The sequence below is a fragment of the Aphelocoma coerulescens genome, chromosome 2 (assembly GCF_041296385.1).
Source record: "Aphelocoma coerulescens isolate FSJ_1873_10779 chromosome 2, UR_Acoe_1.0, whole genome shotgun sequence".
NCBI lineage: Eukaryota > Metazoa > Chordata > Aves > Passeriformes > Corvidae > Aphelocoma > Aphelocoma coerulescens.
In genome coordinates, this window is record NC_091015.1 from 99,211,367 (window position 1) to 99,490,839 (window position 279,473).

A 279,473-nucleotide genomic window follows, 5' to 3' on the forward strand; every position below is an offset into this window, starting at 1 on the left:
ATAAATTACTTTCTATTCTGCAAAGAAGAGAGGGACGGTACAAGCTTTACTTTTACTGAGACAAACCTATTTTCTGGAAAAGCAAAAGAACATTTTCTTGTTAGCTCTCTGACGCTGCTCATTTCAGAAAGCTTGCAAGATAAGGGCTCATCTTCGCCAGAGATTTTCCCAATATATTTTAGACAGGCCAAGTTTTGCTACTGATCTCATTATGCAATTCTTCAGCTGAGAACAAGCTTGCACCTCTCTAAACATGAACAGAATCTGTCCCAATATTTAATTTTCATTGCTATTAACAAGGCAAAATGGAGGGAAAAAAAACCCAAATAACCCATCCAAAATGCTGTCAGATATTAAAGTCTGAATGTCAAAAGGAACCAGAGTAAGTACAGCTGTTGCTATAGTAACACATTAACTGTAAAAAAAAGTCTATCCCTTTAAAAGCTTAAATACATCCATATGCAACAGCTTAGACATACATATGTGATTTAAAGGATTCTTGGTCTTTTCCCTGGTAAAATTATATGTCTCCAATTGGAGGTCTTTTAGTATCTCTTAGTTTCACTAATGAAAAGCAAACATGCTAGGAAATCGCAAATAAATTGCCTTCACCACTTTATACCACTAAGAAGAGTATAACTAAGTACTAATTTAGGTCATGTAAGGTAAAAGGGAGACAGAAGTGATGTCTAGTCAGCTTTCCTGCAAATATTTTGACTGGAGCAAATAGAGCCTGGGAAAATCTGTGTGGTAAGCATGCAAGATATTGTGGCAGACAAAGCTTGCCAGGCTCAAGAGCTTGGAGAATGAACAGTTATCTCCAGAGAAGGCAGGAGAGGGGGTAACTCTTAATCAGAAGCCAAGGATAGGAGATAGAGCAAGAAGACAAAAAAAAGCACACAATACTCTCTGATCTAACACACCAGCTTGGTCCCTCCAAGAGTCATCTTCCAGACAATCCAGCAAAGGAGTTAATCTACCTGGGACCTTTTTCAAAGGCAGAGTGGCAGTGGCTCATATACAAACATGCATGTTTGTTATGAGGGTATCTAACTGTTGAGTAACTGAAAAAGGAGGTTACCAAGAGAATAAAACTTTTTCTTCCTACAAAGTAAATAGAGGCTGTAAAAGCCCGATTCCACAGGAAGCTCTATTCTTGGTCCAAAACAACTATTTTCTATACTTAGTCTTCTCTGGATCAGGAGCAGATTCTCTGAACTTTTCTACAGCTGAAAATAAATGGGAGTAGATACTACTTTCATTTTCCCATAAATTTTCAAAATGCCTGATGTTCTGTAGTTCTCATTACTCAGCTCAGGTCCTTTCCACTCAGTTCAGGATGGCCTGTCTGTGAGCCTGGATTCACTAGATGGTAATTACACAAGTGGTCGGGGTGCTCAGTCGGGACAAATAGGCAGCAGGCTCGTGGCAACTCGGAGGCATGTGGCATATGGAAATGCAGCCATGGCAAACAGCGCCACAGCAGGCGCTCCAGTGTTGTGTAGGTGGATAAAAAGTGGTTTGTGTTCCATGCCTACAATAGGATGTGATTGTATTCCACCTGCCCACATTACCATCATATGCTCTATTTGCTGTGCTCTTTGACCTCTCATCTCTGTCCCCTCTGTTACTCTCTCCTTCGTCACCAAAGTTCTGCTCAGTAGGTTTCTTCTTTCTGTCACACTATTTCTACAAATGCTTCTTCTTCTTCCTCCATCCTTCTTCCGTTCATTCCTCATCTGCTCCCTTCTGCATCATTTCCCCACTTCTCAGCCTTGTACACACCCTCTGTGGAGGGGACAAGCCCAAAGCAAGGTGAACACAACTCAGCTGGCACCAAACCTGGGCCCAAAACACTATAGCTGTTCCCCAGGCCCTGTGCTTCTGCAAACACCTCCCTTGCAAACAGCACTTCCTAAGAGCATTGTTTTCCAAAGTTGCCCATAGATATAGATTTCAAAGTCTATATCTTACATTACTATAAACTAGATGTATTGAACTTGGAAAAAATCCAAATGTTCATTAACTAGTTCTTCATTTGCAGGAGAGCTTTAAAAGGTGCACAACACAGTATCACACAAAATGTCAGGTATATCTTCCAAAGAGTATTTTGGCATGCTCAGTTCTCCTACCTAAAAGATGCCCACACCTACAGGTAATAATCAGAGCTTCTCCTCTCTCCCTGCCATGCAGCAATGGCACTGCTGGGAGAGACTGAACTAAAGAGATTAGTCAAAAGGGAAGAATAACACACTTAAATCTATGAGAATTCAGGTGGGATGTTGCAATTGGTAGCAGCACAGTGCCTGGAATCCTCTGTAGAGAAAGGCTCTCTTTCTTACTTACTATCATAATAAAGTTCCTCCTAATGGAAGGCTGATGGATCATAACTACCCAGCAAGGGTTTGAAGCTGGTGGTGAACAATCAAAGCGCCTGTAGCCTCTGACATCCCACCCAAACCTCTCCTCTTGTAGGACAACAAAGCAGTGAGTGTAGCACAGTCCCCAGACCTGTAAAGACAAAAAAATACAAGCACATGAGCCTGTTTTATTCAGGCTGTTCCTGTGCAACTCACTCACTCGGCATGGGGAGGGAGGGAGGATGCAATGCAGGCTGCTCCCAGCCTTTCCCTACCAGCACCCTCAACCTGATTCTGCAGTACCTGCTGCTTGTCCAAGAAAGCACTGCTACAGCAGTCCTCTAGCTACCTTGAACTGAATAGGCTTGAAATGACAATATTTGAGATGAGAAAAGGTAGTCCAAGATTAGAACAGTTTTGTTCTCATGTAAGTTCTCACCAGGCCTATGTGTAAGAGGAAAAGAATTTACAGTCATGAAATACCCTTGAGCTTTCACTTTGGAAGCAAACCACTCTGTCTTGAGTCACCTTGTCCTTGCCTGATTCCATGCTTTTCTTCAAGCTCCTTGGCCCCAAAAATGAGAGACATCACAATGGAAAAGGGTATTTGTAGAGGGTTGGTGTGTTTTAAATAGCTGCTTTAGAGGAAAAGAAGAAAAGCCAACTTGGAGATGGTGTGATTTTATTTAATGTTTTCAGAATAGTTTTAAGACTCTTTGGTCTAGGGATTTTTTATTCTTTTCTTTTTTTTTTTTCTTTCTAGCTGTGCAAGTGTCTTATGATTTTTGGCAGGTGTTCTGGGCTTGTTCTTTAGCACAAGCTCTGGACAATGAGCTCGTGAGTTCAGAAGCATTTGCTTGTCGTAGCTGGGATCTCTGGCTTGCACCTCCTTCCAGCACTAGTTTTGGTGCCATACAGAACTTGCTGGCTGGTTCAAAATTATGACACAGAAAACACTGTGTGCTTAGAGGAAAGTCATTCCAAGTGTCCAAGCAGGAAAATTAGGCTGAAAAACTGACAAAACCAGATCTAACCTGCAGCTAAATGCTCAGGGCCAGGTCCTCGGGTAGATTATATCATCATTAGGTCATTCATGTTAATGGAAGGATGTGCTGATTGGCCTCCACTGAAGATTTTAGCTGGCCTGTGTATGTGCCTCTTGAAATTAAGAGGGCTTTCCAATGAGTGATGTGATTTTGAGTCACTTGTTTGGTACATTTTTTCTTTTATTCCATTTTACGGTCTTTTACTTACCAGGGCACAGTTGCCCTCATTACTGGCCCACTCAAGGATTATAACTTTCCCCTTTCCAAGTCTTGGATAACCAATTATTAAACAGTCACTGATACCAGGGAAGTATATAGATTATTTCATATCAAAAAGTAACCCTTTCTGGTGCAGCTCTTAGCACTGTTCTGTAAACAATGTGAAGTTTAGGTCCCTTTGCCCCAGCCACTGAGTGTCTGGGCAGTTTAAGATCTTAAATCACACAAGATTTCAGCTACAGAAGACAACCAAATATGTTACTGTTATTCAGGATATTTGTTTTGGCTTCTTTTCACAAAACAAGTACACAGGTAAAAGAGCTCCAGTAGGTAATTCTTACAAACCATTTAGAAAATAATGAACACTCTCTGTGCATTGGAGGCCCCCAGCTTTCTGCTTTGTCATCGTGGGAAGGTAAAGGAAGGCACCAAATGGGAAAGCAACCTTGACAAAAACCACGTCTTCTTCACAGTGCCTGATTAACCTCTCAAAGTTACTGCCATAAGATACCACTGAGTCTTCAAGAAATAGTATGGCTTTGGTATTATAACCAGACAGAATGAAAATACTCTTTAGTACTCTGTACTTCAGTGGAGCATTAAGCAGGCTTTTCTGCCTGCTGCACTTGAAATTTATTTCTGTCTAAAGCATTTGGTAGGGGCCTTCTCAAGAAATTAGTTTCATGGTATGATTCAGCCTGCCATAGAAATTTTTATATTTCTGTATTTTGATACACTTATATAATGTGTCTTTGCCAACTAAGTAGCAGAACAGTATTCAGTCTTTATGTAAGGCTTTTTATTCATATATCAAAATACTTTCCACATAAAATTTATGGATATAGAAACTAAGACTGAAAAGAACAGCTCACTTTTTTGGTGTTACAGATCACAAATAAAATACAAGTTTCTTAAACTAATCTACTTTTTTTAAAATTTGTCATGCTTGAAGATTGCATAATTCATGTGTATTCTTAATTAACTTTGCTTTGAAATATCAAACTCAATTTAAGAAAGAAGAAGTCTAACTAATACTCTTACATACTGCTAACAGTAATTAATACATTATTACATAACTGGAATGTCTTTTGGAAACATGAATAGTTCCAGTGTAAAGGTCTGGTGGTGTAATAGCAGGTCTCTTTGAGAAAAATTTATGGTAGACTAACAGCTTTTTTCTAAGAGAGGTCATAGGGACATTAGAGAGTAAAACCAGGGGTTAGCAGGCTACTGGGAGTCCACAGACTATTGGCAATGAACCCCCAAGCTGTAACTAAGAACAGTAAGTCAATCAGCAGTAGGATTGTTTTTGCTATACAGCAAATGTGTAAGGACCTGGAAATCAAACAGGACTGAAAGGTACTGCTCTAACCAGATAGCATGTTCCTGCTCCACAGCAGGCACAGAACCTGAGAGAACCCTGACTTCAAAATCCAAATCCTGGTCACCAAAGGCTCTTTGAGTTCAAAAACGTAAGTGAAGAAATTTGTGTCAGAAGATCCCTTGAAAGGTATAGAGTAGAAAGGAAGAAGCAGTCAGCTGAAAACCAGTGGAGGCAGAGAAGGTCTGCTGGCAAAGAGCATCACAAGGTTTTCTCATCCTTGTGCTCCTTCCTCTAGGCACCCCCTGGATGCCAGTGCCAGGGATGGGTTAATGGAAAAGAAAGATTTCTGATGTGCCCTGATAGAGCTGTTCTTATATTACCTGCCTTCACAGATGGGTACCACCACGGTAGAGTCTCATGGCACATGGAAGTCGTGTCACCAGCTGCAGGCTCTGTCTTCTGTGCTGGGCTCTGGTTTGCTTTTTTGTGACATTGTGTCCTGCCTCATTTACCTCAAAGAGTGGAGAAACAATCAGTGCTGTCTGTTTGTGGGTCAGTAGCATCTTTTTGACTCTGTTAATTTCAGAGTACTGAAAGCCTGAAAAGTGGAATAGAAGCAACATTTCTGGTAAAGAGTTTTCAAAAGATTCTCCAAGCAGTGGTTACCAAATTGGGAAAACTGGCTGCAGTCCCTCAGAGAAATTTACTTGACATTACAGTACATGCATGGCCTCTGAGAAAAAAAGTCTCATAGTGATGACCACTGACTTTCTCATCTGAGGTAACCCCTTTTGTCACTGAGGCTGTTCCTCGAGATTGGGCAATAAGTCAGAAAGTCACTGTCTCTGGACTATTTGCTGAGCTTTAGTCTAGATTCAGAACCAAAAGTCTTTAGTTTCTGTGCAGCTCTCATAAAAGTCATTTCCTAGAACAATAAATAATTAGACCAGGGTCTCAGATACTTTAAAAGCTACATTTATGGTTACAGTTCAACAAACACTGCACATTTTTAATGTAAATAATCCTATAAAGTTTTAAATGGTGCACGGGTCAATCTCACACTCCTTTTACATTTGTTTCTTTGGAAACATAAAAGTGATGGAGTTCTAGCAGCACTTACGTTTGTGGGAACTAATTTTTTGAGGTCATATATACTAACATATTATTTAGCATTCATGAAAACTAGACTTCATATGTAAATACTCAGATCAGAAGGGCCTTTGGCTCACATCCCTACTCTAACTCCACATTTGTTTGTACATCCCAACTGTACCCAGAGTTGCAAAAGTCTCGTGTTACCCCAAGGTATACATAACTACCCATAAAGAACATCAAAGACTTAGGAAACTTCAAAAAATACCACTTAGGTTCAGGTCATTAAAGGACTTAGACATAATTAAGATTGGCTAAGACACTGAAGTCTAAAATGTAGATTCTAAAAATCCTCAGTAGGCGTATATGTGTTAAAGTCTGTCTGTGCTCAGGCTTCTGATATAAAGCATCACAGGTGCCCACCGGCTGAACTAATAACTTGTCTCTGAAAAAACAGAGTGATTCTCCTCTGTTTCTCTGAAGTGTAGCCTCACACAATAGTCTTCAAGAGACTACAGTTCATTACAGAGTCAAAACCAGAAAATATCAGCCCATCAAAGGAAGGACTTAAGGCTTGCTGCTGCCTGACTGCCTTTTAATTGATGTTTCATTATTTTCTTCACCTGAAGCTCCCAACTCTGTGCAATATGTGAAGAGTCCCAGCATCTAGCTTGAGCTACAGGTTCTGCTTGAGGATACTCCTGTATCACATGCCAGAGCCCCCATGTTCTTTCTGGGCTCGGATCTCTGTACTCTGTGCATCTTAGGAAACCAAGTGCCTATCTGCATCTGACAATTCTGCAAAGTGTCTTTCTGAATCTTTAAGCACCTCATTATCTTGGAAAATATGATTTGCAATCTTGCTTGTATTTCATACTCACAACTATATCTAAGGGATCGTCTTCCTACCTCACAGAGTTCTTTCATTTCTTCATTATTTTTTCAAAGCACTAAATTACATTTCTGATGAGAAGCTGACAAATACTGAACTGAACAGATATATAGTGTGCTGCAGCAAAAAAATCAAATTATATTATGCTGAACAGGTACACTCGTTATAAACTATTCCTCAATTATTCCTTGTTGATAAATGCACAAGTGCATGGTCCCCCTGTAATCCCCATCCTGCCTATTGAGTGCTTTAGCATAATAATAACAGAAGCAAAGGATGATAAGATTAATAGCCAGTGATGAAATATTTCAAGTAAAGTCATGCATCAGCAATAATTGAGCTGTTATTTTCCCTTCCAGACTTAAAGCTTGATTTTTTGGGGTCTTGACTTAAATACAGGATCCAAAATTTTCTGACTGAAAGGACATCAAAATGGTAAGAAACAATGGCTATGCTCTCTGCAGGGTCCTATGGAGACATTTAAAGAGTAAAGCGAATTGGGCATACACATGAACAGCAACGGGAGTAAGGATCAAACTGCAGTTTTTGTAAGGTTTTCAAAATGTGCTGCAGACATTCTTGGCTGCCTGCAAACATCAGATAAGGGTCTACATAAGGATGGTGAAAAGAAGAGTAATTGCCACCTTTAGTGGATTTGCATGCCCAGATTAATAACTCGTGGCTAGGAGTCGATCTGTAAGTGAGCAAAATTTAGTAGGTGTGAGAAAGAAATTCCAATCATGTCTTGAACTGGAACATAGCTCAAATCCATGAAAAGAAATCAATGACTCAGTACCATTAGATTAGAAATGAAATGTAATGAAGAACTGAAGTTCAAAGAAATGGTCAGGCCATATTGAAGAGATCAGACAGAGCCAGAAGTAGGAAATACAGCCTTGAAGGAACTTCATTGTAAACAGGTGAGGAACAGCTATCATCTGACATTCTGAACATAGGACAGTAAGGTAGCAGACATTCTCTCCAAAGTAAGAATAAATGCATGTTTTTGTTCAATTTGAGGTTGCACTTGGTTCCATAAACAAATAACATCAAACTCAAATGGATGCTAAAATACCTACAGCCAGATTTACCATATACAACTTTTCAGAATATCTACAGCAAAATGACAGCTGACAGGAAGAAAAATAATCATTAAAGCCAAGAAAATTATCAGATGTGCCACAATAATAGAAAGACTGTACAGTTCTTGTTATTTAACCATGTAGGGACATCGACCACTTAAATTTGCAAAAGACTTGTAAAAGAAATAAATAACCAATATTATTTCCATTCAACTGATGTATAAACTCAGGCACAGATGGGTTTGTCTAGTTCCTCTCATCAGTAATGCTGTCTCCTGATGCCCATGGCTTATCACAGCCTCAATAGAACAGGTTTTTTGTGGGAGCTTGTTAGTAAATTACTAGTGGGAAGACACTGATTTGACGCTGATTATTCAATGGTTATCATAAACCATGAACTGTTCTGGAATACGCAAGCTAGTATTATCTTCCCTAATCTTATTTGGCCTCAGCATTAGGCACCTCAGCCAACAGGTATTCTTTTCTGTCAGAAGAGATTGATCGAGATGACAAACTGCAAATAAAATTTACAGATTTTTCCCTTTAAAGAGGACCAAACCAAGTGCTGGGGGGAGATTTTCCCTTTGATCTATTGAAATAGTCACAATAGAAACAAAATGCACAATACTCCAAACTGAACATGTTGTTTCAAATCTCCATAACAATGTGAGAGAGATATTGGCAAAACTTGTTTTGCTCCTGTGAAACAGCATTCAAAGAGTAAAATCTTGACAATAGTTGTTTACATTTGTCAGTAGAAATTTGATTTGCCAAAAATTGCACTGCAGAAGAAAAGGCCTCAGTAACCAAAAATTTAGGCTTGGATTCATTTAATGATTTCTCCTGTTGTCCAGATGCCATTTTAAATGACCTCCTTTCCTTATATATTTAAGTAATTTCTAGGAACATTTTACAATCCTTTTCATTTAACTGGTTAGGGTAAGGAAAAAAGAAAGCCACACAGGGCAATGAAGCTAAGTTTGGTAACTGATTTTCTGCAAATGCATCCGTTTCCAAGGTCTTTTGCCCACACTGAAGTTGGAAGTTGGAAGCAAGCTTGATCAAAACCAGACTGGAAGAAAACTGGCAAGAAGCAGGAAAGGGGTAGATGAGCAAAAAAGGGAACGGAGGTGGTGAGGTACATGGCATACATTTGTACAAAATGCAGCCTGGATTAAAAGCAGCCTCACCTGGAAATACCCACAGAGTATAGGAGGAGATGCCTTCATACTCACAGGGACACACCCTGCTACGTATGGACAAAAGTAGGTTTTCATAGTGCAGCACACTGGCATTCAGCTCTGACAGCAACTGTGCAAAGCAAACTTCAGACTTCTCCTCACAGGGCTTGCAAATCATTTGCAGGACCTCATTAAAGAGAACTTTGTTAAGCACAGAACACTAAGCATTGCCACTAGATGAGAACATGATAGAGCTACAGTGAGCCATTAGAATCAGGTATCACTTTTTCCATGTGCAATGCAAGATTTTCCAAGTCAACGTCTGGAATTCAAACCCAAATACGTCTGAATCTCAGATGAGGCTTTTATCTGGAAGAAAAATACTCCCAAGAAGAAAGTTTTCAAACTAAGAAGGGGGCAGACATAAAAATCAGGAATGATTTACCTTCAGTCTCATGTCCATAGTGTCTTGTTTGCCAGGATGGCAGAGCATGCAGTGTATCAGTGCAAGCTCTCCCCAACAACGACAAAAATGCCATGAAAATATTGAACACACAAGATATTTTTAGCACCTGTGCCTGTTCGTTTGCAGCTTTCTGTGGTTGAATTCCATAGAGAACTGTTGGCCCTAATCATAGTAAGCCCCAAAGCCTGACAGCTGACTGGCACTGTTACAGTACCTCAGTGTTTGGAAGGTGATCAGCACAGAATGCACGCTAGAGTTCAACCCACTAAAACAGCCTTTAAGGGTTCAAGAGACTTTACCAGAGAGGGACTGAAGCAGGGAAAACTCCTGCACAGTGACCTCAGGCAACAGTTCAGGAGATATTAGCATTAAGAAAGCACTGGATTCCTCAGTCTCCCCATAAGTTTGCTGCAAGACTTTTAACAAAGCAACCCAGACTATAAATGCTCTGCTGAGTGCGGCGGTGCAAGTGGCTCCAGCCCTTCTGCTCCCTGAGAAAAACTCAGCCAACCAGGTGTGGCAGTCAGCAACCCAAGTTTAGCATGTAACTTTCAGTCATGGTGAGAACCCATGATTCCTTTGTTCTGCTGTTTGCAGGTTTTCCCCTGATTGGTTAATATTTTCTCCTTCCTGTTTTATGTATGAAGTTATGTATATTAATTTCCCTTCCTTAATATGTATCACTTCTAGAAAGTTCTTTGTTCCTCGATGCCCCATTGGATCCTTCCCTAAGTCCCTCCTATGTGCTGTTCCCATTGGTTCCCTTGCTGTCAACCCCGCCTACTTGCCCTATCCCTCTTCCCTCCTATCTTGTACCCAGTATAAGACCCCTGGACCCTCCTAGCAATTTGGCTCTTCATCCCTGTCATTTCACTGGAATAAACCTGCGTGGAACACATACGGAGAGTTCCCTCTCTTTACTTCTTTGCCTTCGCCTGTATTGTATACGAGGCTGAGACTTTTTGAAAGGAAAAGCCAACTCATTTATTTATTAACGACTGAGAGCAGGAACCCAGGATAAGCCCAGGCTCTGCGTGACAAGCCAGAGTAAAACAATACACAGAAAGGACAGTGAGACCCACTGGGTGCTCCCTTGGACCCCAAGTTCCGCAGGAGGACCCTGGATAAAGTCCCAGGTCCGTTCCTCTGCCTTCTGCCCGTTCACAACTGGTGGATTTTGGATCCTTCTTCTGATTGGCTCGCTTCCAGGGGTTCTATTGGTCTTTATCAAGATGCATTTTTGTCCAATCATTTCCCGAGGGCGTTGAATGATTGGATAATCCTTTATCCAGTAGCGGTCCAAGATGTCGACATCACCTGCATGAGGTAATTTTCTAGTCCATCACATCATCACATCCCCAATTGCGTCTCCACCTGGTGCTCACACTCTGATATTACACCTGCACAGTCTTGCAATATCCTCAGTTAACATGCTCATTTATCCAACTATCAACTCCCCTCTTTTATATCTCATCCAAACAGTAACAATCAAAACCCCGAAACCAATTCATTTATTACAGCCTGTGTTCCTGCTTAACAGTGACAGGAAGGTACAGCCCCTTTTGGGTGAGGAGCTCTACCCCGTTTTCATTGTGTGCTGGGCACTGAGTGCCGCCTTCCAGAGGGGTTTCAGCGTTGACCTCCGGGCTTCTTTGTGTCGGCATGTGAGGGGTAAAACCCCCTTCTGCCAGCTCCCAGTGGCTGAAAACCCCTCAGCTGAGCCGTTCCCAGCATTTCTCCTTTTCCACAATAAATTGGAAAGACACTCTACAAAATGAAAAGTGATTTTTTTACTCCCCTACAAAGCTGTAAGAAGACTACATAGACAATGGAAAAGTCCAAAGTTGTCAGAAGCCCTTGATAGAATGAAATGAGAATTAGCTGAAAAGTGATTCCCAAATTCCAGCTGCAATGTGAAACTGTAAAACACCTTAAGCTCCTGCTTTCTTGGTGTTTGAGGTCTTGTAGATAAGAGCTAGGATAAGAGCTTAGGTCAGCGGGGTAAAGTGCCTTCTTGTTCTCCAGTGTATGAGGGAAATGGGGAGAGACATCTTCTTGGAGCCAGTTCCTGGTGCCAGACAGCAGGGTTCATCCTCTGGCACCCATTCAGACTGTGTCAACCAATCAAGTCAAAAAAGGGAAAAATTCAATGCTGTCTTCCAGAAGACAAAAGGCTGTTCTTAGAAACACAGCAAGGAAGAGGCCACCTGGGGCACCACAAACAGACCCAGTCCCAGTAATGTTCCCCAGTCTCCAAGGGATAAAATCATTCTTGGCTATAATCACACCTCCCTGCTTCAAGGATCTGAGAAGCCAAAATTGGGCATCTAAGTCTTGGGACTTCTGGGTGCCTACAGTCGATGAAAAGAGAGGTTCCCAGAGGGCACAAAATGAGCTTCTCTTCTGCTGCCTTTCTCTGGAAGACCTTTCACCTTTCTCTGTTCACTACAGAAGGATCATAGATGATGAGTGGATTGACTTCTTTTGAGCTTGGACTTGCTCCTCTTCTCCTGCTGCTCTGTGCAATGAAGACTGAAAGAAATGCCAACAGACAGAGTGAAATGAATATGTAGTTTCATAAACATTTCCACACACTTAACACCTTCTTCCTTCCCCACCCCTCAATTTCTCAAGGGAAACCTTTTTTTTCTTTTTTTTTAAGGAAAGCATATAAATTTTCTCTTCCATCAGTCTGTCCTGACTTAACACCTTCTTTTGCAGGCCTTGGGGTGGAAAATGCAGAGATTTCTCAATTTTTGTGACTGAAGAGCTTTTGCTCACAGCTGAGCACAGCTGTTGCCCACAGAACTGCTGTTTGTGAGATTCTGTAAACAATTCCACGTTGCAGTAAACTGTGAGGCTTATTATTTGATAAATCACTTTAAAACACATAATGCATAGGTCTACTTGAATGTCTAAATACAAGGGTTGGAATTAAAGCATAATTTTGAAACTTTATTCTGCATTTTCTGCCTGCTTAACAGTTTTTTCTTTGCTTTAGTGTTCACTTTGTTTAGAACAGAAAGTGCTGTACCCTGCTTTTCAGCCTCAAATTCATGGTTAGCATCTCTTTCTCTTCCAGATCTCTTAAAAACTCTATCAGATTAGTTTAAAATCAAAAGACCTTAAAAAAATCCCAAAACGTCACATTATCCTTTTATCTGCCTTCTTAGTTTCCAAGCACTTAATGAGCCTTTCTCAGCTGGACAGGTGGCAAATTCCCAAGCATGTTCTATGCTGGCTGTACTCTCAGGTGTCTGGGATGTTGGGATTCAGAAAGACCCAGCAAGCACAGGCTGATGGGTAGGAATGCAGTGAGATAAAGAAAAAAGGTTTCTAGGATGCTGTGGACTAAATGTTGGCTAGAAACACATACTAGATGTTTCACATGTCAAAATATAAATCTGAATTTCTGAAAGCTTAGGATGACATCAGACTTTATATGATCACTATCTGTTGGTCTTGAAAAAGATGGTGCATAAAGGGGAAAACAAATTTCAAAACGAAAGGGCTGCTGTGGGAATTTGATTGCAAATCTATCTGAAGGTTGATTTTTTTTCAGGGTTCCCTGCTTGGTGAGATGAATAAGGGCTAATAACATTACTGTCACCTCTTGTTATGTCATTTAGGCATCAAAGAATGTTCTCTAAAACATCCTAGAAAGAGTTGAAGAGTGTAGATGATCATTTGGCACCCTTTTTGTGCACTGTCTGTCTCATTTGTGAAGATGAAACTGTTGGATGCTTCACCCAAATTCACTGGCTGATCTTCAGCAATCTGGTGCAGAGCATACACAGGTAGAGCCTCAGAGAAGACCCTGGTAGACAAGAACAGCTGCAAGGGTAAGTGAACTTCATCCCTAGATTTTAAAGACTTCTATTAATCTCTTAATTACTCAGTGTACTTGAGAACTCAGCCTCTTTGATAAGTATCATGGCAAGTTGGTAGCAGCTTGTGTGTAGAGTTGAAAAGCTGTCAGACATTTGGCAGTGAAATGCTCAGACCCCCAGGATATGGGTTTTATAAACCTTTACCATGAGAATGCTTTTTAGGGCGAGACTGGATGGGAAGAATACAGCCCATTCTCTCCAATCCTGCAACAGATGTCTGCAAGTCATTCCCAAGATTTAGAAAGACAGTCTACAATGATATGAAAGTAAGTAAAAATGGGTTATTTTAAGAAAGTTATCATCCTCTTTTTTTCATCTTTCAACAACTGGTACTTTCAAACTCTCAGTAGTTTTACTGTCATGGATCTGACCACATCTCCTTCCTCATGGGGGTTTGGCACCCTGGGCTCAGGGCCAATTTTGATAACAAGAGATGTTCAGCCTTAAACCAGTGCTGGGAAACTGCAGTGGGGGCCTTCCTGTCCTTCACCTGGTACTTGTAAAATATCTCAGGCTCTTGCTCTCTGACTGAGCTACATTGCTGGTGCACCAGTGCTTGTACTTCCCTGATTGTGGCCCTGATCCTCACCCACAAGCTTGATTTTCTGGCTTGACCTTGAAACTGCCACATCCTTACAGACTTTCCTGGCAATGTGGACTGTTAGCTGAGGCTGGTTGTCATTGCAGACCTACTATGGGAGATGAGAGAAGATGAGCTGGGAGCCAAGCATCAGACCAAGGCAGTGACTGTACCCACACAGGTGCAGATCCACAGCAGCCAAGCAGGAGAACAGAGCAGGTCCAATGCTGGCAAGATTGCTATTATAATAGATTACAAAAATAGATCACATCTATTTTTATTTCAAATATGACCATCATTGCCTTCTGGCTTCCTCTATGGCTAACGAAATACAACATCTAATGGATGATGCTGATCAAAAGAGGGACTTGTCTCATGTAAAATCTCACCTAAATCCAGCGCTGGTCCTTAGATAAGGTCATTGTACAGACTTTTGACCTGCTGGACTCCTTTAACTATCATATGAGAACATGTCTTGTGGAGAGGCAAAAATAATGGTGATAATTTACAAAAGAGCCAGACATTGCATCATTTCCTACTGGGGTCAGAGCTAGCCATAATGATTCATGGTTACATGAAGCCATAGAAGCTCAGGAAGACCTATATGCTATATGACATATGGCAGCCAACTTGGTAGCAGGACAGATCGCTTGGAAAATTTCATATTACTGCTTTCTCCCACATGAAGCCCCCAGACATTTAAGATGTCTGTCCTAAACACATAAAACTTTCTATCAATTGAGATGTAGATGCTTCAGGTTTTATCCCTCTTGGTATGACTACCAGTTTGCAAGGGAGTTGTGTTCCCCTGGAATTATAAAGGCATTTTTCTTGTGACATAGAGCAGAAAGTGCATGCTGAAGCTACTTTCCGCAGTTTATTCCCATAAAGAAAAGACATCCTCACTCTAGTCATTTGACATCACTTGGGACACTGGGGAGGTGTCCTGGAAAACACTGGAGCACTCTTTTTGCACTCTCTGTTAGGATTGGGCCCGATAACAGACACTGTTTCACTGGTATGAAGCAATTCCCAACACTAGACTTTGTACTGAATGGCCAAAATTACCCTCTGTCTTTAGAAGAATATGATGGGAATGTTCTGCAGTACCCTATTGTGCTCCTTCTGGGCCTCAACATAATATAAGAAAATATTTTTGAGTTGATCCTTAGAAGAACTTTATAAATCATGAGGACAGCATTTCTCTACTACATTTCTTTTTAAACTGAATGTTTATGATCCACCCGGGACAAAGAACTGCATTTCCATGCTACATACAAACATTTTTTTTGGCACTCTCTGGCTTCCATACACCTTTCAGTCTACAGAGCATGTTTTTCTTTTGCAGGATGAAAAGAACAACCTAAAATGTCAACTTGATGAGCACAGTGAAAGAGATTGTTACCTGTGTTATTTTGACATATCTATGTCTGTGCTATGTTGGCTCTGGTAGACCAAAATATGATTTTGCTATTGTTATATCACTGCTTTCCTGTCTGCAGCATGTGCAGGACTGAGTCTTTTTCTAAAAAACAGAAGGAGTCAAAAAAGCTGCAAGAGTCTTTGACCATTGATGTTATTTCATTATTAACTTGGCCCTGTCTGATCTTTACAGCCGTGGTGTTGAGCTTGATTCTTTTGTCATCTTTTACTTACTTCTCCAACAGTAGTTACTCATTGCCAGAAATTACATATGCTGGGCAGATGTAGAATCCAGATACCCAGATATTATTGTGAGTTTTATTTCTCCAGGACTGATATCTGATTTTACCTTTTGCTCCTCTCCTTGTTCTTTTTGAAAGTCCTTTTAATACTCTTTTTTGCTGGTATTGTGGCTTTGCAACAGCAGTTTCACATGCAGTGCCAGCTTCTGGAGGCAGCTGAAAAGAATCTGAATGCTGTGTCACAAGCCCGTCTCTGAAAAAATAGCTGAACTCTCTGGTTAGACACTTCAGGAACAGCCATTGTTGGACCTGCTCTTGTTCAGGCTATACTTAAGAGAGGATTTTGCAGCTGATTTTTGGGAAGCAAGATGATCCCTGTACAGTCTTGTTTCAAAACTTGGGGAAAGAGTTTACTTTCTGATTTAAAGAAAATTCAGAGAAGCCTAATTTTGAAGGATGGGCATAGAGGAACTTCATCAACAATCTTAGTAATTTCTAATTCTGTTCTTTCTTTTATGGGCTCTGAAACAGCATGACACATCAATATTCTGTCACATAGCATTCATGCATGTATTGCAAGTCTATCATTACTGTAAAACAAATTAACACCTCATATTACATTCTGGAGGGCATCTGAGACAATAAATCATCTTACTTGGATTTGTATGTGCTTGCAAACAGCTTACCTGCTGTTTACTAAGCAGTACTGATTACTTATTAATTGATAATCCTTCCTCCCAAGTAGTGAGTACTGGTACATAAGGCTTATACTTCGATATTTTTGTTTCATCCCTCCTCCTTTCTGAGTTCTGATGACATCGCTGCAAGATGCATCCATGCTTTTCCAGAGTAAGAGCAATCCTTCAATGATCCTTAAGTTCCAAATGTTCTGACAGAGCTATTTATACTTACACTGTGCACATGCCTGAGTATCTTGCTAAATTAATACTTTAAGTCACTACATTAATCTGCTGCTTCCTCTTATTCTTGCATAAAAATATAAACTCTCTTAGATCTGATGTTTGAGCATAATTTTTAAAACACAAACATCTGGGACAGCTTCTGTTATGATTGTAATGTGAAGTAATTCAGTGACTGGAGTATTATGCGATTATCCTACACAGTTGACAGGTTTGTTCAGTGGGTATGGCAACCTGAGCATCACTCTGTACTAACTTCACTGCTGCTGAGTGACTGTCATAAATCATTCATCTCTACCATTGTCTGAATGATAAACAATCTCCATCTCATCTCCAAGATCATGTTGCGAAGCACGAGTGAGAAGCTGCAATTCCTCATTACATTCCAGGTGTATCTGGCAAAAGTTACATAGCAAGGCACACCTGGAAAGAGGTTCTGCTGGAAAGAGAGGTGTGAGGAATGACTAATGAAACTATTACATTGCCTAATCCTTCTAATGCAATCTGAGAAGAATGCATAAACTGTTTGAACAATAATGCCTCGAAAATCGTTATTATTAATGGCATGTACATTATGTAGGCAGAACAATAAGAATGTGGTTTTGAATGTTACAGATTTGCTTTAGCACAGGAATGGGTGTAACCACGGGTAAGCGCTATTGAACTTGTCGAACGATGAGTGAATCCAATATATAGAGATGTCAGTTTGTACCCAAAAGTGATGTTAGTTTTCTTGATTCCCAGTACAATCTCTAAATATCGAAACAGATCCTCTGTATTCCCAAGTGGGGATCAAAGATGAATAATGAGTGCCTAGAGGAGCACCTGGCTCTCTTCCAAACAACAAGGAATCCTGGAGAGATGGTGTGGTTAGAAGTCTTCTGATTCCTAACAGAACAATCATTTCTGGATTTTTTACCTTTCAGTTGGTGTCAAATTTTGCCTTGTTATAGTGGAAAATACCTTATCCCAAAATTAAACTCTCACAGTTTGTTTTAGTTTATGTAAATTAGCTAAGATAGTTAGCTGAGGTACAGCTTTGGTTTGGGTTCTGGTAGCTCTCTCTTGTGAGACTGAATCATCACAAGCAGAACCAAGGCTATCAAACTTTTCATTACAAAATCTTTTTTTAATCAAAAATTTGTTTCATTTTTTTTCGCATTTTCTCTTAATTTTCAGAGAACTAAACTTGATTTTAATTTCTCTTCTTTTTCCCCTCATTTTTCCCTCTTTTTGCTCATATAAGAAATTGCTATCTACCATCTATTCCTTTATTTTTAGATCATCTTCTTTGCGCCAGGAATTTTTCAGCAGTTCCATACCTTTGAAAAAATATGTAAGTGCAGATCTGATAACTGCTTCAGAATTGGAGCAATTTTGAATAGTTGTAGAATAGCAAAGAAGAAAACTAGTTGGGGAAAAAAAAAGCAACCCAAAATAAACCTTGAACTTTGTTCATGTTTCATACTCAAAGGAAAAAAGTAGGAACAGGAAAAAATAACTATTTGAATAGTCTCTTCTGAAAGGTCACAAACATGTGGGTGGAAAAAAATCTCTACTTTTAAGCCTTCAGAATCAAAGAAACTTCAGAATGACAATACATTTCACAAAATTATTTTTCCATTATTTGAGCCAGGTCAGGACTAAATGTTTAATTCTGGACAAAACTCATGTCAACCACTGTAGCAGTGTTTAATGGTTAGGGAGCTGGTATGAGTCATAGTATGATTTATACCTCATTATGTGTAGAGAAGATAATAGGATGGTGAGGCAACTGTCAGGGAACTGGTACAGTATCTTTTGTATCAGGATGTTAGAGTTTGGGTGATGTGTTAAAACACTCTAAATCACAGAGGTACAGCAGTTATCTGGATAGCACCTATAAAACAAAAAACCCTGCCCAAACAAACACTAATGAAAAACTAGTATTGTTTGTATTCAGTCCCAAAACGTCCTTTTTGTTCTTTTAATGAATACAGGTTCATGCAAGATGGGCAATCTTTAAATCTGGGATTTAGATCGTCTTAAATTTTTCAGTGTTTGAGATCCAGAACCAGATCTGAATTGCACAGTTCAAGCCTAGTAAAATAAACACAGGTGAAGTCTGTGAAACTTACAGGAATCAGTGGAAGTTTTATTATGTGCTCGAGAGGAGAAAGGACTTCACTCCAAGATGCACTTGGAATCAGAGAACTTCATTATATTAAAGTTATGCAGAAATATAACTGTGCATGACTGTGAATTTGTCCACAGCCAGAGAAATGGATGAAGCATGAAAAGTCCTATTAACGTTGTCATTAAAATCCGAAGAATATGTGCGTAGACTACAGTTCTTACACCTAGGCTTTTCTAGATGAATGAACACCAGGATTAAATCAAACTAAATTTCAGAAAGCTACAAGTATATGCAATGGCAGGAATGCCTCTAATCATGTATTTTCATTGCCAAAAGGATTTTGGAGTTCTGCCATTTCAGAAGGGTCACCAGGTAGTAGCAATCTGTAAGGATGGAACAAACAGGACAAACTCAAAACTCATATAAATAAATTATAATAATACATTAGCAGTTATCTATCATTATTTCTGTTAGAAATTCACAGAAAAAAAATACTTTTGATTACAATGTATAACACAAAAAAATCCATGGAAAGTATGAACAAAACAGTTCAGAAATCAAAACACGCCGAGTCTGGCTTTTGGTGCAAATAACTTTGTCTGAAATCTTCTTTCTGTCTTGTAAATAATAAACGTATTTCTATCACTTGCAGGTTTTGGATTCCTGTTGATACAGAGCTATAACAGCAAGCCATGTGTGACTCCAATAAGACTTGATAATATTCTGTCAGATCATCGGTTGGACCTTTACACTGGAAATACCTGGCTCTGTCACTATGTGAGAAATCATGCCAAGGCATGAAAATAATGTGATTCTTTTAAAGAGTACAGTTGTTTAAAATATCCTATCCTGGTTTAAAGGCCAACCATCCAAAAATAATTATAATTCTTTGGAGCTATTGGAAGGCAGTTAAGCTGAAAGCATGTTTATTTTAAAATGGTATACTATATAAAAAACATAACACGTATCAGTGACTTTGACACATTCCTGTTTATTTTGAGTAATGCCTTCTGCAAATTGCTTTGTAAATGCTAATCGATGTGATGTTTTGAAATCAGTCAGAGCCAGTGAACCTTGCAGACAGCTTCAAACTGTCTGGGTGTCCATTTAACAACATTTCATGACAAGACATCTTGTGCCAGAGCGTTTGTTGGTAACACAATGATTCATCCCGTTTACCTAGCTCAGTGTAATAGCTAACAACCCATAGTACCACTGTGCAGAACCGCAGCTGTTGTAAGCAGCATGTGACAGAACCCTGACTGACAGAGTGGAGCTGCGTCACTGCGCCATCCCGGCTCTAACCCATTAGACAATTCTGGTTTGCACAGGAAAAACAAGGTGTGAGAGACTGAAACGTTAAAGGTTAATGACTCAAACAATCGGCCATTTGCACAAGCAGAGGGTGCTTTCCTGAGGCAGTTTTGTACCTCCAAACAGAAGGGGAGGAGGAGAGTTTTTGGGTGTGTGGTGGCAGAACCTCTGATCTGCATAAGAACAGCCCAGGTGCAGAGGGGATGTGCACCCTCCACCGGAGGATGACAACAACAAACTGACTTTTGTTTACCAACAAGTTGGTTTTTGAGCCGGACAAAGGAAAAGGCAGATCTTTCGAAGTGGGACAATGCTTTTTATCATGCCATTGTCCTTCGTCCTGGTAAGGCTCAAGCATAAAACTTCCTCCCGGGAGAGGTATAGGGGCATTCACACGTAGGTCTGAAGGTGTTCAGCCCTTCTGATGGGGCATGACTGGCTACACCACGCTGGCATGACAGGCAGCTGTTATGTCATTGAAATGTGTCATTAATGATCAAAGACCCCCAAAGTGCCACCAGACTCATTTCTGGGCCCTTCCACCAGAGGACTGTGTATGATCCACAGTGTTGCATAAGACAGTGTTAAACTCCCCCCTAGGGGAGGTACCTGGATATTCCCACTTAGACCTGAGCATTTATTAACCCACCGAACTTTGTGTTTCATGGGCTTTGCCCCACCCCCAATGGATCAAGTCTGCGACCTCAATTCAACCATGAGACATCGAAATTGAAGCAATCAAGTCTTGTCACTGGATACATGTGTGATGGTATCTTTCCTCTCCACTATCTACTCTTACCCTTTCTTTCACTTTCTTTTCCTTGTATATTTTCTTAAGTGACATTCTTATACTTTAAACAGTCATTTTTCTGTAGATAATACCCAAAAGTGCTACATACCTCCTTTCCATTGTAACCAAATTCTTCTAAAATAAATCTGCCATATATATATATATATATAAACAAACACTGGTCATTCAGTGTAGTTTCACTCCAATCAGGCCCAAGGGATTAACAAGAATCTCAGTTACCCTGCCTCAAGGGTGGGTCATAACAGAGGGAAGCATAGTTACCATCTGGGGAGACCTGACCTGAAATGTGCTAAATGTGCTGGGAGAATGAGGCAGTGCAGAATTTTCCTTTCTTCCTATCATGAAAGAGACACTGTCTGCAAAACATAGCTCTAAAAGCTCTCTGCTCTTTCACACTCACGGAAATTAATTCCTTTTTGGTTGTGGTTTCTTACATTGAAATGAAACCAGTAGGAAGTGGAGAAATAAGTATTCCTTTGTGTACTACAACAACAGTGGGCTAAATCCAGCTTTCCTTGTACAGGAAGGCATGAAATAAATAAGACAATTCACATAAGCAACCTTAGCAGGATCTGGCACTCAGTCTTCTAATGCATGTAAAACCAAATTCATATGTGGGTAATTTGGTTCAGCAATATACATTCTGTAACTATCCTGTGCACATGTCTGCTTTTGACAAAGATGAGATTTATTCCCTGAAACTAGAGCATAGAATAGAAATGTTCCTCCATGAAAGGTGTTTTTTTCACTTCCATGTAGTCTCACTGAAATGAATGAAGATTGCACATAAGCAAATTATAGAGTATTTTGATGACACCATCATCACAAGGAGGAATGTCTTGTGATTGAGAGAGAAAGAAGATTAACTCTCACAGTCAAAATACAGTAATTTAAAACAGCTACAATTTTTAAAGTATGTTAAAATGTTGTGTTTTTTTCCCCTTGACATTTCTCCTTGCTGATTTTCTAGACAAAAAAGCAGCTAAGGATATTTACAAGAATGATTACTCAACATCATTATCCAATTACAGATTTTCGGCTGAGAGCTAATGCAGAATTTGTTTACTGAGAATGAGAAGGTACTCCTGCAAAAGGTCTTTGTGTCACACTTTGATCCATTCAGGTCTGTAAAGTCTTAGGGTAGAGGACAGGAGATGTCTCTCAAATTGGCAAGTCTGGAACCGCAGTAGTGTACAATCTATCCCTTCACGTTTCAAGATGACAAATATATCTTGTAGTGTCCACCACACCCATCTTGAATACTCTAGTAGCAATAGAGGAGCAAGTGTGGGCATCTAAAATGATGCTGTTATTCTGAAATGAACTACACGCCTCGGTAATGTTGGCATAGGTGATTTTTTTAACAGAAGAGGTCATATTCTGAGGGGTTAAATAACTGCAGTTGTTAAGGGAGTGACTTAGTTAAAATTACTTAACGTCTCAAGTGTAAATGAGTGGGAATTAGTCTTCCAGGTGTTTTTCGTGATGTGAGTTATTTATGTTACAGAGGTTTTGTATCGTTTTAGTTTTCATGACAAAAACTGCTGTACCAGATGCATTTAGGCCAGGATTTGCCAGCCTTGAAAAGTGATGACAGAGTGGTGATAGCAGAATTCAGTGACTCACAGGAGAAGGAGACAGAATGACTAGGAAGTCTTTACTTATGGTTCATCATAATACAGAAAAGCAGGAGGGATTAACTAAAGTTATCAGCAACTCAAAAAGGAAGTAAGTGTTAACAGAGTAAAATTAAACTCTGGAATTCATTGTTACGGGATAATTGTGGGCATCAAAGTAAAATTGGATATAGAAGGGAATTAGAAAAATTCAAGGAGAAAATCCATCGAACACAATGGTATAACTTCAGACAAGAAATATTTTGTTAATGAAATGGTATTTGCATATAGTCTTCTAACAAAGAAAATATATTTTCTATTTGTGACAAGATTATAGCTATTCCTAAATTTGTTTCACACCAGATACAGCTATTTTTGTATCACACATTTATATAGATAACTATTTTTTTAATATCTAAGAGAAAATATTTCTTAAAATTAACTTTTGAGGACAGCTTTTTTTTTCCTTTCTTCTTTTTTTTTTTCATTTTTGCTACTGAATGCCAAGAAAAAAATACTTCTGCACCTTGGTTTTTTTTTCCTTTTTATTCCCTGCTGTTTTGGTTTGGTTTAAAGTTTTTAAGGGTGTCTTTTTGGCAATCTGGTTTTTCTTTCTAAAAAATTCCAACTGGCTAAGAGCTACCACAACCAAGGAAACAGGGGAGGGTTGGTTCTTTTTTTTAGAACTGATGTCAAGGGAAAACCCTAGAGGACCACTCCTAACTTCAGTTGGAAGAGTGGTGCCCAAATTATAACTCAGTCAGTTGTTGACAGAGGAGAGGAGAGACAGACACTGTCAAAAAAGAATGCCCAGAGAAGATGATAAAAGCCTGTGACTTGTCAGGGTCCTGATCTCAGCCTCTCAGCCTTTAAACCTCTCACGCTGAAGCTCTCATTAATAAACAGATTGCTCAGAAGAGGCAGAGGAGGAACAGGACAAGAACGGGGCTGTGGGAGCCAGAAACACCATGATTAATGATGTTCTGCAGACATGCAAAAGCAAACACACTCTGTGTTCACGGCATCAAACTCGGCTACAGTCTAACAGTGATTCCTTAATTGTTCTCTTGGCATGCAGCACATGGCTCTTCTTCTGAAAATCATTTTGTATTAAAATTCCTGGTAAACCTTTTATCCAGACCAGAGTGAACTAAGCAGTGAAGCTTGTGCTAGGGAAAGAAAGAAATAGCCTTGAACAAAATGTTTGGAGAAGTGCTGGAGGAGAAGGGTCTCTCTGTAACAAAGAGCAAATACCACGCTGTAGCCAACTGAACCACGTGAATCGTTTGGGTAGAGAAGTGAAAGAAAAGCAAACTTCACCCACGCTCTGTCTAAGGAAGCCATCTTCCTGCCAGGTAGAATTTGCCTCTGGCAAGCGCAAAGTGGTCTCCTGAGGCAAGTGTGAAGGGTAAGGCTGAAAGTGAGAGGGAAAGAAAAGAGGCACTCTCCTGATGCCCAGCCTTTGATCCCGAACCAAAACATGCTGCACTGCCTTTGATCCCGAACCAAAACATGCTGCACTGCTAGGCAGAAGGAAGGTCTGCTTTGTTGCCCCATGGCTGGTGGAAAGAAAAGAAAAGGTTTAGCTTTATATTCACACTTAGCCCAAAATATAAACATTAAAAAAAAAAATACAAACACATTTTTGCTCTCCTTTTGGCCATCACTTGCCACCAAGTCTGCTGACAAGTGGTGTTCATGGCAGAAAAAGAACTTTGCTATTTACTGGTCATGACCTTTGCTGACACAGCTATTTCACTGCAGTTTTATGGTATCTGGGTGGTTCCTTTTGGAAGAATAAACTGATAGCCCTATCACGCAGCCTTCAAATTAGGAGCCACTTTTCCTTTCATCAGCCTAGCTCTTGGAGGCAAATTGCAAGCAAAAATTACAATGTATAAACCAGTGTTTGCAGAACAAAGTGAGACACCAACCAGTCCTGCTATAGCCATCAACTTTGCATCCAGCACTCCTTAATGAAAATAAAATCCAGTGGCTACATCTAACTTATCAAATGATAAATGGGAGCTGCAATCAGAAGTTCTATCTGGATAACACTTGGTGGCACACAAAGCATTTAGCTGAGATGTATCATGAGAACATCTCATTTACCACACGCGCGCACACACACACATAGAGTAAAAAGCATTTGTTAAAAAAATAAGAGTAGAAATATGAAGATTTATTCTGGAGACCATTGAAAGCCTAACAGGAAAGCAGATTTTATTCTTATCAGCTGGGAAAACAATTGCAAAATAATAATCATGTTTTGCCTGGCTTGCATTTTGCTCTCTTTCTTTTCATTGTTAAGATGATACCAGCTCTGACTTCTGTGCAACTTTTTTCATTTGTTTCACATTCTATTTTTTTCCCCAGAAATTCTTTTACTGGCAGCTACCTTTATGTCAGTTTTAGTTTCAAAGTTGACATTTAAAATCTGTTCTGTGGCAGTGATACAGTTAGTGGCATGTTGACTGTTGTTTCTTCTGTTGTTTTGTACTGTATCAGATAAATTTTAGACTCCAAACAGAAAATATGGAACTAAGTGGACCTTTGTGCAGCAGACTGGAAGAAATACAGTGCTAGCAATGCTACTGTCACAGTATATATACTGTAATATTATGGCTGTATTTTAAACTGGGACTTGTTTGCCATCAATTCCAAAGGTAAGTGTAAAAAAATCAGTGGATGTTACTTGTTTGCAATTTGAACCTCTGGAAAGTATTTCTTAGATTATCCATGATTCAATTGCAAAATAGAAAATACACCACTCAAATCAATAAGGACCAATTTGAAAAGATGGGTCCTATTCCCTTGGCAAGTACTGCCATAAAAAAAGCCAAAGACGGACCCAGAGTGCCTGAATGTGCAGTTCATTGCACTGCAGTGTTCACAGCATCACTTGTCTATCCACATCCAGATCAGAATAATAACCTCGAGTGTAGGGTAGGCTCCAGCAACATTGGCTGAATTCCATTTTACCTTAAAACTTGTGGATGAGGATGTGCATTTAAGCTCATCAGTGACTGCACACTGATATCAGTGAGAGAGGCCTGGGCCACACAAACTGGAGGTGAACTCCAGACACGGCTGTAGGACTGCTTTACACCGATGGCATTCTGCTGACATCACTGATGGTATACTGGTACCAGTGTAAAAAAAAGATGAGAATCACCTTTGCTTCAGACAAGAAATTCAGATCATGAATTTACAAGTTTAAAAAAGGGAGGAAAAAGGACTGGAGACTTCAGTGTGGCCTTGCCATGCTGGGAATTGATTAAAATTTTACTTACAGTGCAGGTGTTCCACATTCTGACACAAGCTGTTTGTGGCAAAATACACTTTTCATTTTTTTACCAAACCTCAGAGAATACTAAGGCTGAAATCATTTGGCTATGCATCTGAACATCACAAAGACCTACAAAGTTTCCAGACTTTTTCAACTCTTATCTAATTCCTATGTGTTAGGATGAAAATAGATCTTCGAGTCATGTTTCAGTACTTGAGTGATTCCCAGTCCAAGCAGCAAATTGGTCTTTGTCTGGTGAACTTTCTGCTCTATAAGGTCAAAGTTTGAGGAGAGGGCAGGAATGATTTTCTGCTATTTTTCATGCTGAATGGGAGATGACCCTTAGGAATTTTTAGCTGGCCCTTTTAAGTCCTGAGACTTAAAGACAGGTGGAGAATGGCGAGGAGTAAATGCCATGATGGCTGAAGCAGACAGAGACATCCAAATAAGCACATTTGGCAGCCATGCATTGAATGCTGGGAGGAATTCCTGCAGTGGAATGAGGTTCTTGCCATACAGGTATAGCAAAGGTTAACTCAGGACAGTTGTCTACAGTGTGTGGTTAGCCTCAGTGCACAAAGCAACCTTCAGATTAAAAACAAACAAAATACAAGTTTGCAGTCATTGGGAGGGTGGGATTTTGGGCAATTTTCAGTATAAATCATATACTAATAGGAAGCAAGCATTGACTGCTTGGGGTGAGCAAAATTTCCTGATGATATCATATGAAGTCTGTTGGCATAGTCCTGGTACCTTACAAGACCAATGGAACTGACAGAACTCCAGCTCCTTCCTTATAAAAGCTGCACTACAGGCAGTTCTGGCAACCAGCATCTCCCTGTCCTGCCAAGTTGTTCTGACTCCTTTTCATATTCATGATGCCCAGATGACTTTCTTGAGCATTTTGGAATATACAGGATGGGAAGAGATGCTGAAAAGACCATCTGTTGAGTACAAGCAAAACAATATCTGTATCAACATGGAGAAATTACTTGGTTTATGTGATTAATTTTTGTGTTTTGAAAACAATATCACTCTAAAGTTGTGTTTCATGTTATTAGGATATGTATTTATTTGCAGGAAATCTCATCCACCTGTGCCGTGAGGACTGTGTTCAAACATACAACTGATCATCCTTCTTTCTTAAAATGCTCTGAGCAATTCCTAGGTCAGACAGTTGAGTTATTTCATTCATTTATGCATGAAACAAGAATGACTTTGATCACAACTAAATAGGTCTGATTCAACATACCAGGCAGTATCCAAGAACTATACAATGAGGAATTGCTTCTACATTATTTGTATATGCTTTTTTTATTCTTTTTTTTTTTTTTTAAATCTCATCCCCAAACAGACATGGGAGGACGATTAGTTCTGAATTGTTGATGATCAGTACCATCATTGTATGAAAGCCGAAAATGTCAGGAACTGCTAAATTTACATTACTGATACAAAGTTTCTCTAGGGGGACATCCTTCTGCCATTTTCTGCCTGGGCCACCGTGTATTACTATGGCTGGGTGACAGCAGAAGTTTTTGTGAGGTACAGAGGCTTACTTCAGGTATTTCAGAGCAGTGGAACTCCTTTCTGGCAAGAAAAATAGCTTGTATGTATCTGAACAGTGTGAATCACATGTGTGCACCCATCCCATGATCATACAGAAGAATTTTCCAGACCACAGCATTGCTATGAACATTTTATTGAATCTCTACATTTTCTTTGAAGAGTGTTAAAGAAATTAATTTCTACCTATACTGTGAAACTTAGTGAAGGAATTCTAGTACATAAGGGTTACATAACAACTTCCTTACTTAAAAGGACTATGCAGGTCTTGGATTTCTTCTACTCTGATTTTCAAGCAATCTTTGATAACCCACTTTGAAAATAAGAATGTATTATACAACACATTTTATTTTCAGAACCATATAGTACTGTTATTGTTGGGTATCCACTGCAAGGTCAACACAATAGGGTGCAAGAATTCAGGAAATTTCTGGAGTTTAGATGTAATTCTTTAACACGGCTTGTGGATGTATCAAGCACTGGAGGTGCTTCTGCTGGATTCCTTACTCATGGATAAGGAAATAGTGGTTCAACATGTGATACTCGATGACAATCTTAGCTGTGATTGCCATGAGAGGATAGGGATTAGGACCCCTTCACGATTGGTAAGAAGGAGGAAACCATGGGCTGCCTGCTAGTCAGCCTAACCTCAGTCTCCAGGAATTTTATGGAGCAAATTCTCTTGGAAAACGCATCCAGGAACACAAAGACCTAGCACAGAGTATCCCACAGTGTCTTTCTAGGGAGCCAGTGAGATATAGGATTAGAGAAACTGGCTGCTGGGTGGTAAAAATGGCTGGATCACCAGGCTCCCAAGTTTGTGATCAATGGTACAAAATTCAACTGATGTTCAGTCACTGCTGTGCCCCACTGGAGGTACCTGTGGTCGATAAGGTTAATGCCTGTGAATGACCTGGGCAAGGAGACAGCAGCACATAACCTCAGCAAGTTTGCAGTTAGCAGCACACTGGTGGCTGGATGGTGAGGTGGGGGAAAGCACTCCACGCACTGGTGGGTAGGGCAGCCATTTGGATGCCAGAAATGTCATGAAGATCTAGAAAGAAAAGTGCAGAGTCCTGGGACTCTGCAATGCAGGTGCTGTGGACTGCTGGGGCTGCAGAGCACTGGCTGAGGAGAAGCTCTGCAGGAAAGGACTTTTAAGTGCTAGAGGCAGACAGTGGAACAGGCATAAGCAGTGAGGATGGAAGATCATCCCATACTGGGCAGTATTACTGCACCATGGCCAGACCAAGCGAAGTGCCCTCTGCTTGGCACTTGTGAGACCGTGCCTGGAGAACTGTCTAGCTTTGGGTCCCACAGTAGAAAGAGAAAAGGGAAAAAACTGTGTGAGTTTCACAAAGGTACATCAGGATGATTAAGATGACATACAGAGACAAGGGACCTGTCTTTCTTTGGCTTGATGAGAAGAAAGCTACAGAAGAATCTAATTTCAGTCTTCAGTTACAGAGAAGGCAGCTCCATGCTCTTTTGGAGGTGCACAGGGAGAGGCTGAGACATTATAAATGAGTTGCAGGAAAAATAAGCACATAGGAATTAAAGTGTATCTGCTATTTCTAAACCACTAGTGACACCTAGTTTCCAAGAAAAATACCAGTAGCTACATTAACACTGCAACTTAGAAAAATGCATCGGATTGCACTTACAACACTGTAGGGCTTGGTAATTCCAAAGTTCTGCATAGTATAACCCCAAACAAATAGACTTTGACAATAAAGATATGTGCATTAAATCTGTGCTTCAATAAGGGATATAGACCTTGCAGGTGCGGCCTCTCAGTGAAAGGCACAAACGCTATAATGTATCAGACATTTTGCCATGCCTGTGTCTGTGCTGTCTGGCTACATCATCGGCTTTGCATTGGCTTTTCATTGAGGACTGACTCCCTGATTGTCCACAAACTGTAAATATTGATATACACTTGAAAAGCTCTGGTGTGATACCATCTGGCTTCTCAGGTGGGAAACCTTGGACTTGTGGATGCAGCTTACTCCCATGCAAGTCCTATTCTCACAGGCAGTAGAGATGCAGTTGAGTCGGGTCTGGTGTGACCTGCCCTGCTTACTGTACTCTGAAGACACTGGAGTACTGGGAAGGCCATGAGCCTCCTTTCCCTCACACTGTCCCCAGTTCAAGTTAAAACAAAAGCAAAGCAAATGGCCACTCTGAGTGCTGGAGGACTACACAGGAAAAGATCAGATTCTCCTTTCTGGGACAACAGCAAACATCTGGCAAATATGTTTGTTTGAAAATTACGTTTCTTGGGGACATAAAATTGTACGTATGTGACACAGCTCACAGGTTGTGACAGCCAGAAGAGGGGAAACATCAGACAGTGACTGTGAGCAGCCACATTTTCCCAGCATTACTACAGTACTCTCAGCTACAGCATCCTTATCCATTTTCCAAACTTTCCTGTCCCCTGCTTCCCATTTGCCAAAAGAAATAAGAATCCCACTTGAAGTGAGGGGCTTTTACCCTAATTAGGCAGCAGTGCCAGATGTGAGAGGGTAGGAGAGTCACCTAACAAAAAAGCATATGGTGGCCTTGGACCACTACCAGACAATGACAGCGCATCTGGTCACCACCTCATAAACCACAGATGTCTGAAGAAACATGGACAGCTGACTCCTGCACACAGCTGCTTATCCATCACCAGCTCTGACTTGGTTTTGAGTCAGATATGGCAAGACAATGGCACAGAGACTAAGTACCATGTCATTAACAATGACTGGCAAAATTACTGTGCTTGAGTCATGTTCCTGAACATGTTGTAAGAGCAAACTAAGAGCTCCTACTGCCTGCACAATCTTTCTTCATAAACTCCATTTATTGTTCTTTCCTCAAAAACTGGCTCAAAAATATAGTTTTAGGGTGAACAAATAAACATCCATTGGGAACAGCCACAAGCATTCTGGCAATGCTCAGGTGTCTTTTCAGTTTAAGGAAGAGAAAAGAGTAAGTATGCATTAAAAACTACATGGATTTTATTTATGGATCACTGTGCACTTGAGAAAACTATGTCTACTAAAGTAATTGATGTTTTTGACAACATAAATGATGGCTAGCATGTAGAAGATACGGCTGATGGCTGTCTAGTAACAATTCTAATAGCAGACCTTTCCATTCTTCTCTGCCTGCTCACCAAGCAGTAGGAGTTTGAGGGTAAGCACATTCTGGAAGATAAGAAGTACCCTCTGTACTGAAGGATCACACTGACATGCAAGTTAACCTGTGGTTAGGCTTTGCATAATAGCACAGTAACGTTGTGCAGCTGCACAGCCTATTGTGCTGTGTGGATCCAACTGATGGAAGCCCAGCAAGCTTGGACTTGTACAAGTACAAACCAAGCCATACAAGTATGTCACAAATGTGAATAGTGTGGTATAGAAACAAAGTCTGGAGAATTACTTCACCATCCTCCTGCTCAGAGCAGGTACCATCATGAGATCAGACCACAGTGGTAAGAATTTTATCCAGTCTAGTTTTGAAAATACTCAGGGATGCAAAACTTTTCTAGGCAACCTGTTCCATTGTCTGACTGTCCCTGTGGTGAAAGAACTTTTTTGTTCTATCTAGTTGGAACTTCCATTTCAGTTTCTCACCATTGTTTATCAGCCTCTCATCATGCATGTCCATGAATCACTCCATTTTCTCAGTAAACCTCCTTGTAGGTATTGGAAAGCTGCCATTAGGTTGCACCACAACTTTTGCTTCTCCAGGTTAAAACAAGCCCAATTTCCTCTGTCTCCCCATCTGGTTTCTGTGTTCCAACCATCTGACCATCTTGGTGGCCTTCAGCTGGACTTACTCAAGCTTATAAATATTTTTCCAATACTAGGGAAGGCCAAAACAGAACACACTATTCCAGATGTGGTTGAATGAGTATGGAGTAAAGGTGAGTAAGTGCTTTCCTCAGCCCTCTGGCCGTGCTTGTGGTAGTACAGCACAGTATGCTGGTATCAACCACCTCCACAACCATGAGCTGAGTACACAGTAACAAAAATGCAGTGTCTGCTTCCTACAGTTAAATGGCTTCTGGAACATTGTGTGCTCTACTGGATCACAAAGATGAATCAGCCCATCTCCTAAGATTTCAAGTCAAATTTAAATTTGCATTTTTTGCAATTTCGAGTTGGTTCTTCAAAAAGTATGTCAATATATTGCAGTGTTTTCCTTTTCCTTGAAAGACAACATTATTTATTGTCAAGGATGTGCTTTTTTACTTCTATGTTGTGACTAAGAGCTATATGCACTCTAGGGCACATATTAATGATCCATTCATATATTGCACAGATATTTAATGTTTTGTGCCTTTCTGCACACCTGAGTTAATACATAGCCTGGAGTGCTTTCCTGCTTAGTTACAGCACTCTCTACTACAAAAAACTGGGACTTGATTGCATCCATATATTAATCACAGTGGATGTTTACATAGTATGACTTCACTTAATAGTGTAATGATGAAGAAGCCGGATGTACATAACTGTCTGGCTGAATGCCTGACTTAGGGAAAAGGAAGGTTTTCCACAAACATTTTTACATCTCCACAGAGAGCCAAAGTAATCACAGAAATGCTGGACATATTTTTTTAGATTGTTCAATCTATCATTCCTCACAATATGTGTGAATGCTTTGCTGGATCATATGTACATATCTCAGAAAGTGGTTTTTGTTAATCTCCTAAGTAGCAAATAATTTCTGTCTTTAATGAATTACATTAAAAGGTGAAGTGCTTAGTGGCAGGAACTCATGTAAAAGCACGATTAATCACCCTGAGGTTTTTGGCTCCAATAGTCAGCTCTTTAAGTTACTTCAGAGAACTTCTTCCATTTAAGCTTTCTTTTGTTCTCCTCCTGCAGGACTTCACAGTGTAAGTTTTTGAGTGTGGGTTTTTTTTGTTTTTTGTTTTTTTTTTTTTTTTAATAAATGGATTTATTTATTTATAATTTCCCTCAGGGATATGCCCTCTTGTTATTCAGATAAAAAATGGGGTTTAGTGTTTCTGAATAAATTACCCAGATTAATTGCCATTGCTCAGTCAAGAAGCACTTTACAGCTATACTTCAGGGACTTGTTTCTGCATATCTCCATTTTTCGTGTTCTTATTGGGGTAAGGAAATAGGATCATTTACATAGAATTGGGTTGTGAGATGCACAAACATTTAATGAAAGAAAAATATTTTTAAGTATGAAACTTCAGAAACTGTTACATTTGATGGACCAGACACTTGGAAGAATAAAAAAGAACTGCTCTGCCAGCGTTGTATTTTTGAGATCCAGGTAGTGATTGGTGTGCTGACTAACACAAATTCTCAGACAGGAAACACAGCTAGAGAAATCTCATTATCCTTTAATATTATTGCATCTCCTGGGTGAGACTATTTGAGAAAGAGATACAAAACAAAGTTTAAAATGAGAAAAGGCCAGACTCATACAGAGAAAGATCTGTTCTGGTGCAAGAGCTGGCTTTAACTAAAATCCCACATAGCTGATGAGCAGTGTTTAGTAAACCAGTATATACACAGATTGTTTTACTGCTGTATGTAGTAGCATAAAATGAGAGTTCCTAGAAAATTCCAGTGAAGCATAGAATATTACTAAGGATAAGAAACAAAAAACCTGCAACCTACACATAGAGTGCTGTATAGACACTTGGTAACTGTAATTACATCTTTGAACTACCTAGAGCGTCCCAATCCCATATTCTGCAAAAACTTCAAACGAGTAATTTATTCACAGTCATTGTCTTAGACTTGCATGTGGCTCCTTTCTCCCGGAACAGGAGAACACAGCAGACTACCCAGACAGAAGGGAAGCAACACAGAACTTTGTTCTTAGGAATTCAGAGGGGAGATGCTATTACGGTTTGAACACAGGAATGGGCGGAAGAAAACTCGCCATCTGTTGACAGCTCCGCCCCTGTGGGTGTGGGTGAATTTCTTAAAGGCAGGTGAATAATGTAGAACTTGTTTCTGAATCAAAGCTGAAGTTTTCCAAGCTCTTCAACAAATGAACCCTCCATTGTGTATGCTTCCTGCCTGAGAGTCACTTTGCTTTGATGAAGTCTTGTGGCAAATTTCTATTCACTGACTGGATAAAGCATCGCTTTTAAATTAGATTGCTGATGTTAACACTTATTACAGATTTAAAATGTGTTATAAAGATTTATGGGAAAAGTGAAATCTCTGTTTTGCTCTGTAGTCTATTATACAGTATATAACACAGAAAAGAAATCTATTGGTATTCAAATATCTTTATTTTCAAAAAACATACCAATCTCAGAGGATTTATTCTTTTTTTTAAAAATGTTCTGATAATCTGGAAGATGCAGAGGAAGGAGTAATAAACATTTTTACAAACATTACTAAAATTCTCTACCAATGTCCTTCTTTTCTTCCTTTTATTAATTGGATTTATCATGTAAATTTTACTGTTTGTTGCTGCATACTTTATAATCTAGTCTTGGGTGTGAGAGAAATAGTTATTTTTCCATAGTTACTCAAAAGTTTCTCCTAACATAATGTTCTGCTAACATCAGAATATATATGACTCCAAGAAATTCTGTTTGGTTGTTGTCTACTAGATTACCATATTTCATTTTTCTAATGGGTGCATCCATGTTTGCTAGCTCTGTCTTAATTTTACTTCACTGGTCAGTTCTATTTAATGCCAGAGTGTCCTCTGCTGTACATAGGAAAAATAGCAGTATGTTACAGGTTCTTTCATTCGTGGTGATCAAAAGGCAGTGAATAAAAAACTCTGTAGGGATCTGTGCAACTTCTTATTTAAATTTCTCTGTCAAAAGCATTTTTGCAAAATCCTTTCTAGTTCCCCCCAAATCACTCATGCTACAGATGATTTTGTAAACAGAATTCACATTAAAACCTCCTAACTCCCACCTCGCCCTCACCAAAGTTTCATGTTTAAAAGGAAGATTTCACTAAGAACAAATATTAGGAAAATTGCCCAAAACCAATCCTCTGGGACACCTTCTCTAAATGTCAGATATGAAATAGGGATAAACTTTTATGAAATTTTAAAAAAATAAAAGCTGTGAGGGGTGGCCAATACCCCAGAGGCTGTGCAGCCCTTTAGAAGGACCTCGACAGGTTGCAGAGATGGGCAGAGAAGAACCTTCTGAAATTCAACAAGGGCAACTGCAGGGTCCTGCACCCGGGGAGGAATAACCCCAGGCACCAGTACAGGCCGGGGGCTGACCTACTGGAAAACAGCTCTTTGGAGAAGGACCTGGGGGTCCTGGTGGACAACAAGCTGACCATGAGCCAGCAGTGTGCCCTGGGGTTCGAGAAGGCCAATGGTGTTCAGAGATGTATTAGGAAGAGCATTGCCAGCAGGTTGAGGGAGGTGATTCTGCCCCTCTACTCAGTCCTGGTGAGGCCACATCTGGAGTGCTGTGTCCAGTGCTGGGCTCCTCAGGACAAGAGATACACAGCTCCTGGAGCAGGTCCAGTGAAGGGCAACAAAGGTGATTAAGGGATTTCCTCTCTTATGATTTCCTCTCTTATGAGGAAAGGCTGAGGGAACTTGGCCTATCCAGCCTTGAGAAGAGACAACTGAGAGGGGATCTCATCAATGTCTGTGAGTATCTGGAGGGAGGGTGCCAAGAGAGTGGATTCAGGCTCTGCTCAGTGGTGCTGAGCAATGGGACAAGAGGCAACAGGCAGAAACTGATGCACAGGAAGTTCCACCTGGATGTGAGGAAAAACTTCTTCACTGTGCAGGTGACCGAGCACTGGAACAGGTTTCCCAGAGAGGTTGTGGGGTCTCCCTCACCAGAGATACCCAAGAACTGTCTGGACACAATCCTGTGCCCCGTTTCTGGGATGACCCTGCTTGAGCAGGGAGGTTGGACCAGATGACCCACTGTGGTCCCTTCAACCTGACCCATTCTGTGATTCTGTAAAATACTCAACAAATATTTTTGTTCATAACTAGTGTTCTGCTCTTTGATGAGGACAAACTGGGTGTGTAAAAGATTATAGGAATGCTCTGTTTTAAGGGTGGAAAGTTAGCTACTGTCAGGATGTCCCAAGAGTAAGGTACATGCATATTTTTCTAATTAATACACATGCAATTATACAGAAAAATTAAAAATACTGACAACTGCTGTCATAATTATTAGCTACAGAACTAAGATTCAGGATAAATCTGTAGGAGTTAAGGCAGATAGCTCTCTGAAAATGTCAGTCAGTTGGTAATGTTTAAAGTAAGAAATGACGTCAGGTGTTTTTCAGGACAGCAGGGAAGGCTAGAAATGCTCACATCAAGTTTAGGAATGCTGCTCATGTTATTTAGCACAGAGTACCTTCCCTGTTTGGGGAAAAATGACTGAAGATCATACAATAGAAAATCTAGGAAAGAATATAAAGGTGAGCAGAGAATAATTTTTATTTACTATTTCCAAATTAGCATAAGTAGCAAGAATGCAATAAAGCTTTAAGGGAACAGTTTTGAAACAACTAAGAGGAAGCATTTTTGCACATAATCTTGTCAGTGAACAGTGGAATTATGTCACATGATACCATTAATGCCGGAAATTAAAAATAAAAGACACAGCTTTTAGAAATGAGGCTAGATGCTTTTGTGGAGTATGTGTCTACCTCCAAATATGAAATACGATACACCCAATGTCATAGTAAGTGCCTGAGGAGGAATAACCCCAAGTACCAGCACTGGAGAGCAGCTCTGGGGAAGGACCTGGGAGTCTTGGTGGGTGACAGGTTGACCAGGAGCCGGCACCATGCCCTGGTGGCCCAGAGGGACAATGGTGTTCTGGGGTGCATTGGGAACAATGGGGCCAGCATGTGGAGGGAGGTGATCCTGCCCCTCTACTTGGCCCTAGTGAGGCCACATCTAGGGTGCTGTGTCCAGTTAGCAATTCAAGTTCTGGGCTCCTCAGTACAAGAAAGATGAGGAGCTGCTGGAGGGGGTCCAGCGGAGGCCACAAAGATGATTTGGTGTCTGGAGTGTCTTTCTAATGAGGAGAGACTGAAGGAGCTGGGCTGGTTTAGTCTCGACAAGAGAAGACTGAGAGGGGATCTCATCAATACATATAATTATCTCAAAAGCAGGTGCCAAGAGGACGGTGCCAGGCTCTTTTCAGTGGCACCCAGTGACAGGACAAGGAGCAATGGCCATAAACTAAAACACAAGACATCTCACTTCAACCAGAGGAAGAGCTGCTTTATGTTGAGGGTGTCAGAGCACTGGAACAGGCTGCCCCCGAAGATTATGGAGTCTTCCTCTCTGGAGACATTCGAAAGCCACCTGGACACATTCCCGTGTTAAGGTGCTCCAGGTGACCCTGCCTTGGCAGGGGGGTTGGGCTGGATGATCTCCAGAGGTCCCTTCCAATCATAACGATTGAGTTATTCTTAACCTGCTGGGTGAAAGAAACCATTAGGCCTAGGTTGCCTTAGGGGGGGGGGGGGGGGTCTTATTTGCATTTGCGTTTTTATGTTATTTCCCAGGGCCCAGGGTTGATGGGCCCAGGGTTGATGGGCCCACGGCTGACAATCCCACCCCCGAGGAATCCCAGGCCTTCGGGGCCCATTCCCGGGCGCTCCCTCGGCACCGCCCGCCCCCGGCGCGCGCTGGGCCGGAAGTGAGGGCAGGCGGGGAGGGGGCGGGGCCGCGCGGCGCCCCACGGGCCTCGGCCGCCGCCATTTTGTTGGCGCCGGGCGCTGCTGGCGGGGCGGGAAGGGTCGGGAGTTGTTCGTCGGCTCCTCCTTCGTCGGGGCCGAGAGGCGGAGACTGAGCGCGGCCCGGCCGGGACGGGACGGCGGGGCCCAACGCGGCGCAGCCCAACGCGGCGCAGCGATGTCGGCATTCTCGGAGGCGGCGCTGGAGCGGAAGCTGTCGGAGCTGAGCAACTCGCAGCAGAGCGTGCAGACCCTGAGCCTGTGGCTCATCCACCACCGCAAGCACTCGGCGCTCATCGTCAGCGTGTGGGAGCGGGAGCTGCGCAAAGGTGAGGCCGGGGCCGGGCAGGACCCGCCGGAGGCGCCCCGGGGCGGCGGGTCCGGGGAGGCGGCGGAGGCGGCCGTCCCCGCTCCGGAGTGTGGCTGCCCAGGGGAGGGAGGATGGCGGCGGGGCTGCTCGGCCTGCGGAGCCGGGGAAGCAGGCGGGGAGAGAGGGAGGATAGGCCTCAGCGCCTGGGGAGAGCGGAACTGTTGGGGCCAGCGTTAAACGTCCGGGCTCCGTTGCTCGATGACCGTGGGCTGGCAGGTGCTTCTCCTCCTCCCGCTCCCCTTGCTCCTCTCTCTTCCCTCCTCTTCTTCCTTCTCCCCTTAACGAGATGCCTCTGAGGAGGCTGCCCCTTGTGTTTTATCTTCCCCCCCTTTTTTTTTTTTTTGTGAAGGAGAAAGGAAAGTGGGAAACGGGAAGGAATCCGGCGAGCCAGGGGTTTAAGGCTTTTTGTTGTTAGTATTAATTACAGCTCTTTCAAGACGGATCCTTTTTAGGCATTATTTTTCATCGTCTGTAGTGATGGTTAGCTGTAATACTATTTGAATTCCTTATCCACTCAGATTTTCTTGCCAGAAACTGTTCTTGAAGGGCAGATGAGGATGGGAATACACTGAGGGAAGAGCAATGTAGTGTATCCAAAGTAGTTTTTACTTCCTGGTTTTGCCAGACGATTAGTACCAATGTTACCATAATAAAAACATGAGTTTCTTAAGCTGTGTTCAGTGTGCAGGCTTAAATGCTAATGTGGCTTTCCGTTTAACAGGAAAGAACTTGCAGCTATAGGCAGTGGTTCAGGGAGTGAAAGGGGGAAATGGCACATGAAGGTTTATTTGACCTGACTGGAAAATAACTTGCTCTTAAGTTGGTTCTTTTAAGAAAAAGAAAACTCACTTGCTAGAACTCTGCTTTGCTCTAGGAAATGATGCTGTTTTCCAGTAGCTTCCTTTGGAGCCTCACTAATATGTGGATCTCTAGTGGGAAAAATAGAAGACTCAGTCTTTCAGATTGAGAGGAAAACAGCACTAAGCCAGTACGGGATTTACGAAAGAGGAAGGAACCACTGAGTTTTGTGTAATATGACTACTGTGGTTTTGTTTAAAATACTCTTTTTGTGGGAAATGTTATCTTTTGAACTTTGAGGCATGAGTTGAATTATTTTTTATATTGACTGAAGAAAGACTGACTTAGAGGCATATTCCATCTTAGGAAATAAACACCTTTTCACTCTATGCTAGTTGCAAGCTTGCTTTTTTGTTCCAGGAGAAAATTAATGGGTCTCCCATCTGTCTGAAACATTTTACCTTTCTGGGCCTTGTAATCAAACAATGTGAATGCTTGGGGTTTTGAATGATACCAGAGAAGTATCTTAAACTAATCGAAATAGAGACAGAATTTTGGTTGCTCATCTTAATTAACATGCACAATACTAGTTCATAGTAATCTATGATATTAATGTCAGTTCTTAACTTCAGTTTTCCTGTTTTGCTGGTTGACTAACTGGAGAAGTGAGATCTTTGAAATCTGGGCTACATGTCTGAAAGTGGCATTGAGAGGCAAGGATAACAACCTTGTTTTGAGCTTTTGGTGAGAATAGCTGCCATAATTGGGTTTATTTTGTTTGTTGAAGTTGTCATCCAGCTTTTGCTGCTTCAAAGTAAGATTTTTCTGTGACCTCTCTTTGGATGCCAGCCTTCAAGGGTCTGTGGAAAGCATGTGAAACTCTACCTGTGGTAGGAGTACCTTAGTTGCTTTCAAGGTCCTGACCCTTTTCTTCTGGTCTTTTAGGCCTATGTGAAGTGTTTAATATTGGAAAATAGGAAGTTTCATTTGAAGATGGCATAGTTAATATACACAGGATGTATCTTAATTTTCCATCTCATATAATACCCGAGCTTCAAGAATGTTAGCTTGCATTTACCTGACACTAACTTCTGGCTAATTGCAGCACAAAATTGTAAGATGGTGCCTAATCCCCAAAGGTGGGTGTAGTGATCTAAGCAGACAGCATGGGAAAGATGAGAGGAAAACCAGTGTCGTGTGGTGAAGCAAGTGCACGAAACACCACAAAGTAGAATATTGGCAATGAGGCTGTAACTAGAATTCAAGTTTAAGGCTCCTGACTTGCTTGTCATCCAAGCCATAGAAACATGATTCCTCTCATACCTGAGAGGAAAATTACCTCTATTTGGGGAATATGGATACAAAAATTATTGTCATTGTCAGCTGCTATTGCTAGCCAGTAGTATCCTGAAACCTTCCCTTCCTAGATTTTATTTCTTTTCATTGTATCACCTTCTTTATTGTCTCTCCCGTCTCCAGACCTTCCTTCCAGCCTGCTGCCTTTCAGGAACATTGTATAACTAGTCGGGTTGAACACAGTACAATGATACTATGTTTATTTCTGGATGCTTTCAGTTTTGGTAAAAGATCTCCAGCTTCAGATGAGCATGCATGAGCCTTTCTGAACATGTCTCTAGTTATTTGTAAAGGCAAGTGTGAAGATCAGAGCTCTTTTTTTCCTAAATGTTTGGTTCTGATTATTTTATTTTTAAAATAGTCGTTTTCTTTGTACCACATTGGAGTAGAGGTGAAAAGACAGCTTTTCAAATCTTCATATAATTTATGCAGCATGAAATGTTAGTGCCTTTCTGTTTACTTGGGTTAATTGGCAGTGGTCAGGTTCCATATTCTGGCATCTCTACGGATCATCAGTTCAATACACCTTCGTGTACAGGTTTTCTTGAAGAGTGTGTACTGAGGAAAATGATCCTGCATCAGCTAGATTTCAGATGTATGAAATGTAATGCTCAAAGTTAAATAGCTAATTACTTGGTAGTCATAAGCTTATTCAGTATTTAAGTAGTTAAGTAGTACTAATTAATTAATTTGTGATGTGATTACATCAGTCATTTTAAAAAGGCAACGGGTGGGCCCATTTAAACTGTAATTTTGTGTTTCCAAAAAGGGAATGACTTACAGCTTTTCTTTTTAAACAGAGTGGTGGCATAACAGATACAAATTTGTTGTGTAAGCCTGTAGTCACTGAATGGCTGCTGGGAAACCCCTTAGGAAACTCCTCTGATTAGGCTCCTCTGAGATGGAGTCTGTTGAGAATTATTTTTTGTTATTTGCAAGTCAGGTATGTTCTCTTGCATACATCTCTTACTCCCTGGTTTCAGGACGCTCTGCAGCTGTAGATGTTTGGTACTTGTTTGTTTTGTTTTGAAATGAAAAGTTTCAGTTCTGCAATTCAAAGCATCTGCCTTCAAGGGTGAACAGTAACTGCTTGTTCAGTAGGCTCAATGTGCAATTTGCTGTACTTGGTTATAATATGTTCTTTTTCAAAGAAAAAAACCCCAAATTGCTTAAAGTTTGTAATATGGAACTCGTTATTTTGAGTTCCAGTTAGTTGTCCATAATAATCTTTTCCTGTCATCTCATTTTCTGTTAGCTTTTCCAGGCCCAGCTCTGCCACTTGTTAAGTATTTATTTCCTAGTGATATTTTAGTAACCACAGAAGCACAGAATATTCTGAGTTGGAGGGGACCCACAGGGATCATTGTGTCCAAGTCTTGACTCTGCACAGGACATTGTCATGTTGTATCTTTAAACCTAATTTCAGATTCAAGTATCTGTTTCCTCAGAGGCCGATGGGTCATCTCATTGATAAGTCAGTAACAGAAACTGATGGTGATCATCCCCCATGCCTCTTAATCACTTGACCTCTTGTTTTGGCTGTCATCTGTCACCTCACCCGTGTCACACTGATCATTGGCTTCCCTGCACAGCTTATCTAGGTCAGTAGAGCCATTTTGTATTGCCTTTAAGACAGCCACAGTTGTGTAGGTACATCTAAGCTGCTACAAGGGGATGTATTTGTAGTGCTTGACTCTGTCAGTTCACCTGCTGTTCCAGTTTATTATGTTTTTTGTTTTGTTTTGTGGTGTTGAAGTCATTCAGTGGTATAAGAAGCTCCTTTTTTTGCTTGTTTATGGATCATCTGCAGCTTCTGCTGCTGGGACATATGCTGGTGCTTGGGTCCTCATCCAGTATAGCTGTTGGCATTGATGCACTGTTTTTCTGAAGCTGCTGGCTGTTGTGGCAGCTGCTGAAATTTGGAAGATTTTAGTAAGTAAATTGAGAAGGCATAGCAACACTGAAAGCAGATTTGAAAGTTGTAGTACATCTGAATTACTCTAATACTTAGCTGCTTTGGAGCACAACTACATCCAAAAGTGCTTGCAATATAGTACCTTGCAGATGGGAAGTGGATCACAGGAAACAAGTTCCCAGTTTAAAGCAATTATTTTCTGTACCATGTAGTGTGGTTTTTTTTTCTGCCAGGAGAAGGAATCTTTCTCTTCTGGTGGTTGTAAGATTATTTTACTTAATGGTGGTATAGTGTCATTGGCCAGTGTGAGAGAATAAATAGATTTTGGTTTCTTTTACTTAAAAGAAGCAAAACGATGGCTTTCTAATTTCACTGGTTATGCCTGCATGAATCTTCCCATCTATGCCAAAAGGTTTGGAGAGCAACAAACAGGCAAAACTTGGGGTGAATGGGCATTGGGTCAAGTTAGGGAAACTAATTCGCTGTGTACATGATTTACAAAATGATCTGCAATCAGGAGCAATAGAGTGGCAATATGAGAGCCTTTCATTTAAAATAGTTACACTGGAATTGTGTAGTCCAAACCTGTATGTCACCTGTACCTGCCTGTCTTTCACCATTCTGGTTCTGAATACTTAAGTGTCTGGTCTTTTTCCTATCCTGAAGCTGTTGTTGCTGTTGATTCATATCCATCTTGGCATTTTACCAGCCAGGCGAGGCAATGAAAGGAATTGGTTTGTTTCATATGTTCAGGTAATTCAAGATGCACTAAGTGCAGTGGGAAGCTTCTGCAGAGTAATTATGTTGGAATGGTTTCCTTGGTCTGTGACCAGCTTTCTGGCATTCCCGTGGTAATTTGATGCTGATGGCCTTCTTCCCAACAGTGGCTGTGTGCAGTGTTCCCTTTGTTACTAGTCTCCAAACTCAGAGTCAATATACTTGGACCCTCAAACTGTGAACACATTCAGAGGGGAATGGGCAGTCCCTTTCCCCTCTTTCAAAAAAAACCACAACAATTATCAGACCTTGGTAAAATTCACCAGGTGACTGTGCAAGGTTGAACACTAGTTTAACCTTTTTTTGGAAGAAGGTTAATGAGGTTAAGTGCTTGTTCTATAACATGCCTTTTATGGATTATGTTATCTTTGAATTGTCCTTTCTGGTGGCAGCCCCTCTCAAGTGGCTTTTTAGACTAATATTTCCAAAGATGCTCTGCTTAATTAGCTTGCATAAAAACCCATGTTAGCTCTCTGCAGTGTGAAGGATCAGTGGTCTTGCACTCAAGTTTCAGTGGTGCTTGACTTAACAATGTTTGGTCTTGTAATAAAAAGTTTGAAAGCTTGTCAGGTATTCAGAGATATCATGAGCTCCTCTTGCAAAAGTGTGAAGCATGCTGTGAGACAGAAAATGTCCCAGAGATTTGGAAGAAGTGCTGCTGCTCATATACTCCATGTATGTAGACTAAAGTAATTCAAATGAAACGGAGCCAAGTCTTTATTTGAATGCATACTAGAGAACTTTAGTATGGTAATGAAATGTTTAGTGCTGATAACTGTTGTGGGATTTTAACATACTGATCCTTATTGTCTCAAATTCTCATTGTCTCCCTTTTGTTAGGTGGTATTTTCTTTCAGGGTCAGTTGACAGAGCAGAACTGGCCTGTAGAAGGTTACAGCGTGATGTAAAGTTTTCAGATGGCTCAGTCAGTCTACACACTTGTAGTGGGATGTAAGTGAAATCTCTTGTGCTTGTGTGTTTTTCTGTAGCTTCTTCCAGTATATCTAAGAGAGGCTCTAGGGAAGAGGTGTAAAACAGCATGAAACTAATGGGCATGTTTCTAGCAATCTTCACAGGAGCTCAATTTCAAATGCAGGACGTAAACCTGGAGAAGACAAATACAGGTTTCTGACTTTGATTTCCAGGGCTAACCTTGGTGAAAACGACTGGTTTATTGCCTTGCAGGGTAAAATACTGGTTTCTTGCGCTAAAGTGGTGGCTTATCAGTGTTAAGAGTTCTCTGAGTATTATGGACAAAAGCATATAATGTCCGGGCATCTGTACTGAACTGCTAGAGAGCCAGGCATACCCATGCAGGGCTAACAAGAATGCGTTCCGGAGAAGGATGGATTGCCAAAAACTGAGGCTTGATAATGTAGTCTCCCTGCAGATATCTCAGTATGCTAATCATTGGTGAAATATCATTGTTATCTGAAGAATATTCATTGCCATTTAAACATGTCAGATACATTTTTGGGACAGACATAGTTTCATTTGCAAGGTGCCAGTCTCCCGTCATCTCATTGTGGATGCTTTAAGAGTAATCTGCTTTATGCGGCTCTTTTACCAATCAGCACTGTTGACGTGTTAAAATATTTCAGAATCCAGTGCTTCAGGGAGCTGCTTTGGTGGCTAAATGGTGAATCCAACTGCAACAAGCAGAGGAGTTACGTGAACACTGCACAGAGCTTCTGAAAAGATGACTCGATCCAACACGGATGATTTCTTGACAGTTTTGTGTTTGCAGACGGTACTTTTGGTGTACCAGAGATGCTGTGGGTTGGCTGCTTCTAACGCTGTACATTCTGGCAGTGTTTGCCTTTCAGATCCTTCTTCAACCTAAGTTCTTACAGGTTTTTTCCCTTCATTTTCTTCTGACAGTAAGAATGCTTTTACAAATAGCCTTGCCATGTGTTGAAGACCTTCAGAAATCGTCTGTTTGATCCATTTTGATATTCTGAGGTTTATCAATGCCCAGGGCTGGAAAGTTAGTGTCACTGCTACTGAAGAGAGATGTTTTAAACATAGTTCTTTTTCCAGAACAGATTTATTTGGTCCTGAATTTAATTTTGTGTTTCAGACATCACTGGTTAATTTACAGTCATGGTAGCAACAGAATGTTTTCAGCTCATCCTCAGTTGCCAGAGGTTACGTTGTACTTCAGTCTCACGTTGCACTTCAGTCTCAAGTGTAAGGCAGAGTGCTAGTAGACCAGTATGTAAGTCATGAAGATTTGTGAAGGGAAGGGGAACACTTCTCAAGACTAGACATAATTTTTACCTTTGGAATTTTGTGCAGTACACTTTTACAGCAAAAGGAATTAAATTTTAGTTCACAATTTTCCTTGTGAACACTGAGGTAGAATATTAGTTGAATTTTCAACCAAAGACACAGATGGCTTAATAGTGGGTTTAGAATTTTTGTTCCTTCTTCATAGCTCTGTTTATGTTGAATTGAAGTAGGAAGCTGAAGAGGTAATATTAGGGGAAATAAGCCTGAAAGTGACTTTCTGGAGTTTAGAATGCTTTTATCAAATACATCAATCTTTTACTGTAGTGAATAGACAAAGTCTGGGCTTTGTGAGAATCAGCATGACCTGACTTCATGGCATTGTGTATCCACCTTCTGTTTTTGTCAGCCCAATTGATTCGGCTCTTTATTGGAAAGAAGGAAGTTGGGGTCTCACAAATGAGTTACATCACTGAGGATTAAAACATGACGGGTTTTTTTCCTGTGAAATGGGTGGACAAGAGCCTATCCTGCATGCAGTTCCAGAGGATATGGGATGGGGAACAGCCTGCTTCATTAGATTTTGACTCCTAATTCTGGGCTTATTTAAAAAATGGGAGAGGGGGTAGGGTCATCTTTGGTAAACAGTAGTTACTTTTTGATACGCCTATGAGACAAGTTTTTTTTTCTGAGATTCTCTCTTTGAATAATTCAAAACTTGCTAGGTGTCAAAACTCTGATATGTGAAACATAGGTAGGAGATGTACTGTTTTATCATCAGTCAGGTTTTAATACAGAAATTGAGCAGCACAAGTTTATCAAACCTACATTTTAGATTAGCCAGATTTTGACCCAAATAGAGTAATTTCCTGGGTGCTTGCATGTAGTGGCTTCATTGTTTGGAGCAGACTCTTGGTAGAGCCCATCTTGTGTCCAGCACTTCCATGCTAGGTTTTTTTTGCTAGTCTTTAGTTTGCCTTGATTGTAAGAGAAGTGCATTTTTACATTTAAGAGAGGGTTTTTTCCCCAGGCCATCCAGAACTCCCGACTTATTAGATGTGTCTGTTCAAGAGGATGGAAAGAATTCAGTACTTCAAGGAGAAATCCTTCAGAGGAGTCTTTCAGTAGTGCAGAATTTATTCTCAAAAGCAAATTTCTCAAATTTCCCTTGAGAAAGCATCTTAACACTGAATTTTCCCTTTATGTGTGAGGGTGGTGGTTCTACATTTTTGAGAGGATGGAGTAGAAAGTAACAAAATCAAATCATATTTGCTTGCACAAATTATAAGAAATTCTATATTGTCTTTACCACAGCGCTGCTTTCTTTGAGAGGGCAGAAAAAACTTGTCTTTGAAGAGAAGCCTCTTTTTAGAGTGTACGTACTGAGATTATGTGGTGGTAGTGATATTCTGGTGTTAATCAAGGGTAGAAATGTTACAAGAACAGTTGCAGTTCCAAGAAACTTGTAGACTAATGAAGATTAGATGAAGTGTGATTGTAAATGAATGGAAATGGCCAGGTAGGAGCACTTAGAAAACACGGAATAGATTTTGAGAAGCAACTTGTAAATTGGAAGCTTGTAATCTGTTGCACATTAAAAGAGGTGGGATAAGATGTTTAAGATGCTTGGAGAAGAGGTACACCACATGAGCTTGACAGTGGTTTTTGGAAGTGTTTTTGTGATATTACAGCTGCTGGCACATGAGTGTTTTAACAGTGAGGAAGGGGTGTATCACAGTGAAAGAGGGAGACTGACTAGGGGCTGACTGTGCAGTTTGCTTAAGTGTGAGAATGAGGAGTGGTTAGGTACGACTGAGTGAAATTCAGGCTGAAAAGGAGGAGGTTCTTCACATGAGTGATTGTGGATCTGTGAAGTGCCTTGTCAGAAGACTTCATGAGTGCAAGAAATGTACGCAGACTAAAAGAAAGCTGAAGTACTTGGAAGAAATCCATGAAGGCCACCAAACAGGAGCCATATAAGGCTCAGGAAAACACCTGGAAATAGTTTGGGGGTGAAGAACACTTTGGAATATCTGGGGTTTTTTTCTGTTTGTTTTTTGAGATAGCGCTAAATGGAAGTTGTGTCCTACTATGTAGGAAGAAGAACTTCAACAAAGAGAACAGAAGGGAGAGAAAACATAATGGGTGACCAAAGTCTTTCCACATGAAAATACTGAAAATGTGAAATGGTGCAAGCAGTAATGAAAATGGGTAATTGATTTCAGGGTGGGGGTGGGTGTTTGTATTCAGTATAAACCTGGATACATAGATATTAGTTAAAGGAAATAAAATTTCTAATTATTCTTTATTTTTCTTTTTATTAGCAAAACCAAATAGGAAGCTGACATTCCTGTACTTGGCCAATGATGTCATACAGAACAGCAAAAGGAAAGGACCAGAATTTACAAAAGACTTTGCTCCAGTAATAGTGGAGGCTTTCAAGCATGTTTCAAGGTACAGTAAACTTGTACATGTGGTATCCTTCATCATACTGTATTTGAGGGGTGTTTAGAGAAGTCATCTGTTGATCTCTTCTGGCCCAGCCAGTCTTCATGTGCTATTTCTGTATTTGAAGTCTTGTTAGTTTAATTTATTCAGTGTTCTTTTGATCTTGGATAGTCTTAACACTGTTGGATGAAGTTTGATAGTAAATTCATCAGCATTCATTCCCTTTTTGCCTTGGAAAGCTGTTAGCTATTCCTGCAACTAGGACTTTCTTACTGTCCGTGTTTATGTGCTACACCAGTTTGACATTTTTCATTACTGGGTGTTACATGATTTATTTTTCCCCAGCAGCCACTAATCTCATTGCATGAGGAAGCTGGAGTCTTGATACAGGATTATTTTCACAATGATACACATCTGTCAAAGCAACATAAACCTGTTTGTAGATTTATGGGTTGAGAAGAAAACAGAGTTGGGTGTTGGCCTTTTTTTTTTTTTTTCTCATTTGCTTGCTAGGACACCTTGAACTGGTCTTTGCTTTCTTTAAAATGTGAATTTGTTATTTTCTGAGATCATTTGACTTCTGATGCTTGGATATTGCTATGGTCTGTGGAGGTCTTCCAGTGAAAAATATCATGTGGCAGTGCTATACTTCTACCTAGTGCTGATATTTGCTTCTTTTCCTTGTAACAGTGAGTCTGATGAGAGTTGTAAGAAACACCTTGGTCGAGTGCTATCTATCTGGGAAGAAAGGTCTGTTTATGAAAATGATGTATTAGAACAACTTAGGCAAGCTTTGTGTAAGTATTTTGTGAGTGTATGAATTTTCAGGCTCATTTGAAATAATATTACTCTGACTGCTGTGTTTGTTTTCATTTAGATGGAGACAGAAAGGTGAGAAAGCGCACATATGACCAGATAAAAGTTGATGAAAATAACTGTTCACCTCGAAGCTCTCCCACTGATCCTCCTCAGGTAAAACCATGTGTGTAAAATTCTGTATTTACATATGGCTGCATATAGAATTTTTCAGTAATTCTTGTTTTTGAATGATCTCTGTTTTTCTTTTTAGTGAGGTACTGTTTCTGGGCAAGGGTGGCTGCACCTGAAACTTTTCATAGTTCTTCAGTGGGGTATGCTGTAACTTTAGGTATTTGGCACTAAACTGTATGAACTGTATGTCCAGCTTTGTTCATGTCAGGATTTCAGCAGTAGTTTCTACGATGTATTGAATTCCCCTTTGGTTTCCAGGGTAATAGTGAGTAACACATGTACTAGAATAAGGTTGTTACGGATTTATCAAGAAAATATTTCTCAATGTTTCGGTCATGATGGCTGTGAAAAATTCTTGTGTACCTTGCACTGTTACGACTTTTCTAATTCTTGTGGATTTTTTGTTATGGTATTGCCCCATCTCAAAAGGCTTTTTGTTATAGCAGAGAACAACTGTTCTCCAGTCATCACAGTTTAGTATGTTTCCCTGTAGCAGATATTTGGGCTTCTGTGAACATCAGCCCTACTTTCAGAAGAAGTGCACTGATAACACTCTTTTGCAATAGTGAAGCAAAACGACAAGAAAAATAATTTCAAAAAATGTATCATAAAATGAAAAGTACTGTAAAATAATCACTACTGTCAAGAAGAAAAAAGATTTATAAGTATTCCTATACCAGGAATTTAAATGAAAAAGCTCCTGTAGAAAGGTGACCTTTAAAACAATGTTGTGCTGAGAATTAAATGTTACGTTTTGTTTTGACTCTATAAGCTGATACTGTAAATGCTGTTAAAATTACCATCCAATCAATTCTATAAGCTTGTTGTAAAATACTTCTGTTTTGTTCTAGGATCTGTTTATTTAAACTAGTTCTCAATCTTGCATGCTTTTTTCAGACCACAGATCTCATTAGAGCATTACAAGAACTAGAAAACGCTGCCTCTGGGGATGCAGCAGTTCACCAGAGAATAGCTTCCTTGCCTATAGAGGTCCAGGATGTGTCCCTGTTAGACAGAATAACAGGTGAGGGTTGGGGGCCTGGTAAGCGAAATGCTGTTCTAAGAACATAATGGTACGTAATGAAATCACGCTTTACTTGTTTTTCTCTGCTTGCTTTTTAGATAAGGAATCTGGAGAGCAACTTTCCAAAATGGTAGATGATGCATGTATGTTACTGGCGGATTACAATGGCAGGTTGGCAGCTGAAATAGATGATAGAAAACAGCTAACTCGAATGTTATCAGACTTTCTCCGATGTCAAAAAGAGTTCCTTGCAGAGAAAGAACATAAGCTGGAAGTGCGTAATGTTTTGTTTTAGTCCCTTCTTCACTAAAGCTTGTTCTTGCAAATGTTTTTAGTTAGCCTAAACAACTTTTCTCTCCAAAGATAAATATTTAATTGCCACTGTTACGTCTTTGCTTCCAGCACATTATTAACACATTGTTTGATTCTACTGTTCTAAACCTACTAAACCAGCTCTTTCTGGTTTTTTAGCTATTCAGTCTTTGTTATATGTACAGTCTTAGTTTAAGTGGTGCAGATAGAAAGTCTTATCCTTAGTCTTACAAACGTAATTCTTTATAGTGTAATTTTTTTTCCATGCTCTTTTCATTCATTGTTGTAAGTCTTAGTTATGTATTTGCGAAAGGATAAGAATTTAATTCCTGGTTTCAGCACAACTTTTTAACCTGACTCAAGTATCCATTAAACCCAGTGAAATGTAGTTGTAGCTTCTACGGCCTGTCACGCAGCTGGTTATCAGCATTAGCACCAGCAGGACCAAACAGAAAAGAAGGATGCAGTGTGAGCAGCTCATTATGAGCAAATGATCCTTTAAGTTATTCTGTTCTTTGCTGTTACCAGACATCTGTTTTCCTTTCCTACTATGTATTACTGTAAAGCCTCCTATTGAACATTCCACATATTTAGAATATGTCCATAATTTCATGCCAATTGCTTCCCATTGCTAACATGGGTATTACAGTAATGGAATTGAAGCTGCAACATTTTGCAAGAGGAGATATCTGAACGATCATGGTGCCCTGTAACTGCAGCATATGCATATATGGTCCCGAAATTAATTACTCTTCAGGTTTCATCATATACACCTTTCCAGGAGCATTTTCTTTCTCTAGTGGTTTCTTTACCTTTTGATAACTTCATAACTTGAGTTCCGATTTTGTGGTGCCTTTGTTCAGGAAAATGCTGTTCACAATGTATTTGAAGTCGTCACTCAGATCAGTTGTATCACTCCTAGCCTACTCTTACTTCCTGACTTACTTCCTTTCCTCTATGCCTCACAGAAAAGCAATTGATGAAGGTTCTTCCTGTCAACCTTACTGTGTTTATCCTGTGGGAGGAATATCAACCAACTTCATGTAAGATAGATGCTATTATGCATGGTAATGCTGATTGCAATAGCAACTGACCCAACTGCATAATGGAACCTGGAAGATTAAAGAACAGGAAGCCTTAAGCTTTTCATCACAAGCCCTGCCTTCCCTCTGTGTGTGTAATGGGTTTGAAGGACAAGTTCCCACAGCTTCAGTGAAGGGCTGGTTGTCTGTATGACTAGTTTTTGTAGCTCATTACCAGCAGTTATACCCTGTTTTAGTTAGACTACTGGGATAGTGAATTGCTCAAAAGGCAGTGACTTAGTCCTTCAGACAGATTTAGACTTCTGTAAAACAAGTGAGCTCAATTTAAAAGAAATTAAAAATGGTAGTGCAGCTGTGAGCAGATTCCACCCTTGTTGGTTGTTTTCAACAAATATAAACCAGTGTAATTTCCCAGTATTACTACATTAGAGAATGCATAATTCTGAGAGAAGGCAATTGCATATTACTGGGCTGTTACGGTCCTTCAGATGGTTTCTTGGCTGAATTATTTAAACTGCTAAAGAATTTAAATCTAATACAGCACAGTTCCATTTTTGGACTAGTTTGAGGCCTTTCTTTAAAAAGTAGGAGACAGTCTGCAGACTATCTGTAGCAGTCCTTTGCTAATCCTAGGATGCTGGAGTGCACTCTAAGATTTTGGCTGATTAGTGTGGGATCAATGCAAGTTCCTAATAAAGAACTACGAGCCAGGATGGTGTCAACCCAGTTACTGATAAAGGCCTATGAGCCAAGAGATTTTAAAGAACAAGAACCTTAAAATGTAGTTTCTAAATTAGTGTTAAGCAAATTGACTTCATGCTCACTACCAATAGTGCTTTTTGGTTTGGGAAGTGGAGGCTGATAAACATTCTAAAGTTTTGAAATGTAAGATTAGGATGTCTTAGTGATATTGTCTGTAGGGCTTGCTGACTTAGCGTATGTAGGATTTTTTTTGGTGATAAAGAGATGGAGATGAAGCAAAGACTCTGTTTTTACAGGTTTGGGAAATTCCATGGCTCAAATTGAACCTTGCTTCCTGGCTTCTCATTTGAAATAGCACTAGGAGAGGGCCTGTCATCTAATTCTTTGAGAATCTATTTCCCTCAACTGTCTGTCCCTAGGTTTTGCTGCTCAAGTTTCATTTCTGGTGAAATTAATTTGTTCTAGACAAGCTAATGTTTCTTGTGTTAGACTTCTGGCTGTTGACACTTTCCCAAATGTAACTTGGTCTCTCAGTTGTAACAGAAAGTCTTTATTTCTTCCTGAATTAGTATCACCCGTCTGTGAGTATAATGCTGAGATCCTAGCTTACTGATTTCTTACCATACCAAACAGGTATAGTAAGGAACAAATGGATGTATTCTTAGTTGAATCTAGAAATGTTACCTGCTGTTAACCTGGTTTAACAAATAGAATTGTAATTACTAAAGAACTGTCAGTAGCTTTCAGCTTAAGATAGAACCTTTAGACCTAAATTTGCAGGTCTTTTATCTTCTAAAGATAATTTGCTGGTAAGTAATTTTAAATAACAATCTTTCCATGAGTAATTTTTTATGAATAAGAGTCTCTCTAATAGTTATTTCTGAAACAGAAGTGCATGATTCCCATCAAAAGCAAGGTAATGTATGTGCTAAATCTTGACAGGAAATTCTGATAACAGATAAATAATGTCATGTCTGCATCAAAAGCTAACTGTACTGCTTAGTAGGTGACTTTCCTAAGTATGTTTGGGGTAAGTAGTGTCATCTTTAACTCTTCAGTTGTTTTCTTTAACATCTGTCTAGCTTCTGTTGCAGGTGGTGGACATGGACCTATCTACTAATGATGTCAGCATCCATTAGTACACACATCCTGCTAAAAATAAATTTAAGAATCAAAATCTTGTATTGTCTGTTGTTTTTGAAAACTTGAAGAGGAGGAATTCTGTAACTACTCATACCAAACCTCTGCTATTTTCATCTATATTCTCACAAACATTGCTGAGTTTATGCCTGAGATGGATAAGTATTTATTCAGTGTCATTCCTTTTTTCTTGAAGACTAAAATTTTCACATGGTTGTTCCTAAAACCCTCACATTCTTTCAGTGGAATAATTCAGAATTCCCAGTACAGAAGTTTGGGAGTTGCTTGCATTGAAGCTGCCATTTCCAAACGGAGAAAGCTGTGAAAACAAGACTTTTTCAGACTTCTGCTTTTTAAATTACACTGTTGGGTTTACATGATCAGGAATGAGAAGTGATGAATGTAGGACTTGTCCCTCACAAGCACAATAAAAAAACTTCCACTTTATTATAAAGTAACAGAGAAGGTGTGCTTTATAATTGCACTTAGGCCCCTTTAGAATCGCCCTCAAATTTACGATCGTGCTAAGGAGTATTTTCTTTTCTCTTTTGGTAGTTTTAAAGTAGTGTAAATATTTAAGGTTCAGTGTACTGTGGCTCCAGCTAGGATTTCTAGCTAGATTGGATTCTGTCTATTAGAGGAAATGGAAACTTTTGCAGAAATGTTTTGTGGAACACTTTTTCTGAAGCCCTGGAGGACTGATATCATTCCTATTTTCTACTACTATGGTTGACTTTTCCCCTCTTTGCTTCTGTATTGTATCTCCCTGCATTGTCCCCTAGTTTTTCAACAGAAATATTGGTTGGTCTCTTGGTCTCACTGACGGATAAAAAGAGATATTTGTGTTATACAGGAACAAGGACTTGGGTGTACATAAATTGATACCCAGGTTTATGTCCTTTTCATAAGACTGTCCTGTTACTCTAGAATTAATATGGCCTTAAAAATGACATGAACAAGAGAAGAACTTGATTTACTGTTCTCTCATGTTTCTTTGCTTTTTGCCTCTCCCTCCCCCAGACTCATGGATTATAAAGTAAATAGTCTCTTACTAAATTTCAAATAAAGGGTTTGATAGTTGGAAATCTTACATGACTCATGAACGGTAGGTGTGAGTAGGGGATCACAAGACACCCTCTCACCTTTATTTTGACCTTATGGAAAGATGTAGTATTGCTACACTTAGCATATAGTGGACATACAGTTTCTTGCACACTCTTTCTATCACCTTACCACTTTAAATTTGGGAATATCTTGTCACTAGGTCCAAAATTTTATGAAGGAAGTGCTACTTTGGGAAGCCTGCTCTGATGTAGCAGCTTGTATTTAGTTAAAACACTTAATGTTGCTGTCTTGCATTTCTGATTTTCTGCAGCTCTAGAAGCAGTATTCATATTCTTATGCTCACATATCTGGTTTTAATTGTGGTTTCTTAGCATATTGAGAGAATATTTTATGTTCGATGCACTTATTTCATGACTGAGCTTTTATGGCTCCATATAGCTTGACTTGTCTTCCTAAAGGTTTTAATTTTGTCTTGGGATTTTACAGATAAACAGCAAGCAGTTAGCCTTGACTTTAGCTCTGGATTTGAAAGACTTTTTTTTCTCCTGCTCAGTTCACACTTAATGGTTTCAAATGCAGACAGAAATGTTAAGCGAACAGTTTAGGGGTAGCAGTGGTATAACAGGCCTCTTATCCTTAAGTTTTGTTTTGCAATACCAGACTGGATTGGTACTGTTGTCTGCTGTTGCCCTTCACCATGGCCTTCATGGTATCACAGACTGTAGTGCTTTTCTTGCTGTTTTGTTTTGTTTTTTTTTCCTTTATACCCCTTACTCTTCTCTAGTATGTTTGTATGTCAGCTTTTTTTGTTCAGTGACAGATTACTTAGGGTAATATATTCCATTATGCTTTGTACTTTTCAAGTCCAGCTAATTGGGATTAATTTCTTCATAACCTTGAAGCTGAGCATCTAAATTATTTTACTGAGCTTTGGTTGAAGATTGATTTGTAGGATGAGCCCTACACTGCCTTTTTGTATGGGGTGGAGTTTGCAGCACTGTAGGTGATCTACAACTCCATAAATGTGGCAACAGTGCAGTAACTCAGTCTGGAATTGGAGCTGAGCAGGTAACAGTGTAATGATTACAGAAATGGTAGCTGGGAGGTATCAAGAAGTGGTCAGGAAGGTTCATCCAAACTCCCTAGGACTGTTTTGCTTATTTAAGATCTGATACATGCTTGGTAACAGAAATAGTGGTACCTAATAGGGGTACAAACAGACCCTGTCGTGTGATCTCTTGACATGATGAGCCATTGTATTCATTTTTTTTCAAGATTGTGGCTTCAGAAACTGAAGCTGACTTAGCATTGCTTGCAGTTCAGGGAATATATGACTTTTACTGAAAGGTGTCTTTTGAGTCAAGGCAGATATTGTTAGGCTGAGGGGAACATGACTGGATGTCTGTTTTTATAATAAATGGGGGAGAGCCTTCACTAAAATTACTTTCTTTCTCTAGTGTCCCAGTTTCAAGTAACTTGCGCTGTTTTTCAGAGAAATATATGTAGCTCTTGACCATCAGGAAGGAACTGTAGGCAAAAGATCTTTAATGCATATATATTGTTTATGTTCTAGCTCTCCCCATCATGCCATGTACAAAATGGAATGTGATTCAGGAACAGACCACTGTGTTTAGATATTTGTGTAGATTGGTTGAAATCCCTTGCTTATAGGTTGGTTATTTGAATGGCCATTTGAGAGGCTTTGTGTAGTATAAATGCTTTGAGTTGCACACTGCTAGTCCTTTAATGAATATTGGCACTGGGGTTGTGTTTCTTTAAAAACAAAAACTAAATTTCAGTAAGATCAGTAGTTTGCATTACCTACCCAAAGGCGACTGGGGAGAATTAAGTGACCACTGAAATAGAAGTTAAAAGTTAAGTTGAGGGGATGTGTAAGACATAGGTTGCATCCCTTATCTGCAGTAGAAGTAGGCTTGCTAAGTGTTCTTACAGGTTGCTGACCTATCTTTTAGATGTGGTTGCTTAGTTTCCATAAGCACTTTTTTCAGTGACAGGAGATAAAAGTTGTAGAGTTTCATAGAAGTAATTTGCAAGACTAGAGTGGAGAAACAGCAGCCCTTAATGACAAACACAAAAAAGCAAAGTCAAATGGTCAGTGCATTTTGTTCCCCTGTGTTGTACCCATTCTATGAGAATAATGCTTATTTGACCCATTTTTATAACAAATTTATAACTTCTCTGTACTTGAGCAATAAATAAACCTCTTTCATATAGTGACTTATTGACTGCAGCCTCAGATACCATAGTATAGAGTTACTCAGTTTGTACCTAAAAATATTAGACTTCACAGCTCAATGTTGACATTCAGAGCAACAGAAACACTTGAAGGCTTCCACCTTTTAAATTGACTTATCAGATATGTGAATATAAATCTTGGCTTTTCCAACAGATTGAACAGGTTGTAGTTTGTACTTTGCTCATCCTTGTAAAATAAAGATAAACTTTTGCTTCAATTCATCACATTTTATAGCATTGTTTTTCATTCAAGATACTTTTGTTTTGAAACAAGGTAATAAAAATGTTACCGATTTTATATTTTTTTTTCCATTTCACCCTTATTGTTTGTGAAGGGTGAACTTTTTTTAGCTTTCACTCTGCAACCTACCCATTAGTTTTTATTTGAAAGGGGGAAAAAAGGTATATATGTATGAGATACCACAAGATGCCAGGTACTTAATACCCTTGAGGTGCATTTTGAATTCCTCATTATAAAAGCATTGAGAGAAGATACTGGTCTTGCCTAGCTAGGACTTGCTGTTGTTTGTGTGACTTTTTAGCCAGAATGTTCCTGGCTATTGCCAGCCAAAAACTTCATACTGTTAATCAAAATGAATGGATCTATCTGTGTCATCCTCAGAAGAACAAGTTTTGCAGGTATGTAAAACCTTGTGCAAACATCTGAGATGATGGGAAATTGTAAAGGGAATAATCAGTGCTCTAACTTGAACTGAAGTTTTTTGAAGGACAGCTGTAGATTGACAAGTGACTTTTCTGTAGTGCATTCTGCAGTAGATACTTCCTTTGCTTTGATCAGGAGTTTGCTGGAATAAAAAGAAAACCTGGATATAACAAATTGATGTAGGAAATACTGATACTGTAGTGCCTGTTTACATCAGTAATAGCAGTGAGATTTTTCAAGTTCAAACTGCCTTTTCTGCAATCCTTAATTTCCAACAGTAATATTATTACTGTTTAAGGTTTTGGTTTTTTTTTTTAAATCTGATGTTTGCGTCGGTAGACTTAATAAATTTAAAGATTTTTCTTTTTTATCTGTATTTTCAATACAAAGCAGAACTGCAAACCCTGCTTGTATCTCTCCCACAGTTAGAAACGTGCTTTTGAAATTATTTGTTGAACTCTAAATAGGAACATAAGACCACACTGAGTGACAGGTAGTCATTCTAGGCAGACTAGATGTCGGTCTTTCTCTCTGTTTGGGAGTTACTAAAGAAACATTTGTAATCTAGTTTCAAAAAACCCTTGATGTTATGTATGGAAAGGGAGAGGGAAGGGAGGATGTTGGAAAGCTCTGTTCCAGAATTTGAGATTACTTTTATAAAAAAGCTGAATGAAAATAGGTTGCTTTAGCTAATATCTTCTGGTAGTTTCATTTAATAGGAAAATAAGCCAGTGTGTATTTGAAGATAGTTGTAGTTGACTCAAAAGCTGTGCTCCTTAAGAGTTCTCTTTAAATAGTGTCCAAATTAAAGCCTCTGTTGTAAGGCTGATACTCAAAAGTTGTTTTAAAACTTCTACAGTTTTAAATTGTATGTATTTTAATGTTTCTGCTGTCACTAAGATCTAGAAACTTTATTATAAATAAGGTTTTTTTGTCTAACGAGCTTCTGTATTAAAAGGAAGCACCATGCTTGAGTTACACTTTACTATGACCTATAACAATCATTACATTTTTTTGCTGCATTTCTGATAATGGTTTGCCTGGTTGATTGGAAGGGCTGATGAGAACTGCTTCTAGAAATCTCTGATAGAAGAAAGAAGAGAAATGGCTAGAACATCAGCTTGCTTTTTCTCTCAGCCTCGCTGAAACAACACAAAACAGATTTTATTCTATTGCAGACTTCTGATGTTTTCACTCAAAACTACTCCAGTGCTTACAGAAGAAGCAAATTGTGTAAAATCTGATGTTGAATGTAGTGGCACTCATGCTGTTGTGGACAGCTGATACTTTTTTTGGAGAATTTGAATATACACAGCAAGGAAACAGTCTTCAGGTGGACAGCAAGTAGCTGTGAGATGGCATTTAAAGAAAGTGTGCATCCAGTTACTGTAGATCTTGGGCAGAGTGCTCACATTACCCCTGTTCTCACTTCTGCATAGGAAAATAATTCATCATCTTATGTAGTGGTCTGAGGCGGCAAATATTTTCAGAGCCTGTTAATGAAATAATGTAGCACCTTTTGTTACGTTTTATTTTAACATCAGCATAAGGGAAAGTAAGAAATGTTAATTTCCACAAACTAATTAGTAAGTATATGTGCCATTTTTATGACAAAAACCTGTTTGCATTTAAAAAAAATATTGAGTGAAATATTCCTGTTTTGGAGTTGACATTTTGTAGTGTGTAAGAACAGTGCACTTTCCATGTGGGGATTTTTTGTTTGGTGTTTATTTTTGTTTTTTGGGGTTTTTTTGTTGTTTTTTTTTTCTTTAAACCCAGAGCTTTAATTGAAATTTGCCTACTATTAAGCCCATCACTTACGGGTAAAATATCACTGGAAATAAGAAGAACATTCAAGAATACATGTGAATATGACAGATCAGAATAATTTTTAGTTTTAATAATTTTGTTGTCAGAATTGGGCTCATGAATAAAAATGAAGGAGTTCATAGTCAAACTGCTTTAATCAGGAACCAAAGCTATTCTGTTTTCATAGTTTAAATTCGTTATGATCTTCTGTAATGGTCCTGCTAAACTAGCCACAGGGTTTATTGTGACTGTTGCAGACAACTTCCATCTCTTCAGCTATGGCTAATTGTAGAGGGCAGAAATACTCTTCAGTAGGACTCAGTGAAACTGAATTTTACAAATCAAAACCACCAAAGCACCACAGTTGCACTAATGTCTTAGTATAGTAAACCTGGAGAATTTACTTCAAAATATCCAGACTTTTACAATAAAATCAGCTAATCCTCATTCCTAAAAGAATAGTAGGCCTTAGAGAATAGTAGGCCACTTCATGGTGCAGTAGGTCAAGAGCACCAGCTGAGAAAAGATGAAGACTGTTAAGGAACATAGTTCTTAGCTGGACTGTGCTGAAAAACCCAGTTCTTAAAAACTCTATCTTTCTGTTAAAGCTCATTGATGAAATACAGAACATTGAGTAATGTTCCCTTTCAGCTAGTAGCAACTGTAATTAGTTAATACTGGCCTGATTCTGAAAATGAATCTCCAAGATTAATGATAGCCTTTTTTCCTAGAGAATCTAGTCTGGAAGGTTTGCCTCCATGCTGAAACACATGATGAGGTGTGAATCAAAAGAGGGTGGAATGGGAGGAGGAGAACTGGACTTTCACATGATGGTACAGCTACTTGCAGAAGTATTTATTCTTGCGTTGATTGGAAGCTGAGATTTTATTATCATGTAGACACGTGCCCACTGGTTTTTTTGTGGTTGGGTTGGGCTTTTTTTTTGTTTTGGGTGGGTGGGTTTTTTTGTGGGTTTTTTTTTTTTTGTGTGTTTTTTTTGTGTTTTTTTTTTTTTCTTTTTTTTTCCTGGCACGCTATTTCAAAATGTGTTAAGAAGCTGGGTTATTTTCTTCATACCTGGATTTCTCTCATTGATTGGGGTATGGTACATGTGTCCAGAGTGGGGTGAACGGCTTGGAAAGCGTTAGTTGATGTTGAGGACAATGTTGAAACACCAGCTCTCTGACTGTTCTTTGAAGCTGAGTCAGTAGTAATTCTGGAGAGTGTGATGTTAAAGTAGTTGAATGCTGTTTTAGCAGCAGTGAGGAGACAATGTATCTCACAGCTGTAGTGCTTGCTGAGAATTTGTTTCTTAGGAAGAAATGGAAGTCAAAGGAGTGCTCACCACCACCTGATAAGTCTGTACAGTGGTCCTTACACTTGCCTTAAAACTTTATTTTAAACCAAAGGAATAGCCAGAGTACATTTACTTTTGCATTCGACTGAAGCAGATGTGAAGTTTTTCAGTTCTTCCAAAAGTAAAAAAAATACTGTATTGGTCTAGTTTGAAGTTGGTAAAGTTTTTCCACTGCCAAAGTTTGGAGTGCTGTGGAGTAAAATTGATGGAAATAAGGAGAAGCAGAATGCAGAGAAACAACACAGGATGATGTATAAATCCTGTAAATGAACTCCTGTGTTGTCTTGGAATTTCATTTTATTTATATAGTTTGAAGATGTATCTCTGACATTAAAAATGCATAAAGTTGACTTTACTAGAGAGGGCAAAACATTTTTCTAATATTTCTCAGTTATTGCTGGCAGTGATTGGCAGAAGAGGAGGGAGTGAATTGCTGTTACATAGGGCTTACAGGTATTGTCCGATTTCCTGGGAGGCTTGACTGTTGCAGTTACGCTGCCAGTCATATCAGTTCTTTCCTTTGGCAGGGAAGCAATCCTAATTATTTAGCTCTTGCAAGTTTGATAAAATTACTTCTGTGAATATGTAAAGAGAAGAGAGGCCCAGAGGAATGCTTCAGTAGCTCTTCTCCCCTCAGTCCATGCTAGTCAGCCTATGGAGCATGGAACCAGCCATAACTTCCACTGCTCTTTGCCACAACAATAGTTAGGTGATGTAAAAGACATCAAAGAACAGTGGGGTGGAAAGGGGAGAGCTGGAGGGTGCACACTGGCTGGGAGCTACTGTGGGATAGAGAATTGGACTAACTGGGATGGAGATAGGACATTTGGCTGTTTGTTTAGAGGGACCAGATCGCATCATAGTTCACTGAATGGTCTTCTACGACTGTGCTGCCCCATCTTGAATAAATGGTACTGCTGTGGGTGTAAAATTGTTGTCTGTAATGATAGCATTGAAACTGTTTCTCTGAAAGTAAGGAATCTAAGGAGACAGTGTTTGAGGTATTCTCTCCAATACCACTAGCTGTTTTATTTTCTTGCCTGATTCACACAAAAAAACTTACTCATTTCCTTCATCTATGAAACTGACATCACAGCAGGTTCTTATATTCTGACTGAGTTGGTAATTTAGAAATATATCATGAATTTGAATTGATTATAAAACCGCTCAACCTTATGCACACTAGTATGATAACCCTATTATCTAATAGAGTACATCCCTCCATCACAAATAGGAGAAAAATCTGCTGTTACAACTTTTTGAGATTGAAGATGTTCAGAATTTGGAATGAGATGGTATATATTTCAATGGAAACATTTGAAACATTTTGTTAGTGTCAAAAAGGAATTTTGGTTACTTCTTTTTCTGCACTTCTATGCTACCAGACTGAAAAGGATACACCTTAAGTCAGTGCAATGAGAATGGTATTTTTGAGGGGCATAGGTAGGAGAGGAATGCATTATGAAGTTGTAGGCAGAGACAAGTATGTTACATTTTGGTTAATGGGGGAAATAAGGACTCTGATGAGATAAAGTGCTGTTAAGAACATTATCTGGCCCAAATAATCTCTCCCTGAATCAGGCTTATTTCTCAATGCAAGAGATGTGCTCTCTCTCTGTAGTTGAGTTTGTTTTCCGTAGTATACGCATAATTTTTAAATGGGGGTGAGAGAGGAAGCTGAGAAGTAGGAGAAATGCCACATGCTTTCTAAAATAATTGTAGGCATTACTGTAGCTATGCACCAGAGGGCTGGGATATTAATCAGTATTTTGTGATTTAGCACAAATCCTGAAGTATTTAAAACTACTCTGTGCATCTCTTGATTTAAGTATAGGCTGGTGTTAACAAATGGATAGAAATCACTGTAAAATTAAGCTTTAGATCTTCCCAGAATTTAGACATTTCCCTCTGTATTTTGGTGGGATTTTTTTCATTCCTCCCCATGCATCCAGACCAGATTTTTTATGTTATCCTGTAAAGGTGTGGAGAATCAGCTTTGTAGTCAGAACATACAACAGTTTTAAAGCTTGGCTGGAAGCAGAATTTGGGGTCGAAAATGTGTAGTGGCTGCTTAGTTACTTATGACATTGAAAGACAGTTTTGAAAAACAGAATTGAAAGTTGGAGATAAGCATTGAGCTCTGAGTTCTGCCCTTCAAAAGACCTTTATTTTAAGGTCAGTTCTGAAAATAGAACTTTAACAACATGTCAAAAATAGCAATAAAATAATGTGAAGTGGGCTGGAGAATCAAGATTTACATCTGACTGTGGTCCTACAGGTTAAGTAGATGCTTATTGGGCTCTATTTCCTCAAGTGTTAGGTTCTCATGACCACTTTCCATTCCTAATTATGTATTTCTTCCTTTTTTTCTCTTCAGTCAGTATCAAAGGTTCATTTTACTCCAGCCCAAATACTCCATTGGACAGCAAAGGAAGTAGAGGGACATCATTGTTTGTTGTTACCACAGTTATTTATGCCTTTAAACAGTTCTCACATTTTATGTGGAACACTGAGCTCCTTATAACTTCCTTAAAGACAAGCCTCAGAACTGTCATGTTCTCAGTAAATGTGAGCCCTTTGATCCTGAAGAAGGTAGAAGGCAGGAGACAGCAGACGGTGTAACTCCCCCGAGTGTTACACTTGGCAATGTTTCAAACACACAGTTTTGATGTAATTTATTTCTAGGTTGCTAGTAGCTACCAGAGTAGGAGGAATGGTTCTGCAGAGGCAGTAGATATGAAATCAGTCATTTTCTGCATCACATCCCTATTTGCTATATATAATGACCCATTGCTTTATTTCTTTTTTTTGTGCACTTATCATTTATTCTGCATTCTCCTCAAACCATGGTCACTAAGAGACCACTGAGAGCATTGCATTCATAGAGAATCTCCTTTTTCTTTGCGTCCCTCCACCTTGTCTTTGCTGTCCTACACATCCAGACTCAACAGCAAAAGCTGGTGCTTTTCGTTGCCCAGGATTTCAGAGAATCAAGGTGAAGCCCAGCTTACATTCTAGGTATGTTCTAGAAACATGAAATTTTCCATCTTAAGTTACCTGTTTTCTAATGCAGGTAATTGACATCCTTCAGCTGTAGTGAACCATGGGCAAAAGGTGGTAGCTCATAAGGCCAGCATATTTGATAGCTAAATTTGGCAAGCTGTGCCATCATCAACTTTATTTTGGAGTATTTGTCATCCAGAGGAAATCAGGGGTTTTTTTAAAATTGATACTCAGCATATAGCTTCCAGACATACCTGTTTAGTCTTACTCATCTATGATTCTGTAATAACCAGTGTGAGAGATGCTGGATGAGTGCCAGTAGATCATGGTTTCCTTTTTCCTCATTTTCTTTCTTCTGCTGACACAACTTCTGTTGTGGTGACTTTTGTTGCTCCTGTTGTTTTTTAAAATGGTGGGACATTAAACAGTCTTCATTTTTAGATTATTTAAATCTAGGAGCTGTACCACTGTAATTAGTATTGTATACACTGACTGTTTAAACAAAACAATTTAGCATGTCGTCTTGAAAGCCAGGCATTTCTTGTATTTGCTGTCACAGGTCGTGTAGTGAATAGAGTGCCATTTCCAGTAGAGAAACGCATCATTTGGCATAGGATGATGTTAGATGCAACCTCTGTAGAGAGAATTCATTCTGTCTGTGTGTATACCTGTCATTTGCTCTCTTGGTGATAACACAACTACTGTGCTTAGTTCATCTGAAGATGAAGGAATGGAAAGTCCCTATTTATAATCTTACCTGTGGAAGAAATCAAGCATTCTTGCTCAGTCAATGTTATCTCAAAGATTTTTATCCTCAGGCTGAAAGATTGTGGAATAAAGTAGTGATGCAGGTGCACACCCAAAGCAGAAGGTACAGTCACTACACACAGGTTTGGTTTTGAGAACCTGCCTGAGCTTTTTCAGACAACACCTTCTTCTTAAGAACCAGCAATTCCTGCTTTTCTGGATTTCTTCTTGTACGATAGTGCTGTCTTAGAACACGGCAGCAAGAAATTTAACATGACTAGGCTATGCTTCAGACAGTAGTCTTCAAAACACTGCTCCTTTGGTTTCCTGGCTAGCTTCTCACCTGTGATTTATGTGGCTTGTTAATGCATTCCCTTGCTGCAGTGCATGTAGATTGAAGTCATCCAAATGTCATTGAAAATTTAATGTGCAGTCTTCTACAGCTGCTTTGTACCCATGCTCAGCATTTCTAGAAAGGAGCACCCTGAAACTTCTTTATCTTCTGGCTGATTAGTGTCTTCTGCTTTATGCAAAGAGAGGAATCCAGGCCAGTTTTCTGGAAGACCAAGATCTTCCTTTTTTCCCAGCCCACACTCCAGTAGAGTTGTTATGCTTTGTGCTTAGTCCTTGAGTCCTAGAAGGATGCTGCTTTATTATTTGGCTAATCAGTGTTACTAATATTGGATCATGCAACTGCTTTTAAACCAGTTGAAAATTATTGTGTTGATCCGTATGTAAACCACAAAAATATTACTAGCATATTTTTTTTTTTCAAATCTAACAGTTTAAGATAGAGAAGATTCCTGTCACTGCTGACTAGTATCATCTCACTCCGTTCATGTGTGCTCTGTGTGTGCGTGTACAACTCGGCAAATATTCTAGCCCCAAACTGTTGAAGCCATGTTGAACAGTAGCTGCTGTAGTCAGTGGAAAATTAATGTTCTTCTCATGCAGCATGATCAGAAAAAGTGTACATGCTCAATGGCAGCTGTAGGTTTCAACCTTGTGTTTCTGTGAAATAGTAAGCAATAATTCTTAGGCTTCTGAGGCTAAATCCATGCATGGGCTGTAGAATAATCTTGGTCACTTCAGCTTCAGGTTTGGATTTGCTTGAAAGTATTCATTGTCTTCTGGAGTCTGAATAGCTATCATCCAGTTAGGTATATAACTAAAAGAGCAAGAGAGTTTACAGAAGCTACTCTTAAAAATACCAAGAGTAATAAAGACTGATGTTCATAATGTAGGTTTTACAATCTTCAGTTACAAAATGGTGAGCACAAACTCCAGATTTGCATATTTCAAAGTAATTCATAAAGGCTTACTATTTAAATATCTATTTTCTAATTTAAGAAATCATTATTGTATTATATGATTCAAAATATAGAGCATATTCTCCATGTGAGCCAGTGCCTGAGTTTCAGTAGGAGATTGCTGGAAAATACTGAATTTCATTAGAGCTCCAGTAAAAGCAAAGCTACTCATGAAAACCATGCACACAGAAAAACTGTTGTGAGGGTCAGTAGGCAGTGGGAGTTAGTGCTGCAGTGGGAGGAAGGGATACTCTGCAATTCTGAGAATGCTGTGGGGTCCAGAGTCTCACTGAAATAATTTCCTCAGGAGACATGTTCTTCATGTCCCTCAAAATGTTTAATGGCAGACAAGCTTTTACTTATGCTGCTGCATACAGATGTACTTGTTAAAGCATGTTGCTCCTTTTTTCATAGCATACGAGTGATTAACAATGGTTTTTCTTCCAACATTGGGGTACCTAGCCTGCTTTTATGTAATATCACACAGCTTTTGCCATGCTGCACAATGAACTTCCTCCTCCAAATTTCAGTTCATTTGGAAACATAATGAAATATGCCCTACACAGTTGCAGCTTTCCACCTACACATGAATGACTGTGAGGAGGGTTTTTTTGCTGGTTTTATTTGGTCCTGTGGTCTTGACTCTTCTTATGTAGCTGTGAGCAAGTCACTTTCCCTCAACAGCGGCAAAAACATGATTTTGTTCTGTTTAGCTGTGAAAGTGGAAGACAGATGTGTCCTCTCTGCACCATCAGCAGGTACTTGCCCTCTCAGCAGGGGCTCCTCTTGCTATGCTACTGCACCATCAAAGACCTGCTAGAGATGGCTGAGAGCCACTGAGGGACTCATTTGGGCTGTTGAGCCCTTCAGCTTGTGGTGCCTGGCTAGCTTTGGTTTGAGGGGTGTCAAGAGAGAAACTACCTTTTACTTTACAAGGCAAGCCCTTTAAAAAAAAAAAAATCTAAAAATTTGGAATACATGGTGAGTTGTATGGTTACTCTTTAAGATGGTATCTTAAGTTTGGGTGCAAGTCTTTATATTTTATTGTAAGTCATGGCCAAATCATAAGTAATTTACCATGTGTACCTTGGATTTAGTGCTGTTCGTTGTCACGTTTCCTGCCCTACATGGGGAAATGTTGCTGCTTTGCATGACATTGCACTGCAGAGTGACGGAAAAGTGGCACACTCAGGTCTGCTACTCAATCAGTCTACCTCATGGCAGGCTGGAAACATATGCCCAGAGGGCATTTGTGTAGTTCTTCATAAACACACACTCTAGCCTGCCACAGATCATGGCCAGCACACCAGAAATCTTAAAACAGGTCGTGGCAGGCGGGTTTTGCTGTGCCAGCTAGTCAGTCCAGTTCTTGCCTGAGCATCAGCTGCAGGTTCAGACCTGCTGGAAGCATGAGTGTATGGAGAGACCAGCCTTAAAGGTTTATTGAGCAAGTAGGAATAGACAATTAATAAAAAAGTTCTTAAATTGCTATACTAGTCCTGTGTACTGGATTTGTATTCAATTCAGTTTGCCACCATAGTAAACCCTTTTCTGCAGCAAGAGTGCTGTTTCCATTGCTACTTCAGGTCTTGTTTTCTGAGGGAATTGGAAGCAGCTCACCAGTGATATGAGACTGACATCATTACTTTGCAATTTGGACATCAAATCTGCTAAAACCCTGCTTTTCTAAGACATTGTAAGGAAAACCAACTTTTTAAATGAGAAGTTGTACAGGTTCTTATTTTAGGCTGTACAAATGGAAGTAGAGGCTGAGGTTTTCTCTAGAACTCTTGGTACAAATTTAAAGCAGTATCAAGTTTGTGAGAGTGGATTTAGTGTGAATAAGAGAGAAGATTGGACTGTCTGTCATACAGGAAACCCAGGGTAATGAACTTGGTGAAAATATACCCAAGTGACTTGCATTCTGACATGCAAGAAGCACATGGCAAAAAAAGGGAATTTAAGTGATTTACTACTTGAATAATTCTATTTCTTTTGACACTGTGTAAACATGAAGAATGAAGGAATTTTTTGCATTATTTGCTTTTTCCCCCTAGTAACAAGTCTACTCAATTACTCATGATTTTGTTTGTAAATATCTTAGTAGTAAATTACTGTAACAACATTTAACTTACTGTGTTTGCCTCATGACCTGATCTTCCAAGGTCATTTCATTCACAACTGGATAGGAATATAGACATACAAAATGGAAAACCCCACAGATACTCCTAGAGCTCTATATAAATCAGGATAATGATTTTAAAGATCATTTTAGTGAAGTATAGATGACTTGAATGCATGAAAGATGCTTTTAAAAGCTAAGACATTTTTGATTGAAATGATGTCACCAAGCGTAATGAGTACAAGATGTGTTTGGACAATACTCTCAGGAACATGGTGTGACTCTTGGGGTGGCCCTATGCAGAGGCAGGAGTTGGACTCAGTGATCCCTGTGGGTCCTTTCCAACTCAGCATTTTCTGTAATTCTGTGATTGCTAACCCCTGATACATGTTTTATCAGTAGATCACAGAAAGATGTGCATTAGTAGGGTTATTGCAATCTGTAGGCTTTTGGGAGCAAAATAGTTCATAATGGGAAAGAAAAGTTGAGAAAAACACTATAAATGTCTTCCTTGTTCTTTTTAATGTTGTTTACTCTTTCTATGTTCTGCTTTCTCTCTAGACTTTTTTTTCTCTGGTTGCTCATAATTTCTTCCCTGACAACCTCTTTTAACACCTTTTTTACTATAAAATAAAACCAGCTATTTGAGCAATTTGGAATTGGGTAAATAATGTAAAAAACATGTGGGCGTGCCAAATTTGCTGCCTGAAATTGATTGATAAGGGACTTTTTCATTATGAATTTTTTCTTGGAATTGTTCAGTGCTCTCTGTTGGTACCACTTTGTTAAGGCAAGTTTTTTAGTCACACTGTTTTAATACTAAAGCTTGAGAGTAAGCACTTTTTTTAAAAGCACTTTTCTCTATAATTCTTTAAATTACAGGATTTGTATCTATGCACATTTTTCGAAAATTTAGATTATGATTCTTTCTTGTTGGTCATGGGAGAGGTGCAGTTGTTTGCTTGCTTCATGCATAGTAGAGTTTTCACGGGAGATATTCCCACAGGGCATATGAGGGGCAAGTGAATTAGAGTATCTACTGCTGCTGTATAGTTCTCCTTTCCAACTTTGCCTTTCTTATGTTCCCATCCCTGTTCCTGAACACTGCATTTGAAGTATCTATTTCACACAAAAGGAGAGAAAAACAGAAAAATCACCATGCAGCATATCAACAGTTTGTCTTACAGAGTTATTATCATTAGTCATGTAAACTATAGTTTCAATTCTCAGTTGACACTGAGCATATTCAGCTATCATTAAGCAAATCAGGCTTGTGAATACTTATCTTTGAGCTGTAACTTAATGCTCCTCTTGAGAATCCATGTATCTAAAATGGGTGGTTCAACCTACTTAATGAAACTGTGAGAATGAGTTGACAAGCGTAATGTGAAACTGTCTAGCTGATAAAATTCATTAGCGTGTACACATATTGGATGGCCCACGGCATTTCTTGACCTCTTTTGAGAACTATTCTTTAAAAATCTTCAAAAACCACATTCTCTTCAAGTGAGACTGTTCTGAAATTGTAAGGTGGCTGCCTTTCACAGCTTTCTTTGGGCTGGATAGGAATAATTTATGAACTTGGAAAAGACAGACATGGATCATTGAAAGAAGAGTAGTTGGAAGAATTTCTTCAAAATGTCCAAGATGAGCTTTGCACAGATAGACCCTACACTGATAGATGATTTAAGTGAACAAGGTTACCACTATGTGCTCACCTGGAGCAGAAATTCGGGGTCCTGTATCTGCATTGCCTTTATTTATTTCACCCTGAATAAAGCTAATACAGGTCACTAGAATGCTTTGAATGAAACAGTTCTCATTTTCTTTCTTTCTTATGTCACAGGTTAGCACGGAGTGGTTCTATACTGCATTTGCAACAGCTATATATGATACCCTGGTTTAAGATCTCTGCTGCTTGGATTAGACTGCTACTAGTGCTTAGCCTTATTACCATAAAACTAGGTTTTATGCTCTAAATTATGTACATCTGTCTTTGACAAAGGAAGAAGATCTGGGAAAGTTGTAACCTGGCTAGCAATAGATAAATCCCTACCTAGTGACCTGCAGTGTTAACTTTCATTCTCAGATTCACTTTCATCTTCAAAATAAGTACATGTAATCTTGGCTTTACAGCAGTTTCATACTTTAAAATGTCCATTTGTGTCTGCTAAATAATGCATTTTGCAGTCCACATTTTTGTGGTTCAGCACTTAACAGCATTAAGTTGAGAAAGATGAGTTGCACGTGTGAAATCTGAAGTTGGAACGGAGACTGTTGTAATGACCTACAGGGAAGGGATGCATGAAATGAGGAATGCATGTCTGACACACAATTTTTACAGTTCATCTGTTAGGTACAGTAAATATTTGAGCCTGAAGACTTTACACAACTGTTCGTAACTGCATTGTTAAAAGCATGCTTTTCTAATAGACCATCCAAATTTTTCAGTAATTTTACATTCTTCTAAAATTAAACACTGATACCCTTTAATTTTGATTTTCTGTAGATCATTCATGAGTAGGTGAAACTTCAAGAAGCTATCTATAAGCTTCTAGCCATTTAATTTTTTTTATTTTCTTATTTTCAAAACTGTTCTGTTTTATCCTTTGCGTGTCTGTATGGAGTAGCAACTTCAGTATGTGAGCAAAATTGCTCAGAATTGTTCTGAAGTACTTGATTATTTATCATCAAAAGTTCTCCAAAGCTGCGTTCTGTCAGCCAGTGTTTGAAACTTAAGAATGCAGTATAATTTAAGCATCTCTTAGAAGTGTATAGCTTTGAGTTTATTATAATGGCTAAATAAATGCTGTATCAGATAATAAAACACAAGGAGACCAAGCTTAACCTCAGGCAGGCGTCTTTTATTTCAGCTGCTGCTCATATCTGCCATCCTGGAATGCTTTAAATTAAATCATATTCCCATAGAGATTGTCTAATTAAATCAATGTCTGTATATAGTAATTTATTTTATAAATTACTGTTCATCACCCTGGACCTTTTATGATTATGGGGAGATAAATATAAACTAAGTCAGCCTAGTAATATCCCTGCTAATTAAGCTCACTTGTAGAATTGTCAAGATTGGAAGAGACCTTCAAGACCATCCAGCCCAACCATCCACCCAGCCACTACCACTGTAACCCCTAAACCACATCACCCACTATCAGATCCAGGTGCCTCTTGAATGCCTCCAGGGATGGAGACTCCACCACCTCCCTGAAGGCTTGCAAGTCCTGTTTTCTTTTCTTCTACTTTTCCAAACATTGAGCAACTTTTTGGCTACACAGTCTTCAACAGAAAGGCTAAGGACAAGTTTATAATAAAAAAAATCTTTAAAAATTACCTTTGAGATTAAGTAATTTATGTTCTTTCTCAAATTATTATGAAATGGGGAAATCCTTTTTTCTGAGGGGACGTGCATTTTGATGTACTAATGAAAATGAGCCTGAATTTAATGAAATTACAAGCCTTTGGAAAAATCTTATTTTTAATATGCTCATCAGCGATTACTTAAAACATTGCTAACTTCTGTGAAGATCTGTTAGAGTTTCCAGCTTTTGCTCAAGTAGACTTCTGCAATTGCAACCATGTACAGTTGTTCTCTAGGCTGATCGTGAGCTGCTTGGCCACTTGCTCTTTGTGATGTGAGAACAAATAACTTCTTCCATGGGTGGGTTGTCCATGGCTCCCATGAGTCTTAAGTAATGGGGAGATGGGAGGTGATGGGTTTGAATGCAAAACTTGAACAAGTTCATATGGAACTTGCAGCAGAGGCTGTGGAGATTAAGAAGAGATCCAGGACTAGACATTACAGTAAAGAATGGACTAGAAGATCATCTGGCTGAGAAGGGAGTGACCAGCCAGAAGGGTGTAATATCATGTGGGACTGAAATGAACTGGAATTCATTTGGACTAAGAGAATGGAAGCAAAAACTGGTATGAGGTAATAGATCTGATGAAGATATTATATAGGTGGAGAATAGGAACAGGCCAAGTATAGGACTGGGGAGAAACAGGTGTAACCAGAACCGCAACTACAGACAGAATGATAAATGGAGACCAGGATTGGAGAGGGAGAAATTTAGATAGAGCATCAGAGAAGCTAGAAATGGGAAGAGGCAGGCAAAAACAAGTTGTATTTGTATTGTATCTGAATACAGCTGTGATAGGGGTCTGAGAGGCATTGAACATCCTTGCTGGACAAAAGTTGGTTCTAGGAGCGATGTTCCAGGAATGGAGATGGAGACCAGGAGTCAAGGCTGCAATGAATGAGATTTGAGATACTGTTTTAGGCTGGAAGGAGCTGGACAAAAATTGCATTTTCAAGAAATGGGAAGAATAATTTGTGGCCACTGTGAAGGACTTTGCATTTCTGATAATCACTCTTCAGATGGGAAATGTCTTGATAAAATGCTTTGTTTCTATCTGCTACTATACCAGTCAGAAATTTGTGATTTGAAGGTCTGCAGTGTATTCCAGTCTGTACCACAGCATGACAGTTGATGGTAGACAGTCGCATAATCAGACTTTCCCCAGATGGTCACTAATTTAGTTCGTGGATTTCAAACTTCTGAGTTCATTGCTTCCTATTGCTTCATTTGCAGACAAGCTGAGAAGTCTCTAATACTTTATTGACTTAATAACTTAATTTAGAAAATTTGCTTTGCAGTGTTAAGTTCTTGGAAACTGTAACTACCAAGAAAAATGGGACACCCAGAATTAGAGGATGCATTTCATTTTCATTTGTCAGCTCAAAGAAGATCTCTGAAGAAAAAATTGTGTTTTGTAATGGAGAAGCTTGCTATTAGAAAACCTCTGAGAATATTAGTAAATCTATGCACAGAATAATGTATACAGTAAGTAATGCATGGGGCAGTGCATAGAACAAAAAGAAATAAACAAAGCAGTTTCATTTGTCAGCTCAAAGAAGATCTCTGAAGAAAAAATTGTGTTTTGTAATGGAGAAGCTTGCTATTAGAAAACCTCTGAGAATATTAGTAAATCTATGCACAGAATAATGTATACAGTAAGTAATGCATGGGGCAGTGCATAGAACAAAAAGAAATAAACAAAGCAGTCACCAGGTAGTTGCTGATTGCTTCAGTGCTATTTACTTAGTTCAAAACGTGGCAAGACCAAATGCAAAACAGTTAGATATTAACATATCTAAAAAGTTGAAGCTCTCTTCCAGAAATCTGTTTTCTAGGAAGTAGGTAATGTGCAATGGAAAGTTAGCCAAGTCTGTCCTTTCCTAAGCTTGTCATAACTGTCACTCGTTCTTCTACCTTGTGTGTGAAGCTTATGGACATTGGTTCATTCTCTTAAATTAAAGTTATTTCAGGGGTTTTTTTTTATCCTAAACACTGGTAAATAAGTTGATCTTTTAATCATACTGCTGACAAATGTTATCCACGCCAAATTTTTAAAGGCAGCACCAAATTTAACCCTGCTCATCTGTTTTCCAAGGCAATAGTGAGGCTTATGTGAGTCCTGTAAGTCTAGTTGTCAATCTTCCTTGCAGAAAAATATCCAGACTGGGTGAGGCATGTGATTTTAGCAAGGTAGAGTCTATAAACAAATACTGTGATTCTGAACTTCAGGATCTAGATGTCAGGCTATCACATGACATTTGCTTTCATCTGGACCTTTGAAGATTTCTAGTAGTTTCTGCACGGTTGGACACAGTGCAGGAGAAGCCTTTTCTCTGTGATGCAGCTCTGACATCTGCACCTGAAACTGAAGGCTGGAATGGACCTAGAAAGGCAGAGATCTCAGTTTTAAATACTCTGTGCATACAGGCCATGGATGCTGATGTACATACCTTAAAAGCCTTTCAAGCCTTTTGGGTTTTGTTTTTCTGTATTGAAGTACTGATTTCTACTTTACCTTTCTGTAGCTAACAAGGATGCAGATTAAATACTGGTCTTTCCTGCAAACCTTTTATTCTTGCTTTGCTATACATTTTCTACCATACAGTATTTTGGTGCATTCCATAGCCTTGGTGATCAGATGAAGGTTCAAAGTCATATCAATGTTATAAAGGGAAAGCGTATCCATGAAGTTTCAGGGTTTTTACCTGTACCACCTTCCTATTGTAGAACATCTCTATAAAGATCTATTTTAATTGGAAGGGAATATATTCTCTGTAGTGCACAGCCTGTTTGACCTGCCCACATTTTTATTATTTATGATTTCTGTAGTGTCTAATCAAAAATTATTTGGCTTTTTTGCCTGGTACTGATTTGATAGAGAATCGCTATTAATCTAGGTGCTGAATCCATGTGTTGTTAGCATTGCTTTCACAAAATATTCATCTACACTGTCAAATAATGGAAACCGTAGTAATTGGTGGCAGTCTAATGAGCAAAATAAGTTCTAATTATCTCATAAACCTGCTTTTATGACTGGAAATACAAAAATATATTGCCTGAAAGTAGTGTTAGCTTAAGCCACTGGAGAAATTGAAGAGACTTTAATTCCATACATCAGGTTGCCCATATATCCCAAGAATAAGGTTCTCCATAGGTAGGAAGAAATGCAAATTGAGCTCAGAGTAACAAAGAAAGCATCATACTTCCACCTCTCCTTGACTCTTTGAAGTAAATAGCTCAAATCTTGCCTCATTTATACAAGGATAATTAGAAATTTATCTTAAAATCAGCATAGTGAAAATGAAATTGAAAGTCTCCATGAGGATTTCCACAATTAAAAATGTCAAAAATAGGATTAAATTGTTACTTGGTTGTGTAACATCCAGCATTTCTAATGGAGCAACGATATTAGAAATAACACCTAGATATCCCAATTCCCACTCCTCTGCTTTCATTAAGTCACTCTCTCAACATACACACTGAGGAAAAAGGTTGTAAGTACATGTGCATGCTATTATGATAAAATAGTAAAAATACAGTGAGTGCAGTTGATAATGAGTACTTAATACTTGTATTCCAGCAGTCCAGGACTACTTAGGTAATGCCAGGACTAAAATAACAGCCTCAAAAATACACAAGCAAACCCTTTCAGAAGAGACTAGTGGTTTTAAATAGAATCAAACTGTGAACAGCAGCTGCCTTGAAAATACCTCAAAACTGCTGAGTCACTGTGCTTGAAAATCAGCCCTCTTTTGAACTTGCTCACCAGTAATAAACACTGGACATCTCCAGTGATTTTTAGAATAGTTTCAAGAGTGTCATGGGAAATGGGGTGCTCTGGATAGGTGAATAATTTTTCTGCTTGTGGGGGAGGATTCCTGTGAACATTTAACCTGCAGTTTCAGATCTCGCATATGCATATACCAAAATTGGATTAAAATTGCATTCTGTACCTTATACTGCATCAATAATATAATCAACTATAAAACCTTACTTTTTTTAAATTTACTCTAGTTTGTCAGTAAAAACTTGGAGCAAATTTTCTCACAGTTTCCTATTTCTGAGAAGGCTTAAGGAAAAAATTGACTCCCAAGAGTGCATTATGCCAGAGATGTTGGTGAGAGGAAGATGACTGTTTTATGTGGGAGACAGAATTTATGAGAACATTTTCTTTAGTGAGGAAAAGGAACCTACTGTTAGTAGTATTGATAGTCACTAGGCAACAAGTCCCAGGCAGAATTTATATGGAAAATGCTGGATGTCAGAAATGCAGTGTTGTTATGGAAATGATTTATTATCAGCTAAAGGGAACTTTAAGGGAGTCAAGCAACTGACAATCTAATATAAGGCACATTTCAGGTTTTGGAGTAAAGTCTAGCAAGAATATAGCTGCTGAGTCTGTCGCTAAGTGGCTGTGTGTTTGCCTAGCTTCAGGCTTCAAGCTTATGGTGGGATACTGATTTGTTGCTTTACATCTCTCATTGATAGAGAATAAACTTGGACAGGAATCAGCTCTTTACAAGAATTAACTGCGGGAGGGATTTTATAGCTAGTATATTTTAGGATTTTTTAGGCCTTTTGAGTGTATTGATTCTGCTTACAGTTCTGCTCATCCTCTTCTCTACAGCAGTAAATCTTTCACAGTGGAGGCCAGGTCTGCTATCTTCCTCAATATCCTCGTTGCCCAGTGATCAGTCTCCAGGCATCCTGCTTCTGAAAATAGAGATTCTGGTTGACTAATATTCTGTATAGCACCAAATTGGTTGTTTTTGTAAACAATGAAACCTGAAGCTGGTCTTTTCCTCTGGCATTAAAATCGATTCCCTAAAATAATAGCCAGGAGTCTCTGCAACTTGGGCTAAAATGCATAGTGAAAATGCCTGTGATTGGCCTTTTATGTGCTGGCAAAAGACTACAAGTCTTGCACAGAGTCCACTCAGTGAGGCCTCTGGATGCTGCTGTAAAATCAGATATGAAACAGTACAGTATTTGTGGCCTTTGGGCATTACTGTAAGGATACAGTGTCAGGATACAGACCTTCATTTCCACAGCCATGTCCTGAAGTCACTTGCACCGAAGAGAAGATTTTGGACAAGTGTGAGCAAGTGATGGTTTTTGTAGGACCAAGGGACTCACAGTTGTAAGACTTCTTTGGCCATCAGAATTCTAAAATGAATGCTGCTTTTACCCTGTGTACTGTTACCAAGTGTTTACAGTTCCACTGACTGGGCATCTGTAGTATTTTCACTGTGTTTAGTATCTCATAAGAATCTGCATATAATATTTGATTTTGAAATATAAATGATACCAAGGAATTGATGGTCCTAATTCAGGGACACTTTTTTTCTTTCTTCTATGTAAAGATTTGATTTTTTTTTTTTTTAGCTACCCATTACCTTCTCATTAAGAATTTAAGGTATCCCATGGTTCTCTTACTGCCCTTGGTAAGAAGGTCATGCTGCTGCCTTAATGCTTGCAAATTTTTTTAAAGTGTGTCTTGGACCTTGTCCAGTAATCTTGATCATGTCCCAATTATCTAATGTTTTTTACTATATTTTTCTACTGTATTGGGTTCTAGTACCAAAAGCTCTTTTCATTGTTCTTCCTTATTACTCCATGTTACTAACAATATAGTAACATGGTTGAAAATTATGTTTAGAGCTCATACATAAACATCATGATTGTTACCTTTTATAGACACAAAGTGCTTTGCACAGTGTTTTCATACTTGCTGGAACAAATATAAAAGTGTTTATATTTGTCACTGTTGCAGGATGATGTAGAATTTTCCCCCACTGTTATTTAAAAGTTGTTATAGTCATGAGATCTTGGTTATCCATGGGCTAATTATCCAAGCTGTAGATTACCTGTGTGTTGTTACTTCCAGCCATTCCCAGGCTGCAGCAAAACCTGCAGCCACACTAGAAAAGCATCTACATTTGATGTGTTGTGAATTGTGGTATTTTTTCAGGAAGCACTGCTTTGCCTGCTAGTGCTTAGTTTCTTCTGCTTTCCACAGTTTCCAAGTATTTGAAATTTAAATATTCCTGTGAATTATACCATAATCTTATTATATTTTGGAATAACTGTTTTCATTTTATAAAAGCTGGTATTCTTCTCCATTATGTCTTGTGTTCTTAATAGGTGACCACTAACTATATTCTAGTACACTGATTTACAATGTTAAACTTTATTCAGATGATGTTGTTTCAAGTGAAAAGTGCCTCATAACCATTAAATATGAAATTGTGAGTGGTTTGACCTGTATTCCAACACAATATGAAATCTTAAGTTCCCAATTCAAAAAGTTTCTGAAAACCCAGGGTTAAATCCATAAATGTACCAAGGAAATATGTTTTTTTATTATAAAATTTAATACAAAATACATCTCATTGGTCAGCTTGGTGGGGCCTGTTAGGCCTGGTTGTTGGTATTTGGTTGGTTTTTATTATTTCAGCAGTATGAGATGAAAGTAACTTCTTTGACGTCAGTCAGTTTTTCCTCCCAGCCTCTGTTATTGATAGTAGAATATGTGTATCAACCAGCCTTAATTAAGTTTTAAGAATAATCCCGTTCTGCTAGTTACATGGAGAAAAGCCTGTGGTTGTGTTAGCTGGGATTGTCTTCCTTGTTTAGCATTTATGTTCTTGGAATTCAAAGCAAAATAATCCCATGGCTATGCTTTTGAAGTTTGTTGCTGGGAAAATGCTAGAGCTGATACCTCTGCCTCCAAATACCCAGATCTCTGGGTTCTCACCTGTTAAAGGCAAGATCTAACTTGCAGAAGGAATACTTCATTTGGGAAATGTCAAGTGCAGTGAATAGTAGGGATGGTAGTAGTAAAAGAACCTCATAGTGAATTCTTCTGCATTACAGGAGTACAAACGCAAGTTAGCCAGAGTGTCCCAAGTACGGAAAGAACTCAGGTCACGGATCCAGAACCTGCCTGATCTCTCTCGACTTCCCAACGTCACGGGCAGCCACGTACACCTACCGTTTGCAGGAGACATCTACAGCGATGATTGATTAGCAGAACATCCCCCATAACCTCTGCTTTTCTGTGAAATGAGGGGTAGGCCAGACCGATCAGTACTCTTGTAGTATTATTTTTGTATATTGTTGCAGAGTGTCAGTAAAAATACTTTAATAATTTATAAAAAATCGTTTAAAAAGTTGATTTGTTTACTATTTTATTGGCGAGTGAACATAAGGGTACATTTATAAAAGTGGCATCTGTGTCTGTTACATTGAAGAATGAATAATTATCTTTTGTAAAGATTTTAGTTGGGTGCCCTGTAAAAAACATACTAAGATTTTTCTTATGTACCCTGTATTTAATATAGATCAACATATAATCAAAACATAATTCTAACTTGAGACATTTCCGTTGCTAGTGAGGAGGTGAAATGTGGAAATCACAGGCTTATGTTTGCGAGAAGGTCGATGCAATTTAATGCAAAGTTAAAAGTGATCTTACTGTCCATGACATTTAAATTACCCACTCCCAAAACAATGTGGGGTTTTTTTAAGTAAATCCTAATAACCCATGTTCTATTGGAAAATATAAATCACGTTACACTGAGCAGATCTTCAAATGACTCAAAATACTGCAATATTTTTTTACACTTTAGAAGTCAGCATGTAGAAAGTGTACAATTGACCAGTTTAATTATGTTTTGAAATTGTAGCTTTTTACAGCTGCTTAGTTTCTAAATCGAGGGACCATTCATTTGTAATCTAATCCCTTTCTGGAACATCTGTTTCCATCTAAAAAGGTTAATCCCAGAAATGTGAAGCCATTTTACAGTTTTAATTAAATTGAAAGGTCATTCTCTAAACTGTCTCAATTGCTAAGTGCCCATTATTAAAGTTTGATAATGTACCATCCATACATGCAGCAAGATGATGGTTTAGCTGTACTGCACATCCTCTTCCACTGAGAAACCCTGGAGGCCAGCATGGGCTACCACCTCCCCACCTTCACCTGCTCCAGCAAATATTTCTAGATCTCGATTGTCTTTTTTCTCACACAACAGGAGGATACAGTTCAGACCTGTGTATAAGTCAAACAGCAGAAAATTATTGCCCAGTTAAAAACTGTTGCATGGCATAAATGTGGTATTTGTCTGGAAACAGCTGAATTTGTGAAGAATCCTTGTTTTCCATACTGTGCATCAGCTTTTAAGTTCACTTAAAAAGTTAAAGGTGCAGACAGGCATTTAGCACATTGGCAGAAAGTTTAGGCTTTTCAATCCATTGGAATGAGCCATGTAATCGTTGAGTGATTTTAAAAATGCCTACCTGTACGTTTGGCATTCAGATGACCTTAAAAACCTGGGCTGCAAGTGTTTTGAGTTGACTATATCATAGGAGTATTTCATGACTGCATTTTGTTCATGGTTTTGAGCTTGTCAGGCATTATCTTGTACCAGTTAAGTTCACAGTTTACAAGTTTATAGACCTCACATGAAAGCAAATTTTTTTACAAAAAGCTGTTCTTTCTTTTCAAAATTCAAAATCGTCCTGGAGTAAAATTGTTGAAGATCATTATCTGTTACTTGTTACTGGCTTCTACAGGGCTAATCATTAGAGTACGTGTAGGATGTGAATGGAGAATAATCATTCTTTTTAAAATAGATACACTTGGACATAAGCATCTCAGTCCACTTATCTCTTCTTGTGGAAGTCGCCATGAATTAGACCTCAGTTAAGTAGGGAAAAAACCTGAAAAGATAAAAATACAAGCTGTTGACATAGCAGTCCATAGCATGCAGTGTAGAATACTGATTTCCTAAAAAAAAATTCTGACTGACAAGTAGGAGTGCTCAAAATAGTTCATCGGAGCTCACTAGCTGCCCAAAGATTTCTAAGTTTCAAGTGGCTGTTTTCCACTCCATAGGAAAAAAAAGAGCTGACTATATTGAATCCAGAGGATTTAGTTCCTTTTGTTTAAGTGTAATATGCAAAAAACGTAACACTTACTGGCATCTTTTCAGTGTAGATTCTTGATAAGAAAATGTTCTGATACAATTTTAATGTTTTAAATATATCTGTTCTAATACGTTAAACTCATCCCATAAATTCTTACACACGCGTATGTGCATTGCAGTTGCAGTTAAAGCTCAGTTTTGCTAAAGAATAGCACCAAATTTGTGATAAATATTAAACCAGTTTAATCTATTAAAAATTACAAAACAAATCATAAAACAAGAAGTATAAATAGTGTGTTCACGGTTGAATTCCATCCCTTGAAAACTTAATTTATGCCCAGAGGTGATTATTAGTGCATTGACAAGGCTTATTTGACTGCGCTGAAAGATCTGTCTTGGATACTCAGAATCATAGGGAACTAAGCTTAAACAATCTTTTGCTGCCTGAACTGAGAATAGTTATAATAATAAAATTGAATGCTGAATTTTCTTGATCTCTCAAAGGTTTTAAAAAAGACATGACACTTATTTCACTGGATTTGGTTTTCCTATTCATAACTCCTAGTGATTGCTTATCTACAGTTAATGTAGAACTGATAAAAGAATGAGGAAGAAACCTCAACTTTTTCTTGATGTATATAAGTTTTAATTTTGAGAGAGTGTTATTTTCTGGATATATTTTTCTTTATTTTACTGTGAAATTGTTTACTGCAAGGAGTTTTTCACAGCTGGGGTTTTGGAAATTATCCCACAATATTTGGAAAAGAGGACTTGTTAAAGGCAAAGGTCACTCTTATAGCAAGTGTCATATATTAATGGCTGAATGGTATGTTGGGGTTTTTTTATTTATATGGGAAAGGCATCAGGTATCAAGTAGTTAGGAGATTTATATTGTAACTGTAATAGCATAGCAGGAGATAGCATGGTACGGTACAAATGCAGCCCTGTAGTGTCAAAAAATACCTCCAAATTCTCAGGTTCCAAAGCTTAATGTACGTACTTCTGACATCTCAGGAAGAAAAGAGGCTGGGCGGGGAAGGGTAGGGAGCTGAGGAGACAAAGAGGAGAACATGCCTGGGTGGAAAGGTAAAGCAAACCACATGTCAGCTTCTGTCAAAACAGAAATAACTGTGAGGCTGGGCAGCACGATGTTTTATCTGTAGGTGGGATTGCACCACAGAACTGCTTTGGGGTGTTGCCACCCCAGGAAAGAAAATGTGTGGGTATATATACCCTGCCTACCTCTTCTGATGTGGTCTGATTCTAGGCAAACCAGAATGCCTGCCCTACAAAAGGCACAATTGTAAAATATCTGAACATTTTTCATCTAATAATAAAAGCATAATAATTAGATTATTTGCTTCACTATATTGCACTTTTATTGAGCGTTCTCTGAAAAAAGCAAAGAGATTCCTGCAACACTTTGCCATATGAGAATGCTTACCTTGGAGGTCACTGGGACTGCTTGTATATTCTAGTGTTTGCAGGCTCAAGCTGTGTTTTTTGCAGAATGTTTTGAAAGATATCAGGAATACTACCCCACTTCTGTGGTTTTAAAAATAAATGTGAAGTCCTTAGTTACAAAAATTACCATTCTTAGAAATTTTGTTTCATTGCTTCTTTTGGAAATTAGACTACAGCCTGCAGTAATATTAGCTTGTCTGATTCACTTTGTTAATGTTTGTATTAATACATTAAAACGCCTCTGTTAATCCCTAGCAACACAACCCAAACTACAGGCTTATCATGTATTTTATCCGAGTAGTCTTCCGAATGTCAAACTGAGAGCTTTCATGATGATGAAATTACATTCCTGTTTACCTGAAGTTTAGAAAGACATTGTGCTAGGACTTGCACAGACTAATGCTGCTCTCACAAATCAGTGGTAACTCAGTCTGGTACTTCGATGATGACCCAAAATACATTTGTAGGATACAGTAGCCGGCAGTGCAGATGACCATGGAGGATATGGAAATCATACATAGGCTTGGTTGGCCCTCTGCAGAAGAGCCTTTTGAAATGTAAGGAAATAGATCTGTGGGTTTTTTCAGTGGGAAAATCAGTGAAAACCAGCACGTCTAAAATTTGATGGTGACATTTACAAATACTTAGGCCAGTTCTGCTCATTACATATAATCACAGTGACTATTCCTGCAAGTAGAGAAAGCAGACTCAAACATAGTGTCTGAAGTGGAATTTTTTTCTAATGAATGACCAATTTTGTCTCGGCTCCTATTTCAGTGTGTCATTTATCTTGATTAAGTAGTAAATCTCTTCCATCGTGTTATTTAGGAATCTAACTCTGATTTCATATTTACAATAGTTAAAGTATCCTACTAAGCATGATGTTTTTGTGGGAATTTGCTAAAGTTCAATAGCACTCATTACTTGTTTGCAACAGAAATAGACTCATTTGTTAAAAGCTAACAAGAAAAGTTTGAAATGTAAAGATGTTTCATTATTGTGCTTTTCTGACAGAACCTGTAATCCTTGTGTAATTTATGTCCTCAGAATAACACCTGTATGTACGCTCTTTCATATTTAATAAAACATTGTTGTAAAAACATCTTTGATAATGTTCATTGCTTGCCTACTCAATCTCATGGTGGGAAATGGCTTTCATGTAAACTGCTCCTTATACTCAGGAATCAACCAAGATCTCATGGTGAAGATGCTGAGGAAATGATTGATACTAATTTTGAGGTTTATTACTCTCTGTATTTTGTGTGACAGTTTTCAGTGAGGAGGCAGTGCATTCAAGGGTCTGAGGTCCTATCTCTAGAACTGTAAATTTAGTTGAGCTGGTTACTTTAAAACACACTTTGTAACATTTTCAGTGTGGTATGACACAAGTACTGCCAGTGATACACATGCCATTGCCCAGTAGAATTTGTGTGAGCTGGGAAATAACTCTCACTCTCTAATCAAATGCCTCTTTGCAGGGCTGTATGCTTGAAAGAGACCTTCGTCTCTTGCTTCACAAAGTCTGGCTGAAGTTCTGCCCTCTCTGAAATCAGTGAGGGCTTTTCCTCTCTCGAGTTGTCCTTCCAGCTCTTCAAACACAAGCCACTAACATGGCCTGGAGGGGAGCTCAGCAAGTCTTTCACAGCCAACAGTTAGCCTTCAGTGTTCAGTCAGGTACAGGATGGTAACGTGTCCCAAAGGGAAGAATGCATGACACGCATAAATGTGTGTAATATATGTCTACATAGAAGCCTCTGATGTGTGGGTGTGTAGGTACCTATATACATAAAATGTATAGAGATAAGTTTATACATATGCGTGTCTGTTTTTCAATACACCAATTCTGTGAAACTCCAGTTAACAGGAAAAACAGACTCCATTAAAGGCTTAGGAATAATATAAGAGCACTGGAGATTGTTTCTACCCAGCATTTTGAAGCTGGCAAAACAAGGAAAGGCACATACTGAATGACTTTTTCCCTTTTGTTCCCAGAATAAAGTCTAATAGCTCACAATAACAATCTTTTTTAACAATGCATCTGGACATATCTGACAACTCTGGTAATTCCAAAGAAAAAAAGATGTTGTTTGGAGCATGACAAGGCTCCATCTCTGTTAACAAATAGTGTGCTGCAATGGTAACACTTGGTGTGCAGAGCGCCTGCAGCTCGGTGCCTACCACCCACAAAACACTTGGAGATGCGGAGTTTAGACAAGCTCTCCTGTGATCCTGTGGATAGACTACCCATTAGCTTTCCCAGCACACTGGCTGTGTTCCCCCCTTTATGTCTTTTATCCCTTATCTGTAGTTTTATCCAAAAGGAATGCACTCTTGAGACCACAAGGTGTTGTGTAAGAAGCACTGTAAACAGAGACAACAGGGAAATGCGCTTTGATCTAACAAACACGATAATGTTGGGGCACCTTAAAACACAGCAGATGCCTGTGCTGGGTTCACATAAGCCTCATGGGAAGCACAGCAGTACCTAATGTGAGTACTTTTAATAGGAAAATTTATTGCATTTTTTTTTTCCAAACACTTCTGTGCAACACACATTTTCCATCAACAAAATGAAGTATTTTTCCAGAGGACTGGATTGTGAGTACAGGAACAGGTGAATTAATACCAAGTTCTACACCGGAAAAGGCAACACTAAGGTTTGTATTTTGATTAGAGAATGGCAGTTCATTTTATCCTACACGAACTTAAGAGACAAAGAGCAGTGAACCCTTCAGTTCCTGTGCAAGTGTACAGGGGATATAAAAAGGTTACATGCCAATCTCTGAGACTCTAAGTACAGTTAACAGTTAACAAACTATTCTTCATTGCCCTGGACTGCTTCGCAGTCCACCAAGTTAGCGGCTGGTCCTATTTATTAAGCAGTGTTCTCTGAGTCTGAAGGCACTTAAACTATTTATTAAACTAGCAAAAACAAAAGAAAAATACAGACATTGAAATCCAAGAAAGTAAATGCTTTTAACTAACTGGCTCTCTTTTTCAGAGGGGAAGTGTGACACACCATTTGCAGAACCATCATTGCAGATTGTAAGCAGGACAGTCTATAACCTCAGTCCTGAACGGTGACTTTATACTGTCCTCTCTCATCTCTGTGCCAAAATTAAATTGAAAATCTTTAATCTCGACAATTAAATGGTCCTAGTGGGACCATCATCAGCAGGAAGCTGATAAATCCTGGCTTTTAATTCTTGGGGCATCAGAAACTGCAAAACATGTTCAAGATTCCCAAGCACATTAAACTGGCTATCTTCTCATCTCCCTCTGGCAGACAATCACTCCCCTTGGAAACAGAGCTTCCTTCTAAAAAATATGGTCTATGCTTTCACAAAGTACAGGTTGTGAGCTTGAGTTTTAAAGAAATCACTTTGTTGATTTACTAAAACTGGAGCAATGTTTATTGCTGTCGTCTTTATTACTTTGAAATAATATATAACTAAAGTAAAGTCAAGAAGGTTTTGAAATCTGCATTCTGGCTTTTCTCTTTTTCTTCTAGGTCGAGCATCCGTTTTAGCTTAGAGAAGTGAAATTTGGAGTTTCGGGGAGTCTTGGAAGCAGAGTTGGTTGTTGCCTGTCCAGATTCACGTCTCCTGAAAAACAGAAGGCTCAAATGTCTTCAAGGGGAGAAATCAGAATTAACATTAACTGTAAAAGCACGCATATATAATTTGAGTGAATAATATTCAAGAGAAATAGTGTACTTTCATGTGCAAGTGAGCAGTCAGAAGTATAACTTTGTTATGCAAATTTAAAGACAGATATTTTGCATTAATGACACAAACAGGCATTCTTTCCACACAGTGGCTTTTCATGAGAATCTTTGATTTTAAAGGTTGGAAAGTTAAAATTGATCTCGTCAACCATACCAACTGAGAAATACACTTAGTTACTAATTAAAACTTTATTAAATGACTGATCTAAAATCAACAAGATGTAATACACTCTACTTGGCAAAGTGATGCTTAAACAGGAAAGAAACAGGTACCTGGAAAGTGATGAGGGACTGTTCCCTTTAGATCCCAACCTACTGCAGCTTACAGGTGTCATTTTCTTTGCAGACTGAATTCTTACATCTGGTGTCTTCAAGCTAGATTTGATACCTGGAGTGCCACAATTTTGTGTTTTCGTTGCCAGAAAATCTCTGCTTTTACCATAATGTCTTGTTGTTTTGTTGCAAGATTTGCAAGTAACCAGCTATGGAGAGAAGAAAGGAAATACCAAGCTGCCTTTCAGTCTTTCCACCTTTGTTATAAAGCCATTAGAAGAATTATCCAAGCTGTTCTATAAATATTATGACACAAATTAAATATTTGCTTAAGTAAAATATGAGATACTAAAAAGTAACATACACTTTATAACTAGTATTTTAATCCAGGCTTCTTAAGCCAAACACATCCTTTGGGTTTATCTAGAAATTACTCCAATTCCCTACCAACTAATTTCAGGAGACTCATACCTCTGAATGTAATATTGTACAGTGAAATACAGAGAACAACCCTGTCAAGACAGATGAAACAGCATCTGAACTGGGCAAATCACATTTTGAGTGTACAAGATTCGCTGCGTATACAAGAGTACTCCTATACATTGGGTATTTGGCTAAAAAACGTGACATTCTGGGTCATCTAAAGTCATTAGCATATTCTACCCCCAATGAAGTTACACTGCACACTTTTCAGGGAGTCTTGGGATAAAATATTTAAACTACTCTCAAACCCAGTCATCCATTTAACTAAAACCAGCAAGCCTCAGTGAACAAAGACAAGGCTTTGTATTAGGGCAAAAGTACTTACTACAACAAGGAGAATGTTCTAAACAAAGGGCACTTTCTCTTCTCTCCTCTCTGTACCTCTAGGCTGCAGGGAACTTCAGCAGCACCGTAAGCTGAGAGGTGCATCAGAACAGATCATGTCACACAGTCACAGAGACTGTCAGACATTAGTGATATCCCTTACTGCCATGGCAACTACTCATAGTAAGAGATATGAGAGTAACACAGCCAGACAGCTTTCTGAGGCACCAAACAGACTGACAGAAAGACAGTTGCGTGATGCTTCTGGTTAAAAAAACATACTCAAAAGACTGTCACAAAAATGTCTAAGCAGTTTTGAAAACATCTACACCAAATCATTCTTCATTTCAAAGTGTGTAAATTTAACTAAATGCAGACTGTTTAGTAAAACTTACATTTAGAGATGCTGAAACATTTTTAGTTAAGTGTTTTGACTTCCTCTACACATTATTTTGTCAGCCTAACGAACCAAAAAAAAAAAAACAGCATTAACTTTTAGTGCTCAGGTATTGATGTATTTTTAGTTCTTCTAAATGAAATTCAGGTGGGAAAGAAACTCAGCATCTCATGGTGACTTAGCACTGTGTGGAATATAAATGGAGGTGACCACTTTACAATGCAGGAATTACTGGATTAATCATAGCACTTCGCAGCTAATTTCCATTCCCTGAAATGGATCAGCAGTTAACTCCAAAAATTTTTAAAGCCCTGAAACAGTCCCTATGTTTATATGTCTTTTTATGGCAGAAGCAATCTAAAATCAAGTTCTACTTGCTAAGAAAAGTCTCAGAGGTAAAACCTGCCATATTGTTGCTTGCTTTAATTTCCAACCACACTGGAATTTTCACTTTCACACGTCTCAGGTATTAGATTACCAGGATCTACATTGCTAATTTTGAAAGCTGCCAGTTGCTGACAGCATTTTAAAGACTTAAGACAAGAAACACTTAAATCATAATCCACAGGACAAATTCAAACTGAACGGAACACAAGTACAGCAAACTATAATTACATACCAGAGTTTAAACTGGGCCTATTTAAACTGAATTTTAAACTACTCATATGAATGCACAGTGTGTCCCTACAAACACTCTCCAGCTACACAGTAAGTCTAAGAGCCCATCATCATTTCATAGGACACTGCTCTGTTCATCAGTTGCTTAAAGAGACAGTTCTTAATGTACTCTCAACATTTGTGATACCAGAAAAGTAAACCAAAGATTTCAGCTTGCAGAATCACAGAATGTCTTGAGTTGGAAGGGACCCACAAGCATCATCAAATTCCAACTCCTGGCCTGGCACAGGGCATGCCAAGAATCACACCTTGTGCCTGAGAGTGTTGTCCCAATGCTTCTTGAACTCTGTCAGGTTGGTGCTGTGACCACTCCCCTGGGGAGCCTGTACCAGTGCCCAGCCACCCTATGGGTGAAGAACCTTTTCAGATGTCCATTCTGAAGCTCTACTGTGATCTACAATCTGGGGAGAGTGCCTTTATGAAGCATCTTATTTTGCTCTGACGCCGAAGAACCTTGGTGATATTTCCTCAGTTTAAATTTTTTTTTATTGACTCTTTAATAATTTTTGGTTTCACAAAATTTACTCCTGAAACCACAAGAGTCTCATCCAAGAAAATGCCAAGTGTGCCAGCAACTGCTGGGCACAATAGGGTGCTGTCTCATTTATTCCAACAACCATTCATATAACCTGTTGTAAAAATAGTACATACCTTGGCAACACTAGATTAAATGTATACTATTATTCTTCCAATAGTAATTAAATGTCACATTCCTGAGTACTTTTAGGAAAAATAACTGAAGTCTCAAGAAAAACATCAACTTGTTGAAATTACCTCTGTGGTTTAGTTTTGAAAGACTCCCTATAAACAGTAATATTCAGACAAATGTAAAAAATTCTACTAATACAGATGGTAACAATAATCGGATGTATCTGTGAGAGTCTGGTGAAATACATGAAGTAAAGCTTGTGTCAAAATGTATCTGCTCAACAACTGATAAAACTGAAACAAAGGCAGTAAATTAGATGTTTGTGTAGCTTCTCTAACACGGGGTCATGAGGTTTTTTTTGGAGAGAAAAGCTTACTGGTCTTGTCATTGTGTTCATGATCTATCTATTGTGGAAGGGAGATTTTAAAAATGTAATTTATGAACAGAAGTTATTCCAAAAAGAAAGGAACAGTCTTAAGCTTGTGAAAAAGAAATGTGTGGGCTCCTCTTCTAAGAGAAAGGCTTCTGTATCTTCTTTTTTATGCCACTGAAATAGGGACATGAAATTTACAGAAATATCATGTACTTGTCAGTTCCAAATAAATGTCCTTACCAGAATGCTTCTTGACTCCCTGTACTTTCTCAAAAGCTTCGTCTGTTTCATGTTAAGTTTATGGTTCTTTGCCTCTCGTTTAAGAACTTTCTCTATCTGTGGAGTCACTTTCATCTTTGGTTTGAGGCGTACCCGGTAGCTGTCAGGAACCAGGAACTGGAAGCAGTAAGGACATATTCTTTCTAATCCACGTTCATTAGCTACAGATAAATAAAGGCAAACGGATGAAATAACTATAAGCAAACTTGAAAATGATGTGTTTCGATTTTAACATTACCTATACATGTTCTCTGTTTTAAGATAACACTAGAACACAAGAGGAAGCTGAGCACCAGAATGTGGTCAGCCAAGTACAATTCAGGCTAAGTTTATGCATGGCACAAATGTACACAATATGTAATTGTAGATTTTCCTGAAAAAATGCAATCCCTTGCTAAAAATCTTTCACAATGGAGGTTCACAATTCTGCAAGGAGCTCCATGTGAGCACAATCTTCTACCAGATCAGGGACACCAAAGCCTTGTAAAGCTCCGTGCCCATTTTAAGTCTGAGAAGATGACAGGACCTCAGGCCGGGATGAAGAAACGCTTTGAGACAAATTTCAGACCTAATAAGAAGCTCGCTCCTGCATCTGCCTCATTAGCTCTTGCTGCCAGACCTGGACTCGGGCGCCTCTCCCTAATCCCCCGAGGAACACCTGGCCCAGCTCCCTGGCGAGCTCGCCATTCCTGCCGGGAGCCCCGCAGCGCTGCCCTGCAGGGGCAGCGCAGGGGGAAGGGGAGAGCGGAGGACGAGGGCGAGTCGGCATTCCCACGCTCCGGTCCTTCCGCAGCCTCCAGGCGCTGCTCTCCCACTGCAGGAGCCTCCGCCGGAGCGCGCCGGGCTCACGGGGCGCACTGCTCCGGAGCCCCTCTCCTCCGGCCCCGGTACCACCGCCTGCGCCCGGGGCCCCTCACTCGCCTCGGGAGTTGCGGAGCATCCACCTGCGCGGGAGAGAGGGAAAGCGTCACGGCGCGGCCGCGGGCACCGGGCGGGGACGCCCCACGCGTCACCGCCGGGCTCTCCCACCGCCCGTCCCCGCCCCGCCGCGCTTCCTTACAGCAGGAATCGCGCCTGTCCCGGGCAGACCCCCGCCAGCCGCTCCGCCGCCGCCAGCAGCCGCCGCCGCCCCATGGCGCCGAGCGCCCGCCCCGCCGGAAGGGAAGGGAAGGGAAGGCGGGCGATGTGCAGCGCTTGGCCGAGCCCCGGCGGCACCGCGGCCGCAGCACCAGGGTACCGGGCTGGGGCGGGCCCCGGGCGAGGGGCAGGGCCGGGGCCGGCCGGGGCTGGCGCTGGAGGGCGGCGGGGCCCCGCCTGTGGGCCCGGGGCTGGCGGCCGCGGCCGGGGGGCCGGGGGGAGCCGAGCTCGCCCCTCGCCCGCTCGCAGCGCGGTAGCCGCCCTGGGGAGCCGCTTGTGTCCTCAGCAGTGTGAAAAGTTTTTCCCGTAGGGAAGGAAACGTTTACCTTAGGGAAAAAACATGAGGAAGAACCGCTTTACGTTGAGGGTGGCAGAGCACTGGAACAGGCTGGCCCGGAGAGGTCATGGAATCTCCTTCTCTGGGGACATTCCAAATCCACCCGGATGCGTTCCTGTGTCACCTGCTCCAGGGGACCCTGCCTTGGCAGGGGGGTTGGACTGGATGATCTCCAGAGGTCCCTTCCAACCCTACCAGTTCTGTGATTCTGTGGGGAAAAAAACAAACAAAAAAAACCCCACAGATTTCTCTGTGAGGGGTTGTCAGGTGAAAGATCTGCTGCAGCATCTCCAGAAATCAGCAGTGCTGAACTTCATCTGTCACCCTCTCTGTTTGAGGTGCCTTTCCTGTGAATTTTGGTGACTGCATACTTTATCACTCTGCAAATATGTTTCCATTAAAAAAAAAAGAAAAAAGAAAAGAAAAGAAAAGAAAAGAAAAGAAAAGAAAAGAAAAGAAAAGAAAAGAAAAGAAAAGAAAAGAAAAGAAAAGAAAAGAAGAAACAACCTCCCTCCTCCCCCTCACCCCCCCCCCCCCAAAAGCCCCAAAACAAAACCTTCAGCTTTTCACCGTTTGATCTGTGTTTTATTAATTCCCTCGGCCCTGTTCATTTGCTAGACGTTTTTATCCTTTGATCTATTGGTAATGGTGTTCATTTAGGAGAGGTATTCAGCTGATCAGGCTTCAATATTCTATCAAGGAATTTGAATAAATATAATTATTTCTTATTTTCTGACATGGGGTAGCCGAGGACTTCAGAAGCAGAAAAGCAAGGGAGAAAAAGGAATTTCAAGACTTCCTTTAAGAGAGCTTTACAGCACAGTCAATAAATCCGGACTTGTTAATGAAATGTTCATAATAGCTACAATTAGGGCCTCTGCTGACTCTATTTTTTAATTGAAACTAATTTTTTCAATGAACCTTTCAGTATTACATTTTTGTTGCCGTGTTGCTGGCTTTTTTCATCCTAATTTTTAAGTGAACTCCTACCTTTTCTGACTGGAAGAGCAGGGATGTCACATAATACCTGTTCAAAACACAACCAGTGTTCATCAGTCAACAGATTTTTTGGCAAGTGAAATATTCCCATTTATTAATAATGGAGGGAGAAAATGAAAGTACTTTTTGAACACAAGTAAGCAAAAATAATTCCAACACTTTATTGAGGGGTGGGTCTGTTTTTATAATTTTTTAAGCACATTTGTTCCCTAGGGAAGTTGGTTGCAGAGGAAGAATGGTGAGGCAAGATAGTGCCATGTTTTTTTCCCAGCTTTTGCCTAGCTAAAGAGAAATGTGCTAGGGATTTCTTCTGACTGCTCCCTGCCCCTGGACTGGTGCAGGTGGGCCTGAGCATCTGCACCAGCACCGTGGATTAACTTTTTCTTGTGAGAAGAAATGCCTGAGTGACCTGATTAACAGGCATGTGCTGTACTTACCAAGCAGTGACTAACACAATGCAAAGGATTAATTTCTATTACCCCCCCCTCCACCTTCACTCTTACACTCTTTTTATCCCTGCCTTTTTCTCCCTCAGTCTCTTCCAGTCTGGCTGAAATGGTTGTACACTCTTTTTCTCCTGCTCCTGAGACAATACTGGGCCATTCCTTTCCTTAGTTTGCTGGATTCTCTTTGCGTTATAGATCATCTTTGTCCGAAAAGCAGGGCTAACAGCCACTCCCAGTGCCATCCACACACAGGGTGATGTGTCTCGTCCCGGGTCCCATCACATGAGGCTTTCCCATGATAGGTGTGGTGCTGAATGTGCTAAACAAAGCTCTAGAGTCAAAGGGGGAATGGCCAAAACCCATGGCCTCAAATTCATGGCTCCCCACCAGCCCCTTCCTGCACAACTCCCATCAAAAGGCAGTATTTCTGTGCATCCAGTGCTGGCAGGACCAAACCCTTAAAACCAGACAACCCTCAGATCCCCGGCACAGTATTTATGGCATCAGTGGGATGAATTCATCCGCATTTCAAGGCAGAACGCATTCGTCTCTACTTTTTCCTGGCTTTTGTTCACCAAAAAAAAGCCCACGTTAGCAGAGCCATGTTACGAACTGCTTCCTGCTTCTGTTGTTTAGTGTTTTGTAGCTACCACGGCTGGCCAACAGGCTGTAAATCTTGCCTGGTGTTTTGTAACAAAGGAAAAAATAGAATGATTTGTGTTGACTTTTGGTCATCGTGTATCATTATCGATCCGGGGGCGGGCGGCGGGGAGCGCGTACCGCGGATCTGTTGCTCGCCACTTCTCCGGGAAGGCGGCGAGAGCCAGCAGTCAGTAGAGGGCAATAGAGAAATACAGTTTGTGATGCCTAAAGGATTTGAAGCCCTGATTATGTGTTTACAGAAAAGAAAAAGAAGAAAAGAAGAGCCAGGAGGATAGGTTGTTCAGTTTACTACCGGAGACCCGGCTGTGACAGACCACCAAGAAAACAAAATTTTCAAAGAGAGTAAAGAAGACCTTCTGCAGCCTCTGCAGGTCTCTCCTTTTTTTCTTCGGAGTTACGTAGGATAACTTAGCCAGAACTTATTGATGTCTGCATGTTCAGTGGACTCGGGAATGGACTGGGAGATGCGGAAACGTACTCTTCGGAAGAAACAGAAGAGGAGGCATTTCAAAGATCCTGCAGGTGACCAAGGTGAGCAAACTCAGGGTTTGTCTTTCACGTGAGATAATAAATGTTCAGTCAGCTGTATAAAAGTCATGAACAAACTGAGTGAGCGATTGAAATTATATGAGAATTTTGCTTTTTCAGGCGTGCTTGTGCAAGATTCATTTTCTCATGGAAAAAAGAGGATAGTGATGCTACAAGGATAAGCATTGCCAAGCATATGTTATTTTGGAGACATGCTAAAACCGGTGACCTGTTTTATGTGTCATATTTTGTATTAGAACTGTTTGAAACATGCTCATCATTTTACAAGGTTTATGTGCTATAGTTCCTTGACTCTAGTTTACAGAGAAATATATAAATAAGATGTGACTATTGTTGTTCCTTTTATAGGGGATTTTTGCTCAGCTTTTGGACAAATGTGGCTCAGAGGTTTGGAGAAATTTATTAAGAGATTTTTGGATGCATAGTAGGAATGCCCTCAGGTTTTTCAAAAGCTTTGTAATCAGAAAGATATTAAGAAGTGATAACAAAGAATATAGTAATAACAAAAGGCATTAAGCCATGGAAATCAAGGGGGTGGCAGAGGCTTGGGAAAACAAAAAAAGCCACAAGAGACTAAGTTAGAAAATAAACACATGAAACACTTTTCTATTGCCAAGATCTCAGCTGGTGTCACCATAACACTTGGAAAATATCCTCGGGATGCCGGGAACCATTAAAGCAGTTCAGATTATCAGAGGATAAACTTCACTTCAGCTGCCACCACTACCAGAAGTGACCAGTAAGAAATGTCTGGGAAATGAAAGATGAAGAATCAAAGCATTGACATTCTGGGGATATCACAGAGCAAATGCAAGGGTATCTAGAGGTCAGTCAGACAGTACCCATTTGAAACAAGGCAGGCTGATAAATAAAAGAAATAAATCATATTCTGAAACAACACATCAGCATTTAAAAGCTGGTTAAAGGACAAGTTACCTGGTGTTCCTCCTGAGCCTGGATTTATTTTGTGAGTGGTATGATTGGTAAGGCTATGACATAGTGATTCATCTGTGCCTTGAGTGCCAAAACATGTAAAAGATTAGTGTGTATTTTGTTAGTTTATACACTGTTTAGAACAGAGCTTCCTTGCAGTATGTCCCTGAGGGAGGTGAAAGATAACATATACAAAGCATTTCACTATTTCCCATGGGTTGGCACCATCCATCTGATAGGGAATGGACCCAATGAATATCAGAATCCACCTGATCTTGAAAGCTACAAGTTCCAATTTCCAATTTTTTCTTCCTTTCATTCAGTTTCCAGTATTCTACATCTTCTTGTATACTTGTAAATCCATTCTCTCACAAGATAATAGAAATTAAAGATGGTATTGAACAAAAACCTCAGCGAGAAATATTCATGCAGTTTAATAGTGCCAACTCTTCTTTAAAGCGGTCTCTGGTAGAAATTATTAACTCTGTATCTAAGATGTGAAGCTCTAGGGCAGTAAACATTCTCTTATAGCTGATAGCTATTTTCAGTGAAATTAGCAGAGTTGCTTTTTAGTGTTATATCTCTGTAAATACAGTCAAAGAGATTTTTGTAGTGGGGAGCCACACACGTCAGCGGCTGGGGCTGAGGAATGGGATCTACTGCTCGTTGAAGTCCAGCCCTCGCTTTGTCCCTGTGTGACTTTGTGGTACATTAGCCTTGTTTATGGTCAGCTCATGAAGGGGCCCGCCTGGCAGCTCGCCCATGCCAAGGGCTGGGCTTTGAATGGCAGAGTGCAGATTGTACGAGGAGGTGCTCCTTCCGTGGAAGTTATGGGAAAGGCCATCGCCAGGTTGCAGGGTCCTTCAGTGCACAAACATACTCCTATGCCAGTTCTGCCTGTAAATCTTTGTCACTTTGAGTCATAATAAACTATTCCTTAATTTTCCCTCACAGAACTGTTGTCTAAAAATCTTGAAATCTCAAGCCTAAATTTCACCTGTGAAAAAGATGCTGCTAATTAATGTGTTAATTGTCATGTAAACCCCTTTGCTTAATGAGATGTGAAATAGCCCCTGCTGTTAGGAATATCAGTGCGTGCAGGAGTTTGTCCCAGGCACTTAGGGTCATTTATTGCTGTGCTGCGGCACAACCCAGGGCTGCTATTTCAGCCTCTTGCCAAAATAGAAACGTTTTACTTTCTGATGAGTCATCTGGGTTTCACTGAGATCTTGCAAGGTTCCCCCACCCTATTCTTCTTTGCTGTAGAGTCCAGGCCCTGCCCTGGAGGCCTTGATTTCCCAGGGAAAGATGGGGTGGAACCTGCTTCAGCAGCTGTCGGCTCCGTTCCTTAATTAACTTGGAGCAGGCTGCTAATGAGTGATATGGAGCGTTTTCCCTGTCACTGGAGCCGAACATGCAACATTCCTAGCCTTTTCTGGCCTGCAGTGTGGCACAGGAGTGCTGGCAACTGAGTCGGAGTTTGCCACACGTTGTGCTAAACGTTACCCGCATCAAGGCAGAAAGGGAACTAGGTCAAGGAAAGGTGGCAGTTTTAATCTATTTTCCATGTTGGTCATATTTGCTTACAAACAACACAGAAGAGCTATATGTTTCAAGAAAATATTTCCTTGCATTTTTTTCCTTCTGGTGCAAAAGGGGCTCGAGGAAGACTTAATTTTTGTATTTCTTTTTGCTTTATTTTCTTTCCCCTTTAATTCTGAATGATCTGTTCTAAGGTGGCACTGGTTTGAGCATGAGTGAGGCCAGACTAGATGGCCTCTAGAGGTTTCCAACCTTACCCTGTAATTTTCAACAGTCGTGCTGTTATTTTGGATTCTTCCTGACTCCAAATTACCTGCGATAGAAAAAAAAAAAAAAAACAAACCCAAAACAACAGCACTATTTAAAGATAATTTTCTTTTCCTTTAAGGTATTATTTTAATTCATTTGAAAATGCACCAGGGAGAATAAAAGCCAGGTACTTCTAATAAATAACTGGTGTTATGGAATAGTTCTTTGCAGTTGTTGGTGTCTGAGTTTTGTCATAAAATGCTTTGATTACCATGTTCGGGCTGCTTTACAGAATTGCTATTGGGCAGAAATGCACTCAGCTGAATGATAACTGTTTGAGGGCTGTACTCCCTGCTGCAGTTGAAAAGTGGCTTTTCACACCTGTTTATAGTATCCTAAGTTGGTATTGTGTTTGAGAAGCTGGTGTCACTGCTGATTCTTCCAGTTCTATGCCTGGTGACTCAGATGGTAAGAAGGGGTGAAATATTTACTGCTAAAATCTGTGAAATAATATGAATTTGAAAAATCCATATTGCTTTCTCAGTAATCCATTTTAGCTAAATTCAGTCCAAATTAAACTGTTTGCCCAGCTGACATCCTTAATTCATCACCCTGGCTGAAACCGAGATCTTCAAAGCTATTTACAACAGCTAAACAAACATGTCTTTCATTAGCTTCGATTATAATGCCTGATGAAGTGCACAAAGGATCTGAATCTTTACATATGACAGTGATGGATATAATTTAGACACAGGAGAAGTAACAGAATCAGGCTGATGCTTAGAGTGAGCTTTAATCCAGAGTTTCACAGTCAAATATAGGTGGGTGGTGCAGTGCTTCTTACCTACTTCAAAACTGCTGCTGCTGAGGCACAGTGGTAGCACAACATATTGTACCTGTGCTAGGAAGTGAGCACTTGCATTTTCATTGTTGGTAGTAGGGCCTTGTCCCCAAAACCTACTCCTCTTTAAAAGAATAAACTGGATGTAACTACCTCCTAAGTGTGAAGCAACTAAAAGTAAAGAGGAAAAACTCCACGTGACACCAATTTAATTAGAATGCATTATCATTGCCTTGATTAGTGATGGAAAACAGGAAACTTCTTCAGTGAGGGTTGTATTATAGTTGCACAATTCCCCAGTACTGAAAGGATCTAACCTTTGTCAAGTTGGCCTGCATGCAAGGCCCTCTGCTTTCCTGTGCCCCTCAGAGTCTTTGTACAGAAAACAAAACTGCAAGGGGTAGATGATTCAACAGAAGAGTTCTTTTTCTATAATCCAGAGGCCTCTGCTTAAGCATCACAAGGCAGAAAAAGCTCACACTAGTTTATATGCACATATGTTAAACAAACATAATCAGAGTTGTGTTAACTTGTTGCTAATTTGCAGTGTGAAGAGGGGCTGATGCAATCTCTGATCTTTTTCAAGAAGGCACATAGCCATGTGTTTTTATGTATTATTTTCATTATTATTAGATAAAAATACAGTGGTGTTCAAGTATGGTCTGTATCATTCCCTTGAAAGGTCATTTCCTTAGCGAGCAAAGACTTGTTTCCCTTCTTCAGAAAAGTAATTTTAAGGGCTAGGTTGATGGCAGGGCAGACATAACAAAGTTTGTCAACTCATAATCAATTTATGGAAATGAAAATTATTTTTTTCCTTACTGCGTGCTTAAGCAATGTTTTCCTCATGAAAATATTTGTGTATTGGTTTTTTGAGTTAGTTTGTTGCGGTTTTTTTATCGCCTCCTTTCTCCTAGGCCAGTCTGAGATCTGTGTATCCCTAAGCACTGTTTGGATAAAAAGATCTAGTTATTCTAAGAGCAGGGAAGATAGACAGTGGAAAGCCTGAAGGAGTAAAAGTCCAGACAGAGATGCAGTGGCATACATAAGTTCTGTGGAGTGCTTGTCACAGTGCCTTTTGGCTCTCAGCTTCTGTTTCATTTGCTCTGCTGGTTAATCATTGGCTTGAGTGCTCAGGTACCATGGTGATCAACACACTACCGGTGCCACAAACCCAGCATGATGCATATTCATTGAAACACTATTTTTGAAAGAAAACCAAAAATAAAAGCAACTTTTGAAAATCCTCAGCATAGCTAACATTGCTGTGTACTTTCCCCTCTAACAATATAAATCAGCATGGCAGGCTATAAGCTTCTTCCTCCCATTTTAGATTTTTCCTTCTGCTGTTGATATCCACAGCTTTCTCATTAAGTGGTTTGAAAGGCTTCAGACTTCTTCCATATGTTGAGTATAGCACATTTGTGCATTGGCCTTTCTGTGCAGCTATTGAGATGTTTGTTCCAGTGTCATCAATATTAACATCAAGGAAAGAGCCTTGGAATAAGAGCCAAATGCATCCTTGGTCTGTTAAACCCCAACAGTTTGCTAAGTGTGACCTTTGTGAAGCTACGGGGATAAAGTTCAACCTTGAAAATCTTGGCCAGCAACTGACTGCTGGAATGCCAATTGGCAAGCGCTTCTTCCTTCTCCAAATGCGGAGCCTTCTGCCTGAGTAGCTCCAGTGCAGCATCTCTTCCGCAGTGTCACGTTTTGAGGTCTGATCCTCACACAGACCTCTGGTGCCGTTGTTAATTTTTATAAAGCTGTGCTATTTATGTCTCTATTTGAATCTGTTAGGTGGCCAACCCTGGGAAGTTAGCACTGAGCAGTAGGTTCCCACTGAGGGTGTTACTGTGCCAGCGTCCCTACAAGATAACTGCGGGGAATGTAGAAAAAAATGTTACCTCTTTATCATGAGTACTTTATGAGTTTGCTCCTGGTTTTGGTATCTTGAATTGCCTCTGAGCTCGGTGCCTGGAGCAGACTGACAGCATGCTGTCAGTCGATGAGCCCCTGGCACGTGGCATGCCCAAGAGGGAAATAAACCACGGAGAAGGGAATTAGATGGAGATAGGTGCAAAGTATGCATCCACTGGAGCTGGGTAATTGTTTCTCAAACTCTGCTGATCGTAAAAGCTGGCTTTAACTTTTGTTTCAGGCCTCGGAAAATGGAAAAGACATCCTTTTCCTCTTATATTCCCCTCACATGAGATGAAGATACCAAATATTTTTTTCAGGTGTGTCTTACCACCTGCTTTGACAGCAATTAGCTCACCAATTGGTGTGGGACAAGTTCCATTAATATGTGGTGAAAGCACGCAAAAAACCTCAAAACTCAAGGAGCGATGCAGGGACGCTGTTTATGTCTCCCTGGCATGAGGCAGGAAGGGCCTGTGCTGCTTTGCAGGAGTTGGAGACGCTTACAAGAAGTGTGAAGACAAACCAACACCCCATACTGAATCCCCCATATTACTGATTTTTTTTTTTTTTTTTTAGATATAGTAAAGACACTAAATATGGCAATCCTGTTAATATTCCTGAGCCAAAGAGTGAGTGAGATTTACAGGATTTGTGGGTCAGGACAGTAGTCTCCTCCTTAGCCTGTTTCCTGTAAGATCTGAGCTAATGGTGCTGCAGGGGTGGTGGGAGAGAAGCCAGGACTACCCTCTAAGGATTTAATTTGGAAGGCATTGTAATTGGGATCCTCTCCTCTCTATCTATCATGCTGCAGTATGGGACTTTCCAGCTTGGCTCTGTCCAGTCCTTGAACTCACTAGGATCCACAAATCCCTGTAAAACATACAGGTACAGCTGCTCTGCTCTGGTATTTTACTGCAGAGAAAGAACAAACTGGAGGAAAGGGGAAAATGAGCACTGCTTGCTTCCTCTGCCTCTCCTGACACCAGGGCCAATGCAGGTAGAGTCACACCCCTCTCCCAGGTGGAAGATGGGCCAGGCTGCAAAAGGGGGCACCAAATGGGCTGTGGGCTAGTACTGTGGGGTGTGGGAGCAATACCTTAATGATCCTGGTGCCTGTAGCACGATTACAAAACTGGGCTGTGGCATCAGAACACGAGTTGTCCTGTAAAATGATTTTGTTACCATGATACTGCCAGTCCTACAGGCAACCCTTCCTGCCAACCATTTCCTCCTTTTCATTGATCTGCAGTAATTTTTTGATTACTTTTTTGGTTACTTTGAATACTTTTGGTTACTTTGCTTACTTTGAATGGTTTTTTGGCATTCCTTTGCATTAAAGGGTATTCATGGCATTCACAGGTAGGGTTCAATTAATTCCTTCATCCTTCTTTTCCCAAGGTTGTTCTGTTTTTGAGAACCACCCTAAAACACGTGCAAATTGAGCATGGATAGAGGCATCTCTTTCCAGCAAATCTGTGCACTAGTTTTTTTCCATGGACTGTAGTCTGGAACTTGGCAAGCCTTTGGAATCTTTCCTGGATGAGCAGTTCTGGATTATTCTCCAATTTTTTTTTTTGGAGCTGGAGTGAAAATAAACATGAGCTTGCAATGCTGGGCACAAACTCAAACCCAGACTTTCCCAATGTGAGCCCAGAGCTGAGAGATTTAATTTGGCCCCTTTTGGATTCTGATCCCGTGTCAGAGTGAGGTTTTGAGTCTGAATGGCATGCAGTGTCTGTGATACTCATGTAAGTATAAATACACCATCTTAGTGCTTGCAATATATTTACAGCCTCCTATTCATTTCTAACTAGTGGCATTCTCCTTTTCGGCTACAGTGGGAGAAGCCATGGGCTTTACTGTTAGAATTGGGTTTGGTATCTTCTTATGGCAACAAAACCTGCAGATACAGAAGCATGATGAATGCTCAGACATGAAGGTCAGAAATTAGTCCATTTCTGAGCAATCTTAACATCTGCTGGAATGAGCAGAGACATAGTTTATGTAGGTTGCACAGCTGCAGCCATTGACTGTTCACTTTCATAAAAGCAGATCCATGATTTTTCTGTTCTCAAACACTTGATAGTTTTGACTGAAAACAGTAGGCCTAATGCCAAATGGGGTTCAAAACATCTAATCAATAACAGGGATTGGTATGTCTGGAGTGAAATGTATGTAAGGCAAGAAAAGCAATCTCACCTGGTCTGGTGCTGAAAGGGTTAATGAGGAATTAAGGAGAAGAAAAAAATAAAGGCTTCTAGAGTTGTGTTTAATTTTTCAGTCTCTTTGCTGTCTGCCAGTCCTTTTTGTGAATGCTAAAAATTTAATTAAAAAATTAAAAATGTATTTTGAAGACCAATTTAAGAAACCGAACGTGCAATGCTAACTTTGGAAAACTGCAGCTCTGTTTTCTGACAGAATCTTATATTTGTGACTAAGGGAAAACTTGATTATTTCAGTGTATTACTGGAGAAGTAGATGTGAATCTCACTTTATCCATTCTCACCCTGACAGATTGACTTGGAAACCTTCAGTTTCAAAGAAGGTGAAAGTATCAGATGAGTTCATATGCAACAGATGGGTTTTCTGGAAAAAGCCTCAGTTTGATAAACTTTCAGAAAAATTTCACATGACTTGCTGGAGAAGAAGTGCCTTTGTTGTGAATGTTTGCTGGTCCCACCAAAGTGGGTGCTACTTTGGGAATTCACTTCAACTGAGATTAGGACTTTGTTTATAGACCAGTGTGAGCATTGAAGATGAAGACATTGATCATTAAAGCTGTGTCAGCGTCTCAGCAATGAATTGATGTTCTTTTTGGCTAAAGTTCAATATTCTTTGAATGAAAACCCTTGATTTACATTTCTCAACTATTCTTGTGCGGGTATTAAGCTGATGTCTTGCAACTGTTTGTTGAGCCACTGAAGAAACAACCAAAAAGGGGAAAAAAAAGCCATCCAAACAACCCACAGAAAATATTGATTTAACTTTGGTGGCTGCTGTTGAATATGCTTGTCCTTCCCTCATGCAGCCACAGAATATATTGGCTTTGCAGGTAGGCTGTCTGACAGCTTCCTTTCAAAGCGGTGCCAAACCTGCTTCGTGGATTAGTCAACAACTGTTTCCTGAATTGTGCTTGCACCTGTTTCCTCTTCTTCTGGAATAAACAGTTTTGTCTGAAAAAAGCATTGACAAAGGCCAAAGTTGCACCCCCAGCCTGGCCCACTGATATAAAGGAAATCACATTTTCTTGGTGTTTGTAGAATGAAAGTGGCAGCTGTTACCATGGGAATAGTCAATTTATGAAAGAAGAAGTTTTGAGGAGGCTGAACATTACCACTAATCGAAGTGATTGCAGTCAAGACAAAAGGTTAATGTTCGAGATCTGCTAATTAGGAGAGAGCTACTTTTCTGACAATGTGAGGATGGATACAAATGAATTCTGTTTGATAAAAATGCTGTTGTCCTGGCTAATCCCTTGAATTTATTATTTTGGATACAAGGATTAGATTCATCCCTAGTATAAGTATCCGCTGATTTGTTTTCAAATGAGTGTAAACTTAATGGGTGTAAATAGGCACTATTTCCTGGAAAGGTTCTTTCAAATACTTTCTTACAATGTATTTTAAGGATTATTACTTCACATTCCCATTTTGGAGACATTTTAATGTGTTTTGTTTTGTATTTTGCAGCTATTGACATCCTCTCTGTTCTTTTCTCTCTGCTTAACACATTTTCTGGGGTGTAGAAATTACTATGGTTCTTCAGATTTCTCCTTAGATGTGCTAAAAATGTTGTCAGCAAATAGAGAAAAGGCTTTGTTATTCTGCTGCACTCCCTCTGTTGATTGACTGTGCCAAGACAAAGTGAATAATATAGTAGTCATCATCTGCAAACAAGAATGTTTGGGCCAGATCATCTCTGCTCATATGAAGTGCCAAATCTCCACTCTCTTCAGGAGAAATGGATCTCTCCAGAAGTTCTGAAAATACAGTTTCTGTTAAATTTCTCTTTGGAGCACCTGTCTGACAAAATTCTAAGCAGCTAATAACAATTTAAAAACAAGTCTGCAGTTTTACCTGGATTATTTCACAAAATAATTATTATTAATTAATTACTTCACAGAATACTTTATTATTATTAATGTTGTATTTGTGTGAGCCCTAGGTGTTCAAATGATCTTGGGCTCTACATTTTTTCTATTTATTTTTACTTGCAAGTAGTTTGCATTATCGCAAAAGCCTTTATCTGTGTAATTAGTTTTACATGGATTTTGTAATGAAAAGTGTATGTGAAAAATGGAATGGTGTGTTGGATATGTCCCCAAAAACGAAACCAGTAACATCAAAGCAGTAATAATACCAGTACCACACTAGTAATGGAAGAGCTAAAGGACACTCTGTGACCAGTGGATGCGAGCAATGGGTCCCAGCAGTTGTAAGGGATGTTACAGCATGTGATGCTTCCAACTGTGTATCAACCTCCAACTCCAAGGCTGTAATTTTGCCCTTACTGTTCTACCTGGGAGACTATTTGAGGAACTCATAGGCTTATAGCTGTTTCCCTTCCGTACAGCCTTGATGAATGTGTGGCATGTACACTCTCTTCTCCCACCATGCTCTTCTTGCTCCTTGAATTAGGTAATACTTCTTCTACCTGGAGGCATCTTCCTCAAGGCGTTTCTAGGCAGCTGTTATATGCTTTGTTTGCTCTTCTTTTGCTGGGCTAAACAACTCATCTCTGTTAGTATCTTTGGATGGGGAATTTCCTTGTCTCCCAGGTCCTACTGGAAATCCCTGTCCTCATGTGTCCTACGGCCTCACTTGCCCTTTTCATCATGTACCTGTTTAGTCACTCTCTCGTTGAAACCTATAGTCTTCATTAGTCACTCCTGGGTCATATCCCAGGTATTTTCATTTTGTGCCCTGGGCCTTGCTGCTTACCCCATTTCTTTGGCTCACGTCTTCAAGCCGCTCCATTTGTACAGTTTCACTACTCTACTGACATTAGAGTGTGCAGGTACTCTTCTACCTCGGTCACAGTGGTCAAGAGCTACAGAAGGACAACAGAAGCCCCAGAATGGATGCTGAAGATCCACTGCTGGTCTTAATTGATTCGATGCATACCTTCTTAAAGGCACTTACTTGCTATTACTTCTCCTTTAGCTGTTTTTTAACCACGCAAAAAGTCTTAGTCCTCAGATTCCTTAATAGCATATAACATGATGTCAAATGCATTGCTAAAGTCCTGAAAGATGAAATCTATTACACTTCATCTGTTCCCAAAATCTTCTACCTCATCTAAGAAAACTATATGGATGATTTGTATGGTGTCCTCTTGCTAAATTGCTGTTGCACTTTATCCCATTTTTCATTTACCTCTGTGTCTCTATATATTGTCTCTCTCAAAATGTATTTTAAAGCCTTTCATACTAATGAGGTCCAATGAAATAGCTTGTAATTTCCCAGATGCCATCTCCTCTTATTTTTCTTCACAGATTTTTTGTAAGTAAAGAAACCATATCTTCTAATTTTCAGCTTCACTCCCAGCTAGGTGGTGTATTAAAAATATTTGTCACTGGACCAGCATTACACGTGAGAGAAATTTTTAGAAGTATGAGATGGTGATTAATCAGACTTCAAGCATTTAACTTTTTGGCTCGAGCTTTTTGCTAGCTGTGTTAGTTTCTATTTGCATACCAACATTCTCATCATTCACCCTATCTTTGTTTCTAAATGTAACCTAAAAACTTCTGATTGAAAACCGTGGGAAAATCCTTAGTTAAGGCCTTCCTTGTGTTGTCTTTAATCTCTTTTGCACCCTTCCTCCACAGTGGCTCACCATTTTTCCTTGTGGTTTTTTTTTTTTTTTTCTGTTTATACTACCAAAGACCCTTTTACTGTATGCTTTCATATTCTTTGCAGGACAGAAGTCAGTTAAGTTCATGGGAGTTCAAACCTTATCTTTGTACTTCCTGACTTCTCAGATGTTTCTAGCTTGTGGACAGTACTTTTGGCATTCTGTGTGCACTCTGCTTGTTTCCAGTACCTTCATTTTACAAGGTCCTGCTTGGTTGCTGGCTGCAGCTTCATAAGAGCTACTTGTTCAATTTACTGCCCTTTTTCTGTACTAAAGAATAGGCATAACTCGAGAGAGTTTAAATGCCATTTTTATTGTCATTCTACAATGCTTTACTATGTTAGAATAATTCTTAAGTTCCCATGCCTATCTTTCTTCTCTCTTATATGAATAATCCTACTCATGTCAGAATCAAAGCTATGAAGATTATGTGTGTGAGAAAAGGGTTGCAGATTAGGGTCTGCACTCCTTGAAGTACTTTCCCCAGGTGTAGCGTTTTTTCATAGCTCTTTTAGCTGTGCTGTAAAAGCTGCTTAAGAGATACACATGGAGTATCAAAAGAAATGCAAAATATTTTGGAAGATGAAACTTCTTGGAAACCGAAGAATGCAGGGATTTGTTCAGGTGCCCAGTATTTCTCTAATAGCTTTTTTGCCAATCAACCCATGTTTTATTTCTGTCTTTTAAGTATTATTAGATTTTCTTTTGGCACCCTGGTGATTTGCAAATGTACAAGTACTGTACTGAGTGCTTGGGAAAATGGTCTTTCACAGAACTAAACTGTTGCATGGAAAAAGTTCCTTGGTAACTACTTATTACTTGGATTTTTGTTAGGTCTCAAGATGTGTCATGGCTGTGTTGCACTAACACTGGAAAAGCATATTTAGCAGCTAACTGGGCCCCAAAGAGCTTGCAATTGAAATATGTAAAGTGCATCCAGTGCCAAAGGAAGCAAAAATCCTTTTCATGGTTACTGTGAAATGTGGGAAATAAGCCAGTGTCACTCATCTAGAGCATGATCAGTAGCTGCACCCAGTCCCTTTGACTTCTCTCTCTCTCTCTGTTGCAGGAAGGTTTTTCCTATTTTCATCCACTACAGTCATTAGTAGGACTAGGAAATTTCAGTAGGATGCTGAGAATGAAAGGAGACAAAATTTCATTTATCTTCCTGCTGTTTCACTTTAATAATCTGTCACCATACACAAAGAAATTGGTAACAGGAGAAAGCGTGGTATATTCTCTACTGTAGCCATTGCATTTTATAGCCAATCCGGTAGGATCAGCCATTAATCTGTTACAGGGAGGAGGCCATGGATGGGTCAAAACCCAATTTGTCTGCTAATTTACAAATTTTGAGCAGAAGAGATGAACAGACTGAACACAGAAGTAGATGACAATGCGGAAAATATTTTTTGGTGTTTAAAATTCTTTCTTTTGAATTGAGTCTATTCATAAGTAATATGACACACGACTCTGAGAAGATATCAGAAAGTCTCAGTAGATTTAGATTTTCGGATTAGCTGGTGAGCTGCACAAATGTGACCTGAATTATGACTCTTCTGTACTTATATACTTATAAATACTTTTTCCACTACAAATAAATTATGAAACACATTTAAAGTAATGAGTTAATGAAAAAAAGATTTTTTTTTTCTAATGGACACAACTACTTTTAATAGTGTAACATTTTGCTGTGAGAATGAAAAAAATCCCTCTTCTAATCTCTTTCATGTGTAACTGCATCCATTTACTTCAGCAGTATCAGTGAATCTAGTTTGGCTGATAAAAGTCAGCTGGAATGTCACTTCTGTGTGTGTCAGAAAGAGTCAGGAGAGGTTAGAGAGGAATCTCTGTGTGTTTCAGTACTTACCTGCTATGTCATCTTCACATCGAGGCAGGATCCTGGGTCATAGGAAAGAAACGGAAGCAAAATTCTGTTTTGAAGTGTGTCATTTCATGTATGTACAAAACTATTACTTCTCTCTCAGGCAGGGAAACTATGCACGGTATTTAAAAAGAAGTAGTTCTTAGTATAACTGTAATTATGAAAAAATTCCTTACTGTCAGGGTAGTGAGACACTGGAACAGGTTGTCCAAGGAGGTACAAACCTGGCAGTGTTTAAGGCCTTCAGCAACCTTCTCTAGTGGGAGGTGTCCCTCTCCAGGGCAGGGCGGGTTGGGACTAGATGATCTTTAAGATCCCTTCCAACACAAACCATTCTATGATTCATTCTATGATTCTATGTTTTACAAAAAGAAGAACAACAAATCTTGTAGAAGTGCTTGCATAATGTTATATTAAGGAATTTCCAAGAAAATCTGGTCAGATGGTACTCAGACTATGAATAGAATTTCAGGTACCAGCACAGTGTTGTTGAAAAGAAGGTCTCCCCTGGCACCAATGTTGCAGTTACTCACCCAACAAATCTTGTGTTCAGTAATTCATTTCAACAGCAACAAAAAAATCCAGGTAATTTTATCACCGATAATGTTTTTTCCCCAGTTTCTTTTCTAAAACAGTCAACACAAATCTTTGTTCTTTTATTGTGATTGTTTTGGAGGATTTTTTTTTCATGGAAGAAGGAGGTATTCAAACAATTAGAAACTTTTCAATCAAGAATGTGGAGATAATAAGTTAAATAGGGCTGATAAATCATGGTAAGGGAAATCTGTCCCTTCCCATCTATGCTGGTTTTCTGAGTGAGATTTTCAGAAAACAGAATCTTAGCCTTAGGATTTATAGTCCTGCATGAACTTTTCCGGAAAACAATTCTGCTGCATCAAGGACAATCCATTTGTTCACAGGCTGCAAAACGATGGGTGTTGATTTAAAGGGACAGAAAAATAACTGGTTTAATTTTTGGATGTGTAAAATGTACAGATAGCTAGTTGAAAAAAAATGTACCATTTCTTTTAATGCTTATCTGTTAAAAATAGAGCCCATTTTTGACTTGGGTTATATGTCTATGTTGATTTTTCTTAGTTCTGGAGCAAGAGCTGCAATACAAATAGAATGGCATAGCCATTCACTCAGCAGTCATCCAGACAAACTGACCTGATTAAGGTGAAAATTTTTCATTGCAGCAGTTTTCTACTGGTGTGTTAGGATATTTGTAGTGAAAAGGACATGTTTTTTGCAAGTTTATTTTAATAAAAGCCCCACACCTCAGACCCCAGATATTCAACTTTAAAATTCATACATTTTTAAATTTAAATAAGGCTCCATAATGCCTTCTGAGTATTACAATTTAGATGCTTCTTGCTCCTGTTCTACTTAGGGGCCTGTTTTCCTGTTTGGACCTAGTCTTCCATGACATGCCACTCTCTCTGCGTTATGGCTGTGGACGTAGCCTCTTCTCTGATGAATTGAGGGAAATACAGTCAAGTAATGTAGCTACACAAGGGAATGAGAATATGAGTCACTCAAACTTTAATATCTGCAAGTGCCAAAAGCTTGTGTTTAAAGCTCCCCTGGAAAATTTAATTCTTTTCTGCAAGAGGAAAAAAACCTGCAAATATTTTTAATTACCTCTAGACACCTAGTTTTTATTTACTGTTGAATACCTAGGGTGACTTCTGTAAAATTATTCCACAGGATATGAGTTTAGAATTTTAGCTGTGCAGAAACCTAATATTGTGAGTGAAAGGCTCTGTCTGAATTTTTGTACAAATGATTTCATCTGACAGGTGGAAGAGAAGGGTGATTTTGAGTCAGGAGCATTTGGGCTATTGGTATTCTTCAGCCATACTCTATTTGTGCAGAGAACTTTTTTGTTGATGTCTCTATTAATTCTTTCTCTCAGTCAGTAGCATTTGAGACAGAAAGCATTTTTTCACACAAGTGTTGTGCATGTGGTATGGCCCACACGACTGAAATTCGTCTGTGAGCTACAGTGTCAGCTTGACATCAATTACTGTCTGTGGCTCCAGGATAGGTATCTTTAAGCATCAAGCAACAAGCAGAAGTTGTATTTCAAACCCTTGAAACCTGCTATGAAGCTGCTGGTCTGAAAGCTCTCATCCAATTTGGATGGAATTTTCTCAGCTTGGATTGCTTAATCAATGCTCTGTTTTCACTTCATTGGCAAAAAATAATACAAAAAGAAAGCTTCTCTATTAACAAATCATTTGTCATTTCCAAGCTGGCAGCAGAGGTCTGTGCAGTCATGTCTACTGAGTCGCTAAATCTTTATGCCTTCTCCTCTTTGGAGAGTCATTAAGTTTAGAAGCACTAGCCTCTACAGGGCTAATCAGGATGACTTGTTTTAAAACATGTCAAAAATGCTGGGCAGCAGCTTGTTAAAAACTTCCACATTATGGATCATTCTGATTGACTGGGCATAGTTTAATGCCAGATCTGTTATTATTTTTAACACAAGTTGCAAAGATGCTTATACATTGTAATTGAGACTTTAGGCTGGGGTTGGCACAGGGATTTACTGCATCTAAGCTCTTCCAATTTTCCTTCATATTAATCCAGAATATTTTTATTGTCTGTCTGTTAATTAGAAATCTGAGCCACTGTTGCTCAGTGCTATTCCAAGACCTTGCCCAGAGAAGTTTTGAATGCCCCATCCCTGGAAATGTTCAAAGCCAGGTTAGATGGGGCTTAGAGCAACCTGGTCTAGTGGAAGATGTCTCTGCCTGTGTCAGAGGGGTTGGAACATGATGATTTTTAAGGTCCCTTCCAAGCCAAACCATTCTATGGTTCTATGATTCTGTGACTGTTGAGAAACTGATTTTCAGAAAGGCTGTTTGCTCATGTCTTCATTGTCTTCAGCTCAAGTCAAGTGTCACTGCTTCTAAACACCAGAGCTGCACAGTCAACCTAAATATCTGCAAGAGACTGTGGACTGCAGCCCAGCCCTCAGCCCAACACTTCAGACCAAACTGGTTGCCAAGGGTTTGTGTCCAAACACAGAACAAGTGATGAGTGTGCATATTCCTGTGCCCACCCTGTCTTCCATCAGGTAACGTTCAGCACATCATAATTGTATCCTGGTGTCTCATCTGCTTTAAGACAGTGACTGACCTTGACTTGGAGCAGCTACAGAGCAGGCACACGTTTCAGCTGACAAGGCCTCTGGCAAAAGGGCAGGTGGGGCAGCCTGTGGAAAACTTCTGTGCCAAAATTCATTAGAACTTGTCACTTTGGTGGCTACAAGGTGGACAGGAGATGGAGGAGAGGGGAGCAACCTTCCTCCTTTACTCTCTCATATTTCAAGGGGGTTAGTCCCTATCAGGGAGAAAGAAGGGCAGTCCCTGTCCACAGGAAGAGTTTTTGGGTCTCTGCCTTTGTATGCACCACATGAGGATATGAACTATGACTTTGCTCTCATCCCCTCCACTATACCACCAAGACAGACTCTCCTCTCCTCCTATAACTAGGTTTTCAGAGCTCAGCAACAAAAGTGCAGACCTTGTTCTTCCAGAAAATGACATGACATTTTGTTAGTGCCAGAGAGAATTGGACTCTAGTATCCAAAGTCTGAATGTAGGTCTTTTTTTGAACACTACATTTCAAGTTAAATCATTTTGTTTTCTGACCAATTCATAGTGAAGAACTACATCTCTGTTTCCTGTCTTTTATGCTACAAATGCAATTTGATTCAATTATATTTATTGTACTTTGAACTTCAAGTATTTCCTGCAGTTTCCAGGAAAAGAAAGGAAGGAAAAGTAGGAGGAAAATCATGACATAAATGACTTTGGTCTAATTTGTGACTTTCAGATTTTGAGCATTTCTTAATTTGATTTGCAGGTGATGATCTGACAGAATAAATAAATTATAGACTGCTCGGGCATTTGCTGTGGTATCACTCCCACATGAGGAACCTTCATCACCATCTTTCTTCAAGTGTGTTCTCTCCTGTGGTAAGTTTTTCAAACATATAATCTTCTTCTGTGTCAAGAATTTAAAGCAGAGGGAGTGAGATGAGTTCTGAAAAGTCCAGCCCTGGTCCTAGATTTTGTTGTCAGAACTGGAAGGTATAGTCAGTAAACCTAGTTGTACTCATGTAGAACATGTGTAAGGTTTGGTAAGGCTGTGGAGTGTAGTAAATACCATAGAACTAAATTATAGGTGTCACTAACTCTTGTTTGTGTTTCCTTTTTCCCCATGAAGTGGACCACATTTGCACAGTATGTAAATTTTTTTTACTTGTCTGTTTACCTGGAATTAATTTTTTTAATACTGGCACCTGTATTTGCTACTTATGACTTTACAAATTATGTCAGTTCCTCTAAATAATTTTAAAAAACCCTCTTGTCCAATATTAAAAACAAACAAACAAAAATCCCTTAATAAATCTGACAACTAGCCTTTGGAATGGAGACCTAATTAGTTCTTATTGAGCTTGGTCCAAAGATCACTGAAGTAATTTGGAGTCTTTCCATTAAAGTTAATTGACTTTAGAGCGAAATCCTCAGACACGCTGGTTTAGCAACATAGGATAGCAAGCAGTCTCTCTGCCATCCATCAGCAACATCACCTCCAGACAGGCTGTGTTAGCTGTTCTAATTCACGTTGTTTCTGGTAAAGATGTTGCCTAAGTTGATTATGTCCCTGCAGGCAAATAGAGCACCTAGAAAAAACTTTGTGCCCTGGGTACCTGTTTATGTGGCAGTCACCAAAGCCTGCAGGTTTCACACATTCCGGTTTCAATGTGGAGCTTTCATCAGAAGTGTCAACATTAACAAGATTTTAAACTGCAGGCAAATATAGAGCATCATTTGATCCTGGCAAAGAACTGTTTGCCTCAGCACTTGTGGGATAATGTAGAGTAAGCAGCAAATCATTGATGAATCTGTAATGTAACACCAGTCCCAGGAGAGCTCAGGCAAAATTGCTGAAAAGAAGAAGGAAAGACACCAAAAGTGATTAAATGTGGTGAAAGATTCAGACCTGGGGAGACCTTTAGGGAGACACTTCTTATTTTAAGCATAAAGGAAAAAGTGGTATAGAATTATGTGTATAAGCCTCTCATTCTGGCTTAATAAAAACCATAAGGAACCCCCAGATGCTGAATGCTTACGGAACCTTAATTGGTCTGGAATAATCCTTGCAGTTCCTCTAGTTTTATGCTTGTGGTAGTGTTGACTTCTGGCCATTAGCCACGAGTTTCTATTGAACCTTTTGCACGTTCTACCAGGCCATTAATTCTCATCACTGTTAAACACCTTATGTGCTTTTGCTCTCGATAGACATAATTAATAAACATAGGTAAAAATTTGCATTGATAAGGCAAGGTGCTTAATCATTCCTTGTACATTTAGTACATGTGGAAAATTCACTAACAATATCCAACAATACTTAAACGGGAATTAGAGAACCTCAGTGGAATTGCATTGTCTAAAGCGTACATCGCATCTGTCACCACAGAGAGATGGTCCTTAGCCTTGCATTTCAGTGGATGCCCACTTGCTCCCCATCTCCACTTTGTCTTGTTTCTGGCTGCCATAGTTCTAATAGAGATCCAGTGGGATCCATGCAGGTTTTTCCATAGTAATGGTTGGGACTTGTACTAAAGGCCTTGGTTCTTGGGAGATCACTGTTCGTTTTCCATCTCTGTGGTGTATTTGCTGTGGGAACACAGCTCCGTCACTCTGGCTGGTCTTAATAGGGTTGGCAGAACTACTTTCTTTGGGTAGTCTGCTTTGTGACACAGTTTTGTTTCCTACTATATTGCTGTACCTGGGAAGTAGGGTTCAAATTCCATTTGGTGCCCCAGGTTACTTAACATAACAAATTTAATTTAGTCACTTTCAAATAATGACATTGCGATTAAAAAACCCCTCCCTAGCACATTAATTATCCTCAGAGCAATCCACTCCCTTTGCAAATTTATTTTGGAAACTAAGCAAGGTTATACTGCAGTGTCAAATACAGTCATCTGTTTGGATGAAAGCAGTTGTAAAGCTCTGGCTAATACTCTTGCAAAGTTTAGATTAAAGTATGCATTCCGCCTCCTGATACCAAAAATACTGAGTTAATGTACCAAAAGTAAACATTCATTTAAAGAAAACAAAGAGGCTTTTAAGTGATCATTCTGAAAATTTCAATGTCATTTTGCAATAATTTGTGTTGCATGATTCGTGCTTGAAATATTATTATCTACTTTCTCTTAAATATGCTTCTCTGTTGTTGGAAATTAAGACACTTTTTACTTTGCACCGGCTGATAGTTTTGAAGGTAGGTGAAGATGGTTGTTCGTCTTTCATCAGCTGCAGCAGTGGGGATGTCCCTTAGACTATATTGGCTGAAAATGATGTAAGAATCTTTAGCTTCATGTTTATTATATCCAGGCCAGTGGACATCCAAAGGAATTTGTCTCCTAGGCACCATCAGAATAGTGGCAGGCAGTGTAGATGGGCTTGGCAATGAGGCCCTGCCTGTACCATGACAAAAGGCCCCACAAGGCTTTTCAAGTCTGCAGTAAAGCACCATGCTCAAGGGATTAGGCAGGAGGGAAGAAGAGAATCTACTCTTTTTTTTATCTGAATTCACAAAAAAAAAAAGAAAGAAACATTTGCTCTCAGGCATAACCAAGATGGAAGACAATGTCTTACTGACAGAGGAACATATATTTAGCACCATGATTTATTGAGAGCATTCGTGCTTGTTTCCTGAGAAATACATAGAGCCTTTTGATAACACTAGATGATAGCAATCTGTTCTGTGGGCAGATGTGCACATAATAGATGGTGCCTTAGGCATATTTGCCCACATTTGGTGAATTCTCTTCTTTTTTGTCTTACTACATGGTTTAGTTTTATTATATTGACTGTTGAGAACAGTATCTCCTTCATGTCAGAAATCACTATTTAAAACTATGCAGATTTTAATAATGCAGTAACAGTAATGATTTTTTTCTAAGTGTATGATAAAAATAGTGTCACTCTTTTCCTGTGGTTGGAGACACTTTAAAATTGGTGGACTGGTCATACTGATTTTGAAATAATCTATTTTTGCTGTTGTTCCAGATGATGTAAATTAATGGAAAATGGTCTCAGAATCTGGCTAGACAATGCTTTTGCTTTTTTGAGAGTCTGTGCACTGTGTTTAAGAGTTTTGGTCTATGCTCTCAGCTGGGATTTAGATGGGATCATTTCCTTTGAAGTTTTGTTGTTAAAGTTCCAGATCAATACAGGATTTATGTTTGCATGTTTTTAAGTACACAAGTAGTCCTGAAATCAGTAAAAAAAGTTCTGACTTAATTGATGTCAGTGCCATAACTCCCACTCACTTCAGAAAGGCCAGACCTAATCACATTTTTCAATCAAGTTGTTTTGGGTCGAGAAAAGGGAGAATTGTTCTGTTTATTACCAATGAATGAAGGGTATTCATATGTTAAGTTTTTATAACAGATACAGTGCAGATACCCATGGAGAACTGTCAGAAATAATTATTTCAGTTTCGTAAAAATCTTCTGGTTTAGTAATTCCAGTTCTTTATTTTGTCCTTTTACATCATAGATTAATGTTAACCATATTACTATGATGATGCCAGATATAATCTAAAATGGTTTAGGCAGCATTTAGATACAATTGATGCAAAGCTTCTTACCATATCAAACTAAAACCATTAATAATATCAAAATAAATTGTTTTGTCATTACCAAAATTCTTTTGGTTTAGATTCCTGAATCTCTTTTCTTCAAACCATTTGTTTAATGGGAAATTTAGAAGCAGAGACATTCTTTCTGATTTAGAGTATAATCAACTTTTGAAGGGTCAGAGTTTCCTGCAGAACAGAAATTTCAATTTTGACCATCTCTCAGTGCAGTGAGTACTTCATTCACTGAGAATGTTTGCCAACTTAGTGAAAAGCTGGGTACTAACGTGTTATTCAAATTTGGAGCTTAGCTGGCTAATGTTACTGCTGATCAAAAGAGGACAAATGTGATCATATTGCTGGACAAATACATTGTCTGTGATGCCTTGGTTTTTCAGAAGATAATGAGTCTTGTTACAGTTGCTCTTCCTCAGATACTCCATTTCTGGTTGACAAAATTTTTAAATAGAGCCCAAGCTTTTGCAGAACATAGAATGTTTCTTCTACCTTTCTTCTGCACTCATAAAACAACTTCACGACCTACATAATAAGCCAGAGTCACAAATAAGTCATAGTTTTACTATTAAAAGCTTTTACAATAGATTGATGTGCTATATATATATATATGTGCCACTTTTATTGAGCCTTTTATTAAATTCTACTTATTTCTTAATTTCTTGTTAGTCATAATTTCTTGGCAGAGCACTATATACTATCAACAACTCTTTATCCACGTACCTGGTACCTTTATCTACAGAACCACATGTTGTTTTTCATTTACTGGAACAATGATGGGCTGGGATTGAGGCTGTCTTTGCACTATTTTATACAAATATAGTGTCCTCTGTTTAAGTGGAATGCATCCCATTCTATACATGTGGTTGCAAAAAAAAGTACTTTTGGACATTTCATCACATACTAAAAGTGCTGAACTCTTGGATAATACAAGTGCCTGGCTGGTGGTAATATTCTCAAAATGTTTCTGCTTGTTTCCTAAAATATCTGCATTGTCAGAAGTTTTGTTCACACAGAGTCATGGAGTGCTTTGTTCAAACAGTGCTGACTATGGTGTAATAAATGTCCCCAGCTGTTTTATGGGAACCTTTCACATACAGGCTGAGTGACAAGTAGTCACATAAACCTTCTTGCACTGTTGTAATGGACCTTGAAAATCTGCTAAGCCCTGGAGGACAAGAGAGGTCGAGGAAAGGCAGGAAATAAAAAATAATATTAACACATCGTTAGTGTAAGCAAGCATAATGAGATTTTGCATTTAAATGAAATTTTATATACTCACAGGAAGCATCATCTAGCAGTTAAAGTATAGAATTGGGAACTGAATGATGCTGCTTCTATTCTTGGCCATTCTGCTGCAGGTTTTGTTCCAAATAGAGAAGAGCAGAGGTCAAAAATATACGTGTATAAAAGAGTTTTCCATTTTTAATAATGGCATGAGATAAGGCCTTATCCCAAAGCATTACAGAGAAACAGAGCTTTGATTGTAGATAAGATTTCTATGAAAGCCAGCTCAGAGTTTCAAAAAAGGGACAGATCAGAGTTAAATGAAAATGGATATGAGAGGAAAGTCATACTCAGTCTGAAACCATGCAAAGAGAGGTATTTAAGTTTAGTCTGAGGCCAGGAAATGTAGAAAGCACCAAGGGTAGTAATGGCACAATAATTAGTTAAAGGGTCATGAAATGTGTTCATCTCATACACCCATGAAATTTTGGTAGCTGTCTGGCAAAGGATATTAAAAGCCTCCTTTTGTATGAATTACATAAATTACTCATATAAAGAGATTTGTGCAAAGCCCAGGGTAGAATTCATGGTCTTCACAGGGTTGGTGCCTGCAGTTTGAATGGGAATGGATTCAAATGAAGTCATGCCCAGCTGTGGTCAGCTGCACAGGTAATGTGTACATGTGAAACTGCCATATGATAACAACAGAACTTAGCTGAGACAGCTTGGAAAGTTTGACCCCAGGTATGCAGAGCTTCATCTGCACTTTCCTTGTCCTAGCACACCTTCATGCCATCACCAGGTTTCTCTCTCTTTCTACAGTATCTAGGATCTTACTGAGCAGATCAGCTATTAATTTAAAACCCTGGAATTAATGCACCGTAGATGTCTCTTCTGTTCATAGTCTGCTGCTCTGTGTTCTAGATTTGGAAGGTGGTGGTGCTTGGACATTCCGAAAATGTGAACGTATTTATTTCCAAGATTAGAAAATATATAGGTCTTGCAATCACATATGGGCAGAACACTTGTCTCTGGATATCAGGTGTAATCTAAGCATCTAATATTAAGATGTTCCTAATGTTCCTTATATCCTGCTCGTCGACATGCCCAATGTGTCTCCAGCCTGGAGACTGCTGAGCACTTCAGCATGTCTTGTACCTCAGACCTGTCAGGATTTCAAACTTAGAAATGGATGCAAGATTCAATGTTATGGCGTTGACACACCCAGTCTGGTCTAGATTAATTCATCCGGCAGTTGGGAGATCCCACTTCAAATCCCACCTCTGCCTAAGTAGATATGAATTTGCATTTTCTGCCTCTCTGGGGAAGCACTGTAAACAACAGGCTCAGAGGAAGCTTTGAAAAACGGTGGTGGGACAGGGAGTTAAGACTGTCCTTCCCTTGTTTCAAGCTATTCCAATTTCTATAAAGTGAATAAATGTTCATTGGACTGGGGGAGAGCAGGAGGAGAATGAAAGAACTGTGCCAAGAGATAGAAGAGAAGGGGCCAAACATTTTCAGATATTTAAAGCACTTGAAGCTGTAATTTAATATTCCAAGTGAGAGCTCCAAAAAGGTTGGAGAGGATGTTGTCTGTATTTTGTGAGTAAGGGATGGATTAAATATCCATCTTCAGGAAATGGTACATAATGATGAATTGTGGAAGTCCCAGCTCAGAATAGCACCTGTGCTGGGAAGGAGGGGGAGAAGAGAAGGGCACCTCCATCTCCATGCAGCAGCATCACTCAACCAGCTTAATCAGATCGGCCTTCCAGATGTTCTGTGCTGAGGCACCTGACTTCCCCATCTAATGGCACATCAGGGTCTAAGTCAGGATGTGGACTGTAAAGCGCCAAGGAGTATCTCTGAGGATGTAGTCCATCGGACTTCATGCATCAAGGATCCCAGTCATACCTGTAAACCTCTTTGTGAAGCTCTTTAAAATCTCCAATGAAAAATGAAATAGCACTATTTTTTCTAATCATAATTTACTAAAAATCTAAGAGAGGCAAGGTTTTAGAGGCAATACTGTCTTTTATTAGATCAACTGCTATACTTGAAAGAAGCAGGCATGAATCTCTTCTTTGTAATCTTGATAACCGCTCCTTACCAAAAGGCGTTGCAAAATCAACCTCCCAGTTTGTCTCTATCTTTGAATGTCTTTCTCATTATATTGCAGGAAGTTATATTTTTCCTTTATATTGCTGATTTTGTGATTATTCCTATTAGTCATCTTGCCTGAAGTGTAGTTTACAAAAGCTGGACTGCATTACCTTTTACAGCTCCAGAGACTTCTTTGCAGCAGCAGAATACCCATCTGCCATGTTCCATCTGCTTTCCACTTCTGGATCTGCCACCTGAATGTAGAAAGCCAAAAAAGTGTGTCCAGCATTTTGCATTCTAGCAGGCACACATTCAGGAAGTGTATTTAATGATGAAATGTTTAATAGTTAATTAATGAATTTTTTAGAACTGGAACTCTAAAAAGAACAGATGTTGTTTAATTTATTTACGTTAAGTTACCCCAATGCACTTGGGTTCATGGTTAAAAAAAAATTAGTTCCTTGAGGGTTAAAAAGAAGAAAGAAGCTGGGGGTGGAGAGGAAAAATAATTACTTTTTTCTGTATTTCCAAAATGACTGTCATCTTTCGGTGGAAAGTCAGTGTCTGTGTCCACTCACCTGCTCTTCTCTAACTTTAAAGTATCTAGTCTGATATCCAATAGTTTCTGCAAATGCTCTGCAGAGGGAATTGGACCTGTTTGTTTTGTTTTGTTTTCTCTTTGATTTTCTCTTTAAAATCTTCGTTAGGCTTTTAGAATTTATCCATTGATATGCATTAACAAGAAAGCAGAAGCTTGCCGAAAAAATGAGGTAGGTTTTCAATGAAGTTTATCTGTAACATTTGCCCCCAGTAAATGGAACACTCTGTTGTGTTCTATATGAAGATGCCTCCAGGAACCTGTTAAGTTTTGCATTTGTCCAAATTTAAGACATTCTGAGACAGGATTTTGTCTCAAGCTGAGTCCTGGGGCTGGAGTTCAGCTACTGAAGCACTAATTAACTGTGTATTTTTTCATTGTAAACAGTTTTAATAAAATTTTCATTGAATTTTGTTATTTTCAACTTCAAATGACAAGTAAGTCTTCTCCCAATCCCCAAATATTCATGAATATATTGTTTATATCCATATGAGGCTAAACTCTGGCAAACTACCACCTGTACCATATGCTGTGAGTTCAGTGCATTATTTATGGAGCAAAGCATTATTCATAGATATGAATAAGGGTAGTGACAGCCTGGCCTTCTGTTTTCCCCCTTTCTTCTTGGTCCTTCTAATAAACCTGCAAAATATAAGGAGGACTTCAGGAACCTTTGCTTTACAGGAGGAGTCAAAGTTAAGAATTGTGATGAAAAAACCTGATAATTATGTAAGAATAACAGGGCATAAAAAGTCAATTGCTTGCAAGGTGTTGGGAGCTTGGCAACAAAGTATCAAAACAACATCGTGTAATGTCTTCATTATAAGACTATGGATGCTGTGCAGAGCAACATTAATGAGCTCCTCTAAAACTTTGGGGAAGGTTAAACCAGTCTAAACTCACTTGCTGCTTTGGTCTAATTTGGGCATACATTGATGTCTCTACAGTCGCTTGATGCTGAGGAGTAGACAGAAGCCTGCTACAATCCACTAAATATGCTGCCTTCTCGTGTTAACAAAACTATCAGACTTAATAAAACACTTTGAATGTATCCCAAAATTGGTTAAAATTGCAAAATAAAATAGAATACATTCAAACAAAATAAGAGCACATGCAAGTAAGGAAATAATAAAGCGAAATATTACATTTAAGTGTAAAAGATACTGAAACATTAACATTGGTTTGCATTTTAGAAATTAGTAAAATGATGTTTTAGGATTTGTTGCAAAATTTATTAGCCAAGAATTGTTTCTGGAGCAAGGCAGCACTGTTTGTTCTAATATTGGTGAATTCATTACAAACAAACACGAATTTGAGAGAAATTTCTCTCTCTACCCGTTCTTCCATCTCTACTCCTTTCAGAATTGTAGATATACTTCCTCATGTCACCAGGACATATTGAAATATAACACATTTCTTGGAAGCTGTTCAGTTCCTTCTCTTTTATGCAAGTGCATGAAAAATTCTTTTGTTGGCTCAGGCATTGATAGAGTAATAGCAATTTCTGCAAACATAACTATTCAACTTCATTATTTATTTGGAGAAATTCCATGGAATGGAGCAGGAGGAGTGAAATTGAGGGAATTTATTGCAATTTAAAGTTGAAAAAAATTGTTAATTAGTATGAAATAATAAAGAAAAATCAAAACTTTCCTGTATTTAGTTACTGGTAAGGTTTTGGGTTTTTTTTTACATGAATATCATTTCCTTCCCCTTAGCAGATATTTCCAATTCATGACCCATACCTATCTGAGACTGTGAGAACCACTCTTAAGGTGTCTGTAGAACTTTGCTAAGAAAATCAAGTCTATTGAGTAAATTTTAGGGAGCTGCAAGTGAAACAAGGTTGAAAACAAATGCTATATGATAGTACCAGTGCAGAACTAGATAATTTTTTTCCAGTATTGTTATTAAGCTCTGAAGATCTTATGCTAAAAAACTTGGAGTCAACAGAAAAACCATTTCTGACTTTCAGGGATTTGGAATCTCAGTTTATTGGAGTTTTGTTTGTCTTTAGTGCCTTTAACATACATAAGAAGATGCTTGAATAGTAGTGATTGGAATTTCCTAACTTGGTCATTTGTCAGACAAGGGTAGGATGTTAGAGATTGGTACTACTGGGTGTTGTATTGATGCTTTTCCACTGACTGGCTGGATGACCTTTGCACACCATTCAGCCCACATATAATTTATTGTGAAGAGCCAGAAAATAAGAGGAACCCATTTTTTTCTGTTCAGAATCCAGCAGCTGTGAAATTTAAAATAAAGCATCTTCAGCGATTCTCAGACAGGGAAAGAGGCAAAACGCTTGAAGGCAGCGACACAGAAGTTTCTGTCCTGCAGACAGATGCACAGTGGCTGGTAGCCAAACAGAGGAAAAAGTTGCTTGTGAAGATACTTGCACAAAAAGATTTTTCCTCAAAATAATAGTTTATTCTTCTGAGTACAATGGAATATAGAATAACTCCACAAAAGATGATGTTGTACTGCAAGAACAGAGCTGAGTTTGGCCCATGAGGAGCAGAAATCTTTTGCCTTTTCCCTTGTAGAATCTGGAAGAAAGAAGTATGATGTTAAGGAAAAAGGAAGTTATAAGAGTGGGAGGCTGCCGTGGTGGTGACCAATATTCCACTGCTTTAAGTCCTGATGCTTATTATATTGTGTGTTCTGGGTTTAATTACAGATCCGGAGTGTAGTGCTAATAAGGCTGCACAGTTTTGTCTTCTTCCTCTCTCTGAGGCAGATCTAATTAAAATAAGCATTAATTAATATGTGCATTGAGGTCCCTGAACTTTAGGTGATTAAAATAGTCTAAGTAATATATTATAACTTTTAGCACATAGACCACTATGAAGTAGTTTAATGTCACTGACTGTCATGTCACTGACTATAAAATGTGACCTATCCCAAATGCCACACATGATAGGGAACAGAGCAGTTTGAATTGACCAGCTCTGTGTCCCTGGAAGAGATCTGTTGAGCTGTCAGTCCCTGGACTCCCTTCTCAAGCCAGCCACAGGGGGACATTAATGGCAAAAGCTTTGAATCTTTGATCCCAGTACCTTTTTCTGATGCAAAGACTTTGCCTTTTAGTCAGGTACTTACCAGCCTATTTCTGGTTTTATGTCTGCTCTAGAAAAGTTGCAGGTTTGAGTAAGGCTTTTTTTTTATGTCTTTGTGGTTTTGGGTCTCTAACTAACCCACAACACCTTTGTCCTCTTGTTGTGGGTAATGCATAGGCAATAATTACTTAAATATTAAAAACATATTTACTAGCTCCACAATTTCTTTTTGCATCCGTTACTGACATTTTATGATGGTTATCATCAAGGCATATGCACTGTCAGCAAAGAAGACAAGTAGACCTTTTGGTCTAGAATACTTATTTAGAATATGAATTCAGTGAGCAGTAAATGTGGCAGTGAATGTTAATAAATGCTAGAGTCAAGACTACCTTAGTGCTAAATAGAGCAGTTCCTGAGCAAACGGGACAGCTTTTAAATGATCAGCACACTGGTGCCACCCTTACAGCTACCTCAGGATGATCATGCCTTCTACTTCACACCCCTGATGAGAGGAGGATGTTCATCTCCTTGCTATGATATCCTTCAGATCTCCTTCAGACATATCATTAAGTTAGACAGTCCTCCGCTTTCAGGAAAAGGGTTAAAGATCTGCTTTTCAAAATGACCTCTGCTCCAGTCTTCCATGCAAAATCCTCCTGCTAGAATGCATTCAACTGAAATACCCTGGCTTCTGAGAATTTTGAATTTGTATCTTGATGTCTAGGCCACTTTTTGGTGCTGATTTCTTCTTATAATCACCATGGCAGCAATACTTAACTCATTTCATTAAAAAAAGAAGCTTTTTTGACACTTTGTCTATGAAGAACTGTGCCAAAAAAAAAAAAAAAAAAGATAATTTTTGTAATTTATTGCATGACAACACAAAATTGGAAGCCTGCAATCAGTGGGAAGTAAAAGCTTTCAAAAATAAAGCTACAAGATGATAAGTTAAAATTGCTGGTTGTCACATCCATCCTACTGCTTTTATCCATAACTGCTGTTCCTTTTACAAAATTCTGGATTTATTAGCAACCACTGGAGGCCTTCAGACACCATCAGCCCTTGCAGCTCCCAGGTTAATGACTGTATTAATTACTTCCAATGTACAGATTCCTAAGGCCCTGTACCGGTTGCTATGCTTTTGTCTCAGACACATCTAAAAATCCAGTCTCTAGCTTGATTTAAGGTCACTGTCTTCAGCGCTGAGCATTACTCTAAGATGAAACTATTTACAGGTCTCGTGAATAGTTGTATTTGTATCTGACTGTAAAACAGGGTCAGTTGATTGCAGCAAAATGGGCCTTCATGCAGGTTCCAGGGGGAAAAGGGCAGCAGATGCTTTAGTCTAGCCTCCTCTCTGAATGCACAGTCATTGCACCTGAAGAAGAAAGAACTGTATGGTTGATCGCTTATATAAAGGTTAAGGAACAAAGATACAACTTTCCATATCTCTTCCTGGCCTAGTGGTATCTGTCTTGTCTTGTATTTTAAATAGAGTCTGACTCTATATTGCTCTTTGGGGCTCTTCTTCAGTGCTGTATTCACAGAACCACCCATTCTGGGAAGGTCTGAGGCTGCCGTGAGTACCCTCTCTCTCCAGGTAACCCATTAGGCTGGTCCTTCCTACAGGCCACCTAAGTAGCCACTTTCATGCTTTCTCCTCTGATGTGTCTCATGCTGAGGGACTGCCCTCTGCAAATATCCATCAACAGCTACTTCATCATCATACTTCAAAACTATTTTGCTCTGTAGATCCATTTATGAGTTCCCAACAGAGTACATGACAACACTGGCAGCCAGTGGGCTGACACTGTAACTTCCCACCGGCTAGGGCTGTCTCATTGCCTTCCTCCCATGACAAGTAGATCACTTGTGAAATTTCCCACCAAAGGATATGGTAGATTCTAAAAATTTACAAGGGATGACTGAAGCTCTTGAAGATAAATCCACTGAGCATTGCAAAATACTTGAAGCCCACATTCAGAGAAATAAGGTTCTGAGCTAAAATCATTAAAGGCAGAGAGATTATTAGCAAGTTTCATGTATGGTTGTCCTGTTCTTATGATTCAATAACCATCCACTTATGGCCATACTTTGTGGAGTTTTTTTAATTGAAACACCAGAATTAGAGATTGTCAACAGTCCCAGGAGGAAAAACTGTGCTCAGAGATTTCTTAATTCTGTAAAAACAGGGTGCTCTGCTGGTTAGACCTTTGGTCTAACCCCCTGTAGTCATTCTTAGGTTTTGCTTTTATGTGTCTAAAATGGGAACCAAAATCAGAGTATTTCACTCTTTGTTACTATTTTTATTGTTTTTCCAGCAGCACAACTGAATTAGTTACAAACACACACATAGACAATATTAGAACAGTGGCACCTAAGGCAAAAACCCCCAAATCTTAAGCTTTACCCCCACATCCCAGTAACAACAGAAATGCTCTGATAAGATGCATGTTGGAGGATGTCAGTGATGTCTTGAGCCATCTCTTGGAGAGCTGTTGTTTCAATCAGAAGCAGGTAAAGCAGGTCCCTAGTGCATCTTCTACAAAGAATTTTGTGATGGTTTCCCTGTGATTTATCCAGTGGCACAGTGTGAGAGGCTAAAACCTACCATGGGTTTTAGATATTTTGTTAGTGCATTTTCTACCAGTATAAATTTAATAGAATCATTTTCTGCCTTTGAAATACTGGATGCCATATTGATCTTTCTCTTATAAATGCTGTTACTATGGATTTTGATGCCTCCTTTCTTAAAACAAGACACAGAGATTTGTTGTAGAGCATGTTCTCTGTATATGCTTTGTAAATGAGCATAATTTGGAGTGATGGAGATTGCTTTTCTTTCTTTTTTTTTTTTTTTGACCTAGATTTGTGCTACAAAAACAGTATTTACAGGAGGAAAAACTTTTTGAACATTTGAACACCAGAAAAGGTTTTGATTCAATAGCTAATTTCTCCTTCACCTGCATTCTTTTATGCAGGACTACAAAGGTAATCTGTCTGTCTGAATACTAAAACATCTACAGGGGCTAATTTTACCTGTCTGTGGCCTCTTAAGGAGAAATATTTCTCCTTAAGAATCTCAGAAAATTCATTTACTGAATGCTATCCCTTTATTTTTACTTTTTTGTTGCATATACAAATATATTCTTTTACAAATTTCCCAGACCTCCACCTTCTCCCACCTCTGTTAATCAGTATTTCCCAAGTTGGAGATGAAGAATTCTCTGGGTGGATTGACAGATGACAGCAGCACTAATACCATTTGATACACAAATCCTCAAAGACAATTTAAGCACATATTCTTTTGCTGAAGCTTACAGGAGGTTGGTGCTTGGTGGATTTCAGCACTGGAGTGCTGGCAAAAATGTAGCTAGTGACCAGCTTCATCACAAAAATCAGCTCTCAGCACCACATTCCCCTCCTGTGCCATACATAGCACAACATGCACTGGTCCTCTTGTGCTGCTTCCCACATACAGAGAGTCCAGACTGCTGCAAACATCTCACTGAAAACTACTAGTGACTCTCACTGTCTATCATATGTGCCTACCTTTAAACCTTCTCCAGCTCTGTCCTCTCATGTTTTTCACAAAATTCTTTGTAAAAGGTGCACTAGGACCTGCTTTACCTGCTTCTGATTGAAACAACAGCTCTCCAAGAGATGGCTCAAGACATCACTGACATCCTCCAATGTGCATGACTTTAGAAACTATTTAGAACTCCAAGTTTATGTTGTGTCCCACCCAGAACTTCTCTGCTGTCCATTGGCATTCAACTCAACTGTGTTTGCTGTCACTGGACAGTCTCTACTCTGAAGTTAAGCCCACATTGGACTTAGCATCCTTAGCATGCTCTGGTCACTGTTTACTGTATTTAAATCAATTTATAGACAATTCACTTGAATTAAAATCAGACCACAAACTCTAATCTAGGTTTACTTAGAGACACTTTACCCAGATGGCACATGCACTCTGTGTAAATGCATTTTACTGATCAATCTATGCCATTTTAATTAAATACAAAGTCCAGCCAAAGTACTTTTTGTGTGCTGCTTTTTATGAACAATATTGCAGAAGTGCTAATCGTATCTGGAGCAACCAAAGGCTATACTACCAAATGATTCCTGTAAGGAGTGTATAGATGCTTGATTCTTTTGTTTTCTGTTTCCTTCTTCCCATTTTCACTCCCTCAGCTATCTTTGGGAACCTTCTGCTCTGTTATCTCTTAATTTCATTTCCAGTGTTGAACATGATGCCCCTGAAGTTGCCCAAAATTTGCAGTTTTCCTAAGCACCTTTGCCCCTGGAGAAGTGGGGAAAGCATTAAATAGTATTCAAGTCCAGTGTCTTGGATATGTGTAGAACCTTTTGAAGGGGTTGTCTTCAGAGTAGGTGCAAGGGTGATGTGCTTTGCCTCCTCCTCACATCCTTGAGGCGGCTGCCGTGGAGACAGGCAGTGGATGATGTGTGTGAGCAGGCTGTGAAAGCTGTGCACTGATGTGCTGCTCTTGCGAGGCCACATGCTCTGGAGGGTGTTCCTCAGCTCGACCAGCTAGTGTGCTTTCAGGCTCACCCCTGTACAGCAGACATGTTTAGTTTTGAGAATATTTAAGCTTTGATCCTACCCTTGCCAGACACTGTAGCCACGTTTTGTGTGACCTCAGACTAGTTACTTACTATTTTTGTGCTTCTGTCCTTTTTCTTTTGCAGTTAGCTGCAAGAATAGTCATTGAAGTATATGAAGTGCTCAAAAAATGTACTTCAATAGTCTGAACTTCAAAAAATGCCTTGCATGTTATTCCTTCCTTAAGTGAAAGCATTTGTTCTCTGTGGGGGCTGGGTAACAGAAGGGCATCTGTGGACAGTGTGCTAACATAGTCTTTTATGTTCTTTCATGTTCTGAAGAACTGGAATGGACATACATATGCTTGTTCAGAGTCAGAAGGACTCTGCACAAAATCTTCCCTGAATTAAAGAGTAATTGAAGACACAGAGAACACAGCAGGATGGTTCCCTGGCAGCCGGTTTCATCAGGCTCTATCTTCCTACCACCTTCACTACCAAGCAGATGCAACAAGAGCAGGAGGTCTGTGCTGTGCAGATAGACACCAGACATGGCAAGTACAGTTTCTTACTGACTTTGCTCCTTCACCAACATGGTACAGTGGGACTCATTAAAAAGCAAATACTGTAGTGTGGATGCTTTAGTAAATGGCTGTGCCTGTGTGCATGACTCAGTACAGTCACAGCTACAGCCTAAGCTGCCTAAGCAGCAACTAAGCTAGTGCTAACAAGTGCCCTGGAGGTAGGATTCTACATACAACATTTGTGTAGTGCAATAATTTAGTATAATTTTTTATGCTTCATAATTTGGTGTGTTCCCACACAATTCAGCATAGCTGGTACTAATGGAAGACAGAGGGACACCAGCTAATGGTGCTCTGTTGCACAGAGGGTAGTAGCTGGTATCCACATGGTTTTGCAAAAGTACCAGTGGGGATGTTGTTTTTGAGTGTATCGATTGGTGCATGACTAAACACACAGCTTCAGGCAGAGCTGTAGCTGTACCACTGCAGGGAAAGAGACTGGGAACACATCCTCAGCAGACCCCCACCGGGGTGGGGTGTTTCCACCACATGCTTCACATCCTAATTGTACTTTCCAGACTGGTGAATGAAGCAGAGCTTAGAAAATGGAATGTTTTTTTTTCTTTTTTCTTTTTTCTTTTTTCTTTTTTTTTTTTTTTTAATAAATCTTCTCTTTTCCCCTTATTTGTGAATTTCTGCAAGAAAAGCAACTGCAGTCCCAACTTTTGGAATGCATCCAGCTATCAAAATTCAATGATGTAGTGACAACTAAGTACTTTAATTCAGTTTGAAGTTAGAGTAATTCAGCAAGAAGGGAATTTATTGCAAAGTACTATTCAATCCCACACATACATTAGACAGCAAATGGACTGTACATTATTATTATTTCATTTTCAGTTTCTGTCAGTTGTGCTGTGGGAATTTTTTTTTTCACATAGAGTGTTTAATTCTGGAAGCAATAGTCAGTTCTTAGTACTGGAAGGAAGTAACAGTGGACAAAACCACCTACAGACTGGCAAATTTAGAGCATCTCTAAATCCATCATCAGCTCCATTCTTTGGCATATTTCAGTTACATACCACAGACAACACAGACAGCAGCTTAACAGTAAATATAGAAATCAGTTTCTGCAAAGCTGAAGTTACAGGCTTTCCATAGGCTGGCCGGGAGGAGCTACATGGCAAGTGCTGCACGTGCCTGACGGTATCTGGCAGTCTCGTTTCTGTGTCAGTGTGACACACCAGTCACGCTGTGTCCGCCCCTATTTTCTGGTGCCCTCTGGACACCAGCTCTAAACCTGCCAAGGATTTTTACATACATCAGCAGATGCCTGTTCAGTTCCACCTTTAAAATCTTATTTTCACTGTTAATTCTGGCCCACACTTTCCATGTAACTGTAGATAAGCTAGGGGGTGGCAGGGCTCCCAGATGTAAAATACCTGCAATAGCTGCTCAGTTCTTCAGGAAGCAACATTCAGTGGCATTGTCTCCAGCCGTGCAGACACTGGTCTGAGGATCACTGTATCTGTGAAGGGTACCACTAGATGAAACTTGTATATCAGTCCATGTGTATAGCCACATGCCTGCCCTTAGTGCTGTTTCATTTAATTAATTAGGTCGGTTTAATAACTGCCTAACTCTGCTTTGTAAATTGGTACCCAAAAAGCAGTGAAAAGATGGTGTTAAGTGCACACCAGCAGGACACGAATGCTGTTACACAAGCACATTTCTATGGGAAAAGGACAGCTCAACTCCCAGCTGAATAAAAAGTGGGAAAAAATTATGGCCTGTCATAATAACAAAGAGAGTCTCCTTGTGCATCCTACTGCGCAAGAACAGGGAGGCAAAGGAGCCCGAGCTGTGCAAGCTGCAGCATCCCTGCTGCAGGATGTGCAGGCACGTGCCAGTGGCCATCCAGCAAGGAGAGCATGGTTGTGCAGGCAGTGAGAGGACAACACTGCCTGACAGGACAGAACTTGTGCCAATGGCCTTTCTCCCAAACTGATGCCAGTTCTGTGGTGAAAGTGGGTTGTTTTCTGTGCTGAGGGGAAGTGCTGGGCCAGATTCCACTCTCTTTTCCTTGATTTAGGAAAAACACACTTTTAGGAATTAATACCTGACTCAGTTTTGGTTTTGTCTGTGGAGATGGGTTTTGTCTGTGCTACCCAAGCTTCTAGATAATGAACTGCAGCCACCTCATGTCATAAACTAGCTCTGCCTAAGGAACGAATGCTTACACAGGGGCTTGTTGCTAAGAACTGATGCCAGAGAATCATGGCACAAACATTTTCACCTTGACCCAGTGCTCCATCCTTCTGAGCTCCTGAAATAGCTGTGATCTTTGTTGATTCATACATTTTATGCATGTTTGCTGTACAGCTGGAAAACAAGCAACAGAGCTTTTCCTTGGAGATTGATGCAGAATTTGGACAGATTCTCCAGAAACACAGTGGCCAGGGTGATTGAATCTATCAAGCATAACAAGATGAGGTGATATGATGGGGATATGATATAAGCTTTCTCAGTTCAGTGATGAGGACTGGCAGCAGAAGCCTCAAAATAAATGCTCAATTTGTTGAGATTGTGTGCTTTTTTGGGCCTCCTTCCAGAACTGAACATATATAATGGAAAAAGTTAAGCAACCTCCAAAACTTTGCAAAGTCACAATGTATGAACTGATGGTAAAAGAAAGTGAATGCTGACTATTAGAAGACAAATTAAAATGTTTGGACAATTCCTGGTGGATATAGGGATAGAAAAATATTTCCCAAGAGAGACTATGTCTAAATCAGCATAAAACAAGAACTAGCCTTTAGACTTTTGTCTGGTGGTGCAACCCCAGCTCAATGGAGTGTGAAGCATGACAACTCATCCATGGCATCTGCGGGCCATCTCCATACCATGGTTTGTATGTTCTGCTAGGAACAGGCACAGTTGCTCCAAGTTACACAGCTCTGGAGTAATCTCAATGATCAGTGAGAGACACTGAGTATGAAGAACGAAGTGAAGCTCCTTAAAATAAAGGCCAGATGAGACACTTAGCCTAAAGCTGCAAGAGCCATTGAAATAATTGCTAACTCCTTAACCTTTCAAGAAAAAAATTAGCTGAACTGTAAAAAATGAAGGATTAAAAAGTGGGGAGGGGGGAGATAGAGAAAACTAGTAAGAGGAAGACACTTTTAATTTGCAACCTGCTCTCTTCATCAGAATTGCTTCAGGATAATCAGGCAGATGCGGATGTTTCTTGGAAAGTAATGCTTGAGTGGTGAAGGTAGAATACGATGGTTGGGTACAACATGCTTGCAAATTTGACAGGTTACATTATCTTTTATTGACATCCAAACAGAACTGCCAGACTCTGGAGGCTTTATTTTTGCATCAGCCTCTTTTTTTTTATGACACCTGCCATCTTTAGAAGTTAAACAAACTTTTTATTGCTGAGTTTTAGCAGATTATCTCAAGCAGCCTTGGCTGCTTCTTGGTAAATTGTGGGATATGTGATGTGTTTCTGACTTTAACCTGCCTTTTTTTCTCCTTTTTTTTCTCTAAAATAATTTGAAATAATTTATGAAATTCACTCTGTGTTATAATCTAACTTTGATCTGGGGAGACAATACCAAGGCGAAATAGAAAAAGATGGATTATAGTTCCTACATTAATAGACTTAGAGAAAAAAAAACCTGGTACACTTTATGAAATGAAAAAGATAAGAGCATGAATTAATAATACTTTAACAGCACTGGCACAAAATCCTTGAACGGTAATGCTCCAAAACTACTCACATTGATTTAAAATCTATATTTAAGACAGTTAGGTTTAGAAGTCCCTCTTCAGCTGCATCAGATATAGATTTTCAATTTACAAGATTATTTTAAATCGAGGTCTTTAATTCAGAAAATATCATATAAAGCTTTCCATGCTCAAAAGTAAATTCCTTTCTTTTTCTCTCTCAAATTATGCTAGTTAAAGTTTAACAGTCATCACTGATAAATGCTTCTGTATGACCATGTCAAAGCAGAACTGCTACATGACCCACAGAGGCCTTGTCCCAAGCTATGTGGTTATAGACTTTGGAGTCTGGAGTGAGGGAAAACCCCCTGTGGATACAGACCAGAAGAAGATGAGGCTCATGGAGCACTTAAGGTCACTGAGGGCCAAATTCTGCCTGAGGTGATGTGTCTCTATTGAGTACCACAATGGTTTGTGTCCATGCAAGGGCAGAGTTTGTCAAAACTGTTTTACTACTAATAAATAGAGATTGATCAACTTAAAAACAAAGTTAGCCAGTTCTTTTCTTTCTATTGAAGTAGCAGCATAATACAATTGATTATTGCTTTCTTGAATTCCAAAACAGTTCTTGAGGACTTTGCTGGAAGCGTGTACTGTTCATTCAAAGAGAAATGATTACAGCCTGCAGCTACATTAATGTGTGGACTGTAATTAGTACAGTGTCACTTTAAACAGCAAATTAATTCACAGTGGTTAGGTAAATTGGAACTCACATCTATTTTTCTATAAAATGACTGAAATTTTTAGTGTGCCCCACCCAGCAAAACTGTGCTCCCCAAAGAAAGGGGTGAACTGGTGTGGAAGAGATGTGAAATTTAATTAGAACTAAAGGGTATTTGTCACAAACTCAAAAATTGTTACAAAGCTTGCAAGCTGGGAAAAAAATTGATTCCAACAGTGGCAAGAAATTTCTCCCTTAACTAATGATAGTAATGGGCAGAGAAGACAGTATCCAGATCCAAAGGAAAGCGCTAGTTTACGTTTAATGGCTTGAAGATGAGGAAAAATCACCCTGGCTTGAGTTCAAATTCATATTCTGTGGCTTCAATATTCCTGTAATGTGTTTCTGAAACTGGAAAATAATTCTCTTCTCATTTTGGGTCCAGCCACACCACTGAATTTTATGTGTGGGCTTGGTGGTGGAAGTCAGAATTCCTCTCAGACCTCTAGTTTAGAGGTTTGATTTGATGACCAGGTCTGGAATGGCATCTTCTCATCCCGGAGAAAGAACCCCTTGGACACCTCTGATGTCATAGGAAAGCATTGTGTTCTTGCTCCTTATGCAAACCGCAGAAGTAATGACTGTCTGGCTAATGATATCTGCCAGTGATTGTTCTTGAATGACTCACTGTGAGGACTACACCGGCCAGCTTAGCTGAGAGGCCAGACTTCAATGATCATTCACTGCAGCTTCCAACTTCCACTCACACTGGGGATGAGGGGAGTGAAACACGAGGCAAGAGGTGATTTGCAAATCTCTGCCTACATTCCATCAGGATTCATCATGACTCAAAGTTTATAGCTGTGGAGTGAAAGATGATGGCACTGTCAGACTAGGGAAATGAATCCTGAGTAATGAGCAGGTTTTCTATTTATCCATAAATCAACTTATCCTTGTTGGTGGTATAAAACAGGTAAAAGGATGCTCTGTATGCAGCAGGTTGCTGTGCTAATACATCCTGCTTACTATCTGAGGTGTCGCACAGAGCAGACAATGAGACCCTTCCACAGAGCCTTGTGGGCTCAGACTGACTTCTCTCAGAAATGCCTCCAGTGAACAAAAACGAGGAGACACAAAAGGAGCAAGTGCAGAATAATTAAGCAGAATCTTGTCTAACTCAAATTATTTTCATGCTTTTTCCACAGGGCATCAGCAAATCTTTAAGGATGTAATTTCAGCTCTAACCTTGAATTTCCTTGCTGTAGAAATGGATGGAGTGAATCATTTAGTTTTATCTGAACATAATTTTTCTGTAAAAAGCAGATTAATTCCGGGTCCCAAGTTCCTAGTACTCTGTGTTTTGATTTCCTTTTAGTGCCTATATAGGCACAGTTTAGGGAATTGGTAAGACAGATGGAGCTTGGTTAGCATGATTTTTTTTTCACACTGAATATAAAAGTGGTTGGGTATTTTTTTACTATGCAGCTGAGATATGAAAGGCAGGTGGCTGGAAATAACTAATTTCTAGATAAACTATGTAACTCGTAGCAAAAATCTTAGAATACACACATAAAAATATTTGGGGATTCTTCAAGTGGCAGACTAATAGCTAAAAGCTGTTGTTGCACTCATCATTAGGCAACCTTAAGAGCCACGTTACTGTCAAAAATAATGATGGCATTCCTTTTGATGTCCTCATAGGGAAAGACCTTTTAATTCATAGCTTTGTCCTTTGCCTAATCTGAGGTCTGACCAGTTGAACTGTACTTTATTCCAAGCGAGATAAATCTGGAAATGAACAAGCTGTGACTTTTATTTGAAGTAGATAGGAAAGCTTAAAAAAATTAAAATCTTTTGAACAGAAGTCTGACATTTTAGAGCAAACAGGTTATGTAATTTGCTAAATTCTGTTAATGTGAGTACTTATCAACAGAGTGCCTGAACAGGCATTCAGTCAGTCATCCTCACGAAAATAGCAGCTAAGTACACTTCATTTCCTCGCCTGCTTCTTTGAGTGTGTTTGGAGAAGCAAAAGTACCAAACAAAGTAGCGGCAGTATAAAAGTAATATGTGGGGACTCAGAGGCAAAAAAACCAATAAATCTACCAAAGATTTTTTGAACAGAGATAGCAATAATCTTGTCTTGTGTACCTGGCTTCAAAGTGCTGATCTTTATTATAATGCATAGCAATATATTGTACTGACTTGACACATATATATATAAATACATGAAGGGATTTTCCAGCTCTGTTTCTCAAACCATTTCAGTTGGGAAGGAAATGTAAGTCCACAGGGAAAAGAACGCATAGAAGTAAATACTGTGCTCATAAGAAATTCAACAACAGCTCTGAATTATTTTCGTTAGCATTAATTTATTACTTGAGTTGAGCAAACAGTAAAAAAACATGCTGTCCTGTGAATATCCTCTTGGATTCACAAGTGGATTTCAGTTTAACTCTTTGAACCATTTCAAGGGGTTGTTTTCTGTGGATATTTGATACAGAGCTTTATTAGCAGAAACTGCTCTTAATAATGCCCCTTTTAAATTCATAAGTTTGGATGTTCACAAAAAGTGATTTCTTGAGCTGCATATCCACAGTGCCAGTTAGTTAATTAGACAACTAACCTCATCAGGAAAAAGTTTTACATGGCTTATATAATTAAGAAATGCAGTGTGATTTGCAAATGTTCACAACTCCTCATGAGTGATCTGCAGACCTGGAATTATTAATTATGAAGGCATTCATAAATAATTCTGCAGAACAAATTTGGAAATGTTGTGATCCATGTAAGGGCAATTTTCAAACAAGAAACAAAAGGCAGCATTTGTTTTTACATGATTAGCTGCTAAGTATTTGCTTAGCTTTATCTACTGTTGAAAGAACAGGTGCTGGCAAAGTTGCCAAAGAAATGCTTTCAGGCATCAGGATCTGGGGATCATGCTGGAAAGTCAGTAGGGCTGATTCCAACTGCTGTGAGCTGGCGTGTCTTTGCTGAGGTCAGCTGAATGGCAGCTTTAGATTCCAGGTCAGAACTTGGCTTTTCTGCCCCAGGTCGGCAGCTACTCGGGTGCTTTTTCCATTTGCTGTGTTGACAGTACCAATAGCACACAGTGTTATCTCTGCACCTGATTTCCATTCTTCACTTCTCTTTCGCAGATTGACACATAGGTTGAATTCAAAAGTGCAGGGAAAGAGCTTTGCCTGCGAAAGGAACCTGCACACCAGAGGGTTTACTCTAAACTATTGTGAGACCTCCGGCTACAACACAGGACATGGGAGCTTTTCTGAACCCTCGTGTCTTGTGTTGCAGCCAGAGGGGCACATCTTTTCAACAGACTCTGAGATAAATAGAAGAAACCAACGTGAAAGAGATGTAAAGACAAAGTGAGAGACGGGTACAGGCATGGGACTTCAATGAACATCTAAAGAAGCAGACTCAGGAATGTGACCGTTGGCATTAGCCTTTGAAGCTTTTTCCTAGATCCAGAGGAGATGTCAGATTTCTGCCTGCTCTTGAATGCAGATTCAAAGTTCTGAATCAGGTAGTAAAAGTTACTGTACTTGCAATGCCACTGGCACTGCTACTTTTATTTTTTTTTTTTTTCTGCAAATTTGACTAGGATCGCTGAATTAAACACAAAGCAGTTTGCAATTATCTCATGATCTGTCCTTCTGAAACTCAACTGTTTTGTATCTGTACTTCAGCAGTTGTAGGTATGAGCTATCCATAGAAATAGAACAAGTATCCTCAATGTTTTAAGCAGAGGGAATGCCTATGATTAGCACTGAATTTTTTGTTTCTCACTGGGACAAATTTTTCACTTTTTTCAGCAGCTGACTTCAGGGTGTGCCTCATCTTGGGTAGGAGCTGCAACACAATTTCTTTGTTTTGGATTAACTTTTCCACTTGTTTAAAATATTGCATGCCTTTTTGTCCCATCCAATAAGGTGTACTCAACTGAAATGTTCCTTTGAAATGCTGCATTATATGGGATACACTGGGATATAATGTTTTAAATATATGGATTAAAAATATACTGAAATACTGAAATACTCAGAAGAGGATTATGGACTTATATTTTGAGTTATTAAAATAACATAATAAGGGTGATTAAAAATATTCATGTTCCAGTCCTTCCATTTTGACATCTTTTAGGAAGCTACAAAGACATGTCTCCTCATCTGTCAATAGACATGTTTAGATTTTGGTGTAAGAGCTGAATAATTTAGAATATGTTTCCAGACCATCTTTGATCTCAACAGATTTTGCCCCATTCTCTATTGATTGATTTCAGTGGCAACACACACAAAACAGAGTTCTGATCAAGGGATTAAGAATAACAGGAGCTAAACCTTGGGTCATCACAAGACAGAGTTTTTGAAGATTGCCTTTCCAGACAAATACTCTATTTTTGTAGTCTATTTGCGATTACTATTTCCCAGGGGAAAAATAAAAAGGTACTTTTAAGAAATGTAAATAAATATTCTCACCTTCACTTCTGTGATCAGGCTCGATGTTTCCTGCACAGTTTGTGTAGTTATCATTTAAATGAAAGAAGGTGCTTTCATTAAGAAAGTGGCCTCCTGGGTCACTGGCTGACTTTTCAATGCCATTTATACTCTTCTGTTTGATCTCCTGAGCTTTGCTGCAAGTCAGCAGAATGAAATAGCAAAATAACCCATGAGAGACCAATAGTCCAATGCCATCTATTACCTCATTTATTCCCACTGGGTTGAAAAGCCCAGTTCTTGCATCTCTGTGTGTGCATGTCTCCTCCTCCAACGCTTTTTTCAGTCCTGAAGGATAAAACCTGATAATCTGAAAAATTTTGATAGAGGAGCTCCATCTCTCAGTATTCTCGAATGCAAATCGTGTTCGGATGTCTTCTGAGGGGAAAGGGAGTGAGATAAAATTTCCCATCCCAGTGGAAGGCCTTGGAGGTTTCAACACTTCAGGAGAAAACAGGAACTCATGCACTTGGATAGAAGAACAGAGCTCTGGGTATAAATTTCTGTAATTGCAAAGTTTACTATTACCTAGTGATTTTTCCCTTTCTAAAATATCCCATATGGGCTTGCAAAAATTCCAAGAGCTTCCTAAAATACTCAAAATGAAGGATGTAGATGTACTTCAGGGTTTTTTCAGTGATCTTTATTCAAATACTTTGCTTCCTATTGCATACATTAAGTTTTGCACTTGAATTACAAAGCAAATGGTTTGACAGAAAAATATGCCTATGCTGTGGGAGAGGTGTAGTTTTTTGCTCTGGAATCTATTGGCTAGACTGTACCAGTTCAGTAGAGTTTTGCAAGTAGCTAGCCATCAGACTGTAGCCAAACCCCTAGTTTAAAGAAAAAACCCCAGCAGTTAAGTATAGTTTAATTTTTTTCCCCCAGGAAGTATTGTTATTATAAACTGTAATTAGTGGTTTTAACTCAGGAATATTTCATTTCTCTTACTGGAGAAAAAGCTTCCTAGCTGAGCATCTTTGTTAGAGCTGTCAGTGTCTGCATTCAGAAAAGGAAAAGAGCTGTGATCGAAAACGGGTAATTTCTTGGCAGTTTAGATGCACGCCCTGCCAATCAAGAAAGCTGAGGTCTCCTAATGATCTTAAAATATCAGAAAAAGAAATTTTGTCAAACATTCAGGTGTTTTTCAGAGAACCTATTTTCTCAAGTGAGAAGTTTTATTTGTTGGCAATGGCTGAATGCTTAATTACAGTAGCTGTGCTAAATATCACTGCTGGCGCTTGAGATATATTTAGATTCAGCTCCCTCTGTCTCAGAAAACCCAGCAATTAAAATGCAGCACTGTAACATAACGTAACTGATAATAGGTATAGGGCTAAGGAAGCTTTTAGATGTTGCCAAATCTGCTATTGAAACCATGGATGAAGCATGAAAATGGTGGGAGCTATTTCTTCCCATACTAGTCAGAGCCTGTACTCAGTTCCATCAGTGCAACATGCAGCAGTACAGGGATTTTCCAGGGAATCTGAAGGAGTTAGGTGCCTTTGACAGTAATAATCACTACAGCATTAGTCTTACTGTCTATAATTGATCAGCTTCACAAGATTTGCTTCAAATAATGAAGCAAAGCTCAGTCCTGAACAGACCTAAAGTATCCCCAAAAGCCTCTCCTCTCCTCTCCTCTCCTCTCCTCTCCTCTCCTCTCCTCTCCTCTCCTCTCCTCTCCTCTCCTCTCCTCTCCTCTCCTCTCCTCTCCTCTCCTCTCCTCTCCTCTCCTCTCCTCTCCTCTCCTCTCCTCTCCTCTCCTCTCCTCTCCTCTCCTCTCCTCTCCTCTCCTCTCCTCTCCTCTCCTCTCCTCTCCTCTCCTCTCCTCTCCTCTCCTCTCCTCTCCTCTCCTCTCCTCTCCTCTCCTCTCCTCTCCTCTCCTCTCCTCTCCTCTCCTCTCCTCTCCTCTCCTCTCCTCTCCCATGAGTTTTATCCATCATTTTCTCCTTTTCTCTCTCATGAGGTTTATCCATCCTTTGGGTTCTGAATCACTGCATGTGATTCCCATCTGGTCTGACTTCTTGCACAGATCAGCACAAGTCGACACAATCATCCCAGTTCTCCCCATGGGCTCTGATTTCATCCAGTGTTCTCAGGCAGCGAGAGAGAAGGAAACCGAGTGTGGGACATAAAACCTAAATGTTTATGCTATCCTATCCATGCCTGAACCTTTTGTGATTTCATCTCTTCTCTGCTTCCTGTTCTCCTCCTCCCCCTTCTCTGAATACTCTCAGCCCTCTCTGATTTAATGAGCACTAAAGTCATTAAGCTCTATTAAGGCTCAGACATCCTCAGACAGTCCCAGGACAGAGGACATAGCAGAATGCAAGCTCTAGTACATAATTCTTGACTGTATCTTTAACTGTCATCCATGTGCAGGAAATACAGCACAGTACATCTTGAAGGACAAACTGGGAAGGCATTGTCTCCTTGACACATACTGTTTGACTTTGCTGGCAGAAAACCGCTTTGCAACATATATGGAAAAGGCCTGCACTCTTACGGGCTTAGAACTTTCCAGGGGTTGCATTTACTGTGAAAAAGTGATGTAATAAAGAGCCACCCTTGTCCTCATTTGAGCTCTACTTGCGCTTTGAAAGTCCCATGCAGTTCACTGAAAGTTTCTCCATCTGTTTTCAAAGCATGGAATTTAGTGATTGTCAGAGCTCCATACTGATGGGATAAGGAACTGACTTAGCCTGTTGATCCGTAAAACAGTGGCACTATATGTTACTTTAGCCAGTGAGTTTCCTGGAAAGCAAAGGAGCTGTTTATATTTGCAGGCTAAATCAGTCTGTGATCACTGTATACAGCATGAGAACAAAGGTGGCAATTCACTCAAACCACAAAAAAAACTTATCTGTCATATACAGTGCCATTCTTTAAAGCTTCTTTCAGTATTTTTAAATTGAATTATCATATGTATAGTCTACATGTCCTTGATTCACTGAGTATTTAATTGACAAAAACCCCATTTTCAACTGAAAAGGCAGCTTTGCTGGAAACATAATAATCCATGCACCATTAGTGGTTATAGTCAAAAAGGAACAGTAAAAATGTCACCTTCTAGCTCAGGTCAGCTTCCTGAGTAGATCACAGGTGGTGTTTGTTCACTTTACTGACTAAAATAAATCTTATTTCTCTTGGCTGCAAGAACAGTGCAGCTAATGGAGATTGAGGTGGGCTGTAGGCTGCATCGCATGTATTCAGCGGAGATTAATTTAGTACTTTAATGAAGAATGTTTATCAGTAGTCATGATTCAGGGGAAACATCCATTAAGAGTCTTGAGTGAACTTGCAGTAGTCAGAAAAGAGATTGTCCCTGTAAACTAAGCCTCACCAAAGAGGCATGGCAATCATGTGGGTCCCCACAATGCTCCTTGATTAGGGCCAGGCTGGGCAAGGTAGGCCACTTGTGGGGACATGCCTCCTCCCTGTGGGCAAAGGAAGGGAGCAAGGCAGGATCTGGCAGAGCAATCCTGTAAATCCGACAGAGGGTCGACACAGAATCCCAGTGGGAGTGATGAGGTGAGTGATCGGTGCCTGTGGCAGCAGGACAATGAGAAGGGTTTTTTTTCCCTCTTCACACTGTCCTGCAAAGCCAGTTAGCTGTGAGAGGACATTTTTCAAAGTTGTCTACTTCTTTAAAGGTTGAGTGGCTTCTGTGGCAGTACAAGCCCTGTCCTGAACCCTCCTGCATCCTGCTCCTGGCTGACACAATGATGCTGGCAGCACTGCTGATCTTCATGCACATGATACCAGGCTGCGCCAATTGCTGGGTGCTCTCACCTCAAGCACAGGTTCCAGTCTGGCCCTACTGCACTTTTCTCCCTTGTTTCTGCTCTCCAAAGATGAGGTGGAGCCAGCAGCGGAAGAGAGATCAGTGGGATTTTCTATGCAGTGCCATTGGTACGTTTTCCTCACCATCACTGTGCTGGGAAGACCTCTGAGCTATACGGACCCAGAGGAGGTCTCTTGGTTATGTGGTGTAGCTGGAGCAGGAGGGAATCAGACTGGGATTAGGGTATCCCATAAGGGCAGCATGTGAGTGGGCAAAGGCTGCCAGCATCAGACATTCTGCTCTAAGGGGGCTGGGAGGGAGGGAGAAAGAGTCAGGGGCTGAGGGAGAGAGAGATAAAGGTGATCCAGACTCACATCCTGTAGGACTGCACTGCCTCCTCTTCCAGGGGATTTTGCAGTGTGTACTTGTACTGACCTACTAGTTCAGCTTTATGGATGTTTGGAATGCCATTGGCCCTCAGCACTCCACACAGAAATGCAAAGCCATAATCTCTGCTTTATTTGCAGAAGGAGGCTGGGACTATTTTGAATTTTGAAGCCATGACAATGAAAAAAGGTTTGGAACGGAGAGTGGTGCAGAAAAGGAGACAAAAACAGAGCATGTGTGGGTGTGTGCAGGTGTACTCATGGGCTGAGGAGAGAAGAGGTGCAAATGTTTGGGAGCCAATGTTAGAGACACCTGTTTCCCTTGTGTTCCTCCAGAGCAACTCCATCAAATTCTGCTGAGCCACCTGCCTTCCCTTTAAAGTAATGGGACATGAAACTTTGCTCACAGTCTTTGCTGCAGGAGCCATTTCAGTTTTTCAGAAGAGTTGCAAACCTGCAAGCTGAACCTGAATGTCATTCACAAAAGCCGTTCTCTACATCTCTCCCCTGGCATGGGTGTATCACACCAGGTTACTGAGGCAATGCTACAGTCCAGCATTTTCTGTTTGAATTTTTTAATAAATATTGCAAAAGGCAAACACATTTCCTTCTACTCTGCTAGCAAGAAAAGCAAGGAGTAGAAAAGGCACTGAGATGAACGACATAACTACAGGTGGAATGCATCCACCAGCTGATGAGCAAACAATACCCAGACTAGCGAGAAAATACTTTCAACACTGTGGCAGGGCAGGCCAGGCTTCCCTGTTCCCACACACAGTGGAGTTACAACTCCAGTGCAGTTACAGCTGTGGCTGTCATGGGCATCCTAAAGATACACCAAATCCAGCTGGCAGAAGGTTCCAACCTTTCCGTGGTGTCATCCTCTGCAGAAGGCCTCCCTTGTGTGTACTGGGGCAGTGCCAGGCAGGGAGCTGCAGGGTTCCCATGGCAGCTCTCCAGCTGCATGCATGCTGGAATCGAGCTGAGTCTCCACCAGGGACTGACTCAATGCAGCACACTGACCTGCAAGGGAGCAGATTTCAAGGCCCAGTCGGTGGTGGCAATGTCCTCCCTTGTCACTCCCTGCCAGCAGAAGCCCCTGTGTGCTGGGGACTGCTGCTTAGTCACTCTTCAACCTGTATCCCTCTTCCTCTGCTGCTGTGGGGTAGGGGAGAGGGGAGAAAGGATGATAAATTGGTATCACCACCTAAACCACTGCGCCCAGAGGGCTGCACTTCTGTGTGGGTGCCTGCACCCTCTGTGTCACACTGAGGATGGGGAGGTTGAGTGGAATTATCTGCTTTTGAAAAGTTCATGGGAAATTTAAATGCTGGGCATCTCTGCCAAGCTGTCTTCAAAGGCTTTTTTGCTTATGGATTACCCCTCCTCCTCCAAAAGTATGTTCGTTCACGCAAGAAAAATTAACATTAATGCTGCCATTGTTAATCTAATCTCTTCCTTTTGCTTAATTTTGCCAATGTTGTAAAAAGAAGAACAGAATTCTCTTTTTTCATGGCCTCATATGGTCTCTGTCCATAGCAGAGGCCAGTGCTGAGGAAGCATCTGGGGCGCTCCAGGTCTTTTGCTCTTTTTTCAGCAGTGGATTCAAATATAACCAAGTTAATTGGCCAAAACCTTTTATTACCAGTGCACAGGCTAGGTGATATAGTAAGGGCTGAATATAGTAAGGGCTAAGAAAGTCCTTGCAAACTATGTAAAGGGAGAGTCAATAATTCTTATGCGCTGCCTTCTTCTCTGCAACAGAACCATCCACACGTATTATAAGAAGAGCTGAATCACCGCATTATAAATAGACTCACTACGTATTTCTTTTCCCTGAAAATAATTTCGAATTGAACAGGCCTACTCTATTCACTTTGAATTACTGCTCCTAAGAAAAGAGAAGATGGTGACATTTTCTAACTCTTTCTACTTTCCCCATTAGTAGTCTGACTGTTAAAAGCCTTGACTGTTAGCCTTTGGGATGCAAACCTGCTCCCATTTAAGTCAATGTGAGTTTTATCATTGACTTAATTGGAAGTGAGATTGAGCCATTGGGCATGTGAGTGGCTTTGTATAGAACTTTGAAAAAAATAATAAAGGAGACTGAGGCAAAATGTAGTGCCAGTTTTTTCATCACAGCGATAACCCAGCTTTGCCCAGCCTGCCAAGAGTCATGCTAAGAGGAAAGCCTAGCCTCAAAAGAAGTGCTCATAATATTACAGCTTAATTAGTTTATAGGAGGAAAATGCTGAAGGGGAGAGCCTCTCCCGTTGTTAAGTATTCCAGCATTGCAACGCTGACTAATGTTGTCTGCTCAACACTAAGTTAGCCAGAGTCCTTGCCCGGTTCCACTGCAGCCTGCCTAGGATTCTGTGCTCCCTCCTCAAGCCTTGGTTTTGGTTTAATGACAGTCATGCTGGGTATCTCTGAAAACACAGAAAATATTGTTTTTCTGTGTATCTATTTTTCCCATTATTAATATTATCCCTGATCTTTTAAGTAGGTGATTATTAAGCAAAGAAATAGCAATGAAGCAAGGAAAGAATGTGATAGGGAGATTTACTGTGTGGGAGGCAGAGATAAAATTAGATTTCTTTAAGCTAGTACAGTTATTAGGAAGTTAGGCTAATTTTTCAAGGAGCTGTCACTTAAATAACCTCATCTTATTATTCATGCTGAGGTATTTACTACAAAAATTCCTTCCCCCAGGTCATCATTTTTTCCAGCAGCAGAAGTTGGGAACTCAACAATTGTTTGCAGACCTGAATAATGCAATGACATGTTATGGTAATGCGAATGGTAGATTATTAAAGGACATGATTTAAAACCACTCTGCTGGTTCTAGTGGAATTTGTTTGTTTGGCCTCTTTTAGTATTTTCACCAGCTCCCTCCAAGTTTTCCATTTACAGTCTCAGTGGAGACAGCAGTAAATTTTATCCACCTCAATTTGTTCTTAATGCTGTTTCTTATTATCTGCTGACTTTTCTAAAGGTGCTCCAGCATCAATCCCACTGGCTGTTAATAGCACCCAGTATCTCCACCACCACAGAACTCCCAAGTGTATTTTGCCTTAATTAGTTTCTTTTTTCCCCCATCTCTATTCTGTTGCTCCCACCTAGACTGCCTATGAATTAATCAGACTGACTTTTAGGCTAAACTATGGGCTCTTAGGAGCATGTGTAGCTCTTAACATAGAATACATTTTCCAAGCCCTGAAGTGGGAGGTAGTCTCAAATCACTTGTGGGTTTGGCAGTCCTGCACTGCTTGGCAAATATTTCCACTTACACTTCTTTCAACAAAGTGACTCCAGCTCTGCTCCTGTTCTGTTTTGCTTTACAGGATTGTTTACAGAACTACCTCAGCATGTAGTTCTCAACTCCAGCTTGCTGGCACACCACCCTGAGCCACATGGGTTTATGCAGACTTCTCCTCCTGACTTCCCCAGTGAGCCAGGAGAGGTCTTCCTCAACCCCTGTGGCTCTTTACTGCAAAGTCAGCCTCTCAAAACTCAGGGGAGAACTCTAGCTCTTCTGTAAATAAGGATAATGCTGGAAGGAGGCAGGTTATAGTTCTTTATACCAAGAAGCACAGTAAAGGGATCAAGGGGGGAAAACACACGCTTTTGTCATGCTTTCATTATTTGCAGCCTTAATCTCTTGCTGCTGGTGATTTGCCAATAAAATGGGTTCTTCTTGTTTTAGAGAGGGCACATTTACTTCTGCTATGTTGTTGAATGTTGGCTGAATGACGCCTCACATGCCAAAGGCTCCAGGTTTAGAAAAAGGGTCAGCACACCATGAAGAGCTCTGCTCAACACACGTGATTTGATTTGAGGGCAAAGATATTGAAATGAAGATCATCTAAAGTCCCTCAAAAATGGCTAAGATTTAAGAGTCTCCTTAAAGCTGCAAATCCATGTGTGCCCAAGACCTCTCCAGGTTAGCAGTGAAGAGAAACTTTCACTTCCACAATTATTGGCTGCTGACCTCCTGTGTCAGAGTGCATGTAGCTGTTCCTCTAGGACAAATTTGGGGAGGTTGGGGCTAACACAAATTTCTTTTTTTTTTTTTTTCAGAAGAAATGTTTTCTTGTTTAAAATTAGGTAAATATGAACATGAAGATGAGAGAAATGTGTCCTTAAAACATGGATTCAGTTCTAGTATGTGATAGGGAAAATCCTAACCAGCTCCTGAGGTTACCTCCAAAGCAGCAGCATATGGGAAAAATCAGCTTTGAAACCAACCACTTTGATTCATGTAAATAGGTATAAAAATTCCTGAGGAAGCTCTGAAGTAAACTGGAAAAAGGTTAATATGACTGGTTTGGCTGGGGTGGGAGGTGGTGCATTTTTGAAAATGTTGAGGAAAGATGAAGATAGGGTTATTGGGAGATGCATTTGTCTCTGAAACTTCAGCAACTGCAGTAATTAAGCAGCACCAAGGAAAGTATTTTCAAGACAGATGCAGAACTGGAGTAATGCTAACAGAGACAGTGTACTAGTGATGTACAAACAGCTCTTCTGACCTCTGCTGCTACCTCCTCATGCTGCTCTAGGTCCACGTTTCCACCCATCCTCCTTCCTCTCTCCGTGTTTCTCTTTTTCTTGTTTCTTTCTCTTTCTTTCTTCAAACAAGGCCAATGCACATTCTTTTAATTAGCACCAATAGGGAGGGGAACAAAGGCTGAATCTGCCTGGCAATTTTGCATGCCAAATTCATAAGACTGTCAAGCTCCTCTCTCCCAGAAGTATCTGTCCTTAAAAACACTTGTAACAGAAGTGACATTGTAAACAAGACAAGTGTCCCCAATGAGCAAATGAAGCTTTTTAGAATTAAGTTTTCAGTAATATACATCAGCATTCAGTCAATTGTTTTCTTAACCTGATTATGGCACTGCACTCCTTGTAACAATAAACATTACATTTGTCTTTTGTAGGGAAAGAAAAATGGAGGTAAGGAATGTGCAGACAGTAAGGAAGACTGTAACTGGGACATGGATTCAACGCAGGATGCCTTGAAAACCCTCCAGATTTGTTTTTCTTTTTTGGTGACCTTGTCCAGTTCTTTTAGGTTTCTTTTGCTGCAGTATATGTGACTGCAGGACACCAGTACAAACTCCCTTCTTCATCACGTAAGAACAAGAGACAGTTCCCCCCAGTCTCCAGTGTTCACACGCGTGCACCCCTGCCCTGGGCTCCATGTTGCACTGCCACCAACATATTGGTGTGCTGGAGAGGCACAGGCCTGTTGTCACTTGGTTTCCTCATTGCAGGCAGGTGACAGGGGATGTGTTTGCACATAAGGTTTCCATGGGGCTTTGCACCCTGGGCCCCCTGCCAGAGCTGACACATGCTGATGGGTGTGAGCTCTCCTTTTTTTAATAAGAGGAAAGCAGGACCTTAAACTGGATCAGAAACGATCCAAAAGATCCTTATTATCACAGTATCCCAGGGCCCTTCGCTCCCTGGGGCCTCCCAGCTGCAGGGCAGGGTGGATGTGCTTCCTCGGCAGCCAGCCCCAGCCCCAAGAGCCTTGGGAGTGCACCAAAAGCTTGGCACAAATAGGTGTTTCATGTGAGAAGTCATTTCTGGTCACCTTGTCCTCCTTTGTCCAACTCCCACGGTCCCACGGGTGCTGTGGAATTCATTCTCCTGACCCAGAATTTCCCTTGGGTCCCTACACAACTTCTAAGGCCAGTCGTCCAAAATTTTGGGTTTAACTGTTCTGCCTTTGTCTGAACCCTTCTGTGAAATGCAATTAGCACATATTTAGGTAGCTGAGAGGCACATTGTAAGGCCTAATGAATGGTCTCAGAGTACCTGGCGTGGTGTTAAAACCTAGAAGAGCCTGATAAGGTGGTGAGCTTTACTTAATTAAGTTAATCATCAGATTAATCAAGCTGCATGTTTAAAAAAAGCAACGTGAGAGCACAGAGCTCCTGCAGGTCTGTAGTCTCGTTTCTGGGGCTGCTCTCATTAGATAGAGCCAAACACAGTATGAGTCAGAGGGTATGTACATTGCTGGGGTACACGTTGATCCTCCCTGCTTATTTATGCTTTACAAAGGGTAAATTTCAGAAATAAATTGTTGATCTACTCTGCATGCAGCGAAACTTTGCCCAGGGCTGGACTGGTGATTTTTTTTTTCTGTGTGTCTACTTGGTCCTTTGGATGATGCCCACATGCTGCTATTTCAGTTCCTAACCAAGCAATTATCCAGCTACATGTATGTGCAGCAAGCACACTGAGCACAGCTGCCTCCCTGGTGACTTCAAGGAAACTCAGGTGTCTCTTTCACTCCTTTTATTGCATTGACCCTTTGTACATCATCCTGTAATTATTCTTCTTTAGCGATTTATGGCTATAAAGGTATATCCTTTTAAAGCCCTCTCTCCTCTCTTGGCAGATTGCAATTCTTTTTCTTTTTTTTTTAAATTTTATTTTTTAATGACTTATTAGCTGGGGGCTTTGTGGATAGGCTGTTGGTTTTAGTGCCTCACTGCAGGGCCCCTTCCCGCTCAAGTGTAAAAGACAGAGAGGTCACAATAGCAGTGCTCAGCATAATTTCCCCCCTCCTCCATTGGAAATCTGCCACCCACCTCTTTAGCTCTTGACGTGAAAAAAGAAAGAAGCAATATGTGGGAGAATCTCTGTGGTGTGTTGTCTGGCAGTGTGACGTGTAATGCTTCTTTTGCTGGGAAACAGCTGAAAAGGGAAAGGGCTTGCTGACTGGCTTCTCTTGCCATCCACGGTCAAGCAGAAGAAGACACTGAGTGGGAAAGCAGAGCTGGTACAGCCAGTAAGCCATGCAGAAGCAGCCATAAATCCCCTGTCGATGTGCAGATGAAACTCAGTCAGCAGAAAGTTCTCAGATGCTGGATACAAGCCTAGGTGGAAGAAGACAGTGAACAAACTGTTCCCCAGTGGAGCTCTGGCAGAGGGCAAGAGAAGACAGAGGATAAACAGTGTCACCCAGTGGAGCTGGAGCAGAGGGGAAGGGAGCCCTCGGTGACGGGGAGGTGTGAGACAGGGGCCCAAAGGGCCTCAACACAAGCCCAAGAGAGCTCCTGAACAGGGGACTGTACCAACAAGGACCTCTGCCAAATTTCTGCTAACTGTGTCTGATAGAAATATTTCCAGCTGAGTAGCAGTGTCTCTTGGAGGGGATTATTTTGTCTTCCTGGGGTGAAAAAGGTGAACAGAGCCAGCATGACTCTAGACAGTGGTAGCTGGTGTCATCAGGAGCTGCTTCATATCTAGTGGAGTCTTAACTGTGTAAACCTCTTGGGTAATCAATAGTTTAAACATAGTTGAACATAGTAGGCAAAATCTACTGGTTTGGTTTTTGTCTTGGGAAAAAGTAGAATTCCAAGGAATGATGAAGACTTGTTTGAGAGTTGGTGTGAGTATCTGTGGCTTTGGGTGATCTATAAAAGCTCAGAAGATATACTGTATTGTATAATGTAAAATGCAAAAGTGAATGGTTTACCTTTAATGGAAAGATATAATCTAGCATAGGACTAATCTATACATGCATTTCTTTATGAATTAAAACATGGTATCTTCCAGATCATACTCATCATGCTTGTAAGACATGTTCCAGGAGACAGAAAACTTGTAAGCAAGGAAGTGAACTTACATGTTGTATCTGTTGCTTTTGATTATGTCAGTTTGGAGGAAGAATCCTCAGAAAGAGATCTAACAGAAATATTTACAGTGACACAGATGACACTACACACCCTGGACTTTGGCTCAGGCAAGTGAGATATCCAGGCAAATCACTTTTTCTTGCTGGAGTAGAAAAAGCACATTAAAAGTGTCATTTAATGCATGCAACAGTTGTAGAAAGGTGTTTTTTATATGGGGAGCCACTGATGTATTTCCTTACAGACAGCATACATCACTGTAAGCCAGCCAGCCTGCTTTATTTTGTGTATCTGGCTATACAGACACTTCCTATTCTAATTTAATTTCGAGAAACTGAACTTCCATGAAGAGATTTATTATGTGTGATGATTTCAGGCTTTAAAAGTGAGCCACAGGTGATTTTAAAAGATGATATAAACTTTCATATACATCTACATCAAATGTCTCATTGGATGAGCGATTAAGATGAGCTTGATTTTATCTGGATTATCTTTAAATGCCCAGATTAGTTTTCACACTGTCTAAAGGGATGCAGAGATCTGGGCTTGCATTTGTGAATCCGAAGGCTGGAGCTGACTCACTTGGTGTCTGAATGGGAAACTGGATTTTTTTGGCTTTGGATACAGCCTGCATTTCTCTAAGATATATGCTCTTTGTCCATTTGGAAACTTTGCCCACACACAGTTTGAAGACTTTGTTCATCAGGAGTTTCTGAGTGCTAAACAAAGCTTTCCAGGGGGGCAACACTGTACCTTGTGGTGTTTCACAGGTGGGATATGGATCTGTGCCTTGACTTTTTGCTCCATGTGTGCTTAGGCTGCAGTGAGCCCTAGTATAACCTCTGTTTGGAAACTGTCTCCTGAAGCCACGATAGCTGGGGCTGGACCCTGTTTCCCACTGCCTCTGCAAATCTGTGGATGGCTGAGAATGCCTGCATAGGACCTATCCATGCTCCCCACAAAAAGAGAAACCATCAGTTCCCATTTCTAGTCAAGATTAAATGACAGCATCACATGCAACTACAAAAGGAAAGTATCCAGGAGGGAATATGTGATCTGTCCTCCCACATCAGTTCTCTGCTGCTACATCAAAGCTACCAGGAACTTAAAGGGGCAGGTCCAGGGAAAACCTAATCCCCCATTTGTTAGTGCTTGCCCTTCAGTGGTAAGGTCTGTGATAGCTGATGTTTTCCCCAGTGCCCCAGTTCTTTGAGTCACACAGCTTGGTGAGAATTGTTTTCTTAAATCTTCATTTCTGGATAAAAGGCCTGAAGACATGACCAAAGTCCTCCTTTGTCATTGAGAAGTGAAAAGAAAAAAGGCCAAACTTATTGTTTTAAGCAGTACATTTTAGTTTCTCTGTGATCCAACTTGTGGGGTTTTTGAAGCATAGCTGTGACAGCACTGTGTTTACAATTATGCAGCACAGTATAACCATGCTTCTACTGCCATCAGTACATCTTCACTTTGCTAATCCTTTCTGCTTCTCCATTTCCTTCTCCCTGGGGTTACTCCAGCCCCCATTTCACCTCTTTATTGCCTTTCTCAGTCTTTCCTCCCTTCTCACCACCTTCCTGGGCTTCTCCCAGTCATGCAAGCACCCAGGGAGCACCAGAAGGGCCTTAGTCCCTTGATCCTATTCTCATGTCCCCTTCATCAATGGTGCCTTGAAGGGACACAGTTGCCCAGAGCTTGCTGCCTCCTTCTACACCTGGCAGAGGACAGTTTTGCTGCTGAGGTTCATAGGGCTTCCTAGCACTTCTGTAGCAGCTGAGGTTTTCCACTGCAGGATGTGTGTAGCTGCAGCAAGAAGTACCAGAGAGTCACAACTCCCAAGATTGATCTTCTCAAGGTGAAGGCACCTCATGTGACCTACCTTGGCAAGGAGAAAGATACAGGAGAAACAAATGATGGTGGTTGTATAAAAGGAACAGAAAAGGGGAGAGAGAAAAAGGTTGGATTTCAGACTAGTTTTAGTGTTTTACAATTTAGGCTTTGTTTTTATCCAGTTGAAGTTTAGTCTATGGGGCTGTGATTACTGCCTGTGGTAGGGAAGGCAAAGAAGGCAACTGCACAAGGAAGCTTCTGTCTGTGGTGTCCTATGTCCCTGGGCTCCCCTGACACTCACTGGAAAAAGCTAAACTCCTCTGCAGGGCAATTCAAAGCAGAAAATTAACTCCACGCTCTCCTTTTTCTGTCCAAGGCCAAAGTTCCCGTTTCTGAATGATGCCTTCCCTGCTTTTCTTAACACATTGCTTTGTTGAATTAAATGGGGCTCAGTGTGTGAGTTGACCTGGACAACCATTAGCAAACACATATAAAAGCTACACCTGCGAGGAACAATTGCAGGGAGGGCTGTCATGCAGCTCCGCAGGCTGCTCTGGCTCAGAGCAGAGGAGAATTGGCAGTAAAGAATGATGGCTTTATTTGTACACCAGTTTCAGGTGGAAACAACAACTGCTTCATGCAAACTCTTCTGTTCCTAAAGCTTTACACTTGCCGATGGAGCCATTTAGCAATCACTAAAGCCTGTTCAAGTGCAGATGCTTGGTTTTTATTCTGAAAAGATATATATGTGTGTTTCCTTTTGATAACTTAGTGTTACTACCAACATCTTTCACCAGCATCTGCTTGAAATAATTCTTGTGGCCCATTTCTCTCCCTTGCTATACACATTCTCAGTCCTACTGAATTTTCGTGTAACCACAGGCAATGTTGGCTTGTGGCACTGCACTAACTGTGAGTCAAGTGTGAAAATGGGCCCGTACGTAGCAAGTGACAGTCACGTGTGCCACCGGGTACAGCTGCACAGGAAAATGAGCTCTGTGTGTCGCCACTGCAGGAGAGTGTCTGCTTGTACTCAGGTGTAAGTCTCAGAGGGTGCTGAGACAAGGTGCTGATCATCTTCAATTCCCAGGAACTGCATTTGCTGGTGAGACCAGGAGGCCTCATTCCCCATGGAGGCTTTGCCCCATGTAGTACCCTGCCCTTGCCCCTCAAACCTCTTCTTTGTAACTTTTGCAAATGCTCGCTGGCTGTGCAAGCACTGCAGGACTTAATGGTGCTATTATGGTTGGCAGGAGTTCACATTTCCTTGATGCATGCAAAAAGTGCCACCTCCACCAAGGCCCCTTAAGGTCTTCCTGTCTCCAGCTGATGCTAAATATATCCTTTAGAGTCCTTATGACCCTCTCAAAAATACAGCTTACCTCCTGAGCAATTTCCACAAGTATCCAGGACTCACCAGAGATAAATTCCCACGGGCAGCATGAAGCCTTGGAAACACAGATGCAGAGTTGCTTGCAAATCTAGCTCAGAGCCAAATGTAAGAAGCCCAGAAAGAGGATGCCCAAGCTCTGCAGAGACGTGCCCATGCTTACAGACATTTCCAAACGATACCAAAACCAGGCACAGGCTACATGAATGACTGTGGGAGAATGAGAGCAACTTGGCTGAGTGTGGGGAGCCCTGCATCCAGCTACCAATTCAGAGAGTTTGCTTTGGAGAAGGATCTGAACCCACCTCCAGAGCGAGACATCTCACCCCCCAGCCTATTTGAGAGCCTCCAACTCACATTGATTCATACTGTCTTCCTCTGAGCAAACGAGAAATGCCAGAGCATTTCTCCTTTTCCAGAGAGTGAGATGGTTATCTAACCGGCTTCTATTTCCAGCTGTCCCAGAGAAGCAGGGCAAGGGTCTGGGCTCATTTAGCTCTAAGGAGCAGGGTTTCAAGGATGCTTCCCCATGGCACCTCACTCTCCCTTGAGTTAAAGGTCCAACCCAGAGCTTTGCATTCCCACGCACTGGCCATTCATGTAAGAGTTGGACTCGATGATCCTTGTGGGTCCCTTCCAGCTCAGAGCATTCTGTGATTCTGTGTCCCATGTCTGTGTGTGATCAGTGGCCTCTACATGGAGCGGAGCCCTGTCCAGACAGGGATGCCAGAGACTCATGCAGAAAACCCTCACAGAGAGAGGCCATTACCAGCCTTTTCCCCCTCCTACTTTCTCCTCCTGGCCCTGCTCCCAAAGCCATTTGCTATTACCAGGCTGCTGTTGTCCCTGCAGCAAAATCAGCACAATGCACCTGAGCACGTCTCAGGGCCAGGGTGGCTTCTTGTAAACTGTAGTGTTTAAGCTATGGCGTAAGCACCACCGTGGGTGAGGAGTGGGTGCCCCATACTCTTGTGTTGGTTCCGTGGAGGTGAAGGTAACCACTAGCAGGGGTTGGATGGGAGGTGACACCGTCTTACATGAACACAGTCTTTAAGGGAATTGGAAGCAAAGCCCTACATATCTCTCAGGTTTAAGCTTAAAGCACTTTACAGGCTCCTGAGAAACAAATTTCATGGTGCTGTTGGTGAGTTTTATAGGTAAATGTTTAATCCCTGTTCTGTTAATAAGGCAGCTAATGCATGATGTTTTCCTCAGCCATATAATGTGCCATCAACCACATAAAATGTGTCCAGCCCAGAATGGCAGCACCTCTTGTCTGCACCTCTGGGCATGACACACACACAGCAGGACACCTGTGAAGCCAGAGAGGTGCAAAGCGTCCAGGGATCACAGGGATTCGTGCTGATTTTGTTTGGCATGGGGTGCGTTCAGGAGCGATCTGCCTGGGGCCCCAGCGCAGTCTGTGTGACTCTGTCTGAAAGCTGTGGCCTGAACTCTGGTCCCTGAGCCTCTGCACTTGGGCTGGGCTCTGCTTCCCTTGGCACAAACAAGGGAGCACAACAGGCTCCATCATTTCCCTAAGCACCAAAAAAAGTGAATGCTGGAAATGCTCTTTTTTGAAACATTAGTACTTGACAGCCCCTGCCAAGCATTAGCCGGCCAGTAAAATCTCTCCACATAAATTGTGTTGTAATTAGTGTGATTTGTTTAATGTCACCTTGTCTGGCTGTCTGAGAAACTGTCTCAAATATAAAAACACTGTGCTTCTCAGTTGAGAGAGTGGACTCTGACTTCATTAAGACATTTTTATTTCTCCCAATTTTTTTACCATGGCCTTTTCAAATCACTCAGGCTGGAGAGCCTAAGCCAAGTTAGGTAAGAATTCCTGAATGAGGAAAATATGACGTAGTAATAACAAGCATAAAAATTTTCTTAATAAAAGTAATATGATAATAATTAATGGATGTTGTATTTTGTAGGCAGGACAACACAGTGAAAACATTCTGATAGCCCAAAATACCTTGCATGTGTGCAAACAAGCCATTTTAGGGGAAACAGTAGAGAGGTGAGAGGAGAAAGTGATTTGCTTGCTGGAAAGGGGTGTTCGGGTCTGACCTTCCTCCCCGATGTCCCTCAGCTCCTGTGCTGCACACCCAGGTCTGAAGAGCCAACATGAGTGATTTATGGCAATTTTTCCACCAGGTGGCAACAAGGAGAGTAATAGGAAAGCAGTCGAGGGGTACTGGGAAGCCTAGAGAGGAACTGGGTAGCAGCACTGTGGCTTCCTGGTGGACTCCAATACATTAAGAAAGCCCAAGCTTGATTGTGGTCCCATCCATCAGAGCCCAGAAAAAGCTCATGACAGACACAACAGGAGGAAAAATTGTCAGGTCTTACCCTTGGTTGTTAAAACCTGATAAAATAACTCTTCTCTTCCCCATCCCATGAGCATCACCAGCAATCTGAGAAACAGAAGGAGAAAAACCAGAAGATTGGGTAGCTTTTTCAAGCATGAGAAGTATTTGGGGATGAGAAAGGTGCAGAAGGAACACTGCCCATCTCAGCAAGAGCATTTTTCAACTTTAATCTTTCTTCCAAATGTTTTGCTTTTATTCCAACTAATTGAACAAATGTCTTAAAATTCACAACACAAACTGAATTTGATTAAATCTAGCTTGGTTCATATGATAAAGCACTGCAGTTAGAATGCAGCTAGAAAAATACATTATGCTAGGACAAGTAAGTACGGTTAACTTCAATAAGAGCCGAGGTAAATTGCTTTTTGCGTGAGATGTGCAATTTTACCTCAGTATAGCTTTAATCAAAGTAAAATATTACAAGGCAAGGGGGAAAAAAAACCCCTTACAATGTAATATTATGTCTACCAACCACGCAGTAACATTTTAGTTTAAGTTGCTAAATAAATCCTAGGCTACACATTATCTGTCCCCAGTTGGTATGTAAACAATTAAGGCAAGATCGGGCCATGAAGTAATTTATATTTATAACAGATCAAAAAAACCCCACAGATGTGTATGCAAACTGTCCATCAGAAGTTTGTCTGCCTCCAAAAATTTCACTGAAAGGGGAAGAATGAAAATAAATGCAGGTATTTAAATGGAGTTTGCAATTCACACTTATGTGAGTATTTTCACATCCAAATGAAAAAGAATGTAAATTAAGCATAGCCAATAAATTGGATAAAAAGTATTAACCTTGCATCTGTGGGAAGGAATGTTGCTGTTTGCTCTTCAGCAGTCCACAGCTGATGTTATGTTATCCATGATTATTATGTGGATATAATGTGGGTGCTTCAAATGCCCACTCACGGCTCATTGCAGCCTACTTTCCCTCTGGGGAGGACCTACCCTTTTTTGAGGGGGCTAACACTGGTGCTGCTATGCCCTGCTTTGGCTGTATGGATGCCTGCCTGTGGCAGAGCAGGATCACCTGCAACCCCCTTCTCATAGGGTCATGGCTGGAGTTGTACCTCCAGTTAGGACACAGCAGGAGGCTGGGGTAGCACCATCCAGATGGTGGGAAAAAACTTGATCTTTGATTTCACCTGGAACTATGATCCCTGTGGCCAGGATGGGAAGACACTGAAAGCAGCTTCCATCAGAGCCTCAAAAGGGTTTCACACTCCCATATTTCTGTGGGCCACAGGAGTATGCTGTCTAACATGCAGTATACACAGCAGCCACAGCCTTCTCTGTTCACTGCAAGTGTCCTTTGGCTCACACACCCTCTACTTGCAGGTTTCCCCTCATCCTACCAGCTGGGCACCACAACCAGCCAGTGTAACTGTAGAGCAGGAAACAGCACTGGAGGGTAGGAGTCATCAAAGCTTGTGCTGGTGAATCATCAAGCTGCAGGCTTCTGAGACCAAAAAAAACCCACCTACACATCTGTCTGCCCTGGAGAAAATGTAGGGAAGTTTTCTGACAGTTCATGATCTGTATTGTGCTACCCATAAGCTTCATGACTGCATAGGGAGAGCTGAACTCACTGCAAACCTGAAGCTGAGCACTGGCTGTGCAAGGATGAGAGGGGCCTGCTGCCTTTGTCACAGCTGTCAGAGTATCCCCCTATTCCCCATCCCTCAATTCAGCTGAGGGAGGGCATGGAAGTTGTGTTTAAGCCACAAGATCTGAGAGTATCTACATGGAGGATGATTTGGCAACTTGGAGAGCCACCAGGAATGCCTCAAGAGAACTAGTAAGGCAGTTCTCGGCACACTGTCAACTGGAGTAGGAATAGAATAAAGCAAATGTGTAAAGCCTTGATTATAGTCAAATGTTTGGTAGAGGCAAGATAGGGGGTTCATTAGATAGCAGACAGTCTGGGCAGTCTAGCACTAAGGACCACATACAGTTGTTTCTCAGAGACAGAAAGGATATATTGTCTCACCATTCAGCATGCTTTTTTACTGAGTATCCCACCAAAACTATCTTCATTTGAATTTTATGTGAGAATTTTAGCTTCTGGGAGGCAAGGCAAAGGAGGGACATGACACCCTCAAGTGTCTGCAAGTACAGAACTGTTTTGCACAGAAACTAATTCTGGGATGATGGAAGGGTGACATGTACCCTCAGGCATCCTTTGCACTCAGTGCAGAGCTCAAGGGAGACCTGTGAATGGCACCCTGACTTTGAGCACCACGCTTTGACCCTGAGGTGTGAGGCTGCTTTGGCTGTGGGACAGGGGAGCAGAGAAGAGAGACAGGAACTTCCTTCCAGGGATGTTCCACAGCAGACAGGTCAGGCTCCTGTGTTGGGCCACTTGGATAGGCAGAAATTCCGGCTTGGGAATCGGGCATTCTCCTGGTCAAGTAAAGGACGTGGAGGTGTGAACAAGCTGGTTCCTCTCAGTGCATGGAGAGGTCCTCATGAGCTGAATTAAACCTGGGTTTGCAGCCTTGCCAACAGACTACTGAATGTCGTTTATGACTGGCCCTGGAAAGAAAAGGTGTAGGAAAAAGTGACCAAGCAGCCCCTTTGCAGAGGTCAGAGAACAGTTCCAGTTGCCTTTTACTGTCCTCCAAAGCTGTGGGAACCCTGGAAGCCAAACCCACTCCAGGGGTAGCCTGAGAAGAGAGCATAGTCCATTTGAGGAGATATGGGAGCACCAAAGGGAGATACAGATGATTTCTTCTTTGGAGGAGGCTCTCTGCCTCCTTTGGGATGGTCCTAGTGCCTCTTCACATGACCACATGCTTTCTGATTTCACAGGGAGCCCTGGATCACTTCTCAGGAGGAAAATGGCTTGGTAAAGGCTGACAACCAACTAGTTTTCCCTGTCTTCCTTCTCCTCTTCCCTGTGTCCTCATTCCTGGCACATTGCAAACACAGGCCCTGCCTCCTCATGCCGGAAGCCCAGTATGGAGGGGATACAGGAGCTGCAGGAAAAGCAGGGGCTTCTGGTGCTCCCAGGACAGGCTGAGCACATCTGATTGATCTTGGCCCCCTGGGCATGGTCTCCGCTACCCTTACCCGGCCATGCCTTATCCTGAGGTAGAAATTCCTCCCATGCCAAGGGAAGTGTTTTCGCACAAGGACTTGTGCTCATGCTTTAACAACCCAATGTGCTTCTACTATCTTTGGAGACTGTCTAAAGGAGTGAAGCATGTGCATCTGACTCCAGATGAAATTCAGCAAATTTCACTTCTTCAGGAAATGTATCTTTGTGCCTACAGGATAATTTTTAATCCACCACATCCAATGACCCATATACTGCTCATGTCAAGACCAGGAGGTCTTGAGGACAGACATGGGTGTTCCCTTCTGTCTAGCACCTCCTCTTTCTCCTTAGCTGCCTCCCTTCAATAAAGGATCTATCATCTCTGTCTCTTGGGTATCCACCACACTTCTGCTCCATGTTTTCAGCTGTGATTTATTCATATCCTTCCTATTAGACCCAGACAGAAGTTTTTTCTCTTCCAGCCCCTTGGTTTTATTAGTGCACAAGTGTGTTGGTTACACAGAGGCTAGCACATGATGGGATTGTCATGGGTTAGGATAGCTACGGAAGTGATTCTCTTGCGAAGAGGTGCTTACAGCTTCCTCTATGACCTGACTGAACCTATCAACTGGCTAGTTTGAATATTGGCAACTTTTTAAGCCACTTAAAGAGCTTGATACACCTCTGTGGTCCACATTTAAGAATGAACAAACCCTGGGAAAGCTCTCTCTTGCTTCCGGCCTTGGGACAGGGAACTGGGGGGGGCCCGTGCGGCCGGGTCAGCCGTGGCGCGGCCCTGTTCCATCTGCGGCCCCTCCCCTCGCCCCACAGCCCTGCTCTGTGCCGGCAGCCCCTGGTGTGGCTGGGAATCGTCTGAGACTGCTGCCCCACTGCCCGGCAAAGATCAGGTGGCCACCAGCAATAAGCGAATTCCAGCTGCAGGGCCCAGGTGAGATTCACCCTTTTTTTAGTGCTGTAAGTTTCCTCCAGAACAGATGAAGCCTGCAGACATTAAGTAAATAAGGAAGAGCTGAAACCCTGAGGCAGGAGAAAGAGGAGATGCTTAAAGCTGAAATTCTGTTGTAAAGCTATGGTGGTGATGGACTATGATACATCAGAGTACTCGTTGTAATTTCATGAAAGCATGGGGGGTGGAGCGTTCAAACTGCAATTGTGAGCAAAAGCACCTGTGCTGAAGTAAGCAAATGCTGAAGCAGCTGTAATTTGATGAGAAGTTTGAACAGGGAGTGAACAGGGAGAGATGGAAATGATGAGGACTCTTGCTCCAAATCAGAAGACCTCTGCTCCTAGAGACAAAGATGCTCCGAGAGATGGGTGAAGAGAGCCTTTGTTTCTGAACAGCTCATCCTTAAAATGGTACCCCATTAGCTCAAGATTGGACCCTTGAAAGCAGTTGTGGGCAAAGCTGTAAGTGGGGGGGAAGGGACTTTCACATGTGAGCAGAGAACCATCTCAGGCGGCTGTCTTGCTGTGACATTGAAGCCATGAGAGAACTGTTTTTTGTGGAGATGTCTCCATAGCATGAGCAAGAGAGACTCCTCTCCCTAAGTGAACTGAAAGAGGTGGTAAACTGACTGAAAAATCTCAAGGGTTGTCTTTTTACATTGTGGGAGAAGAGAGAAAGGTGGGGGGAGGAGAAGTGTTCTGAAGGTTTGGTCTGAATTTTTTTCCTTTCTTTTAGGTCTGTTAATAAACTTCTTTATATTCTTTTAAGTTTTTTGCCTGCTTTGCTTTCTCCTAATTCTTATCTCACAGAATGTAAATAGGTAAGTAATGAGTATTTTGGACCAAACCACTACACTCTAATTGGTGTTTCTGCCTGGTTTACGAACTGAACCCGCTACAGGGATTTAACTGGGAGCATCTCACCCGGCCAGATCAGAATCTACCTCCTCCTGACTGCACACATATCACTGCCTCAAAATGCAGTACTTCATGTAATTTTGATTTGGGCAGTAAAGGCTGCCTGAAATCTCATCTGGGCTTGTTAGTGATATATTGACTTAAAATACCCTGCTTTAAAGAAGGCTAGGGATGCAAAGCAAGAAAAACTCAAATCTCCCACTGAAAGCCAGTCCTTTCAAGGGAGAATGAGCAATTTGTGGGATAGAAGCCTTTTCAGTCCAAGGGAGACAGATACTGTGTATTTCAACAAAGCCAAAGTATTTCTGGGTTATGTAGCCTTAATAGTTCATGTTTTAGTAAGTGCAGCTAGTGCTGTAGTCTAAAGCCACATTGGTAAAAACCGATCACTCATGCTGTCTATAACCAGGTCCTTGCTGCAGCCTCCAAACAGTTTAAGCTATGCTGGCTGTAAAACAACTTAGAAAATTTTCCCAGTGAAGGCAGGCTTGAAGAAGAAACCAGTTTATCGCAATTCACGTAAGTGAAAAATACATGGCATTAAGTTGCTTCCCAGAGGCAGTGCTAAATGAATAATGGATAAACAATGTCAGTGACCCCCCTGTCCTTAACTGAGGCACAAAAAAAGAACACCAGTCGTTGAAGGTTTCATTCAGCCTGGTGGGAAACTTCCCAATAGAAGGAGTCCCAGACAGAAAGAGGTATCTGCCACTGCTTTATATGGAGATTACTTTCCCCATGACCACTCACTTGGCTATAAATTTCTTCTTCCCTGTGGATTTACACACTAAAATATGTAATAGGGAAGGAATATAAACTCTCTCTTTGTGGTATCGCTGGCTCACATGTTGCAGCTCAGCAGTCATGGACAGCATCCAGCATTAACGCTCAAAGGGACCTGCCATATTTATGACTTCTGCAGCCTCACAAGAGCGAGAAAGGCTGGCAGAGAGTGATTGAAGCACAGCTGAATGAAATGCATAGAATAAAGAAGGCAAAAATAAAATATTTTTAGCATCTGAATTCCTAAAGAAATGAGATCTATGCAATGCAACTTGTCTGGGCGAGGATGTGTGTGTGGCAGGTTTCTCTTTCCACAAACCCCACACCATAGCCTGTTCCTGCTCAGCTGCTGCCAATGACTTTTAAGAGGGGAGGGTCAGCAGTCTTGGAGGCAATTCAGTTTGTCCACCATGGATAGAAACAGATGCTTATGCCTAATAAGCTATTGCTTATGAGCCTTATGGAAAGACTAATAAACTCATCACCATTAGGTATCAGACTACAAAAAGAGGGTTGAGATTTTTGAAACTGCACTCACCTATTCTGTAGCCCACAAAACTTCCCCTCCGTGGCTTAAACTGGATGAAAAATATCCCTGTGTGTACTTCAAATGCATTTACCAACTTCTCCAGAAAAAAAACATGATGTGCAGGTCACCTGGGAAAAGGTGGCTACAGTCTCAGAGTCTTATTCTTCTGGCACCTTCTGGTTTCTCTAAAACCATGTGCAGATGCAGATGCTCCTCTGTAGGGGCAAGGCTGCCATCACCCAGCCCAGGCTTTCCTGAGGGCACAGCGTGTGCTGCTGCTCATGAATTACGCCAGCACACGTGCGATGTGGAGAGGGTGCTTGAATTTATAGTATCTGTTCAGGCTTCTGTGTAAGCAGAGAAAGTGAACATCACCACATCTGCAAGTTGGGCAAAAATCATTGGGAAGGTTTTCCAAGCTGTGCTCTGCCACATGATGAATGATGTTTTATTTCACAGACCCATAACTCACAAAATGTGGTTTGGGGAGGAGGGAGTTCAAAAACCTATAGTCAGATATTGTTTTGCAAGATCAACAATTTTATACATATCCAAATGGAACTGCTTCCATTAAGAAGATTCTCAAATATCCTGATTTCCACAGTGGGCGAAGAAATCATAATAATGAATGCAATGACATCAAAGACAGCCTATTACCTGTGTTTATAATTAATGTGATCATTAATTGTGCTTAATGTGAAGCAGTGATGAGTGGATATTCAATGTTTCTTATTGCAAACAATAATGGTACCCAGGTTTTTGCACCCACATTCGTAACACATAGGAAGAGAGAAAAGACTGCAAAACAGTGGCTAATATCAAATGCCTCCATCCAGAGAAAGCTGTGAACACAGTGTCTGATGTTCAGAGGTGAAAAAGCACCAACCGTTTCCATTTCATCACTTTTAAAATCAGATCACTTGCTCAGGTGCTGCTGTGATTGATAATGTCAGTGTTTGCTTCAGAAATGTCCAGGCTCTCACCTCTGTGAAGAATATCCAGGACTAGGGAAGGAGTTTTGGCCTACGCTGCATCTGAATGAAGTGGATCTCACACTGTGGTACTGATTATTTCAGGTCTGTGGAATTGAAGAAAATTCTCTCTCGCCACACGTGGTATCAGCTTACACTCAAAACCCTCCCAAACAGTAAAAACTTTTGACTTGATTGCAGCCACTAAAGCAGGACTAAATGTACAACCAGTGTATGAACTGAGATCCCTTTGACTCTAAAGAGAGCCTTGAGCAATGATTCAAAAGTACATGAACTTTCAACTTCAGTTCACTCGGGTCTTTAGTTGTAAGCTGTGTTTTTCCAAGCTTTTTTTTTCTTCTTTTTCTTTTTCTTTTGCTACAGGGTTCATTATTTTTCAGAGGATGGGTCTTTCTGCCCTGCAGGGATCTATCTATCACTGCTGACTCTCTGCATCTTCTCCACATGGAAGAAGTAATTGGATTGTATTTTCTGCACATGACCAAGACAGCAGGGAAACACAGAGCTGTAAGCCAGAGAAGAAAGCTGTCTAGAGGGTAAGGAAGTACCTATTGCCCAAGAAAACTAAATGTCTGAGTCTAACCACAAGATCTTTCCTTTCTTTCCATGGAGGAGCTGAGACATGCTGAACTGCATTCACCAGACTGCTCCGGAAGTTGAACTCTTCAAGGAGCAGTGAAAAACATAAACACCTAAATAATCCCTTCAAAAATGCAGCCCAGGGCCATTAAATCCTGTGACTATTTCATTTATTTATTTATCCTGCACTTATTTCATTTATTTCCAGATCAGGTTGTATTTATTATTATTATGCTGCAAAAATGCCATGTTGTAGTCATAAGCATTGTGCTGTTTCTTTTTTTTGTAACAACATCAAAATCCTGACATTTTTATATTTGGGGAAAGTGATGGGATTGCCAAGACTTTATGCTGTAAGTCTTTAAGAGTTTAGTAGATGTACTACTTTCCTTCAAATGAATGCCTGCTTGTCATTGTCAGCCTTCCACTGCTTGTTCCCCCCCTCCACCTCCTCAGATCCAAGCCTAAAAAAAGAATCTCTGTGGAGCTTGATGTGTTGCTTGTAGCTATGTTAGAGAAACTGTACTATTCTGGAAACACTCAGGCTCCTCCAAACCACTCTTCCAGCAGTAAGTAACACCATGCATGGTTTTCATCTCAGCCTTAAGAACTTTCATTGGTCTCCTATCAAGCCCCACCAGCCAAATCTCAAGTGCCACAGGGAAGGGACTGCAGTACACCAGAATGTCGCCCCCAAACCTGATTGTCATCAGGTTTCTGGCACAAGCTGATTTGTGTGTTTCTCTTCAAGAAGTATTTTATCAACCTTGACTGGAATAAAAGCACTGACACAGGGGGAAGACTGTCTGCTATTATTTTCCACTTATAAAGAACACAAATCTGCATGATGAGCCAAATTCTCCTATTGCAAAGATTATTTGTTATATGAAATAGCTAAAACAGCAGAAAGAAGCCATTCCTGGAATTTATGAGGAAAAATTTTTCTTTAGAGCAGCAAAACATCACCATTGTCCCACTCAGCATATTAACACTCACAGTAAAAGATGGCAGTTGCAAAAATGTGGGGGAGCATATGATTAAATCAGTATTTCTTAAATAGTTTTGGAGTGTGCAAGCTGATATTTTGGAACAATAACAGAGAACATACAATGTTCTGAGCTGTCAGAGTTTCTGAGGGGGCAGATTCAAAGGCCTTGCATCACTTAATGCCTCCCAACCTCCAGATTAATGGAAGAGAAGCAAATGGGACAGGGTGTTGTACTTGCAATTTGGATGAGCTATGATTTGTTTTCTTTTTTCTTTTCTTTGAAGACAATCCATAATTTAAATGCTCCTGTCATGGAAAACTAAAATTACACAGTACCATACACAGATTTCCTACGAATAATACGAGCTGGTGCATATATGTGTGCAGATATTTGCACTGTAATTTAAAACACAACATCACCACAAGCTAAAAAAGTTTAGAAAATTTCTCTGAGAGAAATTCTTCACCTCAGGAAGAAGATCCATGATAATGAAAATCAATGTGGCAGACAGAAACAGCATTTAAACCTTTACCAGCAAGATATGACACATCAAAGGAGTTAAATTGATCTTCCAGCCTTCTGTCCCAAATATCGCTGCTGCAAGATGAGCCTCCCTTTCTTTGTGCTGACAACTACACAGTGTTCCTGTCCCCATCAGTGTACATTGCATGTCTTTGCCACCACCCTCTCTGTCCATTGCCAGACATCTGACCTACAGTTGAAGATTTGGATTAACAGGAGCAGAGTTTTGCATGGGCAGTGATGCTGTGAAATCAGTAAAACCAAAGAAATGTGGACCCTTGGCTTGTGAGCAGCCACAGGCACCGGGATTTCAGTAAGCAGCACAGCTGAGGCTAAACTTGGTATCATAACAAAGCGTGGGTCTAAATAAAAGCTGCCTTAAACTCCCTGGCAGTTTGCTGCTTCTACGTGAGGACTTGTCAGAGTGCAGCTCTCCTACAGAAACATCCATACCAAATATAGCGTGCTGGAGTAAATGCAAGAGGCAATGTTTGGCTTTCTTTTTCTTTTTTTTGGATGCCGTATCTTAAGGCATTTGTGTATTTGTCCCTCTAGTTCTGCAACTGCCTCAGTTATTAATACAACACAGCCATTTTCAGAAGCTCCAGGTCTTTCTTGAGGCCATGTTTTGGGGAGAGACACTCTGTCGTGCACCAGGCCCAGAGAAGCTGGTGGGCAAGTTTCCCTCTCAGATGACCGTGAGCCACCAGGAGACGGCGATTACATCACCTTTTCTGCTGCTCTGCTGTTGGTCAGTTGCATAGTTAGTCTCCATTTAGCTGTGTATTCACGCAGGCAGCAAGGTGCAGCTAGGACAGGAAGCAGCCAGACACAACAATACAGACATTTCACCACAGTGGTGCCTTTTTATAGAATGGTAGAATGGCTGGGGTTGGAAGGGACCTTATCTGGTTCCAACAACCAGGAACATCATCTGGTTCCATGGGTGGGACACCTTCCACTAGACCATTTTCTGGCAGCTTCTCTGCTGCCCCTTCCCTCCTGCTCTGTTCAGGATGGCATGTGCTCCTCATGCAGCTCCTGTGACTTGCAGGACCTTTGCAGGCATGTCAACCTGCAGGACCTGTAAAGACAGCAAAGTAGTGACCTTACCTGGAAGCCTAGGTACACCAAAGCTGAAGGCAGAGCTCTCCTGATTCACAGAATGCCTGGATTTTCACCTATGGGTTTCAATGCACAGCAGGTAGTAGCCCTTGTAAGGGAGCTTATGGGAAGTTTCATTCTTCGGCCTTTTTATTCCACAGTATTCCTCCTCTGTATCTTCTTTTTAAAAAATCTTCTTCCTTTGTTTTGTTTGGAGTTGCTCAAACTTCAGCACACCAAGCAGAACGTAGTGGACCCCTTGTATGTCAGCACAAAACCCTTGCTAGAAATGGTTTTGATCAAAGCCAGGCCAGGTCTCACCTGCCCCAATCCATAACCCTTCCAGCTCCCCTGAGGAGTGGCCTTGCTGGAGAACACTGCAAGCAGCTGAGTCTGGTGTGGCTCCGTGGCAAGCCAGAATAAAACTCAGCCACACTCCTAAGTTCTGCTGCGGGCAGGGAGACGGATGAGATGTCCCAGGGCTTTTGTGTCCCTACAGAGTACGTGGACACACTGCAAAGTGTGGGTCTCGCTTGCTATGGGGAGGGACAGAAACCGTGTGATACCTTCCCTAATGACCCGTGCTGTAACACACCCCTGTGGCTGCCAGAGGGAGGTTTGCCTAAACAAAAGCAAGGCTTTGGACTGCTACGAAATGGGAGATGTCCTAGGAGACTGTGCATGCCTCTGAATGACGGCTGAGGCATCCATGGCCAGCAGCGTGGCGGAGCTCACCTGACGCTTCAAACATCGTCAGCAATCTCAGCTATAAGCCCGCACCTTTTCATTCTAAAATGAAAGTAGTTTTCTGAGCAATAGGAGTACATTTATGCTTGGAAACAGTAGAACACATAGGAACTTTTTCTATTTCAGTGCTAGAAAAAAGAAGGGGACAAAGGGCCAGGAACTGTTGTTTCCTAGCTGAGCTCTTTTAGACTAACTTTTGGCCCAGAATGTTTTGTTTGTTTTTTTTTTTTTGTGACCCAGTGGTAAATTTCTGAACAAAGAACTTTATGACACAGAGACAATACTTGTAAGAAGATTTTAACTCTAGATGTGCTGGAGGTCATTTTGAAAACTTCTGGTAGCTTTTCTCCTCACAGCTGTGCTTGCAAATTGATTGAAATCTTCCTTGGGGACTTCTGTAACAAAGTGGGTAAAAATTTAAGTGCTTTGTAATCTCTGTGGGAAGAGATAGTATCAGGTAGAGTAGGTAATTTGAATTACTTAGAGCAATGATGCTTTTGAAAGCCTTACTTCATTCTTGTGAAAACTAGTTGGTAGCAAAATTACATTCCAAAAGCTTCTCTGCATACTCCCCTAATGAACTTCTGATTTACATGCAGTTTGTAGATATGACTTCTTTCTCCTAATGTCATTTCCTTCCTTTTATTCGAGTCAGATTTCTGGTTTAGGGGGAAATATTATGTAGCGTGTATCACCGCTGTGGAGGAATTATTGCAAATACCTCATTTGTAATCCTTTTGTTCTTCCACTCTGAAACCCCAGGTCTCACTTCTCCATGGAGGAGAAGATATCGTGTTTGACTTATTACAAAGCCTAAAGCATTCTTAGGATTAACTGCAGCTAATCACTAAAAATATGCCTTCTCATTTTGGAACTGTTATGACTCTTCAACATGGGAAATGTGCTTCGTACTTCGAAATCTATTTCACTTCTAATTTTTGTTTCCCTCTCAAAGGCTGGGCCTGGGCCTCACCAGCATGCCTAATAATGTCATCAGGACTAAGGACATGAGGAGGAGGATGAGGTTCCCAGCACCCAGCAGTGAAACCATGCCGGTACAGGGATCAAAACCAGAAGTGACTGGACCTCAGACAAAGGAGGAGTAGGGAAGTTGTTGAGGTCTCCACACAGGTGTCTGATAACAGTTCCACCAAGGTGGATTTGAAACTGTGTCACAACTCAGCTTCTTCTCCCCAGTGCCTGTGGAGGCAGCTTCCAGCATGACACATCCCATCTTTGACTCACCAGGTAAGGCTGGGATATCAGTATGAGAATTGGGCAAATATTGACTTCTTTTGCCATAGAGAAACTTTGTTGTATCTATGATACCATATATTTATGTAATATTTTACATGATTTATTATACATGACTATGGGCTGGAACTAGCAGTTTATTGAAGGATAATTCTGAAGAAAGGGATGTCAGATACTGTGCTGGAGTTTAGAAAACTGACTACTAATCTAGCATTTTCCATTAAGCCACCCTGATTTACAGCAAGTAATAGAAGTTGTCTCAAAAAGTAAGTGACATAAACTTGTGTTCCAGGGCATAAAAAAGCTTCATGAAAGGTTGGGGTAGGAACAATATCCCCTTCTGACACATTGCTTTATAATTGCAGAATATGAAACTGCTTGCACCGTTCTCTGAAGGGTCTAGTCCTGGCACTTTTAGATACTAGGTAAGTAATTTTTTAAATTTATAGATTCCTCAACTTCTTTCAATGGAAATATAGGTTTTCAAGGACATTTTACACAGGTCAATTGCTATGTAGAGAGCAAGAACTTCATTTCCTCAATCACATTTCATGATCACATTAGAGAGAGTTCACAGATGCCCAGGGACTGATGAACCACACAAGAAAAACCACGAGACAACTCAGACCAGGAATTGGATTCTGTCTGACAGTTTTCTAACACCTGATGTCTTTAAATCAATGCTTGATTTTTACCTTTTTCTTTTTTTTTTAATTGCAGAAGACATGCTTCAATTCAGCTAGAAAATAGGAACTTAAGGAAAGAGCTTGAAAGTCCGTGACAAGCCTATAAGGACTGATGTGCGACGTGATTGTAATGTCCAATTCTAGACTGAAAATCAATGAATAGACAAAGATTCATATTTCTAAGAAAATAGAGACATAAATCTACAGCCATTTTGGCAAATGATGTCCAGATTTCTCCTGGGGAACATGCAAAGAAGGCCCACTCCTACGGAAAGGCTGTCCCAGGATTATGTCACCTACATGTATCACGAAGGAATTTTCTTCTTGGCTGCTCAGAGGAGGATTTTAAATGTTTGCCTCCCATTTACTCCACAACATTTCATTGCTGACTAACTTGTACTTCTTCACACATTTTAATTTGATGGCATGTACGAGTAATGCAGAGACCTTTCTTTCCTAAGGGAAATTAAGAAAATAATTCATTCTTTCACTCAGTAACTCAGCTGAATTAAATTTGGGTTCATTCTTTTGGGAAAGGTGTTTACCTAGTTCTGTCAAATTAAAATATGAAAGGAAAAATGTCAATAATACTGACCATCTCATCATCAGAATTCTTAGTTCTTTCATGCCATGCTTCCTGCACTGAGAATTTTATTTTGCAAAGGAAAAAACTAACAAAAAATCTTAGAAGGCTTAAGTCACAACTGAAATTTCGGCATATTACTAAATGCTAACATATACATATGTGCATGAAACAAAACTCCAGCAACACAGTTTTCAGTCTGAGTTGGTTTTTTGGTTTCATTTACAAGATTTTATTTTTAATTTTTTTTTACATTTACATCAATGTGTATTTGCTAGATGCATTGTATACACAGAAAAAGGTGTAAAAACAGGACAGGAGTGTCAGCTGCATTCTGTGTCCCTAAGAGACAGAGAAAAAACATTATTTGGAAATTTCTATGGCACAGGGCCCTGCTGGCAGCTGCTGTCTCGTTCCTATCCCTTCCATGTGGTTGTTAACACAAGGACACATGAGGGAATGGCTGAGGACTGGAGAGGCCATGACCAAAGTGAGTATTGATTCTCCTTTTCCTCGGTGTGGCTGCCTGTGTAGAAAACATTGATCAGTAGTGCAGACTGAGAGAAGGCTGAATGAATTCATGGAAGGGAAAGCCCTCTGGGAGCTACTGAATACACAGAAAATCAGCCTGGCTCGGGATGTGTCTGAGCTGCAAGTACTTTGCAGCAGAGAGGAGAGGCTACTTGGATTTCTCTGGTCTCACGCTCCTCGTTCCAACATCAGCTTTTGGGCGTTAGCATTAGCTGTTCTTATTTCATTGTGCTTTTATTTACTGTTGGCAGGAGAGGAGGACTGGAAGCTGCCCAGAGTGCTGGCTGCAGCCACCAAGAGACCTCTCTTTCCCCAGGGCTGGCTGCAGCACAGAATTGACCAGCACTGCAGCTGCCCAGTAAATGTGTTTCATATCCAGAGCAAATTTTCCAGAGTGCCTAAATGGCTTGAAACTCTAGGCTCTGTTGGCCAAGATCAAGTAACTTGCACATATTGGGAAACTGCTTCCAGTTAGCTTTCTCTCTTTTTGTCTCTCTCCCTGTGTTTGTGCATTTTCAATTATGTAGAAATGTATCATTTAGCTCCACTTCTCTTTATTTAAGCAGACAAAGAACAGGGACCTTCAAAACTGCAGAATACCTTGAAATCTTTCAACTTCAACCATTCTGTCTCTGACAGAAAAACATGTATTTCCTTTTTAATTCTCAGTCCCGGTAACTGGTACTGGTAACTTTGTACCCACCAGCACAGCACACTAGATGGATAGACTGCAGCAAAACAAGTTACATGTTGTATTTAGAAACAAGTACCTTTAAAAAATTTACCTGTCTGCCAAGACTTGGAAAAATGAGAAAGCAAGTTCAGCTCAGTACACAGAGCAGTTCCTCACTGCCTGACTCTCCTCATGGCTGCTGGGAATGCCTGGCATGTCAGGTAACACATGCTGAGCAAGAGCCAAAAAGCCCTTCATTGCTTGTAAAGATGAAGCAAGTTCCTTATTGGAAAAAAGCCCTTCTCAGAGGTATTACAGCTGCAGATGATGCTGTAAGCCATGCTTCTCAGCCATCAGGCAGACTGCCTGCCAGGGACCAGCTTTCAGCAGTGTCAGTAGGTAAGATGTATAACAGGGACAGATCCAGTTGTCTTGCCTTTCTTTATACCTTCATTGCCCAAACAACACACACGAACAACAAACATTTATGTGAAACAAGCAATAATTAAATGTACCTTTTTACCTGTTCACAGTCTGCTGTCAGGAGAGCCCCTGAGTCACCTTGCACTGTTTTGACCTCCAGTTCTCTCCTGACTCATCTACAGCTCTGCTGTTTCACGTTGGGAGATCTTTCAGTTTTGGCTTTGCCCTGGCACTAGCATCTGGTGCTGTTCTCTCCTGGTGTGACTGCAACTGGCTGCCCCTTCCTGAGGAAAAGAGATGATTTTTTGAGGCTGTGGTGATCTGGTGTGGTAGGTGCTGTACAGTCTCAGATAGGAGGTCTCAATTAGCAGTCTCCTGTCTGTCTAAGACCTTCCAAGCTGAATGCCTTTGTAAGCTCCTCCTGGGCTTGAGAGGAGTGTCAGGTGCTGGGGCTCTTTCACACTGCAGGGTTTGTAACATCTGGCCAATGCCATGGGTTATAACAGTAAATGACACCACTTACAACCAACATCTCCAGGGATTTCTCTGAGTTCAATCTCTAATCTCTCAGGCTTCCAGCGCCCTGTATCTGTCCATCATGCTTTAGAAATGACAATCCTAGTGATTTTGACATTGAGGATTCATGTGAAGCTGGTGCAGAGGCCTGTAAGAGGCTGCCCTGACCCTCTAGGCCAGGGAGTGCCACATTCTCTCTGCATTTAAATGGAAAATGGAGAGGCTACGAAGGGTCAGACACACATCTGTATGTTCCCACTTTCTTCTGTGTCATGGGACTGTGTGCACAACTGGCTATTACAGATGTAGCCCTGAAACTCACACCAAGCTTCTGAACTGTTCTGTGCAACATATCATGTCCAGCATGACTGTAATATCTTCTGTCTTACATCCAGCTCTGTCTCCTGCTTTTTTTAACTTCTCTCCCAGGAATTTCTCTTAGGCAGAGTTTTTCTTCCATTATTCAAACTCAAATCACATTTCACCACTGTTTTGCTCCACATCAAAGCCTGTAACCTCACCCCCTTTGCACTTAGGGCTCCCAAAAGCCTAGAAAGCTGCTCTGAGGAAGCTGGTCTCTGTGGAGCTGGGCAATGAGCTGGGGTGGCTGTACACGTTCCTGTTATTGAAAGCAAACAGACCTGTCCAGGCTGTTTGATTTTTTTTCCTCCCAGGGATTTGGCTGGGCTATGTCCCTGCCAGCTCACTGTTTTCCCTGTCTGACAGTGTTTGCTGTGGGCAGTCATGCTTGGCCAGAGGATATGCTCCATGGCTCTGCTCAGGCAAGCCTGTCTCCCACATGTTCAACGTATGTTGTATAAACAATGCCAGACCTTTGCTGGAACTACTGGGTGGCTGCTTAAGAGAAATGCTGGGAGTCAGCACAGGCACATCCTGCAGTGCCCGCGGTGGGCAGTAAGTTACACTGATTGCCAGAGCCTCCCTGCTGGGCTGTAAAGGTTTTGCAAACAGCCCTTCTGTGTGGTGCTCTCTGCAGCATGCCCAGCTCGCTGTATTCCAGAGGCATTGCTGGGCACTACCCTCTCCTCACCGGAGAGCTTTGGGGGCCCGGTGACATGTGTCATACTTGTCTGAGCACTCAGCAGTGACCTCTTTGTGATGCTGGCTGATCTCTCAAGGGCTGGATCTGTTTCTCTCAATAATTTCACTTGCACTCTGGAATCTCACAAGCAGCTCTTGTTTTTAATTATGGGCTCCATAATGTCTCCAAAGATATGCATAGTGTCAGAGATCTTACATCTGAAACATAAGGCTCAATTGCCCCATATTTTTATTTTTGATTTTGAGCACAATTTCTGAGTCCCTCTACAGCCTTATTCTGTTCAGGTCAAGTCTTCAAATAACTTTCTTGATGGTTCAATTGTTCCAAGTGTTATTTGAAAATAATAAGTAACTCTCTGGAGTTACTTCTTGTCCTTTTTGCTCAGTGAGACAGTGAAAAGTTTTACTTCAGTGTTTTCTCACTCTCTTTCAGAGCCAAGTCCCTTCTGGCAGTTTGCCTGCTTCATTTCCAGGCTGTCTTTCTGTGTCTACTGCACTGGCTGATGACATAAGCTCTGTCCCACCTCTCAGAAAGGGACAGTTTATCTCCAGCTGCAGTTCATCCCTTTGGAGTAACACTGCTACTGATGATAATAAGAGAGAAGTCCTGTTAGAGCCTGTAGCAAACATCCCTCAGGTAGCTGCAGCAAATGAGGAAATATTTAAAGGTGAGATATGTCCTAATATCATCTTTTGGAAAGGACTTTATGTTTCTTATATTTCATGTTATTGCTCTGAGAGACTAAACGAGGGAGCACACTACCAACTGAAGTGCTTGTGGAAATTAAATCCACATTTAAATGAATTTGAAACTTTTAATTCAAAATTGAGCACTTGGAAATTTTGCATCAACTCCCACTTAATTAAAATTAATAAGGTTTCAGAGAGTTCTAGTTGGGATGGATGAGGAAGGAATTTGGCCTTAAATGTGTAATTAAAATACAATTACATTGGAAGGAAGTAATTACTGAGGTTGTACCTCAAAAGCATACCTAATGGGCTATCAGGAGAAAAGGTTTATGCGTTTGGTTCACCAGCTATATAAGATATAAAAGGATGTAGTCACTGAAAGAAAGAGATACTAGCAAGACCATTTAGGTAGATAGTAGCAGCTCTTTTATGGTCAAATCCCTCTGGCTACATTTAGCAAGGCGACTGCTTCATCTTAGTTTGGGGTGTGCAAGCACCTCCACAAGTTTTCCTTCTGACACATTTAGTTGTTTCCCAGCCCTCTCACGGGGCTGTGAGGGAAGCATTGTTCAGCCAGAGTCAGATGTCTCTGGATGAGGGAAATGTTAGCACTGAAAGAGCTCAGCTGTCTGATTTTAGGAACTGTTTGACAAAAGCATACTCAAAGTGAAGGGCCTAATCTAACCCTGGTTAAAATCAGGGAACACTTGTCTTGCTCCCTGCCCCTGTCTGCATGAAACCCTGAGCACAGAACCAGAATTGTGGTGTCAGTTATGCACAAACCTACACTTGGTTTTCTTTTCACATTATTGCCCTGGCACACCTATGAAAAATGGTTTAATAAATATGACATTCCACAACATGCACAAAACAGACAGATTTTGGAGGTAAAGTCAAAGTGTGAGCTTTCAAACTGAAGCCACTTTGTGCTCTGTGGAGACAGAACAATCCATCATTCATTTGATTGTTTTTGTTTTGTTTGTTTTGTTTGGCTTTTTTTCTTTTTTTTGGGTAATGCAATAGGCTTTGGTTTTAAATTCGGTGTTGAGGTTTCTCTTGACTGTCTTGGAGTTTGGATTAGGTTCATGGAAATAAATGGATTATACTTTATAATAAATTATGTAGGTAGTCAAAGATGCACAGTTCACAGTCCCATTTGGATCAGCTCCTTTTCAAAGGTTCAGAGTTATGGATTACATTGAATGGCCTGGAACACCTGGGTAAGTTTAAATCACATCAAGATGAATTGATTGTAAGTTTTTGATTTAACCTTGGTTCTTCACATAACTTTCTGAGGTTTTTAACTGTGATTTTCACAAGTACAGTATGCTTTGTAAAAGGAGCGTGGGAGAGGGAATGTGCATGTCTCGGCTGTGCAGTGTCCCCTTTGACACAGTATGAAACACAGTGTAAGTAGCCCGATGTTTTAATCAACAGATACATGTTCTTGGCAAGGGAGTGAATGTAGCACTTACTGAAATGCACTCTGCTGAACTGTTGACATTCACTTCTTAGTCAACCTTTTATTGGTAAAGAGAAACATACACTTTGTATTGAGGATTTAGCTCAGTAAAATAAAATTCTGTGACAGTAATTTCTCTCTACCCTTAAATTCCCTGCAGCAATGCTTGTTACATGGATAAAAAACATGTAGAGCTTGGCTTAGCCTTTTTCACACCAAAACCAGATGTGTTCAGTAATAGTCAACCAGGATATTTTTCAAGCTTTTTTTTCCCCATTTTTAATGCAATACTGAAGACGTGGGATTGCCAGTGTTGTGGTACTTCATCATCTAGGATGGTTTCCACATTAGAACTCCTGAAGAAGCCTGAGAAGGGGTGTTTCATGTACAACATTATCAGGACTTGTCAACAGGGCAGGACTGAGTGAAGTCAGCCTTCTGTGGCTGTAATAGCACAAGAGCTTCCTTCCCTTAAATAGTTTCTTTCTTTTCCCCTAGGGTCTTGTAGCAACTCACACCTGAAAAAGCAGCCTTTATGTCTTCCTTAGGCTAATTAAATACAGATTCAAGCAGAGGAGCAATATAGCTAAGTGTCCGTTCGTTAACTTGTTGGTCTCTGAAGATTCTCACGTTTCAGTCGTGACCGATGTAAGTGGCAGCAGAGTTCTCAGCCATGGAAACCACATCTGGAGAAATCCCACCTCTCAAAATAACAAAACTCTTAAGGATTTACATGGGGTGACATTAACTACCAGGATCAAATAAATGTAGCGAAAACATACTCCCAATCACAAAGGTCACTGAAAAGCCACACAGGTTTGGCTTATGCTGAGTTTTGCCTTTTTGCCTTTTTGTACCCATATGAAACATTTTTTTTAATGCTTCCAGAGTGGGTGGAGATATTTATCAGGGAAACTGATGGTCTGAAGTACACAGCTGAGACAGGCAAAGACTGTTGCCGTGTAACTAGAACGTATGAGGGGTTTATGTCCAAGAGTATCAGGATTTGGCATCAGTTTTGCGTAGGGACATGGGATAATGCCTACTTCCTTTTTTTTTTTTTCTTTTTTCTTTTACTCATTAAAGGCAAAACACAAATCTGTGCATTTTAAAGCAGCTCTCTGAAATTTCATGGCCTTATAATTGCAATCTATCGGACTAAAAACTAAATCTAAAATTAGACATAAAAATCACAATATTACCAGTCCTGGATTTAAGGCTTATATTGCTGTGAATTTCTACAAAAATATTTAAGAATCAATTTAAATGCTAATGGACTTGTTTGCCATAAAACTAGGCATTAGTCATACTCAATAGATGCTTCAGAGCCACAGTATTGGTGTCTCCTTCACTGGACTTCACTTGTGACATTAAATTTAGAGATGTTGCTGTATATCACAGACCTATGCAAAACAGGGGGTTCCCTGAAACCCTGCGGAAAGCACCTCCTCAAAACCTGAAATTGCTCATGTGGACTTTGAAAATCTAATTGTTGAGCCAGACATGAACTTGTGGATTCCTGAGGAAGAGTTAAAGGCAGAAGCACTTGTCTCCTTCCTGCCCAGTACCTGGTGACTTGCTGTGGGCACCAGCTTTGCCTGTGGGATGTCCTCTATATATTTCAGACACTTCAAAACCCTCTGCCAGCCTTTTGCAGTCCCTTTGGGTTGCACTTCTTTGGGGGCCACAAATACTTCCCACTTCAGATGGTGGTGGGATTACAGCCCATTAGAGGCTCTTTCCATTTAAATCAGGACTGGCTGCATCATTGCTTGTGAAAAGCACATTCTGTGACCTCTATCACACCATCTAGGGCTCAGTCCAAGACCATGTGATAGAGGGGACAGTGAGATGGCTCCTTTGCCTGGCACACAACCAGTGACCTTGTTAAAGTTTTGATGTGAGGGCCTGGGAACAGCACTTTCCCACACATTTTCTGAAGCAATCATGGGCAGTGCTGTACAAGCTAATGGCCCTGGCTCAGGCCATCCACACAGACCTGGAGCATCTCCATTCACAATCACTACCAACTCATTCCTGAGCTGATGAAATCAAGTTTGTTGTGAGGCTGTCCTGTGTCCAGGCTCTCCAGTGTCAGGAGATGACTTGGTGTAGATTCCTGGCTCTCTGCTATCTGGCTTTCATCTCTGTTTGATTTTCAGGCATATTCACTGGATACATCCATCTGAGAAAACTAAGATGTGGCTATGGACACACTGTCATGTATGCAGCACACAATGGTTGTGACCCCTTACCCCAGTCTGGCCTGTGCTGACCAGCACCTATCCATCAATTCCTGGACAAGATGTAAGAGTGAAGCTCAGGACCATTCCAAGTACACAATGTTGGGAAAAAGTTGTTGAATCACATGGGCAAGAAAGAACTGTTCTGTGCCAGGGAACAACTCCAGACATATTTAATTCATTGTTATATTTGTAGCATTTGAAGCCACTTTCATTTGATCAAAATTGTTTGGAAACTGCCTAGCAAATCCCAAGGTCATTTGGGAGAACTGGCGGGGAAAAAAAGGAGTGAAAAAGCAAATAAACACATTTGCCAGTAGCAGTTTTTGCTAAATAGCTAGGCTGGGAAAAAAAAAAGGGAAGAAAGCTTCCCTCCTGGCACTTGTGGGTTGGGTCAAAACAGGGCAACCACAGGCAACCACAAGCATGTTCATGATCTGCAAAATGTGTATGCAAGGAAAAGAAAGATCCAGGAATGACGAGTTGAAGGGGAGTGAGAAAGTTGCTCCAGTGGAGCTGTTGATGGAAAAAAGCTGTTCCTGGTGTGTTCCCTCATAGCAGAGTGCACTCACTGAGACAGCTGAAATGGCTTTGGACTTTCTGTCAGAAGAGGGAACATAATTTTGCAATGCAGTCCAGCCTGAAAGAGGATGGAGGGGCAGGACAAGGAGCCACGCCCTGCTCAACCTGGTGGTAATACAGCCTGAGACAGAGAAGATAGGGCAGTTCTGGAGAACCAGACACTTTACAAGCCCAGCAGCTGCACAGTGCATGGTGCCATCTTGTTTGTACTGTATTTCTGCAGTGGTTGTACCCAAGAGAGCTGTGGCATGGGGGTGGCTTCCCTGTGCTCAGTGTCAGGCATCCCAAAGGAGCAGAGAAACGTGGCCCCTGCCGGCAGACACTCACACCAGAGAGCAGAGACACCTTCACTCCCTTTCTGCTGGCAGAGGGAGGGAGGGATAGGGAACCACGGCATTCCTGCCTTCGATGTCTCAGTGAGCTCAACAAGCCTTGGATGGGACCAAGGTATGGGGACATTTGCCTGCACCACTTCTGAACAACTGGAGACTCATTTTCATCCTGGTGATTGTTCATCACATTGATTGTTAGTGGGTTTGTAATTTAAATATTAAAGGACAGCTTCAGAATTAAGCAGACAGAAACCTTAGTCCTTTTTCATTAAGAAAACATCTGGAGGCTTTTTTGCCCTCCTGAACAAGGTTTGAAAAGACAAGTTATCCTTATAAAATCTTATGAACGCCCACAGGACAATTTTACTTTGAAGTATCAATGTGACAGGGCAAAAGCAGAACAATCTGATACTAATGATTTCAGTCACCATCCTAATGCTTCATGTTTTAAAGATCATTTTGCAATAAAGACATCATGATTTTACAGTCACATTAGAATAATAAACCATAGCACTTACTGAGTACTTTTCCTCTAAGACATGAAATAAATTGGAACAATAAGTGTTTTTCTCATTTTAGAGTTGGAGAAACTGAGGCCCAAGGATGTGACCTTCTCATAGCACAGTCTGGGAGAACCTCACCTGCCTCCTTGTCCCAGGGCTGCCCTTTGGGTCATACTATCCCTCACCTGCTAGTCCAGACAAGATGACTGATGACAACTCTCTGCAGGAGAGAGCAGATGCAGATTGATGTTCTCTCTCCCTCCTTTGTAACTTCAGGCACTTCACCAAGACATCTCAGATAGGAGTATTGAAACTGTCATTAGGAAAAAAAAATAAAAGCAGAAGGAATAAGTGTCAGGATCTATTCACAATAGACAAATTGAATACAATTCATCAGACCTGCTGATATTCTCTGGAGGGAGGTGGGGTGGCCACTGAGTCAACTGTTCCCATCATTTTTGCTGGCACTTTCTTCTGTCCTTTCATCTGCATGAGAAAAGCAGTAGTGTTGTCCCCAGCCTGGGTGCTGCACGTCTCCTGGTCCCACAACAGGCTCCCTCACTGGCATTACAGTCCCCAAGAGGTGGGGAACACAAGGGCGTGCGGCTGGTACTGAGCGTCCCTTTGAGTGCAGCGAGCACTAAGGCGGGAGGCCGATGATATGTCAGATTTCTAATTAACATTCACCAGTCTCCAACCTGGCTCAATTCATTATTCATCTGGAAATTTTCCTCCCTAAGTTCCTACTTTTCTTTTGCTGTCACCCACTAAGCAAAACTATTCTTTTCCCCCCCAGAAGCTCCATCCACATCTCTGCTAATATGTCACACTCAGACTGTGACAGAAGAGAAAGAAATGGTTACAAACCAGGTCCCGGAGCAGTCATCAATATTTACAGGAGTCTGACAATGACTTATCTTAGACCATTTACATTTAAACCACAGAAATGCAAATGAAGTGTTGTTTGCATTGTGAGCAGCAAGGATAGGAATATTCTTACACTAGCGGAGATCTGTTGCTCTTCCAGAAATATTTCTTTTTGGTCCTGCCCTGTCATCTCTCTGTAACATGCAGTCAGGAAGTCACTTAGGAAAGGCAATACAAAAGACAGTGTGGGTTTTCTGGCTCAGAAACAGGTGTAGCTTGCTTAAAATTTTGGCAGAGGAAAGAAGGGAGGAAAAAGTCTTTGCAGCAGTTGTTCACCATCAGAGCCTCTGCTGCGCTCTTTTGTGGCAGTTGCCCAGCGAGCCAGTGAGTGCTGAACTGATATAAAAGATTGATCCAGATAAAATATTTAGGGATTGACATGATTAAATATGCAGGGTTTGAAATGAACGTTTCACTCTCCACCATTCTTCTCCAAAACATGATCCCATGTATTGCACACTGTGGGTAAGATGGCATGGGGAAAAAAGGAAAAAGAAGGAAAATCTCTTAAGTGGGGGGGTCTCATTTTGAGACCTTTCCTTTCAGAGGAAAGAGAGTTCATACTGATGGGGACATAATCCTCAAGATGAGGTTTCTGTGCAGGGTGCCCACAGGGAGCAGGACTGCTGCCTGCCTCCCTGCTGCCCTGGGGAAGGGCCCGCAGGTGCTCTCGCTGTGATGGTTGTGCTCACTCACCGCAGCATCCTGGCCCTGGGACACTTGTTGAAAGCCATCCAGAGCATCAGATGGCACATCAGAGAGCAGAAAGCAATTTCAGCCATGTGATTGCTTCTGGTAGCAGCACTCATTGCCAGTTCAAGGTTGTCAGCCTCCCAAACTGACTTTTATTCTCAGCTAGGGTTGTTGTTGGCTTTTTTTTTCTTTAACACAGCAATCTTTATGCTAGGCATCATCTGCAGAATTGGCTGCAAAGATATAGATTATCATTCCATCAAGTTCGCTAGATCTGAATCTTCTTGTTTATTTGTCTTTGCATGACGGAGAAATGCACTCAGAGCTGCTCTGGAAGTAGAGGCTACCCTCAGGAATGAGGAAAAGTCCCATGAGTGTAAGAGATAATTTCACTACATCTTGGATGTGTGAGATGTGGGAGGACAAACCCCCTCTTTTTGCTGCTTGCTCATGTTGCTGTGTATGAGTTATTTCCAAATGATGAAAGTGATTGCCAGGAGTAGATAGGTTGTTATGAATGGCATAGCTTTTGAATTCTGCTTATAATTACCCTTCTTTTCTGTGTATTTTCCCATTTATTTATTTATTTATGAAAAAAAATTTATTTTTAGGGCCCGTATCTAGTTCATTTCTTGCCTTATGTGAAAGACTTAGTAGTCCATTGCTTGATTTCCATACTAATTAAGTACGTGACTTCTCTAAATAACTACCACATCCTCGCTGACTTAATATGTACTTTTATACCCGTAGTAATGATCTGATAACAGTGTCAAAGCAAGACACAGAACAAGAAACTGTGGGGATTAGATATCAAGGAGGACACTACAGGGACCGTGTTAATTGAGGCAATCAGCAAGATTAAGATAAGTCTTGCTGCTTCCTCATATTGGTCTTAATGACACAACACAGACCCCAAAGCACTTTACCTGCTGCACAACGTGGTTAAATGGCTCTCTTCCCTAGGGTGTGTAATCTAATCTGCTAGATAAAACACTTAGCAGACTCAAACCAGCTGGTGTTAAAAGCTGTCTGTCTAAGATATGGCAACCTGTGTAAGGCTTTAAAGACTACTAAAAATAGTGAAGGCCAATAAAAGTTGTCATTTGGTGTGTATGTGCATGCACACAGAGATGTGTACTTGTGCTTGTGGTGTGTGAGTGCACAGGCTGGACTGACCTGGGTTGATGCTGCCTCAGCTGCACCAATCAGGCCTGCCCAAGTGATCTCTAAACAACAATTCCCTGAATGTCCGATAGAATCCATGGGTGTACACGTGACACAATATAACATTAAAATTTTAAAAAAGACTATTCCTGCTTCAAAAATATTGGCATTTTTCTTTCCCCTCCCCCTCCCCTCCCCAGGCTTCTTTCTACAATTAAAATGAAAATACCTGTGCAACAAATGATTTTGCATAAATTGGCTTTGAATAATGGAGCTGTTGACAAGTTCAAAAAAGGCACTACCCAAACATTTTTCAAAGCAATTCTTGACAGAGTTCTTCAGAGATAAACATTGCTCGTGTAATGATTTGCCACATGACCTTCCTCTTGAAGTGCCAAGCAAAGTGAAAAATAGCACATTCAAACAAAAAAAAGTGCTGATTTTGATTCCCAAAATAATGTTTTTGTAGATGGAACTATTTCTGCTATGGACTAACATGCACATACAGAGAGAAAATTAAGATTTTCCTCCAGCAATATATGACATTTCCCTCTCAGCTAGATAACTGAGAGGCTATTTGGGCTCACAAAAAACACTTCTGCACATCTGGGAGCAATACAACTCAAAAGCAATTCGGCAGGAAGGATAAGTCTCGCAGTTGAGGTGGAGGATTAAAAAGGAGTGTTCAGTTCAGCCCTGTCCTGACCTCTGAGCCAGCCTCTTTCTCTCTCCAAGCTTCCCATTCCCATGGGTCTCTGTGGGTCAGGGGTTCCTATTTGACCAGAGATGCTTCCCATCTTCTCTGGCATCAGAGTCCTTGTTTTCCATGCATTTATAGACAAATAAGAAAAGTTTGGGAAACAAGCAGGAGGAAATGAAAGTAATCCCTGATGGGAAGAAATCCAATATAAGTGGCCCCCTGAAACCACCTTTCAGGAGGTGGGAAGCTCTGTATGATGGCAATGTTAAAAGTGCTGGGTAAAGCCTGCCTGGGCAGGGCACAGGCTGTAAGAGGGAAGGTGGCACGTTCCCCATCATTGCTGGTTTGGGGATGGTGGGCACAGCACATCAGAGGCACCAAACCTGCTCTGCCTCTGTGTCAGGGAATGGCTTTGTAAACTGCACACACCTATGAAACCAAAACAGTGTCGTTCAGAGAGGGGAGATCCTTTGCAGCCCCAGTCCTAGTGCAGATTGGTGTCCTCCTTCAGCAAGGAAAACTGTGCAAAGCAGGAAGAACAGGCTGCCATCACTGCCCTGACGAGCTGTGTAACTCCAAGTGTCACACACCTTCAATAGTTAAAGACACTAGTTTCCCAAACTGGAAAAGTTACAAGTGAAACCGAGTGTAAAAAATTGTTAGGTAGAAGCACATATTAAATGGCCAAAAAGCCATTATTTCACAGTAAAGGAGCTGAATAATATTGGTGAAAAGCATATTCTCTTGCATCAGAAGAATGAAGGCAGGAATAATGAATTAAAAAGCAATATGCAACATACGGCAAAAAGGGGGAGGTAATAAAAATCCATATAAATAAGAGTTTATGAGGTGTAGAAAATTGATAAAGGATACTAAAGACATCAGGAAAAAACTTCATGGCTGGTCAGACTTTGTTGAAAAAGAAGGATTTTCTTGAAAACATATAAATAATAGCAGAAAAACTATCAATGCCACAGACTCATTACTAGCTAAGACAGCCCAGTCATTAATAACAATGAAAAAAACCCCCAAACTGTTCAACAATTATTTCTGCTATTTGAAATAATGTATTTTCTGACATATTACTAATTAAGAAAGATATTGAACAATTTTCACTAGGGTTAACTCATTTTTTAAGTTGGAAGGTCCAGAAAAATGGCCCACAAGAGTCAAAGAAGGGTATTTTTAGCTTGTGTATGTAAATTTTTAATATTAATATTTTTAATAATGAGGACATTCTCATAGTTCAGTGTCAATACTGTGTAAAAATTCAGAGATAAATGAAACCATGTAGGTAAATATAGCCCAGTTTACTTGATATCAATATCAGGCAGAGTATTGGACAAATTAATGGAAAATTTAATTAATACGTAGTGAGAAGAGAGGCGTATAATTAACATGGCCATACTGAGAGGGAGTTTGTGATTTCAGCCTGACCCCCTGAGGTGGCAAGTGTGGTTACTAGAGCATAACCAGGCAGGACCAATCTCTTCAGTGCACAAGGCTTGAGCGTGCAGGAGACCCAGGACCAGCACAACAAAAGCCAATGTGCAGCTTCCTTCCATCCAAGATGGATTCTGTGATTCCCCTCTCCAGCTGTCCCCTAACCCTGCAAGGGATGAGTAACCCCCACTGCCAGGGTCACACAGTGATGGGTGGCACTGAGGAAAAGCCGCAGGAGCCAGGGACAGAGTCTGAAGCATCTTCCAGAGTGGAAGGTGGAGGAGCCTGGTGGCTCCTGGTGGCAGGCTTCTGCTGGCCCAGATGGCCAGGGCAGAGGGTGCAAGAGGGCTGGGGCTATAACAAAGTGCAGGACACAGAGATAGGGACAGGGAGTCAGTGAGGCAGGAGTAAAGGCAGAAGAAAGGCAGTGGGAGCTGTGGGAAGGAATGAAGAAAGTCTGAATTTATCAACAATTTTCTGAAAGATCTGTGTCCTAGGCAAGAGATGAGAAAGGCTCCCATGGACAGAACAGTCAGGTCTTGTGCCGTGGTCCACTGTCACATGCATGGTCTTCATATGAAAGGCAAGATTTCAACATTGACCAGTGAATCTCAAATGGCTTTTCTGTTTTAATTTGTTGTTCTTTAACACAGAAGAGTCATTCAGGTAAATAAATAAGGTGATTGTGCAGAAACCTGTGAAGCCAAAAATGAAATGGGGGCAGGAAGCAGGGCAGTGTAGGTGCTTCAGGAAGTGAGGGCAGCAACTGGGCTGTGGGATGTTCAGTTGACAAAAAAATAAAAAAAGGAAAAGAAGGAAAGGGGCATGTGATATAGACTTTAGAGGCTTCATCAAATGCCCTTAACCAGCTTTCATGAAATGATGGGTGTGTGGCTGAACTAGCCTTTCAAAGGAGTGCTCTGGCAGATTGGTGGGGAATACAATGAAGGGTCATTTTTCTCTTGGAGCTCTTTAATTCCTTTCTTTTATTGAATCAGTGAATTGCAGATTTCGCCTATCAAAGGTCCAGGTTCCTTTGGAGCTGTTTGATGGTGAGCCATATTCTGCCTTGACTTCCATCCCAGGCAACCCACCAAGTTCAATGGCACCTTGTGGAGAGTAAAGCAGGACAGACTTTAGCTTGATGTTCTTAACAGTGTTATGGCTGCTAATGAAGCATGACCTGATCTGGTACATGTTCAGACACTGCTGCCAGAGTCTGCAGTGGAATAGACCGTCTTTAATGCGAAGATGGAATTAATTCATCAGCACATCTTGTATACAGGAAAGTAGAACAAGTTTTGTCTTTTGTTCAGTTTTGTTCCCATTGGAGAGTCACTCAGACAAAACATGCAACAAAAAATTTGGGCATTTTAGGCAGTGAAAAGGTTTCTTTTCCCCTTGCTCCTGCCCCACCCTAAAGTAAGGGAGCTGATTATCTCGTTAGATAACATGGGCAAGTTTTAAGACTTCTCTTACAAAAGAAAGGATAAGAATGTTGCTTTTATAAGGAAGAATTGCAGAACTGGAAATGATCCATATTTGGGACATGAATGCAAGCTGTTATGCAGATCAAAGTATCTATTTGAAGCTGAATTACTCAACAGCATCTATCTATGCCTCTTCAACACCTGCAGATTAGCAATGTAATCATGTGGAGGTTGCTATAGCTACATCTCTAGAGCAGGTGGAGTTCTTCATCTCTAGGAGCATTATGTTCGTTCTTTGCAAATAAACCGTGTAAGAGTATATTTAAAACACCACCCTAGTGGTATCAGCTCCCATCCCTTGCTGACAATGTCATGTCTGTCCTTACCCTATCGGTCCTGATTGTTTTCTCCAGAAACAATTGTTTCTTGCCACTTCCATCTGAGCATCAAGCTTCCCCTGTAAATACATGTGAACAAGCACCAGGGCCTTGCCAACTCAGACCTAGTAAGGTCATAAAGCAAGTGCTTAAGTTCAAGCTGAGGAGGATGGCTCAAGTACAGCTAGCAAATATGTGGTCTTGCCTTGGGGCTGATGGCATGTAAGACTGTAAGCTGGAGCTAAATACAGCACATAGCAAAACTACCAGCCTTCAGCAACAACAGTCTCCAGGGACTGACAAATGCTCAAACAGCAGGAGTGCTCTGGTTGTGATGATTCTCTGCTGGTTGTTAACCTAAGAACAAGGGCTCTACTCTCTTCTTCTTTTTTTTTTTTTTTTTTTTGATTGAATACTTCAACCTTCTTGTTTGGGTTCCTCTAGTGTTTACTATAGCAAAGGGCTGTTCAAATGACCTTTCCACCTAGCTGTCTGTCTGCAGTGACTGGCATATGCTGTAACCCTTAACCCTCTGCCAGTCAAGACCACAACATGCTAACCTGTGTGAAAACTCAGTAGCAATCCCTGTGGAAAAAGCTGATAGTCTAAAAGAAGAGGCCTGACAAGTAGAAAAAAAGTGACAAAAAACTAAGAAGAGAAAGTACCAAAGAGTAGAAGAAGAAGAAAAAAAAATCATGGTGCTTTGACTTGTCTAATTTTGTCATTCTCCTTGTGTGTCTTTCGTTCTAGCTCTGCATCAAGTGCAAGCTTTTCATTCCCTAGTGAAGGTAGGGAAGGAGAGATTTCTTACTAAAAATTGACAACAGCAACAACAACAGAGCATGTTCTTCCTAAATTTTAATTACAAGACTAGAAAGCTAAACATCAGAAAATGCTCCAAACATAGCATTACTTCAATAGCTTTTCGATACAAACCTCCAGTTTTCCCCAGAAAGACGATGCTGTTCAAAGGGTATTTAGCAAAATAGTAGAAATTTTTGCCAATGCACAACTTCATTCTCAGCACTGGCCTGTTTCCACTTGCTCCTTTTCCCTCTGTTGCACCTTAAGTCATGTCTTTGATACAATGACTTTTTAAATTTTTACAAATTAATGAAATATGGATGCTCCTCCGAGCCTGCTAACTTTTGTCTGCCCAAAAAGCAGTGCAGTAAAATTTATTTCTATAAATTCAGGTAGATAAGAATATGTCATGTTGCTTCAAGAGAAATCCATCTTCAGGTCAATTGGTGCATTACATGTCATAGAATCATAGAATAGTAGAATTGTAGAATTGTTTATGTCGGGAAAGAGCTTTGTTTCTCTCTCTGTCTTCAGGTTGTTTCCTTTCACAGTTTCTCCTACATGTTCTCCACACTGCAGGCACTGATGACAATAACGAAGAGGATGCTCATTAGGAGAGAGGCTGTTTAGTGACAGCCCTTCCATTTCTTTCAGGAATGGCTGTTGAAAAAGGTGAGCCCTACAAAGGCAGCACAGAGAAAATCACATTGGCCTTGCCTTTCTTTTCTTCTGAGGCTGTCTTGGTCATAACCAGTAATCAAAACGTTGCCAAATGCAGCAGTGTGCATTCTGGCTTTGAGGGGGACATGGCTTTAAAACATAGAAGTGAAGCCAGTGATAGCACCTGTGCTGTGAGAAATGGCTCCTCCTATCTAGGTGCTGAATTCCCCTCAGGACTGAGCCATTACAGAGCAGGAATTATGCATGGGTAAATGTAAGACTTGAGAGAGGTGTGCCCAATGGACAACTATGAAAATGGATTAATTTATTTTTTAAAGCTCCAAGTCCAGAATTAGGGTTGGTTTTTTGTTTTTCTCTTTGAGCTGTTTTTTTTCTCCAAGGTCTATTAAAATTTGTAAACTGTTAATTTTGTACTACACCAAATTAAGAGTAACATTTGTTCATGATTTAGCTGCCAGGAACTTGATTTTGCTTTTTGTGGCCTGCCTGGCAAACAAAAGGCACACACAATCTTGCATGACCAAGGTTTTCAAAAGCAGCTGGCAACGTGGGCGACTGTGTTTCCCCACCCTGAGACTCCTGCAGTGAACTTCCTTCCCTGAAACTGGGCCTTCCTTAAGATATCTCCAGTCAAGCAAATAAAAGATATCCCCCATATCATTAGTCAGTTTTAATGCAAGCCACCTTAACCATCAAAAACGAAGAACATGGTCCCAATAATTGCCACTGTGCCCCAGTTGCCATGGGCACATGCAGAACTTTTTCTGAAGGGGAAAAACTCCTGCTGGGAAGTCTCCTGGATGATTTTGTTACAGGGAAAATAAAAGAAAGTCAGTCCTTTTGAAGTGGTAGCAATCAGTACTCAAGCTGAGGCAGAATCTTTTTTTTCCTGAAAGAAATACAAAGGGAAGAGAAAAGCCCACAAAACATGGCATCTGTTTCTTTTGAGGAGGATCGGAGTGGGAGGAGGCAGCTCAATTCCATCTCTCAGTATGGCATTGTGCTCACAGCCCCCAGACTGGGCTTGGCCACGGACACAGCCTGTGCTGTTTCATGCCCTGGGGGTCCATCAGTGGCAGAGTGGTCCCATGCTAGCCTGGTGCATGCACACTGGCTGTGGGTGGGAGCTCCAGGCACACTGGCTGGCACAATTCAGAGGCCAAAGAGCCGCAGCAGGTCACCCACAATCTGCAGCACAGCTTCCTTTCTATTCCCATTGCTATGGAAATTGTTTCTGGAGGCAACCCTAATTTTCTTTTCATCAATCAATTAGGGGAAGGCTTTGCACTGGGCTGTTTGTTTCCTCAGCACTGCTCCATTTGATATTATTTTCTCCATGACAAATTAACCACAGCTGGACCTGTCTGAAATTGCTAAGAATTCTCTTATATAAAGTGAAGGAAAAAAGGGAGAAAAACACAGAATAAGCATGAGAAGCAGGAATAAATTGATATTTCGTAGGGGAAGGAGTGGGAATAGCAGGGACCTGACAGCTGCTGAGGGAAAAGGATGTCCTTTGATTGCCTGTCTGGTCAGGTCCCACCATCTCCCGGGGTCAGGCAGGCTAACAGTGTGGTGCAAAATCCAGAGCTCCTGGGTGTATTAGTGGTGACATTTCTTGTTATGCTGAGCTATGTAATCAGCCAGGAGCTTTCTGGAGAAGTCCAGTTGTGAGGTGGTCCCTTATCCCTTTACCACAGACTCAGTCAAGCCAAGACTCCCATGTTCTACATAGGGACATGTCCTCTCAGGGAGTAAGAAAAGGGGGAAAAATATGTTCTTTTTTTGCTACTATAAAAGTCTGGTACAAGGAGCGTTGAAATTCTCACATCATGTGTTCCCTTAGTTCAAACAAACTTATTTCACATTTTCCCTCTGCCTTTCCCCATCTTCTACGGTTCCTTGCTGTAACAGTCTCCCATAACACATTAACAGATTAAAAATAACCTTCTGCCACCCTTCATCTACTTTGGCCAATTTAAAACTAGACAAACTACCCCAGGCACTGTGGAGTAGAGGAAGCAATGTGTGCACATGTGCGTGCATATGGGCTCTGACCTAAAGGGAACAACTTTAATAGCAAGAGGCAAGAGGTTGTTTTTATTTCCAAGATGTCTGATTTTGCACCCTCCCTTTTCTGCTGGTTCTTTTTATTTTTTTCTTCTGCTGAGACCATCAGCCAAAGGTCTAGAAAAGCAGTAGTTATGGTTACTGTGTGACAGGAACAAGGATTCATGAACAACAGTATGCAAAAGACCCTGTCAATGCATTCACCTTTGCTGAAGCAATTGGGTCCTAATGATTAGAGCTGAGTGAGCAGCTGAGGGAGAGGGATACATGGAAAGGCAGAGCTGTGTTTTGAGTTGGCCCTTGCAGATATTTCTCAAAGAGTTGTGTGCAAATGGCTACTAGATGCCATCCTGCACACCCCACCTCCATATGAAGTATTTTGAGGGGACCTTTGGTTCAGAAGTGTCAGCAGGGGAGTGAGCACACCACCACGTGGTGCAAGGACAGATATAAGGAATCCAAGGAATACAGGGAGTTGGAACTACATCTTAATATCTTGGGTATTCTTGCAAAATTGTAGTAATTGCAATGCCTTTATGAGCAGGATGAGGTTGGACAGGAGCAAAAAGCCTGTGGGGTACGGGGGAAGAGATGCTGTGATCTGTGTCCTCTGTCCACCCAGTACCTGAATTGCTCAGGATGCCTGAGGTTTGTCTGTGCAGAGGGCAGAGTGGGAAACTGGACAAGAACAACCCCAACACCCTGTTGATATGCAATACCCACCTGTAGAAAGGGATAGCTGGGCCATGTGGGTGGCAATTGCCATCCCAGCTGATAGTCACCACTGGTTTTCTCCTGTGATAGAGCTCAGTATTCTCTTTAACATGTCTATTCAACATCTCCATAAACTTGGACACAGGACTTGGAGGCATACCAAATATGTTTGCTGATGAAAGTAAATTGAGAGGAGCTGTTGAGTACCTCAGAGGCAGGGAGGCCCTGCAGAGAGACCTCAACAAATCAGAGAGCTGGGCAATCACCATCTGTATGAAGTTCAACAAAGGTCAGTGCTGGATTCTGCACCTGGGATGGAGCAACCCCAGATGAACATACAGACTGGTACCAGTGCCATGGAAAGGGACCTGGGAGTCCTGGTCAGTGGAAAGGTGACCATGAATCAGCAGTGCCCTGGTGGCCAGGAGAGCCAAGTGTGTCCTGGGGGGCATCAGGCACAGCATCACCAGCCGGGCAAGGGAGGGGATTGTCCCGCTCTGCTCTGCACTGGGGCAGCCTCACCTCGAGTGCTGGGGGCAGTTTTGGGTGCCACAATATGAGAAAGACATTAAAGTATTAGAGAGCATCCAAAGGAGGGCAGTGAAGATGGTGAAGGGCCGGGAGGGGAAGCTGAATGAGGAGAGGTTGAGGTCACTTGGTCTGTTCAGCCTGGAGAAGAAGAGACTGAGGGGAGGCCTCATTGCAGTTACAACTTCCTCATGAGGGGAAGAGGAGGGGCAGGCACTGATCTCTTCTCTGTGGTGACCTGTGACAGGACCCGAGGGAATGGCCTGAAGCTGTGTCAGGGGAGGTTTAGGTTGGATATCAGGAAGAAGGTTCTCCACCCAGAGTGTGGTTGGGCACTGGAACAGGCTCCCCAGGGGAGTGGTCACAGCACCAGCCTGACAGTTCAAGAAGAGTTTGGACAATGCTCTTGAGCACATGGTGTGATTCTTGGGATGTCCTGTGCAGGGCCAGGAGTTGGACTTGATGATCCTAGGGGGTTCCTTTCCAGCTAAGGATATTCTGTGATTCACACAAAATGTTTTGTGTAGCAACTTAAGATACACAAATCCTTTAGCAAGGATTTAGAACGGATTTTTCTAAAGCATTTAATAATTTGCTTCAATGATAATTTGTGATGGTTATTAAGCAGTGTTAACCAGGTTCAATCAATCTGTAAATTGGGCTGGATGGCAAAATATAGAAATTTCTGGGTAACCAGGCCTGACACAAAATCTGTTTCCCTATTCTGCTCCCTTGAGAACACGTAAAAATCAATAGCTGAGAAAGCCCTTCAATGCCTCTGTCCCCACATGAACTCTGTTTTTTCCCAGCTGCTACTCATTTACCTACCAAGGCAAACAGATGCTTCCTGAGGTTTGCTGCCAGTATTGTGTCATCAAAGGTGAACTGGTGTCAAGACACAGCAGAGTATGTGCTGAGAGACTGAGCTTGTTCAGAAGCCATGGTTTGCTTCCCCCAGTCTTCACACACATCTGTACTTATTCATGCGTGCACGCACAGCTAAAAGAGCACCTGTTATCAGGAGAGCCATCTCCGGAAACTGGTGCATCCTGTCTGCTTCCCTCAGTCCACAACTTCAACCTCCCTCCCTCTGTGAGCTGCATCAAATTTCAGGGTAGACCAAAAAATGCTATGAATTTGGACCTATCAAGAACTAAACTTCATCACAAAAGCATCTCTGCCCAACCTGTAAAGTGAGGAGGCTTTGGAGCATTGCTTTCTCCTCTGACTTTGTATAGAGCTGTTCATTGCACGTGGAAAAAGAGAACATCTTGTTACACAAGTCCTGGGGCACTCCTCTCTCTCGTGCTGCTGCATGGCCACATCTCTGGCATCAGTCAAGGACTCTTAAGGTCCTGGTGACCTAACGTCTGTGTTATTTGCCACATAAAGCTTTTAATGATATATTTAGAATTCTTATTATTTTTGTTCCCTTCATCTGAATTTGAAAACATTTCCTGGCAGTGCAGTATTGAATAAAAACTTTGAGACTGATGGACTTGGTTGCTTTTGTGGGGGGAAGTAAGGACGTTTCAGCTCTGACAATTGTTTTTCAGATCCCCTAGTTAGTTAGCTGATAATTTTCTTTCAGATTTAAATACCCTTCAGGATGGAATTAAAATCTTACTTTTCAAATTTGGTGCACATTAGGACTCACAAATTTTCCACTGGTACACTAGCTGGGGGAAGATGCTCATTAATATCTGTTATTTTCTTACTAACAATAATTCTTAATGTCTGTTCCACAAATACTTTGTGCAAAATGCTTAGTGGTAATTTCTTCAAAGCACTAAGGATTATTAGGGTGAGGAGAGAAAACAGTTACAGCCTTGGCTTGTTTTGGTTTGCTCTGCCAAATCACTCAGCAAAAAATACCAGCATCAAGATGGTAGCAGTCATCTCCCATTCCCCCACTCTGCAGCCCTGAATCAAGAACTCCCATCTTTCCTGTGTGTAGGGACCAATTATTCCACGCCATGATGAATTCTTTCAAAATTAAGCCTTTCCCTTTGTGCATGAAAATTTTGGCATAATGTTTCTCAGCTTTCAGCATTACTGAGCAACCACTGGAGTTCCCAGTAGCACTGTTTTGGACTGCCCTGCGTGTGGGGGGAAGAAGGTGGGGAGGAGCTTCCTGCCTGGATACCTTGGACAGGAGGTAACCACTCTGGATGGGACAATGCAGATGACGTGCCCACCATCCCACAGCCTTCCTTCATCTTGACTGGAGTCAGAGGAAACCTCATGTGTGTGCCCACACAGGTCACACTGCAGTCTTGGGGATCAATTCTCCTGGATAAAGCAGAGATTTCCTCCTGGAGAACATTGTCATGCTCTCTAGCAAGCAGCCTCGATTCAGGAAACTTTTTCCACTGGTTGGATATCAGTTGATTGGTACAGGACTCCTGGGGTACTGGAGAGTCAGATGATGAAATGCCTAACCCTTAGCTTCTCACAGTCTCATGCTGCTTCCTCTCTGCCTTCATGCTCCCACACTGACATCCATTTACTTATCTAACCACAGGATAACTTTTTGTCTGCTTTTTCCCTAAGCTGTTGTGGGATTTGTTTCCAGTAGGCGTAGTACTTGATTAATGATCTTTCTGTTAACACTTGCTCATATTCCATATGGGATCTTCTTGGGTTATCTAAATGCGCAAAATACTTAAAACAATATTTTTTTTTCTCAGCTCATCTCTGTTTTTAATAACAAAATTTATTTCTACCTCCTCTAAAGAAAAAAAGAACATTTTTTAGCTTGCTCAAACTCATGTTGAATGTTATTTGTGATTCATGTTATCACCTTGTGCTATATTCTTAGAAAATAGAGCATGGACAGGCTCTGTCAGGAAGGGTTTTGTAATGTATTTGTCATTTCTTTTCTGTATAGATTAGGGCTAAATTTTTGATGGTAGATGAATTTGTAGACCCTATCTCTTTGAAATCACCGCAGCTACTCAAAAGAGAGAAGCTGCTTTTCTTTCAACCAATGATAGTAGCACTTTCCTGAATACAAGTAGAAAAATATTTACATCTGTATAAATGAGCAGTGTGTAACCATAAATAAAAAACACAGCTAATAGAGTGTTATCACTGAAGTTGAAATTAAAATTGAATCCTGCCAAACCCTAAACACAGATCATGACAGAAAAATCCAATACCGTTTGGTGTTTTTTTTTGTTTGTAGGTGCTGTAATTATAGACTAGGTAAAAGAAGAAAGATTACACAGCAGACATAATTTGTAGTGATTTCGGTAACATTTCTGATGCAATCCATGAAAAGAACGACTACCTGTGCATGGCACCCTTGTGTGCATCTACATTCTGCCTCAGTGAGGTGCCATAGGCAGTGCTTGCCTCTCAACCTGAGCGATGTCACGGCTGTGTGACCATGGCTGTGTGACCACCTGAATGACCTGGGCCCCTTTCCAAAGGGGATGCACTGGTGTCTGCTGGGTGACTCCTGCTAGGGCTGTCCCTGACCCTGACTCCCTGCAGCTTGATGCCCCTGCCCAGGGGAGCTCCTGATGTAAGATGAATTAAGAAACCCAAGGGCGGAGGGGATGTGTTCACTTTTCCTAATTCCACGACATTAATCTCAAAGTAAGTTACTTTATGGACAGGGCTTGGTCTGGGTGCTGTGCCCTCCACTGGCAGAGCAGGAAAAGATTTGCAGCCATTGGAAACACAGACTATTGTGGAAAAGTGCAGGTGGGCTCAGAAAAACCCTTAGAGATGTTCACACCAAAATGGAAATCATTCCATTTTAGTTACCAAGAGTGAAGTCTGTTGTTGCTTTTGTGGAAAGCAAGGCTCCAGGCAACTTCTTGTACTTCAATAGCTGAAAATAAAGCCTTAAAAAAGAACATGTCAGGGAATTAAATGAGAACCACAAATTTAGCAGGCCTAGTGATTGCCCAGGAGAATATTGAGGTGAAATGTATAGAAAAGAGGGGTTTTGAGACAGAGTTAAGTGAATTACGGGTCCCATCTGTAACGTCTGTTACAGTCTTGGCTGCTGGGTATTTACCTTCAAAGAAATCAGCTTCCACTGCTGTCTGCTGAGGAGCCCTAAATCAGGTGTGCAGGCACAATTACTGAAAATGAATCTGTCAGAGCAAATCTAGGTAATCAAGGAATTCTGATTGGGCTCCCCTCCTGTACCCTTCTTTGCTTTAGGGATAACCTAAACCAGTGTTCCTCAGACCTGATGGGAATAAGCAACACAGGTACAAGGTAGACTTACTAAGAAGGTTGATGAAACTTTAAAGCATTGGCCACAAGCAGGTAATGGCATCTGGGAGTCAGCCATTCACAGGCCATGTCAGATGGTGCTCTCCTTGTTTCACCATTAAAAGAATCAGGGATATTTTAGTGCCAAACAGCAGACATAACCTGATGCCATTTTCAGAAGCACCAGCAGCCCCTCCTGGACAACACATGCCCAGAACTTCTTATGCCTTCATGCAATAGCAGGTACCTGTTCTGACAAGGCTTCAGTGCACAGTGCATAAGAGCTGATTTGTAAAGTGCATATTCCTGAGGAATGGGCGTCAGACTCTCACTTGCTCATCGGAGCTCAGTCCATTGACTTGGGTCTCTGGGAAAAGATGTATTTTGTCATTAACTACACCTCTGTTTAGCTGTGCCTTTCTTATTATACATGGGATTCCCTCCAACTTGTCCTTTCTCCTTGATCTTTGCAAGTTTCTGTAGGAAATTGCTCATGAATGTATAAAAGGCTATGGACAATGTCAAGAAATGAGTATGTGAACACATCTGGGTTTCAGACATTTTGGGTGGCTTTGGTTTTTTTTGTTATGGTGATCTTCTTTGTTTGTTTGAATAAAGTTTTGCTCAAGGGACTGCTGTTGGCTGAGGTTCTGCAGCACATTCTTGCTTCAGACCCTGCTCCACACAGCAAAGACATATGGAGCCCATTGAGCCATGGCCCCTGACTAACTGCAGTGGCAAACATTCCAGAGCTCTCCTGAAAGGGGACGAACTGTTATTCAGAGCAATGATTTCTGTGCTGTCCCTTCTCTGAAACAGGCAGGAAAAAAAGCATGCATTGCATTCTCACAGCCTCTGTCAGAATTACTCAGAACATCTTTGCTCCCAATGGATGCATAGCTCAAATGAAAATGTTAACATAAAAGTTTAGGTCTGGCTAACATTTTCAACATTTTTATTAAAAGAAAGTATTAGGGGTTTGGGGTTTTTTTTGTTTTGTTCTTCATCTTCTACCTTTTTATTCAGGTTTGGGCAAGGGGAAAAATTTAAAATCCAATGGTTATATTTTATGAGAAAAGAGTGTATTTTCTTGTTTTTTAAAAAATCCTATTTCAGCTTCCAATTATTTATCCAAATATTTTTATTCCCCTCTGTACTCAGATCATTTGATTTAAAAGAGGCAATGCTGTGTTTAACCTTACTAGCACTGAAAGCAATAAAATATGGAATGAATAGGTGAAAAGGGATAGCAAATCCCAACTGCAGAATTACCTGGCATCTTCTGAGCCATGGGAAGATCTCAACAAAATAAAATTTACTTAATACTGATGAATGTGACAGTGTTGCACCTGGAGAGAAATAACAATAATCAACACAAATATTTAGAAAACATTAATATAGGAAAATACCTTGGGGTTATAGCAGGTAATGAAAAGAGTTGCCATTGTGAGGGAAGCAATCACTGCCCCAGCCAGTAAAAAGAGAAATCTGCCATGTGACAAAAAGGGACTGATGGGTACAGCATTATGCACTCTGGCTAAGGCTGAAACACAGCACAAGTTTTTAAGCCTCACTTTCTAGAAAGGTCAGTGAAAAGTGACAGAGAACCTAAGGATGGGAAGCAGGAATAGTGAAGGGAACTGCAGGTGGGGGTTGTGAAAGAAAGCACAGGGCAGGAGGGAGCCCCAGGTAGTCCTGGGACAAGTGCTTGTATTTGTGTGCTGTCAGGATGGACCTTCCCTGCAGCAGAGGTGGTAGAAGGGTCTCGAATTAAAAGTGGAACAATCCCATTTAGATACAAGAGAAATGACTTCGTAATAAGGGCTATTAGGCATGCAATAGAATAAGCTGGCTGATGAGCAGCTGAACATGACTCACTATTGGTAGAAGGTTTCCAAGGCGAGACTGGAAAATGTAGCAGAGGAATTGCCGTAGAAGAGGCCTCTCAGCATCATCTGAGCACGGCTGATCTAAAAGCTCCTCTGCTGTCATTTTCATTTGCAATTCCGAGATCTCACGGGCTGCAAAAAAATGCCTCCACACACAACAGAAGAGCTTTATTAATTAAATCCATCTGCCATATGTGATAAGGCTAGACTATGATTGGGACAAAAGGTCCAGCCCAGCAAGCCTTACCATCGCTGTCCCATCTGCTTTCCAAGCATTTGCAAGTGCAGGTCCAGAAGCTGGAGACGCTGTGTTCAAAGTCATCCGCAGAGGTGGCTTTTACCACACGCATTTCCAAAGGAGGCTGGCACAGCTCCCGCCTATTTTAAAATGTTTGCTTCTGGAATTCGCAATGCTTGTACCGGTTAAATACTAAATTATCATAAATGTAATTTACATGTTTCCAAAATAAGGGAATGCAAGTGGAGAAGAGATTTTCTGAATGTTCATATTTCCAAATTAAAGGAATGTAAATGAGCCTGCTGTTCAATTCAGTGTGTAATGTGTTATTTCACGGTTGTCTCCTTGATATTACAGTCCCCCTTTACATTAGGCAATGTCATATTGCACCCAAATCACCATGAGATAAAGATGTTCCCCTTTAATGTAATAAAGGACAAGGACAATATTCCAACAGAGAAAATAACATGCATTCTGATTTGTACAAATGCACCATCTCCCACTAGAAATACTCCACCTTGTCCCCTCCACCACAATGTGCAGTGCTGTGTAGCATCTTTCAACAAAAAGCCCTTTGTGGCGAGGTTCCCACTGACTCCTCATCCTTCCCTTAGCACCCCACACCTTACTGAGGAAACAGCTGCTTCAGAGCTTCCCAGGGATTGTCTGCTCCTAACAGCACAGGTGTGATGTGGTGCTCAGGAGCTCAGACTGCTTCTTGCCAGAGGATTGCTGCTCTGCTTTTTTTCCTCCTGTTCTTATAGCCGAGCAGAGGGAAATTATTGGACGGCTCAAAATTCATTCATTCATTAGGTGCTGGTGACTGCTGTTCCCTCCCTCCCCCGTTATCTTTAAAGGAAAAGCTGGCACCCTGTGTAGCGTGGTTAAAGGGACGGTGGGAGGAGATTGATTTGTTAGACGTTAAAGGAATGATTTGTTAGACTTTAAGTCAATCATAGCTCAATCTGGACAACCATAAAACATTTTTACTTCTACCACTAGGTGAAATTTATAGTGCTGCTTACTGGAAAGTGAAATGCTCCCACAGGTTGAGGGGAAATCCTGAGACTTCTTATTCAAGGTGCTCCTTGCTCTTCTCTCCCCAGATTTATTTCCTGCAGCCAGCCATGTGAATCTGTTTTGGTGACAGCCCTTTGGTGGTGTAGGGAACCAGAGAGCATATTCTTAAGCCACAGTGGTTTAGGGATAGGCAGATCTTACTCCTTGCTGTTCAGGGAGTCCCTGCTGTACCTGCTACAGCCTCAAGGTTTTCCCAGGTGGCTGAGAACAGCCCAGGCAGCCGCTCTGGCCAGCTCCTCACCTCTCTGAGCTGCTGGATCTCTTGGGGGGCACACAGCACCAGGGCATTGCAGCTGCCCCCTGCCTGCCACCAGTATGCCATGGTCACCTCTCTGCTCGGGTCTGACTAAAAGTGGGAGAGGAGCCTCAGGTGCCCTTTGCATTGCAGCCACTGACTTCCTCCTGCTGGTTGCACTGTGCTTCAGGCAGAGATTTCTCCCTTTGGATCCACCACCCTCCTCTCTCAGCTGGGCAAGGATGCACATGTCCTTCTGAACAGGTGTCCCAGAGCTCCCTGTGCCCTCTGCAGTGCTGACAGAGGCAATGCTTTGGGAAGAAGGGTGACTTCCTCACCAAAGAGTACAAACAGCATAAAAGGCATGAAAGCTTAGGGAAGTCCTACATTATTTCCTTCAGCTCCTGACACCATAGGTAAGCTGTAAAAGCCATTTTCTTGGAAGAAGATAGGTGGCCCACTAGATTCTTCCAGCTGGACAATAGCTTCTTGCTGTCCCCAGGAGACTTAAACTGAGCTGGTATAGGAGTGGCTTGGTGTGGGGAAGCTGACCCTCTCCCAAGCCTCAGCAGGAGCAGGCTCAGAACAAGCGATCCCGTTACGCTGGATCTCTCACTTTCTAATATTTGCTTTGCCTACAAAAGTATTACTTTATCTAAACACAACTCCTGCATGTGATTTGGCCACAGCCTGCAGAGACACAAAATTACTCCACACAATGCTAACCAAACTCTGACTGGGTTACCCTGTTGTAATTGCAGCCTCCTGATACTTAAATTCATGTAGTCATCCAGACTCACAGCACTGGATCTGAAAACACTCACTGCTGTTAATACTGCAATTGTTCTCCACAGCCAAGTCTAAGGCAATGTGCTGAATGTGCAGAACACTGGAAGCTTATGTCTTAAAGCCAGCTCTGCCACAGGTTTCATGCTTATGATATCTTGTCTTTCCTCTCAGAGAAGATGATGCTACGATGCTGACTTGGGGGTTGGCAGGTCAGTAAAATAATTTTTTCTGGCTGTAAAACTGTGATATGACAAAACAAGTCTTTCCTAGGAATATATCTGTCCTGACAATTTCCATGTGGCAGGGAAGTTTCTCTGGTCCGGGGGGAGATGTCCCATTTCATCAGAGAGAGTGTTCCACCTCAGCTGTGGAGGAGTAAACGGAAAACAGCTTCTTAGTGCTCCATGTAAAGCGACAGGGAGTTGGTACAAGTTGTAATTCACAAAGGAGAAATAGGTGAAGAGCTTCTGCCCTCCACCACGTCAGTGGAACAGATGAAGGGGCAGCACATCCTCTTGCAGAAGATGGCAGGCCCAAACCAAGCCTGCATGAACCAAGAGGGGGATTTGGAAGTGCTGTTTCCATCTTTCCAGCCAACTGCTCAGTCACAAACCCATGGAGCCTGGCTCCTCCCCCTCAGTGTGAACATCTCCCACCACAGGAGCAAAATGACTGCAAGCAACACAGTAGTTAGGGCACATTTAAATGCAAGACCTACTCTGGGCTTGAAGGCAAATCCCCCTCAGCTTGGATGTGCTTAGCATATGGTGTGCTAACAGTCTCCTGGTTTTTATTAGCATTTTTGAAAGGCTGGATTTGCTCCTACTTCAGAACAGAAAAACCCTGGATTTTTTTTAATGAACCCATATCTGGTTAGCCCTTATTCTGATCAGCATGAAATGCTTTGAGAGTTATCAATGAAGAACACTATATAAGAGGTATTTCTCAAGTGCCCTGGAAGATTTAAGATTTACTCCACATGCTCTAAAATTGTCGTTAGTTTGCATATTCAAAACACCAAATATTTCAGACAGAACAAAGGCAGTGATCTTCAGCAAGTACTAATTTCACAGGAAGTTTTAACTTCCAAGATTTATCCATATTTTAGCATAAGTCTCATTTGCAGTTATTTCATGCAGTTTTCTGCTTGAAAAAACAGTCTTAGCTTTAGGAGATAGTATATCTTGTCAGCCTTCATAATGCAAAAACTGTTAAAGCTATTACTAGGCTTAAATGCCTTGGAAGAGAATTTCTCCCCAAAGAAGTTGAGCAAAAACTTAAAAGAAAAATGGGAACTGAAGTTCAGAATGGAAATAGTTTTGCAGCCTGAATTGCAGTGGAGGTGAATGGTATGGCTAGAACATAAAATCCTTATTTCTGCTATTGCAATGCTGGAAGGCAGACGTTATTCACCAGAAAAGACAAAGATCATAAGCTCCAGCCAGTCAAAAAATAGGAAGACTGGTTTCTAAAGGTGGTTTTCTTTCATAAACAGCACTGTAATGGCCAAGTTATTCCGCAGTGCTGGCTGACTGAGGCTCTCAATTGGCAGCACGAATACCACAGGACAATCAGGTTAAAGTGAGGAATTTTAAGTCTCACCCATGAGCCACCATTAGCAGCAGCACGTCCCAACTGCAGCAGAGCCACCTTGAAAGTTGTCCTCCTACTCCTGTGAAGTGACTGCAGGCCAAAAGGGATTAAATCTGCTGCCCCTCATTTTTCTGACAAAATGGAAATAAATGTATCAAAACAGAAGAGTGTCCCAGGATCAATGCCTCCTGCTTTGAAGATAAACATCCTGGCTCCCCTTCTGTATTTACTGCATTTACCATTTATGCAGCAGCAGGAGACCATTATTGTGACAATGTTCTGCTCTACTGACATTACCTCTTAATTATATCTTCATTAAAAACAAATTAGAAAGTGGTCATGAAAGTTAAGCCAACTGAATTGCTCAATTGGCTGAACACCCTGACACTTTTTTTAGAAAAGTGATGCGGGCTCATGCAACAAAATGTTTAATGATCTACCTCACTGCTGGGAAGTGTTGATTTTCACTTTAAATGGTGAACTTGCTGCTCAGTCACACTGCATTCATTCTGAATGGACCCTGCTTAGTGGCATGGCAGCACAGCTGGTTTAGCTCATACCTGCAAGGTGATGACGCTAAATTGGGTTTGCTACTGCTGTCTCTTGACATGGTTTCTTCATTAAAGCTGCAGGCAGAAATAATCTGTGCCCTGATAAGTACAGAAAGAACCAGGGAATTACATTCCCCAGCAGCAGAGCTGGTACCTCCAATTCACTCTTCCCTCCCCTGCACCGTGATGAGGTCAGTGATAGAGGGAAGCTGGGACAGACATCGGCTCAGCCAGCCAGCTGCTGGAAACCTGTCCTGCTCCTGCAGAGCAGGGCAAGGGCTGCCTGCCAGGCCAGCTGCAGCGCTGCTCCCTGCAGGACACCTGCAGGAGAAGGTGCCACACACTGCCAGGACCGTCAGTGACCTCTGACATGGATGCAGCTGGGCTGCCTGCACACACCTTGCCTGCATGCTGGAGCAGACCAAGGGCAGAATGGCTCCTGTGGCAAGCTTTTGGCCAACCCTCTGTCCTCCCTCCGTGCAGACACCCTCTCTGTTCTTTGTGTGCTGTGGGAGTCGAGTGAGAGAGACCTGTGCTTCATGTCTGTGTCTGGTCAGATTTGTGCCACAAACATCAGAGCAGGGCTCAGACATCCAATCCTTCATTTTACAGTTCCCAAGTCTTTCTTCTACTCCCAGACTGCAGCACCTCCTAACAAAAGTTTCTCTATAGCCTACAGCAGTCATGTTCTTTGGGAATGAGTTGTAGCATCCAGACCTCTGAGCTCAGGCATTACCTGTCAAGTATATCCACAAACCACCTGATAAATATTATCAGCCAGATGCACTGGGGAGACAGAGACAACCTCCATGAACCTACAGACACAGAAAAGGTGCCACAATTGCCAGTGATCAGCAGCACACACTCCCTATTACCCAGTGTTTCTGTCATCACAGTCAGCTGATTTGTAGGGAACAATCAATTAATAGCTAGGTATAAAACAGGGAAAAATACTTAGAGGGGAATGTGATTTTTGAGGAACTATTCTACATAAAGCTGTGTAGGAAAGAAAAAAAATTATTTCCTTTTGAGCAGATAATAGAAATCAGACTCCTCACAGCACAGCTCTTGAAGCAGAGAGAGAGGGTTTGCAGAGTCTCAAGTGAAGAAAGCCAGAGGCGAACTTTACCTGCAAACCTGGACAGATCAGTATCATTCATGCTTAGCAGCTTTGACAGCCAGAAGCACATGGGGACATGGGAATACTGGAATCATGGGTCCCTTGGTTCCAGTGATCTGATATGCACTTGCAGCTGCAGTTTAAATAAGGGAGAAGATATATTTTTGGTCTGAAAATTGAGAGCAAAAGAAGGAAGTATGTGTTAAACACGTCTGGCTTCTTCTTGTTCAGAGTTTAGAGGAAGGGAATTTGTAATGGTATTACAAATGGATGCTACAGGGCAGAGCAGGCAGAAAAAAGAAACCTTGCCCTTTCAGAAGCAGTTACCAGCTCTCCATTATGCCTTTGAAAAGCAATTTAATATGAAATTTCCAAAGGGAATCAATGCTGGCACTAATGTTGGGAGTCAGTGAGTGTGCCACATATTTACGATGTCTGACATAAAAGAGAAACCCCTGCAGTTTGGAGCCCTCAGTCCAATCTCTCTTATTCCTCTGCCTCTCAGATGTGGAGGAATAAGAGATGCAAGGAAATGACTCCACCTGTCACTAAGTGTGGTAAAGAAGTCATCCTTAAAACATGATGATCTGCCCAGGATGCAATGGATGGATTGTATTGCATGGGGGGGGGGGGGAGGGGGGAATAATGGGAAGTAAAATGAGCACAAGGAGGACGATACAAACCTTTTAGTCAAGGAGTTATAATGAATCTCTTTGATTTGGGTACTCTAACAGAGAGGAGAAACAGCCTGTGTTCAGCCAGGCTGTTGTTTCTCTAAGGGCTGTACCTTATATTTAGTAGCTGTATTTTATAGATAATCTGTGATGCTTCATTTTCACTTCAAAACAAATGTGAGTTAGAAGGAAAAAAGGCAGAGAGACAGAGAGCGAGAGCATGTAGCAGAAATGAAGTTGATTCAACCATTTCCAGTCCTAAAACAGAGCATGTAAAATGAGGATGCAGCTGGTTTAGTGATCACTGTAATCAGCACGATTTACTGCTTACAGATGACTAATTTTCAGTTCTAGGGAGGTAAATTGAGGCTTACATAGTTCAGCTTTATGCTAGCACTACAGGTAATGTAAGAAAAATGGCCTGTGAATTCCTAATACCAAAGAGATTGTGTATTATAAGAAAGCACAGAATGTAGACTTTGGCTGAAGTTACAGAACTACAGATTTGGAATCAGATGAAGTTTTAAACAAGCCCTGAGGTGAGTTTTCTTTCATTTTAATTATTCCTTAGATCCATTCAGGCCCATTCATATTTTAATCAAAAGCAATCATAAGACTTTCATGGGTAAATGGAAAATGGATCTTGATATATGGTCATTGTATCTCATTTTGTTAACAGTTGAATAACCAACAAGAAGAATTAACTTAATACAGCAAGAAGTGAAGTTCTGAGAAACAGGAATGAAGAATAAGATAAAATATTATTAAATTAAATGAACTAAAGCTGTGCTGGACATCCTAATTATAACATAAAGAGGAACAATGCAGCAGGGGACAAGGGTATCGACGGATGTAGATAAATAGCACAGAGGAGGAGGAGAGTGTGGGAAGATCTGAAGTTATTGTAGGAGAAGAGAGGTAAGACAGCACACAAAGACAAGGTGCCTGGAGAGAATATACTTCTCCTGTTCAAGAATAATATGGATGCAGGGAGCAGAAAGACGTAAGGCTGGGTACAAGCTCCAGGAGTGTGACCCCGGGAGCACTCAGAATGAGGCAGGTTGAGGGTAGGACCATGCAGTGGCAGCAGCTTGTAGAGTCCTCTGACTAAACTAAAACATTACTGCTGTTTTCTCCTGTTCCACACTGACATTACAACACCCTGACTAGGAGGGGTTACCAGGTACATCCTAGTGAAAGGAAGACATTCAGTTCTGTGCAGGGTAGAAGCACTTCACAGGAAAATACACCAATGTATTTTTTTACACTTTTCTTGAAAAATAGCCCAACATGAGTGCCAAACACAATTTTGCTAAAACATAACAGGAGCATGTCCCAGAGAAATCTGAGTCTCCCTGCTGCTGGGCACTAACAGCCCCAGTAAAGCTGCCTCTGTGCTGGTCTTCCAGGCGGCCCTCGCACCTGAGTGTGTCAAGGAAAATCACCAATGAGTGCTGTTATTTACAGTCCCTATCTCACTAGGCAAAGTCTAGTCTCAACCAAAGACACTTCTTATCAAAGGTGAGATTACAAGAAAAGGGAATCCCCACTCCAGCCCTTCCCAGGTCCTCTCTGGCGCAGGTCCTTGGCAGAGTGAGGTTAGCTGAGCTTTGCCACTGGTGAGCTGCAGAGGCATGAAAACCATAGTGGTTTTGACCTCTAAAACTCCCTTCCAAAGAGGGAAGGCACTGTGTGAAGCAACCACCACAGTGGGAAGGACATGACACTAACAGCATCCCAGGAAGGCAAAGCCCAGATGGGGAGAGGAGGCAGGGATCTCTGCTCCTTGAAAGCAGATGAACTGCCCTGTCCCACAGTCAGAAGAAGCTGTGTCACTGGGTGTTAGATCCCCACAAGGATCAGCCTGAAAGGGAGCACTGAAATGTCAGGGAGGAGCAGAACTGGTGTACAGAGGAGGTCAGGGGTAGGGTATAGGACTGGGACAGAAGGAAACCAACTAACATGCCTTTGCCGTACAGCTGTTGTCTTTATCATGACATGCTGGGGGGAAATGGGCAAGAAGTTGTAGAGGAATACAAGTTGAATGAGTAACCTGAATAAGTCCATGCTGAACTTTCAGTTTTATGAGGAGCACTTCAGGAGTAGAGACAAAATCTATAGAATAGAAGGGATGCAGAGAAATGGAAAAGCAGTGAAAACAACACATAACAGTTACAAGTGAGATAAGCCAAAACAGTGGGGTGAAAAAGAAAAATGGAACAAGGTGATGTTTAATGACTCTACTTTCCAATTTGAAAGGGCAATAGAGTCTACATGCAGCTGGTAAGAAAATAAACTTGAATTTTTAGCACATCTTTATTATGGGATGGCTCAACAAAATGGGTGCTTTTTTCCCTCTACTGTTTTTCTTCAAATCATAAGCATGTCACTAAGTCCTAACCCCCAGGAAAAATAATTAGGTTGCACATGTCTAAATTTTAGCTGTTGTTAGCACTGAAGCTGCTAAAGTCAAAGGAGTCTTTCCTATAAAGCATCCAATTCTTCATGAAGGGCAGCTTCCTTCCCACACTGGTTCTCTTCTGTTTCAAAAACATGAGGTGTTTGAAATATCACCATTTTAAATCAAAACCATTAGTATGTTAGTACCTTCCCAGTGACAAATGCCTACATTATCCTCTTTCTTGAGGAAGGCATTGCAGCCCCGAATTTTTCATGTCAAAGCTAATACAGTCACCCATGGATTACATTACACTGTAGACAAAAAAAAACTAGATTAAAGGAGAAGTATTTTTAGCTTTTTACAAACAAGGTTGTCTTAAAAAGCATGGTAAAGCTGAGTGGTGGAGTGATGGGACACCATCACAAGCAATTCTCCACACAGTGTGTGACTGAGATAACCACAGTTGCTATTTATTTTACTTATCTACGCTAAGCATTTCACCTTTAAAAAAACTTCATGTGGAGAGCAGTGCATTCCTCACCCTCGGTGGATGGCACATATCACAGCCACATCAGTGTGCCTGTAGGATCTCTGCTGCTTTCAAGGCTCAGCAGGGTGGCCTGCAGACTTTGGGCAGCTGAGGGTTGGGGCAGAAAGGGAACTCTCCTTGGTATTGAACTTATTTCAAGTGCATGAACGAGCCCAGTTTCACTGGGAATGGAAACACAGGATTTAGGGCAGGTCCACAAAGAAACTCTCTGTGCCTTGCTCCATATCAGCTTTGTTTAACTCTTGTGAACAGTGAAGTCAACAGTTGAGCAGATCCTATGTGGTGACATTGTATGTGTAAGGGACAAGCAGTCCTTAGTCCGTGGCTTATGATTGGAAGAGCAACTGAAGAAACAGAATCCCATAACCTGTCCATCATTGGGAACAGCACAAATTTCTGCTTCTTAGCCATACATTCTACTTACAAAGACAGCTTACCTAAAATTTGGGTAAGGTTAACACTTTTTGTTCATTATTCAACATAGATCAATTCATGAGCTACAATAATAGGCCATAATTTGTATATATGCCACTTCTAGGCCTTCTTTTTCCTCTTTCCACATCATCCTGTACAACCCTTCCTATGACATTCTCATCTAATGTTTCCCATTTTACAAATACACTGCACCCTGACTTCATGCCTTGATCCTTCAGCACATCATGAGAATGCAAGTCCTACTGGTTTCCTGTAGGCTCATTGATAAAAGAACCTCTGCATTAGCTGCAGGCAGGATACAAAACCCCAAATCATTGCTGCCAATTTCCTCTTTTGATGCTGCTTCACAGGGCTTGAAGGAATTCAGCAGGACCTAGGCATTCAGATATAGGCTGTGTTTTTCCTCTGTGATAGGCAGAGACTTTTGGCTGTTAACAAACATGCTTGAAAATTAATCCAATGCTTTACATTTGAGTAAATATGATGTATTTTTAGCCTTGCTGGAGCCTAACATCACTGCTTGCAGACGGAGGGAGCTGTCATATTCCTGCAAGCATTTTTATTCCTACAGAATTAATTACAGCATCAAATCGAATTTGACTCTCCTCTGGCACCTGATTTGCAGCTGTAAGCCAGCAACTAGACACGATAACCCAAGTGAAGGGACAGAAGCCCAAGTACAGCTTGAGCTGATAAACAGAAACCTGTGTTTTTGAGCCTGTGTATCGCAGACAGCAGCACTGTGCTCCCTTTGGCAAAGAAAATCATCCTGAGGAAGAATTTATCTAGTGACTGACAGGAAGCAGTGGGCTATGAGCCTAGAAGATATATTTTGGCTGGCTCATTTCTTCTCCTCAGAAGCTCTCTCCTGTAGAGCTCTGTGCTGCACAGAACTTACCAGGGTAACCGGTAATGAGGTTGCATTTTGATCTTGTTTATACTTTGTAGAGGCTTTCCCTGTATATAAATTTACTTTTATAGACTACCGAAGATAAGTACTCTCTGATCATTCAGCTAAAAAGGGTTTGCTTTTAATACAGAGTCTTCTTGTGCTGCTTCTACCATATCTGGTCAGGACCCAAACTTTATTTTGCTTCAGAACATTTATGCTTTAAATATCCCCTCGGCATTGTATTTGTTACTCTTAGAGCATTTTAGATTCACCCTGAAAATAAAGGTGGACATCTTCCCACCTGCTCATTTTGAAATGTTTTTATCAAAGATCAGATGTTATGACCATGTTTGTGCCATGATGAGGCAGGAGAAAGGAACCAGATATGGAAGTGAACCCAGTCCAGGACTCCTGACAGTGCAAAGCATTGTGCTGACCTTGCCCTTAATGAGAAACAAGGCTGGGTACTGCTCTACTGATGCAAGGCAGTACTGTCAGAGGGACATGACCTTCTCTTTGCTGATGAATGGTTGTTGACCAGAAAATAGCAACTCTGCACAAAAAAAAACACTTTCTAAGTGAAACAGAGAGGTGGAAGTAAGTAGATATACTTTAGCTGACCCCTTACCTAGATGTAGGCTGATGAGAAAGCCATTGCCAGCAGAGCCAAACCGAGATCTGGGCATGTGTTTCCACACAAGGGTTACACACCTGCCCAACCATGGTTTCCTTTCCCTCCTCAAGGTGAGGCCTGAGCAGGTTGCTGCAGCCTGTCCCATGGCCAAAGAGGAATTAGGTTGATCGTGCCTGGAGGAACTGTCTCTTTGCTTTCAGTCAAAGCTCTGAATTATTAGTGATGTGGTAATACAATTAATTAAGGTTATCTGAACACATTTTCATAAATTTCATAAATCACTTAACAAATATATGAACTCAACTGTGCTATTCCTTAGCTAAAACACATAAGACTGATATGCAGGTAAGTAACACTGCTGGTTAATGTAGTTTAAATTCAGAGGGCACGTGGGTAAAGAAGTCATCTAAGGACCAAAGTAATTAGAACAAATGATGCCCATCAGCTGTCGTGAATTTATGAGGGTGTAGGAGTGGATTAAGAAAGGGATTTACCCCCTTCAGAACATCTTTCATTAGCAGAAAGTAAAGCCTTTGTGAGAGGGCACCACAGCAGCACCCAAATTGCCTGATCTGAAAGCACTCCTTCCTGTTAGCTGTTGCTGTTTTCCTAGGCTGCAAGCCAGCAACGAGCACGTCCCGACAGCCAGCCCCAAGCTCAGCTGTCTGTGTGCGTGTATGGGCATTTATCATGTGTAGTCTTCAATTTGCTCCCACTAAACTGCCATTTAGGGACAGGGACTAGAAGAGGAGGAACATTTAACAACATTTAGGTTCCCAGTATGTGGGACTACTGTTTTCCCTGCTGGGTCATGGTGTATTGCTGTTTCTCTGTGATCATTCCAGCTGCTCCTCAAGAAGAGCTGTCCCAACGTACAAGAGCTGGACCTTTAGGCTGTGGCAGGTAGTTCCTCAGGTTCTGGGTTGGGCTCAGCAGGAAGCGGTTTACATGGAACCTTGGCCCACAGGATTCACAACAGGAAGACCAAAGAGCAGGGAGAATATCTTTGCCTGTCCCTTTGCCCCCTTCCTCTGCACCCCTCCCAGCTGATAGAAAGTTCCATGCTGGAGTCATGGATCACAGAAAATAGAAGCATTGGATGGACAATGCCACACTGAGACATTTCTCATGACTGATCTGGTCACCAGCCTCTCCTCACACGTCAGAGCATTATCTCAGAGATGAACTCTCTTGTGGCAGCATGCAAAACAGAGCTCACTGTGTTCCCCTGATAAAAAGGAAAAACCCTTCCTTCTAAGTTCTGCCATCCAGAACAGTGTCAGGTCAAGGAGAGATGAGATGCCACTGCCTCCATATATACATGGGAACTGTGGAACAGCAGGTTCAGTGATTTTCCAAATCCCACTTCAAGATGCTGTGAATGAGCCAAGGGAGCAGTGCCCAGGTGCACAAGCATAACATGGTGTGCCCAGGGCACAGCCAGACAACTGATTTCCTGAGGAAGGTCACTAACCTGGCTAGAATGGAGTGATAAGAAGAAAGATATTTTAGCAGCTGGCAGAGGGGGGATAGGAAGGCAGACTACATACAGTAATGCCTCAATGACAAGATGGTTCTTGGTTGGCATCAAAAAGAGCAATATGCTCTGAGTCAGGCTCACATCTCTCCTACACCTATCTACAGCCAAGAAACTGCCTCATAAAATTATTATTGTACATCTGCACAGAAACAATCTGGGATATTATTAAGAGGCTGACTTAATTGTCAGGTTCTAGGGCATGGCTAGGACTTCTCCAAGGTGGTAAGTCAGACTGTGCCAATTAGAAAGAGTGAAGTGCAGCACCAGCTTGATTTAAAAATCATCCTAAGTGAATCAGAAAGCAGATGTGCCTTTAGTTGATAACAGTGAAGAAATGAAGTCTCTAAGATCTCTGTCTGAGAGGTGGGGTGGAGGAGAAATAGATTTAACTAGCAGCATCACCTTGCGGGAAACCTCTAGGGCAAAATCTGTTCTTTCATAAGTACATTCAGTTGCCAGGAATTGAAAATAAAATCTGGGGCAAGCCCATGTGGGACCTGAGGAGAGGCTGAGAGAGCAGGGACTGTTCAGCTTGGAGAAGAGATGGCCCAGGGAGATCTTGTCACTGTGTATAGGTACCTGATGAGAGGCAGTAAAGAAAAAGGAGACAGGCTCTTAGTGGTGCCTGGTGATAGTACAAGAAGCAATTCTCACTAACTGCAATTAAAAAAAAATCAATTTAAACATAAGAAATAAAAACATTTTTACTGTTAGGTTGGTCAAACATTGGGACAAGTTGCCCAAAGACATTGTGAAGTCTGTGTTCTGGGAGGTATGACTGGACGGAGTCTTGAGCAGTCTGCTAACAGTCCTGATCCTGGGCAACCTGTCTAGCAGACGCTGCACTGAGCATGGGGGGGTTGAACTAGATGATCTCCAGGGGCTTCTTCCAACCTCATCCATGCTCCTGTTTCCTCAGGGCCTTAGCAGTGGGAAAGCTGTCAGAGCCCTGCAAAGGAGAGAAGCTTAAGGGTAAAAAAGGATGCTTGTTTGCTACAGCATACTTCCAAGTGGCAGTCCCAGCTGAGTTATTACACTGGTGGCCTAATTAAACCATATCCTTTCCATCTTGGATTTTTTTCCTCCATGGTTATCAAAGACAATGTTCTCATCTGAGTAGTCCCATTCTAGCTCTAAATCTGCTCCTACATCCCTTCCAGTGCTACATACAATATTCCCTATTGCCAGAGGCAGCTACATGAAAATGGGACTTTAATTAGCAGAGAACATTTTCCTAGTCTCCTCACCTCCCTAGGGCCTGTCCTGCATCTCTAAGGGCATCTGTCTATCCATTATTTACCCCCATGAAGGCTCAGGGACCTCCAGCAAGGATCATGTTTTCAATGAAACAGGCTGTTCCCAAAACCTTAGATGGTGGATTATAGGGCTCCGGAGAAAGAATCCCACTTCAGGTGAGAGTTTTAGGGGCTGCCTTTCAAAAGAGAGATGCTAACAGTGCAAAAACAAAATGCATGCCTGGAAGAGCCCCATTCCTATGAGTCTGAATCCTCACTCGCTGAATGTCAGTGCGACTGCCCTGAAGGCAATAGACCTGTGATGACACGCAGGGATGTGCCTGTTTGCCTGTATAATTTATGTTCCGTTGTCAGTGACTGTACCTGCTTTTACAGATTTCAGTTCTACCAACAAGATTAAATATAAGAGGTAGCCCCTCTGTAAAATACAGCTTTGGACTTCACCAACTGCAAAGCAAGTTATAGAAAATGCACAATCTAAGCAACAATTTCTCATCTGTGTAAAGGCAGTGATACTCTGTGTCAGGTGACAGCCTCAGCCCTGGAGAAGTTTCATGGAGGATGGTTTTCATTTTTTCTTGAATTATTCTAGGTAGATGTGATGATGTTTCCTGCTGCACAACACTTCCTCTGAATACATGTAAGCAGTATCCTCCTCTTCTGCTGAGCAGGGTACTTAAGTAGCATTTGCCAGCCAACATAGAAACTCCAGGAGCCTTTTGCTTTGCAGGCATTGTTTCTTCACTTCATTATCTATTTATAGTTGTTGCCTTTGATCGATGTTTGTATTTAACCTTGTATTTCTTAATTTGTAGGTCAGTCTGCATTTACCATGGTTAATTTATTAGGGCAGATTCTTCTTCTCAGTCAGCTCATTGGGGGAGGAAAGTGTGTTTAGGAGCTGTAAATCATTCCAAACAGATCTCATCTAGTAACCTTAGTAACCGAGTTTTGTACTGGAGCAAGTAATATTTTTGTGGTGATATTTTTTCAGTGTGAATAATAGAAAAGTAATGATAAAACAACACATTTGAGGATGAACTTGCCAATAAAAATTGCTATAAAAGCAGCAGCATTGTTTCAGAGCAAAATTATAGCCAATCCTTTTCCAGAACCTCTGTAAATTGTCTCAGAGCAAAGCTGTTCTCCTGTGTACACTATAAGCTAATTCCTCTATTACTGGATCTTGTAATGCAGGCTCTTAGCATATTTTATAGAACCTCAAGTCACAAGCTTCGTTAAACAGTAAGGCGTGCTGCTTTGGTTGAAAGGATCATGTGGACTATTACTTTCATCAAACATCACTTTCTGTGATAAAGAAAAGGCAAATGCTTCAAAAGACACCAGAAAGCTTCATACCAAGGTAATCCTGCAAGTCTGGATAAGCACTAGTTCTCTGCATGGCACTGCATTTGAAAGTGCCATTAGAGAAATCCTCACTGGGGTGGGGGCACCCAGACTGCTGACTTACAGGGTGATTTCTTGCTCACTCAGGTGCCTCAGATGTCTAGAGTGGAGTTTTTGCAAGTACTCCTTCCTTGAGCTTAACTCTTGGTCTGTGTCCAACTATGATCGTAGAATCATAGAATGGTTTAGATTGGAAGGAACCTGAAAGATCATCTTGTTCCAACCCCCTGCCATGGGCAGGGACATCTTCCACCAGGCCAGGTTTCTCAATGCTCCATTCAGCCTGGCCTTGAACACTTCCAGGGATGGGATGTGCCTTGCCACCCTCACAGTAAAGAATTTTTTTCCTAGTATCTAATCTAAACCTCCTCTCTTAGTTTAACTCCTTTCCCCTTTGTCCTGTCACTAGATGCTCCTACAAATAGTTCTCTCTATCTCTCTTGCAGGCTCCCTTCAAGTACTGGAAGGCCAGAATTAGGTCACCCTGAAGCCTTCTCTTTTCCTGGCTGAACAATCCCAATTCTCTCAGCCTTTCCTCACAGGAGACGTGCTCCATCCCTCTAATAATTTTGGTGGTCTCCTCTGGACTCTCTCCAACAGGTCCATGTCCTTCCTGTGCAGGGGACCCCAGAGCTGGATGCAGCACTGCAGGTGGGGTCTCACCAGAGCAGAGCAGAGCAGAGGGGCAGAATCCCCTCCCTCTCCCTGCTGTCCACACTGCTTTGGATACAGCCCAAGACATGGCTGGCCTTCTGGGCTGCCAGTGCCCACTGCTGGGTCATGGAAACTGGACATTTAGCTGTGACCCACAAGATGGCTGATGTGAGAGGTGCCACATCCTCTGACATCACTCCCTCTTCAAACCAAGTCATGAGAGGAAGACAGGGACTTACAATAGCAGGTGGCCAAAGCCCATCTTCCCTTCAGCACTGCCCTGGGAGGCAGGAGACCTCAGCTGAGAGGGAGGCAGGCCCACACATACCACATCTCACTTCTAGTCTACACCTCCTAATTTGTGTGGATTTGGTTCTTTCCAGAAAAATGAGGGAATGAAATCTTGCCTTCTTGCCTCTTGGGGAAGCAGCTCTAGCCATTGCCTCCAGGACCTCTGCTCATAGTTTTTCAGGGAAAACACAAAGCAGCTTCTGGCCAAAGAACACTGACATTCCTGAAGGATGAAAGTACCATCCTACTACCCCACAAACACATCCCTGGGCCAGGTTACTCCTCTGGTTAGCATTGGCCACATGCTCAGGACATGCTGGCCTGGAAGCCCCTGTGAGAAGCATGGGACTTCCTGGGCACACAGGTGCCCAAGGCAGGGCTTTAGGTTCTGGATTGCTCATCTCATCATCGTGTTTTGCAACCTCTGACTTTCAGATACACCAGTACCTTTTCAGAGCTAGCCCAATGGAGCTTTTCTCAGCATACTGTGAGGCTTTGAATACAAACCACAGCCACAATGGCTCCTCACAGACACAAGTACTTTGTTAAGTCAGCACTAAGTTAAGTTTTGTCACAGGTCTTGTCATACCACTGTGTCTGAGCTGGAACCATTTGCTATTCAGTACAAGAACTGAACAATTATTTGGGTCAAGAGCAGCAAAATACCATGGAAACTGAAGTGGGACAGTATGTGTTCACACAGGGCAAGAGTCCTCTGCTCTCTCTGTGCAGAAAGTGCCATTGGCTCTTGAATAAATACAGGCAGACAGGAGTTCATCTTCTGCTTTATCAGAAAAATAGACCCTCCAGCCATGTCAGCCTCCTGGTACCATGCTCATCCAGGAGGCTGAAAGGCCATCAGGACAGCACAAGTAGAGGCTCTAATCTTCTTTTGACAGCCTGAGCACTCCACATAGACTTCAGGATTACTCCCTGTGTGAAGATTGAGTCACCTGTGACTCATGTAGCAAGATATTCACCTATGCCTTTTCTGGGGCACCTGCTTTTCCTTTTGAGCCCATTTCTGTGCCACCCACAGCAGCTGACCTGCTTCAGAAAGATACTCAACCCCACTTGCCTTCTCTGGGAGGAGATAACACCCTCTGTGAGTCACGACTACAGCACAAGGTCTTTTCCAGCTGGAGAAGTTCAGTGGCTTGGCTGGAGGACGGAGCAAAGCTGCCTCATACTCCCATCACTTTCTGGTTTGTACATCTGTCATCATCAGCATGAGAGCATAATAATGCCCCTGGCACCATTTCCAGCAAAGGACATCATCAATCCCTGCAGGGATTTTTTTTTTGCCACTACAGATTTACAGAATTGACTTTTAAATCATTTTTTTATTGCTAATTTCACTTTCTATCACTCTGCTCATCTACTCAGACCATCTTTTTGGCCTTCTCTGAGCATGAGATGAGCATCCTATCTGAAACCTGAAGCAGCAGCAGTCACTGTGTCCTGTCTCTGCAAAGAGCAGGCAAGACTGAGGAAGGTACTCAGCACGAGAGGCAAGGCAAGAAGGAAGCAAGAGGAGTATGAGTAACACAGCTATTCTAGCTGGAATACTTGGTGTCAGAAATACTCAGAAGCACATCTACCATTTCTTAGGTGCTGTGTAATGTCAGACAGGAACAGCAGGAGCTGAGGGCATTGAGCATCTGGAAATATTTGATCTTTTGAGATTCAAAGTCAACTACATACATACATACATATATATATATATATATATATATATATATATATATATATATATATATGTTTCTTTCTTTGCACAATCCAAGAACCTTTCTCAAAGACCCAAAGGAGAAATGAGGGTGATCAGGGTAACTTTTAAATTTTACCCATTGACCTTGAAGCTTTCCTGAGAGATTTTCTTGTTCTGACTCCTTTTTTCTTCCTTTAAATATTGGACGGAGCTGTATTTCACCATATAAATGTCAGAAAAGCCTTACATCAGACCACTTGAAGAATAGCTCTCCCCTGATATCCAGACTGTGAATTAAAGTTTGCTTTTGGCGAGCTCACAGAGAGTCTTGGTCCCTATCTGCTAAATATGTTAGGTTTCCAAATAATTTCATAAGCTGTTCCAGATAATCACACAGTAAGTAGGTGAGGCAAATAGACTTATGACTTCTGTTTTTTTCCCAGCCAAGTTTTTCATCTCAGAAGTAACAGCACAAAATCGCTTGGATATTTCTGTTACTGGTGACTTCTAGACTGTGCTGGCGCAACAACAAATAACTGAAGAAGGACCTGGCAGCACTGATATGACCACAATGCCACAGAAGCCAACATACCCACCCATGTATGGGACATGGCTTTTGTGAATGGGGCATTGGAAACATTTGTGTTCTGTTTTTTCAAAGCTCATGAAGTCAGGCTGGAGTGTTTGTGGTTGTTGAGTTTCTACAAGTGCGTGGTCAGGGTGGGGAGAGGTGGGAATGAAGGCAAGAGTCCTTTCTGTATTTGAGCCGACCACAGTTGCTGGTGGTTTTGTTCAGCATCTGTCAGAGAGTGCTAACAACAGGAAAAGATACTGCCGCTTGGAAATTTTAGTTCTTAAATTCATTCACTCGTGATCAGCCCTGAGAGCACAGAGGTTACATTTATATTAGTTTAATATTTATGAGCCATGAAACAAGATGTTTCTGGTGAATAAAAGGTGAACTTCTACGTGAGCATGTAAAACTGAACTCTGTTTGACCTTGATAGTTTCAAGATAATGTTGAACTTGAACCTAGAAGAGGAATTTGTGTAGACCCTCCTGACCAGAAAGGTGACACCCACTTGCCCATGTGAATTAAATCGCTGTCTTTAACCTCTTGGTCCTACTACTGACACTGACATCACCACTTTGCTGCAAACAGTCCATCCCCTTTGTCAAGGAACTCCAGCTCCTGTCATCAAGGGGTTCATTAGTTTGAAATGAGGAGCTCTGACACAGTTTGGACTGCTTCATAAGCCTGACCTCATGGTTCACTGTGAAGCAATCACATTACTTAAGTGCTCCCCTCTTGTCAAGTTGCCTCCCCCGCTGCACTGATGTTCCTGTTTTCAAAAGTGCCCTTCATGTGAGAAGCCAAATAGTTTCTGTTAAATTAAACACATACCATCATCTCCCCTTTTCTTTCACGTCTCCTCGGAAAATCAAAACCAGAGAACAACAAAACATGCTTTACCTGGCACACGGATCTGCCCCTCATTGCACATTGTGCCAAACCCCAGTGAGAGACACTGTGACTTTTCCTGTTTGCAGGCAGAAGCAGGGGAGCACAGTTTCTCCCACCTAAAATTTCACAGCACTGAAAGCAACTGAAGGCTCCAGCCACCCCGTGCAGCCCAGCAGTATTTCCAGTGTGTCTGCACTGAGTTTGCCTTCCGGAGAGGAACCAGTGACAAAATGTAAAATATACATAAGCCCAATCTCATTAAGAACGGCTTCCTGATTGCTGCCGGGTTCTCCTGGCATCTAATCCTGAGGCTGCCATCCTCTATTCCCCAATAATACACGCTCAAGTAGGTGTGGGTCTCCCACTAGGCACATTGTCACCAGCTGGCACTGACTGCCTGTGCCTCTGTGCCCAGCCAGTTCGGCAATTGCACACAGCATTTGCACTCAGAGCTTCACACCTAATAATACTTCAGCACCTCTTTAACTGCTTTATCCATTTTTCCCCATTTGCAAGCCTCAGGCTCCCGATAAGTAGATGGTAAGTGGAGCTAGTAAATTAAAAACCTACATGCTTCAGGCTTTTAGCATTAAAAGACCCCAAAGTTCTCCTAGTTCATACCATTTGCCATTAACATCAACTCCACTGTCAGCAGGTAAATCTGGTGGTAGTATTTGCCTATTAAAAAGTCTATCACTGGCTTCAATTCACTGCCATTATTGTTTTCCAGTGTTAGACAGCAAGCTCAGAGGATTGCAAATACCTGAAAGTGCTCTGCCCAAGGAAGATAAATGTCCATTTTTAAATCAATGCTTGGTGACAGAGAACTAGAAAATACTTAAAAGAAAGAAGGAATTAAATCTGTGTGTCCTGGTATAAATGAGTTGCTCTTAATGAACTTTTCTGATAACACAGAAGAGGCAGTTGTGTCCAGCCACAGCCCCAGGAGGTAAGAGCTGCATTCTCACCTCGACTCAGATATTGATCTGCTGGGTAGCCTGGGGCTTGCTGACATCTCTTACTGCTACTTCTCTCAGCTGATGGCAGGACCAGGAACCAGAATAAACCAAATGTGTTTGAACAGCAAGGACAGTCATCCAAGTGGCCCACATTTAAAACACAGATCAACCCCTTTTTTTTCTTTCAGCTTCCTTATGGCCTATGTTCTTCTCTGGGAGATTGTTTTCAATGTGAGTCTTAACCAAGTAAGTTCATGACTGTGAACAAATTGGTGATGACATGCTCTTTCATTTTCAGTCATGTGTTTGAGAAAAATGGAGAGAACACATGCAACAGCTTTGAAACTGAAAAACTGAGGTCAGCTTGAAAGCACGATATGAAAACATTTTGAATCTTTGTGCTTTAAATCTTATCTTTTCTGACCTGCTCCATGGGAATACTACATATCCTACAGGAATGTTGTGGAGAGTAGCTAGAGTATCACTGGGAATGTCAATCATTTTTACAGGGGATGAAGTTGGGCCATGTTCTGTTACAATTACCATGTAAGAACAAAATGCTATTGAAATGTCAGACATGTGGCAAGCCTGGCAGGGTGGGCTGATTCAAAGGCACAGGGCAGAACACTTCTGGAGCACTGAAGTTATGTTTGATGCTTTAGGACGTATAAAAAGCACAGAATAAAACCCAGATCGGATAATTAAGATCCTCTTTCTTATGAAAGTGATATTTAACATTTCTCCCTCAAGGCTTATAAACAGCTGCCACTAAGACAAAATAGATAATACAACTTTCAGAATAATCTATGAAATCAGGAATTGGAATACAAACCTTTTCAAGTGTAGTTTTTCCTTCTGGGTACCACGACTGCTCAGTGCTGCTGAAAAAGGGGGCTGTTGGCTTTCTGCAAGATGTGTTCACAAATTGCAGAGGAAGAGTCTGCCTAGAATGGAAAGGCAGAAGGATATGTTAGGTAGGTAGAGATATGCCTGCACAAATCACTAAAGATCAGTTTATTAATATGTTCTGGTGTTATTAAACTCTCCTCAGATATTAATGGCATCCCATACTAAAACCAGGTAGATTTTATCTTTTTTGGCAGGGATCAAATTCAGATTCTGAGCAAATTTAGAAGCTTGAAAAACCATTTGGGTCTTTGCTAAGTAATGTTTTTTCACAGTAACTTCACAAATTCACTGGAACTTGCCAGAATTCTGCAGCTGTGGTAAATACGTGTGCGTCATACTCCTCCTAAGTAGAGTACAGAACCATCACATCACACTAGTAGTCCCTTCCTGTTCTCACCTGCTCTCCACTTATCCTTCTCCTCAGCTTTCCTGTCTGCAGCATTCCTGGAATATGGGGCAATCCCCGTGCACACCCAGGCTGGGAGTGCGAGTGCCTCAACACTGGCTATTGGCAGGGATGTGCCCAGGGAGCTCTGCATTACCCTGAACAGTGAACAGTTTTGCAGGGTCTTCTGCAGCTTTTAAAGGTTTGGGTGGGATCAAGGAAGGAAGATGACAAAGATTTAGTTTCAGTAGGCAACCTGCTTATGTGTGGAGAAGCACTGTAGCAGGGATGGCTGGCTGCACAGTGATGCTCATGTTACCACTTAGGCATCTGAATTCTGGCTGCAGATTTGTTCACTCTCTGTCACAGAGAAAGGCATAAGCACAGAAAAGGAGAAAACAGCTAATTAACTTTCACAGTTGGCCAGGGAACCAAACTGGTATGTTTCAGAGAGAATCACAGCCTTCAGGCGGAGACCGTGGGTGAGAGGGATAAAAAGCGGTGAAGTAAGGTTTTCCATAAGAAAACTAACTTGCTAGTGTACTGTGTAAAGTTGATAATGAGTATTGTCATGGCAGCATTCAGCTGAATCTTCCCAACTAGCTCTAGAGCAAGGCAGCAGAAAGAGACTGAGCCTCCATTTTCTCTCCTGGGTTTCTTCCTTGATCAGAAGCGGAGAACGGGACTAGAGCACGACGGGAGTGAACTCAGTGAATTCTTCAACTTCCTGCAGCTTTCTGTCTACTCTACAGTAGCCCCTCAATGACTGAGCTTTGGAATATGGATGCTAAGAGACGTTTGAGTTGTTTTTTGCAATTCCTACATTTGTGTAGGAGCCAGAACACTTACACATGGGAAACACCTTTCCTTACAGAGTTGTCCTTTATCACACTATCAAAACCAGCCATTACCCATTCAGCAGTCTGAGACCACACATTGAAACTTAGGTGAGCAGTGCCTGCTCAGCATGAAGAGTGGATCAATGAAGTCTGCAGAAAATCTGCTGAGGAATATTGGCTTGGGCTTCCCAGCAAGGAGAGACTAAAGATTGCTAGAGACTACAAATTACTTCATAAATATAGGTCTGTGAACAACTCATAAGCAAGAAGACAAGTGAATAATTCATCATTACTTGTAGGGAAATATCTAATCATTTTTTTGCAAGCTAAGCAAATTAAGTCCAGGAATTATGGAAAGATTAGGGGAAATATTTAAGATTAGAGTTGTACTTTACATATGAAGTTCCAGAACTTGAACATTTTTCTTTCATTTCATTTTTATAAAAAGTTTGGCTAGAAAATTTTAATTACCTGCAGCTTTGTATTGGCAGCCAGCAGAGAATCTCTGCAGCAAACTTCCAAGATATTCCTCAGAATGTGTTCCTGTAAATAAAATGAGAATTACTTATAAGTGTGAATTACCAAGACCTGAGTCCCGAGGTGGTCTTAAAAAAAATAAAAAGAAAAGGAAATTTTAGTAATAAAGAATTTATTAGACACACTTTCAGCTTTCAGCTGACTTTAGTTAATACACTTTATTATCCTTGAACCTCTAGTGTTCAGTGGCCCCTGTTTATCTAAATTTCTAATTGCTACAGGAATGGAGACTAGATCAAATGTGAGAGCATGCTAACTCAGTGAGATTCTTTTTTGCTGGCTTAAGCCTGACCTGGGACATTGCTATATCATAGTTTGCCTTTCCTATCTCATGTGAGCTTTCTCCATGCTAAAGTTTTCTGGGGCACATTCCTTAGAAATAGAGAGATTGAGAGACAAAGAGCTCTCTGCTGGGCATATCTGAAACTGCTAGGCCAAATAAAGTAACTGGGACTTCTTATGCATTGGGTGTTTTGGCAACTGCATGCTAGAAGTTGTCATGTTGTTTAAACAAAAAGACACAACTTGTCCCAGGCCTGGAAGACTGGATTTCTGCTGAGGTCTACATGTTTTGGTTGTTTAAGTAGGATCCCAAATATCTGATTTTGATAAATTAGAAAATATTAAATCTCAACTATGGGAAGCTGTGTCTCTAATATCTGGTGTTTTAAGCACCTAAATTTACATGCTAGCAGGTCCCATGCTCTTGGTAACACTCTTACTTGTTACTCTTCTGATGTGTCTAAACTCTAAGACAAAATTATAAATTCAGTAACTGGCATTTGGAAAAGCCTAAATTTCTTAACTCATTATGCAGGGAAGATTATCTCAGAATGGCATGTCATCTCAAAACTGGATTTTTATATAGCTTGAAAATTAAAACTGTATTAGACTTGATTATATCACATTTGGCCAGCACATTGTCACAGAATCTATTTTAAACATTCAAAAGTGTCATTATCACTATTATTAGTGCTCATTACCTAGACTGATAGGAGCCCCAAGCTCCTGCCAAGGTTCTAGAGCCAGTACAAAAGGAACTTTCTGGTTAATGTTTTCCTATACAGTTCAAAACCTGCAAAACCTTTTCAAAACCATCTTTAAAAGAAGACAGACCACCTTCTTCAAATTCTGCTCAGAGGGATTTTTGCTTTGTTTGAAAAGAAGCAAGAACCATATTTTAGATTTGCAATCAGACCGAGACTGAAAACAAATGCAGCCATATAACCTGCTGCGAGACAGAAAGTATAAGAAATTATTTTCTGAACAGTGTTGCAGCAGAAAGCAATTTTCAATCAGATAAAGAGGAACCTTATCATTAAATAACAGGACTAGAGCAAAGTCTGAACCACCAGGGCTTGACTGCCTTTCTTAAATTTTATACACTTTGTCTCATCATTAGTCTTGGCAAAACACCTACATCAGTGTGGAGTTGTTATCCTTCAGGCAGCCCATAGCTACAAGACTTGGGAATGTGGGCATAGGTGTGACAAAATTAAATATGACACACTTCTGTGTGTTATAGACTGCGAGGCAAACGGACCCAGCACCAGTGAGTAAATGTTGAATGAATGCATCCCCCCTGAGCTGCAGATTTGATTGGCTGTGAAGTTACTCTCAAATGGATGGCAATGTCTAAAGGGAAAACGAAATAACCAGCTTGGTGTTGGCAAAACACATCCACCTCCTCCGCTGCCATGACCTACAGGAGGGTGCACATCTGCCTGTCAGGTGCAGTGTTACCAGGAGCAGTCTCCTGGGGGCTTCGCAACCTTCCTGTGAAGCCATCAGTCTAGCTAAGACTGACACGAGCTTCAGTCACACACTTCCCATGTCTGAGGGGACTGCTTAACAGTTCTGTGTGCTGAATTTAAGAGTCCTCTGCTATCAGCCTTCTCCTCAAATAATTGTTAAGGCAACATGTTCAAAAACTTCTTTTGGATAACTGAAATCTTGGAGGGTGATGTCTTTTATATTCATATTGTCCTCTTTTTTGGTTAGTTTTTAAAATTTCTTTGCATCTTTTTGTTGTTCTTTCAACATGAAAGACACTAGAACTAGAAACAAATGCCAGGAGTGTTTTTTAGTGTTTTCGTGTTCTCTGTTTGCCATTAGCTTTTGAGGACCTTCCTTTCCCTTGGCCGTCCTCCACAACATCTCATACATTTCAAGTGGGAGTGCCTAAAGAATGGGCAGTTTTCAAGCCTAACTGATGGCTGAATGTGAGGCAACATGGCAAATATTAATTGGGACTCTATTCTTGACGCTACAAGACAGCAGGGAATAAAGAACAAAGTCATAGCGAGCAAATTGCCTGGAAGAAAAAGATGCTGCCACTGACAACAGCAAGTCACCTACTGTGTTAACAAGCTGGACCTTCATTAGTTTTTTAAGGGTTTAGCGTGAATTTCCTCCACATATAAAAATATTTTCAGTCATGCAAGGAAGAAGAGGCCAACTTCATCCACTTTTTTTCAGGGCAACACAGATGCCCACCTAATGTGGATAGAGCCCAGCTCACTAAACAACCATAGAGCAGAGACTGGGCAGTATGACTGGGCACAGTCACTGCAATCCCTTTATCAGGGTCCTGAAATGCTCAGCTTCCTCTTTCAAGTAATGATGAAATTTAAACAACGTGAGATGAAACATCTGTGAGCATGGAAAGGTTTAGCTGGGGACATGAACTACTTCTGTCAGAGCAAGACGCACAACCTGAGTTATGCAGAAATATGGTGAGGAAGGCACGAGGCTCCTGGAGGAACAGGGTCATAGTGGTTACACAGAAAAATCAAGACAGTGTACAAATTAAATAGTGAGGGGTTCTTTTCCTTTTTTGTTTTTTTTTTTAAATGAACCACCTTGTTTCCAACTACACCATCTGTGGTATCATGGTTGTTCTTCATAAGATACTCTTAAAAGAAGGATAATTATGAATTTAGTAACAAGATAGTACTTTTAATATTTCCTGTAATATGTTTCTAGAGTCTTATCCATATGTTTTCAGAAGACCGTATCATAGACAATCAGTGGGAAGCCAGGAATATGATAATAAATGCCTGTGGTAGAAAAGCTAAGAAAGAAAATAATGGTGTTCTCCCCCAGACCTATTTCCTGCACTCTCTCTAAGAAAATAGGTGGTAATGTTTTCATGTCCAAGCATCCAGTCACTGGAGCAAATAAGGCAGTCTCCACCATGAGGAAAATGGGCAAAATAGAGGCATATGAGCATGAAACAACATCAAAGAAGAGAATAAACAATTTTCCTTCTTAAAATCATCGTTTTAGGGTAGCAGCAGCTTCAAATGAGAAATAGGTTGTGTGAGCTGCCTGACACACTGCATTACATTACATTACTCCAAGCACAACATGATGACCCACTCTAAAAGCTGCAGAGATGAGTTTGAGAGCTGTTACCACAATGACAGGAAAAAATCTGCCCTAAATCTGGTAAGAGTTTTTGACAATTATCAATTCAGAAATACTCCAAGCACAACAAGTACAGCATCCAAATCACAGCTTGTAAACTGCCATGATTTATTAAAGTGAGGGCATTTTGAGACCTGGGAGGTATAAAACTGAGCCTGTGGGAAAAAGAAACTACCAAGAAATGAAAGAGTCAGAAAGCACTGCTGTAAGAGGTAAACTGTTTCAAAAAAGTTAAAGATGGAAAAGTCCTGCTAGGTCATGTGAGTCAGTGCCCTTACAAGCGCACGAGAGAGAGAGAGAGAGATAACAACAAAAGTGCTCTGGGCTTGAATGTCACACACTTGGCTGAGGTTGCAGTAACAAATTACAGAAAAAATGGCCAGCCACCTCCAGGGAGGGTCTCTGCTGTGACCTCAGGGGAGCCAGAAACACAGGGCTTGCTTAATCTTGGCACCTGCCTATTATGTCTCTGTTGGGAAAAGAGAAGTATCGTGGAAAGACAGTCACAAATATCCCCCTAAAGCTATTCGTTTTCCATTGCTGATAAATAAAGGACAGTGAAAAAGTCCAGGTATGAGAGGACACCAGGTCAGTGAGGGAGAAATGGGAGACAATTTGGTAATGGATTGGATCCTTCTGGCCCAGCTATGTTTCCAATTATTTGTAGGAATAGGTCAGTAACAGCAGTGCAAGCTGCTTTGCTCAGAGGAAACAGAACCCAGAAATGAGAAGCAGCAAATAGAAAAGAAATTGGAGAAAAAGGAGAAAAGAGAAATTACAAGGACAGGAGAAACCTAGCTGAATTTATGCTAACCCAAGCAGTACTGGGGAATAAGAATGGCTTTCACAAATGTCCTGTAGGGGAAAGGAAAGCCAGCCAGAAAGCAGTTTCATTAATAAGTGAGAGGAAGATGGAAAAAACAGTATTTCTTCCAAGGCCAAATCACCCCCTATTTTTTTCCCAAATAAAATTTTAAAAATGGGTGTAACAATTGTCAAATAATGAAAATCCTATCCAAATAGCCATTATTGTAGTGCAGGTTACAGGAAGAGCTGGAAGCTTTGAATATCCACCATACAGATCAGCTGGTCTGGTTGCACTCATCCTCAGGTGATGAGGGAATTAGCCAGTTAATTTACTGAACCATTGGCAATTATTTTTGAAAGTCATAGAGAACTATGGAGGTCCCAAAGGCTGGAAATAAAGCAAATATAGTATTGATTTACACAGAAGGAAGAATGATCTTGACAATTACTGCCCAGCACTTTTATCTTCAATCTCCAGTAAAATAATCGACCCAGCAGTACAAAAAGAGCTATTAGAAAACTTCAAGAGGGCATTGGAAACATGAGCAACAAGTGACGTGGGATAAAGAAAGAATCCATTCTAGAGGGAGTTATTGATGTTTTATACATAGAAGACTAGAATCAAAAGGTAAGGGATAAAGGTAATTAAATCGGAACAGAAGCCTCCCTTCAGCAACACTTAAGCGCATGCTTAAATCTTTCCAAGTCAGGTTTGAGCAACCACTGCATGAAAGAACAGGCTTGTTTGCATTCACAAAGTTCACCAACAAGCATAAACAATTTGCTTAATAAAGACCTACAGGAAGAGCAACGGCAGAAGGGAGAGTGATAAGGAGCCCTGCACAAAACCGCAGCAGAGAGACTGATGAGGTTGCAGGAGCAAGATGTTCGCAGGGTTCCTTTCAGTTTTGACTCTGAGTCATACCTTCATTAGAAATGCAAAAGATGTTGCAAAGTGCACACTCAGGAACAGAAGAGAAAGGGCAGAAATACAGCAATACATATGTATCTAGAGAATTAAAGTGAGAAGTAACAAAAGGAAATTCAATGTAAAACAAAACCTGCACTAACTCCTACTAACACAATCCAAAGCAAAGTGTTTCAAGAAAGAGAAACCCCAAATAAACAATGTCAGGCACTCAGGAAGAACAAAACTGGACAGCAAATTGTTCACTGCTTGTAAATTATGGATAAAGCCAGTAGATCATAGTGAAGAGGGGTGATGGACTTTCTCACCTGCTCCATGCTGGAGCAGGGGAACCCACACTGAGAACCCTCATTAGGTATCAGACAACCCAATTAAAAATACTGGAGAGGGTCCAAAGAAAAAAAGGCAAAAATGATTAAGGTGTCAAGGTATGGCATTTGAGGAGAGACTATGGCATTAAAGTTTCATTTTACAGCTTTGCTGTGTTATAAGACTTCAATCATGCCATCCACTGCATGTCCTCCATGGAGAAAATTGAAGAACGGTCTTTGGGAGCTGGTCACATACAATCACTTTTCCTGATGCCTGTAGCTCCATTTCTGGCACAGAAACAAAAATTATGAGTTTACTACAGCCCAAATACCTCCACACAAAATGGAAAGGACAAGAGTAAGGTTTTGTTGCGCTCCTTGCAAAAGCAAAGATCAGACTTCACAGCTTAGAGAAAAGAGGAGTGACACAGATATAAGCCATGCATTCCTGCTTCTAAACCTGAATGACTCCAACATTTTATATACATAAGACAAAGCTACCTTTGAGATTGCCCTATGGATGATATAATCTCCACAGCCTTACTTGAGATAGATGTTAACTGCATGTCAGACATATCCCTGGTATCAGGGTTCAGGGTTGGGGTCCCTCAAGAATACTAAGTTCAGCTTCTGCAATTATTTTCTCACTTTACTTTTTCTTACTGATGGTAATAGAATTTTTCCCCTTAAATGATTTCCTTTATTTCTTGCCATCTCTCACTCAGGTCATTCCAATTATTTATCATTGTTCCTTGCTATTTTTAATGCTTAGCATCTATTTGAAGAATGTATACTCAAGGCTTGAAAAAGAATGACATAGTAATTTTGCCAGTTTATTGAAGAAAATTATAGGTAGACAATAGTGAGAAAATAGTGTCAGAATAATGTTGGAGCCCTTCCCCCCTGCCATGTGGTCCTGGGAGAGGGGCCCTGAGGGGAGGCACGGGGTTTTCCTGACCCTGGTCAGCCTCGTTCCCCATTGGTTGTTTTGTGTTCCCCTGCGTGGCCAAGGACCCTCGGGTCCGTGATTGAGCAGTTCCTGAGCAGAGCCCCGGCCATGCGGCTGGAGAAATAAACATCTCTGAAACATCTAGAAAGAATCCATCCACATATATTTCTTTTCCACGGGCCTCATTGTCTGATACATGTGTTACAGTATCCACACTGTAACAGAAAACACAGAAATGAAGGAACATATATGGCTGGAAAAATCTGACATATTAAATACTGCTATAACTTCTTGGCAGAAGGTCATGTAGGTGCTCAGCTATCATTTCTAAACCCCTGATTTAAATCAGACACAGGTCAGAGTTGACAAAAAACTTAATAACCAATAATGACCTTGTGCTGTCAGCTCAGGTCTGATTATTAGCAGGTAACTGCCCGACAGAGGTGTGGGCTCACATACACATGCACAGAGCAGCAGGCTGTCTGATTACCTACAGCTAAACAGGTCAAGACAGGTATAAAATATCCTTCTGATGGCTAAACATCAGCTCAGAATTCAGGACTGAGAGCTGCGCCTGAATGATGTTGAGAAAGAGCACTCTAGCTGCATTCACTCTCTGGCATTTCCCTTTGGAAGAGGATTTACCAGGGATGCTACAAAAGACACATAAGCGCCTCCTTTTGCTTGCCTGCTGCTGCATGGCTGTATCCTGACATAGAGGTGAAAAAGCAGCTGTACTTCTTCAGGGTCCCCTGTCCTTATCACAACTACCAGCCCCACTTCAGTCTTCCAGTAATAATAGCAATCCCCCAGCTTTTCTAGATAGAATTAAAACCACCATAGCCATGCCCAGTTATGGCTGCTGTAGGATTTTGTTTCCGAGATCTTATTTTCATTTTCACAGAAGTATCTCTATCTTGAGCCAAAACTTCCCAAGACTGCTCTATGCCTGAGGGAAAATTTTGTTTTGTCTTTTTGAAGGCTTGATCAAATGCTGTACAGCCAGGGCTTTAGAACAAGGAGACAAAAGGAAAAGGATGTGGCTTTTTTAATAGCAAAAATAGTTGTGACTTTATTTGAGCTTTCTTTATGGTTTCAGCCACAGAGAGATCAACTGCAAAAATGTTTGACAGGATGGTAGCTTTTACAGAAGATATTATGAGGTTTTGAAAGTCATATTTAGTGACGCAGGGAATTTTGTGCACATGCTCTCCTCTCTCAGCTCCAGCACCTCTAATAATACCACTTCCAAACAGCATTCCCTGAGAGGGCTGCTTGCTGTCTCAGTCTTTCTGACTTTGCCTTTTTTAAATTTTGAAATGCTTCACTTTCGATTCAGAAAGCTTTTGTCAGTTAAAACAATGCTCATATAACCTATCTGCATTCAAAACAAAGCAGAGAGAATGTGAAGAAATAAAAAAAATGCCATCTCACAAAATATATTCAAATCCTTCAACAGTATTAAGGTAATATTATCCCTGTGGGTTACCTATTTACTTTTGACACTTTTTTGGCTTAATCTCTGTGTAGATGAAACACTAGCTTGTGACCAGTTATAGTTCCGGCCTCTTAGGGAAAAAAATAATCAGGCAATGGTTAATAAAAGCAAGCAATAGGTTATTTTCCATCAACTCAGCTGCAGAATTTCTTCAACCAAAATACCTGACACAGCAGCCATCACATTTCTGAGGACTCTCCAAAGATTTACAGCAATTTATTCTCAAAAAAATTAAAATGAAATCTGATTTTAGGAGCAAAGAGATGGGGGAATTATTGCCTGGAGGATTAAAAGAAAAAAACCTCGCTGAAAATCTGGGTAATAAACTCAGAGTCTTTCACCTTTGGCCATTCACCAGTGGCGTTTTTCAAATACATGTATATTAAAATATATTAATATTTCTACTGGTCTGTGAGGTATTACTGACTCTGCCACAGTCTCTCATTCCTAGGGAAGCAGTCTCAGGTGCCAGTGACAGGCTTCAGCAGCTACACAAAGAAGCCTTCCAACTCACCAAGGTGAATTAGCAGCCTAGCAGCACTGTGTTTAATATCCCCCTTGGAAAGGTACAATTCTGTTAGCAATATAGCACTCAGGAACACCTTCAGAGTCCCAGTCTGGAAATCCCTAGGCCATCCTATTTCTTCATGCCTTTCTGAGCTGGCTGCTCCCTTCCCTCAGATGTCCTGAGGCAAGAATGCCTGCTCCCCAAAATAGCTCAGAGCTGACATCTTTACCTGCGATGCTTGCTCAGCCCCATGGTCTCTGATGCACAAATGAACCAGCAGTGCTGAAATGAAAGATAAGAATTTTTTAATTGCAGTCGATGAACTACTGTGGTTTTGAATCCTTTTTACATCTTCAGCAATTTTTTATTAGCATTGCTTTGAGGAACATTTAAAAAAAAAAGTAGTTCATGGATTCTTTTGGGCTTCACTCTGATTTTAGGGTTGCGCTAAATGTTAAATCACAAAGGACTAAAAATATTTCCTACTAGATTCTCTTTAAATTTAGAATGGTGAATAACAGTTCAATTTCATTCCTCTTTATTTGGCACTGGTCAGGCTACATGGCAATTATTCTGTCCAGTTTTGTGTTCCCAGATACAGGGATGTTGACCAACAGAGTGAACTAAGCAGAGGGCCACCACGATCCTTCTTGCTATGTGAGATAAGGCTGAGGAAACAAGGCTCGTTCACCCCAAAGGAAAAAGCAACCTATCAGCAGCCTGCCAAAGAGGTTATTGAGAAGATGGAAGCAGGCTCTTCACTGAGATGTGTGATCATAGAACAGGACAGTGGCCATAAAATGAATAAGGGTGTGTCCAGACAGGATATAAGGAGAAACCTTTCCACCACAGAGACAGGCAGACTTTGGTGCAGATTATCCAAAAAGGTTGTGCAGGCTCCATCCTTGAAGGTTTCCAGTGCCTGACTGGATAAGGCCCAGAGAAGCCAGGTCTGACTTCAGCAGGCTCTGCTTGGAGGTAAGCTCTCCCTAAAGCCCTTCCCTCCAGACTGTGTGGTTCTGCAGCTCCCCCAGGCACTGCACACTGCTAATTGATCAACATTGTGGCCACAGCCTGTGGTGACTATATACACCAGTTGTCTTGGTGGAGCTCAAGGACTTGGGGGGGGGCATTGAAGGCCTCCTCTTTAGCTGCACACCTGCAGGTTTCAAGAAACACTGCCTTCAAGCTCTAGAACCTTCCTATAGCCCACGGAGTTAATTCCCTAGTGCACTAACACTGCATTCAAGGCCATCCTTTAGATATCCTGGATGAGTCTGAATTACTTTGATTCTCACCTTCTGTTTTGTAAAGCAGAAACACCCACAGAAAGAAACAGGAAACTTTCAGGGAGTTTTTAATCCAGTGCCTCACTACAGAAGGCTGCTTTGTCCTGATTTCCATTTTCACAGCTCCTGGAGGCACAGCGTGCCACAGGGATATGCAGCTGGGGCGTTAGCTGGGGCTCATAAATACGGCTGTTTCCCTAAGTATTTGTTGATGTGCCTTATTGCTCTGTTTGGAATCACTGGCCATTTAAAAATACTCTTATCAACTGCTTATGCAGTTGCAGTGATCCAGTTCTGCAAAAGGGGCTTCTCCAGCCATAACAACTCTGTATTGAAATGTCTAATCATTTGCACAAAACCATTTTTGTGGTTACTAAGCAGACACATGCAGCCCCACACCTGTCAGAAACGACATGCTGAGAAGCCAGAGATTTCCCCTCAGCTGACTTGTTCCTCTTGCGCCTACTTTCTGGGAGTAAGGGGACACACCAGAGACTTCTCTGTCTAAATTGGGAAAGTTATTTTCAGCATGACTACTCTCTGCCATACTAGGCAGTGGAGGTGGAGGTGTTCAGGGCTTAGGGACTGAGCTCTTCCATATTCCCACTGCTGGATGGGACTCAAATGTTTTGTCATCCTGGCCTCCTTTTCCATCCAAGTTTCTCCACATAGCAACACACAGCCCTCTGCTATAAAATGAATGTTAAGTCCCAGAGCTGTGGAGACAGTTTTGAGGACTTCAAAAATTGCCCCAGATTGTAAGCAGACCCATGAATATACCAGCATGTTTTTAATGGGTGCTCTCCCCATCCAAGCTCATGCTCCTAATTTATCTGTGCTTGAAGTCACAGGCTGCCTGCCCAGACAGCCCAGGACAGTGAGCTGGGAAATACACCATACTCCTCCAACCAAACCCATCCACAAGAAATGGGGCGAGAGCAAGGGAGGCTCCAGTGCCAGCTCTGGCACAAATTCATGTCATTTTCTGCTGTAGCTGTCTCCCTGCCAGAACCTGGTAGAGTGCTTGGTTTGGACTGCTTTACTGCAAAGTTTCAGAGCAAAAGGAGCCATGACATTGTTTAATGGAACCTCTCGTATCAAAATTACACCTTTTGTACAAAATACAGAGTAGACCTGGATTTGATTAAAGACACCTGCTAGACAGGCATTTGTGGCACAGAAACCTCTGCCTGGAGCACTGACTTTGGCATCGGGAGCTGCTCTGCTGTTTGCCTGGGACAGAAAACCATCTGCAGTATCTGAAGGAGGAGGGAATAATAGCAGCCTTTTCTTTCCCTCTGCTGGCAGAAAGGAGAGGAGCACTGTAGCTTTGTGCTCATCCCAAGCCTGCAGAGCTGGGTGCCTCACACTACCTTCAGTAAAGGACATGTAACTAAAAACAACTGTATGGATTTTTCTCTTCCTTTTGTTTCTTTCCCTTTCTTAAATCTTACCTTCTTTATCAGACTCTTTCTGTGCAATTTTTTTAGATTAGAACAAGTGTTTACAGCCTGGTTATATACTCTTGACAAAAGTATTTTATAATGAATAGATTTGACAGCCCTCTAACTATTGACTATCACATTAAAAAAATTGATTGAGATTTCCAGCAGAATAATTATACACATGTAAAATCAGTGATTAATGAGCTTTTTAAGGAGAGCTAAAACCATTGAATCATAACATGCAACTTTCATATCAAGGGCAACAATCACAGTGTCAGGAATTTGTAGTCTTGTGTAAAAACAAAAGCCCAAAATCTGTAGTCTTTTTACAATCCATGCAAGCCATCAATTTCTCTGAAGTGACATGGGATGTATGTCAGGGGAAATTTGTCCTGCACAGTTTCACATTAGTTTTTATCCTGATATCAACTCTGCATTGTGAGGCTTCCAGTTGATCTGCTGGCCCCCATAAAAATCAGCCTGCTCACATGAAATAATTATTCACCTCTTCATACTTCCTCTCCCAACCTCCAAAAACATTCTTGTAAAGCTTAAAAAGGGCACTTTGGTTGGCTGGGCATTTTGTTGTTAGCAGGCTGGGCCCTTAAGCCTGTTGATGACAAAGGACAGAGGACAGGGAAACAGGGAGCCTGCCCCCACACAACAAAACCCATCGTGTGCTTCTGCCAGTTCTCATTTGCTGTGGACAGGAAGACAAAATATGGAAACAGTGCAGGAAAGGTCACTCTCAAGTTACTTCAAAACCAGCTGAAGCTCTGATCTGCCAGATGTCTTACAAGAAAGTCGAGGTTTTTCATGAAATTCTGTATCAATTTCCACACCAAAGAGGTTCAGATAAGCTTACACCTCTGTCTGAACCTCCAAACCTTTTGAAGTTTGCCATCACTGCCGTTTTTCTCCCATACTGCTGTTTTCCCTCACTCTGACTGAGCTCTTACAGAACTACCCAGCCCTGATAACCGTGGAGAAAATGATAGGAAAGGGGACTTAAAAATAGAAGCAAAAGTAGTGTTTTCAGAAATTACAGGCTGGCACATAGAGAATTATGGCCAGTGATCCAGGGAAATCCTAACACAGGATATCTGGTAAGTATGACTTTGAGCACACATCAGTAAACCTAACACAGACATTTGCTTGTGTTGTTTTATACCTCTGCTCATGCTGGCCTGTTGTGCTCAACCATTTAATCTGAGAAGACAAAACGAAGACCTACATGCAGAAAGCTGTGGGCCTGGAGGTCAGGAGGTGGCTTTCAATTTCTGGCCCTGTTGCCCCCTGCCCTGAGCAGGCCACCTCACCTCTTGCTGTCCTGACTGTATACAGAGGAGTAAGAGGATCTCTCTCCTTCCTAGGTCATGGTGAGGCTTCACTCATCTTGCACTGAAGATGATCTTTGTGTGAACAGTTAGCATGTTTGACTAACATGAAGGTGGGCTAAATTTTGGTGCTCTTATTCATGTAGGAACATGTGGAGTCTCGTTGTACCCCCTGAAAACCTGGGATCCTTAAATAAGTAGGATCAATCCCTTCTTCTTTGGGACTGTAGATGGCAGAGAAAACTGAGAGGGCATGGGTGAAATTTTGAATATTGAAAATAAATTAGGAAATTGAACTATTGCCTGCAAACCAGAGGCATAATTCCCTACAGTGCCTTTTCCTGGGGCCAGGAGCACAATGGCTATTTGTTATCAGCAGAGGTGTAGTGTTGCCACAGTAATTGAAACAGACTGCTCCCTCTGGCATACACCAAGCAGCAGTGGTTTACTGTGAGGGAGGGCTAGACAAGTAGGGGAACAGAGGAAAAAACATGTAAAATATGGATAAAATTGCCCATTAATAGCTAAAAAGCCTCATTGTGTTCAGCATGACACCAAGCCCAGCAATGCCACAGGTGGCAGCTCAGCAATGTTTACCTGCAAGTGAGCTGCAGCTTTCCTTCCAGGAGAGTATACTTGCTTTTCACTCACAGAGCTCTCCCTCAGGCTGACAAGTGGGCAATCACTGCTTGATCACTGGAATATTTTATGCAATAGGAATCTCCTGCAGGGATTTGGCAGTGCAGTCCTGGTGTCTCACTTGGCTTCTCCAGATGTTCCTTGCCCAGCCATATCTTTGAGCATTGCAAAGTGTTAGCTGTGGATCATGATCAAAACATCTATGGCTGGAAGAAAAGAGACAGATTTGCTTTGCTTCTCTATGGTTAGGACAAGGATGGACAGTATTTTGTTGGTAGTAGGGTATTGTTCTGTTTTATGCTCTTTTTATGTACTCCCCATACTTATTCTCTGTAATTGCCCACTTTGTATAAAAAGAGCTGTGGGTTTCCTTTGGCTCTCTACAAATACCTACATTAAAACTCTGGATACACAAAAGATGGGGACAGGGCACCAAAATAAGCACTCTTGGCCCTTTCTTTTGTTGTTAGCAATTGGGAGCATTGTTACTGCTCAGAATCACAGAGGCATTCAAAATGTGCTGGATGTTGGCGGGCGAGACTCAAGAGCACAGCTCGAGCCCTGGGTGAGCATGGTCTGGGACACTGCAACAGCCAGTGAAGAGACTCAGGTCTGGGCTTTGATGAATGGTGTCTCTGGGTCCTACTCACTGAAGCCTAGAGTCAGATCTAGACCTCATGTCTCAAATTGCCCCTCTTAAAATAATATTCCTAGTGATGTTTGGACCAAAGAAACAGCAGTGAATAGCTACAGTTCTGCAATCCTTTTTCTTAATGCCCACAATATTTCATGAGATCTCAGAAGGGAACTTGGATGGCAAATTCCCGTTTCCTTTACAAAGGCTCTTGCAGGAACTCATTGGTGGAGTGATGATGAAAGCCAGCAGTTCATTTTGCCATTTGGACTTCCAGAGTGGCAGTAACAAATGTCTGGGCTTCTGTTTCATGGTGTTTCCAAGTGAACAGCACTTCTTTTGCAGCCACTAAGCTGGGGATTTGCTGCTTCATGCTGTTCTGGAAGCTCACCACGAGACTGAGAACCACTCTATACATTTTCCTCCCCTCACATCTTTACTAGCAATATAAGTTTTACAGGCCAGATTCTGGAATAGAAACTTCCTTGCCAGCATTCCACTCGTTAGTCATGAGCAAGTCCACTTCTTCCATAGCAGAATCGTGGGATCTGTGATGCTAAGATGAACGGGAAGCAGCAAAAGCAGTTTTAATTACCAAAGATAGGACATGTTTGGAGGACAGATCTAAAATCTACTGATCTCAGTGGAAGCCTTTTTCCACTGAACTAAGCAGGCTTTTGATCAGATCCCCAGTTAAGGAAAATGGTGTTGCTACTGCTTAGCTGTTTTTCACTGTAGGTTGATCGACCTCGGCCTTTCTTGCTCATCTCAGAGCAGGCCCTCTGACTGGCCTGGAGAAAAACCCTGGCTCCTTGTCTTGACAGGTCATTCTGCCTTTTACTTCACCTCTCCATTTTCCTTGCTGCTTTTCCTGGTTGCTCTATGCTCCTTTTGCTGACTCCCAGGAGAAGAGACAAAGTTTTACAGAGGAGCAGTGAAGCTGAATGGCTGCTACTGAGAAAGCCATCCCTGGGTCTTCACAGCCCTGCAGAGCCACTGAAAAGTACAATAAAGATGAGAGTGGTGAGGAATGTGTAAGAATGGAAATTTCTTTAAAGGGCCCACGAGATTGATACTGCTCATGAACCATGAGACACCACCTCTCTGAGTGGTAGGGACAGTTTCTCCACTCTCTAAGGGATCCTTATCCTCCTCAGGACATCTGCAAGAGACCATTTCTGTAAATTGTGATTTGAAAGCCTGTCACCTGATGTGACTCCTGGGGGTAAAAGCAGCATCACTTCAGTGCAATCCCAGCATGAAAAAGTTAATAAGGTATATGTCACTGAGAAACCAATTGTACCTGCAGGGTAAGAAAAGGTCACACATGAATGCATGAAAACTGGACATACTGCATAAACTGTTGATTGAAATCTCCTTTTCACTCATATGAACACATTGAGTGCAAACAGGATCAGGACACAAAGAGAAATAACACTGTCAATATTTCAGATTGATGAACTTTGGCTGGATTTTCTTTCATTTTCTTTTTCCCATGGTACACTGGCTGCTTAGATGTTAGGTGAGCTGGACATACTTTCTCCTTCCTCTGGTAATTAAAACACTCAGACCAATATCATGTACAGAAGAAAGAAAATAATGGGGGCAACTGGCTTCTTTAATGATGGGAAATTCTGGAAGAATTTGATGGCCTCTCTGAATTTCAAAACAGATGTTACTCGGTGCCAGCAGTTGGATCAGTCTGTGGTGTAAATGATCATGAGCACAGTGACAGAGCCGTTGATTTCATTAGGGCAGCTCCTATAACACTGTGTCATGTGCTTTATGGTCTTAAAAATAACGATTGCATAAGCACAGCCTGCAGTGCCAGCAGTTATATTATCTCCAGGACAAAGAGAGATGCATATGGACTTAATGAAGAGAAAGTGAAGCGTTCGTTAAGACTGTAAATGAAATAGGAAATTGTGTCATCTAGAGGAGCATACTGGGTGCCATTGCTTTATCTGATTTCCTGTAGCACTGGTAGAGACAGCGTGTTTTAATTAAGGTTTTAGAAGAACTTCATTGAGAAAAGATTTATGGAACCAGATTCTGTTCATGTGGTTCTAGCAAAACCAAAGGGTTGTGTGGAATTGCCTAAAATTTGCCAGAATTTCCTTTTAAAAGCAAGCTGGGGAAAAGCTATGATGAAGATATGCAGACATAGCCTTTCCATATAGTCATATGACATTTCCGTCATTCTGTCATCCTGTTTTGAAATAATTTTTTGTCTTAACTTTTTAACGAATTTCATGTTGTATAATATAGAAGATTGCACATAGTCAGAACATATTCATAGCACTCCAATTTGCCCTTTGTATGTTTTGCACATTATACAGTGCAATATAATGCAAAATGAGAAGTCAAATCCATAAGGAAATAGATCTAACACCTTTAAAAGCACTTGTTTCTGTGGATAATTGAAACATCTTTAAACATAGATCTTATTCACAGGAGTGATGCTCTCCAGCAAGTCAGATGTTCATCTTCCTTCATAGCTTAGATTCAAATCAGATGAAAAACGAAGAACGGGAAGTCAGGAAAGCCATTTAAGAAGACAGGGAAGATAGCAAAACATTTTTACCTTGACACTAACAAAGCTAGAAAGGGACAGAAAAGGTTACTAGAGAGACAGTGTGCACATGAATACATGCACACACACACAAACCTGTGCAGTACGGTACAATCCTTGCTTGGTCTCCATAAATTTGGTCTCTGGGTCCATTTTGGAAATTGATGAAATGACACATGCTGAGAGACAGTGCCTTTTGTCCAAAGCTTGCAATTGCAATACACAGGATATGAAATAAGCATCAACACCTGGTGGAAACCAGACCCAGAAAGACAAAGCCCACAAAGTCAGTGAAGTCCCTTTTAATCCCATGAGAGCTGTATGCCTAAATGTATTTGAAGATTTGCCCCTAAACAACACCTCCAAGGACCCACAAAAAGCATATAGCTGAGGGACATACATAAGCCAGATATTTTTAATGTCCTAATTGAATGCTTTCCCCACAAAAATCACTGTTTTCTCCCTGCCTGCATGAGACTGCTGCTCATGTGGCATTCACTGCCTTATGTTCTCCTGTGATAAAGGGTTGTAACTGTATGCACAGTAGTCTAAGCTTCTCTCGAATAACAAAATTATCAAAAACCAGATAATGTTCACTACCACAGCTTGCTTCAACAGTCATAATTGTAGGAACAAAAGAAATCCTCTTTCATTTCTTATTAAATGCTTTGATGGTGTTAGAAGGAATGTCCTGGTTTTCTTTATTTCTTATGTTACATTAACAACCTAAAGAATTCTAGGGAACTGAAAAGCTTTGGAGAAATGCCTTTCAATCCCAAACTGGAAAAGATTATCAGGAGTAAGCCTAAACTCTTTGCAAAAAAAAATATAATTTAAAATGACCAGAGTAGAGTCAATGTTCACTGTTATGGGTTTCATCATTCATACAGCACAAGACAACTGCTGAATAACCCAGAGCTGTTAAGGACCGGATTTTGCTCAGAATAAGGTCTTTATCAGAACTGGCAGTAGAGAAATGTGCAAATGCCTGAAAAGCACATAGAGATGGTGCCATGATACCAATAGGCCCTGGAATATTTCTCCTTCTAAAGTACATGCCATTTTATTTGAAGGTCAGACCACTTTCAGCTAACAGCAAAAGCTGTAGCTCCTGTAACAGAAGAATTAATTAAGATCCAAATGAGAGGTGAGTGTTTATTAATCACTCTGAAACTGCTAATTTTTCCTGAACTGTCCTACTGATATGTGAAAAGGTTGTTAGCCATTTCTTAAGTCAAAATTGCTTAAATTGCCTTCACATTGGCATTGACAACACCATCCTAAAGTCTCTTTTTACTAAAGCACACTGCTCTTTCTCATTGAATTAGTGCCAAGAGTGCATGGAGTCCTGCCTAGGAAAATTAAACAGGGAAAGAGGAGAAGCCTTGGCCCCTTCAAAATCAATTGAAGCACCTGCACAGGCATCAGTGTGTTCAGGATGGTCTTTTGCTCAAGAAAGCTACAGCTGGAAGCTATATTTATCCTCTCTCAAACATGATGGAAACAAGAGAGCCTTTCCCAAGGCAAATATTTTGCCCTTAAAGGCATTATTAATACATAGCTGAGTTTCCCCAGGACTTGAGCTCTGTGGGTCAGATGCAAAGCTGCTTCTTAGGCACAGTGTCATGAAGTTTTATTTTATGTTTGAAAATCTCAGCATTCCCGAGGAAGAAATGGTATTGCCGCAGCAGTTGCACAGGTGAGCACCTCACGCTTTGTAGTTAGGATGCTCTGTGAAGGCTTGTTCCTGGCCTTATGCTGGCTCTGGCCCTTGTCCCTGACCTGCCTGAGAGGAAGAGTCTTCTCTGGACACAGTCCCATCACTGTTGCAGTTAAACTTTGACTGCAAACTGAACAAGTTGTCTTAGTAGGGAAAACATTTTTGTTTCAGAGAGTGGAGTCAAGCTGCAACAGAGGGAGGATACCAAGTGATACAAAAGTATTCTAGGCATAGGAGGAGTGCAGTGACCCTCAGGGAGGACATTGCAGATTATCCCTGTTCACCAGTGAGTCATGCTACCATTTTCAGCTGTGTGGGAATAGGGTACAGCATTATACAGAGGAGTTTCTACTCACATCAGTGAGGAAAGATGGGGAAAGATGGGAGAAAAATTATTTTAGCTTCTAGAAAAGTTCCAATTAAAATTAGATTTTAAAGTAATGCTGGGTTATTAATTAATTAAAAATCTGTGTAGACAATAAAAATACAGTCTTGTTTCATGCAACCAAATGGAAGCAAGGAAGCATGATAAAACCTGAGAAACCTTCATGTTCACCAGATGCTGATGACCACCACGCAGAAAGCACATTCCTCACTGCTGCTGCCTTCACTGTCACCCTCCCACTGCCTGCTAACCCCCCACAAGCCCCAGCAAGCCAAGTGCCACACCACCAATTCACCACTGAGGCACAGAGGAAGCAAGTTTTCTTTCTTCTTCCTGCCTATATATATATATATATATACATGTTTTAATTTACCATGCACCTCCCACCTCAGTGGAATATATCCCAGTAGTGCTGGGGGAACTGGAGAATGAAGACTGGGAATGTTCCTTACCATCATGGCTCGTGCCACAGCCAGGCTCCCACTGCTGTGGGTGACTTCTCCACTGCTGTGAGGGACAGGGACAAGTTGGAAGGAGGTTTTCCAGTGCAATGAAGGAAGTGAGTGGGGACATCTGTCCAAAGAACCACCCCATGCTTCAAAGCAAAACAGAGAGCCTAGTGGACAGATGTGCAGAAACTGGCTTGGGTAAAGTCAGTTTAAACATTGAAAAATACTACTGTGTGTCTTCCCAGAAAAAATATCCTTGACTCATTTAGCAATTACGACTAGAAAAACGAAATAGGAAATCTTTCCAGACCTGAGATGTTAAAAAACCCCACCCTTTCTCCATCCATATTTACTGACAGCAAAAACACCTGTGAGTGGCTTTAAGACAGAAACTTTCCTTGAAATATTGTAAGATGTTCTTGGACACTGGGATTTAAAATGTAATTTAGTAGTCACATAAGAAAATAATCTGGAAGGTTGAGATCATCCAATCAGAGAATAAACAGGGGCTATGTATCTTACAAATGCAAATTCAAAAAAATTTGAATCTCAAATGCATCCCATGACTTGTTTTTGAACACCCACCGACAGCTTGAGACTCTCTTACATATTATTTTTCTTATACATAAAAATAGAAATGAAACCAGGAAATGTCAAAATAGAAATTATTTCAAGCACCTGTGGGTTTCAGATAATATTCTTCTTTTTGCAATAAGCAGTCCAAGAATATCTACATCCTATGGTACTATAAAATTCCCTTTCAAATTCTCTATTTATAATAACACATTCTGTTAAGTTTAATATTTTTTTTCCTGATCAGATAATTTAAAGAAATTATTGGTAAAATATTTCAAAGAACAACTAAATTAGCTACAATGTATTAATAGACAAACTGGTAAAGAGAAAACAGAAGAGAAATTAATTGAATAAATTATTCATTACAATTTATTCAGTCAGCTTTGATTTAAATGCTTGTTAATCTTTTGAGGGTTAATATAGTACAGTGTTACAGTAGCTCTGGTCAGGAATTCCAATAGATGAAGTGTGATTTTTTTTTCTTTTCAAAAGATGCACTCTCAGATTTTCCATGCAATGGCAAAACTGAATAAAAAATTATTTTGGAGCTCTCAGAACATTTTGTTTCGCTAGTTGTTTTCTCCAGCAAGAAAATAATAATTTGTTTTAATAATGTCAAAACATTAAAGAATAAAGCACTAATATAAAACAATAATATAATGCAATATCATATACCCCAGAAGTGTAATAAATGTGCCATAGATTTCAAAAAACAGATTTTTCCCAATTTAAAAAATTATCAAAAATGATAGCTGTTCTGTGAAAGATTTGGACAGACTGAACTCTCTCCTGACCTTTCTGAACTGTTCCAAAAGTTCATGCTCTCTTTCCATGTCCATGCTCTATGGCAAGAAACCCCTACTCAATGTGAATCATAATTCACAAGTTATAATTTCTAAATTTAATTATGAAGCTTTATCAAGAAACCTCCTCAAAGGCACAGTGTTCAACACCCTAGAATATTGTGTTGGCTTGGCTGGATAGGCATAGGAACAGTCAAATGTCTTGTTTCTGTAAGGGCTACCTGACATCTAGACATGGAGCTCTTAGTTGTGGGTCCATTACCATGACACTATCTTATAGCGAAAAATCAAGTGTTCAAGTAGAAATAAAGAAAGATTCACATTACACAGATTTAAATACTGATCACATATTTTAAAGACCAAAATCAGGTGTCAGAAAGAGCACAGACCCAAGTTTACAAATCCACCTGGGCTTTTAATGAGCCACAAAAGGGCTCACACTCTCTGTGTTTCCTGCTGTTAACAAGCAGCCTGAACACCTGTAAAGCCTCACTGCAAGAATTCAGCTCCTAAGCACAGTGACCTTTCCTGAGGATGCTCCTGATGTGGAAATATATGGTGACTGTGCACATAAACGTTTCCTCGGCTGCAGTCAATCAAACCTCCTGTCTCTGACTTTCTCCAGCCTATAACTTGAGCAAGACATAAGCTTTAAGTCTCCTTCCAAAGGCTTATTGACTGCCCTCACCTAAAAATGAGCAACGTTCTCTCCTCTGGGGTCTGTGCATGTGGAATCACCTCCTGTCAAAATGACGAAGGGCTGAACTAACTTCATGCACACCAGTGGCTTGCCAGGAGGTTAAACACTGCCCCTGACCCGTGGAGGCCCAGCTCAGCTCCTTCAAACCAGCACATCACGTAGACATGGAGAAATGAGGCTTGCAGGAGCCTCTAAAGGGCAGTAATGGGTGATGCCCACAACCAGACTCTGGATGCTGAACACAGTGTGGGCAAATACCTGAAGTGGATGTGTGACACAGCTCCAGGTGGGAGGTTGAGAGGGACTCCAGCAGAAAATTGTCCCATTCCCTCCAGAAGAACAAGGTCTCTCAGCAACTTGAACTGTATAGAGAGGGCTAGCAGACAAACCTCAGGATTTCTCTACAAATCTGTACAGACTGGAAAATAACACTGCTTTGAATGAAAATGACATTTCCCTCTCCTTCTCCTCCCCTCCTAGTCCTGCCCATGGGGTCCTGTGAGGGTGTTGCAGAATGGCAATAAAAGACAGATAGCGTGTGCAAGCTCTCACATGCGTGCATAAGCTGGCACCAGCTGGGATTGTGGCACAAAGCGCTGCCTGCTGGGCTGAAATCAGGGTGGAAGCAGTGCCCAGTCCCCAGCACAGACAGACGGGCAGAGGTGCTTAAGGTCTGGTGTGTGCACAGTGTATAATTAGGGCATAACAAAGTCTGGTGTTTGAAAGCTCACTCATGCTGTTCAGTTAATTATAGTAGGTAATTTATATATTATATTGTTCTGTGAACTTGAAACTTCTATTTCAGTAAGACCCCAGCGACAGCTGATGTAAAATGTGCTCTTGTAAATAAACATGGGTTGCAGCAACTGGAGGGAGGATGTTCTACAGCAACAGTCATTCTTGGTTAGAATATTGGGGGGAAAATTGCAGCGCATTAAGAAAGCAATAACACTCAACAGGGTGTGCATTCATCAGGCAATGTGTATGCACAGGGAGCATGCAGGAGCACAGAGAGCATCCAGCCATACAGGCTTAGGTGACAATTACTCTGGTGAGGTGAGTCGGGCCCTGCTGATCGATGCACAAACTGGTGCCGAGAAGAAACAAACACCAGCTCAGCTTTCGCAGGCTCCAAGTGCCACTAAGGATTTGCCACACCAACCTGGGCAAATCACACTCCGCCTCTGGAGTCCCATTTTCCTCAAGGATGAAATTGATTAGACTGACTGACTTTCCCAGGGGAGTCACTTGTTCTGTACCAGGAAAGAGTGGCAGTACTGCTGCTGCTGCTGCTGACCATAAAATGAGGATAATGTGTCTCGGCAGAGGATGGTGGGGAAACTCCTTGCTAGCACAAGTGAGTGACTCACTGTGCAGGGTTGGTAGGAAGGGGGAGTAAGAGTGGTGTTAATTCCCAGGAGGGTTTTTGCAAAGACTGGAAGACAGAGCAAGCCATCAATATCTACTCAAGACTCCTGCTGAGTCTGACCTCTCCTGTAGTTGCCCAGGACCATGCCTCTCCTGGTCCTGTACAGAGGTTGGCTCCACAACCACATGGCACCCTGGGATGAACTATTCTGCAGCTGTAAGGAAGACCTTTGAGACACAGACAGTCCTCTCCACATTCAAAAACAGTATCAGAATTGGAAAAAATTAATTTTGAGGTTCGTTCCCCCTCCTCCCTGCATTACATTTGCATCTGTGCTTTTTAGAAAAAATGCATTTCGTATGTGCTGGGTTTTCTTCTTTTTTTTTGAGCAACTAAAACAAATAAAAAAAGAAAATTATTCTTTTTAAAAGAAGAACAGAATTAGCAAGGCACACCTCAGGGAATTGGGCAGGCAATCCACAAAACAGCCTTCAAATGCTCCAGCTGATTGTTTCTCACACTCATGATGTATGTGCACATGATACGCATAAATCCACTTGCCTCACACAGAGCAAACAGAAAAGGAGAGAGTTCATGGACTGCTTTTCATTCACTCACCATACACATGTTTCATTGCTGAGCATATGTATGCACAGCACATACACAAAGAGCAGCAACAGTTACATATGGTGCCTACTGCTGTTAAGAGCCTGTCACAATGCACTTCCCAGTGTCTGAACCAGGGTAGGCTCATTTGAAAGGATTTTGCAAACCACTCAGACTTACATTTTGGAGGAGATGGATAGGAGAGGGTTATAGGACAGCTTTAATGTTATTTTTATGCACAATCATGAAGCTAAATTCCCTTCCTTTCTCTCTCTCCCCTCTAGCTGACATCTCAGCATCTACTTGAGAGCACAAATTGACCAGGAATCTGCATCTGCCAAATAAATCTCCTTCTTAAGCTGTATTAGCCATCCATCTCTTTTCCTTCTCTCCCTCTGCCCTTCAGGAATTAATTCAGTGTATTCCTTACAATATATTCCTTTCCACAAACCACATTTCTTTAATCTAAAAGTAAGCCAATATCTTGAACCAGGGAAAAGAAATTCCTCCTTCAACTGTCCTACCAACATCCAGGCACAAGTAGCCCGAATACACAGTGTTGTGTGTGAATAGAGATCCAAGTACCCTAACTAGTGGAGTGCCAGGTCAGAATTTTAGCGTGCAGTCTTCTCTATTCCTTCTTCTTCCAACCTAGCTTGTCAGTCCATTTTGACCCTGTTTTTTTCCACTGGCCAATTTTCCATCTCTTGTTTTGTGGTGTTGGACATGACCCGAGCTCATGACAAGGTGAATTTACCTGTGATACAGCAAGGTCCTACACACATTACTAAAGGGCTAACCCAACAGAGAGCGAGCTGGTTGCTCCTCAACCCTTGTGTATCCCCACAGAAAGAGCACCAATGCACTACAGCAGGCATCAGGATTGGCCCTGAATTTCCTGTCTGATTCTTAATTCCAAATGACACACAGGCAAATTCCCACCAATGCTATTTGTGCATCAGAAATATGACACAAAATTGGAGGGATGGAATACCTCTTCTATGAAGAAAGTCTGAGAGGGTTGGGTTTATCCAGTCTGGAGAAGAGAAGGCTCTGGGGAGACCATAGAGCCAAAGGGGGCCTGCAAGAAAGATGGGACCAAACTTATGATAGGACAAGGAGTAATGGTTTTAAACTAAAAGAGGGTTGATTTAGATTACAGCAGTGAGGGTTGTGAGACACTGGTACAGGTACCTCAGAGACATGGTAGATGCCCCATCCTTGGAAACATTCAAGGTCAGGTTGGACGGGGCTCTGAGCAACCAGTTCTAGTTGAAGATTTCGCTGCTCATTGCAGGGAGGTTGTACTAGATGACTTTTAAAAGCCCCTTCCAACCCAAAAGATTCTATGAATACAACAAATTTTTATTAATTTGTAAACAGATGTAGCTTCTGCCTTTTATTAAAAAAAATAAATGCAAGTAGTGACTCTGCAGAGTCAGCACATATGGAAGGAATCTAATATCACCACAGTTATGTATAAAATATCCTGTCATTATAAGCTTAATCTTGTCTCCCTTTCACTATTTAGCTTTCCAGAAGTTAAACCTGTCTTCTTGAATTTTCACAGGCTAGCTTTGATGTGCAATATTGGTGGAAAGTTTGGAGGTAAAGAGGAAAAGATATTTATGTGAGGCAGCACTTGCACTACTTCCTCTCTTTTCCTTGTCCATCTTCAGATGCATTAGCATGCTGTGAAAAACCATCATTTTCCTTTTTTCCTGGAACACCTAGTACCTCTCCCAAGGAAAGGAAAAGAAGCTGGTCCCATGCTCTGCAAAGAGCTTATTACTTGGCCCATCCTTAGCAGTTTCTGTTCGGGACAAGCACCAGATGAAACAGAAACATTTTGATGCAGGGACAGGCATTCATTAGTCAAGAGGTCAGCAGCCTCTCCAAATCTCAACAGCCCAAATCCACACACAGCTTCAGAGGATGAGGTTGGTGTGGGTGGAACAGGAGAGGGAAAGCCACATGCAGAGGGGAAGCAGACCCATGGAGGGGTGCTACTCAGTTCCCTCTCCTGTGTGTACAGAGCAACAGGATCTCTTTATCTCTTTTAGCTTTGGATAAGCCTGAGCTCAGATTTCTATTGCTGCAGGTCTTGTCCTTGTTTTCTGCTTCTGAATGCAATAAAGCACAATGTTCTACGACTCTGTAAGCATTTTAAATTACTTCACATATGGTTTTGAATGTTTGACAGATTTATATTAAATATAAATGGTTTTTATGAAATAACTGTGTGAAAGTGTTTCTTTGCAAATCACTGTGTCGGCTGTGAGCAGAACTTAAACCCAGGGCTTAAATGTACCAATCATAGCTTCAATTTTGTGTTAGGCTGTCTGAAAAGCCTCTGGGAAATAAAAAACAAACTCACAAACCTTTCAGCTTATGGTCCACCAAGGGGTTAAGCTGAAGGACAAGAACAGAAATATAATTTTAATTGTGCATATTTTTCCTAGTTATTCCAGTAGCTTGTGCCTCATAAATTCTCATGACAATTGCATAATGCTGAGCTTATCTGCTGGGAATTCCAAAGGAAAGGCTTAACCCTTTTATTTTCTTGAAGTTTGCTAATTAATTCTATGTCTTTCAGCGAGAGGAGGCAGCTTACCCAAATGACCAGTCCCGAAACAAACACTGACGTATGTACTGTACTGTACTGTACGTGCTCTGTACTTTCAATTTGCCTGCCTGGGTCACCGAGGAATAGGCAAACTCATTCGGGTAAAATTAGAACTGACACAAACCTTGCTATTTAAATAGGTTTTTGAAACATGGGGGCCTATTAACCATTGCTTTGTAGGATGGATCCAGGGGCTTGCGTTTAAGCTAATGTCCCACTGAAGTCACTATGGGAAGGGTGGAATTAGGCCCTGGGTAGTTTGTTTTCCCCAGCAGTGGCTGCCTGCTAATTGCAACTGTTGAATGTATGCATATTCATTACACCACGGAGCTCAGGAAGCTGCAGCTAATGTGCTGAATCAGGTAGTAAATCAGACTGATTAAGATACACTTTGGTTTAAAAGACACACTAATCACACAGCCTTATCTTTGGAGCTGACTTTCAAATCACAACACAAGGGATGCTGTAGAGAAGACAGGGACCTGAACGGGTGTCTAATGTCAACCTCCAGGAGCTGTGGGGGGATCCAGGTGTCTCCCACAGGACTGACAACTAGCACAGCCCCTGCAGTGGGAGGACTGACAGTGCTTCTCCCTGAGCCCCAGTGATCTCAGATTTCCCACAGCTCCTCCTGGCTTCTACCACACTCCAACAATGGCACAGTTCCCCCCATCCCAAAAGCAGAAAATCTTGGGAGACTCCAGCAGAACCCCCAAGTGCAATCTTTGCAACCTAGGAGCTAACCCAGCCCAGTGTTTGCCATTCCTGCTATTTTTAACATTACTCCCCAGAGTTCTGGATGTAATACAGCCTTGCTTTGTGGTAAGCTGGAGAGGGTCAGCTGGAAAACGCTTAACCCAATTACAGAATGACTACCTCAGAATATATACAAGTAGATGAATCTGCAAGCCATGCCTCATGCTTGGAAGCCGTGGGGACCTTATGGTACGAGATTTTGGGAAATGTGTGGAGGCACAGGTGTGCTGGGACCAGTTTCTGCTCGTCTCATCCTTGTTCTGTGCTGCAGAAGACAACATGCATGGAGGTGCCCTGCTGTATGCACAGTGGGGCTCCTTTTCACCTTAATACACCTTTCTTTACTTGGCTCTCAGATACACTGTGGGAGTAAAGGCACTCTCGAGAGATGACTGTGGAGAATAATTGTGGATTCATTATAGAGCACCTCCACAATAATATCTGCTTTCAGTGTTAGCCATTTTGTGTCTCTCTGTCCTGTAGGAAAGGAGTTCTTCCTTACACAAGTAGTTCTGCATCTGCCTGGAAGCCAAGCGTGGGAGAAGAACAAGACCTCCATAAATGTGCTCAGTGAGTTAAGTTGTTTGTTTTGTGATAAATAGCATGCTATGCTGATACCTTCAAGTCTTTAACATTCATGACTCACAATTTAAAGCCTGGAGCACGTAGTGGTGTTTCCTTCCAGATTTAACCTTCTGAAGTCCCCTTTGCTTGTGCTCCAGACTTGTTTAGTTTGACAGTTATGTGAATTCCAGCCATTGGACTGAAATTTCCATCCTGGTTTGAATGAGCAATGCCTCCCCTTCACACAACAAGCATGTCTGAAAAGGTGCATGCACATAAAAAAAGGCACTCTCTGGTTTCAAAGTCTGCCAAGTGTTTGCAAACACATCTCATTTTTGTCTGGTTCTCTCTAGGCCTTCTCTGTACAGAAGTGAAAGTAGTGGGAGGAAACCTTCTTCCCCACTTCATCTCTCTGTCTATGCCACTCTCAGCAGCAACATACACAAAGGCACTGCAGTCTGTAAGGTGTGATTTGAAGGATGTGTTGGACTTGCCTATTCTGCCACAAATTTTGTCAGATCTGACAGCTCTGTTACCTTCCTCTGGCTCCCCGTAACACAGATAACCAACACAGGAGCACTTCTGCTGTTTGTGCAAAAGACACACACACCAGTGCAAATGGTGGCAAAGGTCATTTCCAGGAGAGATCTCTAAAGTATCACCAATGCCCCAACAACTACTATGAATTATACCCTAGATCAAAGTTGTCTGCATCTGGGGTGAACTTGTATCTCATTCTGAGCATTAAGCATCTTCTTCGTCCTGGTTGTCTGATGCAACTCAACCCTTAGCCATCCTTAAAGCCTGCAAGTGTTCAGAGCTGTACTTTAGGACATCAGTCCTGTGTTTAGCAAGTACTAATGCTTCTGGAGTACACCATCTTCCATCTCCAAGTAGCCACCATGTTCACTGCCTCTGCATTACTCACCTCTACTTGAATTACTTATAGAGTGAAGCTGGGAAGACAGCAGAGATGGAAGAAACAGATGCAATATATTAGTCACCCAAATAATAACAACCAAAGGAAGAAGTGGCGAATTAGGAAGCAGAAGTGAGGAAATATTTCAGCTGAGGTTTGAATGCACATGACACAGGCTGGCACAGATTTGAGAGAAGACAATTCTGTCACCAGCCAAATTTAGCTGTATGGCAGGTCAGAAGCAGAGCAAGACAGACAAGTTAGCCTGGAGCAACCTACAGAGAATTTTGAAAAGGAGAGTAACTTATAAGTAAAGCACAGCCTGAGTGGGCAGTGCTGTTGTGGTCAATTCCAAATTAGCAGGGAACTCAGCATGGAAAAGTGTGATCATGCCTTGAAATAACATGGGCAAAAATGGCAAAAAATGGCAAACAGCAGCATTTGGCACATATTTCAGTATCTGCAGAGCAGGCTTCAGGGACAGTCAGAGAAGAATAACTCTTGGAAATAATTCCTATGAGATGGAGTGGCAGAGTTGCATCCAGAAAAGGAAGGAAATCTGTAACTGATTTTTGGTGCCTGTGCCACTAAGCAAGCAAAAACCCATGATAGGGTGGGGATAACAATGGTGTGTAAGTACAAAGGATGACTGACTTTTTTGGCTACCTCTTGACCACTGTGGTGCTACAGACACTCTCTGTACTGACTCAAGGTACTGACCCAGTGGCCCAAGCTGCCATCTCCACCACCTACCTACTGCCAGAGAGGATCATCCTCTTTTTCAGCAACAAGATATTTTCCTGTGCCCACAGTTCCAGCAACTGTTTCTTCTTTAAAAGGCACCTTGAGTCTAATGTCCTGAACAGCCCCTCTTCCACAGGTCTCACACTGTGAACTGCAGTGAGAGCAGCAGGGACAAAAAGCACTACAAGAGGGGCATTCAAGAGAGGCAAAACAGATAAAGGACATCCTTTGTGCTTTTAAAGCCTCTCCCATCAAGTTCTGCAGGTTTCTAACAATCACTGCCAGAAAAATTCACATGGCAGAGAAACTCTCCCCATCTCTTGCTTGGCAGCAGGCTCTGCCTCCAAAGCAGATTCTTGCACTTGCTTGTCTTTCTCCTCTTTACAAACTGATGTTGCTGCACAATGGATCACATTTAGGATACTATTATATTAAATCATGTAACTTCACTGCCTTGTGCAAAGCATGTTTGGCATCTGTGGGAGGAAAATATATCTCTTTAAGGAATCTAAAGAACATGGTATCAAATTGGCAAATGCCACTTCCTTTTTAAGATGAAAACAAACAAGTGCTTCAGAGGAAATGGCTTTCAATATATAATTTTCAAAAGCAGATTTTATAGGCTGATGTAGCTAGACCATGTTAGTAAGAAGATATCATCTTAAGCCCGGGGCAAGGGAAGAGGAAGCAGCAGCAGCATGCTGCATAGGCAGACCTTTTGCCAACAGCAGAGATTAACTAGCATGCAGATAAACTTTATAAGGGTCCAAATGGATGTTGAGCCACGAAGAGAGACTGCAGTTAAGTGGAAATAAGCTTTGCTGAATACATGAAATGCCAAAGGATCTGCAGAGGAACTCTTAGCAGAAAGAGCCATTAATCACTGTAGCCAGCTGCATCCCATATACAGCGCTCACCTTGTGAACCTGAAAAATATTACTGTAATAAGAAAAAAGACGTCCTTCAAAAGCTTCTTCAGGTGCCCTATGCAGAGACTGCAGTAACTCTTTGGGACAGATTATTTTCTGGCTGTATTTCTTAGTAGGCGGGTTCCTCAGCTCCATTTCCAACAGCAACTGACATAACTAACATCACTTTCATCTGTCGCAGTCACCTTCCCCTATCTTTTCCTTACAAAAAGAGCTCAGACAAGTGAGGGAATGGCAAGGGGGGAGCTGAGGGGGAAAGAAATGAATTGGCTCATCCAGTTGTAAACTTTACCACCTCCCCCCTGCCACAGGTAGAACTAAAATTCCCAAAGGCCTTTCACGAAGGGCAAATACCATGCCTTCTTTTTTCTCCAATTCTTTTGATGTGGCTGCGATCCTAATCAAACAATGAAAAATAAAACCCCATGCATGGAAACAAGATCACCTCTGGCTTCAATCTGGCTTACATTTCCATCCCCTGGAGTTGAGTCAGCATCAGGCGTTCCAGCTGCCTAAAGAAGAAAAAGGTGAGCTGCAAATATTACTCACAGGCGGAGGCAGCAGCAGGCAGGGACAAGTGAGTCAATTCCCAGTTGGCTCCAAGAGTTCCCATCATCCCCTCTACATCAGCACATTCTAAAGTAGGTTCAAAATGACCTTGTAAATTCCCCCCTACGTCACCACAGGGGCCTTGAGGACCTCCTCCTTCTTTATAATTCAGCTTTCATCTCTCTCCCTTTCTCATGCATATTGCATTTTATAAGTCACTTGCCCTAAAAAAGGTACAAAAAGTTGCCTGTGTATGTCAAGTTGCCTACAGAGAAGGGACTTTTCTAAGCAAGGGCTCTCCAGCTGGGACTATTCACATTAAATTGGAAGCTAACTCCTGAGGATACCAGGACTGCTGCCTGGAGCACGCACTTAATTTTCTAAAAATAAATTGCTGTTATTCATAGAAAACCAGGTTGAAAGGGGACCTCAAGGATTATCTGGTCCAACCTTTCTTGGCAAAATGATGATAGCAGCACAATCTAGATAAGATAACTCAGCATCCTATCCAGCCAAATCTTAAAAGTATCCAATGCTGGGGAATCCACCACTTCCCAAGGAGGTTATTCCACTGGCTGATTGTTTTCATTGTGAAAAATATTCCTCGTGTGTCTAATCACAACATCCCCAGAAGTTACTTATATCCATTACCCCTCATCTTTTCTGTATGACTCCCTGTGAAAAGAGATTCTCTGTCTTCTTTGTAGCCTTTATATGCTGAAACAGGGTGACAAAGGTCTCCTTAAGCCTTCCTTTCTCAAGGCTGAACAAACTCAGTTCTCTCAGCCTTTCCCCATATGTCAGGCTCTCCTTTATTTGGATCATGTCTGTGACCTTTCCTCTTACACCCCTTCTAGGGAACCCAGTTGCTTGATCACGGCTCTGAAGTGCGTGTACACAAACACACACAGCATGAAGAATAAACAGAACTAAAAATCTGTGTGTGGTCGCAGGGCCATGATCTAATTGCCATTACAGAGACAGGGTGGGACAGCTCACGTTACTGAATGCTGTCATGGATGGCAATGTATTTTGTAGAAAGGACAGGTCAGTGAAGGGAGGTGGTGGAGTTGCTCTTTATGTGAGAGAGCAACAGGAATGTACTGAGCTCTACCCAGGGCCCGACAAATGAGCTGAGAGTTTATAGGTAAGAATTAAGAGACAGGCTAATATGGGTGATGCTGCTGTAGATGTTTACTGTAAGTCATCTGATCAGGAGAAAGAAGCTGATGAGGCTTTCTATGGACAGCTGGAAGTATCCTCAGGGTCACAGGCCCTGGTTCTCCTGGGGGACTTCAACCACCCTGATATTCATTGGGAGACAAAATGGCCCGGCACAAACAGTCCAGGAAGTTCCTGCAGATCACTGATGAAAAATTTTTGATGCAAGTGCTGGAGGAGCCAACAAAGAAAGGTGTGTTGTTGGACCTTGTACTACAAAATCAGGAGCATCTGGGTGAAGATGTGAAGGTTGGGGGCAGCCTTGGCTGTAGTGACCGTGAGATGATGGAACTCAGCATCCTGCACGGCAGAAGCCAAGCAGTAAGCAGAACTAGAACCCTGAACTTTCAGACAGCCAACTTTGACGTTTTCAAAGAACTGCTTATAGGAATCCCATGGGTTAGGGCTCTAGAAAAGAGGGTCCAAGAGATATGGTCAATATTCAAGCATTGCTTTCACTGAGTTCAAGACCAGTGTATCCCCATGATTAAGAAACCAAGCGAAGGGGGCAAGAGATGAATAGGAAGCTTCTAGTAAATCTCAAACAGAAGAAATAAGTTTATGGAATGCGGAAAAAGGGACAACCCACATGGGAGGACTATAGGAACATCACTAGTGTATGCAGGGATGGGAGGAGGAAGGCCAAAGCCCACTTGGAATTGGGCTTGGCAAGGGATATCAAGGACAACAAGAACGGCTTTTACAAGTGTATGAACAGCAAGAGGAAGAAGAAAATATTTTTAGGGAAAATATGGGGCCGGTGATGGATCAAATGGGCATCCTGGTGGTGGAAGACACAGAGAAGGCAGAATTACCTAATGCCTTCTTTTCATCAGTCTTTACTAATGGTGTTGGCTGTCAAGAATCACAGACCTTTGGAGGAAAGAAGATGGGAGAAAGGAAGACTTCTCCTTGGTTGCAGAGGGTTAGAGATTGGCTAGACAGAGTTAGCACTCATAAGTCCATGGGCCCTGATGGGATACACCCATGGATGCTGAGGGAGATGTTGTTGCTAAGCCACTCTCCATCATCTTTGAAAAATCATGGAGAATAGGAGGGACTTGAGGAAAACTGGTGTTACTCACATCTTAAAAAAGGGTGAGAAGGATGACCCAGGAAACTACTGGCCAGGCAGACTCACCTCCACCCCTAGAAAGGTGATGGAACACATCATTCTGGAGGTTGTCCCATGACATCCCATGAGCACGTAAAAGAAGGTCATCAGAAGTGGTCATCATGGATTCAACACAGGGAAATCATGCTTGAACAGTCTGATAGCCCTCTATCAGATTGGAAGGGCAGGAAGGGTTGATGAGGGGAGAGCATAGGATATTATCTACCTCAGCTTCATCAAGGCTTTTGACGCTGTCTCCTATAACATCCCTGTAGGTAAGCTCCGGAAATGTCTGTTACATGAATGGACAGTGGGGTGGATCAAGAATGGCAGAATGGCAGAGGTCAGAGGGTCATGATCAGCAAAGCAGAATCCATTTGGAGGCCTGAAGTCAGTGGCATTCTCCAGGGATCAATCCTGGGGCCAGCCTTATTCGTCGTTTTTATCAACCACCTGGACAAAGGGATAGAATGTACCCTCAGCACATTTGCTGATGATACAAAACTGGGGGGGAGTGGCTGATACACTTGAAGGCTGTGCTGCCATTTTTAGGCTGGAGAGTTGGGCAGAGAGAAACCCAATGAGGTTCTGCAAGGGCCAGTGCAGGGTCCTGCGCCTGGGGAGGAATAACCCCAAGTACCAGCACAGGCTGGGGTCTGACCTACTGGAAGAACAGCTCTGCAGAGAAGCACCTGGAGTCTTGGTGGATGACAGGCTGACAATGAGCCAGCAGGGCCCTTGTGGCCAGGGGGGCCAGTGGGATGCTGGGATACACAGGGAACAGTGGGGCCAGCAGGTGGAGGGAGGTGATCCTTCCCCTCTATTCAGCCCTAGTGAGGCCACATCTGGAGAGCTGCGTCCCGTTCTGGGCTCCTCTGTACAAGGAAGATGAGGAGCTACTGGAGAGAGTCCTGTGGAGGCCACAAAGATGATGAGAGGTGTGAAGCATCTCTTTAATGAAGTGAGACTGCAAGAGCTGGGGATGTTTAGTCTAGGCAAGAGAAGACTGGGAGGGGATTTCATCAATGCATATTACATCTCAAAGGTGGGTGTCAAGAGGATAGTGCCAGACTCTTTTCAGTGGCACCCAGTGACAGGATGAAGAGCAATGGCCATAAACTAAAACTTTATGTTCGGGGTGGCAGAGAACTGGAACAGGCTGCCCAAGGAGGTTGTGGAATCTTCCTCTCTGGAGCCATTCCAAACCCACCTGGACACATTCCTGTGTAACCTGCTCTAGGTGACCCTGCCACGGTGAGGGGTTGTCAGGCACTGAAGTATTATATTTTATGACTTAAACATTTTCATGAAGGACTTTTAAAACTGTATTACAAAAGCTGCAGAGAAGACTACCATACCCTGAATGGGGCCCTGAGGCCTGACAATGCTCACTGATGAAGATAAGATAAAGTAACAACTCAGGGCTGGGGACATTCACTGAGCACAGGCTTAACACCTCCAAGGTGGAGACCACAGCCCCAGGGCTATCAGCTCCCAGGCTCGAATAGACCCTCCACCAAAGGGCGGGGGGAAAAGAGGCTCTGGGTATCTTGGAAAAGCCTCTGGTCAGAGGTGCAGTGACTGCCCAGCCTCCAAATGTGCAGAGCCCAGCTGAGGGGTCCTTGCCGGGGGGGCTTATCCACAGCAGGAGGGGGTGACATGGCCCATCACAGGGGCCCCCAGACCCTGCACCAGAGCCCCAGAGATGATGCAAGAGACCCTCAGTGCTGCAAGGGACAGTGTGTCAAGCCAGGTCCTGCAAGAGAGGCACATGGGCGTTCCCACCTGGCCCAAAGTGTACATTAATCCACGGGATTCTGCACTCTTTGGCGTGTGGTGTGGTGGCGTGGCATGGCATGTGGCAGTGTGGCCACAGCAGCGGGGGACCCTCACCACCATCAGACCAGATGGAGGGGAGCAATGAGACGTCGTTGGCACCCTCAGATGGGTGATTGCTTCCACCTAACCCCTGTCACCTCTCCCTGTTCCCTCACCCCCCCCACGCACACTTCTTTTTTCCATTTCTTTCTCTCTTTCTTTTCTCTTCCCTTCTCTTTGCCTCTCTACTATTAAATAAAATACATCCATTTTTTGGCAACAACATCTAACCTCGTTTGGTTTTAATCTTGTTTCTGGGAATATTTTGAACCTTCTAAGTTCTTTCTGGTTTATGCTCAGAGACTTAGCTTGCTTTGCTTTCCTGGGTCTAAACCAGATCGTAACAGGGCGTTGGACCAGATGACGTCCAGAGGTCCCTTCCAACCCTAAGGATTCTGTGATTTTGTGAGTCATTCCATAACTTTCCCAGGGACTTAAGTAAGACTGATGGACCTATAAATGCCTGGATCCTCCTTTACTTGTAGATGGGGGTGATATCAGCCTTCTTCCAGTCTTCTGGGATATCCCCCAGTCTCCAGATTTCTCAATGATTATGGAGAGGGGCCACACAATGATGTCAAGCAGCTCTCTGGATGGATAACAGTCTTGGATGGATAACGTCAGGGCCCATCAAGCTCCTGTCCACACACCGACTCTTTCACTGATGGTACATCTGTATTTGCATCAACCTGGATTTTTGTTATCAAAACAACAGTGATGGTAAAGCCAGAGATGGAGGATGTGTTGAGAACCTACCTTTTCAGCATTGTTGGGAACTAATTGACCTCTCTTGTTTGACAGCAGGCCAATATTTTTCTTCTGTTTCTCCTTATTGTTTACATACCTTAAGAACGCATTCTTGTAGGTTTTAACACCTCTGGCCAATTTCAAGTGAAGAAGAGCTTTTGCTTTTCTAACTGCATCTCTGCATGTCTTGGCAATGTCCTTATGATTCTCAACTACAACTACTTTGTGACTGGCTTTCATGTGAAGTTTGCCTGGTACACTGGTTCAGACAGACCACACAGGGCAGGGCTCACCTGGTTGCACTATTGCCTTGGGATAATCTCATTTACCAAGATGTCTCTTGTAAAATGCCTGGGGCATTAGAGAAGTGGAAAAGCTGGAATACCTCATCCAGCTCACCTTGTGACTAGCCAAAACAGGTGTGGGTCAGGGTCACCAATGCTTCGGTGTATTCCACAAAGTCACAGCCCTTACAAGAAGAGGTAGAGACTGCTGACAGTTTTTATTCTTGCCCGAAGAGGTACTCTGAGGTTGTCTTCTTACTTAAAACACAGTTCCTCAGCTGTTGTAAATTGCTTGAGACCCTCTGGCTTTCACAGAACAACTCCCGTTTATAGCAAGTGAAAACTGAGTTTCCATGCTTTTCACAAAAGGAAAAGAAAATAGAGATCAATAGCTTGCCAAGTGGCAGACACCTAAAAATGATAATGCTTAGGATGTCTCTCTGTAAATGTATTTATCCATTTATTTTTATGGCTTATGTAATACCTCTCAGACTATGTATCTAGCATTGTCCTCTGTCTAAGGCAGTCCTTGAAATGTCTTGTCTCCCTCTTGCAGAGGTATTTTGCTCTAAATGTGCTCTACAGCTGTACAAGCTCCGTAACACAAGACAGCAGACTCTATCTTACACAGGTACTGGTAAAATTTTTCATACTTTCAGAAATGGGATCATATAGTGGATGTAGACACCTGGGTCTTGTTTCCCTTATTGAGAAGTACCCTGTCAGTTCATTAATCAGTTGCTAATTTCCCTTCCTCCTGCATGTAGTGCCAATCCTTAAGGGCATATCCTCTATCGTGTTGAGAGTTTCTTGGCCCTCCTTCACCTCCTTATAACAAGGAGCAACACATCAGAAAGATTACCTTGTGTCCATGGAGTTTATGGTGATGACTTTGATAGTAGCACCCAAAGGAAAGTAATGAATGTTTTATACACAAGAATTATTCCCCACCTACCAGTGATGGATTTGCATGCCCTCATTGCTGTACAATTCCCTCAGCTGAGTCGTCCCCAGTGACTTAATAACCAAAGTGATTGCCTCAAGCAATTAAAAACCCCAGGATCTGTTCCAAACTCATTTCATTGTCAAGTTAACAATACAGTAGTGAAGGTAATTGAGAAGCATTAAGTGTTCCTGCCATTTTCCTCTCTGGTTCCACATCACTCTGAGGACACCGTGTCCAGAAATGGGAGCTAAGGTAACAAGCTGAAGGAAGGTGTAGAAGAGCTCTTCCCTTGTGGAGCCACCGAGGGGCAAATGCAGGTGGGACACAGCTACGTGCTTCCCTTTGGCACAGCTGCTGCCTTCCATCCTTCACATCTTTCTGCCCTTTAGGGGTGTAATTTTCAGACTTCACATTGCAAGACTAGAACAAACATAGCCTGAACCAGACTCTGACATTCAACTGGTATTTTTCTCTCACACTTAGACATACACAGACTTTTTAGGGAAAAAAAAAAACCTGAGTATGTAATGTGTTCCATAGGTCTAAAGAAGAGAAATCTTCCCCCTCAGGGGAGAAAACTCCCTGTTATGCAAATCTGCTGACCAACACACACAGAACCATGGCTTCTGAGATGTTTTCCTACAGCCTTTGAAGTAAAGCTGACTTGCAAATAAAAACCATGCTTTTGTACAGAAAAATTCAAAATTAACTTTTGAAATGGGGTGCAGACAGGGCGTTTTTGTTGAAATTTGCAATTTTTGAGGGGAGGTTAATCAAAAACTGGGGAAAGTTTCAGTCTTGAGAAATTTCCATCTTGTTTCAAAAGAAAACATATCTAGGAAAAGTTTAAAAAAAATTCAAGCAGGCCTACATTTAACTACTTGGAAAAAGTAATTTTAGTCAGGCAAGTTAACATGGAGACCCGCAAGCTGATTATGAATGTAAGAATTAGAAGCATTCAGACTTATAATTTTCAATTAAATTTCCACATCACATAGACAAAAGGAGGACATTAATTCTTTAAATAAGCACACCACCTTCAACCAGGTATGGAAGAGGCTGAAAAATTCTCAAGCTTATGTAAAAATGTTATACAAAAGATCATATTTAATAAGGAAAAGGGATGCACTCTTTTGTAACTCCAAGCTGTGTAAGCTTTCTTGAGAAAAAAAAAAAAGCAAGCATGTTCTGAAAGACCAAATACACAGCTTTGTCAAATCAGAGGGGGGAAAGTTATCTGAAATAGCTGCCACATCTTTAAGTTAATTACATTTTTAACACTACATGGCCTCCAGCCCTCGTCCTTTTTTCATCCATCTCACCTCCACCAGGTTTTTAAAGGTGGTAAACATCTAGTTGGCCTTATTTAAACTCAGTATTGTGGCAAAGTATTTCCAGATAAAAATAATGACATAGCTAGATAGCTCTTCTCATGTTTGTAAAGCACTATGATATTTCTTTTAGGGCAGTAGTAACACAAAGGGGACATGGGAAACATATAAATGAAGACACAAGTTCACTTGTTTGTCTGTATTTATCCCCCACTCTGTTTCATTTACTTTTTAAGCCACTCTATGGCTTTGTTTCAGTTGTTTGAATCAGAGCAAACAAGCACATATATTTTCCATCAGTGAGATGAGATATTTGGACCATGCTATAGGAAGACAGGGAATAGGGTATTAATTGCCATTCCCTACTCCCCTTCCAGCCATTTCAAAAAAACCACAAGCTGTCTATTGCCCTGCTGTAATTGAGATGAGCCTTTACCGAATGTTTCATGCACCAATCTAACACACCACAGTGTAATAGTCTTTGACATCTTCTTGCTTCGTGGCTTTATGAAGGCTAGATTTACACTAATTTGCAATTAAAGGAAGGATGACTTTATGCCAAACACACACTTTTGAACCCCAGTCATGTCAGTACTAGAGCTGTTCAAATAAAGTTAAATATCCCTAATAATTGAAAAAGTGTTTTTAGAAATATTCTAATGGCAAAATGTCTTCACTGTAGGCTTGGGACTACTTGGACTGTAAATGAGTTAATTAGTAAAAAAAATCCCCCTAACTGTGCAGTTGATCATGTAGATCATACACATGGATCAAAACATGAAGAGCATCAACAAGCTGAGTACCCCAAGGTAGAAGCCAGTGCTGGTGTGATACCTGGATTCCCACGAGCTCAGCCAGCCCTCCATTTTCCAGAAAACAGGGAAAATAGCCTGGTGAAGGGGTATCTACAACAGAGTAATGATTTCTGTTTCCTGAATGGATAAACAAACTCTGTCCAAAGCAAATGTAAATGCAAATGTATGTTGTGTACTGAAGGGGGGGGGGGGGGGGGGGAGAGCCAAATTCTTCTGCCAGTCGGCCACTCTCCCTGTTTGTAGTGGTGTCCAGTGACAGTCAGGTGCTTTATTACTTGTAATGTGGCTCTCACAAAAAGAAGTTCTGGAGCACTTCTGATACAGACACCATCTTCTGGCTAGAGGAATTGGGGTCATGATCTGCAAGAGGGGCTTGCTCTGGAGGGAGAGACAAAATTTGCTGTCCCTTCTCAGATTTTCCAAAAGTAAGTCAATGTTTAATAGAACCATAAAATGGTTTGGGTTGGAAGGGATCTTAAAGATGATCTAGCTCCAACCCCCTCACTACGAGCAGGGACAACATTCACTAGACCAGTGAATCAAAAGCCCCATCCAACCTGATAGTTCCAGGGATGGGATATCCACAACTTCTCTGGACAATCTGTTTCAGTGTTTTACCGCCCTCACAGTAAGGAGTTTCTTCCTAATATCAAGTCCAAACCTTCCCTCTTTCAATTTAAAGCCATTCCCCCCATCGTATCACTACATGCCCTTGTGAAAAGTCCCTCTCCAGATTTCTTGCAGGCCTCCTTTAGGTACTGGAAGGCTGCTGTAAAGTCTCTCCAGAGGCAGTCTGCTCTTCCCCAGGCTGAAAAATCCCAACTCTTTCAGTTCGGCTTCATAAGAGAGATGCTCCATCCCTCTGATAGTCTTTGTGGCCTCATCTGGACTTGCTGCAACAGGTCCATGTCCTTCCTGTGCTGGGGACCCCAGAGCTGGATGCAGAGCTCCAGTGGGGTCTCACCAGAGCAGAGCAGAGGGGCAGAATCCCCTCCCTTGCCCTGCTGGCCACACTGCTTTGGATGCAGCCCAGGACATGTTTGGCTCTCTGGGCTGTGAATGCACATTGTCAGGTGCTCTACAGAGCTCATCTACTGACACCTCCAAGTCTTTCTCCTCAGGCCTGGTCTCAGTCCATTCTCTGCCCAGCCTGAATTTTTTACCTGGGATTGCCCTGACCCAGGTGCAGGACCTATGCAGAGTCCAGCTGAGGCACCCATTTTTCACAGTCTCCTAATTTGTAGTACAGCTGTTCTTTGCCTTAAATATTTAAAAGATAAATTTTTGGAGTATAGATGTTCAATATTTTTCTGCAGGTGCCCATGCGAAAAATTATTAGACATGTTTTAATATCAGGCTATACATATTGACTCTCTCAGACCAAAAACTGAAGTGTTCAGAAAATTTTATCTCCATGTAAACATGGAATAGTATGTGGCCATGCACCTATAAACTCACAGATGAGAATGTGGATGGAGGGCAGTTTCCGTCAGCGGCCAGAAAACAGAAATTAGACCGAGTTATTCAGCACCTTGGAGCAATAAATGGCCTTGTTCCAGTGTCCTATATGTGTGTTAGGAAAACATCAAGCAGAATTTAACTTGTGATGCCTTAGATGTAGAAAGCCATTGCACAAACACACTGGGAGGAGAAAAAATATAAGAAAAGGAAAAAAAGAAAAATCCTGCAGCAGTCCTCTCAATGCTCCTTTCCTGATGGTTGAGTTTGTCCCACAGCTGCTCCTTATGGGTGTTCATCTTTCTGCCAAATGTTTCTGAAAAACCTTAAGGCTGCAGGTCATGAATAAGTAGTTTTTCAGTAAGAAAGGCATGAAAACACTGCTGGCAGCAGAGGGAGGTAGGCAAGGACTAATGGAAAAAACCAGTTTACAGGCTTTCCAATCAGTCCCTCATACTTCATCAATCATCTGCTGAGAAGGCATTTGAGAGAGAGAGTCTTTATGTGCCCTGTGCCCTCTAATCCACTGCTCAAATCCACTATTGACATGAGCTGCTACCAAGGTAAGCGTGCACAATAGTTCATTTAAGAAGAAATCAACCTGAATGGCTCTCTCCTGGCACCAGCCTCAGCTGCACAAGAATGGTTGCAAGGCACCTTCTGTGAGCTAGAAAGATGCAAATGGCAAATAACCCTGGCTTCAGGCAAATGCTATGGAGACCCACACAGTGAGCACTGTGTGACAGTTCTGCACAGTGCAGAGCCAAGGCCCTGGGTGTGAGCACCATCCCCTTCCCACCGCAGCAAGGGCAACACGCAGCAACAGCAGAGCACAGTTGAGATATTTGCTCCATCACTGAAGCACATCTGGAGTAAACTCTTGCTCCATCACTTATAGAAAGGAATATAATGCATCATACTCATTTCCAGCTCAACTGTACTGACACCAGTCAGTACACCAGGATAAGCTACCAAGGAATGTTTCTACGTTCCAGAAAACCTGTCTTCAACTAAGTTCCAGAAGAATCATTTACCATAGTTTGGGCATTGCCATTTTCTTTAAGAATAGAGGTTTTTGAAACTGATTACAGGACAGAAAACAGGTTTCATGCACCTTAGTATAAGTTCTTCAGGTTTTCCAGCTCAAGCAGCCTTGGCCACACTTATAAGCAAGAAGAGAAGGAAAGTGGGGCAAGTCTCTTCAGGAGCAGATCAGCAGCGAGTCCTGCAGCACCACCCTGAGGTTCAGCCAGTCCCCCTCTCACTTAGGTGGTGCACAAATGCAGCAGAAGAAAGTGCTCAAGCCTCAAAGGGAGGAATCCAATCAGTGCTGGGAACCACTGAGGCTAAAAACCATCTCAGTGAACATCTCAGCAGGGAACATCTCATACTCAGACAGGTGTTTTACCATGCTAATACAGCTTCCCTAGAGGAGGGAAAGGCCTCAACACCCTCACTCCCTCCCTAACCCTATCGCCCATCTCTACCCAGCAGGGCTGCATCCACCCCAGTGCAATGGCCCATCTGTTCAACATGACTTAGATGACCTAGCCATGTCTTAAGAGTAAAAGCAGCTGTAGTAGGTGGGATCAGAAGTCCATTTAGCCTAGTATTTTATCTCCAACTCTGGCCAAAGTTTTCATCTAGAGAAGAGTTTAGGAACTGGGCCCAAAACTTTCCCTGAGCACTCTCCCATGCACTATACTTGGTTCCGGAATTTCCTGAGCCAGGCACATTTCTAGATTTTTAGATGTTTATTGCATCTTACCAATATCTCTGTGTCTTTTTGGCATTCCTCACTCTTCTCTAAAGAAAAGAGAAGTCCTTTCCTGAGGCATGTTAGCACAGCTGTGCTGGCTGACTTCATTCACCATCAAGAGGCTGAAATGAGAAAGAATAAGTGCCTTGCTTACCCAATACTGCTCTGGGTTTGTTCATGTTCCAAAGAAGAGTTTCCAGGAGTCTCTAAAATGAGGGGAAACCTCCTCTGCTTCAAAACAACTCAAGAAGAATAAGGAGTTCCTAAGTGAAAAGGCTTGTCCTGAAAGGTAGATGTGCTGTCAGGTAAGACCCAGACAACCATCTTCAGGCGGGGTTGTGGGAAGGGAACCACTGGTGCAAGTGGGAATGGCTGCTATCCATCAGATGGAAGCAGTTCTGGGAAGAAATGGGTTTGAAGTTCAGCTCTTCCTTGCTTATCTAGGAAGTACTAAAAGACCATGTTGTGATGAGATAGAGGAGAGGACATGGTACATGAAGTACAGCATTTCAACTTGGAAACAAACTAGCTCAGGGTCTTAACGAGCAGTCTGGAGAAGGTGAACAAGGGACTGTTATTCAATTTCATAATATAACACCATGGAAGGAGTAGGAGGGAACTGGAGAAATTATCAGGTGGCAGGTTTAAAAAGAGACACAAGGAATTGCTCTTTCACACATGTATACATAAGTGTGAAACTCACTGATCTGAGACATTGCTGACACCAAAAATAAAACTAGGTTAAAAATAAAATGGTTAGACAAATAAAAAAATAGGTTCAACACGGGCTCTTAAATATGTGATGAAAATACATGAAGTCCATGAACCGCAGACTGCTAGAAGATAGGACAAGACCAAGGAAAAATCACCCTGTGCTCCCTCATTTCTCTTGTTTTCCTTAAATCTCTGCCACTAGCCATTATAGAGAGAAAATCCTGAGGGAGATGAACTTTTAGACTGACCCTGAATTGCTGTTCTTATTCCCAAAATTCAATAGAGTTTTTCAGCAACTACTTGTAAAAGCATTTGCTTCTGCTGTCACTGTTCTAATGGAGTGTGCCAAGATGTATGGAAATTAATTATCCTTTTTTATTTCTGGAATGTAGGCTGTGGGGATCTGACATTTAATGCATCAAATGCTCTGCATACATTCTATATCTGGTAAGTGCACTTCTCACAACTTCATCAACAAGTTATGGTTCACAGTCCTGATATGATTATAACATTAATTCCTACTGTCAGAGTGTGTTTACTGCACCAGCTTCATGAAGATGGCTCAGAGCCACCGAGTGCAGAGAAGTTCTGTTTCCTCTAATCAGTGACAAACCACAATCTAAACTCGGAAGAGAAAGTCCTACTTTTTCACTATCTCACACGTCAAGAGAAAAAAATAACACATTCGTCTGAAACGACTGCATTTAAGAAACCCTCCATCAGGATTTAATAATGGAAGATGATATCATCTTTATCTTGCTGCTGTGTTCTGGTCCCAAATCATTGGACAAATGTTATCTGGCATGCTGGCAGGCTGGGAGAAAGCCATACTTTTCTCTAGGCCAAGCTCTTTGCAAAACAAAGTACATTAGTTCTCCTTAGGGCACATTTTTTGTCTGTCCCCATTCCCTGCCACTTCAGAACCTCTCAACCACTCAATCCCCACTATGACCCCCAGGCTTTGCATCACATGTCCCTTTCTGCCCTCAACCTCACCTCTTCTCTTACTCTCTGCCCATGAACATGGCAGTAACTCCTCCCCCAGCACCCTGCCGCTGGCTGGGTCCTCTTCCCCTCTGTCCCATGCAAGCGTAATTGGGCCACCTCCTCCACACAAGGCCAGCAGGAGAACTGGGACAGGGTAGAGGTCAGGATGTTCATGGCAGGAGGCCCAGGACATCATCCAGCACTAGCTACTGCCTTGTTGATTTAACTGCAGTGTTACTTGGGTTTGAGTTCCAGAGAGAACCGGGCACACTGCGTCTGTCCCTCTGTCCCTGCCAGCTGTGGAAAAATGCCTGCTGTAAGCACATGTGCCCTCAGTGTGTCTCTGAGCCTAGGCTGGACACTGGAATTCAGTCACATATCAGAGGTTTTCTAGTCTCCCTCCTTCCTTCCTATTCTGTGAGCTTTGCATGCCATTTTCCTGCTTCGTCTCCCACTTTCCCTTAGCAAAATGATTTTCTTTTACCCACTGAGATGGCATGTTATGTTATATATTGTTCAAAAGATGTTAAATAAGATAGGAGTAGCAGTTTGAGAGTGTTAACTCGAGTAGCTTCGCACCTCCCGCCTTGTTTTTTAAACTCTGGAAGATACTCAAGAGGCTTGAAACAATGTGTGTACTGAGGTTTAGTCTCTTTCCTTTTTTCCCACTTGGTGGCTTATCACCCCCAAACATTCTAGTTCTGCCCCTAAGCACCCAGGTTGTCCGTGGAAATCCTGGAATTAGTCAGGCACAACATTTAAAGGATATCACCACCAGCATGCTTTGCCACTTCGCTCTGATGAGCCCTCACTGGAGTGCTCCTAGAAGCAAGGTGCAATGAAGATAAGTTCAATGGAAATAATTCAGTGTTCTATGGGGACCCTCATCAAAGATGAGGCCTAAACTGTCTTTTCTTCCAGGGCTGTGTTGAGCTAATGCCACCTGCTCCATCTATTTTCAAAAGCTGAGCCATTTTGCTGATGAAATAGCTACAGACATTTTGTGCGCATTTCATATTTATCATCAGGTTGCTAACAATGCAGAAACGAGCAGAACAGCAATTTGTAGCTGTGCTGTAATACAGCAGCCCTCCTCCTTTTGATTTATGATCTTTTTTTCTGTATGGATCTGTCTTAATGACACTCATTTATTGACAAAATTCTGTCTTTTATAGACTTGGAATTATTTAGAGGTCAAAAGAATAATTCTTTTAATAATACAGTTTCTGCTTCCTCAGCAATAGTATTTATGAAACCATCTTTCTTTTGCTAGGTTATTTCCCTATCTTTAGAATAGCCCATTTCCCTTCTGCTCTGTTAGGCATATTTTAGTAGAAGCAAATGGATTATTCTCTCATCACACTTCATCGTTCCTCTTGACCTCATCTCTGAAAATAACAAAGTGATGAGCAAGAAGCCACTGAGAGTTTAGCTGATAATCCTTGATAGAATGTCATTTTTACCTTCTCAGGGCTTGGATAGTTTAGTTAAACCCTCCACAAGCCCTTGAAGACATATGGACTGTTCCCATACAGCAGTGAAGTGTTCTTGTCTCAGCACAGAGGCCTGGGCTGGCTGTCCCCAGAGCCCAGCCCATCCTTTATGTGTTCACACTTGCAGGAGCTGAGCTAGGAGACATCAGATGTAAGTCTTATAGCAGCCAATGCCATGCAAACAACATTGCCATACAAAGGATAATATGGCTATCTAATAAAAGCCCACTACATCACACTAAAGATAATGTACCTATTGCTAACAGAAATAAAAGGAAGAAAGATTCCAAAGAAAATGAAAGCCTGAAAAAATTCCAATAGACTCCATAAAGTCTAATAAGCCAAAAAGACAGAACTAGCCATCAAGCATACAGCAAACAAACCACCCTTGAAAAAAGCATTTTTATTCCCAGCTTTGGACTAACAAAAACTGTTTTCAGGCTGCAGGCTAGAATAGCTAAACTCTTCATATTTTCTAAGACCCTCATGACTTCTACATGTACATCATTATACCATCTCTAAGATTTTAATTTATCAAATGGTAATATGACTTTCCATCCCTATTTCAAGCCTATCATACCAGAAAATAGGCTTATACCAGCAGAGTCCATCTCTCAATAAAGAAGCTGATAAAAATTAAAGCTTTTGCCAAATGTACATTTTAAAGCAATATATATTCTTTTCTGGGCAGATGTAGGGTTTGGCTGTTTTTCAGATTTTTTTTTCTTTCGAAAATATACAGCAAAACAATAGTAGCAGTTATGCTCTCCCTTTCTTTTCCCAACCCAAACCAGTTTCCTTTTCATCATAATTCCCCCTTTCTTTGTGTTGTTTGTTTGTGAAACAGTGATACAAGATCTGGTCCAGGTCCAACTAGGAGCAGCAGGGCTGGAGGTAGGGCTGGAGTTGGACCCTACAGCACTGTGTCCAAGATCCATCCAGGAGAAAAGGTCCTAGACCAGGTTGGAGACAAGCTGCCCGCAGAGAGAGACTGATGTAGGGCAGTTTTGGATGGGATGCCCTGACCTGAACTGGAGTCCCCAGGATGCTGGAGGTGTCCCCTCACAGCAAGGCTGCCTGTGGCCACCATGAACTACATAGTGCCCCCACCTGAGATGGTGAAATGATGTTGTCACTCAGCTAATTACTGTAACTCATCATGTTCCCTTTGGCTGTTTTTGCTGGAGGAAACTGGGGGGAAAAATCCAAACGGTTTCTTCTCTGGCCATGGAAATGCAAAGTTTGGGCATGGAGCAAGATCTGGACTCCCCAGGGTTTCAGTTAATTAAGACCAGGATCTAGGTTTAGGCCTATTTCTCTCTTATCTATTGACTTTTCTTCGAGTGCTATCCTGAGTCAGGGAAGAAAAAAACCGGAACACCCAAGAAACACTGTGAAGTTACCTAACCTTGATCTGAATTCAGCTCCAGTCATGCAGCTCTGTAATTTTTCTTCTCCATTCTCCGAAAGCCCCTTCCTTCCCTCTTAACATGAAACAGTCTAATAAACGCATTGTTCGTGGAGTCTTTTCTGTTTTTTTTTTCCTGTTAAACTCCACCACTTCACACCTGACACCTTCTGACTGAATGGCCCTTCTTAGCCTACAAGTTAGAAAAGGAATCAGAGAAAGAAAAGGATGAGGTGGGGGTGGATCTCAAGCACTGCATTTATGCTAATGCCACATGAAGCCACAATCAGGAGCTGCCAGGGAAGGGATGATTAATAATGAGAGGAATATAAGACTTAATTTTGCAAACGCACATTATTTCTCACACAGATTTAAAATTTAGGGCTCAGGGCTGGAGAGCAGCAGTTAAGGGAACAGAACAATCTGTACAGCAGGCAGAGGTTATAGCTAGGTATTGACAGCACAATCATCATATACCATTATAAAGCCACTGAACACAGTCATAAAAACTCCTCTACCATGTACCCAAGGCCACAGGCTCTGTGTTAGGATTATATTGAAGGTGAGACATAATGATGCCACAGTGTTTCCAATTTTTATTGCCATCCTGGCCTTGAGAATTAGGAGGTGTCAGAATGCATCTGTGTATTCAGAGGAAGACAATGGTAACTGCTGCCCTATCTCAGTTATACGTAACAGTGTACTTGGACTGCGGTGCAGGTGAAAATGAGAAAAAGCAAAGGAATGCCATATCAGAGTAGTGGCAGCCCAAATAAGACCAGGCAGTCCAGAGTCATCTGCCAGAGCATGGAAAGGAAAACCAATTTCTGAGTACATTACAGTACAGTACAAGCTCAATACACAGTAGCAGGTGCTGCACATGGGCATAACACGAGCTGACTTTGACACAGAGAGTTTGAAATACAAAGATTAGAGGTGAACAAACAACAGGTGAACATAAAAAAGAAGTTATTTAGGTCGAGATGGTATATGTCTGCTAAAAGTCATTATCTCCAAGTATTGCTGAATGCATTTAATTTTTAGTATTTTTCAGTTTTAGGTTCCCTCAGAAACTGTTTGCAATACTCAAAGGCTCATCTTCTGCTGTCTTTCACTAGTGTACCCCTCCAATAAGGGAGGGAGATCAGAGCCCACTACCCATTCACTCCAAAAACCACAACTGTTACATGCCCTTCTCAAAGACATCAAAATACAGATTTAAATCACTTGCCCACAGCTATTATCAGGACCAAGCTCTGATCTAGGAGTCCTGCCCACCAGTTCAGAGTTAAGTCATTAGACCACATTGTCCCGTGGAGGCTGGAGCTAGCTAATTACTTCCTGCTTGTAATTACTTCAGGCCTCATGCTTCTTTACACGTTTCCATGGCCCATGTGGGCAGAGTGAGTTGTGACACTTTTCTTTGGGCTCTCATTGCTGAACAGACTTGGGTAACAAGCCTCATTAGATTTTGTCTGATGTCAGAGCTGATGAATGCCTTTTTCCCCTGGAAAATTGTAATGAGCAGAGAAAGCACAACAACATAAATCTGGGGCAGTGACAGTGACTGTGGCCAGGATCAGGAACAGCTCGCACATAACCAAAGTCTGAATGAGCGCGTGGGATTGTTCCTCTGAAACTCACTGTCTGGTGCTGATGGGGACCTGTGCACTTCCCAGCTTCCATCACCATCCTCTGGTTATCCAACAAGATGAAAAATAACCTTATTGACTCCAATGACCTCCTAGTGTCAGAAAAGGAAAAAAAAATAGCAGCAAGTTTAACTGTGCATTGGGACATTAATTTTAAAAAGACTACTTCAAAGGCATGCAAGCACACTGCATGACCCAGAGCAGTCAGTTTTCTTCTGTTCTTTGAGGAAATTGCTAACCCAATTTCAATCCTACAGATAAAAGTATTTTATGGTTCCAAAAGTCTCTCTTTCAAGTGGGGTTTAAGCACAATCTTTGGAAAGGCTGCATCATATGTTTGTGACCACTGAATTCATTCAGTGCCTCTTTTATCTTTGAGTTTGGGGAGTAAAAAAAACTGAAGGAAAATTATTTAATTGTGTCATTAACTTTCTTATGAATCTCAAAATGGAGGCTGAATCAAGTTAAACCCCAGTGAAAGAAGTGCCTGAGATTTGGATGGAAAAGTCTAACACAGGACAAGGAAGGAGCTGTTTCTGGCTAGAAAGCTGACTGCTGTGGTAACATTTCTGCAACTCTGCTTATACAAAGCAGCCTTCCCATAGTAATTGTCTAGTGTGCAGTACATGAAACGCTGTGTTACGCATTGGCAGTTTTTGAGGCCAAGTTGCTGCTGTAAGAAATCCACAGGAGGCTCTGGGGTGGAATAGAGACTAAAAATTCAATTTTTGTTCCGTGAGATATTTGGAGTATTGCCCAGTCCCTGTGCTGGGATAGGGTTTGTCACACTGCAGGGGCACGGGTACACATCCTCCTCCTTGGAGCTGCCAGGAGGGAAGGTCAGTTTTAGGGCTTCAGGGACGAGCACATTCTTGCATAGATGATTGCCCACAACTTTTGTGGTCCAGAGCTGGCCTCAACCTCTCAGCAGAATGGTTTGTGAGCTGGGGCGTATCCTGTGAATTGTGAAAGGGCAGAGTTGCTGGGAAAATTGCAATGCAGAGCAGCCCCAGAGGCAACAAGGGGTTATTAGAGCCTTGGGCCATGCTCCTAGCCCAGATTATTTTCCCCTCTGCTCTTGCATAAAGGAAAGCCAAAACTATTCGTCTTATTGTGGAAAAGAAGTCCCTAAGAAAAGCTGTGGAGCAGAGAACAGTGCTGCATAAGCTGCCTTAGCAATGTCATGAAATGCTTGTGTTTGCCATTTCCTTGAGGCAAGAAGGGGGATCCTTTGTAGCCATCAGTCTCTTAGAAAAACCACAAAGTGCCCATCAAGTCACTAGGGATTCTGGTTACTTGCAAAATGGTGTGTAGGGTTTTACCTATTCACTGGGCATCCTGGCAGGTGATGCGGGGTCAGAGCAGATACTTATAGAAAAAGTGAAAGCCAAGCAACTGTCCTTGCTGCCAACACATCAGTATTTTTACAACATCTAAGTAGAGGATTCAGAAGGACCCACTTTGCCTTTAAAACCTTTCCCTTCAAACAAGTGCCAGCTCCATTTCCAAAATTACGTGCTGCTGTCTAAAGCAGTCCATACAGTTCTGCCACAGTCCTGTTATTAACTGGTGTCTCATTAGCCACTGTTGATTCACAGCTTTGTGCTGATAAAATAAAATGATTGCTGCAATGTTGATCGCCATATCTGGAATTTTGCTGAGATGGCCACATTGGAGATATTGGTTCCCATCAATACCTTCCTTTGCCTCTAAATTTCAATAGCACAGACTGCAAAGCAGCTCTCTGAAAACAGACTGTTGTCACTATGGATTACTATCTGAAATTAATACTGACTTTTGCCTACAAACTCACAATGCTTCCCAGGAACCCTCATACACACATTTGTATATCTGGTAATTTCACCAGCCATAGTGGTTTTTAACATTTTTCTGAAAATTTGGGAGCAAATCAGCCCATGCCAACTTGAAGTTCATCTTGCAAATTGTCTCACCTCTGAAATGGCTGAGACACCTTTTAGAGCCAAAGGAATGGCACTGCTGTCTCCAGCCTACTCAGAGAAAACAGCTGAGATGCTCATTTTTGAATATACAGTTTAGAGCTCATCTGCACCTGTGAAGGGGTTTTGTGTTTTCAATTTACCTTTTACAACAGGCTGAATGATTGCCAAATGAGGAGTTTTATTTTCCATGGGAAACTCACAGGCAAACCATCCAGGTCTACTTTACTCCTTTTGCTGCTAGGTGCCTCTAGGAGTACTGGTGAGCAGCAATCACCTCCACAGGACCCAGCCAGAGCAGATAGGCAAGGGAGGACAGGCCACCCTCCCTGAGCTCCTCCAAATGGCCATGTGGCAGGGGAGCCCAGCCTGAGCTCTGCTAGCTCTCTTCTGATGCTTTTCCTCCTTTGTGGACTCCCATTGAAAATATGCCAAGATAAATTTATCTGTAGCCCTGCTCTTCATATTGAGCTTCCAGAGCAGCCAGCACAAAACAAACGTAAAAAATTCTAGTCCCTTCTGACCCTTCTGGGCCCTTGGGGTGCTTCCACTGCACACCACACAACTTATTCCTCAGCCAGGTGTTTTGGTTCTCTCAAAACAGGTCTTTTCACCAGACTCCCTCTCTGCAAAATGCTCCCCTGCCCTGTTTTCCTGCCCCCACAACAGCACAGCTGCTGGCACCATCGAGCCCCTGCTGGCACCCCAGGGCTGTCTGGCTGTCTGTCCGCATCCTGCATCCCTCACAAATGTAGCAGGGTGCCACAACTTGCAGGCAAGAGCAGTTATTCACTTCACTTCCCCCCATTTACCTCAATTCCCCCATCTGTAAAACACAGATAGCATTTCTCTAGCTCGCAGGAGACGATGATCACATTATTTATATCCAGACTCATGTTCAGACTACGCAGCTGTAAACACCCAGTGATATTACATAAATGTCATTAGTGTAACCACTCACAAGAACGTGGGAGGATTTGTGTAAAAGCACAAACAGGGGATTTTAGCAGAGGAGGAACACATTTCTATTCTGCATGAAACTGAACACAAATATATATGACAAAAAAATTAATACTATTCTGTCTTTTTTAGGTCCCTCCTGGCAACTATTGCAAGAAATTGTTTTTGTTGGAAAGTTTAACATTTGCATTAGTCTTTGATTTAAATGAAAGACAGAAAAAAGGCAGTGAGGAAGGCAAACACTTCTCTAGTATTTGTGACTTCTTGTTCCTAGAGTCTGCTCGTGCTTACAACAGGAAAATAAGCACATTTTTTTCCCTCCTTCCAAAACTCCCTTCAATCCCTGTGAAACCGTAGTGGTGACTGGTGAACGCTTGAGTCATGGACTGATGCTCATCCCAAATCTCTGGGCTTTTGAAACTGCTCAGCCGTAGCCAGGTCAATAGACACGCTGGGTTGTGCCAAATTGACTCCGAAGGCTTTCTGCACAGACTCCAGAAAGACTGGAGTTGCTCTATTGGATCAAACTAAAGGGGCATGCAGTCCAGGATCCTGTTTCCAATGCTGGACAATACCAGATGCTTCAGAGGTTAGATGCCGTTTAAGCCCCAGCGACTTCTTTGTACAATAAATTTGAACAGTGTGGAGTTATATTGCAACCTGCTGAGAAGAAAATTGAAGATATGGAAATTGCATTTTGTGGCTGAAATGCAATTCAGACCAAAGATATTGTGAACTAGAGGGCTGAGAGAAATGGTTTGAAGGTCTGGAAAAGCAGAGCTGTGAAATCCTGTGCGGTAGTGTAGCCATCTAGTGATCATTTCAAGAAGACTCACTTTTTCTTGGGGAAATGTGATGCGGCACATTGAGAGACAGGGACGATGATGCTGTTTGAAATGAAGAAGTAAGAGCAAAGATCTGAGAGTAACAAGATGCTGTATGTGTTGGGGGTAACATTTACAAAGCTGGAAAACACGACTACAAGAGGTTGGTGATTCTGAAGGATCAAAAGTTTTATCTGCAGCATGCCTGCCACCTGTGAGAACATTTGCACAATACAAGGATTCAAAAAAACCTCATCCAGAGAAGAGAGAGCTCACATGCCAGAAGATATTCAGAAGTGCTTGCAAATTGCAAGTGAGCACCTGAAGAGCAAGAATTGCACAGCAGGACCAAAATTCTCTGCCTGGTTGCTCACAGGATGCCTATTCAATTTCAGCTGAAAAAGAGAAACCCAACTAGAAAGAAACACCTTTTTCATAGACCTCAGGTGGAAGATTTTATTTTCTTTTCAGATAGAAAAAAATGAGAGATGCCCCCAAGTGCAAACTGTCTCAGAGTATCAGGAAAAGGTTTGTATGCTTGACTGATGCAGCAGGGATAATTACTATATTGATGCATTTATGTCTAGGCAAAACATAGTGTCAGTGCAACATGCTGCTGAAATCAAAAGCCCTGTGCCACTTTACACCACGTGAGGGATCAAAAATCAGCAAGGCAAGTCCAAAACTAAGAACTGAAGTACTAAATCAGAATCAAGATGAAATGGTCCCATACCTTGGCTCTATCCATGGCCCGTGCTTTATCCCACCACAGTTTTCCTGCGTGCAATGTTCTGTCCCACACCTGGTAGCTGAAGACTAGGAGGCTTAAGAGATCTGTCCACCCTTCAGTGTTTTTAACAATGGTCATTATGATTGTTCTGGGTGTTCTTGATAGGCAGACATAAGGATATCAAGAGAATGTGGCACAACTTACAGTAATTAGCATAATAATTCAAACTAAAGTTTTAATAAAGTATTTCCATATTCATACTATGGCAATCTGCTCTATATTTCAGTTATAAGCAGGCAGAGAAAGTATTTCTTTTTTTCAGTACTGAATTCCACTTCCTTAGTCTTATCATTCTCACTTCATGAAACAGGGAAAATAGAAGTGCTATCCTGTCTTATATCTGGGCTATTCTTCATTATATAATTTTTATTCTTCATTACTCTTAATGAAAACCATTTTTATTATCTTCTTGCTCAGGGACATAGAGATGCTGTCCCATTTGTGCCACTTCCTGCATGCCTTTAAATGACCACAGCAGCCGTTCCTTCTCTTGCTCCGGACCTGAACATAATGTACGGACCAAACTCCTCTGGGACTTGGCGTTCCAGCTATACTGGTGCTATCCTGGGTGCACTGCTGCTGTACCAGACCTCTCCTCATCCAGACAGCATCAAAAGTCACCAGTGGGTTATAAGGGCACTCAGGTCTAGCTGCACCTCTGATTTTTCTTGCTTATTCCTAGACTACTCTGGGTTCAGGCCATATATAACAAAAGCCCTGAAGTGACAATAATTGTGTAGTTTCCCCTGCGCTGTCACAACGTTCAGAAGGTAGCTACACCTGTGGAGGTCTCTGCAACTCAGCTGGATGTTGCATCCTTTCTCTTTTTGTCCTGTCTCTAGTTCTTATGATCCAGTAGAGACTTTGTGAAGCAAAACTCCTCAGCAGGCTATGACAGGCGTCAAAACGCCTGCTGGTTAGTTCGGAGGGTTGGGACTTTCAGCTACTCTATAGCAGACAGAGATATCAGTCTTAGAAAAGAGGGGAAAGTAGGTATTACAGAGGAAGGCTGGAGATAAAAAGAATAATTGTGTGTACAGTCATGGAGGCTTACTTAGAATTAGATATAGGAATTGTATTTATCCATTGCTGAACAACAAAGAAGCTAGCAATGTTAAACCTGAGATTAATTTCCTCCTCTCCTCTGCCCAACAGCTACATTAAATAAGCAGAGAAAAAATATGAACTAACAAAAGAAAAACAATAACTGAGTATAATTCAAGTTTTAAGCCAGTCCTTGTACTTTTATTTATAAATCACTCCTGCTTCACCAGAATTTTCCAGGAATTGTTCACAGAGTTCCACCAACTGTCTTTCTGGTCCTGCACATGACACTATAAATAGGGAATAAGTCTCTTAATTTTCTCAGTCAAAGCAACTTTCAGCAAGAGGATCCCAACAGGTGCTGGTGGGTTATCTACCATGTGTCTTCTTCACACTTGCTATCTATGAGGAAGCAGCCCCTAATCCTGTCAGCGTAATCTAAATGCTCCAGTTCTGGATGCATGACCTTGAATCTGGATGTACTGAAAAGGATTTAGCTCAGCAAAGTCCAGCCTTATCAAGTAATTCAGTTCAGTCCATAGAACTAGACTGGCCTTATTTTTCACTTTTATGTCATCCACAAACTTTATTAGCAATTCTTACAAATAGCTGGGGGAATACAAAAGGAACTGAGCCAAAAAGTGACCCCTGGGGAACACTTGGGGATTAATACTTGAGATTTATTGGTGAGATGGCTTTATCCATTTAAAATGTGCTACTTTTAGTTTATCCACCGCTAACCTTTAATTAGACTCTTCTGTGACACTAATTCTGATGCCTGACACATGATGAGGAGCACATCATGTGGGCATCATAAATGAAGTTATAGTCACATCAAAAAGCTAAGTTCCACAAGACATGTTTTCCACAAAAACAGTATTGAAAGGCATCAATAGTCTTCCTGTTTCTCTTCTCTAATTCTATCCTTTTCTTTTTAGACCATATTTATTGCTAGGCAAACCAAACTTTATTCACCTCTGGTTTCAAAGTATCTTTTTGAAAAATTGGTACAATATTATGCAGTCAAGTTCATGTCTCTGCACACCCTTCTCTGACGTGCTCTTCACAGTTTGCTCACAAACAATGTGTGATCTTCTTGAATAAATGTTTTCTGAACTCCTGGGTGAAATTTATTTGGTCATGTAAATTTTAAGATGCTCACTGTTAGCAATGTCTCTCTAGCATTTTCATTAGCTACTTTCAAAACAGAATTTCATTCTCACTGTGACTCCCAAATGTATGACAAAGCACCTTCTCTTATTCATAATGAATATTCATTTAACAGTTCATTTTCTTTTCTGCAGTAGTGCCAGTTGTACCAAGTAATGAACCTGTGTTTTCTTAAGGGATGGCTTTCATTTCAGAATCTGAATTCTTATTGTCCTCAACCTCCTTGGCATATGTACATAGAAATGTTAATTACTCTGCACCACTTTTGAGAGAGGTGGCTGTATATAATCCAGACAATTCCAAAACTGAAATAGAATTCAAAGTCAAAAGGCACATTTCTTTTCAGCCTTCACAGTAGTTTTTTTCATTGCACTCAAAATACCTTCTACTTATTTTCATTTCAAAGTACTGTGTGCACTAGAAATATTTTGCTAGCATCTCCACAAAAATGATGCCATCCTAGCAGGAAAATTAAGTGTACCTTTGCTATTTTATGGCAAGCAGCAAATTTATTATTTGATTTGACTCACTCACGGGAAATATTTTTCATTGAGAATATCCCCTAAGCATTAATTCTACTAAAATAACCATAAAGAACATCTTACACATGGCCCTATAAATAGTTGAAAGTAAATATTCATAGGATCACGTCATTACTCTAGCTAACCTGACAGCCATGCTTGCTGCCATGCCACCCCCAGACATTTCCCTTCCAGCACCCTGAAATCCCACCTTCACTCTCCAGCACACCTGCCTTAGAGCCAGCAGCACACCGGAGCTCTCAAGAACAGAACTGGCCTTAGCTATAGGTCCCACATGTGCCACTTTGCCTCCTGGCTGGCAGGGCTGGAGGCATGAACTTCCCCAGCAGCAAGCCCTCTGCTTGATGTTACATTCCTTCCACCTTTCCCACTTCTACCCCTTTGCATCATCATTTTACTGCTCACAAAATCTGGCAAGGATGGCTTATCCCCAGAGTGGTCTCAGCTCACACGCTTCATGGTGGCAAAGGACACTATAAAGGTTGACCCCAAACACTGGCATGCATAACCCCAAGTTAGAAAGATGATGAATATGGATAGCAAACACCCCAGAGCAGAGAAGTGAAAACACAAATAGATACAGGAGTGCAATGCAAGCTGAAGCCACCAAAACCGCGATGAACCAACGTGGCACAGCTCCAATGTAACTGACAATGCACTGAGACTACTTTTTGGATGAGCACTTTGGCTATGGACAGCACTTTTGTTTCTCAGGGTGCACTTGGGAATGATAAGGCAACAAAGATTGCATAGGAGTCACATCATTGCCAGCAGCAAACTCAGAGAGAATTATTAGATGCGGAAGTTTGCCAAATACTGACAATAAATAACCACTTCCAGTGAAGATCACTTCTTTTCCACTACTTTCTGCACCCTCTAAGGGACATTTTACAGTCTGCAGAATGAAAGGTTAGGTTTCTGTGTTTCCTGACCCGCTAGCAGATCCTACTGTCTTGAAAGTTATCTAAGGCAAATCCACTTAAACTCCTTGCCACCAGTCTCCCATCTAAGCCACGCTTCCCCAGAGAGAAATGGCACTTTCTGGTCCACAAACCCATTTGTCAATGGTGAGTGACTCAAGGTAATGTTTGTCATGGGCCCAACTCTCCCTTTTCATCTCCAGCTTCTGGGCAGAAATATTAATCTCTTCTCTCTTCCCTTGACTGCTTAAAAACCTTTTCTCTGCTCTTCACCTTTAATATCTCTGTCTTGGCAGAGCAGGGCATGAAAACCAAAGCGGTGCTGAACAGAAAATGTTACTTCTATACTCCCACTGCAATGATAGCTGCAAAAACAATCAGTTCTGTTACATTGACCATGATCACATCAATCACTGAATATATCAAGTTATGATATTCCTTGTCTTGAGCTGTGATATATACAGTCCTGGGAAGCTAGTATTCAATTTTTTATTCCTGTATTGGGTAGTAGAAATGGTCCTGAATGGCAAATTCGGATGCAGACCCTCAGCTGCCCTGCAGTTTAAAGTGTTTGGTTTCCAAGTTCTGGTTCAGGTGCCTCTTCTGTACAGTGGACACTAAACCCAGCAGGTTGTTAACAGGCACTCTGCTTTCTGTATAATACACAGAAATCTTTCCCATTGCCCCCTCTGGCCACCCCCCACTAAAAAAAAAAAAAGTGAGAAAGAAAAATCAATGTGATAATTTATCTGCACTGCCTGAAAACTCACTACAAACACACACCACAAATAACCAAGTGAAACAGAGAGAAGGAACTTAATAGTCACAAAGAAACTCATGTGCAATTTAGTACAGTCTACACTCCTGTTTCCCTCTGCAGCACAAAGCAACATGCCACCTCAGTCTGGCCATGTTTCTTCATGAAAAATGCTCTATTTAAAAAAACCCCCAACCTTTCTCCACTATTCCTTCTCTCTCCGCTGCATTTGCCTTTCTCTTGATTTTCTGTGGGCTCATCTGCATTCATTTCTCTCCCTGATTTGCCTTATTTTTTAAAAAAAGTGAACCTCTGAGCCAAGGCATATGGGTTAATCTAACCCATCTATCAACAGTTCCTGAGCCACCTCTTCAACCTATGCAGCCAGGGACTTTAGCCAGGCTTTTATCATTTTTATGTGCACTGCTGCCACCCGCTGTCACAAGGTCACCCTTGGAAATGATGCTATGCCTCAGTGGGTACTTTTTAACCTAATAAAATATACAGCTCACTGTATATCAATCAGATAATCTAGGGACCAAATACTGAACAGTCAAAGGGGGGTAAATGCTTCCCTCTGGATCAATTTTTGACTGCATAGCAAGTGTAACCTCTTTGCCAACGAGAGAGACAGAAAGTCCAGCATTAGACTGTGGGGAGCCTCTTCAGTAATTTTGGAAGCACAGTCTCTCTTTGCTCTCACACATTCAAGGATTTGAACTCAAAGAGGTTAGGAACAAGGCTTGTGACAGACACAACTGTCTCAGCAGATTTCACACCCAGCACTCAGGCACTGTTTGGTCCATCAGCCCCCCTCGCACATGGGGCAGCTTTTAGACTGACCTCTGCAGGGTTTGGAGCTGATGTGTCCTGAAATCAGGAGTGAAAACTCACTGAATGGCACATACCTAGGGAGAGACCCCACTCCAAGAAAATGCATTTTGGAGCTCTTGTTGTTCTGAGTTGGCTGCTGGTTTTACAAGCAAACAAGCAGCAATTAAGGGTGAATTTGCTTTAGTCATTCTGTTTGTTGCAGAGATTCCCTGGGCATAGAAAAGGCACCTGGTAGACCCACTGTCAGGTTTCTGGTGATCTCTTTTTCCTGTGAATTAATGTCTGTCTCTCCTTTTCTTTCTTTTTTTCTGTAATGTAGCTCTAAAAGCCCTAAAGACAGAAAAGAAAGAACATCAGGAAGATATACCTCCCAATTTATATAAATCACAGCCATATAAAATCTTTCAGAGTGAAAGAATTTACAAAGAAAGTCAGTGTCTTTACAGAAGTTTTGGTTTGAACTCAAGTCAAGGGCCACCACACCAGAAGGAGAAGGCAAGAATGGAACTTTTGCTGCTGCTGCTCGTAGCACCGTGTCTCAGCTCACACCAGCATCAGGACCAGCAAGCCTGGTAACACAGTGCATCTGGTGGGCAGGCACATGGCCAGCCCAGGGTCCCACAGAGCTCACCCACACCTGGACTACTATTTCTGCTAACTGGGCAGACACTGGACTCCAGCTGTCTTTGGAGCATCAGCTCTGGACACGTAGCTCAAATGCTGGCTGTAGGTGGTGGTGGCTCTGAATTCCTGTTTGTGCCCAGCCCCAGCCAGCATCTACCCCAACCCTACCATCCCTGCATCCACACCACTAACCCAAGAGGATCTAGGAGTCCCTATACAAGACTTTTGTCTCTGTCTGCCTGTCAACTCACCTCCCCTGTTACTTCCCTATTTCAGATAGGCAATGAGCTCCCTGCCTCCCAGAGCCAGCAGAATTAATCCCTTCCCAGCAGGACCAGTGCCTGCTAACAGCACAAGATATTTCTCACAAGCATTGCTAGCCAGTTCCGTGCTGTTTTAAATGAAACACTTCCATTAGTGCTACAGGTAGGCTCCACACACAAAGTTGGCTGCTGGATCAGAATGTGACCCAAATTTGGGAGCAGCTTGTTACAAAGGTGGGCCCAAGCCGGTATGCCATTCCCCTAAGTAGACAGAAATCCCTTCCTCTCTATTTAAGGGGCAGGAAAGGCCTTTTGTAAGCAGGGAAGCCAAGTCCAGGTTCATTACAGCATGACTGCTCTGCAGTCAGATCTGGGGGCCTTGCTCGGTCTCTGAACAGTAAAGGGAGACCCTTCCTCGGCATCATCCAAGCAGGAGGGAGCCTAGGGCAATAGGCTTACAAAGGCAGAAAAAAATACTGCTTAAAATTCAGTCACAGATACAGCTCTTTGTTCTTCTGTGTCCTTGAGGATGGCAAAATTGAGTCCTGTAGAGTACATCTGCTAGGTCCTCTCCTCCCTGCTTGGCCCCAGCAAAGGTTTGTCATGGTGCTTAACCACAACTTTCACCCCAACACTGCTGGCAAGCAGGGAGGAGAGAAGATGGTCAGCCCTTTCTTACAGCTGGGAGGCAAGGACACACAGCAGAACAGCAGGTGGGAGGGCCAGGAATGAGGGCTGGAGGCTGGATAAGCTCCTATGTGCCAAATTTCCCATCCGGCAGCTTTTGCATCCCAGGGAATGCACATCCAGGACTGCCACAGGGAAAACTTGAGGCCCACCTCTCATCCCTGATCTTCACCACCTTCAAATCCACAGGCAGGCAACATCCAGGGGCTGGGCACACAGAGGCGTTGGAGATGTTCCTCTTAATCTGAGTCAGAATAAGACGGAGGTCCAAGTCCAAGAGGGAAACTGAGCAAGCAGCAGATGTTTCTCTCAGATGAGGTTCTAACAAGAAGCATGCAGACAAGAAAAGGCATTTCTATGAGCAGCAAAGAAATGAATTCCTTGCTGTACTGGTCAGAGAAGGGGTCAGTTCTCAGCAACAGCACAGTTTCTGGCACAAAAAACAATCAGGACAAAGGTAAGAAAGCAAACAAAAAAGTCAGCTTTTTAGGCACACAAGCAAATAAGCATAATGCTTCAAATTCACCTACAGATGTAGCTGTAAAATCACTTCTAAGGACAGGGTTAGATGATTCCCATCTCACCACTGTTCCACTCCAAATAATTAATTGAGTTTATTCAATGGATTTTCTATGAAAGACTTAGAGGGTAAGGAACACAGCTAAGTTTGCAAAGCACTGTGTAAATCCACAGTACTATAATAAGCTTTTATTAACACAAATAAATAATTTTTTCCTCTACTACAGATCTCCTAAGACACAAACTAAAGAAATGGCACAGGACAATGCAGGTCAGCTCTCTAGAATTTTATCAGTGTGTACTGAGAACCACTGTCTGATCTATTCAGCCCCTTATGCCAGTCATTAGCCATTAGTCTCGCTCCAGTGAGCCACTCCCCTCCAGCACCAGCACCATGACTCCTCATCCCTGGGATGCAGCTCTCCTCTCCACTTTCTCTTCCTGTGACTCAAAATGAGAGGGGCTGGGACATTAAATCAGCATGTCACTGTTTTTCTCTCTGGCACCAAACCTTATTTTATCATCCTCTTCATCCTGTCACTTAAAGAGACTGCAGAGATTGGCTTATCCAGGCATCAGCCTATGCAGAAATGTAGAAGGAAAGGGTCTAGGACTGGCACATCATGCTGGGAGTTGCACTGTGTCTCTGCCTCCAAGGAGAAACCACTGCATGTAGACCAAATACTTGGCAGCATTGCTATATTTTAAATCTCCTGCTTCTCTCTTAAAAACATCGGGGAGTCCTTTTCATCCCTCCCATACTGCCTCTATGAATCCTAAAAAGTGAAATTGAATAACTGGATAACCCCAAACATGGTTTCAGGTCAGCCAGAGTAGAAGAGGGGACCTGGACCAGAGTTTTTCAGGAGAGCAACATTACCAGCACAGCTCTGGGCACTAAGGGGTAAATTTTCTTCATTTTGTGCTCCTGCTGGAATTGATATAATTTCCACAAAGACTAAAACATTAAATGAGCCAGATCAGTTGTCATCTGGTGAGGGCACTCGGCTCAGAGGAGAAACCCTTATGTTCCAGACTTTGTTCCAATAAACATTAAACTGCTTTACAGATACTGGAAACCATTAGCTGGAGAGATAGCGTTTCTCCATCCCAGGATACTGACTTATTCATGGCGTTTTCTAGGGGAGTCTCCAGGGACCTGCGTGTGCAAATTCTCCCATGAAAGATGAGGTTAAACTCATGAGGGATTCTCCATGTGCTCCAAGCAGCAGAAGAGGTGACTTCACATTGAACCATATGGGTGAAGAGCCAACCATAACCCACAACAACTTGCAAGATGTGTCTAAACCAAACATTTGCTGCATTTGTCTTATTTTTGCCAAGGGATGCTCAGAATAGAAATAAAATTAAATTATTTGAAAGAGCACTTCTTTTGTTCCAAGCTGCAATCAATGGTTCTCACTTCATCAGGAGTAAAATAGAACATTGTCATTCTGGACTGGATCAAACTGGTTTTTATTTTCTCCCCATTCCAAAGGAAAAAGTTTCCCTATGCACTCTTTAATGGAAGAAGGGAATGATTTCTACAGAGGCAGCATCCTCACCAGTTTTTGCAAAGATGCAACATAAAATACACAGTGTACTATGGATTCTTAAGCAAACCAGACAAGAGTTTCAAAAAAGTAGACAGATTCTTTTATTATTTTAAAGAAGATATTTTCACAGGAACATTACCTTCAAATAAGTTTGAGAAAGACGACACTTGGATGGGGGCTGGGGTGCAGTTTCAAGTGCCACAGTTTGTTTTGGTAATATTTAAATATATAATTTTGGATTCATCAGATTATTGGGTTACATTCTGCCTGCTGTCATATTTAAAAATTGTGCATACCCATTTTATAAAATGTTATGTCGTTTAGTATTTGGACATGAGCAAAAAAGGGAAAAAAAATGAAAAACATGATATTATCAAAACTCATGGGTATTTCCAAACTGCTTTTTCTTTAATTTGCATGCTGCAGAAATAGTCACAATTTTCTACTTTTCTGTCCATTTTGAAAGAAAATAAATTTGGAACTATTTCCTAAGGGATAGGATTGTTATAATCCATAATGCTGCAGTAGAAATGTGGCAGTAATGCTTCTCATCTTGTGGATTATGGCACATTCTAACTGCTGGAGCTGTAGGGAATGCTCTTGGGGCAGATTAATGGCCAGAAATGAAGTTTGTGGGCACGGCAGAGCACCGTGCAGGCGCAGATGTGTGGCCGTGCCAAGGAGGATGCGCCTGTGGGCAGACACAAAGCACACCTGGGAGCTCCCGTGCTGCCTTCTGTCCCAGGGGCTCGGGCAGCTTCCTGTGCCCACAGGAGCGACACTGAGAGCAGCAATCCCCACTGCTGACCCTCCCAAGCAAGTGGAAACCCACATCGCTCATGGGAAAGAGGAAGCCTCACTCTAAGGCTTATTTTAAAAAGGAGCCGTATGACAGGGTGATCTTTTGGGTGCTATTTCCCCATCCCCCAACAAATTGCAATAAGTTCACAACAGCAGCCTCGGCTCTAGACACCTTTACCAACCTTTTCTGTGCAGTTATACTTTCTCCTTGCACAAACAGCTTGGACCTCATGCTATGACAACGCTGAATGCAACCTAAATGGTTTTCAAGGGCTTGCTTTTTAAAGCACATAAAGTGCTTGCCCAGTCCTTGGCTTCCAGCAGAGGTTCCTCCTGAAGGCTAGCCTGAGATCTTCTGGAGTCTGCCTTCAGTCACCAGGAGTTCCTGACACCATTTTCAGTTAAAAAACAAAACTCCACTACTATGTTGACATGTGGCAGAAACATGTCCAATTTGACATGATTTTCGTCTAGAGCTCAGGAATAGTGCTCAGGCAGTCTTCCCACCCCAAACAAGAGGCAGTGTATTTGTGCAGGGGAGGGAAACCCAGTTAGCTCCCAGACCACCTGACTCCACAGGGGACCTGCAGTTTACAGACAGGCTCTGCAGAGACTCCACAGAGGCTTTCAGCACCCAGCAGCACTTCAGCCACAGCACAGCCCCTCCTTGATTTTCAAGGCAGTCATGATTTCAATATAAAATCCACCACAACAGATTTTGTGTCAGGACTGGAGGTATAGCTGGAGGGTGGATTGTTCTGCTTTGTTGGTTCTTTATTCCCTGAAGACAGCTTCATTCTCTAAAATAATCTGCAAATGGCAATGATTATAACAATGTACATAGGAAAAAATAATACATACCATTTTCTATGGCCAGTGATGGGACATGAACTGAGAATACAGCTGCATTGGCCTCAAATTTATTTTATCTTCTGTTTCCCTCTTGGCTGCTACTCTGATACTGCTTGTGAAAACACAAATCCAAGCATGAGTTGATGCCCAAAAGGTTGGGATACAATCTGGGAAAGGGGATAGTGTGCAGCTGAGAGATCTGGCAGAGTAAGAAGCATTCTAAATAGGAAAAAAAAAATAAAAAAAAAAAAGGAAAAGGAAAAAGGTAATCACTAGGAAGAAAACCTCTTCATTTTAAGTAGCCAGCAAACAAAACAAGGGGAAAACAAACAATCAAATATGACAGGGGAATTCTTGAGGGTTGAAAATTTTAAAATATTCACCAAGAAGAAAATTAATTTTATAAGGTGAAGCAGGGATTGTTCTCTACCTAAACTAGATATGGGGTATACAAAGGGCTTCCAGTTTTGTCTAAAAATGAATCTTATGCCCCATTTACATTTTCATTATTTATGGAGTTTTTCTGATAATCCCTCCTGCTGGGAAGGAGATGTCCACAGTCCCACATCTGTTTACCTTTGTTTACAGCTGGGAACACAGCCATGGATTTGTTCTGCTTCAGCGAGAAGGCAGACTGATTTGATGATTGCTTTCTAACATACCAAAAGGTTGTTGCTAAGCATCTCACTTAGGACAGAAATGACAGAAAGCTGGTTTTAGCAAGTTATGGGAAACCTAAGTATTAAGATGACTCTTTCACATTTTGGTCCCCAAGTGCCACCGCTGGGCTTGGTCAGACAAGGTGAGACCAGGGCTGACCTAATTGTTCTGAACAAGACTCCAGGTTCCAAAGGTTTGCTCTGATCTCAGCATAGCTGAAACCTGCACACACCACTCACCTCTCCCTGAGGTGTCATGCTGCTTGTGGGGATGACCCAGAGGTACAGAGGCAGGTAAAGCTCTTGGTTGATGTACCCAAAGAAGCTATGGGCGAGACTCTCCAATGAAGAGAATCCCCTTCAGAGCTGCACAGGCAGCTGTAGGCAACCTCCAAATGGAGGCCTTTCAGCTTGTCCTCATCCTTAAATAGAGGAGTCCTCTCTAAATTATTCTGTCTCCATCAGTTCTTTTTCTGTCATCTCTATTCACGTGGGGTGGTTTCTGTTTCTGAAGAAAACCCAGTGGCTCACTCAGGAGTGACCCCAAATTGGAGCTGAGGAATTACACTGGGATTTCTTTAGCCTTAAGAAAAGAATACGGTCTTTCCAGATGCATCTGGGAATCGATTCAGCTTTTCCAGTGAAGGCCTCTTTGAATGATCGAGAGAGAGGAAAGAAATTTTAAGCACTCCCAGTTCAGCTATCATCTGCTACCCACTTACATTGCCAGGACAAGCTGTAGATCAAAACCTGCTGAAGGGTTTCTGACAAACTGACAGGACTTTTCATAAAAGCTCCTGATTACCCTGAGAAGCAGAGGCACTGATCCACATCCTACAGCTGGAGCTGATTCTGTTCTGCTCCCCCTCCTCCTTTCCCTGCCCGCGTTGCACCCAGCCGTGTCTCCGCTGCAGACCCCTGTGAAGGTCACACGTGGAACAGCAGCTTGCCTGAGGATGGAATGCTGTGCCAGGAAAGGGCAGCTATCAGCAGACCACAGCGATTCGGAAACATCACCAAAGCTCAGGTCGTCTGTAATGGAGGTTTCTCTCATGCTGATTTGCTCTACTTCTGTTTACCTTGGCATGATACAAGAGCAATTTTAGGTAGATCACATCAACAAGAACTTTTTCTATAAAGAATGAGTTATTTACTCTAAAGTAAAGATGCACTAGCGAGGACAGAGGCCTTGAGAGGGGTAGACACTAGGGGGGTATAGAGGAGTGCTGGCATGGGGTGGTGACACAAGGGACACAGACTGGGCCTGGAGATCCCACAGCTATATAAACAACTCACCAATAGCTGGTTAAAGAAGTGAAGACCTGGAGCTGGAGAAAACTCATTCTAGATGTAAGGAAGAG

General features: G+C 41.4%; 2 protein-coding genes and 3 long non-coding RNA genes across 9 annotated transcripts; 3 read left to right on the forward strand and 2 right to left on the reverse strand.

Moving 5' to 3' along the window:
• The first annotated feature begins 10,531 nt into the window (after positions 1-10,531).
• Positions 10,532-21,035, forward strand: LOC138105829 (uncharacterized). Its single transcript, XR_011148714.1, has 4 exons — positions 10,532-10,988; positions 13,292-13,504; positions 13,715-13,818; positions 19,485-21,035. It is a non-coding gene; the product is annotated as an uncharacterized lncRNA (long non-coding RNA).
• Positions 21,036-37,136: 16,101 nt separating this feature from the next.
• RPRD1A (regulation of nuclear pre-mRNA domain containing 1A) lies at positions 37,137-81,415 on the forward strand. 3 transcript variants are annotated; one of them, XM_069004141.1, is made up of 7 exons: positions 37,137-37,437; positions 46,878-47,007; positions 47,692-47,798; positions 47,879-47,973; positions 48,889-49,015; positions 49,114-49,289; positions 76,796-81,415. In XM_069004141.1, the coding sequence occupies exons 1-7, from the start codon at positions 37,287-37,289 to the stop codon at positions 76,943-76,945; spliced, it is 936 nt and encodes a 311-aa protein (XP_068860242.1). In that variant the 5' UTR covers positions 37,137-37,286; the 3' UTR covers positions 76,946-81,415. The 3 variants fall into 3 exon arrangements, with proteins under 3 accessions (XP_068860242.1, XP_068860243.1, XP_068860244.1); XM_069004142.1 differs by lacking the exon at positions 76,796-81,415 and adding an exon at positions 52,167-52,249 and having other exon boundaries at positions 37,138-37,437; XM_069004143.1 differs by lacking the exon at positions 76,796-81,415 and adding an exon at positions 50,296-52,249 and having other exon boundaries at positions 37,139-37,437.
• Positions 81,416-83,209: 1,794 nt separating this feature from the next.
• C2H18orf21 (chromosome 2 C18orf21 homolog) lies at positions 83,210-88,668 on the reverse strand. Of its 2 annotated transcripts, XM_069004145.1 has the most exons (5): positions 88,557-88,668; positions 88,418-88,440; positions 87,458-87,657; positions 84,314-84,522; positions 83,210-83,918 (listed from the first exon to the last, which is right to left on the reverse strand). In XM_069004145.1, the coding sequence occupies exons 1-5, from the start codon at positions 88,628-88,630 to the stop codon at positions 83,765-83,767; spliced, it is 660 nt and encodes a 219-aa protein (XP_068860246.1). In that variant the 5' UTR covers positions 88,631-88,668; the 3' UTR covers positions 83,210-83,764. The 2 variants fall into 2 exon arrangements, with proteins under 2 accessions (XP_068860246.1, XP_068860245.1); XM_069004144.1 differs by lacking the exons at positions 88,418-88,440; positions 88,557-88,668 and adding an exon at positions 88,116-88,410 and having other exon boundaries at positions 87,458-87,613.
• A 2,658-nt stretch (positions 88,669-91,326) lies between these two features.
• LOC138104868 (uncharacterized) lies at positions 91,327-164,645 on the forward strand. 2 transcript variants are annotated; one of them, XR_011148315.1, is made up of 6 exons: positions 91,327-91,609; positions 108,733-108,845; positions 158,592-158,764; positions 163,125-163,417; positions 163,789-163,848; positions 164,144-164,645. It is a non-coding gene; the product is annotated as an uncharacterized lncRNA (long non-coding RNA). The 2 variants fall into 2 exon arrangements; XR_011148316.1 differs by lacking the exons at positions 91,327-91,609; positions 108,733-108,845 and adding an exon at positions 132,399-132,613.
• A 24,956-nt stretch (positions 164,646-189,601) lies between these two features.
• On the reverse strand, positions 189,602-191,734 carry LOC138105830 (uncharacterized). Its single transcript, XR_011148715.1, has 4 exons — positions 191,610-191,734; positions 191,352-191,508; positions 190,746-190,822; positions 189,602-189,840 (listed from the first exon to the last, which is right to left on the reverse strand). It is a non-coding gene; the product is annotated as an uncharacterized lncRNA (long non-coding RNA).
• Positions 191,735-279,473: the final 87,739 nt, after the last annotated feature.

Coding starts and splice junctions, on each gene's coding strand:
- RPRD1A (XM_069004141.1), top strand. CDS start 37,287: ATGTCGGCATTCTCGGAGGCGGCGCTGGAGCGGAAGCTGTCGGAGCTG. Junction 47,799..47,878: donor ACAACTTAGGCAAGCTTTGT/GTAAGTATTTTG, acceptor GTTTTCATTTAG/ATGGAGACAGAAAGGTGAGA. Junction 47,974..48,888: donor CTCCCACTGATCCTCCTCAG/GTAAAACCATGT, acceptor TGCTTTTTTCAG/ACCACAGATCTCATTAGAGC.
- C2H18orf21 (XM_069004144.1), bottom strand. CDS start 88,265: ATGCCGACTCGCCCTCGTCCTCCGCTCTCCCCTTCCCCCTGCGCTGCC. Junction 84,523..87,457: donor GGGAGTCAAGAAGCATTCTG/GTAAGGACATTT, acceptor TTCTCTCCATAG/CTGGTTACTTGCAAATCTTG. Junction 83,919..84,313: donor AGTCCCTCATCACTTTCCAG/GTACCTGTTTCT, acceptor TCTGTTTTTCAG/GAGACGTGAATCTGGACAGG.